The sequence below is a fragment of the Monodelphis domestica genome, chromosome 2 (genome assembly GCF_027887165.1).
Source record: "Monodelphis domestica isolate mMonDom1 chromosome 2, mMonDom1.pri, whole genome shotgun sequence".
NCBI classification, from domain to species: Eukaryota; Metazoa; Chordata; class Mammalia; order Didelphimorphia; family Didelphidae; genus Monodelphis; species Monodelphis domestica.
In genome coordinates this window covers 467691116-467979473 of record NC_077228.1, presented here as the reverse complement: position 1 = coordinate 467979473, position 288358 = coordinate 467691116, and the positions used below count along the sequence as shown (strand labels likewise).

The 288358-nt window shown below is 36.3% G+C and overlaps 3 protein-coding genes across 7 annotated transcripts; 2 read left to right on the top strand and 1 right to left on the bottom strand.

Annotated features, from left to right (window-relative positions):
* Nucleotides 1-79796: 79796 nt before the first annotated feature.
* On the top strand, nt 79797-119430 carry DPH5 (diphthamide biosynthesis 5). 4 transcript variants are annotated; one of them, XM_003340463.4, is made up of 8 exons: nt 79797-80108; nt 80864-81072; nt 86316-86440; nt 93263-93371; nt 106081-106201; nt 114697-114736; nt 115311-115414; nt 118056-119430. In XM_003340463.4, exons 1-8 carry the CDS (start codon nt 80078-80080, stop codon nt 118250-118252), a joined length of 936 nt encoding a protein of 311 aa, XP_003340511.2. In that variant the 5' UTR covers nt 79797-80077; the 3' UTR covers nt 118253-119430. The 4 variants fall into 4 exon arrangements, with proteins under 4 accessions (XP_003340511.2, XP_056675120.1, XP_016284535.1 ...); XM_056819142.1 differs by having other exon boundaries at nt 79797-80142; XM_016429049.2 differs by having other exon boundaries at nt 80101-80238.
* A 3209-nt stretch (nt 119431-122639) lies between these two features.
* On the bottom strand, nt 122640-220427 carry SLC30A7 (solute carrier family 30 member 7). The gene is made up of 11 exons (XM_001381841.4): nt 220062-220427; nt 219777-219878; nt 199110-199223; nt 194146-194233; nt 192967-193093; nt 186604-186765; nt 184355-184405; nt 181216-181351; nt 147465-147555; nt 134434-134583; nt 122640-129028 (listed from the first exon to the last, which is right to left on the bottom strand). Exons 1-11 carry the CDS (start codon nt 220139-220141, stop codon nt 128981-128983), a joined length of 1149 nt encoding a protein of 382 aa, XP_001381878.1. The 5' UTR covers nt 220142-220427; the 3' UTR covers nt 122640-128980.
* A 5376-nt stretch (nt 220428-225803) lies between these two features.
* EXTL2 (exostosin like glycosyltransferase 2) lies at nt 225804-254181 on the top strand. Of its 2 annotated transcripts, none has more exons than XM_007485036.3 (5): nt 225804-226072; nt 229359-229432; nt 243498-243925; nt 244796-244866; nt 251928-254181. In XM_007485036.3, the coding sequence occupies exons 2-5, from the start codon at nt 229425-229427 to the stop codon at nt 252417-252419; spliced, it is 999 nt and encodes a 332-aa protein (XP_007485098.1). In that variant the 5' UTR covers nt 225804-226072; nt 229359-229424; the 3' UTR covers nt 252420-254181. The 2 variants fall into 2 exon arrangements, with proteins under 2 accessions (XP_007485098.1, XP_007485099.1); XM_007485037.3 differs by having other exon boundaries at nt 225828-226068.
* Nucleotides 254182-288358: the final 34177 nt, after the last annotated feature.

The window sequence follows — 288358 nt, the reverse complement described above, 5'->3', positions numbered from 1 at the left end:
GAGGAATAAGATGAGTAGACAAGGCAGATGGTTCCCTGCAGAAGGATATCAACATGGTCATTTTTCAACCTAGCAGGAACAATAAAGAGGTTAGTTATCTTCCCAGGAGATATATCAAGGTTATAACAAACCATATCATATAACTAAAGACCTCAATCTATTCCTAGTGATTCACTTTCCCCTCCCCTCCTTTTTAAAATTAAAAAAAAATTTTAAGTTCCCAATTCTTTCCTTCCTTCCAGCCCCTCCCTGACTTATCAAGGAGGAAAGCAATATATTGATTATAAATGTGGTTGTGCAAAACACATTTTCATATTAGCCAGGTTGCAAAAAAATCAAAATAAAAAAACATTAAGTGAAAAAAGTACGCTTCGATCTGACCTCAGAGTTCATTAGTTTTCTCTCTGGAGGTAGGCAGCATTCTTCACCATGAGTCCTTTGGAATTGTCTTGCATCATTGGCTTGATCATAGTAACTAAGTCTTTCACAGTTGATCATTGTTATAATATTGCTGTTACTATGTACAATGTTCTGGTTCTGCTTAGTTCACTTTAAATCAGTTCATATAAGTTTTCCCAGGTTTTTTTTTTTTTTTCTGAAACATACTGCTGCTCATTTCTTCTAGAACGATGTATTCCAGATGATTCACGTTTTAAAAAGATCAATAGCAATGGAGAGATTGCATAGGCAGGGCAATAGATTATAGCAGATTTCCAATGATGACCCCAAGAGGTGATGTAAGTGATACCAGACAGGAAATGTATGATCAGAAAAAGAGGTGGTGTGGTCATGGGGTGAGATAGAGAGATCAAGGAGATAAATAGTATAGCCAGAGAACTATACTAGTGCACATAAAGTAGAAAAAGTAGAGGTAGAAAAGTCTCTATCATGATGGGCGGGTCCCCTCAGAAGGATATGGAGAAGAATATAAGGAAGAACCACACAAGATAAGAAGGGTGACTGCATCTTGCACCATTGGAGGGCAAAACTTGGTTGATGAGATCAGAGATTGACTCATAGCAAAAGTAACACAAACATAAACAGCTGTGATGCAAAATAGAATAGAATAAGTAAATCAGGATCAAAGTGCTGGGAGAGAGCTGATAGTATAGTTTCAGCAGGGGAGATCAGCATTTAAACACACAGAGGAGGTAACATTGAAACTGGGTCTTAAAGAATAGCCAAAATTTCAATAACTGGAACTAGAGAGTGAAAGGGAAGTTTGTTTTGGCAACAGGAAATAAAACAGGGAAAAGTCTAGAGCTAGGAAAAGACAGAACAAGTTAAGGAACAAATGGTGAGTTGCTAGGTTTGGTTAGGGAATGATATATAAATAAGAACTATGAAATAAGGCTGGCAAAATAGATTGGGGATAGATTGGTGAAGTCTTGGCTAGAAAACTGAACTTTATTTGGTAGATAATGGGAAGTCATTGAAAATTTTTCTGCAGGGGAGGAGCATGTCCAGTAATACATTAAGAGGAGAACCTTGGCAGTGATGGCTAGGAACGATTACAACCGATAAAGGGGGGAGGGGTGGGGAATAGGAAGACTAATTAGAAACTTATTACAATGATCTGGCCATGAGTGCAAGAGATCTTAAATTAAGATGGTAGCAGTAAAAATGGTGGTGAATGCAAGAGATATCATAGACTTCTTACAAAGATTATTAATACTTTGCATTCCTTACAATATCCCTTTCTCCAAGCCAGTTTCCTTGTCCTAAAATTAGATTCTTGCCTATGATGATCTCGGAACCTAAAATAGACTTATATTATATGATTTCCTGCATTCACGTCCTTCACCCTGTGAAACTACAGTTTAAAATATCACCAAGTTTATCAAAAGGGCACATTGTTTTCTACCTTTTCAGTATAATTGTTACTTCGTATTCATTGAATATTACCGTACAAAATGCAAACATATTACTTGTTTATAAATTATATTCCTCCAGTAGAATGGAAACTCCTAACGATCAGACCATTTTACTATTTTTAATTCATCTCCCCAGGGTCCTTAAAAATGTTGAATGGCAGAATCTTATATAGGTTTGCTAATTTTCTCCTAGCATATTGTTTATATTTCTTTATCCCCTTTACTAATTTTTGTGTATGTATATATATGTATATATATATGTATATATACATAAATCCTTGCTCTACCCTCAGATTTGAAGATCTTTGAGAATAAGAACTGTGCATTTTTACACCTTCCCCAGCACTTAGTTCAATATCCTGTACATAGTACATTCTTTATAAATGTTTAAATTAATTGAATCAGTTAAATATAAATCTAGTAAATAAAAACCTAATCATGACAAAACATCTTCATTTTAGGGACTATAATCTTTATTAAAGCTAAAGGAATGCTTTTCATCTTTAAAATGGTGTTACAGTTCACACAAAAATGTTAATTGTACATAATAGGTTGAGGTTAAAGAACCTCATTGACATTTAAAATGTAGAAGGTTGAGTCTGGTGGAGAGGGTGGGAGGCAGAGGATAAAAGACCTGAATATTTATTGTGTGTTTTTAATTTTTTTTTCCCTCTATTACCTGTAAAAACATTTTTAACATCTTTTTTGTTGTTGTTGTTTTGAGTTCCAGATTCTCTCCCTTCTTCGTAACCCTCCCTCCCCTCTCCCTCCCTCCCTTGCTCCCTCACTGCCCTCCTCCCTTCCTGAGACAGCAAACAATCTGATATAGATTTTACATGTGTAATCATGTAAAACATTTTTCCATAGTAATCATTTTATGGAAGAGTTCTCAAAGAAGAAATAGTCAAATTTATCCATTTTACATTTTATAATGATCTTGATCTTTTGTTTGGTCCTAAATTCTTCCCTTACCCAATGATCTGACAAGTATATACTATATGCTCCTCTAATTGTTTATGGCATCACTTTATATTTAGATCATGAACCCATGTTGATCTTATTTTGGTATACAGTGTGAGATGTCAGTCTAATCCCAATCTCTGCCATACCATTTTACAATTTTCCTAACAGTTTTTGTCAAACATTGAGTTCTTTTCCCAAAAGATTGGATCTTTTGATTTATCAAATCCTAAATTACTATGATCATTTATTACTAGGTTTTGTATACCTAATCCATTCCACTGATCCACCACTTTATTTCTTAGCCTATTGAGATTATTTTGATGATTACTGCTTTGTATACAGTTCCAGATTTGATACTCCTAGGCCACCTTCCTTCTAATTTTTTTCATTGATTTCCTTGATAATCTTGACCTTTTGTTATTCCAGGTAAATTTTGCATTCCTGTTATAAAATCCACCTGGTCATAATGAATATCCTTGTAGTATAGCACTGTAATTTCCTTGCTAATATCTTATTTAAATTTTTTGCGTCTATTTTCATTAGAGAGGTTAGTCTACAATTTTCTTTTTCTGTTTTTACTCTCCCTGGTTTGGGTTTCAGTACCATATTTGTGTCATTAAAGGAATTTGATCAGACTCTTCCACTACCTATTTCTCCAAATTATTTATATAATGTTGGGATTAATTGTTCTTTAAAAGTTTGGTAGAATTTACTTGTGAATCCCTCTGGCCCCAGTGTTTTTTTCTTGGGGAGTTTATTAATAGCTTGCTCAATTTCTTTTTCTAAAAGAGGATTGTTTAAGTGCTCTGTTTCCTCTTCTGTTAATTTGGGCAGTTAACATTTTTGTAAAAATTCATCGATTTCACTTAGATTATCAAATTTATTGGCATATAATTGGGTGAAATTACTCCTAATAATTGCTTTAATTTCTTTTTCATTGATGGTGAATTCACCCTTTTTATTTTTCATACTAGTAATTTGTTTTTCTTCTTTCCTTTTTTAAATCAAATTGACCAATGCTCTATTTTATTGGGTTGTTTTTCCCCGCATGAAACCAGCTTTTAGATTTATTTATTAGTTCAATGATTTTCTTAGTTTCAAGTTTATTTATATCACCTTGGATTTTAAAATTCTTAATTTGAAGTTTAAATTGGGGTTTTTAGTTTGTTATTTTTCTAACTTTTTTAGTTGCATGACCAATTCGTTGATCAGTTCTTTCTCCAATTGATTGATGTAAGCAGTTAGAGGTACAAATTTTCCCCTAATTACTGCTTTGACTATACCCAATAAATTTTGATATGGTGTCTCATTTTTGTTGATTGTTATTGATTGTTTCTATGATTTGTTTTTGACTCACTTATTCTTTAAAATTAGATTAGGGGGGCAGCTGGGTAGCTCAGTGGATTGAGAGCCAGGCCTAGAGATGGGAGGTCCTAGGTTCAAATCTGGCCTCCGACACTTCTCAGCTGTGTGACCCTGGGCAAGTCACTTGACCCCCATTGCCTAGCCCTTACCACTCTTCTGCCTTGGAGCCAATACATAGTATTGACTCCAAGATGGAAGGTAAGGGTTAAAAAAAATTAGATTCATTTCTAATTAATTTTTAATCTCCTTCCATGGCCTTTTATTTTAAAAATAATTTTATAATATAAAAGTATGTTTTGTTATAATATATAAATATAAACAAAATATAATGTAATATAAATAATTTTAATTGCATTATGATCTGAAAAAGATACACTTAACATTTCTATTTTTCTGTATTTGGTTGAAATGTTTTTATGTCCTAATATATGGGCAATTTTTGTGTAAGTACGATTCTTTTCTATTCCTATTCATTTTTTTAGGTCTATCATATTTAATTTTTCTGAAATTCTATTCACCTCTTTAAATTCTTTCTTATTTATTTTTGGTTAGATTTATCTAATTCTGAGAGGAGAAAGTTGAGGTCCCCAATTAGTATATTTTTGCTGTCTATTCCCTCCTTTAAGTCATTTAACTTTTCCTGTAGTTTTGAATGCTATACCATTTGGTGTTTATAGGTTTAGTATTGATATTACTTCATTGTCTATGGTATCTCTTAGTAAGCAATAATTTCCATCCTTATCTTATTTAATTGTATTTATTTTTGCTTTAGCGTTGTTTGAGATCATAACTGTTACTCTTTTTTTTAACTTCCACTGGAGCATAATAGATTCTACTCTAGTCCTATAACTTTACTCTGTATATGTCTCCTTGCTTCAAATGTGTTTCTTATAGACAGCATATTGTAGGATACTGGTTTTTTATCCATCCTGTTATCTGTTGCAGTTTTATGAGTGAGTTTCTACCATTCATATTTATTGTTATGGTAATTAACTGTGTATTTCCATTCTTCTTACATTTATTCTTCTCTTTCTCCCTATACTCTGTTCCTCATAATAAATGGTTTACTTCTTCCCCCAAACCATCTTCCTTTCTTTCAGTTCCCTCTTCCCCCTTCTCTTATCCCTTTCTCTCATCACTTTCTTATAGGGAAAGATAGAATTCCATATCTAAGTGTGTATGTTATTCTTTCTTTGAACCAAATCTTCTGAGAGTAGGGTTCTGGCATATCCTGCCACCCCTTTCACCATCCCCTTCATTGTCATAGTTTTTTCATGCCTTCTTTTTTTTAGATATTCTTCCCATTAAATGTCTCCCTTCCCTTTTCCACCAGTATAGTCCTCTTTCTCATCTCTTAATTTTGTTTTGAGATAACATCACCCTGTAGTGAATTCGAAAGTTCTTAGGAATTTCAAGTATTATCTTCCCATATAAGACTATAAACAATTCAACCTTTATGATTTCTCTTTTATGTTTATCTTATTTTGCTTCTCTTGAAACTTCTGTTTGAGTGTCAGATTTTCTCTGGATTTCTAGTCTTTTCATTAGAAATGTTTAAAAATTCTCAATTTCATTAAATATCCATTCTTTACACTGAAAAATCATACTCATTTTGGGGTGGGGGAAGGGGTATGTAATTCTTAATTATAATCATATTTCTTTTGCCCTCCAGTATATCATCTTTCAGGCCCTCCATTCTTGCCTTCAATTTCTCTTTCTTCTCTAATTGCTACTGCTAGTGTTTCTAATACAATGTCAAATAAAAGAGGTGATAATGGGCATCCTTGTTTCACTCCTGATCTTAATGGGAATGGATTTAGTTTATCCCCATTGCAGATGATATTAGTTGATGGTTTTAGATATATACTGTTTATTATTTTTAGGAACGACCCTTCTATTCCTATGCTTTCTAGTGTTCTTAGTAGTGTGACAAGGAAATCACTTTAAAAGACTGATATATATTAATTTAAGGTCGCCAAGGAATTCAGCTATGTAATTCCTAAATGAAAACTCAAGTCAGCTGTCAGCCTTTTATAGAGTTTAATTACAAACAGGAGGAAGAAAGGAATTAGAGATAGAGAGAGAGAGGGAGAGAGAAAGAAAGGGGAGAGAAGGGAATAGGGCTTAAATACCACCTCTGTTTAGGCTGGGCCAAAAGGCCCAAGCCCTTAGATAGCTGGGGCAAAGAAAAGAGATCAGTCCCTATTACTCACGTGACCAAAATGGAGAAACAGTCTCAGAGGCCCCCACCTTCAGCTTCCTTCAGAGCAAGCTTCTCAGAGCACACTCCAACCACTCAGACAAACTCCTCAACCACCCCCCTGAGTCTTCAGAGCCCTCTATCTTTAAGGAAACCATCCAAGTTCCCTCCCCTCAGTTCTCACATCTACCAATCACTGTCCATCAATTTCCCTGTGCCAATGGAGGCTCTAGCTTAACCCAGGACCGCCCAGAGGTCTCTGGCTTTGCACATGTCTGTTGAAGGTCATATTTTCAAATAATTAAATCTTTGATCCTTTGCTACAGCCCTTCCTAAATCCTGTTACCCTGAGTAGGGTAGAGATTGGAATAATTAAATTTTGATCTATGCTGCAGCCCTTCCTAAATCCTGTTAGGACTGAGTGGGGTGGAAATTGTATTTTCCAAGACCTGATTCTGTCATTCCAAGTATCTCTATTGTATCAATTCCAAAATCAATCATGACTCAAAGAAATTCCTGTTCTATGCTTAAGCATAGGTCAAAGTCCTTTCCATTGTTCAGCAAAAGGTTTCTGTCCTAAAGTAATCTTAAGAAGGGAGGAGGAGGAACCTCCCATGCCAATGGGGTTCACATTCCAATAGACTATCAGTAAGAAATTTTCCAAGTATGAAATTTCCCAATGGTGAAATTTCCAACATTTATAAGTCTAAGAAATTTTAAGGTTTACAGTAGGAATGGGTGTTGTATTTTGTCAAAGGCTTTTTCTGCATCTATTGAGATAATCATGCAGTTCTTCTTGGTTTGCTTGTTGATGTGGTCAATTATGTGGATAGTTTTCCTAATATTGAACCAGCCCTGCATCCCTGGTATAAATCCTACTTGATCATGGTGGATGACCCTTTGGATCACTTGCTGGAGTCTTTTTGCTAGTATCCTATTTAAGATTTTTGCATCTATATTCATTAGGGAGATTGGTCTATAATTTTCTTTCTCTGTTTTTGGCCTGCCTGGCTTTGGAATTAGTACCATGTTTGTGTCATAAAAGGAGTTTGGTAGAACTCCCTCTTTGCTTATTATGTCTAATAGTTTGTATAGTATTGGAATTAGCTGTTCTTTGAATGTTTGATAGAATTCACTGGTGAATCCATCAGGCCCTGGGGATTTTTTCTTAGGAAGTTCTTTGATGGCCTGTTGGATTTCTTTTTCTGATATGGGATTATTTAAGAAATCTATTTCTTCTTCTGTTAGTGTAGGCAATTTATATTTTTGTAAATATTCATCCATATCACCTAGGTTGGTATATTTATTGCCATATAGTTGGGCAAAGTAGTTTTTAATGATTGCCTTAATTTCCTCTTCATTGGAGGTGAGATTCCCCCTTTTCATCCTTGATGCTGTTAATTTGCCTTTCTTCTTTCCTTTTTTTAATTAGATTGACCAGTATGTTGTCTATTTTGTCTGTTTTTTTCAAAGTACCAGCTTCTAGTCTTATTTATTACCTCAATAGTTCTGTCACTTTTGATTTTATTAATTTCTCCCTTAATTTTTAGGATTTCAAGTTTGGTTTTCTTCTGGGGGGTTTTAATTTGTTTGTTCTCAAGTTTTTTGATTTGCATTTCCAATTCCTTGGTCTCTGTCCTTCCTAGTTTGTTAATATATGCACTCAGGGATGTGAATTTTCCTCTAAGTACTGCCTTGGCTGCATCCCATAAGGTTTGAAAGGATGTCTCATTGTTGTCATTTTCCTCAACAAAATTATTAATTGTTTCTATGATTTCTTCTCTAACTATCCGATTTTGGAGTATCATATTATTTAATTTCCAATTAATTTTTGATTTGGCTCTCCATGTACCCTACCGATCAATATTTTTATTGCCTTGTGATCTGAAAAGGCTGCATTTATTATTTCTGCTTTTCTGCATTTGAGTGCCATGTTTCTGTGACCTAGTGTATGATCTATTTTTGTGAATGTGCCATGTGGTGCTGAAAAGAAGGTGTATTCCTTTTTGTCCCTATTTATTTTTCTCCATATGTCTATTAACTCTAATTTTTCTAAGATTTCTTTCACCTCTTTCTTGTTTATTTTTTGGTTTGATTTATCTAAATTTGATAGTGGTTGGTTCAAGTCTCCCACTAATATGGTTTTACTGTCTATTTCCTCCTTCAATTCTCCTAGTTTCTCTATTAAAAATTTGGATGCTATACCATTTGGTGCATACATGTTGATTAGTGATATTTCCTCATTGTCTATACTCCCTTTTAACAGAATATATTTACCTTCCCTATCCCTTTTGATCAGGTCTATTTTTGCTTTGGCTTTGTCAGATATCATGATTGCAACTCCTGCCTTCTTTCTATCAGTTAAGGCCCAAAAGGTCTTACTCCAACCTTTAATTCTAACCTTGTGAATGTCAACACGCCTCATATGTGTTTCTTGAAGACAACAAATGGTAGGGTTTGGGGATCTAATCCAAGCTGCTAATTGTCTACGTTTTATGGGTGAGTTCATCCCATTCACTTTCAAAGTTATGATTGTCATTTGTGGATTCGCTGGCATTTTGATATCTTCCCCTAGTTCTGATCTTTCTTCTTTAGCTATCTCCTTTTGAACCAGTGATTTACTTTAGGTCAGTCCCCCTAGTCCCCTCCCTTGAGATGCTTCCCTTTCTAGCCCCTCCCTTTTTATGCTCCCTTCCCCTCCCCCCTCTCCTTCCCTACCTTTTTATACTACCTTCCCCCTCCCCCTCCTTAATTTTCCTTTCTTTCTTGCCCTAATGGATAAGATAGAATCCAGGATCCCACTGGATCTAGATGTTCTTCCCTCTCAGATTTAATTTCACTGAGAGTAAGGTTTAAGTAATTCCACTTCACGCTCTCTTCCTCTCCTTCTCATATGAGAGTTCTTCCCTTCCCCTTCCCATGTGTATCTTTATATGGGAAAGATTATTCTATTAAGTACCTCCCTATTTCTTGAGATAAATCTTAGTGTTATCAATGATTCCCCCCCTCCCTTTTCCTTTCTTTGCCCCCACTTTCCCCAAATCTTCTTAATGCCCCAATCTTTCCCTATGCATTTTTCTTCTAACTACTCTTATGATGCATACAATTTTTGAGAGTTACACAAAACATTTTCCCCACATATTAATATATATAATTTGATGTAAATGTAGTCCTTATAGAAGAGAGTTTGACTTAAAGAAAAAGATAAAATTCATCTCCTTTTCCCTTTCTTTCATATTTACCTTTTAATGGTTTTTCTTGCTTTCTGTGCTTGGATATCAAAATTTCCACTAAGTTATGGTCTTTTCTTAGCAAATGCATGGAAATCTTCTATTTTGTTGAATGCCCATACTTTCCCCTGGAAGCATATAGTCAGTTTTGCTGGGTAGTTGATTCTTGGTTGGAGACCCAGCTTTCTTGCCTTTCTAAATATTGTGTTCCATGCTTTGCAGTCTCTTAGTGTGTTAGCCACTAAGTTGTGTGTGATCCTTATGGGAGCCCCCTTATATCTGAAGCTCCTCTTCTTGGCTTCCTGTAGGATTTTCTCCTTTTCTTGGAAGCTCTTGAATTTGGCAATTACATTCCTAGGGGTTGTCTTTTGGGGATTTAGTATAGAGGGTGTTCTATGAACCCTTTCTATTTCTATTTTGCCCCCTTGCTCCAGAACGTGTGGGCAATTTTCTTCTATAATCTCTTGTAGAATAATATTGAGTTTATTGTTTATCTCTGGTTTTTCTGGGAAACTGATAATTCAGAGGTTGTCTCTTCTTCCTCTGTTTTCCAAGTCTGTGGCCTTTTCAGTGAGATATTTTATGTTTTCTTTTAATTCATTAATTTTTGGGGTTTGCTTTATTGATTCTTGCTGTTTTATGATCTCACTTTCTTCAAGTTGCTTAATTCTGGTCATTAGGGACTGGTTTTGCTTTTCAGCTTTGTCTGCCTTTCTATTGGATGCTTCGAGCTCTTTTTCCAATTGAGCAGTCTTATCTGTCAGACTGTTGATCTCTTTCTCCCATTTTTTCTTTCCAGGTTTCCATCTTTTGGATAAGTTCCAGTTTGAGATCTTCCAGAGCTTGTTGATAGTTTCCATTTTGGGAGGCATGTCCTGATTTTTTTGGATTTCATCCTCATTCTCTTCTTTTCCTTGGGTACTTCCAGCATAAAAGTTTTCAACAGTCACCTTTTTCCCTTTCTTCCTGGAGGCTTGATTTTGGGCCATGTGAGCCATCCCTTTGGTGGTTTTATTCCCCTTTCCTTTTTGGTCTGGAGTCTGGGTGATATGGGCAGGTTTTCTGTGAATTTAGGTTGCCTCAGACTAGTTCTTCCCAGCCTCCAAGGTTTCTTAGAGCGTTGGGTCCCTGATCACAGCCACACTGCCCAGGTGTTCAGCTCTACCCAGATAATCAGCGCGCTGGGCCCCTGATCACAACCAAACTACCCAGGTGTTCAGCTCCAGCCAGATAATCAGCATGTGGTCCGCCCCTGGTGTTTAGCTCCACCCAGATGCTCAGTGAAACCGCCCAAGTATGGCTCCCTGGGCCCCCTCTGCTCAGCACAGGATTCTCCCGTGAAACCGCCCTGAGATGTTTTTTCCTGGCAGTCCCCAGATCCCAAGGACCCTGGAGTGCCCTCCCCCAGACAGAGACGTTCCCCACTCACTCGCTATCCCAGTGAGCACTCCGGTAGCTCACTCTGGTTTTGTGGGGGAGGTGGGTGGGGAAGGGCATTTCAGTTCACGTTTTTGTGCAAGCTTTTCCTCCTTCTTATTATAGTGTGGAAATGTTCAAACCCCACATACCTTCGCCTCTGTGGTGTACTGGGGGGTACTGGGGAGTCCTTCTGTTCCTCCAAAGGTGATTTTTATGCTCCTTTGATGTAGTCTATTTTGTTCGGTGCCCGGGAGAGGAAGCGTGTGGCATCTAGATTGCAGCCATGATTACCCGGAAGTCCAGGCCCTCCATTCTTAATAGTAGAAGTGAATAAATCTTATGTTATCCTGACTGTGGTTCCATGATATTTGAATTCTTTCTTTCTGACTATTTATAATATTTCCCCTTAACCTAGGAACTCTGGAATTTGACTCTAATGATCCTGGAATTTTTCATTTGGAGGTCTCTTTCTGCAGGTGATCAGTGAATCCTTTTAATTTCTATTTGCTCTTGGATTCTAAGATATCCAGGGAGTTTTCCTTGATAGTTTCTTAAAATCTTATATCCAGATTCTTTATTGATCTTGGCTTTCAATAATTCTTAAATTATCTCACCTTGATCTATTTGCAATGTCAGTTGTTTCTCCAATGAGAAATTTCACATTTTCTTCTATTTTTTTTTTATTTGTTTGGGTTTGTTTGATTGTTTTTGGATGTCTGAAGGAGTTGTTATCTTCCATTTACCCAACTGTAATTTTTAAAGGAATTATTTCCTTCAATGAGCTTCTGTGTTTCCTTTTCTACTTAACCAGTTTGACTTTTAGGAAGTTACTTTCTTCAGTGTATTTTTGTATATCCTTTTCCATTTGGCCAATTCTAGTTTTTAAGAAATTGTTTTCTTTGGTGGATTTTTATATATCTTTTCCCATTTTTTGTGCTTCCTTTACCAAACCATTTACTCTTATTTAATGTTTTTCTTATGTTATTCTCATTACTTTTCCTAATTTTTCTTTTAGCTCTCTTATTTGATTTTTAAAGTCCTATTTTATCTCTTCAAAAAGGTCTTTTAGGACATCACTACACTTCATATTTTTCTTTGAGGTTTCACTTGTAGCCTTTATGACATTCTCTTCTAGGTCTGTGTCATGATCCTCTCCATTACCATAATAACTTCCTAAAATTAAGCTGTCTTTTTTTTTGCTCATTTTTTTTTCAGTTTATTATATAACTTTTTACCATATGTTAAAGTTTTATTCCTGGGTTGGAGAAGTCATTGTCCCAAGTTTCTTCTTGTTGGGCTCAGGGTTTTGCTTATAGCTTGTGAGAGTCTAGATTTTATCTTGAACTAGTAGAGGGGTTTATCATAAGCTTGTACTGGTGGGGGGGGCTTTGCTGCTTGCTTGCACAGTAGGGAGGCCTCATTGTGTGTTTGCACAGTTATAGGTCTCCCTACTGGTTATTCAGTGGAAGGCTTTAGCTACTAATTTGTACAAAGGGGTACCTCACTGCTTGCATGGTAGAGGGCCTCACTGCTAGTTTGCCCCAGGAGTAGAACCTTGCTATTGGCTTGCCCTGGGAGTGGGGTCTCACTAGTAATTTATGCAAGATAGAGATTCTTCTGCTGTATGGTAGGATCTTGATTCTGGGTAGTTTAGTATGGGTCTTGGCTACTAGCTTGCCCTGGAAGTAAAGCCTTACTTCTGGCAATGGCATTTCTAACACTCTAACATACAAGGCAATTATTGTAACATTATTTTATCAGAGGTAGACTAATATTCTAATTTTTAAAATTAGACTTTTCTTTGGTTCATTAGTGCTAAATTCCTAGGGAAATTGCCTGAATTAACTGACCTACTGCTTTACTTATGGTACATCTTTGTACCTTCCACAAAATTTAGCAGACTGACTAGTATAGTAGATGCTCAATAAATATTTGATTTTTTTAATAAAGAAATTTTCATTCTTAACAATAAGCAGCAAAATCAGCTTTGTTTGTTGTTGTATAGTCATTTTGATAATACCCCATTTGGAGTTTTCTTGGCAAAGACACTGGATTAGTTTTCCATTTCCTTCTCTAGTTCATTTTATAGATGAGGGGGGAATTCTGGGTAAACATGGCAGCAGTCTAGACTCGGGACTTTTCCTCTCCTTACCACCTACCAATATATACTACCTCAAAAAAATTCATAAGAACAAAGGAACTCTACAGCAGGGCACAGCATTGAAGCTATGTGGGATTTGGGCATTTCCACACTATAAGGGGGTGAAAAAACTCCCACCAAAACACAAGTTGATCAACCCTCCCCTACTCTACCGACAGAGCCAGAGTCAGAGCCAGCGAGCACTAGACTCAGTGAGTGAGTGAGTGAGAAGCACGTGAATGAGAGGCCCCTCTAAGTCCTTGGCAGCTGGCTAAGACCACCAAAGACCTACCCCTGAGAGCAGCTAGAACTGAAACCCCAGCAAGCTAAAGAGTGCAGACTTTGGAAGCCCACAGGGAGATAACACAGAGAAGGGCAGCAAATAGTACAAGCTGCAGAGACTCCAGAAGTGACCTCATGCAAAAATTTTGCTCCTTAGCTCCATATATAGAAATCCTGCCCTCCTCACTCAGATTTATGACTGGGAAGGGAAGGAAAAACCACCATAGTGATGGCAAACAGCGCCCAAGAACAACAACTTCCCAACACCAAGAAAAACAAGAAGGGGTTGACCCTGGATTATTTTTATGGAGAAAAAATCCAGAATACAGAGGAAATAGCAGAAGAGGAGGAAATACAAATAAATGCACCAAAACCTTTCTTAAAAAATTGGAAATTGGCCACAAGCTCTTGAAGATTTTAAATCAGAGCTTATCAAAAAGATGGAAGCCTTCTGGCAAGAAAAGTGGGAAATAGTTCAAAAAGAAAATAACAGTTTTAAGGACAAGAACAGCCAATTGGAGAAACAGCTAGAAGCCATGAGAAACAGGATAGACCAAACTGAAAAGGAAAACCAGTCTTTAAAGACCAGAATTAGGCAATTGGAAGCCAATGATCTTGTAAAACAGCAAGAATTAATAAAGCAAAGTCAAAAGACTGACAAAATAGAAGAAAACATAAAATATCTCATTGAGAAGATGACAGATCATGAAAACAGATCAAGATTAGACAATTTGAGAATCATTGATCTACCTGAAAAGCCAGAAATAAACAGAAATCTTGACATCATACTACAAGAAATTATCCAAGAAAGTTGTCCTGATGTTCTTGAACAAGGGGGAAAAATAGACATTGAAAGAATTCATAGAGCACCCTCTATACTAAATCCTCAAAAGACAGCCTTCAGGAATGTAACTGCCAAATTTAAGAGCTTCTAAGCTAAGGGGGAAATTTTACAAGAAGGCAAAAAGAGACAATTCAGATATCAAGGAGCACCAATCAGGATTACACAAGATCTGGCAGCTTCCACACTAAAGGACCTCAAGGCTTAGAATATGATATTCAGAAAGGCAAGAGAATTGGGTCTTCAACCAAGGATCACCTGTCCATCAAAACTGACTATATACTTCCAAGGGAAACTATGGACATTCAAAAAAATAGAAAATCTCCAAGTATTTGTAAAGAAAAGACCAGAACTAAGTGGAAAGTTTAATATCCAAACATAAAAATCAAGAGAAACATGAAAAGGTAAATAAGAAAGAGGGGAAAGGGGAAAAATATTTTAATTTAAACATTTTATAGATGAGGAAACTGAGGCAAAGAAAGTTTGACTTGCCAAGAGTCACATGGTTAGGAAATGTCTGTGACTAGATTTGAACTCAGATCTTCCTGACTTCAGGGTTGGCACTTAATCTACTGTACTATCTAACTGCCCTGGCTTTACTAAAAGATATTAATTAATGTTTACTCTCATGCTATCATTTAATATCTCTAAGTGCATTTAGTTAGGCACACATATTGTTACTAATTCAAAGAACATAGTTCTCTAAAAGATTATGTACAACAAAACATATATATTTTTTTAAAACCATACATATTAACATATCATTTATGTTAACAAAACCATGGAACTAAAATAAATTTTGGTAAGTATTCCAGATGTCTACAAAGGATTGGCAATCAACCCTTCCTCTGAAAACAACTCTTTACTTCAACAAAATCTCTCCATCCAAGGGTCATAGTGCTTTTTCTGAAAGACATAAAAGTGATTTTGCTAGTGTTAGCATCCAAATCAAATGCCTTAAATGTCTGTTTATGCTTCTTTAAGTTATTTGATTTCAAATTCTTTGTCCACAGAACAGTTCACAAGGCTGCTTCTCTTTCCTCTCAACTCATTTTCATTGGAATTTGTTAATGACAGAACTTGGGTTTCTATTTGGTCAACTCAACATAAAATAGTCTGTTGAGTGGCAACATTACCATTTCCAAGAATTAGAAGGAAAGCATATATTTTAAAACTCTCTAGAATATGTGTTATAAAGGGAGAAAATATTCTATCCATGGTGCCACCTAGCTGTTCTTACAGAAAATAGATCAATGTAAAGGGAAACATTACAATTAGTATGTGGGAGTTTTATTAAGATAAAATATAGGGCAGGTAGGTGGCTGAGTATATTAAGAGTCAGGCCTAGAGACACAAGTTCCTGGGTTCAAATCTGACCTCAGATACTTCCTAGCTACCTGACCCCAGACGAGTCACTTAAACCCTATTGCCTAGTCTTTATTGCTCTTCTGACTTGGAACTCATACACAGTATTGATTCCAAGGTGGAATAAAAGTGAGAATGAAAGATTCGGAGTAGTTTAACTATTCTCTTCTTAAAACTAGTTTCTAATAGGTTTTTAAGAAAGCATCAAATTGACCAATCTGTGTAGAATAAATAAAGTCAGTTATGGCTACAAAAGGCATCCAGTATGATTCTGAACCAAACCAAACCAAAAAAACAAAGAAAAAACAACAAGATTATCTGGAAAGAGGAACTAGTGGAGACATTTACTATGCTTCTATATAGACTGACATTACTACAGATTGAAATGAGTAGCTAGATATTGCTTTCTCTAAAATCGGAAAGTGCCTTCTTAGGTGAAATTTTACTTGCTTCAGAAAGAATATTTATGTACATTGAGGAAATCAATTATCCACAAATATTTTACATCTTTCTCAGAATATTATACCTTTTGACTTAGCAGTAACACTATTAGATTTATTTCTTAAGATAATCAGGGGCAAAGGAAAAGAACCTATATGAAATTATGAAGATTGAAATGAGCAAAAGCAAGAGAACACTGTATATGGTAACAGAAATATTATTTGAAGAATGACTTGTGTCATTCTCCAGAGAAAAATCTGAAAAATATAAATAATCATGACATAGATTTTTATACATTTTTTTGTCAAATGATGCATTTTCAAGTAAGAGGAAGGGAAAAGGGGAAGGAGAGAGTTATCTGAGAATTTTAATGTAACAAACAAATAAATAGATAAATAAACTCACACATATAAAAGACTATCAAAACTTATTGATTCTCCGAATTTTGTATACCCCTCATCAGTCTTCTAACTTTGTATCACCCTTGTCTGACTTTTATGCATTTTCAAAATACTGTAACTATTCAACTATTCTCAGGCAATGTGAAAAGCTTGATTATAACATCAGTTAGTTTGTCCATGCTATGGCTCTCCTCATATGGCTCTATGTAATAAAGAATATTATCTTGATTAAGCAATAAATTGCATAGTACTGAGTCAGTTCTTTAGCACAGTTGAGGAAACTGAGTATGAGAGGGATTAAATGACTTTCCCAAAGTCATATAGCTAGTAAATAGGAATGCCAGGACTTGAACCCATTTTGTTTTATTCCAATTCAAATATTCTTTCCATCATACTGCGATCCTGAAAATAAAATGTTAATAGAGTTTTAAGGGATCTCATAAGTCAGTTATTTTAACCTCTAAACAATCCATGAATCCTATCATAGTGAATTCACTGCAATTCATTAATCATTTATTAAGCACCCATTATGTATCAGGTGACCCAGGCACTGAGGGATAAAAATCCAAAACAAAACAGCCCCTGCTATCAAAGAGATGACATTCAACCATGGGTCAATAATTTATGCTCAGAGAAATAGATACAAAGCAATTTCTGGGAGAGAACTAACACTTGGGAAACAAAGTAAATCATTTTTGGAGGATGGTATTTTATCTGAATCTTCAAGGGAGCTAGAGATTTTGAGGCACATTCTTATATGCAAAAACGAGATGGAATATCATGTTTTGGATAAACAAGTAAATACATTCTCTTCACAAGGAAGTGTAACATATGGCTCTTTAGATATCTGCTCATATACCACAACTTGTTCAGCCATTCCCCAATTGATGGGCATTCTTAGAGTTTCCAATTCTTTGTCACCACAAAAAGAGCTACTATAAGTATTTTTCTACAAATAGGTCTTTTTCCTTTTTTAAAAATCTCTTTGAAATACAGACAGTAGTGTAAAGCATTAACTCTTAAAAAAAAAAAAAACCTTTCCTTCCATCTTAGAATCAATATTTTGTATTAATTCCAAGGAAAAGAGTAGTAATGGCTAGGCAATGGGAGTTCTGAGAACCATCTAGATAGTTTTTCATGTGTATTAAATATAGATTTCCTCCTAATTTTGTATGGTTCTTTAGATATCTGCTTACTTTCCCGTTCACCATACAAAATTAGGAGGAAATCTATATTTAAATACACATGAAAAACTATCTAGATGGTTCTCAGATATTAAATGATAACCTATGCACTCATGAAGTATCTCAGGATATTTCTAAAAGATAAAATTGGGGGTTATTTCACTGTTTTCTTCAGAGGATTCACTCCTAACTCTTGGGAATTGATAACATAATTAATTCTATTCTTGCTCCAAGAATTAGGAATTAAATAACTGCAGCTGTAGCATTTCTTGGCCTGGAACCAAGGTCATTAGGATTCTTCAGGGTGTGAGTTACATGCCAGATTTAATTGAAATATATTATTCCAAAACTCTAATAGATCTGTGACCTCATCGATGTGGGCATTTGCTCCAAACAGAGTTCACAACCCGAGCATACTTATTCAATCTAAGTGCCCCTTGTCCATGTCTTCCCATAAATTTGCCACTGAGGCTCTTCTCAATGAGCAGGGCCTTTCCAGAACTCTCTTCACATTGTGAGAAACCAATGGAGCACAGGAGTTGCCTCTCTGTCCCACTACGTGACCAAGTCCATTGTTTTTCCCAGTCATATATTTCTTCAATGGCACCATTTACACTTCTGCATGATTCCTCATTTGTGATATACTGCAGCCAGCTCATTCATGCTGTGTTTCTTTCCCTCAATTTTAATATCCTGCTGTTCAGCATTTTTATGAATTAGAAAAAAATATAATCTGCAACCTCAATGTTTCAAAGTCTAGTCCATAAGTCACAGCCTGGAATGATCTATAGATTCATTATTAAAATAGCCTATGCAAAGGCGTAAGAGATGAGTAAATTATTTAAATCTAGTTTTGTGAAACTCAAATAAATGGCAAAGGTTTATTGAACTCTTGGAAGTTTCGTTTCACTGAGTAGTTGCCAGAAAAATGATAGTATGTGGATTTAGTATTCAACTATGTGTGCATATTAAGAGTAAAACTACAGAGGTCACCAAATTTCACATTCTGAAGAGAAGAGAAATCACCATATTTCCAGAAGATGTATATAAAGGGAAAATATCTTGCCAGTGCTATGTTGCCCAACTTCTAAAGTTGGTTTTGTTGGGTTTTTTTTTATCTTTCCTCCTATGAGTATCGATTGTAATCTACTAAATGTATTAAAATCAGATTGTTTTTCTATACCATCATAACTTAAATGATTTAAAATAATACAATAAAACTAAGAAATTAAGGCTTTCTTCTCCAAAGGAGATGACTAACAATAATAACTTCCCAATGACTACAATGTAGAGATTAATAATTTAGATTTAAATAGCATTTCTAACTTTTGAAAGTATTTTCATATAATAGCACTTATCCTTACAACATCCCTTTTGTAACTTGATAAATGAGAAAGTTCAGATATAGAGAGGATCTAGTGCCAATGATCGCATTATAGCTTCTTTTATTATTATTAATCAAGAATTTATTAGTGGCAGCTAATGTGCTAGGTGCTAGGCATACAAAAACAAAAACAATGGTCATGGTGCTCTGAAGCTGTGGGAGATAGCAAATACATATATAAGTTGATGCAAAATTAATATAAATGAAATACAAATGTAATGGGGGAAAGAGAGATTGGCCAATGACTTTGGAGGATGAGCGGACATTCCTTGTCTACCTAGTTTATTTGTCAGTCATACCTTCCTTTAAGTCACAAAGCAAAGTCTCTTGGGAACAGGAGAGACGAAAAATGTTGGAATATCAGGACCCAAAGACTATTTATTAATTGGCCAAAATCAGTGTCAGAGCATCTATGATGGAACAACACAGAGGTCTGGGCTTTTCTCTCTGCTGTTATATATACAGTGTAAATATAAATGGAGTCAACAAGTTTAGGAAAGATTTTTGGATGAAGAAGAAAATGGTATCCTTGTTAAATGTGAAGTGGAAACAAAGCCAGGATATATACCAAACTGGATGACAGAATCATAGTCCAAAAAGATATCAAAAGGCTAAAACTATGGACTGAATCTAATAAAAATGAATTTAACAATAATCAACGTGAACTCCTTCACTTGGATTTTTAAAAAAGAACTTCATAAATACAAAAGGAAGGAGTCAGGGAACACTATGGAGGAGAACCTGGCTTCTTGCAGGTTATCAGTAAATCCTGGCAAGCCTTACCAAAATGGAAAGACTGAAATATACCTGGTGACTTTCTGTTAGTATCATCTCAGGATGTCTAGTTAGTTTTTAAAAGGTTTGTCATCAGAAGGCAGGCTAAAAGATAATTATGTTTTTTAGCCATAAAGGCAGCTAGGTGGTTCAGTGGACAGATCATTGCATTTGGAGTCAAGAAGATGTGAGTTCAAATCCTCCCTTAGACCTTATCTGTGTGACCCTGGCCAAGTCACTTAACCTGTTTGCCTCAGTTTCAACTCTGAAATGGATTCATATTAGCACCTCCTTCTCAAGATTGTTGTGAGGATCAAATGAGATAATATTTATAAAGCTAGATTTAGATATATATGCACATATATATCAAGATAAATATTTATATATATCATATATAAAGTCTGATGTCTGGTGCACAGGGTATATAAATGTCTACTCCTTTCCCTCTAATGCCTAGCAGAATAAGGACTCAAATAAGCCTTTCTATGTGCATTTTTACAGCTATCCCATATACATCAAATGTTCTCCTTCCTTCCTTCTCTCCTAGTTCCTTGGCTCCTTTCAAATCCCAGATAAATCTCACCTCCTATAAGAATTTTTTTCAAATTCTCCTTCATACAAATGCCTTCTCTCTGATGATGATTATTTCCAATATCTACTGTATAAATCTTGTGACAAGATTTTTTACATATCATCTCCCCCATTAGCCTTTGAAGTCCTTGAGAGGAGGGATTGTTTTCTGCCTACACTTGGATCCTCAGTTCTAATTGCTTTCTGACTGACTATTCCTTCTCTTCACCTTTGCCTCTTGGCTTTTTTAAGTCTCAGGTCAAATTCTACCTTCTGTAGGCTTATCACAGTTCCCTTCCCCTGCTAGTGACTTCCTCTGGGATTACCTTCCATATCTTTTGTGTATAAGATTTTTTTTCATGCTGTCCATCCCCATAAGAATGTGATCTCGAGGATTCCTATTTTTGCCTGTTGTTGTATCATCATTGCTTAGCACAGTGCCTGGCACTTAAGCAAGTGCTTTATAAATATCATCTCAATTGATCCTCACAACAATCTTGAGAAGTAGATGCTTCTATTATCACATTTCAGAGCTGAAACTGAGACAAATAGGTTAAGTGACTTGGCCAGGGTCACACAGCTAGTACATACTTAATAAATTACTATTGGTTCATTTACTGATTATTGATTAATCCTGACTTTGGGGTTTCAGGAAGTTTGACATAGGCAGCCCTAAAGGAAGAAAAGAAAACCAAAAGCAAGACATAGCAAAACAAAAACCCCTTCCCCAACTCCTGAAGGAACAACTGAACATAAAAGAACAAAGACAAGAAATCCAAGACTTTACTCCTCCCTGCTTTGGTAAAACTGAGTCCTAGATCTAAATCATCAGGTTCATGTAGTGAGTGATGCCAAATCTCCTAGTAGTTTATATTTAACAATGGAATGAGACACTCATAAATCAGTCAACAGTAAACAAAAGATTTACTTATCCATAGCAGAAAAATATTCAACAAGATCATGTACAGAGGATTTACTGAGTTGATTTAGCTGAGCAAAGCTCCTCTATCACTGATTGCCCCATTTGGGTCCTTCAATCAAACATCAGATTATTCCTGTAATTCTTTTTTTTTTTTTTTGGCAGCCAGGAAATAATGTCAACAGCCTGTCTTCAGTTCCCTGAGTCAGTTAAAACTCAAGAAATAATTTTTAAAGAGAAATCAACTAGGAGGCAGAGGATTAGGATATGTCCATATGAACTCTTTCAGGCCACCACTTTGCTGGTGGTATATTTTCCCTTGATTATAGGACAAGGGCTTTGTATTTGTATTCCCAAACCTGAACATTCCATTGCTACTGTGAATGAGAATGGGATGAACTCACCTATAAAATGGAAGCTGAAAACAGACTGGATTAGAAACCAGAATTCAGCAATATGGTGTTTACAAGAGGCACACTTGGAAGAGAAAGACATATACAGAGTTAAAAATAAAAGGCTAGAATAATCTATTATGTTTTACCTGAAATAAAAAAGCCAGGGATTGATCTCAGAAAAAAAAGAAACAAAAGCAAAAATAGGACTAGTTAAAAGAGATAGAGAAACTAAAACTTGTTAATAAATACTATAAAATATGTTTTGTATGGCTTTATTTGTATAATAGATATAAAGGAGCTTGCTTTCTGGGGGAGGGGGAAGAGATGAGAATGAGGGGGAAATGTGGAACTCAATTTTTAATGTTAAAAATTGTACATATAATTGGAAAATATTTAATGTAATAAGATATAGTGTAAACAATAAAAATTATCCTAGACAATGAATATCAATGCTGAACATATATGCATCAAATGGCATAGCATTGTGAAACTAAAAATTATTCCACCCTACTCAGATAATGCCTTAGGGCAAGATAAAGTTGTAAACTCCTGATTGAACAATGAAGGTACTTAACTCATACCTTATAGTGAAGCTAGAATTTTAAGCTAAGTCTATTTTTAGATCTAATACAAAAGTAACTATAAAAGGTTAAATTAATCACAAAAAGGTCAAGTAACTCACAAAAGGAGAGCCTAACAAAGAAGTGTGAAGTAACCCAAAAGATATAATCTAACCAGTGAAGGTGAGAACTAAAGAGTGAACAGTCCTGGAGAAAATCTAATCAAAGAAGGTGAGAACTAAAGAATGGGCAGTCCTGGGGAAAAGCGTCTGCTGTGATTGGTAGATATGAAAATTTAGGGGAGTTGACACAAGAGAAAAGATCTTTAAAAGGAGGTCTAGATAAACAACTGTAAATATCCTAATTATTCTTAGTAATATAGTGATCCAAGACAGCCTCAGAGATTCATGCTGAAAAATGTTATCTGCCTTCTAAAGGAAAGAACTGGAATCTGAATGGAGATGAAACATTTTTATTTCAATTTCTTTATTTTTTTCCACTTGAGAACTCTTCCACATGTTTTACATGATAATACATGAAAAAATCTGTACCTGGTTACTTGCCCTCTCAGAGGGAGAGAAGAAGAGAACTTTTAAGAAATTAATATTAAGATTGTTCTTACATGTAATCGGAGAGAAAGAATACATTGTTGTTTTTAAAAAGAAAATACAATATTAAAGATATCCAGATAGCAAAAAAAAAAAATTATTGGAAGTTAAATAAGTTAATCCTAAACAATGGGTGGATTAGAGAACAAATAATAAAAATAATCAATTATTTCATTAAAGGTAATAACAACAATGAGACAACACACCAAAATTTGTGGGATGCAATTTTATAATGAGAGAGAGAGACAGAGAGACAGAGAAGAATCAAAAAACTGAGCATGCAACTAAAAAAAATTAGAAAACAGAACAAATTTCAACTACCCATTTAAATACCAAAATAGAAATCCTGAAAATTGAAGAAGTTAGTAATGAAGTTGAAAGTGAAAAAAGCTCATTGAATTAATATATAAACTAGGAACTGGTTTCATGGGGGAAGAGGTGTAATGTAAACAAACCATTATCAGTATCAAAAATAAAAGGGATATATACACAACCAATGAAGATTAAATTAAAGCAATTAATAGACATAATTTTTCCCACTACATGCCAACAAAACTAGCAATCTAAATGAAGTGGATGAATATTTACAAAAAACAATAAATTATCCAAATTAACAGAAAAGGAAATAAAATATGTAGCCTAATCTTAGAAGAAAAAAATCAAGCAAGCTATAAATAAGCTCCCTCAAAAAAAAAAATACAGAATCAGATGGATTTACAAGCAAATTCTACCAAACATTTTAAAAATAATTAATTCTAATGTTATATAAGCTGTTTGAAAAAACAGGTAAAGAAGTCCTACCAAATTCCTTCTACAACACAAATATGTTTTTGATACCTAAACTAAGATGAACAAAAATAGAGAAAAAGATATAGATAGACCAATTGCCCTAATGAATATTAATGCAAAAATTAAAACACTAGCAAGGAAATTATAGCAATACGTCACAAAGATTTTGCACTATGTCTAGACTGGATATATACCAGGAATGCAGAGCTGCTTTAATATTAGGAAAAATACAATTAACTATATTAATAATGAGAAAAGTCACATGAATATCTCAATAGATGCAGAAAAAGCTTCTGACAAAGTACACCATTTCCAATTAAAAACACTAAAAAGCATAGCAATAAGTAGAGATTTTCTTAAAATAAGTAGTATCTATATAAACTAAGAGCAAGCATTATCTGCAATGAGTATAAACTAGAAGCCTTTCTAATAAGATCAGGAGTGGAGCAAAGATCTCCATTATCACTATTATTCTTCAATATTGTACTAAGCTAGCTATGGCAATAAGCACTGTAGTGGCTCATAGTAAGAGTTTGTCAAATCCTTAATTTGCTCATCCATAATACATACATATATTCTTCCTTCTTTCTCCAAAGCACTTAATATCTTTATGCATTCTACTCCCTGGGTCAAGATTTTTTTCTTGGTCTTTATTCACAAAAAGGTCTGAATATGAATAAAACACACACATACACACATACACACACACAAGGAGTGGGAGCAAATCATCAAAACTTTCCCACCCCCACTTAAAACTTAGGCAACATCCCTGGTTTCCTAGTCTGCCTATAGCATCAGTATAATACTGACTATGCTTTAATATGCTTCTTTCGTCAATACAGATTCAAAATACATTCTGATGGTTGGCTGTTTGACGCCAGGTGCTTTTACTTATTGGAAGTAAATCATTTACTTTCTATAAATCACAGCTCTTACTATATTTTGTAATAAAGAGAAAGCTGAAAAAACACAGCTGCTGTTGTCATAGTAAGAGACAAAACAGTCTTTTAACACTCATTAGCATCTATGTTATCTTTTGGCTTGTAGTCAAGCTTCCTTTCCCTTCACTGATTTGGTCCTTTTCCTCCACATTCTTTTTCTACAGCTGATCAAAATCACAATCTAGCATTCCAGCGAATTATTGCTCACAACCTACATCAAATTTCACTGACTGGTGAAAAAATGTAATTGAAACAAGTCATAAAAATACTAAAATTATCTTAAAATATCTCCTTCCGATACTCTGGGAACTGCGTCAAATTGAAAAACAAAAAGGAGGGTTTTAAAATTCAAATTTATATCTTCACTCATTTAACCAGACACAGATGGATACTTACGTCTACACTGCATATAGGGGAAACTAAGGTGCATAGAATCAGGCCCATTCAAACATCAGCAAACTTTAAGTATGAATGTCTCGTTTCTTAGGAAGACTCCTTGACAAAAGGTGATGTCACACTGAATTTAACCATACAAAGAATAAGAATGACATTGGGGGGGAGGATTTTTAAAACTTTCAAAACAGCTTCTCCTCTCCCAAAACAACAGCAACAGCAACAGCAACTTGCTACAGGTTAAAATTCAACTGCTGTAGTTATTAATCACAGAAATATAAAAGGCTTTCAGAAGAGTAGGAATTGTTTCCAGAATAGAACCCCCAATTTATATTAAAATATAATTCTTTAAAAATCTACCATCAATAATGGAAATAGTCTTACTCTTTGTTGTTACTGGGTGAAACTTCAGATTTATTTGAGAAAGATAATTTTATACAGAGATTTATACCTGTATATATATTTACATATATATTTATATATTTATTATAAGATCATTTTCTTTGATAGTTCTCTGATAGATAGATAGATAGAACTCTGATAGTTCATCAAATAGTTCACTGACTAATAAATGATAGAAAAAATAGAAACAAAATGAGTTGAGGAGCTTTATTTTCCCCTAGTTATCAACTAAACTAGGCCTCTAGTACCAGGAAGCAATCTTTTAAACCCTTATTTTTCATTTTAGTATCAATACTTCCTATTGGTTTTTAAGGCAGAAGAGTGGTAAGGGCTAGGTATTAGGGGATAAGTGGCTTGCCCAGAGCTAAATATTTAGGAAGGATCTAAGGCCAAATCTGAACCCAGGTAATTTTTGGTCACCAGGGGACATCCCAAATAAAATACTGAAGTCAGTTTGGAAATCTATGGTGGTTTAATCAATATAGAGGGAGGAACTCAAGGAGAAGAGAGAGGGAAAGGGTATAGGATTTCACCCACCTGGCCTGTGCCATGGGGTGTTCAAAATCCTCCACCATAAGGTTTCTGAAGAAGATTAGAGGCTGCTAAGTGGATAGTGTTTGGAAGGTAAAGGAGGAAATTCAGTCTAAACTCCAAGAGAACTCAGAGAAGAGCCTCACCTGAACTAGGTTACTAGGCTTCCTCCAGTATGGTATCAAGGGAAACTCACCATTAAACCTGACAATAGCTGCTGCCATGCCAAGATGCCAAGACACTCAGCAAGCTGCTGCCAGCCACCTCTCTACCACAAAAGTGAGCCAAGAGAGGAAGTGATGCAAAATATATAGACAGTTTTACATCACTTTCCTACGTCTTACCTGTACCAATGGTAGCTTAAGCTTGACTTAGGACAGCCCAGGGGTGTGTCAGCTGTTTCTGACTTGTCATTTGCTAGCACATGCCTATCATAGACCATCCTCCTAGATACTTAATCCTTAAGTATGGGTGTAGACATTCCTGATTTTGTTAGACTAAGTAGGGTGGAGTAATCTAAAGTTTATATGACTCCAGGTCTGACTCTTTATCCACTGAGCCACTACCTGCCCTTGGGTATTTTTAAAAGTGACATTTCATGACCCAGCTCTTAGCACAGTGCTTGGCACATAGTAAGCACTTGATAAATGTTCACTGACTAATTGATTATTCACATTTCTATTAAGTGAAATAGATATATTTCCCCTCCAAATTGAATGGAATACTGTAATTGTTATCATACCAGGGCAAAATCTGTAGTTCCAACATCTTCCTTATCCTAGACACTTTGCATCCTTTAATGCATTCCAAAATAGCATTTTTATGATCCTTTATCACATTTTTGTAGCCTCTACCTTGATTTCTTACTCTTCTTTATCTAAAATTCTGAATTGGAGTGGTTATCTCTCATGAATGTTCCTATCCCTTCTTGACTCTTCTACCTTTTTAAAAAGTCATCTAACTGAGTTAGACTCTCCAGTTCACCTTGTTTGTAACCCATAAACTTCCCTTCTTGACTCTTCTAACTTTTTAAGGGTAAAATTATTTTTTTAAAAAAGGATAGAAAGAAATTGTTAGCTTTAGGTAAAGATATGTCTAGATCATCAGATATCTAGAGAATTCAAATCACCAATCACTCTATTTTACAGCTGGATACCAGGCTTGTAATCTGTTTCCTGAACTCTTCATTAATCAATAGTTAATCTTTAAACATTTTTTAAATACATACGATGTGCCAGATACAGTGATGGGTGCTTAAAATTAAAAAATGAAAACAAAACCGTTCCTTCACTCATATATGAAAATAAGTGTAAAATACTCTGTAAGTAATAGGAAAGGGAATAGCTGGATAATCAAGACAAACCTTGTGGAAGACTTGGCACATAGGCTGAGTTTTGAAAGAAGTCAGGTGCTCTAAGAGGCAGAGGTATGATAAGCCAGAAATGTGTGAGGAATTCAGGACAGCTTGTGTAAAGTCTGGAAATGGAATATCCAGGGGCACTGACTCTTCATGAACTCTTCATAAATAGTATAAAACTGCTAGGTGAATGGGAAGCCTCTTAATGGCTTTAATCCCTTGAACCAATCAAGTATCAGAGATATTGTCTTCAAGGGAATAAGAGAAAACTAGCCTTGCCTACATAGTGGAGACTATAATAGAAATTGCTCTTTTCACAGAGAGAAACTGGCAATGAGCCTGAAAAAGAAACCTTGGGCCAGAATGTGAAATACTTTAAAAAACAAAATAAAGTTTATGTTTTATCTCAAAAACAACAGAAGTCACTGGAGATTTTTGATCAGGAGAATGACTTAGTCAGACCTTTGTTGTAGCAATTTCACTGTGGCTGATGCATTAGAGATAGAATGGAAAAGGGAGAAAATGAAAGTAAGAAATCCAACTATGAAATGATTATAGTACTGGAGGAGGTGAGGACTGAACTAGGGTGGAAGCCATTTAAAAGTAGAAAAGAGAATAGATATGAGAGATAGAATCAACAAGATTTGGCAGGTGATTGGATGAGGTTTTGGGGACAGTAAAAAATTAAGGATGACTATATGACTACCAAACTGGAAGGATGATGGTTGTTTCAACAAAAATATGGAAGTTAGGAAGAAGGATGGGTTTGGGGAATAAGATAATGAGTTCTGTTTAGGATGACTACAGGGCATTCAGTGAATAATATCTAACTAGCAGCTGGTAATATAGAATTAGAGTTTTGGAGAAAAATTAAGGCTGATAACTGTACCTATGGGACATGATGAAATCAGCTATTTCCTTTCTGTCCTAGTATTCTGCAATATATTCTGAGGACAATATTCCCTTTCGTTTTGCCTCTTTCACAATGCTCTCCACAAGGTTTCCTCCTTATTATTGAATTTCTTTATGAATATATCTTATATGGTACCCTTCTATCATCTCTTTTATCTATCATATTTTAAATTAAGCATGTTATTCCAGAGTCAAATTCCAATCCTAGATCTCATCTCAACAAACTACATTTTTGAGAGTTCCAAGTCATCTCACGGAGTTACACTCTCCAGTTCACCTTGTTTGTAACCCATACATTATGCATATTTTTTATAAACATCTTAAGTCATGGGATTTATTGTTGAATTCTTTCTTAGATTTTTTTTCTGTAATTAATTTTTGAACATCTCTACTTCTCTTTCTACATTGTAGCTATATTCTATAGTATGTGGGTTGGTTTTCCTCCTTCCTCCTTCTTAGCTCTTTAAATCTCTTTTTTAGAATGAAAAGATTCTACATAGCCAACACTTACCACTATCTTGCATTCTATCCCTAGCCAGAAGCCTAGAGTACTTCTTTATATAGATATCTACTTGCACACTCTGATTATGAGACTCCTAACCTCCCTTTTCCTTCTCTACCTAATATCTCTTCCCCTCTCCTTCCATTGTTCTTTTAAGATCATGAAGCTATAACAAAACCATTCCTAGGTCTTGTCTAATCAGATTCCCTCTAAGGGCCATGATGATGATAGACATCAGAGAGTACAGATGTATTATCTCTCCATTATGAGCATTATGCTCAGTTTTTCTTAGTAAGTTATTCTTGGCTATAAGCCCATATCCTTTGCTTTCTGGAACATTGTATTCCAAGCTCTCTGTTCATTTATAGTGGTCACTGCTAAATCATGTGTTATCCTAACTGTAGTTCCCAACCCAATTCTATAAAAATGTTTCATAAAGAAATTTGCATGATATACCAGAATTAAAGGTGACCTACTTAGATCATGATCTCACATTTGGGAGAAAATATCTTTGAATATATATCACTGTTTGCATGAATCATACTAATTCTCAAGCATTGTTATGGTATCGCATCATTAATAAAACTTTTGTTTCCAGCAACAAATTCAGAAACTTAGCTGTAATTACATTGTTGTTTCTTGTCCTTTATTTTAAAAAAGGACCAATGACATGGTGAGAGTGATGTCTTGACTTAGACGTGAATTGGATTCAAGGAAGGAAGAATAACACAAAGTCATCAACTTTCATCTTTCTTCTAGAGTTATCAAAGTCCAGTGGTCTGATAAAAGTCAAAATGACTGGCAGTGGCTTGGGTTGCAATGAATGACCTTGTTTTCTTCAATATTTGACCAAGCTTTAAGCACTCCATAGCACATACCTCAACTACTTTCAATGGTGATTGAAATAAATTGTTCTCATCCACCCATTCCATTGAAGGAAGTCTTTGCATACTTGAAGTTAACTTTCCTTCCCCCCACCCCCAACTCACTGATGAGTTTCATGCCTGTTGAGTATCCTCAATCTGGTTTTAGCCCACTTGCCTTGACAATTTTACTGCAGTGTGACTAATGCTCATGCTTGCAGTTTTTTGGAGCCAAAGCAACCCAAAAAAGACCTCAGTGAGCCCTCACACCAGAAGCTCTAGTATTCTCAGAATATACAATTTTGTAATTATATTACCAAATTTTTGTAGTTATATTACCCAAAATGGAATAAAATACCAAATACTTTGGATACTAAAAGCATTTCAAGTAAAGATTCATGCATGTGAATAATTTCTACAGAGGCAGAAGAGTAGAGCAGAAGGAGCAAAGAGTAGAGTAGTTAGGAGCCAGAATATGTAGGCTCAAGTACTGGCCTTGCCATTATATTAACATTACAAGACAATTCATCAATCATCTCTGGGCCTCAGTTTCCTCATATACAAGAAAATGGTGTTGAACAAGAGATGACTGCTAAGATCCTTTTAGGTCTAAGATGCTGTGATGATGTTTAGTATATCTTTGTGTAATGGCTTTCAAGACTCAATTAAAAAAAAATATTCCCTTATAACAAAAAACAAAAACACTCAAAATCATGCCAGGAAATCCTTTAGGCTTTTAGCTCTTTTAAGGCAGGCTAGGCATAGGAAAAATAACAATTTTACTAAGTACATATATCAACCCTCCAATAACGAGCCTCAATGATGACACATTATAACCAGTGGTTTCTGAGGTTTTGAGGTCTAAAATGCATGCATTAAAATTACAATAAGGATCTCAGATGACTGGAAAATACATTTTTTAAACTAAATTACTTCACAAAAATCAATCAGCTTTCCTGTTTATATTAAATACTTAGTATAGCTATCTAAGCCTCAAAAGATTAAAAGGAACAAGTATTATTATCCCAATTTCAAATATCATAAGGTCATTGTAAAAAAAAAATTAAAGGAATAGTGATAGTATGATGTACATGAAAAGTCAGGATTATGAGAACTTGTTCCAAGTCTCCTTTTCTAAAAAATAAATAAAATCCATATCTATCATTTTTCAATGGTAAATCATACTATAGTTTTGCTAAAATGACTAAGGCTCAGCAAAAAACAAAGCTGTCTAATTTGAAATTGATTCCAAATATAGGGTGAAGGAATTTTGGAAATGGAGGAATTTCAGAATTATCATATAGTTCAACCTCCTCATTACTTGTAAAGCAATAATAGGTGAATACTATTATAGCCCTTGTGAGCTCCTTGTATCTTTACTTTTCCCAGCCTCACTCCCCTAGTTGAATAGGGTTTCCAGGTTTAGACTGGCTATATCTCCCCCTAACTAGAGTTCTGGGGGGGTTAGTTGTGATTCTCCAATGGCACTGGCTGGAGCCCCACACAATGTGTTCCCTTTCCCTTCATCCTCTAGATTTTTAGTTGAGAGTTAATTTAATAAATTCCTTTAAAAATTTTTAGAAAGAAGAATTTATTAAAATAATATAACAAGAACTGATGATATAAAATATATCAGCAAAACTCTGTAACACACTCTTCCTTGAGTAGTCAGGAGTCCAAGGAAATGTGGATTCAAATAGAAAGAGCACATGTGGCAAATGGTAACTCACAATTCTGGATTATTACAAGCCTATTCTCCCATTTGTGGGCCCTCAATAAATGAGAACTTGGAAAAAGTATAGTATCTTTGTTGTACTAACACATTTGCATTTTGTCTGTCTGTCCTTGGTTCTAATAGAGCTGTGAGTCAGTCTCTCCTTGATTCCCCATAATGCAATTCCTAATAACCGCTGTTAGCTGACCCAAGGTCAGAAATGGATGTCATGACCATTCAGAAGGTATAATGCTAGTTCTTTGATGAAAAACTGGGACATCAAACATCCTTGAGACCCTTAAATACTAGCAAGTATCTATTATACTTCTCTAATCAAGAGAAAGGAGATCTGTCTGAAGCTGAGGCATCTCCTTCCCCAATAGGTGGCTCCCACTCAATAGTGTAGTTTTAAGCCATACTTTTGAATTTCTGAAATATCATATCTTCTCCATTCCCTATAAAAAAGATTCCTTGACCCATCAACACATAATTCTTATGTCAAAGACTGTTTAGCACTCAGTGTAAGACCTATTTATGGTTGATGGTTACTTGGAACTACTTAACTAAAGAATCAAGGATAAAATTGTAGAAAGTATCTTCAATTCTACCCTTACACTATAAAAAATTAATTCTAAGGGAGATCATATGTAGGTATGTTTGAGAGAGGCATCAAGTGTGTTTTTCAGGCCCATTCAAATAAGAACCATTCTCCAATTTTTAAAAAATGGTCAAAAGGTATGAACAGCAGTTCTCAAGGGGAGAAACAAAAGCTGTCTACAGCCACATGAAAATAATGCTCCAAATCACTAATAACTACCGGAATGAAAATTTAAGCAACTCTGATATTCAACTCACTCATTAGATTAGCAAAACCTATCAAAAAAAGAAATGACACATGTTAGAAGGCTATAGGAAACACAACTAAATTGTACTGTTGAAGATTTAAACTGGTCTAGACATTATGGAAAGGAATTTTGAATGGACCATAATTTGTTCACTTTCAGCATATTTTATCATGCCATAACATCAAGTGTTAAAACTGAAATTGTTTAAAATAATGAAGCAAATTCAATTTTTTATTAACATTAAATTCTATTATTAGTATGTTAACAAGAAGAAAGGGGATTTTTAAATTTCTAAAATACATAAAAAAACAAAAATACTTTTAAAATAAAATCAATAATATTTAAATGTAAGTTTTATTATTATTATTTATTTGATCTTCAAAGTAGTTGTTTTTTATATATTTCATAATGAATTTTTACATTAGTATATAGAATATGCATATAATTTACAAACAACTAAATATACATATGTTTTACTTGACTTTTTTTTACTGATGGACGCATGGTCAAAAATGTTTGGAAAACATTGCTTTAGTTTAAAATTAATAGTAGCACAAGGAAGGACCATTTAAGAAAGAAGAGAAAAAAAAGATGAAAGAAACCAAAGCTACATGGGGTAGGGAAAGGGATAAAAGGAGAGAGAAAAAGAAGAGACAGGAACAGGAGGAAGAAATATAAAGAGGAGGGTGAAAAAAGAATTAAAGGAAGAGAAAGATGGCTGCCACTTTTAACAATGACAATTCAGTAACTATGAGAGTTTGTCTTTCAATGCTATTTAAAATGCTACCTTCTTTAAAAAATGCAAATCTAAAAAATATAGCCAAAAGATTAAAAAGAAACTCTCAAAAGACAATTTTTATTCATCTGGCCTTCCAAATACAAATCACTAATAATAATCAAACAATTGGTCATTAAACCATTATTCAATATAATGAGAAAGTAAGACTGTTCAGGGACTAGAAAGAAGTGATAGCAGGTCTAAAAGAGAATCTTTAAAAGAGAAGTCAGTAGTGTAATGGATCAGATCCTTCCGGCATTAAAGCTTTTAAAGTGATATCTAAAACTAAGAGGATCCATTTAGTAAATTATCTTTTCTAGTACAGTGAATGGCACTCTTATTATTTCTTCAAAGAGTTAAAGAGAAATTTACTCTCTTTTCCTCAATAGAATCAAGCCAATTTTTTCCTGAGAAGTTAAATTAGGACATATTAAATGTATCAATAATACTTTCTATACCTAAAGTGGAGAATCTTCATGTTTGAAATATTCAGCCTAGATGACCTTTGTATTTGTGAAAATACAAAATTTTCTACTTTAAACTATTTTTAAAAGAAGGCAGCAGCTTTCAATAGGTTTGAAAAATAAACTCTAAACTGAAAAACTCCAGCAAAATAGCTAAGCATGTAGCATTGTGTTTCACAAAGAGGAGTTTACTTTCTATGATTATTTCTTCCTCAAATCTGATGAGATGGTTCTGATAGTGCAAGTTCTAATGGTTGACTATATATTGATTTCAGGTTTATTTCAGTGAGTTATACCACCAAGCTTACGGAATGAAAAGGAATCCAAAAATGGGCTTAAGGTACCCCTTCTGACCCCAAATTCATTCAAAAAAATTATATAAATAACTAAGTTCTTATAAGTGCAATAGTTTGTCCAAACTGAGAAAAAGTTTTAAATTTGAAAATATTTTTAAGTATTTCTAAAATTTGTGTTATTAATTCACTAAATTTTCTAGACAGCTAGACCTTAAAAATATGAAAACATCACAGGCCTAAGCTGCCAAAGTAGCAGAAATCATTCATCTCAACTGACTGAAGGTGAAGATATTAGTGTAATCAGTTAAAAAAATGAAGGTGGAAATCCACAAAAGCATTCTAGATAAAAGGACTTCAGAGGAACCTAGAAATCAAGACAGAAAAATAACCAGGCGCTCAAAAAACAATTTAGTACTGTAAATCAAGCAAACTTTTTGTCAGGGTCAACACGTTGTTGTTCATCTTGATATAAATACTCCCATTGACCTTATACCTCTCCTCATATAAACCTCTTTTAGACTTGGTTTGACTCAATTTCCCCTTCAGACAGCATTTATCACCACTGGCTCTTTGGATTCATGAATTCTGAAAAGAAGAAGAATGTTGTATAGTATGAGATCACAAATATAGAGCCATGCAGTCCAACATCCCTCATTTAACAGATGGAGAAACTGAGTTTAAGAAATATAAATGAAAAGAAATGAGAAATTTTTTTAAAGGTTACAATATGCAAAATACTTCCAATATTAGTTGGGTATAACAAATGTAATATATCCTTGAGGGCTACTTTCCCATGATAGCCAGGTTTCCTTACTACTCTATTTACTACTAATTACTATTTTTTCAACTTACTACTTATTACTCTCTACCATGGTCATTCATAAGCCTCTACCTTTCTGCTTTCCCTGGCTGACATAGTGGCCAATAGACCCAACTAGCTATTAATAAAGAGAATCTTCCAATTAGGCATGATAAGAAAAAGTGGTATAAAAGAAATCCACCCCCTTCTATTCCAAACAAGGATTTATTCTCCCCATGTATATACAAGGTCTACTGAGATAATGGACTAAAATTTCTAGTAATGGTAGTGAGACACACTTGTAGAGAATGCATGTGGTAATAGACCACTTCATAGTTCCTGGAACTTTTCTAACCTAATGAAGTTCCACTTAAGCACAATGCTCTGATAGACTCCAAGAGTTCATGGTTTTCAACGTTCCATAGCCATTATTCTCTGCCTTAGAGCAGGTAGTATCATGTTCCCTGAAGCTCCTTTCTTCCTTAGGTAGTAATCTTTCAGCATCAATATTGTATCTGTTCTCTGGATGTGTGGTACAGTTTCTCCAATAAAATAATCAATAGAAGTAGAGGAGAGTACAATATGCCCTCTGAGCCACTTCCCCATTTCTCTACCCCATCTCATCTGGTAAAAATTCAAGGATTTTCCTCCTTAAGGCAATCAGGTTCGACACTTCCAGGGGTGGAGCCAAAATGGTGGAGTAATCCAGAGCAACTCTGTGCCACCATGAGAATTTTCTCTGACCAAGATTAAAATATTGCCACAAAATGAATACAGTAGTGAAAGAACCAACAAGGAGACAGAGTGAAACAACTTTCAAGAAAAGAAAAACCCCAAATGAAGGCAAAGAACCTCTGGGGCACTGGGTTGAGAGGAGATCAGAGTCAGCCAGAAGCTGTTGCAAGGAGGGAAGAGCAAGTCAAGAGCAAGCCACACACCCCCACCCCATATCTGCTGTTGGAGGTTTGGAACCTATTCCCTAGCCAACATCCAGACCCTGAGGCTCTGCCTGGGCAAATAGTGGTATAAACACCCCTGGAAATTTCAAACCTATGGAGATGTCAGGAGCCCCAGCCCAGGGAATTCTAGTCTGGGCTTGGGATAAGGATTTAGTTCACATGTTGGGGAGGCTGATAACATATAGTAATAAGTACTATGTACTGATCTTTTTGTCTAAAGCTCAGGGTAGAGTTCTAAGACAGGAAAATCAAGGGTGTGCCTGATTGAATCAAGTACACAGTGAGACCAAAAACTTGAGCCTAAGTCTAGGGTAGAATTTGATCAGCTCCTGATATGATAAAAATCAGAGTGAGATCAAAAGTTTACACCTAAACCTGAGGCAAATCTTTAAGCTATAAGCATTTCAAGGGTCAATTGACTCAGTAAGGAAGGAGGGGACTCTCAGCTCTCAGCCCTCAGACCATCACATCATTCTCCCAAGCCTATCTATAATTAGCATTCCCACAAGTCTATCTATAATTAGATAGGAAAAATGAGAAAAAATTAAAAAGCATCTAATTTGAAAGAATTTTAATGGAGACAAAGAACAATGTATAGACACAGAAGGGGACAATGAAAGCAAAGGAAACACATGAAAATCCAAAAGAAAAATATGAATTGGACACAGATTCTGGAAGAACTTTAAAAAGTCTTAAAAAACAATTAAGGGAGTCAAAGGAAAAGTGGAAAAAAGAAATGAAAATGATGCAAGGAGAAATGAAAGTGATGCAAGAAGAAACAGGCCAATTGTAAAAAGGAGGACCAAAAACTGACAAAGGAAAATCAAGCCTTAAAAATCAGAATTGACCATCTAGAAACTAATGATTTCATGAGCAACCAAGAAATAATAAAACAAAATCAAAAGAATGAAAAACAGGAAAACAAAAACATCTTATTTTTTTAAAAAAAGTGACCTAGAAAATATATCTAATAGAGACAATTTCAGAATTATTGGACTACCAGAAAGTCATGATGGGGGAAAAACCTACAAGAAGTTATCAAAGAAAACTGCCCAGAGATCCTCAAAAAAGAAAATAAAATTGAAAGTAAGAGTCCACGGATTACCTCTGGAAAGAAATCCTCAAATGACAACTTTTTGTAATAGCTAAATTTAATGCTAGAAAGTTCTCTAAATATGATCTGATTTGTTCCTTGCTTTTATCTATGCAGTTTTGCATGCCACCTTGTGAATCAAAAATGTCAAGTTTTATTTCTGCAACGCTATTTCTCATTTCTTCTTGCATTTCAATTATAGAACTATGCTTTGCACTAATGTAGTTTCCTGTACTCTGCTTCATGTATAGTCCTCCCACCATTGAATTTTTCTCCCTCTTTTCCATCCCCTTTTCTCCGTCCTTTGGTTATATTTTCATGTTTCCTCTTAGAGGTACCGCCCAAAGTTTCCCATTGTTTTCTTCTCCATGTACTAATTGTAACAATGATCTGGTTTCATTCTGAGTAATGATTGCCCTTTGATACTACTTCAGAATAATGAGGTTTAGCCCCTTGGGAAATTGCATTTTGCATAGATTTCAAATCTGGGGTCTCTTCTTCCCTCAGTCTGCTATGACTACAACAAGCTTTCTCAATGGTCTATTGCCTTCCATATGATGTTATTATATACTCTACCCTGTAAATAGGTATTCTGGTATCTCCCTCCTATGTTTTCCCTTGTTCGTATTTGTGTTTTTGTGGGCAGTTTCTCACTATGTGACCTACTCTTGAACATAAAAAAAATCTCCTAGTGTCCCTCTGTCCCCTTTGCTGGTATTGTGGAGTCTGCCTGTTAAATGTTTTTATTGTGGCCAAGTTCTTCACCTCTTCTATCTCTTTTTGTTTGAGCATTTCGTATCCTGTAACTTCTTTTTTAGCTCATCTTTTTCCCTTTCCTGTTCCAATTGGTTCTCATACAGATATATATTTGTGTCTCTTAGTTCGTTAAGGGAAATAGAATCATATTTCAGGAAGTAATTCCGAAAGAAGTCCTTCAACCATTTATCATAACCCCATAGAAATTGTCTCCTAATGTGTGCCAAAAATTCCTGGGAATCAGGATTAAAGCCCATTAATCCCTCAACATTTTCTAATAATCTATTGGTAATGTTTGAAAGATGTTCTCTTTTTTCTTTTTGCAACCTGTCAAACTTTCCCTAGGTATTGGGAAGTTCAGAAAGTTGTTTGATCGCCTGCAACAAGTCTTCATGACATTTCTTTAGATAATTCATGCTTAGGGGGGTTGCAAAATTAAAATCCTTATAGGACTTAGGTCAGCTAGTAAGAGAAGAGTCTTGTCTGGTCATAGCAATAAAATTCTTGTGTTCTTAGGGGAGTAAAAAGCTCCCTCAAAAGAATCTCATCATCCCCCAAATCAGGCTCATACAATCTAAAAGCTCTTTTTAGTTCTTTTAATGCTCTATGGGGTTCAGAAATGAATTTTGGAATTCTCTTACACAGTGAATCCAAGTCTTGGATGGTAAAAGTGTTGTGGATCTTTGTGTGTAAGATGCTAGAGTTATCAGTCAGCTTTTCCACATCTCAGAGAGTCATATCTTGTGTGCTCCTGAGGTGCTATCAGAAGTAGTATTGCCCTGAGTTTCAGTTATGCCTGCTGTGGTATTCTGTGGCATTTAAAAGAGTGGGAGCCTCAAATTGTAAGAGTTAAAATGGTTGAGGCTGTAAACTGCAGTGAGTAAAATAGTGGAAGACTTAAATTGTAGTAGATATAAAAGTCGGTGAGTAAATTGTGACTGCAGAAAATATGTTTTCACTACAGTGTCTTGTTTTAAATCAAATATAAGGTGGTCACCAGGGAAATATTCCCAATTATGAATATACCCACGTCAACTGGGTTTTATAGAGACTTGAATTAATAATACAATGAGGAATTAAAGAAAGAGAGAAAGAGTAAGAAAGGAATAAGTATGAAGGGCCTTAAGCCAACATGGCCTAGACCTGAGTCTTAAGAGAGAGAGATCAGTCAGTCTTTTATCACTCACCATAAGATCTGTTCAAGCGAGGATTCAGGGGGACAGAATCTCCCCAGAGGGAGTTCCAGCCAGAGTCAGCCTCCCTTGAAAGACCTCCTTAGAAATTGTCTCTCAAGAGCCTGTCTCTCCAGAGAGATCCTTCTCAACAGAGATCCTTTTTCTTATATAGGGGGTTTTCTCCTATGTCACCTCCCCTAAGTTCTTCCATCTACCAATCACAGTAGACATTTTCCAAAGGACAGCCCATTCTAAATTCACAGCTGAGTCAACTAATCTCTTTAGTAAGTTTGAACCAGAAAAAAACTTCTGAATAAGTTTTCACCTCTTTTCTCCTTGTAAATTCACAAGTTGCCTGACCTTTAATAGGTACTTAGCACCCCTTTGTATTACTTTTAAAAATAGGCATGGCTTAAAGAACTTTTTGCCTCATTATAAGTATGGGTTTAAGTACTTTCATTGTTTAGCAAGGAGTTTTCTCCCCTAAAGCAGTCCCTAAAGCAGTTCTCGCTGTCCAAATGGGGAATATTCCCAGTAGGGAATTGTTCCAATGGAGAATTCCCCAATGGGGAAATTTTTAACATTCACAAGTCTGAGAAGTTTCAAGATTCACAATTCACCCCTAATGCTGTACCTTTAGTAGTCTTAGAGTCCTTGTCCATGTCAGTATTACCAGTCACATCTTCTTTAGTCACTTCCCCAGTCACCATGTCCTTCTCTTTTTCCATGTTTTCTTGTTTTTTAATCATATACTCCTAACAAATTTCAGTTAGAATGGGTATTTGTTCAAATAATGCCTCCAATCTATTGTCAAGGAACATTGTTTTAACAGTTTTCTTTGGCATGATGATATTAGCTCCAACCTTGATGTAATTTAATGTCTGAACCACTGCCATGAAAACTACATATACTTGAAGGAAAGTGTTCCAGAGAAAAGACATATCCAAAGATATCTGGGTCCAAGAGGTTGTTATGTTTACTACAATACCTATAGTATTCTCAACTATTCCTGATATTGTGTTATATATTACATAATATCTCCAGTAAACCATCAAAACCCCCATTAAAGCTGCCCAGAATAACAATTGCAACATCTTTTCCATGTAATCCCTTCTGTTGTTTCTATTTGTCTTGCTATGCTTAGTTATCAATATGTCAAATACTAAGTACTTATTTCTTTATAGATGTTTCTTGACAATAGCTAGTCTACCCAGGGGCACTAACTGTTGACAGTTGACAGTTGAAAATGTTCTGCTTTCAGATTTATGGATTTGTTCTTTATAGGAATCAAAATGTCTGATCTATATACTGGGTGTTTTTGTCCTGCTCCTTAAGATGGCTCTTTTCCCCTTTGAGTTCCAACTGTCAGTTTGTGACAGTTGAAAATGGTGGATATTTTTCCTGGGTATTAGAGGGTTGGTTTGGGTATAATGGAGGAAAAGTAGATGATAAATGCCCAGAAGGTAGAAGGAGGGTGAGATGGATTCCCCCCTTCAGTCTTCTTCAAAATATGTCTCCCCAACTAACCCTGCCTTTACTCCCATCTAATAACTGATTTAATGGGTAAACCTTTTCCTTTGGGGAAAGAAAGAGATCAGCTCTCTCCCCCTTCAATATGACAAGGAAGTCAATTTAGGATAACTGACAACTTTATTCTAACAAATTATGGTCAGGGGTAAAATAAGGAAGATGTCTGCAGGTTGGATTTTATAGGAAAGAGGGTAATGGAAATCCCTGTCTAAAATATCTTTCCCCAAGACATGTACAAGAATATTCATAGCTGTGCTCTTTGTGGTGCCAAAAAATTGGAAAATGGGGGGGTGTCCTTCAATTGGGGAACGGTTAAACAAATTGTGGAATATGTTGCTGATGGAATACTACTGTGCTCAAACTGGAGGAATTCCATGTGATCTGGAATGACTTCCAGAATTGATGCAGAGTGAAAGGAACAGAACCAGGAGAACATTATACACAGAGACTGATACACTGTGGTACAATCGAATGTAATGGACTTCTCCATTAGTGGCAATGCAGTGATCCTGAACAACTTGGAGGAATCTATGAGAAAGAACACTATCCACATTCAGAGGAAAAAACTGTGGGAGTAGAAATACCAAAGAAAAACAACTGCTTGAATACATGGGTCGAAGGGATATGGTTGGGGATATAGACTCTAAATGAACATTCTAGTGCAAACATCAACAACATGGAAAGAGGCTCTGATCAAGGACGCATGTAATACCCAGTGAAATTGCATGTCGCCTACAGGAAAGGTGGGGGAGGGGAGGGAGGGAAAGAATGATTCTTGTAACCAAGGAATAATATTCTAAAATGACTAAAGGAAAAAAAAAAGAAAAATATATCTTTTTCCCTCCCTCCAAAGTTGAGAGACTTAAGCTTACCAGCCAGGTCTCTAAGAGATTCAGGGTTTTGTGACTCCTGGTCTTTCATCATAGCAGAGCTAATGTCCAGACTCAGGGTGTCACAGGTGCTGTGTGAGATCTTATTCTGTTCTTATTTCTTCTCTGCCATAATTCTTGGTGTCTTTGGGAGGGAAATGGTGATTAGATTCAATGAGGGATTTTGAATATTTCAGGAGAAAAATCTCTGAACCAACTGTCACCTTGGCTTTCTCAAGATAGAGAGAGATCTACTGTCTCCCACCTGGAATCTCTTCCCTCAAGATTCCAAGCCTCCTCAACCGTCCACCACTGTGGATGTAAACTGTTGCATGTCTTCCAGGCTCTGTCCTTCAAAGTCTCTGGATCATTCCTCTATAACAATATATAAGTATAACAAATTCAATAGCCTTTTTTTTTCCAAATTAGAAATAAGATGGGACAATTTCATGCCAAAGTTCCTCACCTTTGGCCTACAAACATGTCCACTCAAAACTCTTCCAACTATTAAAAAAAAATCCTGACTAGATTCTACTATGCTTGGTAGTTTTCAACTGTCAAGCGCACTGGGGACCCCTGATTGAGGGGCCCCAGGGGTAAGAATGCAGAAGGATTCAGGAGAGCTGGTGGGAATCAAATGGCCAATGGTAATTTTATTGAGGAGGGGATGATATTTATAGGGAAAATGGCATAGGTAAAAGAATTAGATAATCTTCATAGAGAAATAATAGGTAATGATTCACAAGGTAAGGATAATGAACATAAGTTACTTCAGTGATTAAAGACAAAAGTTTTCTATAAGCTGGGTTTGGTACTTCAGTGGGTAACTCCCTAGCCAGACTCCTGATGAAATTCTTGCCCTACTAGTTTTTTGGCAGGACATCTGATAACTTAGAAAGAAGAGTAGGTTGGGTTCAAAATAAGGGAAAAGACTACTATGTGTCTTACTGCTTCTAAGTTAATGGCTTCCCCAGAGACCTTACATTCTGGTATTTTGGGCTTGTTTCCACAGCCTTGCTGAATGGAAAGCCCCTGACTTCCTACCTACCCAGGAGTTTTACATCCTGGGGTTCTTTGAGCATGAAAGCCCCTAGTCTTCTTGTACTGCTCCCACAATCAACCTTATCAGCTAAAATCTTTGAAAATGTCACCTACACTAGGTACTTTCAATTCCTCTTCTTTCTCTTTAATTCTTAAAAAAATATATTCTTAATTTGCTTAATCCCAAAAAGAAAAAGAAAAGAAAATATTCCCATGTACAAGTAGAAAAGAAAAAAGGATTCCCTATGAGACTGTGAAACACTATTAAGTCATGCATGCTTTAAATTATATATATATGTGTGTGTGTGTATATATATATATATATATAGTCCACTATAAAATAAATTTCATCTGTTACTTTAAAGCTATCCAATATTTCTTTACTTTCTTCTCAACTTCCTTTTATTATCTTCTGTAGGTTTTTTAAATAATGTTTTAAATTACTATCTTTTTTTCATTAGCATTATCATCAGTTCACTTTTATCTCTGAATGATCTCCAAAAAATACCCAAAAAGAAAAATACAATCCTTGTAACAAATGCATATTCAAAAAAACAAAATCTACCATTTGTTGTGTCCTAAAACGTGTGTCCCATTCTGTACCCTAAGTCCATCATTCATTTTTGTCAAGAGGTAGGTAGTACACTTCATCACTGGACCTCTGGAATTGTAGTTAGGTATTATACTGCTCAGAGTTAAGTTTTCTTAAGTTGTTTTTCTTTATAATGTTGCATAAATTGTTCCACAGGTCATTCTCACTTCACTCTGCATCAGTTCTTGGGTCTTCCTAGACTTCTCTGAAATGTTTATTATTTTTTATTTCACTAACAATTCCATTACATTCATATACCATAATGGACAACCCTGTTGTTTCTCATTGTTTGCTACAACAAAGACGTGCTTTAAATATCTTTATAAATGGGACTTATTCCTCCTTCTTTGATCTCTTTAAGGTATAAGCCAAGTTGTCACTAAGTTTTCTAATACCAAGTTAAGAGTATGCTGTGTAGCAAATTTTGGAGAATTGTTGCAAATTATTTTCTCACATCACTTGGCCATATTACAGTTTGATTGACCCTGCACCCATATGTGTGTCTTCCTGATGCCCTCAAAATTCTTCCAAACCCTCTGCAAACCAGGTTCCAACAACCTCTTCATTCAAGTGAAAATATTCTCATTAAAAGTATTTCACTTGGTAGTTTCATCAGTACCCATGGACTCTCTATGCAAATGCCCCCCAAATCCATATATTGAGTCCTACTATATTTCCTGAGCTACAATTCCACATCAACTTGGATATGCTTTGTAAGAAACTCAAATCCAAATTTTCAAACAGAATTCAGTCTTTTTCTCTCAAAACTTAAACTTTGTAATAGTTAAAATTAAATTATGAGGCTGTTAGTAGCTTTAATAACTTTCTTACATCAAAATAGTGATAGTAAACAGAGGGAAATGTAAGAAAGAGGTAGAGAGTTATTTAGCTTACTGCCCTATTTGCTGCTACGATGGACTGAAGCTCACCACTGACATGGGTTCCTTCAGGTTCCAAGCTCTAGTCAAAAGAGACCAAACAGTCTCCTGGTCTCACCTTATGAGCAATTTTCTCCACCCATTAGCTCTCCCACATCCCATCTCAGGAATCAACCATAGTTTCTTAATTTTCCTGGCACCTCCCAGGGAGGGCAGTGCCTGTAGGATCAGTTTCCCATCTCATTGCTTTCAACTTCCTTTCTCTGAGGATTTGTCTATACCTGCACATCTCAGCAATCTTTGACCTCTGGGTCACTGATTGATGATGTCAAACAAAGTGATGTAATGGGGAGAGAAATTCCCTTCCAACAATCCCCCCTGTGATTCTACTGGGAGACAAACATGTTGAAGCTCCCCAATTGAGGGGTTTGGGAGATTAACATGCCTATTCTCCCCAATGAATTATTTCAAATAACTAGATTATATCTCTAAAGATTCTCTGGTGAGAAGTATATAAAATATTGTACTTTACAAAGGGAGAATTACAACAATATGGGGATAATAGGGAAATAAAAGAGAAAGATAACAAAAATATGATTAATAGATGCATTGACAAACCACCAATTAGGGGCATTCCCCTTTGGCATAAGAGTTTACATTCAGAATAAATATGTTCATCCCCCTTCAGTTCAGTTCATTATATCTCAAAGTTCACTCTGGATCTTTTGATGCAGTGTGTGGTTTCCTCAGGCTTCCTTATTGCACTTTCTCCAAAAGATCTATTTTCTTGATTCAGGGTGTTGGCAAGTTTATTTTCCTAAAATTTCTCCAAAAGATTTTAAACCTTGAATTTTAGGATAATGATACAATCCTCCATGAGGAGGGTGTTGACCAATACCAGAATCACCCCAGGATACATGGCTGAGTTATGGGGTATATGAATCAATTGTCAAAAGAAAACCAAAAACATAAAAAAATAGAAGAGAAAAAATAAATTTTGGAGAGAAATATATATTAAAATCTTATGTGTATAAAATTATGAATAAATAAGAATATACCCATATCAGGTCCTTTAATAAATAGCAAGGCCAAATTAAAGTGATTTATGTCTTATAAGCCTGCAGGACAATTGTGGCAATATTGCGCTACCCATTGCAGCCCGGACTACAGAAAACTGCCATACTATAAAAGAGAAGGGACTAGATTCTGAAGTAAAAGGGAAGTATGATTCCATGGTCTGATTTTACCTTCAATATCAGGAATAGGGGAGCCAAAATGAAAGCTAAACCAAGGTACTTGTAGGAAATCTGGCACAGGGAAGTCCTACATCTGAAGTTGTCAAATAGTCACTTCCTCAAACCTCAAAACAAGTCCTCTGTCTTAGCGTTTATCTTCATCAATCCCACAGGGATTGGTGATCTCCTTGACCTTATGCTTTCTTGGCACAGTGCAGTAGCTCTTTTGTGATCCCTTCTTCTGAAATCAGACACAATTATTAGTAAAAGTCCCATAATACTTGACAATCACTGGAAGGTTTCCATAGTCAAAAGCTTTGGGGTATACATTGGTATTAGGGCTAATAGATATTGAAAACTTATGCTTCAAAACAAAAAACATTCATACTGATTCCATGTGCTTCAAATACAAAAAAAAAGAAGAAAAAATGTAAATATCCTATTGCAAATAAAAAGAAAAAAATAATAAAAAAAATTTAAATCAGGAATTCATAAGCAATATAATGGGGAGAGAAATTGTCTTCCAACAATTTTAAAAGAAATTTTTCTATTACTGTCAAGGACATCAATATCCTTCCAGTCACCCATGTTTTCACTTTCCTCTCTAATCCTTACCCCATATATTTAATTTCTCACCTATGTCCCCTTCACTCCACTCACAAAACCACCATCCTAGCTCAGGCTCCCATTACTTATTACCTAGACTATTGAAACAACCTTCTGATTTGACTCCTGCCTCAAGTCTCTCCCCACTTCCATCTATTCTCCACATAGCTGCCAAAATGATTTTTCCCAAAGTGTATTCTACCATGTCATCCTGCTACTCCATAAACTCTAGTCATTCCCTCTTACCTTTAGGACCAAATATAAAATCTTTTGTTTGATGCTTAAATCCCTTTACAATATGACCCTTTCTGTCCCCATTTTTCCAATCTTCTAATAGCCTCCTGCCCTCCACAAAATTTAGGGTTCAGCCATCCTGTCCTATTTGCTGTTTCTCTTATACAATGCTCCTTACTCTGTATCCATGCCTGGAATTCACTCTCTTATCACATTTAACTCTTAGAATGCCTGACCTCCTCTAAGAGTCAAACACCACCTCCTGCAAGAGACTTTTCTGGACAATGTAACTATCTTTATTCTTTTTTTTTAAGCCCTTACCTTCCATCTTGGAGACAATACTGTGCATTGGCTCCAAGACAGAAGAGTGGTAAGGGCTAGTGTAAACCTCAAAATTTCTTAGACTTATAAATGTTGGAAATTTCACCATTGGGAAATTTCATACTTGAAAAATTTCCTATTGATAGTAGGTCTTGACTATTGGAATGTGAACCCCATTGGCATGGGAGGTTCCTTCTCCTTCCCTTCTTAAGATTACTTTAGGACAGAAACCCTTTGCTGAACAATGGAAAGGACTTTGACCTATGCTTAAGCATAGAACAGGAATTTCTTTGAGTCATGATTGATTTTAGAATTGATACAATGGAGATACTTGGAATCAATCTCCACCCTATTCAGTCCTAACAGGATTGAGTAAGAGCTGCAGCCTAGATCAAAATTTAATTATTCCAATCTCTACCCTACTCAGGTTAACAGGATTTAGAAAGGGCTGTAGCAAAGGAGCAAAGATTTAATTATTTAAAAATATGACCTTCAACAGACATGTGCAAAAGCCAGAAACCTCTGGGCGGTCCTGGGTTAAGCTAGAGCCTCCATTGGCACAGGGAAATTGATGGACAGTGATTGGCAGATGTGAGAACTGAGGGGAGGCAACTTGGATGTTTTCCTTAAAGAGAGGGGGGTCTGGAGACTGGGGGAGGGTTGAGGAGTTGGCCGGAGTGGTTGCGGTGTGCTCTGAGAAGCTTGCTCTGAAGGAAGCTGAAGGTGGGGGCCTCTGAGACTGTTTCTCCATTTTGGTCACGTGAGTAATAGGGACTGATCTTTTTTCTTTGCTCCAGCTATCTAAGGGCTTGGGCCTTTTGGCCCAGCCTAAACAGAAGGGGTATTTAAGCCCTATTCCCTTCTCTCCCCTTTCTCTCTCCCTCTATCTCTAATTCCTTTCTTACTCCTATTGTAATTAAACTCCATAAAAGATTTACTGCTGACTTGAGTTTTCATTTAGGAATTACATAGCTGAATTCCTTGGCGACCTTAAATTAATATATATCAGTCTTTTAAAGTGATTCCCTTGTAACACTAGGCAATGGGGGTCAAGTGACTTGCCCAGGATCACACAGCTGGGAAGTGTCTGAGGCCAGATTTGAACCTAGGACCTCCCATCTCTAGGCCTGACTCTCAATCCACTGGGCTACCCAGCTGCCCCCATCTTTATTCTTAAAGGATACCTATCTACCCTGTATATATATTGCACTTGCTGATTCATGTATGTATTGCCTCCCCCATTAGAAGCTAGTCTTGGGAGGGCAATGATTTCTTTTTCTTTTTCTTTGTATCTGGAACACTTAAGTCTGACGCCTGGTCCATAGTAAGTGCTTAATGCATCTTCATCAATTTGTCAATTAATGTTGTTATTGTTCATCCTTTTTTTCTAAGAGGATTTGTGCATGGATTGGATTTAAGTGAATCAGAGTTGCACAAAGTCATCAGCCTCACACTCTCCTTCAAAGTCAGCAAAGTCCAGTGGCAAGACAAAAGTCAAGACGATTGTCAATGGTGGGCAGCTAGATGCCTCGGTGAGTGGATGCCCAGAGATGGGAAGTTCTGGGTTCAAATCTAGCCTCAGACACTTCCTGATTGTGTGACCCTGAGCAAGTCATCCCCCCCCCCCATTGCCTAGCCCTTATTGCTCTTCTGCCTTAAAACCAATGCACAGTATTGATTCTAAAACAGAGGGTCAGGGATTTTATTTGGGAAAAGAAAAAGTGGATGACCTTGGTGTCTTTAATATCTGACTAAGCTCAAAGTTCTCTTCAGTGCCTGCCTGCTTCATTCACCTTTGTGACCAATGGAACAAATTTTTCTCATCTACTTATTCTGCCAGAGGAAATCTCACATGCTTGGGGTAGATATCCCATAACTCAAGAACCAATTGGAGAACTGTCAGATACCTTCTGACTGATTCAGTCTGCCTACCCTGAGAGTTCTATCAGGGTGCAGCCACCGAGCTTGTGATAGCTTCTTGGAGCCACAGGTAAGAGTTGGGTAAAAGGTGGACATCAAAGGTGGAAGAACACCCCTGAAAAGGGCTCTGTAAGCCCTTACACCAGAGGTGCTAGTCCTCCCTGACATACACTACTTGATTAAAGTATCTTATTAAGAAAACCACTAGTTTTCATAGGTTTTCCAAAAGTCCTGCCTTTCTTGTGATACTTATTTATGTGTTCCATTTTATCCTACACAAGCCCTAGAGCTACTGTAGTAATAGAATTTAAGACAATATAGTAGACACTAATGAAATTGCCCACATCTCTGTTTGTTAGGGCAATGATGTTCACTGCCATTATCTACACTACTCTGGGGCTAATCCCGGATCAAATTCTGAAATCTGACAGACTTATAACGTGTTCATCTTTCTTAACACTAAAATATGTATTGTGATAAGCTTTAAGATGTATTAAAGTGATTACTTTTACTGTACCCCATAGGAATTTGAGCAAAAAAAGAATTAATCTTTCACTTTTCTATGATAGCTAACTATTGCCATCAGAATTTTTAAAAATAGACATTTCTACCATTCTAAATATTAATGAGAGAAAATTTTGCAACAGACAAAGCACTAGCATCATATTTCATTTTGCGGCTATCATATGCCTCACTCAGAAAAAAAATGTATGTGAGTACTATTATCTTTTAAAATGAATTACACATTTAAGGCTACTTTTAGACACGAATTTATTTTGAGAAATAGAGTCAAGAATGAGTCAAGAGTTAGTGATATATTACAGTGTGCAGCCTAATCACCAAAGAAATACAATATAATTATTAAGGCTGAAAAGCAACATACCAAATGGCCTTGGATAGGGATTATGTATCATATTATTTAAGTTCAACCACATCCTTGATTGAATAAAGACAAAAGTTCTTACATTAGGAAAATGTCCAGAAAGCTTGACCACAAAATACTTGGGTATTGCTTGCCAAATTTAAGATCATTTTTAAGAGATTTATATTTCTCTTCTTAACCCCAATGGGCAACAAAATCTTTTGTAATAACAGAAACATAAAACCAGACTTGGAAGAAAAGGCAACTAAGGCAATCAAGAAAGAAATAAAAACATCAGTAATGATGATGATTATAACTATTTCCTGTACAACAGAATGCTGGTTAGTATTCAGATAGGTTCAATGGGTTCTGATGCCTCATAGTGGCATGAAGGGGAACATAGATTTTCAAAAGCTATCCCAGCTCAATGCTCTTCTGGAAGATCCTACTAACCTAGAAAGATTTTAGGTAAAGAAAATAACTTTGTTATCTATTGGGGATTACCCTTAGTTGATTTTTAAAAGCTCATCAACTGAAGGTCTAGGCATAGAAATTCATGATATAGTCAATTAATAAGTGAAAGAATTGCAACCTGAACTGATAGTAGAAATATTCACAATACTGGGACAAAGTTTTTTAGAGTATTATGGTATGATGCCCTCCAAATTAATTTATATTTAAATTATATTTCTATAACATGATTTAATTCTAGGTATTGCTTTATTTTGGAATGTATATTTTCAAAATACGTTACATTAATTATAATAATAAATCCAATTAAACAAATTTACATTTAATTGAAGCATTTTTATAAGGTCTTCAATATACATTTAAAAAATTCTCAGTTGTTCTTATGGCATGTCTTCCATTATATTCCTTTAGTCATGCATTCTTGTGTGAGGGCATAAATTGGTCTTTTTTTTTCAAACCTTTACCTTCTGTCTTAGAGACAATACTGTGCATTGGCTCCAAGGCAGAAGAGTGGTAAGGGCTAGGCAATGGGGGTCAAGTAACTTGCCCAGGGTCACACAACTGGGAAGTGTCTGAAGCCAGATTTGAACCTAGGACCTCCTGTCTCTAGTTCTAGCTCTCAATCCACTGAGCTACCCAGCTGCCCCCCCTAAATTGGCCTTTTGATCAGTTACATTTCCATATTATTTCATGTAAGAACCACATTCTTTGAATTTGTCATGTTTACCATTCTTAAATGCATTATATATACTATCCTAGTATATCAATATTATACATTTTGTTCAGTTATTTCCCCAATTGTTAGACATCTAGGTTTTTTGCACTTATACACTAATACTTGTATAAAATAGTTTGGTCTTCCTTTAATAATAACCTTCCTAGGCTACTTTAATATATTTGCAATTGCATTGTTGTGGGCAGTTTTGGAAATTCTATCCATTTTTATCCCATATTATTATTTTCTTATTTAAATCTTTTACAGGAAGGGGTTGATCTATTGTCCTATAGAGTTTCCTCTGGATTTCTTGACATTTGGTGAATCGTAATGGAGCACATAGTCTATCCATTAATTATCCTTTATGCTCTCTCTTTTTCTATACATACATACCATGATGACAACCTTCAATACATTCTTCCTATTCAATTTTTCCTTCAAAATGTTGTGACATCCTACTTGTACCCAGTGTATGTCTCCCAAAGACCCAGCTTATTTGCTGAGGATGGCAAATATTTTACCTGGAGAAAAAGTCAGGAGCAGTCAAGTCAGTTCTATCTATACATGTTCCATGGCATATTAGACTAAAAACATCAGATCTTTGCAGAACAACTGCTGTCTCTTTAAGACTCCTCCATCTTAACACTGTTAAAATCGATCTCTTTTTAACTCAAGCGTAAAACTGTTTTTATTCCTAGTGAATTCCATATTATTAGATTGAATGTGTCGACATGTTTTCGTATCCTAACTTTATGATTCTATGTTAACTATCCCTTTAAGTTTTGTGTCATCTACAAATTTAATGAGTATGCCTTTAACCAAGTCATTGATAAAAATGTCAGAGCACAGACCCCTAAGTTATGCTCCTAAAGACTTCTTACCATGTTGACCTAAAACCATTAACAACTACTTCTGAGGCTGGGTTTCCACTCAGTTCTGAATTCACCTAACTGTATTTAGTACATATTTCTCCACCTTATCCCCCCAAATACTACAAGACACAAAATAAACAATTTTCCTAAAATCTGGGGAAACTTTATCCACTCCATTCCTTTCATCTACTAACTTAATAATCCTGTCACAAAAGGAAATGAGGTGAGCCTGGCATGTTCTTGGTGAAGTTGTTATGATCTTTCTAGATACTCAACAACCATTTCTTTAAATGATCTATTTTAGAATTTTTCCAGAATTCCAATTTTACTAGCCTATAGTTTGTGTAATCTGTTCTCCTTCCATTTTTAAAATTAGGACATCATTGGCTCCTTTACAACTGCATGATACCTGTGTCATCTTTTGTGATTTTTCAAAAATTTAATACCAAAGATGTAGTTCATGTGTTCCTAGTAATTTGAATTAACTGAACTAATCTTGGGCAATTAAGTGTTCTCTTACTATTTCTTTGCTTTTTTTTAGGTACCATTCTTTTGATTTGCCAGGTTTGTAAACAAGGCATTAGCCTCAACTCCAACTCATCACTCTCCCTCATGCTGTGTAACCAATCAGTTTCCAAATTAACTATAGCATCTACATCTCTTGCATCTTATTCCTTTTCTCTGTTCACGTGTCTACCATTTTGGTTCAGGTTCCCACCACTTCTCACCTTATTTATCACAATGGTAGCCTAAATGGTTTCCCTACGTCAAGTCTCACTCCTACCCAGTTCATTTTACTCACTGATGCTACAGTGATTTCCTTAGACATTGATCTGTCCATGTCACTCAGTAACTCCCAGCAGATCGCCATTGTCTCTAGGATAAAATGTAAAAATATTTTGTTTAGATTTTAAAGCCCATCACAACCTAGCCCCAGTCAGTCTTTTCACTATCATTTCATACTACTCCTCTTTCCATAAGCTGCAAGTCATCCAAAAAACTGACCTTATCTCTGCTTCTTAGAAATAATACCCCATCTCCTCTCTCCATCTCCTGTACTGCCCATCATCCTTGAATGATAAACATATACCTTCTTCAGCTGTGCTGCCTAAGAGAACCCCTCTCTGACTTCAAAATACAGCTAAATCTATCTTCCACAAAAAGTTTGTCCTAGAGCAATTTGGAACTATGCCCAAAGGGCTGTCAATTGTGCATGCCCTTTGATCCTACAATCCCACTACTAGGTCTGTATCCCAAAGAGATAATAAAAAAGGGGAAAGGACATACTTATACAAAAATATTTATAGCTGCTCTTTTTGTGGTGGCAAAGAATTGGAAAGTGTGGGGATGTCCTGTGGCTAAACATTGTGGTACATGTTAATGATGGAATACTACTGTGATAAGCAAGATGATTTCAGGAGAAGCTAGAAAGAGCTACATGAACTGATGCAGAGTGAAATAAGCAGAGCCAGAAAAACATTTGATACAGTAACAGCAATATTATATTATGATGACCAACTGTGAAAACTTGGCTGCTCTCAGCAATGCAAGGAGCTGGAACAATTCTGAAAGACTTATGAAGAAGAATGCTATACAGGGGGCAGCTGGGTGGCTCAGTGGATTGAGAGTCAGACCTAGAGATGGGAGGTCCTAGGTTCAAATCTGGCCTAAGACACTTCCCAGCTGTGTGACCCTGGGCAAGTCACTTGGCCCCCATTGCTTAGCCCTTACCTCTCTTCTGCCTTGAAGCCAATATACAGTATTGACTCCAATACTGTACATTGTACAAACTAAGGGTTTAAAAAAAAAAAGAATGCTATACACCTCCAGAAAGAGAACTGTTAGAATTGGATGAATAAGGATCAACGTATACTGTCTTCCATATCAGGGTATTTACAGTTTTATTTTGAGGTTATGGTTTTGTATGTCTTACAAGAGTGGCCAATATGGAAGTGTGTGATTTGTATTATAATACATGTCTAGTCCAGATCAAATTGCTTACCATTTCTGAGTGGGGGGGGGGGGAGGAAGGGAGGAGAGGATATAGTTTGGATCTTATAATTTTGGAAAACATATGTTGAAAATTATTATTACATTTAACCAGGAAAATAAAATATCTTTGAATTAAAAACAAAAGAAGTTTGTTCTGATCCCTCCAACTGTTAGTGTCCCCCTTCCAAATACACTCACAGACACACACACACACACACACACACACACACACACACACACATGCACACACATGCGCACACAGAGTATATAAACGCCTTGGAAATCAGGTTTGTTACTTTCTTGGTTATTATATCCCAGGTGCCTACCAAAGTACCAGGCACTGCAGAGGAACTAGATAGATTAATAGAAAGCAAATGAAAGAAAAACAATAATCAAGCAGCTCTTCTTTCTCAGAATTGTCAATTATTATTATACCAGTTGCCTGAAGCAAAGATCCTATTCCTTCCTGAAGGTTTCTGTGTTCCCCCAGTATAGTATTAAAAAAAGTCTTTTTTTCTTTCCATTTTCTTCATTTCCCTCACCAATCTTAGCTTATTCTGAATTTTAGCCTTCTGACACAAAACTCATTTCTCTCTGACTTTACCATCATCCAAAAATTTGTATTAGTGCTTCCATCTTCAAATTTGTAGATTTACACAAAGGTCTGTCTTCTTGATATGTGGTATTATTTTACAACTTTTATGAAGTCTTTTTTGTTGTTTTATTTTAAAGGAATGACACATTGTTAAGTTCTATCCTCATTTCTCATTTATTCTTTTGAGACGGCATTTACCTACTTCCATAAAAAACTAAAGTTCCTTTTTTGTAATCATTTGTTTGGCACTCAAAGCCCTTCACAAACAAGCCTCCTCCTATTTTGGACTAGTCTTATACTTTGCTTCTCCTTATTCTCTGTAATCCAGTGGCATTGGCCTCCTAACTATTCCTCAAACAAGATGTTCCTGTTCTCAACATTTTTTATCAGCTGTTCCCTCTGCCTGAAACATTCTTCCTTTTGGCTTCCCTGGCTCCCTTAAAGGCAAAGCTTAAATCCACTCTTCAACAAGAAGCCATTCTTGAACCAGCTCATGACAATAATGCCTTCCCTCTATTGATTCTCTCTTATTTTTCCCTTCTGTATTTTGATATATAGTTTTCATGTTGTCTCCCCTAATAAACTATGAGATTTCTAAAAGCATAAATTGTTTGCCTTTCTCTAAAACTTTGTACTATATACCTGGCACTTGAATCTTACTAACTCTGCAAAAATTGCCATTTGGGTAGCTGAAGTCATAGTAATAAAGTGGAATTCAAATTTATGGATGATTTCACTGTAATATCAAAACTTTTTTTTTTTGGAGTTAAGTTGAAAGACATTGAACTTGGAGTCACAGGACTTGAGTTCAAATCCTTACTCTCCCACTTATTGCCTATGTGACCTTAGATATGTCTCTTAATCTCTGTGGTGTAAAGAATTAAAATTAAGGGTTTGACTAAAACATATGAAAAAATGATAAATAATAAAGTGGTTGCCAATTAAAAATATTATAGCTCAAGTCAAAATGACTTTCAATAGTTTTTATTTACAAAATAGGTTGAGAGAGTGACAGTTGAAAAATACAAGAAGAGGGTAGAGAAGATACTTAGCCTATCACACTAAATATTGCTCTGGATGTAGGTGGGCATCAAAGCTACACTTTTGACACAATTACATGTGGAAACCAGAAGGTCACAAAGTGGCCCCCATGAAGGATGGAGACATACACTCTGTGTGACTTCTCTCACTAATATCCCTTATTATTGGAATTGCTTTGATTATTGTTCCCTCCCTCGCTTCAGGAAAAATAATTTGAAAGCAAAATACTTGCAGGATTAATACTAATGCTCCACATTATTCCCCCCAGAATATCACCAAAAGATCACACTCACAAAATCAAACCTAAAGACTGTAAAAATCAAATCTCTATTTCTAATAATAAAAATATTATATTTTATGAGGTTTATTAAGGATCATTCTAAATCAAGGAATAAAGAGTATGCAAAATAAAAACCATGTGCCCATAGCTGATTAGCCCATTTAAAATCCCCAAGCTTAGCTTACCACCATACTTGCTGCATCATTGCAAAGGAAGAACGAGGCGTTACTGCCAGTTAAATACCAAAAATGTGATCTCGCCAAAGTGGAGATGCAGAAGAGATGATAGGGAATTCTGGGAACTACTAGGACTTTGGGGGAATGAAGTTAAAGGTTCAAAATCTCCATTTATGCAAGACTCTTATAGGTTAAAACTTTTAGCAAGACTGTACTCAGAATTCCCCACCCAACATACAGGCCTGGAACAAGCTCTCCTGAGCAAGTTTATTAATTATCCTTCAGGAAGAGGTTGGTACACCATGCCTCAGTGACTTGTTTTACCAACTAAAATTTATCTTGGAAACTCCCAACAAAACACAAGAAAATGATTAGCCTCATATTAAAAAACTTGGCTATAGTGTTTGTTGATTGTTTTCTTAGAACTCTTGATTTATTATCTATTTTGTTAAAAGTAAAAAATGATTTTTCTTTGATTGTACGCAAGTCTAAGTACTTCACAGGTTAATGAGATCTGACCTCTAGCTATCTTCCCTGTGATGAGAAATCATTTGTCATTTACAAACACTTTGTGTGTGTTGTCAGAATCAATAGTAACAATATAAGTATATAGAATGATCACAGAATGTTAATCAAATAATTTGTTAAAAGTTAATGTAGGGGGAAGCTGGGTAGCACAGTGGATTGAGATCCAGGCCTAAAGACCAGAGGCCCTAGGTTCAAATCTGGCCTCAGACACTTCCCAGCTGTGTGACCCTGGGCAAGTCACTTAACCCCCATTGCCTAGCTCTTACCACTCTTCTCCCTTGGAACCAATACACAATATTGATTCTAAGATGGAAGATAAGGGTTTTTACCAAAAAAAAAAAGTTAATGTATCACTTATCCAATTATCTGCACTGAACACATATGTTGAATAATGTAGTTGTTTGCCAAGAAAATATGTGACCATTGAGGGGTATAAAAATAAGCACAACTCTTGGCCAGACAGATCAGTTCTGTGCAAAGCTTGGCCCAGGTTGACATTCCCAACTGTCTTTCCATCACTTATTTGCACCTTCACTGTCATACCTAATCGAGGACCCCTGAAGCCGTGAACAGAGCTGGACCTGAATCTGTGGCATTCCGTACTCAACTCAATCTGGCATGACTAGTTAACCCTCAACCAGAAGTCAAGAAAGGCAAGCCAGCTATTCATTCACCCAAGTTCTCTCCAAGAGGCATTTCGAGCTGAAGACAATGGCCTGTAGAGGACAACTTCTGAAATCAACCTCTAGCCTGTGATTTTTAGATTTACTCCACCCTGCTTAGTCTTTAGAATTCTAGCAACCAGGAATGTACACACCCCCACTTAAGGATTAAGTGTGGGGGAAGAAGGTCTATGACCCACGTATGCTAGCAAGTTACAAATCAGAAACAACTGACTGATGCCCTGGGCTGTCCAAAGTCAAGTTTAAGCCACCATTGGTAGATATAAGACATAGGAAGTGACATAAAGAACTGCCTTTATATTTCGTGTCACTTCCTGTGAAAGGGACTTGGCAGTGGAACTTGACTGTGGAGGAGCTCGAGCATGACACTGCAGACTGCTTCTCTTAGACTGTCACATGGTGAGTGTAAGGCTTACTTCCTTTTCCTTGGCTTTTTCTGGAGACAACAGTCTCTGGAAAGGTCCCTGGGCTAAGGCCTCTGAACTCCTGCTGGGTTCAGACCAAGCCGGGGCAGCTATCCTTCCCTTTTATCACTCTCTCTCATTCTTAATTTCTTCCTTCTATTTAAATAAACCACCATAAAATTCCATTCTGACCTGTGTATTTCATTGGTATTTAGAATTTAAATCTCTGGCAACCAACTAAAAATATATATATTTGGTCTAGCACTGCCTGAGGGGTAGTATCTCACGAGATCCACTTCTCATCCTCTGGAGGCATAAAATCTTATCAAAAGGATTCACAATTTCCTGACTAATTGAGATGTTACCCACCTTAACATTTAATGACTTGCTAACACTCTTACTTAGTGCCTGGTGAGGTACAAAGTAGGGATACTTAAGTTAGTGTTAACCAAGTGTTAACTCAAAACAGACAAAGAGAGTAAAGAGTTCCCTTTCACAAGTGTTAACTCAAAATAGACAAAGAGAATAAAGAATTCTCTTTCACAGTGGGCCTGAGTTTCTTCATCTATAAAAGGAAAAGACTGGACTGGATTCCTAAAGTCCCTTACCAGATGTAATTTATCTTTGATTCTATGATCTTTGGCAAAACATCTTCTGTGGTGTGGGAAGTTCTCAAACCAGCATACATAATTAATTATCCTCAATCTTCATAGATAATTGACACCCATGCAAGTATAGTAGTCTAAAAAAAAATGTGTTACCCAAACAGAATTATTCACTAGAGTTTTTAACCTATTTTATGGCAGTATTACAAATAATTTGAAGAGGCAAGTAACCTATATCCTTACTGTACATATTCATTCCAGTGTCCATCTGATTAGCTGAGGGAAGGAAAATCCCAAAGCTCATTTCAGTTTTGTTGAAACTTCTTAAAAAACATGGAAATCTAAACAAAGTCCACATGTATATCAGCCAAATGTTTTGACAGCCTTATGTAGACTTGGCCAGAGGTCTTCTTGGGTCAATCCCTTTATTGTTTTAAACTTTAATAACCTACCTGTGGAATACTCTTAACTGAGCTGTTTCCCCAGTTCCCCATCATTGAAATATAATATGAACTCAATTTGGAATCTTTCTGTTGACAAAACTGTAAAAGTATGAAATAAATTTTGGTTTTATTCATTTTTTTTTAAATTTATTTAATTAATCAATTTAGAACATTTTCCCCTGGTTACAAGAATCATGTTCATTCCCTTCCCTCCCCTCACCCCCTCCTGTAGCTGACGTGTAATTCCACTGGGCTTTACATGTGTCCTTGATCAAAACCTATTTCTATGTTGCTGATGTTTGCTCTAGGGTGATCATTTAGAATCTACATCCCCAATCATATCCCCCTTGACCCATGTGATCAAGCAGTTGTTTTTCTTCTTTGTTTCTACTCTCATAGTTCTTCCTCTGGATGTGGATAGCATTCTTTCTCATAAATCCCTCAGAATTGTCCTGGATCATTATATTGCTGCTAGTAGAGAAGTCCATTACATTCAATTGTACCACAGTGTATCAGTCTCCATACAGTGTTTTCCTGGTTCTGCTCCCTTCACTCTGCATCAATTCCTGGAGGTTGTTCCAGTTCACATGGAATTCTTCCAGCTCATTATTCCTTTGGTTACAAATAGTATTCCATCTTTGGTTTTATTTATAAATAAATATAAATATATTTTTCTTAAGATTTATTTAATGGAGGATTTAATTGAAATTTTAATTCAAATTACTGAGATCAATATTCAAATGAGCTTGTCTCTGTTCAAATTTATTTTCATTTACTATGTTCACTATCATCTCACTCCTGAATTACTACAATAATCTTTTCATCTACTTGCTTCCAGTTTCTCTTCCCATTGATCTGTATATCCTACTCTCTATATCATTGCCAGATTAATCACTTTAAAATATCACTAGGTATTTGCTTTCTAATCTAAAAGCAGCCCTAATGATTGATGTTTCAAGATGCCCTGGAGGTCATGTATTTCAACAGGGAGAGGGGATTTGCTTAAATCATCCTTACTAACTTTATTACACTGCATAAGTAGTTTTAGGAAGGGAGAAAGAAAAGGAGAGTTTGTCATTCCTTTCTTCAAGCTCCTCTTTCTATAAAAACTTCTTCTCTTACAGAGGAAGGAGTGATTGCAATGATTTTTCCCCTCCACCAGCCCCTAGTTTGAAGCCTCATATGATCCCTGTTTCTTAATGAATAGAGACAACTCTATCCTAGAGAAAAATGGACTCTTCTGCTCTAAACCAAGTACTGCTAGGACCTCATTGTAAATTCTTTTCATGTCCCCAGCTCCTCTGGGGCAAACTTCCATAGAGGTAAGGTGTTATTAGAACACTCAAGCCATCTAATTTGATGCCTCATTGGTTAAAGGATTATGCACCTTCTGAGGACACTCAAAGACTCAAAGCAACTTTTCTAGTCTTCTTCATACGTACTAATCCTCATCCTCCCCACCAAGAGATTTTTTTAAACGTTGAGTTTGGCAGTGGAATAAATTATAGGTGTTTCTATAAACTGTATGCTACTTATACTTAATTATCATGCTATTAAAATCTATATGTCAGATTAACTTTGTTATAAGTGTTATTTAATTATACTTCTAAATTTCTTCTTGTTTTTTTATTGTGAGGCATGGTTGTCTGCTCACAACTTAAATAAGTATTGACACTGCTATAATAAACACAAGAATAGTGCTGATGATTCACTTCTATGAATAAAAAGGAAAAGTTGTGTTTTGAAATGAAATAAGATACAAAAGAAATAAGGATCAGCATCACCAACTTCCAAAACCCATAAAAGGTAGCAGAAGTTACTTTCAGAATTGCAAAGATTTCCATTTTTCCTCTGAGTCATATTCTGATCAAATCTGATTTCCTCACCTACTAGCTACGTATCATTAAGTAATATGTCTGGAGAGTGGCAGGTCAGGCCAGACCAAAAATCTAAGCAGACTCAATGTGTCACATGAAGGTTGGGAATCTAAATGTGATGGCAAAAACAGGGCCCAATTATGGTAAAATACAAAAGCATCTAAATTTAAGTAGATAATAGTAGAGAGATTTATGGTGAAAAAGCATTATTTCATTTGATCATCACACTAATCATGTCATTTAAGAAATATAGGTATTATTATACCCATTTTACAGAATGGGAAACTATAGCTCAGATGTTAAGGATTCCCATATTTACACACTTATTATATTTCAAAGACACATGAAAAAGAAGAGAATAAGCATTTATATAACATCTACATTGCATCAAGACAATATGCTAAGCAGTTTTACAATTATTACCTCATTTGATCTTCATAACAAATCCCCTGAATAGATGCTATTATTATCCCCATTTGACAGTTAAGGAAACTGAGGCTGAGAGTGGTTAAATGACTTTCCAAGGGTGACCCACCTAGGAAGTGTCTGAAGATGTATTTGAACTCTGGTCTTCCTGACTAGTTCCAGCACTCTAACCTAGTATGATTGAGAGAAATGGGCAAAAAACAGAAGAGATGAAATGCAAAGAAGAAGAGCTCAAGAGAATAGCTAGAACCCTCCAGAACCAACGGGGGAAGGGAAAGGATTCTATGGAAGGTTGGAAGGGAGGAGCAGTTAGCCAAAGCTGCCTTCTGGACACTTCTTCAGTGATATTCCCCTCCACTACACTAGCTACCCCCAAATGACAGAATTTGAACCCAGGTTTCCTTTTTTTCTGATTCTATTTTTTCCACCATAGTATGTTGCTTCTCCAAAACCTGAGAGATCAGTTACTGGAGGAGAAAAACAGAGAGATCTTAAGTCCTGTTAGCAAAAGTTCCAAAACAATTCTAAGCTCCATGCTGTATCTATCCAAGCATCTGGACAGACCATGGGATGGAGGTCCAAATAAGCAAGGAGTTAATACAAAATCACATTTCAATGACCTTGATATCAACACATTTTAAAGATCCAATTTTCAGAAAAGGAAGGGGTTCAGAGGCAGAAAATACTCAGTGATATGCCAGAAACAAAATCCAGTTCCAAATGAAAATGGGATAGTAGAAGAGAATCTGGTCCCCCAGAAACACTAAGGATTGAGAAGGCAAAGAGAATAGTAACAATGCCTCCCATTTATACAGGGCATTTACAAAGTGCATACCTCAAAACAATATGATGGAACAGATAATAACAACATTATTATTTCCATTTACAGATGGGAAATTTCAGGCTCAGGAGAGGCTAAATAATTTTCCTAAGGTCACAAGGTAGTAAATAAAACTAGAATTAGAATCAAATTCTTCTAACTCTGAATTTGGCAATCTTATGCTAAAAAATTTCAGCTCATAGTCACAGAGAAACTATGAGCATACCCAACTACTGAAGAAATGGGTTATGTTGTTAGTTGTTTTTCAGGCATGCCCAACACTTTGTGATGCCATTTGGGGTTTTCTTGGAAAACATACTGTATTAGTTTGCCGTGTCATTCTCCAGCTCATTTTTAAAATGAGGAATCTGAGGCAAACAGGTTTATTTGGCTTGCCCAAGATCATACGACTAGTAAGTGTCTGAGGTTAGATGAATCTCCCTGACTCCAGGTCCAGTACTCTATCCATTGTGCTACCTTGGTGTCCCTGAAATGAAATATAATGCAATACTTCAATAACTTTGAATAATTTCCCAAAGACAATCAACTGTCTCCTTTAATTCTGCTCCATTTGGAACCCAGTTTTCTCTCTATCTATAGTATCTTTCCAAGACACATATCCTAAGGTAAAACTGCGTGGGTTATCCATATAAATATATAGGAAAGTCCAAATTAATGGCCTCCTAAGTGGGAGATATATATATATATATTCAAAGGAGTATTCAGAATAATCCACTGAATTGAGAAGAAAATATTAGAATTTCTATTCTTTCAAATTAAAAAGGACATTAAACTTTATCAATATTTAATATAACCCTGGTACCCTCACTGAGTCACGTATCACATATAAAGCATCAAGTATATTGAGGGAAAAAGAGCACAAGATCTATGATACAAAAGTTGTTGGCAGTGGTGCCTTTATTCCCTTGTTATCCTTCAGGATATATGTCTGTTTTCCTGTGCCCTGTTAAGTGGATTTAAAGACTTAGTGAATTTTAGAATCTACTTTTTTAAATTGTCAAATGAAGAGTTACAGTGAATAATGAACCAATTTGTTTAAAAAGTAGAGGAAAGGGGGCAGCTGGTTGGCTCAGTGGATTGATGGGAGGTCCTGGGTTCAAATCTGACCTCAGACACTTCTTGGCTTTTTTACCTTGGGCAAGTCACTTAACCCCATTGCCCAGCCCTTACCACTCTTCTGCCTTAAGGATTTAAAAAAAAAAAAGAAAAGAAAGAAAGTAGAGGGGGGAAAAGCAACATCTCCTAACTAGTTTGATAGAACTGATTGACATCGGGGAAGATGAAAATTTATTTGCTGAATTTCCACAAAAAATATTTGCATAATTGGGAGATGGGTTGAAAATGCAACCAGAAGTACTTCTTATATTTGGATGAGTTATTTGGGGCATCTTGAGCTTAGATGCCAATAGAACATATAAGAAATGTCTAGAATATAACTAAAGTGGAAACTAAATTCAAGAGAGAATTTAGGATTAGATGTATAAATTTGGAAGTTACCTAGATTGAGATAATTATTAAATCCATAAGAGGTGATGAGTTCATCAAGACAAAGTGTAATATATGAAAAAGAGACACTAAAGAGAATCCTGCTGTTTGGTGAAGAGCTAACCTGGTGGGGGCAGCTGGCTGAGGAGCAGTGGAGAGGGAGCAAGAGGATTCTGGGGAAAAGAACTGGGAATTGAGAGGATTCTGACCAACGGATCACTTCCAGCTTTGGAAGGAAACTGAAAGGAGCTTTTTCCTGAGGGTCAGAGGATATCTGAAACCACAGGAGGGAGAAAGAACCTGATTTCCTATTTGTTGAGGACCCATCTTCAGCCAGAAATCTTTCACAACCCCCCTTGACTTGACTGCAGCTACTCAAGACTGAGAGGGAGTTCAATTGGACTCTTTGACCAAAGCCAATCTGCCCCCTCTCTTTAGGTCTCCCCCTTTGCCTTGCCTTGGATAGATTATAGAGATTTAGGTTTAATTTATGGTAGTGTAGAGATATAAGAAATAGTCTGTTGGGAAAAGGACCTCTTGAATTCCAACTACTATAGAATATAGTTATTAGGGCATTTTCTTACCCTCCATCCTTCTGCCTTATCCCTCCAACCCTTCCATTCCCCATCTCTTCAAATAAATCATCTAGTTTATGTCAGATTTGAGAGTCTGGGTTTTTCTGACAAGATAGAGGTTGGGTAAATTGTGAACTAAATCAAGGGTGAATCCTGTTTTATCTGTGACAAGCAAAGATCTGGCTTGTCACAGTACCCTATAAGGAAGGGTTTAACAACAAAACCCTTACTCCTGAAAGGACTGTCTGGGATACAATTTCTTTCCCAGCAGTTGAGCCCACATTCAAGACTCAAGGATATAGTTTGTGGTGTATTCTTGGCAAGAGAGGTAGAAAGATTTCTTCTGTCTCTAAAGTAATCTAAAGCTCTGAGGTCAGCTAACCTTGAGGAAGGGAGAGATCCTGCTATCTTGCCTCAACCATTCAGTTTTCCTCACATCCCTTTCCTTCATATTCCCCTTTAACCTCTCGCTGGAGAAACACATCCATCCAGTGGGTCAAAACCTGTTCACCCCTCTCCATTAGTAAGAGAGGAGATCAGAGAGACTCCCCTTCATTTCTCTTTTACAAAAGTAAGAAGAAGCCCAAAGATAGAGTCTTAGATCCTTAGGGAATGGGAAATGGATGGTGATCCAACAAAGTTGAAGGTATATCAGGCAAAAGAAAATCCATTAAAAACAAGAAGGTAAATAAGAGAATCCATAAGGTGACAGTTAGGGATCATGCATAACCCAGTGGAACTGCTTGTCAGCTTTGGGAGTGGGGGGAAAAAGAGCAGGGGGAGGAGAGAAATCATGAATTATGTAACCATGGGAAAATATTCTAAATTAAAAAATTTTTAATTAATGATATAAAACCTGATTCAAATTCTTTCAACTGAATAAAAACAGAACATCACCATAACTCTTCCTGTGTTCAGTAAAATTTTATCATTAAATTTTTAAGTTCCAAACCAACTTTTTCTCAGTAGTTAGCCAATCTTGATTGTGTGAATCTTAAAACTACTCAGACCCTACTTTAGAAGATTTGATTAAGCTATTTCCCATTTTTAACAATGGAAGTTCTTGATCAGGAATGTATTGAGAACTTTTAAAATTACTCCACCCTACTCAGACAGTGCCTTTGGGGAAGATAAAGTTCCAAACTCCTGATTGAACAATGAAAAGTCCCTAACTCATACTTATAGTAAAGCTAGAATCTTAAGCTAGGTCTATTTTTAGATCTAATATAAAAGGGTGCTAAGTACCTATAAAGATTAAATTAGTACCTAAGAGGTCAAGCAACTTACAAAAGGCAAGCTTAACAAAAGAGGTGTGAAGTACTCAGTAGATTTTATTTAACCAGAGAAGGTGAGAACAAAAGAAGATGAGAACTAAGAATGGGCAGTCCTGGAAAAAAGCGTCTACTGTAATTGGTAGACGTGAAAATTTAGGGGAGATGACATAAGAGAAAATTTCTTTAAAAGGAAGGGGTAAGAGGAATTCAAGGATTATTGAATTTGAATTGAATTGAGTTGGAGGCTGAACTCATTTCAGGAGTTCAGAAGTTCAGTGGAAAACTGGAACTCAGCCTGGAGGATTCCCCCTCAGAACCCAGCTTGGAGACAGTCTTGTGGTGAGTGATAAAGACTGACCCGTTCTCCCTTAAGCTCAGGCCTAGGCCATTTTGACTAGACCCTTTTATACAGCTTAGCTCAGCCTGAGCCAGAGCAAATAATTCTCTCTCTCTCTCTCTCTCTCTCTCTCTCTCTCTCTCTCTCTCTCTCTCTCTCTCTCTCTCTCTCTCTCTCTCTCTCTCTCTCTCTCTCTCTCTCTCTCTCTCCTTCCCTTAATTCCTTCATTTATATTAATTAAAATCTCCATAAATCCCAGCTAACAGGTATTTTTCATATTTGGGAATTCCCCATGGCAACCACTTATTTAGATTTTAAGTCAAAACACTAAAAATTATCTTTATCAGTTTGGCCAAAACCTTTACAGTTTTGGCATTTACAGTTTTTAACATTCACAATTGCTAAAATGTTGATGGCAAAGGCTCATTTGGAAATGGGCCAATTTTTGTATTTAGTTTCATCATCTGCCAGACAGTCAATGTTTCCTCAGTGTCTATTAAATGGAAAATATTATATTATAAAACACAGGATACAAAAGCATCAGAAAATATAGTACCTGTCCTCAAACTCAGCTAAAGAATAATATTTGAAATTTCATGCAAGTGTATAATTCTGTTATTATGTTAATGTAATGATTGTTAATTAATCTTCTTAATTATTTCAACATTTAAAGTAAATAAATCTTTTATTCTTGACAGCAAATTACCATACTACTCCTTTTTTTGTCTATGTATACATTTAATATTTTTAAATAATCAGTATGTTGATGTGATAGCTAGCTTTTAATGTAAATCAAATTTTTCCTCAAATCAATCTATGGTATAGCAATTTCAACATTTCTCTAAATTCTTGAAAAATGAGTTTTTTTTCCTAACTCAGCATCATACTTCAATTATGACTTCTTGCCAAAATTGTACTGAATATTAATGTGAGAACTCTGGCCTCTAAGAATATCAATTAAGATTTCTCCTAACAAAAGCATTCACTGTGAATATGAAGGTTAAGGGGCCAGTTGCATAGGAAAATAATATTCTTTATTCACATACAGGTCAGAGAGAGTTTAGGTGATCACACTGATGTCTTCTTTTCAATGGACCAAAAATAATCTCAGAGAGAGTTATTAAAAGATGACTTTCTCTAGAATGGAAGGTAATTACAAATTCTGATAATACATTTCATCTGTGCTATTGCATTTTAAAATACATTATGATACTTTTGTGGAGAAAAAGCCATAAAATTCACTTTAATCAACATTAATATCTCAACTCCGCATATCTTCTTGCATATGGTTATAAGGGATCAAATCAAAGGAAGAAATGTTCAAACGTGTGAATATTAAACATTAAAATGAGTTACTAACAGAATTTGTAAAAATAGCATTAGAAAAGTTTTTTTTTAAGCATCAATACTTTCAAGTCTAAAGTGATTCAATATACTTCTTGTCTTTTCGTTACAATGTAAGCTCTTTGCCAGTAGAGATTGCTTCATTCTTTGTACTTCCCCAGCATCAAGCACACAACCAAACACACAAGTGCCTGGTACACAATAGGCCCTTAATAAATATTGTTTTTTAAAGCTGACTGAGGAGGCTGCTGGGTAGCCCAGTGGATTGAGAGCCAGGCCTAGAGATGGGAGGTCGTAGGTTCAAATCTGGCCTCAGACACTTCCCAGCTGTGTGACACTGGGCAAGTCACTTGATCCCCATTGCCTAGCCCTTACCACTCTTCTGCCTTGGAACCAATAGACAGTATTGATTCCAAGATGGAAGGTAAGGGTTTTAATAATAAAAAATAAAACTGACTGACCTGAAATCACAAAAATCACAATGAAGTTCATTGCTCTTGTTAGTCTATTGGTTAATGACTTTTTCTGTTAAACTTAGCTAAGCAATATAATATATTTTATTGATATCAGCATTTCGATAGTTCTGCTTTGTACATTTCAATTTTCCACGTTATTACCATTGTGGCAAATAAATTATATGGCATTTGTTTAAAAATCTTTTTGAAACCATAAAATCAAAAGCCCATTTAATTAGATATAAGATTCTATAGCTAGACAGGCCCTTAAAGTTTATCTAGAGCAATCTCCTCATTTTATAGAGAAGAAATAGATCAAGAAGGCAGTATGGCATTGTGGAAGAGAGACTTGTCCATGTTAAAAGGGAAATGTGTATTTCATGAATATTTAAAACAGATACAATGTAGACTAGATGAACTAAGAAAACTGGGTTTGCTTGTGCAAAGAATACCACTAGATTTTTCATTGCATAAGATAAAACCAGGAGAAAAGGTATATGTCAAGAACTTTAATAGGGAATCTCCTACAGAACCAAGATGGGTCGGTCCAACAACAGTAGTAATGACAACTCCAACATCTATAAAGGTTGACCAAAAAGATCCATGGTTCCATACTTCACATGTAAAATTGCATCACACCCATAACATTGACTAGCTCTAACAAAAATCAACAACAGTCTCTATCAAAGGAAAGCACACAAGACTACATAGCAACAGAAAGTACAGACAAGAAAGCATTGCACATGTTAAAATGATAACAGAAAAGCTCTGCTAAAGCAAATAAAACAGCTCTGAAAAGAAATATAGCCAGTAACACAGACATTTAAAAAATTAGCTCCTAAGAAAAGTCTAATCATCTATACAAAGTCTCTGCCAACCATAGTAACAGCAAAGAAAGTAACAAAGTTATTTCAAATGAAAACATAACTCCATAACTAGACGTAGTACATTATATCCAAATACTATCTCCAAGACATATCTAAAAGACAGCAAACAATAAATCCTCTTGTGAAAATGCAGACATCAAAAGATAAGAAAGCGTCAAATTCATATTCTTAACAAAATTCTAAGAATTTATACATTATACATTATGCATATACTCACTCATGAAGATGATCATATATAGTGTTTACTTCCACACATGAAGAATAACTAATGAATTCTGTCTGACAAGCACTCATGAAGAATTCATAGCTTACTTCCATGCACAATGAAAAATTGCAATCTTACATACATGCACATGTAAAAACCTTATATGCATGTATGTTCCCAATTGTTCCAACATGTTCCTGATTGTTCCAATATGTTCCTGAATATTAAAGAACACAGGACTACAATCAAGAACAACAACAGACAAAAAAGTGGCATGCAGCACAAATGAAGAGAGATCAAGACCCACAGTTTTCTACAATCAACATTAAAAGAAAGAACTATGAAATTCTGGACTTGTGATCATGGGGTTATGTAAGAATGTAACATACATGTTGACATCACATATGTATGCATATAACACATATGCTACACAGACATATAATGTAGGAAGAAATCTCATGGATTGGGTAAGCATATAACATATGCATAATTGCAAAACACAAAATTCACGCTGATATATATATATATAAATTTCTATGGAAAATTCAAAGACAAAGAAATTTCTTATCTGCACATATATAAATCTGTATAGATACAACTTATGTACATATGTGAATACTAATGTACTAACAAACCAACTTTATTAGAATAATTTATTAATGTTCTAATAACTAAACTATAGGGACAGTTTAGAAAAATTTGTTCAGTCTTAGGGAAGTAGGGACAGACCTAAAAACTACTTAAGTATAGAAGTTAGTGCTGGGAGCCATCAAGCCACAACACCTTGACAGAGTCATGTCTAAAAAAGGATAAAAAGGAGGGGAGTTTTTCTCTAATGCCAGCCTCTGTCACAGTCACACGTGGTAGCTAAGGAGGCCACGGAGTGGCCCTTGGCAAGATGTGATTGCCCACTCTATCCCCCTTGCATGACCTCTCTCATCAATATCCCTTACCTAGGAAATTGACATTATTATCCCTCCCTAGTCTCAGAAGTAATAATGTAAGAGCAAAATACCTGTACCCTAATTCTCTAAAACATCACCAAAAGATCAGACCCTAAATCCCAATCCAAAAGACTATCATGGGTTAACTTTTACTTAGGTACATAATCCCCTGTAAAACTGCAGCTACAGGCCAAGCCCAAAACTTCCCCACTCACAGAAACCTATTCTCATGAAACCAGCACACAACTCAATCATAAAGGCCCATACAAGACATACAGGTACACTACAGGTACACTAAGCTTCAACATGCCTCAGTGACTGGACTTCACAAACCAGTAACTCACCACTGGGAAACTCCCTAGTAAACCCTGCAAAATGATCAGTCTAATATTAAATTTTAATTGTGTTCCCAGTACCCCTCAACCTCAATAGTATGATTATTGAATTGTCTTTTAAGAACTTCTGATTAATTATTCTATTTTATTAAAAGTAATAAGTAATTTTCCTTGATTGTTTGTAAGCTCAAAACTTCTCACAGGGTAATGAGAAAATTAAGCCACCTGTGACGAAATCATTTATCTTGTATGCTGTTTGTAATCATAATATAAGAATATAGAATGTTAATCAAGTGATTTGTTAAAAGTTAATGTATCACATTTCCAATTATCTCCATTTGGACATGTGTGTTAGGTAATGTATCTGTGTGCCAAGAAAAATGAGTATAAAAATAAACATTTAGCCTGGGGATGGCAGAGCAGCTATAAGATGCAAAGCAGTCCCATGGCCATAATGATTAAGCTGTCTTCCATTAGTTATTTTTTTTGACTGATCATTTGTCACCTGTTGGGAAACCCTGGAGTCATGAGTAAGGGTGGACTTTGCCCGTGGCAAGTTAGATTACATTATGATTTTAGGTTAGCAATTGTTAATAATAGAAAATTTTACTTAGTTGAATTTATAGACATTAGGAGATAAGACAGTTACATATTCAAAACTGTTGAAATTGTTTAAAATTGTTACATGATTTGTTATGTTCAAAAACCATGTTCATGTAAAATTCCTATTACCTAAACCATTTTCCTATACCCAAACTTAGCATAGGATTAGATAGAATAACTAAAATAGATTAGGATTTGTTGTTTTGGGAAAGCAAGGAATATTTAATATAGTACAGGGTTAAGAATTAGATAGTTAGAAATATAACAAAATATATATCTAAAAGGTAAGTATCATTAAAAATGCTGGTTGCATTTTTTTCCAATATGAAAAGGGAGGATTTGTGGAAGAGAGAAATTGGGAAGCATGCAAAAAAGCAGAAGCTGAGTGATGACCTGTCAGTCAAACAAGAGTGTTCTATTTGGAATGTTACGGGGAGAAACAGTTGGAGGCAAAAACCAACTGATGGCTGGACCCTGTATGACTTGTAGGAGGGAAGAAGGGGTTTTCTTCTCTTGGACTTTGGAGACTCAAGCTGAAGGAAGTCTTGTGACTTGGAAGGCAGAAGAAAGAAGGACAAAAGTCCAGATATCTCTCTGACTTGCTCTGTTGATGATAGTGACTGAACTTCCAGCCATTTTGAACAATATTCCAACATCCTCCAACCTAAGGCTCATTGTAGTGTTAGGGAAATCCCCAACCCTCTTACCTCCATTCTTTACCCTTCCCTGTCTTCCCCAATAAATCCTTTATTTATGGTAGAGAAATGTATTTCATTTGAAGCATCATAAATCACCCCTGGGTTGATTTAAAGAAACCAGAAGGAAAATCACAAAAAAGGGGGAGGCAAGAGGGAGGAAAGGAGGTATAGAGGGAGGAAGGAAAGACCAAAGAAAGAAGATAACTGTCTGATCTGTTAATTATCAATTACCAATCAATATAGTCCCTTATCATTTATTACAGCATGGAGGATAAAATACTGGCCTTGGAGTCAGGAAAATGTAGGCTTACATCCCACCTCAGGAGATTTACTAGTGTTGTGTTAGTTGACAAGTTACCTATACTCCCTCAGTCAATAAAATTGGAATAATAATAATACCTATCTCTTGAGTTACTGTGATAATTAAATAAAATAATTTATGCAAAGTTCTTTGAAGACCTTGGAGCCCAACATTTGTAAATGCTCAAGGTCACATAGCGAAAGAATCAATATTTGAACTCAAGTCCTATGGCTCCAAATCCATTGCTCTTTCCATTGTACTATGCTGCCTCCAACAATACAACAAGGCTCTTTTTGAGAGTTATATAAGCATGAGTTTAACATGGTATCCCAGAATTCCAAAATCTAGAAGGAATTAATCAGTCATCTAATCTGACCTGCAGCTGACAAAGAATTTCCTCCACCATCTGCCTAACAAATATTCCTCCAATCATTGCTCAAAAACTTCTGCAAGTCAATTTCACAATATCCTATTCAAATTTTATAATAACTTGAGAGTTTTCTTTATAATGATTCTAAAATCTCTTCCTTGGACCTTCCACCTACTTCTTCTACTTCTGCTTTCTGAGTGAAATTGAACAAGCCCAGCCTCTCTTCCATGTGGCAGGCATTCAAATATTTGATACCAACTATATCCCTCCCCCCCCAACAAGTTCTATGTTACTAAAATTTTTACATCAGCACTTCCTGAAATAAATTTCCAAATGTTATGAACTTAAGAGTCTCCACCATCCTTGTTGTTCTTTGAATGTTCACTAAATCATGTGCTTTCTAAAAATTGTAGTGACCAGAACTGAATTCTTAAATCTGGCTTGGGTAGACTCTAGGACTATCACCTCCATATTCTTATATATTGCATCACTTAATGTGGCTTAACATTAGCTGTTCTGGCTGTTGTATTACATTCTTAAATCATATTGAACTTCCCTTGAAAATCCTTTCCAGTAATGGCTACATATTTTCTCATACTCTCTTTTTGTCCCTCACCTGATTCTCATTAGAGTCAGACTACTTCACTTCCTATTGCCATTTCCAGGAACGCCCTCTTCCACCCTTACTGAGCAAATGTTCATCCTTTGAGGTTCAGTCTGTGCAATTTTATGACCCAATCCAAATTCTGGAGGCTACTTTCACTTGGGACATTTTCCTTACTTCCTAATGAATTCAATGCCTGGCTGACAGTCTTTCTTAATCATTTTCTGTCCTCATACTCGTGGACTTCAAAATACATATTTTTTGTTAAATTTTATTTTTTTAATTCACAAAATTTTTTGTTCATAAAAATTCATTCAAAATTCACAAAAATAAAAAAATTTTAATGATTTTAATTCATTTCTTTTCAGCCCCTTAACAAGAAAACACGCAAAACACTAAAAAAAAAAATCAAAATAAAACTTCTATATATAATATATAATAAATATGTATAGTAAAACAAAATGATTACTTCATTGGTCATGTCCAAAAAAATTCTAATTCTATACCCTACATCTATTATTTCTCTGTCAGGAAGTGGGTAGCATGCTTCATTGTTGGTCTTCTGGGATCACTGCTGGTCCTTGTGTTCAATATACATAAAATAACTGATGTTCCCTTAACTAACTTCCCAGTTTCCCAACCAACTCAATTTCTATGACCTTGACCCCACCTCAGCTATACAGAGATGGTCAGACAATTGATGTTGCCATTACCTACAAGTGTTCCTATTTTCATGATCATAATTCCTTTATCAGATAATAATCTTTTCCATTCCATTTTTCCTTCTTCCTTACAAAGCCAAACACTGTTCTGAATCTTTCCTGGGACCTCCATTCTCTCTTTTCCTCTCTTATTTCCCAAGCTCTTCATCCCTGTACTGTTTATTTATTATTTTCTCTCCCTTACTTTGATCTCTTGGTAAATCAAGTAAATTCTGCATTATTCTCCACTTTTGTTCTGTTTCAAGTAATTCTTGTCAAACCCAGAAACTGTATTACTCCCACTATCCACCTTCACACCTATTCAGCTCCTGCTGAATGGATTTGGGAGAAATCACAAATGCATACTGACTAGGTCCACTTATATATATATCTATATCTATATCTATATATATATATATATATATATATAATCTCAGTTAGACCCACAAAGCATCAAGGAAACTATTTATTCTTTCCTTCCTCACTGATTTCCTATCCCATGGTCTACAATGGTTATACAAATCTTATCATCTCTCCTTTTTAAAAATGTTTAATAACAAATTTCCACATAAGTCATATTATCTCTCTTTAAGCCTTTTATGGCACCTACTCCCCCCAAACTTTCAGTTGAGGACACCTTATACTTCAATGAAAAAAATTAGGTCATTTGATGAGAACTTTCTCATCTCATATCATTCAGCTTCCTCTATTCTTTTACTCTAACCTAAGATATTGAGGTAGCCTTTTTCCTTGCTGAGGCTAACCCCCTCTACATGTACCTTTGATCCCAGACTCCCTCAAATTTTCTAGCAGATTGCCCCTACTATCTTCCCTATATTCTTTTTTCATCAGTTTCTTCCTATCAGCTAGCTCCTTCCTTTCTAGTAGAAACATTCCCATACCTTCCTCATTCTTAAAATTTCTCACTTGATTCTACCATCTCTGCTGGTTATATTGCCCTCTATCTTTTCTGGCAAATTCCTCAAGAAAGCCATTTAGATTTAGTGCCTTTATTTTCTTTCCTCTAAGTATATTCTTTAAGGCATGTTCAAACTGGCTTCCATCATTTAACTAAACCTCCCCTTTCCAGAATTACCAGAAAACAATCCACTTTACAGATATAATGACTTTTCTCACCTCTTGGCCTCTCCATAGTATTTATCATCATTGGTCTCCTTTTCTACCTGTAATACTCTCTCCTTTAAAGGTTCTAATGACTGCTTTCTTCTTGTTCTCCTATCTGTCCTACCATTCCTTTTCAGTTTCCTTCATTTGTTCTTCATCTAAGTCATGCCCATTAATTGTGAGTATAGCCTAAAACTCTATCCCAGGATTCTTTCCTTTGTACTTGATACTATCCCTTTTGGTGATCTCATGAATTTCCATAGGCTTATTATCTTTATGCAGATGATTCCTATCCACCCCTAATCTGTCTCCTGAACTATGGTCTTTCATTATCAATTGCTTTTTGGACATCACACTGGTTGTCTAATACTGGATATCTCAAACTTAACAATTCCAAAAGAAAACTCATGTTTACCCCAAAATTCTTCCTTTTTCTCAACTTATTACTATAGCCTGACTATAGAAAGACTACAACATCCTTCCCATTCCTCAGACTTGACATATCCTTGTAATTGGTCAGTTCCTCACTGTCATCCCATATATTCAATCTATTGACAAAAATGTGTTCCCTTTGCAATATCTCACATATATTGCCTTCTTCCCACCCCTCTAATAAGCCTTCTTCCCTTCTTATTTGGATTACTATAGTAGTCTTTTAATTGGTTTTAAAGTCTCAAATCTTTTCCTTTACAATTCATTTCTCATTCAGCTGCAAAGTGATATTTCTAAAGTGTAAGTCTGACCATGTCACTGACCTATTCAATGAGCCACAGTGACTCCCCAGAATCTTTAGGATCATATATGAACTTCTTGTTTGGAATTTAAAGTTCTTCACAATCTGGCTTCTTCCTACATTTCCTGCCTTATTTATATATTTTGCTTCCCAGAGTGTATGGCATGTTCATGGAGGACTTTGATATGAGAGCTTGCCTTTTTCAGGGCCTCTTCTCTGCCTTTAGTGTCTTCCTCTCACCCAGGGCTTCAAGAAGCTGTAGTATGCACAATTTTGCACAATGGCCTCTCCCTGGTAAAACCTTCTTGGTAGACTGGCTAACCAAAGTTGAAGGTAACTTGCCACAACCAGTTGATAAGTTAGGGGGATGTCTATCCCAAGCTTGTGAAGACTTTCCTTCAGAATGGGAAGATGAAAAAATTTATTCCAACAGTCATGAAGGCAACAGAAGGCACTATGGAGCACTTAGAGGTTGGTCAAACATTGCCAAGGTCTTCCATGGCATCCTAGACCATCACTAGTGGTCCTGATTTTTGTCTTGCCATAGAACTTTGATGACTGGAAGAATGGGTAAGGCTGATGACTATGAGCAACTCTACCTCACTTAAATCCAATTTATCCATAAAGTCATGGATTCTCTGAAAACGAACAAATAACACTTTACTCTAAAGTTCACACCTCCATGTTGTGGAAAGGAAAACTGAAGCAAGTTTTGGACTTTCTGCCACTCAGGTGGAACAAACAGCAGTTGGAATGTTAGAGAAGATATTGACAAGAATGACAGTTGGTAGGGGGAGGGGACTTGGAGAGTGACAATTGGTCTCAAAGGAGTCTCTTTCCTGGCCCTGGGACTGGAAGGAGCATTGTCTCCCTGTCTCTGGATAAAAGTCCCTCTATTCCTGGACTTTTCCCAACTGTGTGCTCTACCTGGATTCCTATGATTGTGTCATCGAACAAAAGGATTTAAGGGGAGTGGTTTGAACTATAAGGCCGGTTTTTAGGGGTGTCAGCCTGAAGAGGCAGGCCCAACAAGTTCTGAAGGTCAGAACTTTTTCTTTCTCATGATGTCTACTGCTAAAGACTTTGAACTTAAGAAAGCTAGCATAGATATAGCATAGACAGGAATAAAAGAAACCTTCCACCAGTCTGCATGGCTTGGCCTCAGCTCAAAAGCTGAGAGACTCAAACCCAATCTAGGGAAATCCTGATTCCCTCTTCCCTGATACCTCTCCAATCCAAACTTGTTATTAAAATTCATCTTTATTTAAATAAACCACAGTCAGATAAGAGGACTATCATTTCAGGGAAACATAGAGGGAGCAGAAACCAAGGACAGCCATTCAACTATAAATGGTCCTTAGTGGACCCCTGCTGGGTGACCTTGGTCTTGGGGGGAGACTTGTCCCTCATGGGGTCTGGGTTTACCTGCTCTGGGGTCTCTTCAACATCAATCAATAGAGAAGCCATCCCCTCAGCCCATTATAGTTGGCCCATTTCTGGGAACCCCATGTTTCAAAGATAGCCTCTTGGCAGGGGCATCTCTCTTCTTTTACTTCACCAGCAGTCATATTCTCTCTCTCCCTTCAACTCCTCCATTCCTTGTTACAAAACCTTCCTTGTCCTCTATCCTTTCAATTCTCTACTATCCCTTTAAAAATTACAATGTACACAACAATCCAGCTATGGTGGCTTATTTGCTGCTCCTACATGACACTCCATTTCTGGTCTCTGTGTTCTTGAGAGCTTTTCCCCATGTCTCAAATGTTCTGCCCTCTCACCTTTGCCTCTTTGATTCCCTGGCTTTCTTTAAGACTCAGCTTAAATTCCACCTTCTGCAGAAGGCTTTCCTAGACTCTCAAAGCTACTACTTCCTTCCTCTCTGAGATTATCTAACCATAATACATATAAACAACATGTATATGTACATATATATTATATGTAGATTACTCTGTATATATATTGTATATACCTAGTTATGATTCATATGTTCTCCTAAGTTCCCCAAAAGGAAGAATTCTTTTTGTCTTTCTAGTAATCATAGGGTCTGGCAAACACTTAAATGCTTCTTGTATGACTGAATAAAAGCTCCAAATTGTTTAAAAAAACAAAACAAAGTGTTCTTTTGGGCAGTCTTTCTGTCTATTGAGGTCTTTTTGACTTTCCACATCTCCCTAATATACTTTATAAAGTTATTTTTTAAAGACTTTAAATCTATCCCAATAATCACATTTTATTTACTCCAGAATTCTATCAACATCTTTTTGAATTATGTCAGTCACTGTACTGTCTATCCTAGCTTTGAGTTACCTACAAACCATATAACGATGGCATTATAGCTTTATCCAAATAGTTAAAAAACATTAGCTCAGTGTGAAGCACAGATCCCTTGGATACTCTCCTAGAGACCTTTCTCTGGCTGATATCTAAAATTTAATTGCAACTTTTGAGCAAACCATTCAATTGGTTTAAAGCTACTTATTATCTAACTAATACTCTCTATCTTATATGTAGCATTCCAAGCATATTCACATCTAAGAAATATAAATGATGTATGGATATTGTGTCTTCAGACACAATGTTTGAACTGATATTTGTGGGCGGACTCTTGACCTAGCCATGTGGCCTTTGTTCAAGGCAAACTCATTAACATTTTGCAGGGAGTCAAATTCCTTTGTAAAAACATGGGTTGAAGTCTACATGCCCAAAAGGTGTCATCATTGCCATCCCATCCAATCTGAATTAACTATGTTTTGTTAGTATCCATTCATCCTCACTCTCCTCAATAAAGCCTGAGGTGAAGGCATGATCTCTCCTCTCTTGTTCCTGCAACCTTGAAGTTCTCACTACTGTCTTTCTCTTTATCTTTCCTAAGGCCTCTCTTGGCCATGTGCTTTCTATCTCAGAATCCCTACTTCCACATGTCTGCATTACTTCTTACATTTTCCTTTAATTCTTCTTCCAAGGAAAATGTCATAGGGATTCACGCCTTCCCTATCAAAAATATTGACTTGTCTGTGTTCCTTTCTTCTTCACCCATTTTCTCAGACTCCTTGCTCCTTCTCAAGCCCCAACCCACAAAGGAAAATTCTTTTTATAACAGCCGCTGGCTGGCAGGTTATATTATCTGCACGAGTAGCAAAGTTCATACAAATTAAAGAATTCTCCTGATCTACCAGTTTAGTAACTTTATTTGAAAAAGAAAAGGTTAAGTGGGGCCTCTTAATGAAATCATCTTGGTCTTTTTGATTACTGTTTCCTTTTTAGTTGCTTAAAGAATAATCTTTTATTTTGCCAGGAATAGTTTGTCAAAACATTTGCCTTTCTTCAAAACAGTAATATCTATCTCTTATACATCAATTTTTCAAAGATCACTTTACAATGGCTCACTGAAGAGTTTTTTCTAGGTAACTTGAATTCATCAAGGTGGCTAGGTTCTCCCTTATAATCCTCTTACTTATCATTTCATACATTCTATTGTAAGCTCCTTGAGGGCAGACACAATCTTTTGCTTCTTTTTGTATCTCCAAGATAGTAGGCTCTGTGCTTAGTCTCTTGCATCTTGTCTTGTCCTTCAAAACCTTTCTCTCTTCATGCCTCTTTCACAGCTCTTAATATTGATTGACTGATTGACTGAATTCCTTAGTAGCTATGTTTGTTCTATTGTTTTCAGCCTAAGGTCCATTTCCTTGACAGGAAAACAGAAAGAAAATTTGAATTGAGTAGCTCTCCCTTCACCATTTGTATTCCACTTATATAGCCTTAGAGGACCCAAGATGGACTTACTTTCATGCCAGAAGGAAAACCTGAAGGACTTTAGTGTAGGGAATTGATTATTTTATTTAATTAGCTAGATATACTTAAGGTCTGGGGCATGGCATAACTACAAAACACAATTATCTTAAGATCATGGGGTTAAAGATTTAAAGCTGGAAGTAAACTTAAAGGTCAATGATCTAACAACCTCATTTTATAGTTAGGGAAACTAAGGCCCAGAGTTTGAAATACCTTTTAAGAGTATTAAGGGGGAAAAAATACACATTAATAACATAAATCTGTAAACCAATACTGGACAAAATATTCATCAGTCTAAGGTAAGTTTTGTTAAAATTAGGAGAGAAAAACAATACCATTACTAGGTTTGTACCCTAAAGAGATAATAATGAAAAATGTTTATACAAAAATATTCATAGCCACGATCTTTGTGGTGGCAAGAAAATTGTCAAATGAGGGGGTCTCCCTTAATTGGAGAATGGCTGAACAAATTGTGGTATATGATGGTGATGGAATACTACTGTGCTGTAAGGAATGATGAACTGAAGGATTTCTATATGAACTGGAAGAACCTCCAGAAACTGATATAGGGTGAAATGAGGAAAATCAAGAGAACATTATATGCAGAAAGTGAAACATCGAAAAATCCAATGTAACGGACTTTGCTAATACAAGACAATCCCAAGGGACTTATGAGAAAGAATTCTATCCACATGGTGAAAAAGAACTGTAGTAGTAGAAACACAGAAGAAACACAAATGACATCATTTGTTTATATGGATATATGATTTGGGGGGTTGGTTTTAAAAGATTGCTGTATTGCAAATATGAAAAATATGGAAATGGGTATAAGTGATAACATTTGAATAACCCAGTGGAAGTGCTTATTGGATCCAGGAGGGGGGAGGGGAGAGGGGAGAGAAACAAAATGAAATATGTAAATGTGGAAAAATATTTTAAAAATTAAAAAATAAAAATGAAGGAAATCATTCTGTCATGTGTATAATACACAAATGGCAATTGGATCTGGCATATTCTGATAATTAGGGCAATTAGAGGAGAAACCTCTTTACAGGGAAAGAACAATGTATTCTAAGTCACTGGTCTTGAAACTGTTTAAAATTGCATACCAAAGAATTTTTTAGCATATGTTCCCAATATGTGTATATTACTTTTTGATAAATTATATATAGATATAAAACCATTCCAAAAATTATGTACAAAACACACAAAATAGAAATTAAATCAGTATATTTTTTAAAAGGGGTGGGGGGGGGGCAGCTCAGTAGTTCAGTGGATTGAGAGCCAGGCCCAGAGATGGGGAAGTCTTGGGTTCAACACAGTATTGATTCCAAAAAGGAAGGTAAAAGTTAAAAAAAAAAGTGGGGGGATCAAATAAATCTATAGAATTATCTTGCCTTTCTCTTAACTCCATTTTCCCCACTGCTTCTAAAGGGAAATGAAAGGTAGAAATCTTTATTTTATGAAAGGACATTAGGGGAAAGTACTTCTTTTAAAAGAGTGAAAAAGGGGCAGCTGGGTAGCTCATTGGATTAAGAGCCAGGTCTAGAGATGGGAGGTCCTAGGCTCAAATCTGACCTCAGCATTTCCTAGCTGTGTAATTTTGGGCAAGTCATTTAACCCTCATTGCCTAGTCCTCACCACTCTTCTGCCTTGGAACCAATACATAATATTGATTCTAAGCCCAAAAAATTAATTTTCTTTCCCTAAACAAAGACAGAAAAGATCTATATTTTACAAATTAAACTCCTTGTTCATAGAAAGTCAGCTTCTGTACTTTCTCTAGAATAAAAGAGTATATTCATCTGTAGGCTGTTTTTTCATTACTTTTTTTTCTTTTTCAGCAAATTTTCTTAACCACAGATTCTCCTTCAGGTTAACCAAACCAGGAAAAACAAAAGCAAATGCAAAAAGCTGAAATCAGAAAGTGACCAGTTAATGTAATTATCTACAATACTATTTTTAAAAAATGTCATCTTGAAATCAGAAACTGTGTAGCAACCAGTGTTCTGGTCCCTCCGTGTTTTGTAAGCATACAATAATGACCTCATAGAGTACAGAAAAGTCAAAGTCATAAGATTTCATATAAATATCTTTTGTCTAGTTGCTGGTGTGAGACAGTTCGAATAAGGGTGATTTTCTTAGGCTAAAAGCAAATTCCCTCTGACATCAGAGAACATCTGAAGAATCACTCTAAAAAGGATTCTCCACCTAAGTGGAAATCCCTGAGTGGGTGGGAGTCGAGGGGAAACACTAGTTTGTTCCCCTATAACAGCAGCCTGAGTCCTGAAACCAAATGCTGAGGAATGGGACACTCCCCTTTCTGCTCCAGTGAATGAAACCTGAGGACTGAAGGACTGCGGAGTGAAGATGAGTCACCTTACTGCCTCGGGAATCTGAAAAGCCCGCCCTGACATCCTAGAGACAGAAAACCCGAGTTAAAGAGGAGTCCCCAGTACAGACATTCAAGTTCCGGGAAGAGAACTCTCGTGGGAGGGAGGTGCCAAGTGCTGGGCACCGCCCCCAGGGGGAGTCGAGGACTTGGTCAACTTCTGGCCGGAGGTCAAGGATGCTTCTCTAGGCTGGGTACACCCGTACCTTCGCTCATCCAGGTCTAGGATGGGGATTTTGAAGCCTTTGGACAGCAGGACTAACGGAGAACGTGGCGAGGGTTGGAGAGGAAGGTTTACGGGAAGAGGAGTTTGCTTGGGATGGACTTTGGACTTGACCCTCTGCCCTCTCCTTTCCCGCCCAGTTCTGCCTCCATTCAAGATCCTCCGCCCCTTCGATGAGTGACGTAAAAGCGACGCAAAATGGAGGTCGCTTTGCGGCGCCGTAAATCAGAATTGGGCGGTGTGTGTGTGGGGGGGTTGGGCTGTGTCTTAAGTCTTTTTTCCTAAACCCTTCGTCGCCATTCCTGAGGCTCGGTCCTTGCGGATCCCTCAGCGGGTAACCTATTCCCTTCCCCGGGCTATCTAGGAGGGACGAGAACGCTGCTGGGGCAGAGTGGGTGGCGGAAACGGAGGTGGGGTGCTGGAGTGAGATCCGGAATCGGAGGCCCTAGGTTCGAGCCGCGGGTTCGCTGCTGCCCCTCCCCCTTCCTCTCGCCGTCCCCCCACCCCCATCCCCCCCGCGCTGGTCCACCTGAATCTCTACGTTTCTATTTCCTCCTCCGACTTATAAGGGGCGAGTGTCCAGAAGTGTCGCTGGTAAGACAGGGAAAGGAGGTTAGAGAAAGTAAGAGACTATTTATCCCATGACATAAACGTTTGTTAAAAACCGGGTCGTGTGCCGCCGAGCACAAGGCCTATGGATTTAGGTCTGTACGCTACCATGTACGTATAGTTCCGGGAACGCACCCTTGGAGCCAAAGGGAACTCTCGAGAATCTTCACTTTATAGGGGAGGAGTCCCCCTTAAGCGAGGCTCAGAGTGATTATGTAATCCTTTGTCCTGTGCCATACGGGTACCCTACTTCGCTGCCCGAATCCAAACTCAGGACCTCTCACTCCGAATCTGGCATTGTTAACCCTATATCCCGTTCATATTAGCTAATATTTTGATTTTGTTCACAGCCGCATTTTCGAGAGCTAGGAGAGGGCTTTCATCCCCTTCATCACAGCTTCTTCTTCCCACTTTGGTGTTGAAAATGCTTTACCTGATTGGTCTTGGCCTGGGAGATGCTGAGGACATCACTGTGAAAGGACTGGAAATTGTAAAGAAATGTAACCGAGTGTACCTGGAAGCCTACACCTCAATCTTGTCCGTAGAAAAGGAAAGGCTGGTAGGTTCATAAAATTTTCACCTACTCCACCTCCCCTTTGTGATTCACTTGGTTCTCACTACATTAAAATGAACACAATTTTGATCTTTGCTACTTGGACGTTGTAAAACATTCATTAAAGACTTGAGTAGTATAAGAATAGAAATTAGATAGGGGATTGGGTTTCAGTCCCAAATTACTCTTGTGACCCACAAAATAAAAAGGTGCTTTGTCCTACTGTACAACCCCAATTCTGGGGAGTCCTCAGGTTAAAAAAAGGAAAGAAAAGTTATTCTGCATCCTGGGATAGTCTTTTGTTTTAAGATACTGGCTTAAGAATCTGAGCTGCCTGCTAATGAGGAGCTAACAGGCTTAATCAGAGGGTTACATATTCAAATAGCAAGCTATAAGGCTTACCCCTTTGAAGTAATCCTTGGGGGGGTGCTAATCTCTTTTTCTGTCTGTATTAGAGCCAGACAGATCTTACCTATTTAAGCTCATATACTCCATTGGGGTTTAGACCCAAGTCACTTTTGTGTAGTTAGTAAACACAAGAATAAATTTCCATAGGTTATGTTGCAGTGTACTTTGCAAGTGATTATTAAATCTTCAGCTACTTATGGTCAACCAGAGAAGTCAAAAAGCAGTTTTTGAGTAAAAGTAGGCATAGTGGATATTGGCGGAAGCCTAGATAGGCTTGGAGTCGAAAAGATCTGGATTAATGTTCCACCTCAGATACTTAGTACCTTTGAGATCACAAATATGATTCTCAGTTTCCCCATCTTCATTTCTAGGCCAGCCCTCATCCACACTGCAGATGCCTCTGCCTTAAGACTGGCTCTTAGGATATTTTGAATCTTTAGCTCACAAGACTATTTCATAAGCATCTCAAACCATGTTCTCTTTGGCCTCCCGCTCCAGATATCTCCAAATCCTTCCAGCAGTCTTGACCCCTTACCCCCCAGCTTCCTTTTAGGTATTGTCTTTGATTCGTAGGGACTGTCTTGGGTGCTGTTATTTGCATCCAGAGCACTTCGTATAAGTGTTCAATAAATGCTTTATCTAAAATGGAAATAACTCACAGGCCTTTTATAAGGCTCACAAAATAATACATGAATTGTACCTTGCAAACAACTACGACATTATTTGAGGGAGGGGACACAGATGTTAAGAGAGTTGGTCTTCTATTTCTGTATCCACTTTCAGATTGGTGTCTTACAAAAACTCTGAGATCTGAATGTCCTGAAGATTCTGAAAGCCTCACAATTACTTCAAAATCACAGAGTAGAAGCTCAGGACTGTTATACTAGAATTTGACATCTTGAGTTGGGAGTATCTGATTTTTTTTTTCTTGCTTCACTAGGACCAAATCTTAGAGGAAAAATTTCGTTAAATAATAGGGAAAATATTGTAAGGAATTTCTGTCAGTAACCAAGAACTAATGAACTATCAGTAAATGAAAAAGCTGCCTAAGAGAACCAAGCCAATATCAACAGTTAATCAACAGCTTCTTGAAATTATTGGTTGAATTGCTAATTTATAGCAAAAAATTGAAGAGAAGTGTGTTTGGAGTAAGACCTGGAGTAAGACCACTTGGACCTGGGTCCAGATTAACCTATGTACCAGGGTACCACAATGGCATATGTGATTGTTGAACCACAATCAATGATGTTTGGGGGGGAAATCTTAGAAAGTTAGTGAAAGGAAGGAAGATAGGACAACGTAAGAGAGGAATTCTTAAACCATAGGTCTGCCAGAACAGTCTAATGTAGTATAAAGAGAACTGTATGTGGAGACAGAAAACTAACTTGGGTTCAATTTTTGGTTCTTCTATTTAATACCTTTGTGATTAGAGCAAGTCATTTCATTACTAGTTTAGATGATTTGAATTTTCTCATGAAACTTACCAATGGGTTGTAATTTCTTGGAGCATTTCAGTCAAATGTTTATTTAGAACTTAATGCTGTCACTTTAAGTTATAAAAACATAATCCCTGTCTGTCTTTAAGGGATGTAAAGGGGGGAAGGTATATGTTGTCTTTTCCCTCAAGGATGTAATATAAACATGAAAAATCAAGTAACTATAAAAGACAATAAAAGAGGTGTTACAGAAGGTCAGAAAAGGTAAGTAAAAATTATTCCTCAGGCACTTAAGATTTATAGCTTTCATTCACAGACAATCTTCTGAGAGATAAGTAGTATAAGTACTTTTACTATTTTATTTGAGAATAACTGATCCATACTATATAGCAGTTAAGTGTTAGGATCTGGGACTTGATTTTAATCTTCTGAAATCCACGGTCAGTGTTATCTTCATTATCTCACAGGGAAAGTAACATTAGAGGTGATATCATCTAGTTGTGCCCTCTTTTCAGAGCAAAATAATAAGGGGGAGGGGGTTGCCCAAACTTCCATAACCAGAAATTATGTTTGAACTGAATATTGAGTATGGTCCTTAATTCCAAATGAATACTCAAGTCAGAATGACTTTTATGGTAGTTTATTAACAAATGGAGAGAGTGAAAGTAAGGAAAATGAGAGAGATAACTACTATGGCCTGGTCCTAACCAGGCAGGGCTTCAGAAGTCCCAGCAAAGAGGGGCACAGAGGTTAATTAAATAAGGCTTCTAGTCACGAGGCCCCAGGATGAGGGACCTCTCCAGAGGCTAATGCCTCCAGAAAAGCCAAGGAAAAGGAGTTGGCCTTTTTTTCACTCACCCACACATCAATCCAAAGGAAAGCAGTTGGTCTCAAGCCCGAGCTCCACCAAGGCTAAATTCAAAGGGGAAGCACCCTCACAGGAAGTTATCATATTTAAAGACAGTTCTTTGCATCACTTCCTGTGCCTTTGGTCCCCTTTTACATGGACCAATGGCGGCTTTAACTTTGCTTCAGACTGCCCAGGAGGCAATCATTTGTTTTTGATTTGCCATTCACTAACACACATGGGTCACAGTGCACATTCCTCTCCCCCACTTAAGGATTAAGTGGGAAGTGTATACATTCCTGGTGGCTAAAATCTAAAGAATAAATAGGGGAGAGTTAATCCCATCTTCACAGAATTCTAGGTCCCAAGGCTCTTTATTCACAGAATATGTTCATTCTTCTATACCTTACTTTCTCAGATTGGTCATGAGAGATTTTATAGAAAAGTTGAATGAAATCTAGAAAGGGCACAATCATGGCTTTGAATAATGCAACTACCTTTACTTATTTTTAATGGCACCCCACTGACTTCTAGATGTAGGTTATCACCAGTAGACAACATTGAACAGATTTTTAGAAGCACTAAGTATGGGAATAGATACAAAGAAAGTTTATTATCTAGTAGAAATAATCCATTCATATAAATTTAATAAAAGTTTATATTTAATAAAATGTAAGTATATAAAAGAAGTTCAGGGAATGGGGCAATCAGACAAAAGATCTCATTGACCTGAAGATACAAGGCAAGACTTGATGAAGATATTTGGGTTGTATCTATAAGATGGATAGGATGTCATTTTATAGAGATTATCTGTTAGTTTATTGCAGTAGCCAATACTCTAGATTTCCTTACCTCTTTGACCCTTTGATACTCTCAAATTATGATTGTAATTTCTTTAATAGTTGTATTTCATCTGTCTGTACTTTCTTCAATGGCAGTCACAGTGATCACCATGGCTTCAAGTGCTTGCCTTTATGCAGATAACTACCAGCTCTTTAGTTTTAACCACTCTTTTGAGTTCCAAATCCATATTTACTATCTGTAATATCTTTCCTGTAGGTAGACATCCGGAAAATCTGAATTTATCTTTCAACTCAAGATTTTTTTTAACGTATCTTCAATGCATAAAGCACTGTGTATACAAAAATTTTTTTTTGTTTGTTTTTAAGACACTCTCTGTCCCTTTGAAGCTTATTCAGAAAAAGGAGTTGGGAAGGAAGGGGATAAGACATATACTTACTTATTTAAGTACAATATGAAGCATGCAAAGATAGGAGCAAAGGAAATTTTTTTTAAAAATTTCAAGCAAGCAATCATTATAGTACTACTATCATGTGGTGGCTTTTACTGTATTTTTACTTTTGCAATTATCTATATGTGTGTGGTATGCACATTATTTGTATCTCCAATGCCTAGTGCTTAATAGGTCTCTAGTAAATTCTTGTTTATTGATTGTTGGCAAATTAATTGAACTATCTAGGCCTCAGTTTTATTACGAAATCCAAGATTAGTGAAAATAGAACTGGACCTAGAATTACTAGACCTAGATTTGTAGTCAAGATTAAACTTTGTAATAACTATCTCTGACTTATAGTTTAAATAACCGGTGTTATAAGAAAGAACGGAGTTAATATAATTAAAATCTCTTAAATTAAAAAAAAATAATTTTATTGTTATATTAGAATCATCAGTTATATTAACATTGAAAGAACAGGAAATAGGTAATAAAATTCATGATCTCCCCAAATGGGGACATGGATATTGTTGCACATTAGTGTGGAATATCTAGAATTGTTAGTTAAGCCCCTTCTTTTTGAGATTTACCTAGGTACTACTCATATTGGGGTCCTTAGAGTTGAATTTTGATTGATTAACAAGCAGAGTTTCTGTGGAGTACATGTATATGTCTGAGATTATTTTCTCTTTTTCTGATGTTTTCTAGCTTTGTGGTCTTTTAGACAAAAACTACAGAAGATAGTTTTAAATTACACTTTTCTGGGGTATACTATAAAGAGTTGGATTCAGTATGGGTTTTATGTCTCTTGTTGATAATATTGGTCCTTCTAAGCTCCTAGAGATGGCATTTGGTGGACATGGTGAATAAACCCCAAAAATGTTTTGCCAACTCTTGAATAGTATGACTTCTTCAATAACACTACAAAATAGAACTTGCATATCAGGATTATCTCTACTAGTCTTTCCCTGTTCTGCTTCGTCTAGAAGAAACATATTCAGGGGTATATTTAAAATTCAAAGAAAGCATCAGATGTTAAAAGGTCTGCTTCCCCTTGGGATATTAAGATAGGCCTAAAGACAGAGTTTAATTGCAACATGATATAGAGCACCCGCTCATTGTGTAGTTTTATACACTGATCTGTGTTGGATGATTGCCAAGATTTCTATCAGCAGAAGACAAAGATCAATGTCTGTAGATCTGTTATTATTTTTCCTATGGGGAGGTTGGTGAAGGATGGATTAAAGGGATAGAAAATGGTTTTTGTTGTTTTAAATGGTAACTAGCACTGTCTCATGGTTGGTATTTTATTTAAATTTTCTAGGAGCAATTTTATGGAAGACCATTGATTGTTGCTGACAGACAGACAGTGGAACAAGAAGCAGAACAGATTATAAAGGATGCTGATGTCAGTGATATTGCCTTTCTTGTTGTTGGAGATCCCTTTGGGTAAGACAGGGCAGATATAAAAGAAAAATATTTTAAGCACCATGAACTAAATTATACCTCCCTGCCAATCAGAAGTATTCACTTACAAATACCCACTTTTTAATATTAACTTTTTTTTAATCAAGGTACACAATTGGAATTTGTCTTTAAAAATCCCCTGCTTTGCCAAGTTGGATATATACAGAATTTGCTTTAAGTTTCACTTTGTATTTCTCTTATCCATACTAAAAAAACAATTGCAGATGCTAAGTAAAGCACACATATAAGAACATATGTTCATCCCATAGCTGTTAGGTATTAGGCTTTAAAATGCATATCATTGGTGACTATGGTATACTTTTAAAAGATCACTTTGCTAACCTAAGGGATCATTGAATGACTTATTTGTTTCACAAAGATATTATAGATTATAACATAATCAGAAGTCATGCCATCATTTGCTAAAGATAATTGCATCATTACAGCTTATTTTTCTCTTAAAAAAAGATTTCACTTTTTCTATGTATCATTGATTGAATATCATTTCACTATATCTTCTGTTTTTAATTGTGCACAATGTCTTATATCCATTGGGAGCTATGGCATTCTCTATTACCAGAAGGATGTACTTATGTCTGTCCAGTCAAGCATCATCAATCTCTCATGTCAAGCCATACAGAAGCATTCTTTGTCTCCAGCTGGTGACCCACAATTTATGTCACAGCTTTAAGGAGCATAAGGACAATTAAATCACTGTGAGCCTACCACCAAGGATGATTTTCAAAAGGAAAGGACTTACATGTGCATGTGTCTGTCAAAAAGAGTAATTTACATTAATATAAGTCACAAGGGAAGGTCTATCATAATACTTGAACTTGGCTGTAAATAATCATGGACAACTTTGCAGTTTGATCGGCCTTTGACATTTATGGCCAGTAAAATTCAAGTTTTACCCAAATATATAGTATATTTTTTTAAGTTAGCCATAAACTTGAAAGCCAATGGGAAAAGCAAGGAGTATATATAAGAATTAATCTTGAGTTAAAATAATATAATATGTATATAGAATTTCAAGATCTTTAAAGTACTTTACATCTATTTCTTCATTGGATCCTGACAACTCTGGGAGGAAGTTGTTAACATCCCCATTTTACTATTCAGGAAACTAAAATAGTTTGTGATTTCCCAGGATCACATAGCTACTAAGTATTTGAGGTCAGATTTGAATTCAAGGTTTTTCTGACTCCCAAGTGCAGAAACAAATCATGGTTTTCTAGTAGGCAACCATACTACAGGAGCAAAGCAGTGAGAGTTACAAAGTCCTATATTCAGAAGAATGATGAATGAGTCTTTCCACCTGAGAACCTAGGGTAATTTTATTAAGGAGATGATATTTAAGTGAAGCCTTAAAAGGCTATACAAAGAAATTAGGAAGTCAGAAGGCTAGAGAAGATCTTTCACTCACAAAAACCTGTTCCTTTTTTCTTCCTTAGACCCCATGCCTTCCACATATACGTATTTGTTTTTCATGTTTAAATGTTTTCCTGGATTTCATGCTTATGCATGTCCACAGGCAAATTGGCAAGATAATATGGGACATATTGAGAAAATAGCAGATAGTTTATAATTTGGCTAGTGTTTAGAGTGATAGAGTACTATGAAGAGAAGTAACGATAAGGCTAGAAAAGTAAGTTAGGGAAAAATCATGAAGAGCCATTTGATGTGATCCTTTGAAATTTAGAAGTTTGTTGAAGTAGCGTAGGTGAGCACTAAGGAAAGTCTCTGTTAATTTGGTGCCAGTGGAAATGGAGAACAGGGGAAAGTGATAGTCCTTGGAAATAGAAAAACAAGATTTTTTTCCATTGATTGGATAATGAAGTAAGGGAGTAGAAATACTAAGCCTGTGATTTTAATTAATAGAGGGGAAACTCTCATGAGGGAACATGACCAGTATAAGAAAACTTCTTCTCAACATCAAGTCAGAGAAAGTTTCCCAGATCACTGATGTGTAAAGTGACTTGCTCAACTTTACACAGATGGGGTATATTGGAAACTACTGGAAACCCAGTTTTGGAGTCTTCAAGGCTAACTCACAGGCTTTAAGTTAGGGTGACTGGAAGAGTTGATTTGCCATAGAAAAAATAAGGTGAGAAGAAAGAATACGTTTTGAGGGGAAAATAATGAAGTATCTAATGCTATTCTTGTGAGGATTAAAATGAGATAATATATAGTGTATGTAAACTATAAAATAATATGCAGATTTGGGTTATTACTTTTAACTCTAGTTTAATTTTGAGAGTCAGCAAAGATAATAATAGGCAATAACTGAGGCTTGAGCACAGTAAATATTAATGAGACTAGGCAACTAAGTAGTGTGGTGGATAGCCTGGAAGCAGGAAGACCTGATTTCAAATCCAACCTCAAATATTTACTAGCTATGTGACCCTGGGCAAATCACTGGACCCTGTTGGTCTCAGTTTCCTTGTCTTTAAAAAAAGAGCTAAAGAAGGAAATAACAAAACACTAGTATCTCTGTGCCAAAAAACCCCAAAGTGAGTCTCAAGAGAGTCAGTTGTGATTGAAAACAATTTAACAGTAATTGAAGGCACTCATTAAAGTACTAAGTCTTAACCCACTTTGAGGAGATGGAACAGAACAGGAATTTTCAGAAGCAAGAGAAGTAGGAAAGTATAGTTCACAAAAGCTGAAGATAACTGGTAATACTTTTCAGTGCAGCTAAAAAGAAGGTTAAGAACTAGGAAGCTGTTTGAAGTAATAATGATGTTGATGCTACTATATTCTTTGATTCTGACCAGATTATTATTAGCTCTAGGCTTATGACAAACATTTCTCTCCACAATGTGGATTCATACCACTCATGCTGGAAGAGATCTTGGATGTTGTCTTGGTCTATTGCTTTATTTTATAGATAAGAAAATTTGAGCCCAGAATGCTGAAGTACCTTTCATCAATGATTTTTTTTTCTTGGTTGATAATTTTAAAAGATAAAGCTAGAATTATAGAACTTTAGAATTGGAAGGAATTCAGTGGCCATCTAGTCATACCCCTACCTAAAAGAAATCTCTTCCTCCTATCCCCCCCCCCCCTCCTTATAATATACTCAGCAAGTAGTTAGTCATCCAGTCTCTGCTTGAAGATCAATTAGAGAAGCCACTACTTCATAAAGCAGCCCACTAAAGTTTGGATAGCTTTTATTTTTAAAAAAATTTTTGTTTCTGTCATTTATTTTTAAATCACCACTTCCTAATGTTATTCCTCACCCTTTCACTATCCAAATTCAGTCTAGCAAAGAATTAAAAAGAAGGAAATAAAATCCCGGTTAGCCCAGCTAACTACTCTATCAGCAGTCATCAATACAATGTTCCATGTCCATAGTCACCTGCCTGCAAAGACTAGAGTGAACTACATTTCCTGACATCTCCAGGGTCTATCCTTGGTCATTATAATTATGCAGTATTATATATGGGTTTTGGGTGCTTGGTATTTACTTTGCTATGGTCACTATGTATCTAGTTTTCCTGGTTCTGCTTCCTTCACTGGGCATCAGTTTGATTTTCCTTTTTTTTTTAACCCTTACCTTCCATCTTGGAGTCAATACTGTCTTTTGGTTCCAAAGTAGAAGAGTGGTAAGGGCTAGGCAATGGGGGTTAAGTGACTTGCCCAGGGTCACACAGCTGGGAAGTGTCTGAGATCTGATTTGAATCTAGGACCTCCTGTCTCTAGGCCTGGCTCTCAATCCACTGAGCTACCCAGCTGACCCCATCAGTTTGATTTTCTATGCTTCTCTAAAGTCTCCATATTCACACAGCATTTTTAATAACAGTAAAATTCCATTATATTTATGTACTGCAATTTGTTTAGATATATTATAATTGGTAGACATCAGTTCTACTTCCTATTTTTTGCTACCACAAAAAGTGCTTTATTGAATATTTTGGACTGTACTAGAGCTCTGGGATCTTTGGGCCAGAATATGGAAGTTAAAGTAGCTTTCTTAGCATATTTCCAAATTCATTTCCAAAGGGATTGGATCACTTCATAACTTTATCTGCAGGGTATTAATGTACTTGTATTTCCACTACCCTTCCAACATTAACTATTTCCATCTTAGGTAATTTTTGTCAGTTTGCTGGATCTGAAGTGAAATCCCAACTGTTTGAATCTGAATTTTTATCTTTTTAATTTGGAGCAACCTTCATAGGGTTATTGATAGTTCTTTACTTGATAGGTTTCTGATATTATCAGATCAAAATTTGCCTTTTTGCAACTTTTACCCATTGCTTATAGCTCTTCCCAGATTAAATCTAATACTAAGATAGCTATCAGATCTCCCCCCCTCATTAATCTCTTCTCCAGCCTAAATATCCTCAGTTATTTCAACCAACCCTTAGATTTCTTAGAGTCAAAGCACTTCACTCTCTTAATGGTTGCAATTCTCTTAGGTACTCTGCAGCTTAACATTCTCCTCCTAAACTCTGGCACCCAGAACCATAGACTTAGTACTCCACAAGTGGTATGGTCAGAATAGAGGACAGAGGAACTGTTACCTGTGTATTCCTGGAAGCTCTAGTTTTCAAAGCAGAATTTCAAAATAATAAGACTATTAATTGTAAAAGAACTTAGATATTTAGTTGAACTCATCTGCAATTGAATTTAAAATTTCAGAAAAGCAGTAACCTCTCCTCTTGAAGATCTGACTCTCAGGCTAGTTTATTCAGCTTTTAGATAACTATAATTGTTCAAAAACATGTTCTTCCCCTAATTTTCCTTTCTGCAACTTCTGTTACTCCTCATTCTGCCCTCTAGGCTAAGGCAACCCAAGTCTTATCACTTGTCCACAAAATAGGAATGATAGACGTGAAATAAGAGCTGATTATCTTTTAAAAAATCTGTCTCAAGTAATAGGCCCATCTCTTCCCTGTTCTTCTTGCTCCTTTTCTTTTTAATTGTCCTTAATGTTTTCTCCAACTTCACCATACTTTTGGGGCAATATTCTTAGCATATCTGTAAGTACTCTTTTGTATCAATTTTAGCATATTCCTCTCCTTCAATTTCTAGTATGGTCCTTTAAATTTGAAGTCCTAAGTGAATTCTCCTTGCTGGCAAATCAAAGATACTGTCCCATTTTTTTCCTTATCTATCTATATCTTTAGTCTGTTGTAGAATGTTATATTTGACAACCTCCCACCACTTTTGATCCATCTTACCTTTCACTGTTACAACTTTTTAATTTCTCTGAACTCATAAAAAATCTGCTCTCCTGGTGTCTTAATGCACATGACTGATTATGTCATGATATCTCTTCTATCTTGTAAATAATAAGCAGACTCTACATTCTCCTTAAATTACACCTTCACCATCCCCATACTGATGCAGGCAGTCTCCTTAGTCCTTTGAAGGGGGAAAGTGATAATAGCTAACAAATCAAAATGTTATATGTCCTAAGATTTATTTACATCTTTTTTTCAGAGTATTTTAACCTAATTATTCCTCAACTCAAAAATTAAGTCTCAACATCGTTCCTAATTTTCAGTTTTTCCTCACATTTTTAGTATTTTCTTTAAGTAATCACTTTATTTGTTAGCAAGTCATTATTAACTCTTTTTTTTTGTTTGTTTCATGCCCATTCAATAATGCCAGCTGATAATTTTAAATAACCCTGGAGTAAAGACTTAACATAATTGTTTAAGCCAGTTTTACAGCCCCTTTATTTTCTTTATTGGTTGACTGCTTTAAAATCTACATTGAGCCATTTGTTTTACTTCACACCATGAAATAATGAGGTTTTGCTGAAGCTCATGCTGAAATAGTTCCTTACAAATAGCTTGGGTGTAATTTCGAAACTTAAGCCAAATCAAGTTACTTGCCAGTTGCTTTCTCAGATTAATTTTTGTTTTATGTATGTAATTAAACAGTCTTCCCTAGTGAGTATCTGTTCATCTGTCTCCACCTGCCTCATGGGGTGAAAGCTCTTGATCTTTCTACTTAGTATGCATTGACAAGTTGACAGATCCTGCTTATTTGTATGTGGTTTCTTATACATGCTAATGTTGCTTTCTTTAGGAGGTCCTAGAGTTCTCATCTATTGAAAAATAAAAGGCTTGCTTTATAAATTCAGTTCTAAATTAATGTTTTTCATTTCACAATTCCAGTGATTATAACACACATATCACCTTTATTCATTTCTCTTGGTTGTAACTACAGGTGTAGCTTTAAAAAACAAAACAAGAGATCACTAGCAGAGCATACAGCGAGGAAAATATTACATAAAATAAGTAGTACTTTTTAAATATTGTAGTCAAAACTAGTTGTAGTTAAATACTGTTGAAGTTTTTTAAATATCAGTTTTAAGTATATAACTCTTAAATCTAATAAAGAGTACAACCTATAATAACATTCTCTATATATTTATTGTATGTTGGGAGATCATAACAGATGTAAAGGAAGAATCCTCATCCTTTAATTGTGTTTAGAAGCTGATTTTTACTGTGCAACAAATCTTTTTTGTAGGTGTCTGTTGTAAAACACAGGACTAGTGAAACTTTCCTCTTTTAAATAGCTGCCCAAAACCAGTAATTCTATTTCATTTTTAACTTTCCCAAAAGGCAATTTGGGATAGTGAAGTGCATGTGTCTGCTTGTATTTTTGGTCTTTGTAGACCAATAATAAAACTTTTTGCTGTTTACCTAACAGATTGGAGAAAGTTGCTACCACATTGACCTATTTGATAGCATTTCTCTCATGGTGTGTTGTTGCTTTCTACACATATAGTCTTCATTATTCTAACCTGACTGATGCTTAAATACTCCTTTCTTCCCACAGGGCCACAACACACAGTGATCTTATTCTGAGAGCAGTAAAGATGGGGGTCCCATACCGAATTATTCATAATGCTTCCATCTTAAGTGCTGTTGGCTGCTGTGGGTTGCAGGTAATGATATACAGGCTATTTTAAAACTAATAGCATTTCATATTTCTTAACAGTCCTCATTTTCGAATTGCTTTTTAACTTTTCTTTTTTAAACCCTTACCTTCCTTCTTGGAGTCAATACTATGTATTGACTCCAAGGCAGAAGAGTGGTAAGAGCTACACAATGGGGATAAAATGACTTGCCCAGGGTCACACAGCTGGGGAATGTCTGAGGCCAGATTTGAACCTAGGACCTCCCATCTCTAGGCCTGGTTCTCAATCCACTGAGCTACCCAGCTGCCCCCCACTGTTTAACTTTCTTGGAAGACCATGAATACAAAATTGAATATAAACTCTTGATACAGTTTTATGTAATCCCCCCCCCCCCCCAAATCTTACGAACTATTTTGTTTATTTAATCCAGATGTAATTTCTGTTACTGGCCATTAATAACTCTTCTGCAGTTAAATCTTCATTGTCTAGAAGCTCTGGGATCTTAAGTGAATTGCCCAGGATTACATCACAGATATATCAGATTTGGGGCTTAAACCCAGGTATTCCCCACCTGAGTCAGAGATCTATCTACTATCATGCTGCCAAGTACAAGGAAATTTCAAATACATGATTTATTATTTATCTTAAAAACTTATTATGGTATTCATTCCATGTGCAGATTGAGATCCAATATTAGCCATTTAGCTGTGCACAGAGGGAATCTCTAAATATAGACTGAACCCAAATCCAAGCCAACTATCCTATAAATGTTTGATTTTATATTTACTCCTCTTCACTCTGCAAATAAATATGTTACATACAAAACAAGTGGCACAAACTTTTATAACACTAAGAAACACTTTCTCTTTCAATAGTAAATTCAACACACATTTATCATATAACTGATTGATAAAGGCATTGTGCCAAATGTTGAGGTTTAATTTCAAATTAGTGAACTCAAGGTCAAGTCAGAGAATAGTTAGAAGTGTGGTTAACTCAAAAAAACCATTAAACATCCAACTGTTAGGCAGTTAGGATACAAAAATAATCCTTTGCCTTCAAGGAACTTGACATTCTACTGAAATTTTCAATAATATGTCTATGAAACTCATTTAGAAATAATATGCCCAATTAAAGGAAGTAAGAAAAGGTATAGTATGAAAAAATGAAAACTGATACACTAAAACTTGGATTTTTTTATCTTAATATTTATATTAATAGTGAAGAATGATTTTATTTTGTTTTCAAGTGAACTTTATTATTTTCATTGTTTTATAATATACCATTTTGATTATATGGTTAATATAGCATTAAATGTATTAATTTTAGTAGTATTGTCATTTTTAGTATCATAATACAGTCCAACTCTGAGCATCAAATATTCCTTCAGCTATTAAAGTTCTTTTATTTCTCTTTTTTTTCATTTGATTTAGTTTATTTAGTCAGTTTAGAACATTATTCCTTGGTTATAATAATTATCACATTATTTCCTTCCCTTCCCTCCACCCATGAAGAATGATTTTTAAAAGGGCTTTTCCAAAACATTTGTTATTTTTATTGCTATTGTCATTGTTTATTTTGCTTTTTAATGTTAAGCCTAAATTTTTGTCACCATTGGACACTGCCAGGGCTTTCATCACACTGAATAAAATTCTCCTTTCTCCATTGCTTCAAACTGTTATCCAATTTTGCTAGAACTAAGCCTAGGGTGAGCCTATTCTTTGACCTATTACCCAGTAGGTGTGATTGACTCATAGGTAGATATTTGTGTGTATGTATATATTTTTATCTTAAAATGGATTGAGGGATTTGATAGGAAATTTACTATGAAAAGGGTCTTTAATTTCCTTAATTATGGGATTTCTTGTATCGAGAGTGAACCACTAAGTTTCTTTCCACCTTGATTTTAGATAACAGAAGTTTTTGCTAGTTGGGCAAAACAACAGGAAGTGCCTTTCTAGGTTCTTGTGCTTACTATCTCATTTCAAGAAAGTACTTTTTGCCACTAAACTATTAATGTTACTGTATATTTCTGTGAGGGCAAAACTAATTGATTCTTTCTCTGAGGCATTCTAAAATATAAGTGATACTTAAGAACTTTTCATTTTAATATTTTCAGATCAAATGTAAATAACTATATGGTTATTGTTTTGTGGCACAGTGGAAAAGGTTCGTGGTTTGGAATTTGAAGCCCTAGGTCCAAATGGAAATCTGTCAGTTACTGTGTCTTAACTTTAAGAAATCATTTCACTTCTCTAGGCTTTAGTTATATCTTATGTAAAATAAGAGATTGGACTGAATGATCTTTTTAAGGGCTATCATAGCTCTAAATCTATCATTCTTTAATCTCATTAAATTATCAACCTAAATTGGTTTGTCATTTTCTTAATCCTTTGAGTTAGCATCTATGAAATAAGAATCTTTAAACAAAACTAAAATTTTGTAATTCTCATTATGAAAAATGTGTTTATTCTATAGACCGTTTTAACATGATAAAATCACAAATGTATTAGAATTTAGTTACAAAAATTAGGTTTTGTTTAATAGACTGTTAAATAACATTTTCTTGCCTAGATATGATCACTTGCTCTGTTTTTTAACAAGGGAAGTAGGCACTACATAACAGTTTTTTAAAAGTTTTTCTCATACTCATGTTGGGAAAAAAATTCTCAAGCATGAATGCTATATTTGCTGTATAATAGGCATATGGCACATCATCTTTTCAACCATTACTTGTCAACATTCAGATTAAGTGATATTATGCCATCCAGAGTATCATTTGCTCAGAAGGGGACAAAGACGTATATGAATGTTCTTCCTAATTGTTACATAACATTCATTTTCTGGGAGCAGCTGGGATAGCTCAATGGATTGAGAACCAGGAGGTCCTAGGTTCAAATCTGGCCTCAGACACTTCCCAGCTGTGTGACTCTGGGCAAGTCGCTTAACCCCCATTGCCTAGCCCTTACCACTCTTCTGCCTTGGCACCAATACACAGTATTGACTCCAAGACAGAAGGTAAGGGTTTAAAAAAAAACAAAACAAAACATCTTGTGTAAAATAAGGAGATTTTCCCTTTTGTTTTTGACTAAAATTTACAAGATGCCAAGAACAACACAATACCACTGAGTACTTCTCACGTCTCACAAAGAATTGCTTTTATAATTTTAATAATGAAAGATAAATTCATTTTTCCAAATGTAAAAAGAGGAGCAGGGGCATAGATTATCCAGTATTTCAGTGACATCATTGTACTCCAAAATAATTTATGTTCAGTTGTTAAAGTACATTTTATTACTATTCATTCCATGGTATAAGGATATGCATTCATAAAATAAAATTCCTCATGAAATCCTTTTTTTCTGTTGACATCCCCCATTACCATAACTTTTTAAGTGGGGGAATGATGTTCTAAGTAACATGGGTCAGAATGACAGTGTTGATAGACATGGTAAGGGGTAGCTAAATAGCTTAGTGGATAGAGAGTTAGGCCTAGAGATGGGAGATCTTGGGTTCAAATGTGACCTCAGAAACTTCCTAGCTTTGTGACTCTGGGCAAATCATTTAACCCCAGTTGCCTAGCCCTAACTGTTCTTTTTGCCTTGGACAGTTCTAGGACTTTTTTAAAGGATTCTTTTAAAAAGAAAGATAGTATGGTATAGACAATTAAATATTAAGTGCCTATTATGTGCCAGGTACTGTTCTAAGCGCAAGGGATACAGAGAAGAAAAAGGCTGGCAGTTTCTGCCCTCTTACAATTTGAGGGGTGTAGTACAGTACAGAAAAGGAAGTTGAAAATAGCAGAAAAGAATTGGGCCTCTAGAAGATACTGAGTGCCTGAAGTTCCTGGAGTTGAAACCAAGCAGAGCAGCTGATGAGAAATGATGAGTTGGCTAGAAATTTCTTGAGTCTTCTATAAAAGGAAGCTTTGGGAGGAATCTATTGGCTCCTCCCCTTTTCTGGCCTCCTCTAGTCAGAGGGGAGAGGCAACTGATGATGCTGAGAAAGTTCTGAGTATCAAAGCTATTCCATGATGCTATATCCTTTCCATGATGAGATTTCAGGTTGAAAACAATGAATTTGGACTTGTAAAGCCCACATAGAAAAGTCAGGTAGTCCCTGTTCTCAAGGAGCTCTGAATTCTTCAAGGCCTAAAACTTTTTATAATATCATTTGGCCGGTCATAGTCCTATAGATTCTAATCACTTTTTATCAGTAGCAATATGAATTTGCCTTTTATATTTGATTTTGTGGATATAAGAAAATAACACCTAAGAATGTTTCCTGATAGTTTTGTTGTGAACCTTAAAAATTCTCAGACCCTAATTCATAAGGTTGGGTTAAGACCATTCCCCATTGGGACCATTCCCCATTTGGGCAATGAAGGTACTTAGATCAGGAATGTGAGAACTCTACTTAGATCAGAAATGTGAGAACTCTACTTCACCATACTTAAGCATGCCTTAGGGGAAGATAAAGTTGTAAACTCTTTTGCTGAACAATGAAAGATACTTAAACCCATACTTATAATAAGACAAAAAGTTCTTAAGCCATGCCTATTTTTGGATATAATACAAAGGGGTGCTAAGTATCTATAAAGGTCAGGCAACTTGTGAATTTACAAGGAGCAAAGAGGTGAAAACTTACTAAGAGATTCTAGTCTACTCAGGTGTGAATTACTAAAAAGATTAGTCTACTCAGGTGTGAACTAAGAATGGTCTGTTCTTTGAAAAACGTTGGTAGATGTGAGAACTTAGGGGAGGAGACATAGGAGAAAATTCCCTTTAAATAGGAGCTCAGATTCATTCAGGGACATTCAGATTCAGGATTGAGCTGGTGGAGGCAGCTGAGATGAAGCTGGCCTGGTGTCACTGGAATCCTTGCTTGGACATATCTTGTGGTGAGTGATTAAGGACTGACTGATCTTTCTCTTAAGGCTTAGGCCTGGGTGGCCAGGGCTGCCCTCGGCTGGCCTGCCCTTTTCTCATTATTTCTTTTTTCTCTCTTTCTTAATTCCTCATTTGTATGAATTAAAATCTCTATAAAAACCAGTTGACGGGTATATTTTAATGATTGGGAATATTTTCCTGGCGACAATCTTATATTTGATTTAAAACAAGACAACATATTTTCTGCGGTCACAACTTACTCATCCACTCTTATATCTACTACAATTTATATCTTCCACTGTTTTAATCACTATAGTTTATGACCTCAACTATTTTAATTATTACATTGTACTTTCTCCTTTGTGGAGGAGGCGGCTTTTAAGATATTCAAATATGTAAAATAATAAAATCAACAAAACAGTTAATGAATTAAAGTAGCAAATTGTTTTTGGATAAAATGCATTATCACCCTTGTGGCTAACTGTAGTAACATTTCAAGGAAATCTAATTGCTCAATATTGAAGAGTGCTTCCACTTTCCATTTTTACTGTTGTTCCATGAGTAACTTGCGCTATTACCACATGTTGCATTGTTTTATTATAGTTTCATATTGAAGAAATGTGTGTAAAACTTAATTAACATCTCATTTCCTTTTTATCCTTCTCTAGCACTTATACCATTCCTGAATTCTTAAGTTAAAACTTTTTTGCTCTAGGAAACATTTAGTTTTTTCTTTGCTTTTGTTGGCTTTTTAGGGCCCAGAATTAACTAATACAGAAAAATAGAAAGTCTGGTCCCCTACACTGAATTTCAGAAACTAGGATTCTCTTCTGTTCGATTCTATTCCATTCCATGAGTAATCTGTCTCACGCATATAAAGTATTAAATTTTATTTTGATCTTGAATGAAATTTAAATACGCATTCATTGAATATCTATTATTTGGAGAACACTGTGGGGATATTAAGAGAAATAAGTATAGATGCTCCACAGGATTTATAGTTTAAATAGGAGAGTTCTTTTTAGTTTTTTAGTTTTTTTAATTTAATTAATTAATTTAGAATATTTCCCATGGTTACATGATTCATGTTCTTTCCCTCCTCTTTTCCCTCTCCCTTCCCGTAGCCATTGTGCAATTCAACTGGGTTTTATAACTGTCATTGATCAAGACCTATTTCCATATTATTTGCATTAGAGTGATCATTTAGAGTCAACATCCCCAATAATGTCCCCATCGAGCCATGTGATCAAGGAAGTGTCGTTCTTCTATCTTTCTACTCCCACAGTTCTTTCTCTGAATGTGTCTTTCTCATAAATCCCTTAGAATTATCCTAGATCATTGCATTGCACCTAGTAGAGAAGTCCATTACATTCAATTGTGCCACAGTGTATCAGTCTCTGTGTACAATGTTTTCCTAGTTCTGCTCCTTTTGCTCTGTATCAATTCCTAGAGGTCTTTCCAGTTCACATGGAATTCCTCCAGTTCATTATTCCTTTTAGCACAATAGTATTCCATCACCAATATATACCACAATTTGTTCAGCCATTCCCCAATTGAAGGGCATCCCCTCATTTTCCAATTTTTTGCCACCACAAAGCATGGCTATAAATATTTATGTACAAGTTTTTTTTCCCTTATGTACAAATGCAGCAGTGGTATGGCTAAATCAAAGAGCAGGCAGTCATTTAAAACCTTTTGGGCATAGTTCCAAATTGCCTTCCAGAATGATTGGATCAATTCACAACTCCACCAGCAATGCATTAATGTTCCAACTTTGCCACATCCCCTCCAACATTTATTACTTTATTTTGCTGTCATTTTAGCCAATCTGCTAGGTGTGAGGTGGTACTTCAGAGTTATTTTGATTTACATTTCTCCAATTATTAGAGATTTAGAACACTTTTTCATGTGCTTATTGATAGTTTTCTTTATCTGAAAACTGCCTATTCATGTCCCTTGCCCATTTACCAATTGGGAAAAGGCCTGATTTTTTGTACAATTGATTTAGTTCCTTCTAAATTTGAGAAATTAGATCTTTGTCAGAGGATTTTTTTTTAAATAAAGGTTTATTTGTTGCTTCCCTTCTAATTTTGGGTGCATTGGTTTTGTTTGTATAAAACCTTTTAAATTTAATTTAATCAAAATTATTCATTTTACATTTTGTAATTTTTTTCTAACTCTTGCTTGGTCTTAAAATCTTTCCTTTCCCAAAGATCTGACATGTATATACTCTTCTGTGTTCGCCTAATTTACTTATACTTCTTTATATTTAAGTTGTTTACCCATTCTGAATTTATCTTGGTATAGGGTGTGAGATGTTAGATCTAATTTCTCCCATACTGTTTTCCAATTTTCCCAGCTGTTTTTGTCAAACAGTGAGTTCTTGTCCCAAAAGCTGGAATCTTTGGGTTTATCATACACTATCATGCTGAGGACATTTACCCCAAGTCTATTCCACAGATCCTCCCTTTTTTCTCTTAAGCCAGTACCATATTTTTTTGATGACCACTGCTTTGCTTTATAGTACAGTTTAAGATCTGATACTACTAGGCCCCCATCCTCCACAATTTTTTTCATTATTGCCCTTGATATTCTTGGTCTTTTGTTCTTCCAAATGAACTTTTTTATAATTTGTTCTAATTCAATAAAAAAAGTTTGATAGGTATGGCACTGAATAAGTAAATTAATTTGGGTAGGATTATTATTTTTATTATATTAGCTTGTCCTACCTATGAGCAATTAATGTTTTTCCAATTATTTAGATTCAGTTTTAATTATGTGGAAAGTGTTTTATAGTTGTGTTCATATAATTCCTGTGTTTGTCTTGGCAAATAGATTTCTAAATATTTTATATCATCTAAGGAGTTTTTAAATGGAATTTCTCTTTCTAAATCTTGCTGCTGAGTTGTGTTGGAAATAGATGGAAATACTGATGATTTATGTGAATTTATTTTGTATCCTGCAACTTCACTAAAATTGTTGATTATTTCCACTAGCTTTTTAGTTGATTCTCTAGAATTCTTTAAGTAGACCATCATATCATCTGCAAAAGAATGATAGTTTAATCTCCTCATTGCCTATCTTAATCCCTTGAATTTCTTTTCTCCTCTAATTGCTACTGCTAGTGTTTCTAGTACAATGTTAAATAATAGAGATGATAATGGACATCCTTCACTCCTGATCTTATTGGGAAGGCTTCTAATTTATCCCCATTGCAGATGATATTTGCTGATGGTTTTAGATATAAACTGTTTATTATTTTAAGGAAATGCTCATCTATTCATATACTTTCTAGTGTTTTCAATAGTGTTGTATTTTGTCAAAGGTTTTTTCTGCATCTTTCAAGATAATCATGTGATTCTTGTTGATTTAGTTGTTGATATAGTCAATTATGTGGATGATTTTCTAAATAGGGTTCTGAGATATATAGATACGGATGTATATACACACATATTGGTAACCCATACAAGGTAGGATATGTGATAAGTTTCAAGGGTGCACAAAGTATTTATCTGTTTAGTGAAAGACAGCAATTATGGGTGAAGGGCTTAAAGAATGTGTAAATTACCTAAAGAAGATTACATTCTTATAAAAATCTGAGTCTATTATGTTAGTAAAAAGTTAATGCACTATATTTCAGTTGATTAACTTCTGGATTAATCCATTAACATATGAGAAAATAGTCCTTTTGCTCTTTTACCTCTATTCTTAGGAACTTAGGTGTTTAGTATAACTGCTTAGAAACATTCATAACTTTTATGGCAAAAATTGGTGCTATAGGAGGTGAAACACGTTGCTGATATATTTAAACAACCCCAAGAGTAGGCAAAGAAATAGAAAATTAGTAATTCTTGATTATATGGTTTTGTGGTGACTTTCTTGGCAAGTGGCCTGCATAGTATATAGTATTTAACTAATCTGATGTAGGATTTATATTGATATTGGACTTGTCATGTGACTTAATGACTAAAGCCCATGATAGCAACTTAAATTTCACTGCTTTTGTTTGTATATAGATCTTATTATTAGCGCAGATACTTTTACAAAGCCTTGTTAAATATTTTTCTTGGAATGATAGGATAAAGGCTAGAACCCTTCTTTAAAATTTGATTGCTGCCAACATTCTCATTCTTCTTCAAAATGGCATCTTTATTAACATCATCCTTCCAGCATTCATATATTGTCCATAATTGTTTATTGGGTCTAATACTGAGCTATCTACCCTCATGCTATAGTCCCTGGCTTCGAGGATATAATTTTGTTGGTGATACAAGATAACAAACTAGATACGAAATCATTGAGTTCATATAGTCAGATGCTAACTACTTTTAGTGTTTAGAAATATTCAGAAAAAGTAGACAAGAAATTATAATATTTGGGTTAGACCTTAAAAGAAGTACAATGAGATTTAGATTAGATAGAAAGGCAAAACATATTAAATAAATGAAGTGGTAGACCACACAATGTACATGTCTATGATCTTTCCTACTCTACTAGGCTGTATCTGTTATTAAAAACTAGCCAAACAGCATGGGACTTTTGAATCAGATTGAAGACATAGATTTACTATTTCCAAGGTATTTTTAAAAGCAGTTTCTGAGATTTCAGTAATATATTTTGAAATCCCAGAAAATAGGTTTCCTCTGTATAAGACAGAATAGGATAATTTCAGCTCTCTACTTGATAAAAACTGTACACTTCAGTTTTTTCCCATGTTAAATGAGGATAGCTGACCAGGGTAATGTCTTGAGTCTCTTGCTATATTTATGATGGTGATGGAAGAGATTTGAGTGAAATTGCCAACTAAAATCAAAGTAATTCTTTAAAGATCTGCCTTCTCTTTAAGTTCTATATTTTGTAATAAAGCTTTTAGCTGGGCCTTCTAAGAATAGTATCGAGCCTTTTAAAAACATTTTTATTGTTTCTACCTCACATTCAAATATTAAATTTTACACCATAGTAAACTAAATTACCATTTGTCTGTGTCCCCTTCAAATCTTGTTTCCACTTGCTGTCTTCTGTGAATTTATTTCACTATTTCATTGAAGTTCTTTTCTTCAATTTTTTTTTGTCTCCTCAGTTTCACTCACTCATCAAAGTCCTCCTTGTTGAGCAAAATAAACAGTCCCATTGGATGTGTATGTCACAGTATATCTGTACCTCTAGTCCACTACTGCTCAGCCTACAATTGAAAAGTATGTTTCATCATCAGTCTTATGAAGCTCTAATTGCACATTCTATTGATCAGAGATTCTGAGTGCTTTTTATTTTTTTTTATGTCATCCTGTAAATTATTCACCTAGTAACACTCACTTCACTTTGTATCAGTTTATACAAGTCTTTCCATGTTTCTGTGAATCTTATTGTGTTCATCATTTCTTATACATATTCCACTATAAATACCACAGTTTTTTTCAGCCATTCCCCTAGTTAATATTCACCACTTTGTTTCTTATGCTTTGTTACAACAAAAAATTGCTACCATAAACATTTTTTAAAATATATATGATTCTTCTGTCTTTCATCTCTTTGGAGTATATGCCCTAGCACTGGGTCAAAAGGTATTCACGGTTTAATAACTTTTGGGGTATATAGCTCAAATTGTTTCTAAAATGGATGGATTAGAAAATATAATATATTAGTGATACCTGATTATTATATAGTTCCTCCCCCCCCCCAACTTGATATTCTAATAGTGCCATAGTGATGTTGGAGAACAATAATAACATTTTGAAATATAATTAGATATGTCTCCCAAAAAATCCCTTCTAGAGTTAGTATAGGAACATGTTAGACAAGAACTTCAAATAATCCCAAATTTGCAGTGATCTTTGAGCTCATTTCAAGAGGAAAGTAGTTGACTTATGACTAACACATTATTAAAAAGTCTGTCTGTGTCATCGAAGACATTCCCCATTATATTAGAAAAGATATATCCTGTTTGCTGGAAGAAGACAAGATTTTGACATATTAAGTGGCCAGATCTAAAAATAATGCTCAGTAATCTGAGTTCTTCCTGAACTGAAGTATTCTCAGTTTTGAAGTTCCTGAAGAATACCTAATCAACCAATAGAGAAGAATCTGAAGAACACCTCTTCTTTCTTCCAATCTTCCATATATACTTAAACAGGGCAACTATTATTCCTTTTTTGTTTCTTTTTACTGCCCTACGGACTGCTTCTTCTACATTCCTTCTATTAGAGTGTACTTTTTGTTTTACAATAAAACAAGGGCTATTATTCATTTTTAATATGAATGCCTCATTTTGTCCTATCTCCACATTAGTTATATATGCTGTTAGACAGTGATAATCTTTTTTTAAATTACTTGAATCATTGAAATGCTAGCCAAATACCTTCTTTGTTGGATGTGTTTCAGATATATAATGTGGTCATTAGAAATAATAGGTTTTGTATTTCAAGATATATAAAGGTTAGGTAACTTTCCTGGTCTCATACAAATCCAGTACTTAAAATTAAGGTTAGAATATAGATAGGTATTTTGATTCTCAGTTAAATACTATTAGACTTCAGTATTCATATTACATCATGGTCTGTTGAGGTCATCTTGGCAACAGTAGTAAGGATGTTATGGTTAAGGCTAAAGTTATAATTTTGCTGCCTCATCAGGAAAACAAACTATATCCAGAAAAAACTTAACTGGGCCTTTTTAAGCTGTCATAGTATGCATATGTTTATTCTCATTTCCACTTGCTTTTTTTGGTGATGCACACCATTGAATTTAAAACCTTCCAAAAGACATGGAAAACATAGATCAACAAGAAACAAATCAAAACACTTACTTCAGCCATGAGACCTATTTGCTGATATAGACAAGGAAGAAGATTGGTATATAATACAGATTATCTCACTGGAAGAATTAATAAATGAAAGTTTCTTCAGTTGTTATCCATAAATAATCTAAAATCAATCAGTAAGGGTTTATTAAACTCATATTGTGTGCCAGGCACTTGCTTAAACAGTGGGAGTATAAAGGCAAAAATGGAACTTCCCTGGCCCTCAAGAAACTTGCACTCTATGAGAGGGAGAGAGGTAAAAATAGATAAGAGGATATGGGTACATCTATGTACCATAGAAGGTGATACTTGAGCTAAGTCTTGAAGAAAATGAACAATTTTAAGAGGTGGAAGTGTGAGGCAAGAGTGCATTCCAAATATAGCTACTGCTAATACAAAGCAATGGGAAATGTGACTAAGATATATAAAATAATTGGAGACTTCTTTGCAAGGCAAGAGCCATTTATTCCACCCTGGGTCTATGGATTTGCTGATTTCTAGGCATTAGCAAAAGTAAGAGATATGAGGGTTTGGGGGTGCTTTGCTAAGATGGACAAAAATCCAGAAACATCACATTTGAAATAAAAACAGCTATAAACTTTGGGCAAGAATGGCTTAGTCTCTAGCTCTAGTTTTCTAGTTATTCCAAGAGTTAATGCTCCTGCATTTCATTTACTTCTGCAAGGCAACAAGTTTCTCTTATGTCTTTTTCTAATTTTTTTCTCACACACAGACATCAGAAAACATGTAGACTAGGAATGTAACAAGGACCTAAAGGGTCATCGCTTGGACAGATGGCTTAGTATGGCTCATTCTTTATTTGTTCTTGTGTCAGAGAGGCAACTTGTTGCTTCCATTAAGCAAGGAATGAAGACAAAAGATTTTTTTAAAAACCCCTTTGTATGTTTTGAATCGTTTCTTCTATCAAAGGTAAAATTCAAAAGTCCTAACTTGGAATCCTGTAGTATAAATTATATAAAAGATCTGTTTCTCAATTCATTAGTGAACTAGGTTTTGCATGCCATTCCATCTCTGATTCTTTCTTTTGTAGTTGTATAATTTTGGAGAAGTAGCATCCATTGTTTTCTGGACAAGGACTTGGAAACCAGAAAGCTTCTTCGACAGAGTGAAGGCAAACAGACAAAATGGCTTGCACACATTGTGCTTACTGGGTAAGAATTTTGATCTTTTAAGTCAGACTTTTTTCTTTTTTGGTATGACGATGAAGAATCTAGTGGTAAATAGCTGGAATTGGAAATGGATATGTCTTCAGAGCCTTCTCTAAAGGATGAAGGTAGGAAGACAAGACTGGTTACCTATATGCCTACAGGATGTGTCTAGGAAAGAGAAAAGCATTTCCTAGTTTCAGTTGATTTTATTGCTTTTTTCTATTGCAGATAGAATAGTTAATCACAATCATTACCATGGAGTGCCTACTGTGCTTTGAGTCCTACAAAAGGATTAGAAGGACTCCATGATATAATGGAAATGCCTGCCTCTTGAATTATAGTGTGTGTTAAAAGCCAAGCTCTGCTACTTCCTCCCTGCCTGATGTTGGGCATGTCATTTAAACTTCTGGCCTTCAGTTTCCTTATCTATAAAATGAAGAGATTGGGCTAGATGAACTAGAAGCCCCTTCTGGCATGGCCTCTTCCTCTTGGATTATATGTAAAATATTAGAATCCCAGAGTTGGGAAACACTTGATCATGTGGTTTAACTTCCTGATTGACTCATGAATCTTTTCTGTAACAAGTTGTCCATGATCTTCTTGTATATCTCCAGGAAATCAGGAATATCACCACTCCTTAAAGTAAACCATTCCATTTTGAGACAGCTTTTAATGATTAGGAAAGAGATTAAGTCCAAATCTATTTCTATAATTTCAATTCAACAGTCGTGATGGTGTAGGATACAATAGGACCAGATTGGGAAATATTTGGCAGTCCACTTTGCCTAGAATCTTTTAAGAGAAATAATGTCAAATAAGAGGGGGAAATTGATTGGAGCTCTGGTGTAAAGGACCGCAAATAAAGAATTTGTAAAGAATTCTTTGCTTTGGATGATGGAGAACCATTTGGAATTTTCAAGGAAATTTTGGAATCTCTGAAAGATGGCTAGAGAAGAGGAATATTGGAGGAAGGAAGTGGGCTATTAATACAGTTTGGGCTGAAGGAACATGGTAACAGTGTAAGGAGAGATAAGAAATGTTATAGAGGTATATTTAACACTAATGGACAATAGTTTAGATGTGGAAGGTAAGAGAGGAGAAAGAGTATAGATGGCTCTAAGGTTTCTAGCCTGGCTGTCAAGACTCCTGCCTTCAGTCTCTTCCCTTTCTATCTCCCACATAGCTGCCAATTTGATGTTTTTAAAACACATATCTTCTTATGTCAGTCTTTCTTTAGCCCTTCCCTCTTTACAAAAATCTTCAGTGGCTCCCAATTACCTTGTGAATAAAATACAAACCCTTTAGCCATGGAATTTTAACTATCTCAGTTCCCACTTAGCTGTCTAGTCTGACTCCGTTACTTCACTTAATATATTTTACCTACTGACTATTTTCCTATGTATAGCATTCATCTATTTCTTACCTCTGAGCCATTCATATTACCTTGTATGCACTTATTTCTCTACTTATTAAATCCTTCCTTCCACCTGCTAGAATAATGTAACTGTTTCATTTTTATCTTTGTATCCTCAAGCCATGATCATAGGGCCTTAGACTTAACAAATATTTGATGAATTGAATCAACAAAAATAGAGAAATTGAGAGGTGGGACAATTATAATAGAAAAGATGATGGGTTTAGTTTTGGGCAAACTGAATTAGAAATACTAAGAGAACAACCACATATAGAAGGCTAATTGCCTCTGTAGGATGGGATAAAGGAACAGAGAAGGGAAAGACAAGTGACTTTATTTAGCACAGAGCTCTTGAGGATGCCCACATCTAGGGGTAAGAAGCACAGTGAACCAGCCAATTCAACAAAAGATTTGCAAGGTAGGGAAAATGAGACTCAGAAGAAAGCATCACAGAAGCCCATTGAGAGGAGTTTCCAGGAATTAGAGAGTAGCAGCAGAGTCAAATATTGCAGAATGTGAATTCTGAATAGTTATTTAGCAGTTGAGCAATCATAGGTGACCTTTAAGAGAGCAAGTTCAGGATTAGTGAGGTCAGAAGCCAAATTGCAAGGGTTTTGAGATAGGAAGACAGATTATAAGATGGTAGCTTGAGGGAGGTGGCAGGATTAATAAAAGTTTTTTTTTTTAATCTGTTTATAAAAGGATGTAGGAGAAAGCTGAATTTTTTCCAGCTTGTTTAGAAAATAAATAGAAGGTAGAGATATAAAATGAAATAGAGGTAGATGTAATTGTGAATGAGTAGGATAAGTTCCTGATAGTAGCTGTCACATCCCCATTGATGTCTTTTCAAGGCAAAACATTCTCATTTTTTTAATTGGTCCTCTTAGCTGAGTATTCTCACTATGCTGGTCACAATTTCAGTGCAAACCCTAGTTTGTCAATTTCCTTCCTAAAATAAGACTCCCAGAACTGAACACAGTATTCCTCCTGTAGCCTGCCCAGGGCAGAATAGTATTATTATCTCCTTCAGTGTAGGATTCCATTAAGTTTTTTGGCAGAAATACTTGTTGACTTAGTAAATTTAAGTACTGGAACACAAAAAGAGACAAAAGACAGTACCTGCTCTCAAGGATCTCAAAATCTAATAGAGATATAGTGGTAGTCTCTCGGTGATCCAGAATGACTATTGTCTTTGTGCAGTTTCATCTACGGTGTACCCTCATGTGGCTTTGGAGTCCAAAGGCTGAGGCGCAGAGTTTGTGGCATACGGGGCATGGGACGCTAGTTGTTACCAGAGGTGCAGTTGTGGCCTGATGTCGGCGTTCACGCGCAGCGGCAAGACGTCGACGTCGCTCATCTTCAAAGGTGGTGGCGGCATGGTTAATGTGGGTTCTCCAGCTGCTTCTGTCAGAGGCAGCGAGTTCTAGTTGCTTTGGTGTAATGCCAGCCCACTTCAAGTTGGACTTTAGCTGATCCTTGAATCTTTTCTTTGGTCGGCCTTGTTTCCTGAGTCCAGCTGACAGTTCACCATAGAATACCTGTCTTGGTATTCGCTGTGGGTCCATGCGGATGACGTGTTCTGACCATCGTAGCTGGGTTTGGAGGACCATGACTTCGATGCTGGTGGAGTTGGCTCTGTCGAGGACTTCCTGGTTGGTGATTCGGTCCTGCCATCGGATCCTCATGATTGACCAGAGAGAGCGTTGGTGGAATTGCTCCAGCTGTTTCATGTGCTTCCAGTACAGTGTCCATGTTTCACAACTGTACAGGAGCGAACTGAGGACCACTGCGTTGTACACTTTGAGCTTCGTCGCAGTGCTTACACCTCTGTGTTGGAGGACTTTGCAGCGCAGCCGCCCGAGTGCCTGGCTGGCCTTTTGGATCCTGGCATTAATCTCGTGGTCTAGGGACCCGTCATTGGCGATGGTGCTGCCCAGGTACTTGAAAGTATTGACGTTAGAAAGCTGTGTGCTGTCGATTGTAATGTATGGCTGGTTCGTTGGCCTCCCTAGTGCAGGTTGGAACAGCACCTCTGTTTTGCTGAGGCTGATAGTCAGGCCAAACAGTTTTGTTGCGGTGGAGAACCTGCCCACAATGGTTTGGAGATGATTTTCTTGGTGGGCCATGAGAGCACAGTCATCTGCAAAGAGAGCTTCCAGGATGAGTCTCTCTGTTGTCTTTGTTTTTGCAGTCAGGTGGCAAAGGTCAAATAGTGAGCCATCCAGTCGGTATTTGATGTAGACGTCAGGTCTAGATCCATCACAGCGTGTCGTAATACTTGGGTGAAAAATAGGTTGAATAGTACCGGAGCGAGGACACAGCCTTGTTTCACGCCATTGGAGATGTTGAAGCGATCGGAAGTCTCTCCACCAGATAGGACTTCCCCTGTCATGTCGACATGAAAGAGCTGGATCAGTTTGACGAATTTTGCTGGGCAACCGAGCTTGCTGAGGATCACCCACAATGTGTCCCTCTTCACTGTGTCGAACGCCTTTGTCAGGTCTATGAAGACAATGTAGAGACTCAGGTTCTGCTCAAGGCATTTTTCCTGCATTTGCCTCACTGTGAAGACCATGTCAGTGGTGCTGCGATCTGGTCGGAAGCCACATTGTGATTCAGGCAGGTTCTGCTCTGAAACAGATGACAGGAGTCTGTTGAGTATAACATGGGCGAGGATCTTTCCAGCAGTGGAGAGTAGTGAGATGCCTCTGTAGTTGTCACAGGCTGCTCGTGAGCCTTTATTCTTGTATAGGGCTACGATGGAGGCATCTCTGAGTTCTGGGGGCATGTCTTCCTCTTCCCATATGCTGGTCAGCACTATGTGGAATGCTTGGATCGCCTTTCCATTTAAGGCCTTGTACACCTCGGTTGGGATCCCATCTTTACCGGGTGCCTTGCCTGCACTCATTTGTTGAATGGCTTTTTGGACTTCTTCTATTGAAGGAGGGACGTCAAGTTGTTCAATGGAGCGGTTTTGGGGGATCTGGTCAAGGGCACTTTGGTCGACTGAAGAGGGTCGGTTGAGAAGCTGACTGAAGTGTTCTTTCCACCTGTTGCTGATGCCTTTTTTATCTTTTATGAGAGTGTCGCCATCAGAGGATAGCAAGGGAGTGGTGGTGGGTTTTAATGGCCCATTGACAGTCTTGAGGGCACTGAAAAGTTGTTTGTAGTTTTAGCAAACCGCTGGATTTCTTCTGCCTTTTTTCCCACCATCAGTCTTGCATCTTCCTGATCTCACACTGCGCCGTGGCTTGGAGAGACTTGAATCTGTCCTTTTTAGGAGCAGAGTTTGGGTTATTTTGCCACTCCATAAAGGCTTTGTTCTTCTTGCTCAATAGGTCTTCAATAGCAGTGTTGTTCTCATCAAACCAGTCCTGGTGGTTGCATTGTTTGGGGCCTAGGACTGCCTTTGATGTTTCCTTCACTGCGTCTCTGAACTGGTTCCATTTCTCGGTTGAGCTTCCAGTGAGTGGTCCCTTGGCAGACAGCTTGTTGTCCAGGCAGGACTGGAATGTTTGCAAATAAGATGGATCTCTAAGACGACTCACGTTGTAAAATGCACGAACTGTCTGGGCACATTTTGGATGGCGAGGCACAATGCACATTTGAAGAGTTGCTCTAACCAATCGGTGGTCTGTCCAGCATTCAGCTCCTCTCATAGCTCTGGTGATCTTTACATCCTGGATGTCTCGCCGGCATACAATGATGTAGTCAATGAGATGCCACTGTTTTGATCATGGGTGCATCCACGTTGTTTTATATTTGTTCACCATTCTGAACACAGTGTTCGTGATGGTGAGTTCAAACTCTGAGCATTTGCTGAGGAGCAGTAGGCCGTTGTTGTTCATTTTGCCCACGCCATGTTTGCCGAGCACTCCTTTCCATCTTTCATGGTCCTGGCCAACGCAGGCATTGAAGTCTCCCAGTAGTATCAGCTTGTCATTTGTGGGCACTGAGTGCAGGACGGCACTCAGGTCAGAGTAGAACTGCTCTATGGTCTCCTCTGTGCTGGTCAGTGTTGGGGCATATGCACTGATGATTGTGGCATACCGGTCTTTGCTAAGAGGCAAACAGATCTTCATGAGCCTCTCACTGATGCCCACAGGCAAGTCTGGCAGCTGTTTGAGCAAACTGGTCTTGATGGCCAGGCCAACACCGTGGATTCTGTCTTCATTTGAGGCTCTACCTTTCCAGAAGAAGGTGTATCCAGTGGTGGGTTCGCTGAGTGATACCTCTTCTGGTAAGCGTGTTTTGCTTAGGGCTGCGATGTCGATGTTATATCACGCCAGTTCTTTACCGTTTAGAGCTGTTCTTCTCTCAGGTCTTGGGGTATTCTCTCTGTCAAGTAATGTCCTGATGTTCCATGCTCCTAGTAGGAGTTTCTTTGTATTTTTTCTTTGATTTCGACCTCTTAAAGGGGATGACCCGCTAGCCACAGTGTGCTGACCAGGTGTTTGTAGGGCAGGCAATGTTTGGGACACCTTTTCTAGTCCCCTCCCTTGATTAGGGTGAGCAGTGCTGTCCTAGAGAGGGCTGCTCAGTCGCCCAGGATGCTGCCGAACGTCCCTGCTGCCCACAGGGCCGAGCAACCACTGGTCCATGGGCCGCTTACATGCAAGATCGTGACTACAACTGCCAGTGGTCACCTCCACCTGTTGCATCACCACTCCCCCATCGCCACAGGTCTTGAAGAGGGTGGACGGGGTTAGGATAGATGAGTGTGCACAAAGACACTTGTGCGTGAAAGAGATTTAAGTGGAAAAGTCGATGCACAGAGACAGTCCCACTCTCTCAGCGTTGGAAGCCTGGGTCCAGTGGCACAAAAAGTCGTTACACCTGGAGACTTCCTCAGCTGCATTGGATGGCCGTGTTTTCCTTTGTGCTCCAACACGCCCTAAGCACTCCACAGTGCTTTGCTGCGTCACCCTCTCAGCCGTTGAACCTTCTTATTGGTTTCTTCTGTCTGTTTGGCCAAAGCAGTCTTCACATGCTGGGTGAGCAAAGCCCTGGTTCACCAGGGGTCAGCGACCTGATGGCTACCCTCACAAGGTTTGGCCAGCCTGTCGAAGCCGTTGCCTGGGGTGTGGCCGCTGCCGCATGCTAGCAGCTCCTGGGAGCCACAAGTGAGAGCTGGGTGTCAGGTGGGGGTTAGAGGCTGGAGAGCCGACAAGCCCTCCATACCAGAGATACTACCCCTCCCTGAGCACTCCATACACCCCTTTTTAAAAACCCTTACCTTCCGTCTTGGAATCTATCCCTTACTATATACAGAGCATCTTCTCTTCCCACACTGGCTCCCCAACACTTGCCCTGCAGCCCTCTTTACATCATTCTCTTCAGCTTAACACCTTTGTCTCACCCATGCCTGGAATGCACTTCCTCTTCTTAGACTTCTTTGTCTCCTTCCAGACACTGCCTATATGACTCCTACCCAGAATCCTTCCCTGATACTTCTCACATTCCTTCTCTTTCTCATTTTTTCTTTGAACCTGTTTTATGCATATTTTGCAATAAATATTGTCTTCTCTTATAAAATATGAATTCCCATAGGGTAGGGACTTTTTATTTTTGTCTAGTTATCTCTAGTGCCTTATGCATGCTAGGCAGTTAATTAAATGCTTGTTGACTAATTATAAGATACTGAAAATTTGAACATGAAAATTGATCTAGATTCATCTTTCGTATAGTATATATAAAGAAAAGTATAATAGAAGATAAAGTGCTATGGGAAAACTTCATTAGGGGGTGAGGTATAATTCAAGGCTACATAATTGAACAAGACTGGCTAAATATTATTCGTGTGTGAATAAAAGCAATATGAAATAAGGCTATAAAGTAGGTTAGAATCAAACAATATTACATTAAATGGTATAAGTACAACATAATGAATTTATTTTTAATGTAAAATAAGTAAAAGTTTGACTATACTATGATATTACCATTTTACCATCTTTACTGGTTAAGAAAATCTTACAGAAATATTTTTAAAAGTGAAATGTATTGAAGTCGATTTAGTGGCTGTATAGAGAACCTGTTGAATTGCAGGTGTATAACTGCTGATGCATCATACAAATGGAACTGCTAAGAAGCAATAATACTTTAAACTTCAGTTCAAAGTTTTTCCTGAGTTTTCTTAAATCCTTAGAAATTGCTCCTTAAGATTTATTCTTTAGGTGTCTATTTATATGAATTTATTTTTTATGTAATGAGTTATTTTTTGATCATTTAAGAAGACCACAAAAATCCTCTCACAAATATATTTTCATTTACTTTAAGGAAAACAAAAAATTTTAACTGAATTGTTTATCCTATGAAAGTGGAAAACAAGTCTGCCTTTTTACCTTTTGAACAAATAGTTTGGCTGACCAGTCAGTGAATGAGGGTCAAACATTGTCAATGTTTATAAATTATCATATTTCATGTTTTGGTATTGTAGCTGTCACTTCCCTGAAACATCACTAAGAAGCTGACAAGTCAGGATTGGGAAAGGCTGCCCCCATGAGGTGATAAGTGATAGTTTGAATTCTGACCTTAGTTTGTCCTACCATTTCATTAGACACAGCCTTTATTTTAAAGGCAATAGACTTTTGTGTCTCATTTTGAATTTGTTGATACTGACATTCCAGACTAGAGAAAACCTTGTACAGTTCTTAACTATATTTCCAACTATATGAGGGTCATATTCAAGGGAATATGCAATTCCCAATCAAGTGAATACAGTAATTTTGAGTTGCTCTTAGATAAAGGGTAGTTCACCCAAGACCACAGAGAGAGGAAATTTTCTTTTCCAGAGCTCAGTCCAAGGCACAACTTCTATTTGTCTTTAGCTTAGAATTATGCAGTGATGATTGATGACCTTTGAACATTCTCTCATTTGCATGTTTCCCTGCAAAGCTTGGCAGCTTCCTTTTAAGTTATGAATTAGCAATGCGTAAGGTCTTCTCCATGAGTTATTAGCATTCTTTTTATTTATTTGACCTGTGTTTTGCCAAATTGGACAGCATAAGACCACTAAAGTCAGGTGGCCATTTAATGAGATTTAACAGTGGCAAATAAAGTAATTTTTTTTCCTCCCTTTCTACAGACCTCCAAATAAAGGAACTGTCTTTGGAAAATCTAATAAAGTAAGTTATTGCTTTGAAAATGTGGGCATATTTTTTGAATCTTTTCATACTTTTACTGTTATTTATGAAAAAAGACACAACTATTGAATGTGGTTAAGAAAAAATTGACTTATTATAGTTATAACCAATATCTTAAAATTTTTTCTAAGCATTGATTATACATAGTTTATCCCTACTACTTGCTAAAATAAAAATGACCCATCTAAGTTTTTGTCTAGAAATTGACTCTCCAAGTTAGAAGTAGTAAAAAGAAGAATATGACTTAAAATAATCATAAAAATTACCAATATACAGGTTGAGTTCCTCAGTATCCTTAGCAAAGCTAAGCCTAGTCTGTCCAGACATATTTTTAATTATTTTTGCTCAGTGCATCTACTGATTTTATGTTGAATTGACGTCAAGTGATATAATAAATACTGTTAAAGGTATAAGAGATAACCCTGAAAGTCTAGCCAGTTAGTTGTGTTCAGCGTGGGTTTTGCCCAAGACTTCAAATAGTGTGTGGGCCATGTAGTGCTTAATGAAATATGTGGTTTAATGGTTATGAAGAGTGAAATCTGGTTTATACTTGTAGGGGAAGGAAGATCTATGAGCCTCCACGATTCATGACTGTGAACCAAGCAGCCCAGCAACTTCTGGAGATTGTTCAAAACCAGAGAGCTCGCGGAGAGGAGCCAGGTGCTTACTTAGATCTCTTCAAGTTTGACAAGGGACTTTATAGGTCTTTAGCTAGTTTGAAGCTTGAATCCTGTCTGCAACATCCCTGACAAATTGCCAGCCATTCTCTGCTTAACATGCAATAGTTCCCAATTACTGGCCTCATTAACCCCTTGACATTACTTCAGATGGAATCATTGATAGTTCTAGATTTTTTAGATTCTTTAACTCCTAGGGCTGTTGGTAGTATTCACAGAATCTTAAGTTATTATAGTTGGAAAATACTTGTAGAGATCATCTAACCCTACCTCCTCATTTTACAGAGGAAGAAACTTGAGCCCAGCAAGATGAAATAATTCTGCTAGCCATTTATCACTTCTTTTAATTTATTCTTAAAACACATAAGCTACCTATTGTACTGTATACTGAGGTATACTGAAGATACTATTAACATACATTTAACTTACAAAAGTATCTCAAGAATTCAGGTCTTACAAAGTAATTCCACTGAAAAGGGAACAATGGGAAAGGAGAGAGAATAGTCCTTGTAAATTATATTTGCTTTACTTTCTTATTATCTGCTCCTGAGGTCAGGAAGAGCGTGGGATTCAGGATCCCCCCTCCCCTTCCCAACTTCTGTTTTAAGATAGCTGGCTGACTCGACTCGACCACTATTTCCTGACATATCCTTACAAAAAGGGATTAATTTAGAAACTTTTCAGTAACTGGTGATACTAAGTATATTCCTATCACTAGTTACTCAGTGATGATGCAAACATTGTGCTGGGTTTCCAGTATTCATAGTTTACATAATGTGTTCGCATCATGCAAATTGGTCCTTTTTTCAAATTTCTGGATTCATACGGATTACTTCTAGTTTGGGGTAAGGTTGAAAGTAGAGGAATTGGAGGACAATTTTTTTACTTGACTAACAAAACCTAAAATTTCTGTCTCTCCTTCATCTTAAAGCCCAGTGAGTCAAATTAACTACTGTTAGTGACTAAAATTAGCCAGTCTCATGTTTCAAGTACATAAATGTTTCTTGAATTTAATAGATCCTAGGGCAGTGGTGAACAGCCTTTGATTTTAAAACTTTCTCTTTTTCTCTTTCCATCTCCTTGGAACTACAGAAACTTTACTCTCTCCTAATGTTGCTCCCCTGCCATTTCCTCTAGCACTTTGATAATATGGTCTTTTGGATTCCTCTATATGTGATCAGAGGGAGTGGGCTTGCTTCTAGATCTTCCTCCTGCCAATTAAAGACCCTCCCCCTGCCACATTTACTCAGCAGCCTTTCTTCCTCTGAGGTTCATTCTATCCAGATATATTACCCTGCCCCCTCGTTGGTATGTTTTAGTGTGGATTCTTTGGTGTAAAGGTTAGAAGTCCCATTCTGATCATCCCCACAGTGGCTATTTTAAACTTTCTCATTTCTTAAGCCACCTACACGACCAGTCTCACCCATTCTCCCTCATGAACATTTTTTTTAACCTAATCTTCATTTAAAATTTTTATGAATATTTTATGTATATCATTTATTATATTGCCTTTATATGCCACTGTTTTCTTTCCCCTACCTCCTCCCTTTCATCCATCCCGTATAATAAAGAATTCTTTTAAAAGGAATAGAAAAAATAGCCAAGAAATGTGATGTTATATGCCGTATTCCATGTTTATGAACCGCACAAACAGTTCATTCCACTTGTCATCTTAACAGACAGTACTTAGCTTACATAGCCAGACTTCTGGGAGAAAGGTATCTCCACCGCTGCCTCCTTTCCCTCACCTCCCATTCACTTCTCTAGCTCTTACAATGTGGTTCCTTTTCTTTTCCAACTGAAATTGCACTGCTGAGGTCAGCAGTGATATCTTTATTGTAAGGCCTTTTCACAGTCCTCAACCTTCTCTCTCCTTCCTGGGTTTTCATGACACTGTCACACCATGGTTCTCCTCCTCTTTGTCAGACTGACTCTTTGCAGGATCAGCATCTCTATTCCCCCCCATTTAAATATATATGCCCCCGGTTCAATCCTGGGTCCTCCTCTTCTCCCTCTATATCCTCTTGTTGATTTCATCAGCTTCCCACGTGTTTTCAGCCACCCTTTCTATATAGAGGACTCCCAGGGGTCCATAGCTGGCTATCCCTGAGCTCTAGGGCCACGTCTCCAACTCCCTAGTACATATTTCCACTCTGATGTTTTCCAACTCATATTTTCCCAACTTCTGTTTCCTCATCAGTAACAAAGAGGTGATAAAATCTATTTATTGTAAGTACTTCACAATTCTTAATTCAGGTTAGTTCAGCAAGCATTTTTAATCAGTGCTTAATCAGTTCCTGACCTCAAGATATTTATATTCTGCTAAAAGGAAAAGGGTGAGTGGGCTAATAATAAACTAGAGGAATAAAGAAAGGTCTTTTGCTGGAGGTGATTCCTCATATGCTCATTCATGAATGCCAGGGTTCTTGGGAGGCAAAGATGAAGAGGAGGACGCAAGACTACTCATTCAGAGTTGTGGAGGGAGAAGATAAAAAGTGTTCAGGGCATGTTAAAGAGCCATATGGGTTGTGGCACATAGTACCCTTTAGCACAACTATTAAGGACAGGATATTGGGTAGAGCTCGGTTCTGACTTAGTTTAAAATACTTGTTCTTATTTCACAGCTATCACCGAGGAGACAATGTGTGTGGGCCTGGCCAGGGTGGGATCTGAGGAGCAGAAGATTGCTGCTGGCACCTTACAGCAGATGGCAACTGTGGACCTGGGCGGCCCTTTGCATTCATTAATTATAACAGGAAACTTGCATCCTCTGGAGGTGGAAATGTTGAAACTCTTTCCTATGCCAGAGGATGGCTCATAAACCCCAAGTGTTAAAGCTCCTGCCACAGCCACTGTTTCTGTTCTCCTTTATTCAGTGTCAGATGTAAATACAAAGATGTGCAACTTCAAAAGACAAAATAAAATGGACAAACATTTGGCTTCATCTCAGGAACAAAAAGGAAGACAAATTGATCTAACAAAACCTACTTTCATATAGAGGTCACATTATACCTTCTGATATCATCAGTTGGTGTCACCTTGACAATTTCTCAATATTATTTTGTTTGCAGCAGGGTGCAGACAAGGTAGGAAAGTAAAATAGACATAGGCAGAATGATTTTATAACTTTTCCTTCCCTTAAGAAATTGGGTTAAAAACTGCCTTGATTCCAATTAAGGGGCATAACTTGGAGGGACAGTTGGAATGTGAATCATTTTGAATTAAACCCAGCTTCTATTTCTGAAGGGGGGAAAAATGACAGCTGTTAGAAGAAAGCTAAATAAATGATTGATAACATTTCACCCACCATAATTTGCTTGTCACTTTTGTGCAAGCATAGTTTGAATTATTTCTGCCTAGAGTTAATGGTAATGATCAGAAACAGATTTAGAGAGAACAAACCACCATCCAGGTGCCACCCACCTAAAAGTATGACAGCACATATTCTTTGTCAAGTGACGCCCATCTGAATTGGTTTATCTCATTTAAACTGACATCCTAATTATGTGGCACAGGGTTGTGTATTACCTGGGTTTTGTATTGTATTGGAAATGCTTGATCAGCCACATAGAATTGCTCTTGGACTTTAATTAAATATTTCTTATCCATGCCAACAAAGGTATTTGCAAAAAAGAACATTTTTTTAAACTTCAGATGCAACCATAGTGTGTTAATGATTCATCATTCAGCGGTTCTTGTTGGGTTGTAACAATAGTATTTGTTATGAATCTTAGCCTCAGTGCCATCTCTTGTGTAGTGACTTATAGGTAAATGCAAATTCAACTAGATTGGTATTTCTTCCTGTGGATCTGATCAAGTCATCCAACCTCTTTGTTACTGGGCATATTGATAATTCTTTGTAGATATTTATTTAAAATGCATCTTGTATGTTTAAGATAAGATTTGTCAATTCTTGTGATAGTCATCTATCAATGTTATATGAATTGTAGGTTGGGGGAGGGATAGTAAGCTATATTAATACAAGTACTATATTCTCTATCATGAGGTTTTGTTGTTCCATCATTTCTGCCATGTCCCAAGTCTTTGTGACCCCATTTGGGGTTTTCTTGGAAAAGACATTGGATAGTTTTGCCATTTCCTTCTCCATTTCAATTTTTAGATGAAGAGTGGAGGCAAACAAGGTTGAATGATTTGCTCAGGGTCACAGCTAGTAAATGAGGCTGGATTTAAACTCAGGAAGAAGAGTCTTTTTGACTCCACTCTGTCCACTTCACCACCTAGCTGCCTTTATTATGAACCTAGAAACTTTTAAGTGGAAAATAGAAATCTCAGTGAAAAAGAAGACTTGCAAATCCTGTGAAAAGACACAGATTATTTATGTAAGACAAATTATTTGTGTGAAAACAATGCCCAGGGTTTGGTTGGTATTCAGCTGCCATGTTCAGAGAGGGGTGGCTATCCTCCCACAAAAGGAGATTTAGGACCAGAACTGAACATGCACATAGTTTCTGGGCATGGCAAATGAATGACTGATGAGACACAGAATTTAATACTTGGAAGGAACCTCAGTCTAGCCCAAACCAGCACGAAAGGGATCCATTAACAATCAACACCTGCTGTTTGAAGACCTCCAAGGAGAAGAAAGCCTTGAACTCATAAAGCAGCCCATTGGACAGTTCTACTTTAAATTTGCTCTTTGTAACATCAGCCATTGCTCCCAATTGTCACACTGAAAGTGTAAGTCAGATATATTAACCTAGATTAATATTGTCCTTTGTTGCCATTACTTTCTAATGTTAACGACAACATGCCCTTCTACATTTAAGCGGATTCACTTTCTTAGAAGAAAAACAGATTAGAGTGTGAGGATTTGTATCAGTGTCATCGATATTGGTACCATCTACAAGAAAGTGTTCATCGGTCAGTAGTCTGTTCCTGCCTAAATTTTAGATTGAAGAAGTGGCTAATACCATGAATTGCTTCCAAAGGCAAAAGGCTCTGGGAGATTGTGGGCAGGGGGAAGGAGTGAGATAGTCTTACCAACATTCAAACATGGGGGTGTGGGAGGGGGTTGGTTTCTGCCCCTCACTTGTAGGGATGTCTTACACCTTTTTGATGAATCATGCCAAGTACTGTGGGGGATACACAATAAATCAAAAGGCAGAGTCTAATCTCTCTTAAATGGTAAGGTAAGACTATAATAACATTTTGAGGATCACTGGTTTATAGCTGAAATCTGTCAACTCTAATCCAACCCTTTTATTTTACAGATGAGGGAACTGAAGTCCAGATAGATTAAATGATTGGCCAAGGCCATACAAGCACAGCTTGTTTCCAATTAGAATAATTTGCACTTCATAATTCCATTGAGCTGGAAACAACGACCATATTTTACATAATTACAACTGAATACAAGTGACCACTTCTGGTTGTTCGTTATACTGTTCACAAACTCAGGGTAGTTAGATGGCAGGAGTTAAGTTTCAAAGCTCCTAAGTCAAGGAGAAAATACTAGAAAGTTTAAATATTGTGGAATTACAGTCAGGCTAATATACGATTTAGCAGCTCCTACATTAAAAACTAGAGATGGGGCATGATATTTCTTAAGAGCAAAGGAGCTGGGTTTGCCACCAAGAATAACCAACCTGCCCAGCAAAACAGTGTAATCCTACAAGGGGGGAAAAATAAATTTTAGGTATTCTTGAGGAAAAAATAAACTGAACAGAAAATTTGACCTAGAAGAATCAAGAAAAAACATAAGAAAGTAAATATGAAAAAAATAATTATAAGGGATTTAAGAAGGTCAAACTTCTCATATGAGAAAATGTTATCTTTAGTTCCTAACGTTATTCAACCTGCTAATGGGTTGAAAGAGCATACAAAGAGCATAAAAGACTTGGTTGAGTTGATCACGGTGGGATAATCCTAAAAAACAGGGTAGGGAGGTGTGAATTGAAGAAATGTTTCGGTACAGGGGAGGAGAAAGTTGAGGGCAGGTGGTGCTAGAAACATTGGAACTGGATTAAAGAGGGAATCACATTTTGAAGAGTATAAGCTCTTAAAAACAGGAAGGTAAAGGAATGAGTTATGAGATCCTGCGAAGAGGTGAGGATTAGAAAGGCAAGTAAATCAGAAGTAAATTTTATTTCTGAGGAGTGATAGGATAAAAAGAGAAAGAAGGACAAATGAAAATAGGATGAAGAGAAATACACAAGTAATTGTAAACTGAATGAATGGGATGAACTTGCCCTTAAAATGAAAACAGAATGGATATACTGTTTACATGAGTGTAAAATAAGTCCCATGTATGGAATAAAAACATATTGAAAAGCTAAATGAATTACAGGCAGAAATAAATAGCAGAACTATAGTAGTGGAGGACTTCCAAATTCCCCTCTCAGAACTTGATGAATCTAAGCAAAAATAAATTAGAAGTTAAAGAGATAAATAGTTGTTAGGTATGATAGGTATCTGGAGAGAATTGATTGGGAATAGAGAAGACTACCTTTTTCTCAGTGGCCATAGGTCCTTTACAGAAATCTGCCATTTGCTACATACGTAATATGTAACAATTTTTTTTAAACTAGAAAAAATAAATTCAAAGACCTAATTAAATACCAAATTAGAAATACTAAAAATTAAAGATATGATTAATAAAAGCAAATATAAGAAAATCATTGAATTAATAAAACTAGGAATTGTTTTTGTGAAAAAAAGTAAACCATATCAAAAATGAAAAGGGTGGACCTGGGTTCTGAGAGAAAATGTAATAAATACCAGGAAGCTAGAGCATTCAAAAAATAAACTATCAATAGTGGCTAGCCTATTGTTGAAAACTCCATCCAGGTATACATTTCCAAAGACTTCCTATATTGTTTTCTAAGGAAGAAATCTAATCCTGATCATTTTTATTTTTCCACTTTTATAACTGTCCTGGAAAAGGGAAAAAAAAACAAACCAACTATTCAAACATAGAGTTTCCTCCACTCTCCAATAAAATTAAAATCTAACTTGATAATGGTGGTTGATTGATGGATTGGTGCTCTCTGACATATAACTGGCAACAAGCCCTAATAATATGCTCCCTTTAGTAGCCACAACAATAACTGTTCCCTTCTTAGTACTTTTCTATTTGGGAGATGTATGGGTCATTTTGAGAATTTTTTCCTTTCCCCATCTCCACTTCCATTTGTTGTTACAGTTCACATACCTACTAAAAGTACTGTTGCTAACAAAGACAATTAGGATACAGATTTTTAAACCAAAGTTTTATTGAAAGAACATTTTCATACAATCTTTCGTGGTCCTTTTAAAAAGTACATTTGATGTTATGCTTTACATAGGATTGTCTTCAAGTAGAAATGGGGAAATACACCTTTATAGACTTATTCCATTGTACTTGAGCATATCATGCTTTCTTCCTTCAGCACTTTCAAACCAAATTACAATAGCCTTTAAAACCTGACATTTCCACATGCATTGTGGGTTAGTACTGAAAGACTTAGTTAGGTGCCTCAATCTTTGCCAAAAAAATCAAACCCCAATAAAAAGTAAGCAGGAAGTTTACGAATGTATGGTTTGGGCAGCTTTTTATTCACAGTACTTCAGATGTAAAATACCCTACGCTGTAGCTCTTCATAATGAACTCCAAACTGCATGCACACACACGTCCACATCACAGAGCAACCAAGTCACTGAGGTTTACTGCAGTTTGAATAAATGTAGAGAGATGCCTTGTGAAAACGTAACACCTGCTGCTTCTAATGTAATATTATATCTAGAACGGAATCATCAATCAGCCTGAAAAACACATCCAATATGCAATTAGACAAAAACATTCCAGTAAGCATTAAAATCCATGGGAAAGTTTTCCTGTCAGAAAAAGCTGGAAAATGATAGGAGTGGCAGTATGTTGGAGCTGAGAGCTTTAAGGCAGGGTGGCCTCTGCAACCTACGGTATTTGGAGGTAGAAGAGAATGAAAGTAAAAGTTGACACATGACTTGTTACCTAAAAATTGTTTTAAAGTGTAGCGCCTCCTTACTCCAAAGCAATTCAGTATCTGAATCGGTGTCCAACTTGATACACTACCATCAAAGCCCCATTCTTTCAGACATTCTGCTGTTATCAAAACTTATACAAATATGGGGAACATTCAACAAAAATTGGAGACCAGTTTGACTTTAGAATGCTCTGTGAAAAATACCTAAACTCAAGACATCTTAGATCATTTGCTATGTGAGAATATAGAAGACAAATAATCTTTCTGCTTCCACTTCTTCAACTATTGAAGAGAAGAAAAAAAACACAAAACCTTCCTTAAGACTATTTTTTCAAAGTTTGTTTTTAATATTTGTGTGTCTAGGAACACTAACAGAGTCATTAGTGCACCATGCTTATTACTTGCTTCTAACCTTAGGGCTACACTTCTCTAATACTCATAATACCATTTATTCAACATTAAATAGATATCTGTATCAAGTACTTTTGTGCAAATACTGTATTAGGTGCTCGCAGGAGACTCAGAAATGTATGACACAGTTCCCTTCCTTCAAGGAACTTATGGTTCAATAATTTCAAACACACTATCATAATGGGCAAATTCAATAGGACAAACTTTTGATATTTAGAAATAGTTTAAAGTTGGATATTATTTTTCTTTTAATTCAAATGATTTAATTCTTTGTATAGATTATTTTACACTAAAGATTCGATGCTTAAAAGCTAAAGCAAAACCAAAATTGTTTATATAAAATTTGATTTCAACATTTCTATAAAATCAAATACTTTTTCAGGAAAGGGAAAGGAATCTCCTCATTGAACTAAACTGAAGAATTTGGAAAGGAAGGAATTATGATGGGGCTCCACTTCCCCTTTCTAAGAGTTCCCATTAGCTGCCTTTCTTGTGAGGAGCAAGGCACTGGATCAGATCTTACTAGGCACTAGGACCAGACAGGCTAAGACCTTAAACAGCACTAACAGGCATTTGGGTCATACAGATGGAATTTATCTATACATTATACATTCTGGATTGATAAATTCACAAGATGCCAATATATTTGCCAAATTTTATAATAGCCTTATGAAAATATTTTCAAAGCAATTCTGTCTAAAATGAGCACTGAATTTAATTTCCTCTAGTTTTTCAAAATACAACCAAAAAAACACATGTAGATCATAGAGTTTGTGCCAAAGATCTTAGCTAGCTAATCATCTATGTCATTTTTTATGTTGTTTTGATGGTAAAGATTGGGACCACTTAGCCTATCAGGCTGCCTTAAAACAAATCCATTGTGAATTTAAAATACTTTTATTAAAAGAAACTCTCAAAGCAAAGCAGACAGTCCATCAAAGATCAAGGTCAGTTTAGAGTACAAATTCATTCTGAAAAACATGGAGAATGACAATTAGCAGATAACTGAGTGTTCCCTCACAAAGCAGGGATCATTTGGTACTTGATATGTGATAAACAGAAGTGGAAATGGCCCTTATGGCAAGTCAGGAAGAGCAACTAAAGCTGCCAAAATATAAACACAAGATTCTGAAGGCATTCAAGGATCAATTTTCAAAATCTTGAAGCCAGGTAAAAAAGAATTGGAAAAAAAAATACTAAAAAGATAATCCAGGAGACTTTAGACCTTTCTTGCACAAATGCCTCTTGCTGGAAAATCCATATATAATGGGTCCAGTGATTCTCTGATGTCATGAATGCCCAAATCTGCATATCTGAGTATATATATACCTAGAGGTAAGCCCATACCTTGGCTTTGCTATTTACCTGAATGACCATGTGGGCAAGTCCCTTAATCTCTCGAGGCCTATTTCTTCACCTACAGAAGAGAGGTTGAATTAAATGATGGCTAAGGTCCCTTCCAATTTTAAATCCAGGTCAGCAAAACTAAAATGAGGTCATCTTTGAGTTACTCTTCCATTTTCCAAAGTTCCAAAATTTAAGAAACGGAAACAAGTACACTTAAGACTTTGTCTCAATTTATCTTTGTAGAGAAAATATTTATTTTCCAAGGGAAATGATCTATGTAGAGATTCCATCATTTCTTATATTTTTTTAACCCTGAGGTTAAAAAGGGGAAAAGGCCTAGAAATCGTAGAGAATGTAGCACTAATGTAATAAAAGATCTTCTAGTTAAAAAAGCCATCCAAAGAAAAGGAATGTTTGTAAAGATACAGAGTAAAATTTCATTGAAGTGTTTTGCTGTACCACTGATTAGGTTATATCTTGGGATGAATAAGCTCTTCCATTTAAAAAATGATTTAGAATGCCTAGAAATAATCATATGCTAGGGAGGCAGCATGATGTAATGAAAAGACAACTGGAATGTCCATCATAAGACTATATAGATTTGCCACTAATTGCTCTAGGATCTTGGGGAAAAAACTACCTCTCTGGCCTCTGTTCACATGTGAAATCTCTAGATGATTTCTATGATCTCTTTCAGTTCTGTAATTAGAAATGAAAAATTCTGTGTTGCTTCCTCAATACAGCTTCCTATCCCATTTGATTAAAATGCAGTCATTGTCTCTGATTCTGCATGAACCCTCCTGGTACCTCACTGAGCTTGTTTTATAAAGAATAAGAAGCACTTTCAGGACACAAGGGAAAGCATCATGCCAAATGAGACAAAGCCAACTTAACATGTGACGGTAATGCCAAATACTCTTCCTACATACTCAATTCTGTCTCCCAAAGTGCTCCAGTCTGTTCTGCCCAAGAGAACATGAGGCCTTGCCTATTCCTTGATTACAAATGGACTGGGCAAGAACCTGCATTGGGGGGTTAGCAAAAATAGGAAGTTGTATGTGTTAAATGTTTCATCTTCATTAATATCACGTTGATAAAAAAATTAAACATAAATTTCTATTTAGGGAAGTACATTGCAAAATTAACTTTCCTTTGGCAATATAAAAATGGTTTTCAGTGAATGTTTTTTGTCAAATGTTAGCAAACTCTCAGTTTTAAAAAACAAAACAAAACAACCCTAATTTTGAAAAACTACAAAGGTTCCATAACCCAATAATTACTTTTTCTCTAAAAGAGAAAATTAACAATAATCAAATGATGAATCAATTCTTGGTGAAATAATGTGAAGTAATGCACCTTTACCAAGAATGCTGTTAAGTCACGCATAGAAAGAATAAAGTGGTTGCCTTCTACTACGCTTTTAATACAATATATACTCATTTTATCTAAATGCAGAAATTATTTATGCCAGCCTTATGATTCAAGCTCCTACTCTTAATGTAGAAGCAATGATAAGAATTTTGTTCATTAGTCCAGTAGCTATAAGCTCTCATCAAATGGAAAATGTATTCATACCCCATGCAATTTCTTAGAGTGCACTGTAAATACAATTTCACAAGGAGAAGCAGGTTTTTCTTCATTTAAAAAAAAGTGAAGAGTGGCTCAGATTAGTGTCTGTAGAAATCCTCCTTCCTGCTGAATAGCAGATAGCATACATTAAGACCACAAGAGCGAGCACTTGGCCCTTCTTCAAAACCCAAACAATCATGCATGTACCTACTTATAAAAAAATTTCATTCTCCACATTGGAAATGTATTACAAATTCTTCCATATTCAATTGTCTCAAAATCACAAATTCCAGAATCTCTTAGTCATCCTAATTGTTATTTTTCTATAATATAAACATTATTTCTGTGTTAAGCATAAAGAATAAATCAGTTTCGTAGGCTTCATAGTGGTTGGAAGATTAGAAAAAATGAATTATGTTTGTCAAGTAAAAGCAGCAGGATCATGGGAATATGTCTTTTCCTCACCCTCCCTTTTAAGACTCCAATGATTATTTCAGTTAAACTGATTACAATTGCATCGATTCTCAAATTCACCAAATCTCTTTAGCAAATCTATAGCTTTAGAATTACTGTGTAATTTACAACAAAAGAAATATATACACTTCATACCCAGCAGCAGCAGTAAGTCCCAGGAAGTCCTTAATTCAGTTCATAAATGTATGCATGTATGTTATGTATGCATAGACAAGATAGACAACTTTACTACTTTCCTAATGATAATCTGTTACTTGCTTTCTTTTCCTTATAGAGAAGTCATTGGCATTACATCTGATATACCACATATGCTCACTTCTGAAGATTATAGGACAGAGATATGGAAATTAATAATAATACTAAAATTATTCCATAGTAGAAAATGAACTTATTTTTCCATTTCCAATGGAAAATTAATAATTTTCTATTAATGAATAATCTCAAACATTCATTTTCTTCCTTTAAGTTTTCTAGGTTATTTCAATTTTTAATATGAAATGAGAATTTAATTTACAAGTAGAAAAAGAATGATCTATTTCAGTATTCCTTCAAAAGGATCAATGCTCATCCTCTCAAATTACATCCACAAGACTGCTTTGTCTTCACTTCTGCTCAAGATACCCATGTTCAGTTGAGTGCTAAACTCACCATTCATGGTTTGTTTAGTCTTAGAATCTACTCATTACCATTTTAAGAAGCTGAAAACAGTTCAACTAAATCCATAACTCAAGCTTTAGGGGGGTCCTAAAAACAATTTTATGTATGCAAAGCTTTGCATAGGAAAGCAAAGTTTAAAAAAATGCATTTGAAAAACGGAAAGGAAAATACAAATCTTAATTTTTTTTTCCAGGAGCCACCTTTTCCCTTCATCCATTTACAAACTACATAAAAATGACAAGGGAGAATTTAAGACCACTTCCTATACAAAGAGCAGTTTTTACTAAAACCATTTGGAGACTAGCAGATGTTTAATCAAACCAAAATAGCCATTTGTACAACAGATACATTTGCAAACTTTTGAAAACATTCCAAGAGTAATTTATGTGATAATGAATTTTTTTAAAAAAGTAATACCTTTTATTTTGACAAGATGAAACAATAAAAGGGAATTTTTACACATTTAAAGTTATGTTTTAAGTACACAAAAATAAATTTGGTATACATCAGTAGCAAGAGTCTTATTTTGTACAAGTTGTAGTATGCCCATAAAACAAATAAAACCCCCTGACATTACATTTCTATGCTGGCAAATATATTTTCTGATGCAAAGGCACTTTGAAAACCCAATATGGTTTGGTTCATTAAGTTTGCAAAGTACAAACAATTTTACAAACATATGATTATATTGAAGAATGTCAACAATGTGACATTACATACAAATCAGATTTCCTTTTTAAAACTTTTTTTTTCTTTTCTAATAGCACTGGTTTGTGGGAATGAGCAGTGTCTTCAGTGAAGACATTAACCAGTGATCACAGGCCCACAATCTGAATTTCTACTGAAATAAAGATATGACAGTAGAAAAGAAAAGAAACCCTTAAAAGAAAATGGTTTGGAAAGAAAGGGCACAAAAGACAAGACCAAAAGTCCAAGATATATCCTTTTAATTTTGGCTCCTTAGAAGAGAACTCTTCCACGAGACCATAAAAGGCAAGTCTACTTGGTCATCTTCATCTTGGGCTGTAGTTGAGGTGATGGCTCTATTTTATAAAAGATGAGGACGCAATGTTCTAGATTGTATAGTACCAGAAAACTTTGGTCCAAAGAGCACAATCTCTGATGATTCACTACATGACAGCAAAGTCAATCTGCACATAAAGTTGTCTCACTCCGGCCTACAAAAGAGCAAAAGAGAAAATCATTGGAAAAACCATTATGATGGTAATAAATTATACAACTCACAAAATCAGTAAAATCTTACTGCTACATAGGTTCCATGGACAGGGAAGCATTAACTGTGTCATAGAGGAGATTCCTGTTCTGCTGTAAGTTTGGAATAGGTGTCCTCCGAGGTCCCTTTTACCTCTAAGATCTCATAAACAATCTGATCAAATCAGTTCCCCATGAATTCAATGAGCATAACTTTGCTGATAGCTGATTTGTTTATCTAGCTCTAACTTCTTTTCTTTACCTTCTCTTCTAAGAACATCAACCTGAAATATGTATACTTGTAAAAGTTACCAATGCCTACGTATATAGGTCCTGACAAAAGCAAACACTCTGCATTCTTTGCACGTCACCAAGAAATCCCCCTTGTCCCCAATATTTCCTGTAAGCAGCAGCATCAGTTTTGTCATTTTATAGGCAATGAGTAGATCTACTCCACATTGCTATTGTTAAGTAGCAGCTTAACAACCACAATAGTAATAAAGGTAATAACTAGCATTTACATAGCACTTACGACATGCCAAGCACTGTCCTCCCCACTCTACAAAGATCTCATTCGATCCTTGAAACAACCCTGCGGAGTTGATGCTATTGTTCCTATTTTATAGTTGAGAAAATGGAGGTAAACAGGAGTTACACAGCTAATATAAGGTCATGTTTGAATTCGCATCTTCCTGACTCCAGGTTGAGCATTGTATCCCCTTCCCTACCTAGCTGACGTGGTAAACTCTGTTGTCCTTCAGTTGTTTCAGTGGTGCCCGACTCCTTGTGACCCCATTTGGGGTTTTTTGGCAAAGATACTAGAACAGTTCGCCATTTCCTTCTCCAGCTCATTTGACAGATGAGGAAACTAAGGCCAATAGTGTGAAGTGGCTTGCCCAGACACTAGTGAGTGTCTGAGGCCGGAGTCAAACGCAGGTGGTCGTGACGCCAACACTCCACCCATTGTGCCACTTAGCTGCCCAAACGATCTGTAAGCCCTTTAGAACTGGCCCTGTTAAAGCTTTCCAATTTCCTTTTCTTTTAAGTGCTTTTCCTTTGTTAATTATTTCCTATGTATTCTATTTATAGTTCATTTGAACATCTGTGTCTGCATGTTGTCTCCCCTACTGGACTGTGAGCTCCCCAAGGGCAGGGATTACCTTTTTTGCATGCACCCCTCATACTTAGCACAATGCCTGGCACATATTGCATGCTTACTAACTGATGGTTAATTAGATGGTTGATTTTTATCAGACTTTTGTAAAGTGTGAATCAGACTTTCTTTGTCTAGCATCAGCAACTTTTAAATTGATCAACCAAAACTGAAAACACCCCTACTTAACACTTTGTAAGCCAACAAGTAAGAGAGTTCACAAGCCACATACTTGGGTGAGAGCCCCACCCTTTTAATCCAATCAATCAGAAACTTGTGAATCCTATGACAAAAGTTGACACCTTCGGAGGATGAGAGTGTGAATCCCACAGACACTGCCCCGCTGGGCAGCACTAGGCAGTTTGGAAGCTGTGGTTGGCCCCTGTGAAGAGGGGAAGGGACAAAAAGGACTATAAACGTCTATCTTCTTTGGTCATAATCTTCATCTTCGGTAGTCATCTTTGACTAGTGACCTGCCTCTAGGAGGTAACTTAGGACTTGGACTGCCTCCTGCGTGAGTCAGTAGCTGGCCTTCCTTTCCTAGTGTCTGGGGAGAGATTAGTTTCAGAGAGGCCTTCCCTTCCTGGAGGAGACCCTGTGGGTGGAACTCCAAGTCCTCTGGTCGAGGGTTAACAAGCCCTGCTGGGCTGAGTTGAGCACTGGAGCAAAATTTAGTGTGATAGGGTAGACATCTTCTCTATCCTCTTGTATTTCTCTACTTTTACTCTTTCCACTTCTTTGTAAATAAAAGCTATTAAAAGTCATTTTGACTTGAGCTATATAATTTTAAATCAGCAACCACAGTATTATCTTAGAATTCTCATATATTTAGTACAAACCCTTAAATTTAATTCCTTACATTTCCACCACTACTTCACCACCTTCTCTCCACCAGATACCCCAAAGAAGTGCAAAAATAGCTTCAAAAATCAGGACAGGATTGAACCTACATTGCTTAGGCCAATCAATAAATCAGCTGCTAGATGCTGGGGAAGCAAGGACAAAGAATGAAACAATTCAAAATTGTAAAGACCTTACATACTAATGGAGAGGCTATGTGTGTGTCTGTACATATGAACATATGTGCATATATATTCAGCACAAATATCAATGACTATACTTTTAAAGGAATTTCTCTATTTTGTGTTCTAGTTTGTTAGTCATTCTTTTTTATCTGTTTTGGTTTTGTTGTGATTTTGCCTCATTCGCTGGATTTGATTTTTTTGCCCTCTTCTTTTTAATCAGATTAGCTAAAGGTGTATCAATTTAATTAGCCTTTTCAAAGAACAAGCTTTTGGTTTTATTTATTGTTCCTACTTTTTTTTGTTTACTTCCAATTTAGTATTACTCCTCTGATTTGTAATTTCTTCTTTGTGCTTATTTTAGGTTGATTTGGTGGTTCTGAAATCTTTTTAATACATATTCATCATGATATATGTTTGAAGGGATATGATGTTTCGCCTCAGAGCTGATTTAGCTACATCTCAGAAAGGTTGATAGATTGTTTCATTATCATAATTTTCTCTTACATAATTATTGTTTTTTATGATTTATTTGACCGACTCATTTCAATTTCCTTGTCAGGTGTCCCTTCAGGTGTGGGTCACTTGTTGTGGTCCCTTAAAAGTTCTATATGGTGCTGAGAAATATGTGGATTCTTTCGCAGTTCCAATTTATAAGACATCACAGGACTTTAAGCTCAAGTTCTCTGGCAATCTGCATACAGTAGAACCTCATTACACATGTCCAATATGTTCTAATACCATTTACATAAATTGAAAATCAGGCAAAAGAGCAAGCCCTATTAATAAGTATTTCTTATACATACATACACAGGCACTTTACAACTTCTCTTAGATTTATGAGGGAGGTTCACTACTCTTATATTCTGGGGTCAATGTCAATAACTAAATAGCCTTAAGGAAACAAAGAAGCATTCTTCTGACACTGACAGATTCATTACAAGTGAGAACTCTGGACAAAGACTGCTGCAGGAGCTAATGTTTGGCACAAAACAATGTAATGATTCAAACCAACATTCTCAAGAGTAAGAATGAATGTCTGGGAAAACTACTGTGACAACACTGCTTAGAAGAAAAGCATCATGGATTTAGTGTGTAACTAAACATTTTTACTTTACATATTCTTCTGCCTTCATTTTTTTCAGTTACTAATCTCTTGGACCTAAATTCATATGTGTTGCTTTCATGTAAAACGAAGTCCTACTGTAGTTCTGCATTTTCTTTTCTTTGTCTTTCTGTTAGTATTACATAAAAGTGAGAGAGGAACATGGATGTGGCACAGTGGAGACAGAGTCAAGCTTGGAGTCAGGAAAACTTGAGTTCAAATCTGACCTCAGACATTTTCTAACCATATGATCCTGGGCAGATCAGTTGCCCCAGTTTGCCTCAGCTTCTTAGTATGTTAAATGAGCTACAAAAGGCACTGTTAGCAAACCATTCCAGCATCTTTGCCTAGAAAATCTCAAATGAGGTCACAAAGAATTGGATATGACTAAAACATCTGAACAACAAAAAAAAAATCACCAATGTTATTGTCAGTGTTCTTATAGCTCAGTTGTTTCCTTTAAGAATTTAGATGCTAAATCCCTTGAAATGCATAAGTTCATTCTGATATTGACTAATATTGAAAAAGTCCTTTTTCAGATTCACTTGACATATTTTTCCCCATTCCTTCAATTTTAATCTGTATAATTTTGTTTTTCAAATGTGTATCATTTCTTTCATCTCTCAATATTTTTTATTCTTCAGGCTATGAATTTTCCCCCTTTCTACAAGCACAGTACTATATCTCTTCATTTAGCTTAGCTTAATTTTTTTAAAGATGGCCTTATTTCCATGGGCTCTCTTTCCCTCACTTCCAATCTCCCCACTTTTTGTTACTCCTTTCTGGAATTTTATTAGTTCCCTTTTCTTTCTTGTTTTTATCTAGTTATTTCATGCTTCCTTACCTTTTTTCTTCTCAAATAGAATCCCTCCTCCTCTTCAATTAGTCCTATTCATTAATCTTTATCTTTTGCATTCCTTTCTAGAGACAATTACTCTCCTTCATTCACTTAACTATCCATCTTTCCTTTCTATCTATTCTAGATTCTCATTCTCTGGGTTCATGTCCCTATTACTACTGCCTTACAGGAAATACCCAATACAAAGACATCTCCTTCACCAGAACATTAGTCTTTACACACAAGCGCATTTATCAATGGCACTCCCTGCTAACAACAAAATAAGGTCTATATCTTTTACCTCCTTTTTAAACACCAACCCCTACCTCACCTACTCCCTTGTAGGTTCTTCTCTTCCTGAGAGACCACAGGAGTCACTGTTAGCCCTCAAATGAACTAGGGCACATCATATTCTCCCCTCTACCTTCCTCTTCCCATTTCTAAGCACCCTTCCACTTTAGAAGTTAGTCCCCCAAAGCACAGATTGATCTGTATAGAGGAGAGCTATGAGGATTTGTCCATAATGTCTCATGCTCATCTCTCCACCATAACTTTCACCAGACTTCTAACTTCATCCCTGTCTCCTTGTATATATTTAGAAAGTACTCTTTTATTAGTCTTTCTGCTATCACTTAATTATTAATCTTGTTATTTTATCTTCAGCTACTGCATTCATACTTTGCTCCTATACTTGTTGCTTGAGATATTAATAATCTTTACAGGTTTGGGGTTTTTTCTTGGGGGGGTTAGTTCTTGATCACCTCCTTATTACTGAGCATCTATCTTTTTTCATTTATGGTGAAACTCAGATATGCAAAGGAAGTAATCTTGAGCTACATTCTGATCTCCATTGCTCTTTGGAAATATATTATTCCATTCCAACCTGGCCTAATATCCCATACCTACCAAATGTCAGAAAGAGGATCTGAACCCAATCCAAATTCAGCACTCTACTCAATATACTATGCAGTCACACATTTATCTATTTAAATAAGGAGGTCCATTTTTTTTCCTGCCAACACATAATGTTTTATAATGTTTATAGTAACAAATTTAAATCTGTGCTTGGAGAATCTATTTTCATAATATAATTTCCTTGAGTAGTACAAATCTAAGAATTAAACAGAGCTTTCTAGAAGCATAAGCTATAGAGTCCCTCACAATCAGCATCTATACCAGAAAAATATACAATGTTCAGCTGATTATAGTAAATAAAAATAATTTCAAGATTCTACCAATCAGAACAACCATACCTGAGTAAAAATATTGTGAGTTTGGCTTAAAATCCACCTTGAATCAGCATCAGGTGCTACTACTAATTTCAAGGTCCCAACAAAAACATCAGTACAAAGAGTCCAAAAATGCTGCTCTTGTAAATGGTAAACACCTTGCAACTGTAGAACCTAGAATACAAAGCACAGATATTATCATTATAATCAATTATCAACTGTGCAGAAATTGATTAACTTTTCATAAATGTTAGATTCTGCCCTTTAAAATATTCTAAAATGAACTTTAATTGAAATAGACTCTTTTCACCTCAAACCATATTTGAATTAAAATACATAAACATAAATCCATTCATCCTAGTTCACAAGGATACTATCATATGAACTAAAGTTTACCCACTATTAAGAATACTTGTTTCTTTGGACAAAGAATGAAAAACATTTCTTTTTTTTTTTAATATTTTATTTGATCATTTCCAAGCATTATTCATTAAAGACATAGATCATTTTCTTTTCTTCTCCCACCCCCCCGCCATAGCCGATGCGTAAATCCACTGGGCATTACATGTTTTCTTGATTTGAACCCATTGCTATGTTGATAATATTTGCATTAGAGTGTTCATTTAGAGTCTCTCCTCTGTCATGTCCCCTCAACCGCTGTATTCAGGCAGTTGCTTTTCCTCGGTGTTTCTACTCCCACAGTTTGTCCTCTGCTTATGAATGGTGTTTTTTTCTCCTAGATCCCTGCAAATTGTTCAGGGACATTACACCACCACTAATGGAGAAGTCCATTATGTTCGATTATACCACAGTGTATTAGTCTCTGTGTACAATGTTCTCCTGGTTCTGCTCCTCTCGCTCTGCATCACTTCCTGGAGGTTGTTCCAGTCTCCATGGAACTTCTCCACTTTATTATTCCTTTTAGCACAATAGTATTCCATCACCAACATATACCACAATTTGTTCAACCATTCCCCAATTGATGGGCATCCCCTCGTTTTCCAGTTTTTGGCCACCACAAAGAGCACAGCTATGAATATTTTTGTACAAGTCTTTTTGTCCATTATCTCTTTGGGGTACAGACCCAGCAGTGCTATGGCTGGGTCAAAGGGTAGATATTCTTTTGTCGCCCTTTGGGCATAGTTCCAAATTGCCCTCCAGAATGGTTGGATCAGTTCACAACTCCACCAGCAATGAATTAATGTCCCTACTTTGCCACATCCCCTCCAGCATTCATTACTTTCCTTTGCTGTTATGTTAGCCAATCTGCTAGGTGTGAGGTGATACCTCAGAGTTGTTTTGATTTGCATCTCTCTGATTATAAGAGATTTAGAACACTTCTTCATGTGCTTATTAATAGTTTTGATTTCTTTATCTGAGAACTGCCTATCCATGTCCCTTGCCCATTTATCAATTGGAGAATGGCTTGAATTTTTGTACAATTGATTTAGCTCTTTATAAATTTGAGTAATTAAACCTTTGTCAGAGGTTTCTATGAAGATTTTTTCCCAGTTTGTTGTTTCACTTCTGATTTTAGTTACATTGGTTTTGTTTGTGCAAAAGCTTTTTAATTTGATGTAGTCAAAATTATTTATTTTACATTTTGTGATTCTTTCTATGTCTTGCTTGGTTTTAAAGTCTTTCCCCTCCCAAAGGTCTGACATGTATATTATTCTGTGTTTACCCAATTTACTTATGGTTTCCTTCTTTATGTTTAAGTCACTCACCCATTTTGAATTTATCTTGGTGTAGGGTGTGAGGTGTTGATCTATTCCTAGTCTCTCCCACACTGTCTTCCAATTTTCCCAGCAGTTTTTATCAAGTAGTGGATTTTTGTCCCAAAAGCTGGGATCTTTGGATTTATCGTATACTGTCTTGCTGAGGTCGCTTTCCCCCAGTCTATTCCACTGATCTTCCTTTCTGTTTCTTAGCCAGTACCAAATTGTTTTGATGACTGCTGCTTTGTAATATAGTTTAAGGTCAGGGACTGCAAATCCCCCATCAAATGTGGTTTTTTTTTTCATTATTTCCCTGGATATCCTTGATCTTTTGTTGTTCCAAATGAATTTTGTTATGTTTTTTTCTAAATCAGTGAAGAAGTATTTTGGTAGTTCAATGGGTATGGCACTAAATAGATGAATAAATTTGGGTAGGATGGTCATTTTTATTATATTGGCTCGTCCTATCCATGGGCAGTTAATGTTTTTCCAATTGGTCAAGTCTAGTTTTAGTTGTGTGGAGAGTGTTTTGTAGTTGTGTTCATATAGTTCCCGTGTTTGTCTCGGGAGGTAGATTCCTAGGTATTTTATTTTGTCTAAGGTGATTTTGAATGGCATTTCTCTTTCTAGTTTTTGCTGCTGAGCTGTGTTGGAGATATATAGAAAAGCTGATGATTTATGTGGGTTTATTTTGTATCCTGCAACTTTGCTAAAGTTGTTGATTATTTCAATTAGCTTTTTGGTTGAATCTCTAGGATTCTTTAAGTAGACCATCATGTCATCTGCAAAGAGTGATAACATGGTCTCCTCCTTGCCTATTTTGATGCCTACAATTTCTTTTTCTTCTCTAATTGCTACTGCTAGTGTTTCTAGTACAATGTCAAATAGTAGAGGTGATAATGGGCATCCTTGTTTCACTCCTGAACTTATTGGGAATGCATCTAGTTTATCCCCATTGCAGATGATATTAGCTGATGGTTTTAGATATAGACTGTTTATTATTTTTAGGAATGACCCTTCTATTCCTATACTTTCTAGTGTTTTTAATAGGAATGGGTGTTGTATTTTATCAAATGCTTTTTCTGCGTCTATTGAGATAATCATGTGGTTCTTGTTGGTTTGCTTGTTGATGTGGTCAATTATGTGGATGATTTTCCTAATATTGAACCAGCCCTGCATCCCTGGTATAAATCCTACTTGATCATGGTGGATGACCCTTCTGATCACTTGCTGGAGTCTTTTTGCTAGTATCCTATTTAAGATTTTTGCATCTATATTGTAAACCTCAAAAATTCCTTAGACTTATAAATGTTGGAAATTTCACCATTGGGATATTTCATACTTGGAAAATTTCTTACTGATAGTCTATTGGAATGGGAACCCCATTGGCATGGGAGGTTCTTTCTCTTCCCTTCTTAAGATTACTTTAGGACAAAAACCCTTGGCTGAACAATGGAAAGGACTTTGACCTATGCTTAAGCATAAAACAGGAATTTCTTTGAGTCTTGATTGATTTTAGAATTGATACAATGGAGATACTTGGAATAAATCTCCACCCTATTCAGTCCTAATAGGATTGAGTAAGGGCTGCAGCCTAGATCAAAATTTAATTATTCCAATCTCTACCCTACTCAAGTTAACAGGATTTAGAAAGGGCTGTAGCAAAGGAGTAAAGATTTAATCATTTGAAAATATGACCTTCAACAGACATGTGCAAAAGCCAGAAACCTCTGGGCGGTCCTGGGTTAAGCTAGAGCCTCCATTGACAGGGAAATTGATGAACAGTGATTGGTAGATGTGAGGACTGAGGGGAGGCAACTTGGAGGGTTTCCTTAAAGATAGGAGGGTCTGAAGACTCGGGAAGGGAGAGAGTTGGTCGGTGTGGTTCCTGTGGCTCTGAGAAGGTTTGCTCTGAAGGAAGCTGAAGGTGGGGGCCTCTGAGACTGTTTCTCCATTTTGGACACGTGAGTAATAGGGACTGATCTCTTTTCTTTGCCCCAGCTATCTAAGGGCTTGGGCCTTTTGGCCCAGCCTAAACAGAAGGGGTATTTAAGCCCTATTCCCTTCTCTCCCTTTTTCTCTCTCTCTATCTCTAATTCCTTTCTTACTCCTATTGTAATTAAACTCCAAAAAAGGCTGACGGCTGACTTGAGTTTTTTATTTAGGAATTACATAGCTGATTCCTTGGCGACCTTAAATTAATATATATCAGTCTTTTAAAGTGATTCCCTTGTTACATTGTGGCTGACCACACGGGAGTCTAAAGAATCCTCTCAATAAAACTTTTGAAATTCCTTGCCTTTTTACTATACCGTCTCACCACTTAGTCCTTTTTTTTTAACAAAAAAACTTGGCTTAAAGACACAGCTGCTAGAACACGTGAGTATAAAAAACTTTTTCTCTTTTCTCCTTAAGTTAAATTGGAATCAGCAGTTTTTTTCTTTTTCTTCCCTTTAATCTTAAGGGATAGCTGGGTAGCTCAGCGGATTGAGAGCCAGGCCTAGAGACAGAAGGTCCTGGGTTCAAATCGGACCTCAGATACTTCCCAGCTGTGTGACTCTGATAGACAGAAAACAGCTGTTTTAAATCTCAGCAACAGGACTCTAAAGTCCTGGCTGGAAGAACTGTTTCTAAATATCCTTTCCCTTAAGGAACAACTTCCTGGATTAGGAAAAAAAAAAAACCCTGTGGAAAGTTTGTTGCTTTGCCCTGCTCCCCACGTGTTTTGTGAAATTACAAAATATATATATATAAATGAGTACTACATTCTTTGACAATTATATGGCAGCTGAAGAAGTAGGGGCATTGAGGAATGAAGGATACCTCCAAATTTTTATATTAATAGGTACTGTCATTTTTGTACTCCTCAATACTATATTTAGAGATGAAAAAATAAAAAATATTGAGGATAAAATAAAACAAAATGAGGATAAAATAAAACAAAATGAGGATAAAATAGAAAAAAATGAGGATAAAATAGAAAATATTGAGGATAAAATAGAAAATATTGAGGATAAAATAGAAAAAATTGAGGATACAATAGAAAAAATTGAGGATAAAATAGGAAATATTGAGAATAAAATAGAAAAACTTGAGGATAAAATAGGAAATATTGAGAATAAAATAGGAAATATTGAGGATAAAATGGGAAATATAGAAGATAAAATAGGAAAAATTGAGGATAAAATGCAAGCCCAATTAGAAGATCTAAAAAGTTTCTTACAGGATCAATTGGCAAACAACCACTCTACCAGAAACAGACCTGTTTCTGAACCTTTGAATGAGGAAATTTCCTTCCCTGAAATAGAGATGGAAAACACCTTCCCTATAGCCCAGTTAACAGACTGCTTCTCTCGTGTAGTGCAAATCTTGTCTGAATTTAATCCCCAAAACCCTTCCCCTGCAATCTCAGCTTCTCATGTTCCTTCTCCTACAGAAAACCAAATTCCAATGCAAGGGAGATCTTGTCCTCCTAGAGAAACCTGTCCTTGTCAAACTGACCCACAGGTGCAAAATTCAACTAGAGGCCTGTTTCCTCTAAGAGAAGTACCTGAAATAGGACGAAATGGGGATGTGGTGACTTTAAGACATAGGATACCGTTTACTCCCCAAGAAATAAATGAATTTACACGAAATATCCCCACATATGAACAAGATCCTTTTCTAGTAACAAAAAAGATGGGAGACATATTTTTTCAGTATAATCCGTCTTACAAGGACGTTGAGAGCTTACTACAGGCTTTTTTAAGTGAACGTGAAAAAAATAAAATAATTGCTCATGTCAACAAAACCCGGGGGCGTAATGCAGCACATTGGCCATCTCAGGATCCCGAATGGGACTATAATAATCCTGAGGACTATCTACAACTATACCGTTGTAGAGAGGCCATCCTCACGGCCATGAAGGAATGTGCAGACATTACAGATAAGTGGATGGAACTTGAAAAAATTAAGCAAAATGAAAACGAAACACCCTCCAGATTTATGGACAGAATTATCAAGTTTGGGGACAGATACTTAGATTGGGACTTAACTAAAGAGAATAGTTTAAGACAAGTTAGAAGAATCTTTGTAAACAATTCTTGCAAGGCAATTAAAAATTATTTTAAAACACAATGCCCAAGATGGTCAGATATAGACCTTGAAGAATTGCGAAAAACAGCTATATATGTTTTAAAGGGAAACAAGGAAAAGGAGGAAGAAAATAAAGATGACATGGAGGAAATGAAGAAAAAAATGAGATATTTAATAGATAGGATAACTAAATTAGAAAGTGGGCATGATAATGAACCAACGACAATTGCCCCTCTCCAGAAATCCAATTATCAATCCATTACTTGCCACTTCTGTGAGAAGAAGGGCCACAAAATGATGGAATGTAGAACCTTTCTTAAGATGTTTGGAAGGAATACACAGTTTAATAATAGTTTTAGAAATAATAACTATAGAAATTATGATAATGGTTATAGAAACCAGAATTCTAGAAATTATAATAATGACTATGGAAATAACTATAATGAATATAGAAATAAGAACTTTAGAAACCAGAATTATAGAAGTAGGAATTGGGAATTTAATGACAATGTTCCAATTAAAGAAAATTATGATAATGAACAACAACAATATATGAGAAATGGAGCTCGTCCAAAAATTACTCGAGGTGCTAATGATCCTAAGAGAAGTGCCCTTCAGGAGGGTGCCCAGGGAACTTCCCAGTATAATAAAGATGATTCTTCTTAGATTGTATTGATTTTGTTGATATTAATTAACCTTTTTCAGTTTTTTTTCTCCTCTCCAAATAGTAGGAAAGATGAATAAAGAACTTAAGACTATGATTGGAAAATTATGCACTGAGACCCATTTAAAATGGCCTGAAATTCTCCCTCTGGCCCTATTTTATCTTAGAAGTGATTCCCTTGTTACAATATTCATTAGGGAGATTGGTCTATAGTTTTCTTTCTCTGTTTTTGACCTGCCTGGTTTTGGAATCAGTACCATGTTTGTGTCGTAAAAAGAGTTTGGTAGAACTCCCTCTTTGCTTATTATGTCAAATAGTTTGTATAGTATTGGGATTAACTGTTCTCTGAATGTTTGATAGAATTCACTGGTGAATCCATCAAGCCCTGGGGATTTTTTCTTAGGGAGTTCTTTGATGGCTTGTTGGATTTCATTTTCTGATATGGGATTATTTAAGAATTCTATTTCTTCTTCTGTTAGTCTAGGCAGTTTGTATTTTTGTATATATTCATCCATGTCACCTAAATTGGTGTATTTATTACCATATAATTAGGCAAAGTAATTTTTAATGATTGCCTTAATTTCCTCTTCATCAGAGGTGCTGTCCCCCTTTTCATCTTTGATGCTGTTAATTTGCTTTTCTTCCTTCCTTTTTTTAATTAGATTGACCAGTACTTTGTCTATTTTGTTTGTTTTTTTCAAAGTACCAGCTTCTTGTCTTATTTATTAAATCAATAGTTCTATCACTTTCGATTTTATTAATTTCTCCCTTAATTTTTAGGATTTCTAGTTTGGTTTTCTGCTGGGGGTTTTTAATTTGATCGCTTTCCAGTTTTTTCATTTGCATTTCCAATTGATTGATCTCTGCTCTCCCTTGTTTGTTAATATAAGCATTCAGGGATATGAATTTACCTCTGATTACTGCTTTGGCTGCATCCCAAAAGGTTTGAAAGGATGTCTCGCCATTGTCATTTTCCTCGATGAAATTATTGTTTCTATTATTTCTTCTTTAACTAAATGATTTTGGAGTATCATATTGTTTAATTTCCAATTGGTTTTTGATTTGGTTTTCCATGTACCATTACTAATCATTATTTTTATTGCCTTGTGATCTGAGAAGGCTGCATTCATTATTTCTGCTTTTCTGCATTTGTGTGCTATGTTTCTGTGACCTAATGTATGGTCAATTTTTGTGAATGTGCCATGTGGTGCTGAGAAGAAGGTGTATTCCTTTTTATCCCTATTTATTTTTCTCCATATGTCTATTAATTCTAATTTTTCTAAGATTTCATTTACTTCTTTTACCTCTTTCTTATTTATTTTTTGATTTGATTTATCTAAATTTGATAATGGTTGGTTTAAGTCTCCCACTAATATGGTTTTGCTGTCTATTTCTTCCTTCAATTCTCCTAGTTTCTCCATTAGAAATTTGGGTGCTATATTATTTGGTGCATACATGTTGATTAATGATATTTCCTCATTGTCTAAAGTCCCTTTTAACAAAATATAATTACCTTCCCTGTCCCTTTTGATCAGGTCTATTTTTGATTTGGCTTTATCAGATATCATAATTACCATTCCTGCCTTCTTTCTGTCAGTTGAGGCCCAGAAGGTCTTACTCCATCCTGTAATTCTGACCTTGTGGGTGTCAACCCGCCTCATGTGTGTTTCTTGAAGACAACATATGGTAGGGTTTTGGGATCTAATCCATTCTGCTATTCGTCTAGTGAGTTCATCCCATTCACGTTCAAAGTTATGATTGTCATTTGTGGACTCCCTGGCATTTTGATATCCTTCCCTAATTCTAACCTTTTCTTCTTCAGCTCTACCTTTTAGTCCAGTGATTTACTTTGAATCAGTCCCCCTTGTCCCCTCCCTTGATGTTTCCCTTTTTAGTCCCTCCCTTTTTGTTCCCTCCCCCTCCCCCCTCTCTTATCCTCCCTTTTTGTTTTCCCTCTCCCCCTCCCCCCCTTGGTTTTCCCTTCTCCCTACCCTTATTGGGTAAGATAGACTTCAAGATCCCAATGGATCTGGATGTTTTTCCCTCTCAGAGTTGATTTCCCTGAGATTAAGGTTTAAGTAAAAAACCCTCTCTTCCTCTCCTCGAATCTTTGTGTGAGAAAGATTATTCTATTTGGTCTTTCTTTACCCCCTATTTATACATTACATTTTCCCCACATATTAGTATACATAGATTGATAGAAATGTAGTCCTTATAGAAGAGAGTTTGAATAAAAGAAGAAGATAACATTTTTCTCCTTTGCCCTTTCCTTAATATTTACCTTTTCAGGTATTCCTTGCTCTTTGTTTTTCGGTATCAAACTTTCCACAGAGCTCTGGTCTTTTCTTTGCAAAAAGCTGGAAATCTTCTATTTTGTTGAATGCCCATACTTTCCCTTGGAAGTATATAGTCAGTTTTGCTGGGTAGCTGATTCTTGGTTGAAGACCCAGCTCTCTTGCCTTTCTGAAGATCATGTTCCATGCCTTACGATCATTCAGAGTAGAACTTGCAAGGTCTTGTGTGACCCTGATTGGCATTCCTTTATATCTAAATTGTCTTTTTCTGGCTTCCTGTAGGATTTTTTCTTTTGTTTGAGAGCTTTGGAATTTGGCAATTACATTCCTGGGAGTTGTCTTTTGGGGGTTTGGTGTAGAAGGTGTTCTGTGAGCTCTGTCAGTGGCTGTATTACCCCCTTGTTCTAGAATCTCTGGGCAATTTTCTTTGATTATATCTTGTATCACGATGTCGAGTTTGGTGTTTATTTCTGGCTTTTCTGGGAGTCCAAGTATTCTTAAATTATCTCTTCTCCCTCTATTTTCCAGATCTGTCACCTTGTTGGTGAGATATTTTATGTTCTCTTCTAATTTCTTGGTATTTTGGCTTTGCTTTATTAATTCTTGCTCTTTTACACAATCGTTGTCTTCCAGTTGCCTGATTCTGGCCTTTAAAGCCTGGTTTTCCTTTTCAGTTTGGTCATACCGGTTTTGTAGATGCGTGGATTTCTTTTGTATTATTTCCCACTTTTCCTCCCAGAAGGCTTCCACCTTTTTGGTCATTTCTGATTCAAATTCTTCATGGGTTTGTGGAGAGTTTCTATTTCCTTTGGAAGGTTTCGGAGCATTTTCTTGTGTATAGTCTTCTATCTCCTCTGTATTTTGTATTTGGCTCCATAGAATGTGTCCAAAGTCGCCCCTTTCTTCTTATTTTTCTTGGGATTTGGGGGCTTCTGTGCTTCTGTGGAGTTTGCCATCTCTGAATGGGGAGGATTAGCTTTTCTTATCTCTGTCTGGTGTTCAGAGGCTTTAGTCCTGGGCAGATTGTCCTTTCTATGAGCTTTCCCTGGGTTGAACTGAGTATGCCTTAAGGCAGTGACTTTCACTGGAACTGGAATGGAAGGATCCAGCCAGGGGGTTATTCACCCCTGGCTCTCTCTGTTTCCCTGCTGTTTGGGTGCCCCCTCTACTGGACCAGAAGTTGCCTTCAGAATAGCTGGCCCTGAGGCTGTCTTGCGGGCCCTGAGGGTTACTGTTGTTTCAGATGACCCTGCTCTCTGAGGGGGGAGGGGCCACGGCTTCCCGGAGCTCTGAGGGCAGTGACTTTCACTGAGACTTGGATAGAAGGATCTGGCCTGTGAGGCTGTCTTGCCGGCCCTGAGGGTTGCTGTTGTTTCAGAAGACCCTGCTCTCTGAGGGGGGAGGGGCCGCGGCTTCCTGGAGCCTTGGACTCTGCACTCCTACCACTTAGGTCCGAGTGTTCTCGGGTTCTGGCTTTTGAGGGGGGCCGTACCTTTTGATCCAGGTCCAAGTCCAGGAGGAGGATTCTCAGGGTCTATGCTGTTGATCGTTTTGAATTTCAGCGCCCTAGGAGCCTATAGTTTGAGATCTGTCGGGAAGGGTTTCCAGAGATCTGAACTTTAGCTTTCTCTAAGCCGCCATCTTGACCGGAAGTCCCATGAAAAACATTTCTTAATGCTTTATGAGAAGAGCAAAACTAAGGCATGATGCTGAATTTAAATTAAATATTAATTATGACAACTCTCAAGTAGTCAGGTTACCCATATGATCTATAGAAATGTTTTACTCTCAAGCTGGTTTTCACCTAAAACTATCTTGATTTAAGGCAGACTTCCTCTACACTCTAATGATAATGAAAAATAATATATGGTATTATCCTGACAACCTCAATAAATTAGGAAGTTTTACTAAGCATACTGAAACATTCAAAAGTCACTACAATTTTAATAATCCTTCAGGACAGGAACCTTTAGATTCATTGTACCTAATATAATGCCTAGTTCAAAATAAATAATAATTATTGAAAATGATTTTTACTAATTTGACATATATATTTCTTTGCAGTCAGTGTATGGCTGACAGTTTATTGTAGCTATAAATTTGGGTCAAGAGAGTATATAATATTTTTACAACTAAATTAGTTTTGTTCCTAAAAAGCATCTTCAAATATCTTCACCATACTCCTTTGGTAAGCAAGACAAGTACTATTATTCTCATTTGACAGATGGGGAACCTAAAGCCCAAAGAGATTAAATGACTAAAAAAAAAACAACTTAAGACAAGTGAAAAGTAAAAGTATAGGCCAGAGCCGACTGCAACATACTTTGCACACCACCTTGTTTTATATTCAAAATATGTGTATATCATATCGGTTCTCTTATAGTATATTAATTTCTATTTATATCAGTTCTGTCATAGTAATTGAGGGGTTAAGAAATGGGGGCAAAAATAGGGTAGAGTTGAAGAGTTGTGGGCTTAGGCTTAAGGAGCATGGGCTTCAATAGTATTTAGAAATAACAACCTGGCTGGCTTTAGCCTTATCATTTATAAATATATAACCTCATTATTTTGCATGTATTTCCCCACGAACTATTGATGTAGACATGATAAATCAATGAAACAGATATTCAGTCAACTTCAGAGGCCATAAAAAAGAGTAACAAGGAGACGCATTAAGGCAATAATAAGCAAGTACCATAAAACTTAACAGAATCAGAGTTTGCTCCTGAAGCTTAGACTGGGTATGTACAAGCCTCTGTCAATGTTTATCAATAATCTTGTGACTAAGTTAAAAAAACAACAAAGGCAGATCATTCAAGATTGATACTTGATAGAGTAATAAAGAAGAAGAAATAGGAGTCAAGCCATCTGGATAGGAAACCTAGCTCTACCACTTACCAGCTCTATAAGCAGATTGTAAGTCACTTTGCATGTCTAGACCTGTTACTTCAGCTATAAATTAAGGATGTTGGATAAAAATTGCTAAAATCTCTTTTAGTTCTATATTGTATGTTCCAATCCATGTAACCTAAAATGAAATTCGCTTTTTTGATATCCATATCACATTGTTGACTCATATTGAGACTATAATTTGCTGAAGCCCTACTTTCTATCAATGCACCCCAACATATCCTTGACTGATAAAGCTAAATTTAGGAAGCCAAGTTTAAGACCTTGTGTTTATCTCAAAAAAATTGATCTATTAGCTTTAGCCATAATTTCAACCTCTTGAGATTTTTGTGTATCTCAATTATTTATTAGCCCTTTTCCATTTTTGTATGATCCACAAATTTTATAAATATGCGATCAATTTTTCATGGACTTAAAGAGAATGAAATATTCCTCACATTTTCTTCTTTAAATGCTCCTTAAAAGAAAATCAGCCCACTCTTTTTCTGATCATTCATTTTCTAGACTCTAAAGCAAAGTTGGCTCAGATCTTACAATGAGTCAAGTATGTGGCATAGTGAAGAGTGGTAGAATCTGAGTTTAAAGGCTGGCTCTACCATTTACAAGCTGTGTAAACCCTGAACAAGGCACTTAGCCTCCCTGGACCTCAGTTTCTTCATATGTAAAATGAAAAGATGAAAAAAAAATGACATCTAAAGTAGAAACTAGATAACCTAAAGCACAAGTATATTCTAAACTCAAAATCAATGATCCCATAACAATGCAATCATAAGAAATAAAACAGATGAGGTCAAATTTGACTGCCTCTGAGAAAAGGAAATTCTAAAGAATTCTTACTATTCATGAACTAAGGGACAGTTCTTTTTAGAACTGTACATTTTTCAGATTCCACATTTTAGGTAGACCATAGCTAAAGAAAAAAGTAAGTTTGAAAAGACTTTTTACATGGGCAAAACAGCTATAGTTCAACAAACAGTTCAAATAAGCAAATGACTATTAAGCATATTATTAGAAAAGACACCAGAATAGCTACTTAAAAGACAATATTTACCCTCAAGGAGATTACATTCTTGATTTGTATTGTATCTTTCCATTATGTATTACTCAACTTTCAGCTGTTCAAAAAAATGTTCCATTATTCTAACAAAATAAGAAATAAGAAAAGTTCCAGCAAAGGTATATTTCAAAACATTTTTTTTAGCAATTGTTTAAAAAAATGTTTTAACTTGTTAAAATGGCCATTAGTTATGATTCAACCCTGGAATAAGAAAAAAACAACACTATATCCAAGCACATGCAGACCACAAATTCAATACTTAAAAAACAAACACAGTAAAAACCTCAGGAGTTTGGATACTTTGCAAAACTCAGAGGTCTGGAAGTGTTACAACTTACCCTCTGATAGCACTGAGGCAGAGCACTTTCCAGTGATGGAGGTGTTCGCTGCATCAATATCCCAACAGACTCTTTTAACAGAGGAATAACACTAAAAAAGAAAGTTGATGAATTAGCTAGAGGAATCACTGTCAAAACACATTAGTGTTTCCAGTAATAAAAAAACAATTGTACATGAATGGATGTATGAATATGTTTAATTATAAGAAAAAAAAACAATATTTATTGCATCAAACTTCTTTAAGTGACCAGGAAAGTCTTTTCTAAAGTATATTCCAAACTAGAGAATAAATCCTGCTCAATGTCATTTCAAGAATGTAAAATATATAATTCTCAAATTTAAGAAAAATTAAATAAACATTAGAATCAAATTTATCTTTTAGGACTATGATTTAATACATCTGTAATAAAGCAGATTTTCAGTGAAAATATCAAAAAGTAGCAAAATGCAGAGAAATATCATGGCAGCTGGTTCTTAACATTTAATAAATGTTCATTCACACACACGCGCACGCACACACGCACACATGCGCGCGCGCGCGCACACACACACACACACACACACACACACACAGGAAAGCTACGGGCAGCTAAATGGCTCAGTGGATAGTCAGGCCTGGAGAAGGGAGATTCTAGGATTACATTTGACCTCCAATACTTCTTAGCTATATAAGCTCAGACAAGTCCCATTGCCTACTCCTTGCTGCTCTTTGGCCTGTAATGTAAATATACATAGATATACATAGTACTGTCTCTAAGATGGAAGGTCAGGGTTTTGTAAAAAAAGAAAACAACAACAACTATATATATATATATATATATATATATATATAGAGAGAGAGAGAGAGAGAGAGAGAGAGAGAGATGATAGATAGATAGATAGATAGATAGATAGATAGATAGATAGATAGATAGATAGATAGATTTTATTTTTACAAGTCCAGCCTAGGAATTAAGTCATTTTACATAAAACAGTTAGGTAAGGATGGGTCTAAGGATTGAAATGGGTGAAAGGGCAGTAAGTGCCAAATTCAACTCTAATGATTTAAGCTAGTATAACTTGAACTTTTTTGAAGTTTATTTAGTCCAAGAAAGCTACAGAACCTATCTGTCCACTATCCCATTCCTGCTGAGACCCCAGAGCTCAACTAATGAAGATAGATTCCTCTACACCTAAGGCAAGGGCTGACCTAGATAGAACCATAAGAATTCAGGGAAAAAAAATTATCTTAATATGGGCTAGGTCAGTCAAAAAAGGCCTTATTCTTAGATTAAAACTAGATCTTAAAAACTATGGATAGTGAGAAAAAGAAGTACATTTCAGTTCAGGTAAAACAGTTTGAACAAAGGTCTGGAGTCAAGAAAAAGCACGTTTTCCATAAATGTAACTAAATGATGATGATAAAATTAATAAAAACAATATCCCATCATTGTACCAGCTCCTGAAGTTGTTCAAAAGGTGCCTTGCATTCAAGACATACTAAATTACAAAAGTAGTTACCTTCTCTAACTGTACAATAGTCCATGGAGCATTAAATATAAAAACCCAGTAATATAACAGTGATTTTTCTAAGTCTGGTTCTACCTGATTTCCACTGAACTTGAATGAGATATAGCACTTTCCCAGAAAAACTGTAAAATCTAATAGTAAAAGTATTCAACCTTATCCTTCAACTAAAACTGTTCTCTCAACCCTTAAAAATGATCTTATTTCTGAACTATCATGTTGCTTTTTCTCAGTCCTCATGCTTCTCAATCTATCTGGTACACTTGGAAGTGATATCCACCTTCTCCTCCTGGAACTCTTTCTTCTCTGTTTTTTTTCATACTACTGTCTCTTGGTTCTTTGACATCTACTTCTCACCCACCTTTTCTGGCTCATCATAAATCACACTCCATAATTATGAGTAGCCCTCAAAGTTCTGTCATAGACCCTATTCTCTTCCTTAAAACTATAAGGAGAGGAAGCAATGAATGTCATCATCCTTCATGACAGTAATCTTAACTCATTAGCAAATAGGTAAAAATTCTATCTTCCATGAATTTATGTAAATCTTTCTTGTGAAATTATTTTAAATTACAGCCTGAGGAATTTCCTAGGATGAAGAATTTTATGTTTACTATGCTTGGCGAAAAGTGGAATATGGAAATGGTAGGTTAGTAAGTAGGGCATACTAAATATATACCAACAAAGGACATCAATAAAATAGCTCCTTAAAATATACAGAAAAAAGGAAAAAAAGATGAAAAAAATGTAAAGAAAAACCTACAAAATTAGAAAGAGCCAAATGAATATGGCAGATTTTGTTATTGAGCCTATCTATGTACTTTAAACATACACATCAATATATGTATGTATAAATATGTTTATCTTAAATTATATTTAAGGGAAATTCATAGCTTCATGGCAGCCTTTTTTTCTTGTGTGTTTACTGATAATTTAAGTCCAAAATAAAATATTTAAAAATAAGAAATTATATCTCCTTTTACTTTGTTATAAAAGTCCAACTTTTAATGAATACCTACTATTTCGGAGTAGTCTCAACAAGTGAATAATTCATATTTCTTTAGCTAAAGAGATTTTCTTAAGAATTAGAAATGATCAATCACCCCATATTATCCAATACAAGAAACATAAACATGTAAAAACAATTAATAGCTCTATTAAACCAAAGCCCCAAATATTTGTTATTAGTATAAATGTCTGTTGAAAAAAATTCATGATATTCCAACTGATACAGATTTATAAAGAATAGAAAGTATGCTACTATCTAGAAACAGATTTTGCTCAGGTATTTTGTTTAAAGTCCAATTTTTCTAAAATCTGAAATTTTCAATGATTATCTGTTCAGATAATGTTACAATGAAAATGACGTTAGTAGTAGCAAACAACTCACTGAAACACAAGGATGCCTTGTATTAATTTTTTCAGCAGCAGCTTTGAAAAAAATATAAGAATTTATACTGTGGGATATGGAATAGAATCTATAACGAGGTCATAAGATGGATGGATATGGCAGAAAGGAGATGAATTTGATAAAACGTTGGTAAAATTAAAAAATGGTAAAAATAAATCGGCAAAATCCAATTCAGAATCGTATTCAACTTCTACAGTAATTGGTGTAGCCATTTAAAACAATTCAAAAATGTATCAAAATTTTGGGTTTTGCTTTTTAAAATGAAGTCATGGTTTTAAGACATAGTTTTCCAATGAAGATAATACGAGGATTATAATACAGAATTTGCATGGGTTTCATCTAGCCATAATGAAAGGATCTATGAAAAATGGCAAGCTTTGCAAATTCCTGATGTTTGCTAAGGTTTATAGTCTAGTCCAAGTCAGTAAACATTTGGAAACTATTAGAGGTTCTCTTCTCTGGCTAACTACTTCAGTTTTAAAAGTAAAAATAAAAAAGTTCGCTTAGCTATTAAAAAAGAGAAATTTCATAAAGTAAATAAATTTCTAGTAAAACAATGCATTCTTCAAAACCTAGTAACACCACTATCTGATCCCTTTAGATAAATCTCTTATTTAATCCACTTATTTATTAAGCAATGTCTTTTGGTCTTAAATCAATGTCAATTTTATAGATAGGTAAACCTATCTGTATATTTATATACATAAAGAGATAAATTTTGGTATCAAACTATTCATAGTACTATATTAATAATAATAGCTAACATTTATGAAGTAGTTTAAGGCTTATAGAATACTTTAAATATATCATCTAACACCTATACAAAGTAGGTGCTATCATACAAATTTACAAAGAAAGAAAATTATTGAGAGTTTCAGTGAATAATGTTCAGAATCAAATAACTATTTCCCCCTTCACTCAATGGTTTCTCTTATTATTCTACCTTAACTGATTTTGTTCATGTATAATCTTTTAAATATTATGCAGAGTTGTCTATTTTGCATTTTCTGATCTCCTATAAACCATAGGATCACAGATTTAGTACCAGAAAGGCCCTTAAAAGCCATGTAATCCAACACTATTATTTTTCAGATAAGGAAACTTAAATCCATTGAGATTAAGTCACTTACACAAGGTCAAATACATAGTAAGCAATAGATTTCGGATCTGAACATAGGTTCTCTAACTCAAGATTCCTTACTCTTTCCACTGTATTATATTTTGATTTGATATGAATTTTCCCTTGCTATGACTGTGAAAGGAATTACTTTCCCTTCTTTAATTTTATTAAGATGTTACTTTTACATTCTAGTCCAAAGTTAATACATTAGGAATCTTTTGTGTTATGTGGTTTAAGATACTTGTCTAAATCTAATTGCTGCCAAATTGCTTTCCAAATTTCCCAGCAGTTCTTGTCAGTCAAGGAGTGCTTTTGGAGCATCATATACTTGGAGATTTATCAAGTATGAACTTCTATGTGTTCTGCCACTTCTGGGTTCTTATTTATCAGGTAAGTTGCAGTGCTTTACTTTTCTATTTTTTAACCCACATAATTATAGAATAAGCCCAGAGGGACAACATCCAGTACAGCCTCCTAATTTTACAGATAAAAATACTGAGGTACAGAGAAGTTAAATGACTTACCCAGGTCATACAGATGGCCAGTGACAGAATCAGAATTTGAACCTCTGAGTCCTCTGATTCAACATTAACACTTTTTCCACTATACCCTATAGTACACCAAATAGTTTTTGCTTCTTCCTGATTTAAAATATAGCCTGAAAACCAGTGTTTTTCTGGTTTGTCTTTTCTAAAGCAAGAGTGGATATTTTACTAGAAAAGTCACTATTTGTTAAATGATATGAATCTGTAATGGCAGCTTTCATCAATTTATTAAAGTAGAAGTGGAAAGAAATGCCAGTTGGTACAAATTTATTCAAATTTATTTTCAGTCAATTACAACTTATTTAGTTATTTTAATAATTTTGTTCTTGGAAAATGTTATCATTTCAACTACAGATAAAAATTCAGATATGTTATTTATGCTGAACCAAAAACATACCAGACTAATAAATCAACAGGTAGACCAGTTCAACAACTCAAACCCTAATGGAAAGAAATAGGGGATAAAAGTATCCTACTCTCAGAAGAGCCTGTGAATATTTCAAAGTAACAGTTTTAACCAAACAAATTAAATGTCCAAAATTTAGCTGCTACAACAGGAGAGACTGAATAACAAAGGAGACCCCCCCCCCAAAAAAAAAACGTATTCTTCTTTCAAGGACAGGCAATAAAGCAATAGAGTTATATTTTTAACTATCAGTGATAATACAATCTGTCCTATGGTTTAATACTCTGGTAAATAGTTAGATCTATCATTTGTGTTAATGAAGAAAAATAAAAGTACAAATCACCAGGAACAAAAAAAAAAGTTTATTTAGTACTCCCTTCCAGTCAAGAAAGAAGGAGAATGAAAGGATTCGGAAACCAGCAAAGTTTTATTTCCTTTCTTCTCCCCTTGCCTCAATACAAAGTACCATTATATTTGTAATAAGAAAGCTGTGAAACAAGGAAATATGATTTTATGATCTCCATGATATGTACATAAGCAGAGATGGGGATAGGAAATGAAAAAAGGGCAGAGGTATAAGATGTTTGGAAAAAAATCAATGTGAAGATAGAGTCCTTGTTCTTAGACAAACTAGAAAAATACTGCAGAATGCATTCAATGAAGCTGCCCTTAGAGGGGGGAAAAATTATTTTAAAAGCTGGTGAACATAGGGTGGTATTTGGGTCTCAAAGAGTTGGAGGTAGAAAAAGAATAAAAGAGAATAGAAATTTTAAAAAAGAGAAACTTAAAGAATGAAGAGCCAACCAACAACATATGCATAACAGAAAGACTTGCTGAAAGGGTGATTTGGTCAGTCTTGGAGTCAATAAACATAAACTGTGCCAGCCAAAATAGTATACCTGTAACTGACTTAACACTGTGTTCTTTGTGACCTGAGATTTCCTCAAACTAATTAAGGAGTGTTGCATTTTAAATAGTTGGGTGACTGTGTTGTGCGGGGAGGGCGTTGGAGGGGAACAGTAGAAAAAGGGTATTGGAGAAGAGAAAAAAAGAGAAGTCTCAAAAATGTAGTCTACAACAAATTAAACTTTATCTTAAATTATATGAGTAAAACAATGAGGGCTTCCTATTGGGAAACTCGTAGTATAGTGAACAAAAATGCTACAAGACTTAAGGATCCAGAAATTAGCTATGGGATCCTGGGGAAACTGCTTAACTTTTCTATGCCTCAGTTTCTTTAAATGTAAAACAGGGATAAGAATATTTATTCTACCTACCTCAGAGTTATTGAGAATTACTCTACAAACTATGGAGATTTTAAAACTCTAGAAATGTGGGGAAGTAGTCAAAGCATTCTATCATTTTTCTTTTGTGACCAACTCTCTGTGACCCCATTTGGAGTACCATTTCCTTCTCCAGCTCATTTTACAGATGAGGTACAGAGGCAAACAGGGTTAAGTGACTTCTCCAGGATCACACAACTAACTACTCAGTATCTAAGGCTAGATTTGAACTCAGGAAGATAAGTCTTCCTAAGTCCAGGCCTAGCACTCTAACCACTATGATACCTAGCTGCCTTCTGCCATAACTGATTGAAAAGGCCTAGGTTCAAGGACAGTTTCTGACACATTATTGACTATGTAGTTATAGGAAAGTCATTTAAGCACTTAAATGAAAATGATCCAAGCAGTTCTCTAGGACAATGAAGTACAAAATGGTTGTGAAGCTGCATGACCGGTATTTTCCTCACAGAATTTTCCCTAGCCCAATGAAAATCATAGGTCCAGATCAATTCTTCTCCCCTCCAAACAAAACAAAACCCTGGAAATGTTAACATGTTCTTCAATGTTTACAATGAATGAATGAATAGCAATGGCAAATTTACTTCTCGATACCTGAGAACTATGAGACTAGAGAAAGAATTCAGAATGGAATAGTACCGTGTAGTTAACTTTTTATGTGAAATTTTCTGTTTGGATTAAATATGAAATCTTGTCATTTTGAAAAGATAAACCTATACATACAACAGGGCTACAAAAGCCCTCTATAAGCAGATGATAAGTTCCCCAACTGAGTCCTTCAAATAGAACATGAAATGGGGTTGAGAAGTCAGTAAGCTTTCCCAGACAAATAAAACTGTTGTGGTTTTTCTTCTCCTTATTCCCAAGTATCTTTGCTAACCATAAAGAATGCTGGCTTTAAATTAAGCCAAAAGTATTGTAACCTGGATCAAGAAAAGATATGCTTTAGCCAAAAGGAATTAGGAAACACTGAAGAATAAAGACACAAAAAAAGCTCAAATAACTTTGGGCAAGTAAAAAAAAACACAAATAAAATTAATCCTGAGATAAGAATAGAGAAGAAAGGTAAAGAATAGTGACAATATTTCATGCCATCTTACAATTCTAGTGCATAATGACAAACTTTTAGATTCATGCCTGGGGTACTCAGTAATGGATGAACCTGAGTGATTAAGCTCTAATAGCTAATTTCAATTACTGATGCACAATACCCATCTGAATAAAAGTAAATATACTGTGATGAATCTATGAGGAATTTTTGTTAACCTAAAATCAAATTCTTTAAATATTCCTACATAAACAGTTCTCACTTAGTAACTTAACATAAGCTCAGTACTAACAGTTCATGAAATATTAATTAATTCATACAATTAGTTGCTAATATGAGAGAACTATTTTCTGGAAGCATAGTTAACCAAAAGTAGTGTAGTTACAAGCATATGTAGATTGCTATAAAGTTTTTCAACAATTATGTGTGACTAAAGGTCTTTGCAGTGTGAAGATTGGATTTAGCTATTTCCTGATTGTATCAATGAAGTTACTTAGTTTAACAAAATGAGGAATGTCTTGGGAACTTTAAATTACTCCACCCTACTTAGACTTACTTTAGGGGAAGATAAAGTTGTAATCTCCTGATTGAACAATGAAGGTACTTAACTCTTACCTTATAGTGAAGCTAGAACTTTAAGTTAAGTCTATTTTAAGATCTTAATACAAAAAGATGTTAAGTAATTATAAAGGTTAAATTAGTCACAAAAAGGTCAAGTAACCAACAAAAGGTGAACTTAACAAGGAAGTGTTAAGTAACTAAAGATATAATCTAATCAAAAGAAGATGAAAACTAAAAGTATGGGCAGTCCTGGAGAAAAGCCTTTTGATGTGATTGGTAGACATGAAAATTTATTGGAAGAGACACAAGGGTGAAAGATCTATATATTTGGATCACTTCCTCTCTCTGGCACCCTTTGTGGCGGAGAATTGGCTGATAGCAGTGTGCTGGCCTTTCAGCATCTTAGCATACCTACAAGCTATTGTCTGGTTCAGTGGTGAGTTTCTGGCTGAGTTTCCCTCCTTTACTTTTCCAACTTTATCCCCTTAGAAGCCTCTAATCTTCTTCAGAGACCTAGAGGTGGGGATTTTAAAACTCCCCCTGGCATAGACCAAGCAGGAGAATCCTATATCCTCTTCCCTCCTTCTCCTTAAATTCCCTCCCTCTATATTGCATTACCATAAATTTCCAGACTGACGTGGGTATTTTATTTGGGATTTTCCCCAGTGACCAATTAACTCTAGATTTTAAGTCACAACCCTAAAATTATCTTTACAAAACTTTTAATTTTAAAATTATCTTTAGAAAACCTACCAAAAAAATGCTGTTCTTCTCCTTTAAGCTGGTAAATGAAAATTAAAAACGTTAATCATTTTAATAATAAAATTTCTCAGTATGGTTGTAAGTTGAAGGAAAAATGAATCATATTTCAAATATTCCTGAATAAAAATGATCTAGAAATATTTACCAAATTCTTTATCAGAATGAAAACAATAAAAGAGAATCAAATTAAAGCAATTTATATATGAAATTAAATACTACACCATGTAGTGTTGTGCGTGCACCAGGGAAGGTGTATACAAATTTCAGCAAGACATTTGACAAAGGGTCTCAAGATATGACTGTGGACAAATTTTTTAAATGAGGACTGGCTGACAATATTATTGCATAGAAACATGGCTGGATGAATGAGCTCAACTGGAGTGTTAACAAATAGATCAGTGTCAACCATCATTCAAGGAATGTATAGTTTATATATTGTTCTGTTGTAGTTTAACAGCTTAAAGAAACAAAAGGCATGCTCATCAAATGGATAAGTAATATAAAGCTGGGAGAGCTAGATAATTATAATAATAGCAAGCAATTAGGTAAAGTTTGCAAGGTTTATAAAGCATTGTACTTATGTTATCTCATCTGAATTTCACAACAACCTTATGAAGTAGATGCTATTATCTCCACTTTAAAGAAGAGGAAACTGTGATTGTGAGACATAAGTTGCTTACTAGGGACATACATTAGTGTCAGGTGGGATTTGAACTCAGGTCTTTCTGCCTCTGAGTTTGACTATCCTTAATAGTGCAACCTGGATGCCATGTTGCATTACAGAATCAGTGTTAAAAATTTTTTTCACAAAGCTAAAATAAGTATAATAAAATTGGATTCAATAGGGATAAATGTATAGCTCTACCCTTAAATTTAAAACCACAATTATACACATGCAGAACTTGTGAGGCCTAGTTTAATGTCAGTTCATGTGAAAAGGCCCTAGAAATTCTGCTTGACTGTCAGCTTAAAAAATGCTAAGACTGCACTGTGATAGCTTTTCCAAAAGCTAACATCCCCTAAGTTTGAATTGATTGAACTATAATGTCCAAAATAATACTCCAAAGATGTGTGATTTTATGACTGTGAGCACTCTGTGCAAATCCTAGTCAGCAGAAATTTTTCCTTAATTGCTGTGGCTGAAAAAAAAAAGGATTTGTCAGCAGTTAATCCTTTCTTCAAACTTGCTAGGATGGTCCTCAGATGACAAATATTTCAGAAGTAGGATTCTAACACACGCCACTAGACAGAGACCAGAAGACTGCTTGAGCCTGATGCCTTAGACCAGCAATGATGAACTATGCCCTGCCTTGCCCCTGCCCCAGACTGGGTGCCCCCCTCCCAGCCACCTTACCCCAGATAAGGGTGGGAGAAAGGGAGGGAGTGGCCTGAGAGTTCAGCTCAGGAGAAGGAGTAAGCGCTTCTTGAGCTGCTGGGCAGAAGAACATGAAGGGATGGGGAGTAGGAGGGGAGCAACTCTGCCCAAGTTCTCTGCCTTTCTAGTAACTAACTGGCACCAATGATGCATATGCCCAGAGATCTCCATGTGCCATCTTTGGCATGTGTGCCATAGGTTCACCATTGTGGCCTTAGTCAATGAGGCTATCCTGATAATTGCACATGTATGTTATATCTTGTTTGTACTCTAAGTTCTTCAACTTGATAGGACCTACAAGAAATTAAGTCCCACCACCATGATGAGGCCTAGAACCATGGAGTAGTGGTCAACCATACCTAGAGTACTGTACCCTTTTCTAGACATCAGACCTTAAGGGAATATAGTGACAATTTAAAAGCTATTTAAGAGGAAGGTAATCAAGATACCAAAGGGCATGAAGGAAAGGTCATATTAAAAAGGAAGGAAGGAAATGGTCATGTTAATTAGAAAAAAAAGAAGTTTTTAGAGGGAGCATGACTGATTGTCTTTAAATCTGACATGTTGAAATGAAGATACTATGTCAGATTTATTCTATGAACTGACACAGTGCCAAATTAGGACTTACAGTTGGAATTTACGGAGAGGCAAGGATTTTTGTCTCAATATAGGGAAGAACATTCAAACTACTAGAATATTCCCAAACTGGAAAATGTTCCCCTATGAAGGAGCAAGATTCCTTCTATGTAAGAAGAGGCTCATATTAAACACTAAATAAGTGTTTTAAATAAGCACATGCATATCAAAAACTTAATAATAAGCAGTAAAATGGAAAAAGGCAAAAATGCTGTTTGTAGTTAAATACTCTGATATACTAAATATTAATGCCCTTAAAACTAATAAATCTATTTTAATGTATTTCATGCCATCAATATGCCTTTTCCCTAAAACTTGAAACTAGGGTACTACCTTTAGAATAATTAAGTTTAAAAAGTAAGTAGGGGTAATGAATTTTTCATTATCAAGGCAAACCACTATACATGAAGCTAACTTAAAAATGTCAACAAAATGCATAGTAGTAATGAACTGACAATTACAATATGTTATTGGGAAAAAATATTTTGATTGTTTGGAAGACTTCTTGTAGTTTGGCTAGTATTGTAAAAGTCAACTGTAAAATAGGCATTTTTTTCTTCTAGCAACTATTAACTGAATACATAGATAACCAAAAAGGCTAAATACCGGGGAAGGAAAAAAATGAACATTTTTCATATTCTATAATGCCATGTTGCCCTTGGAGTATTTTACTAAAAAAAAAACACAACAACAACAACAAAAAACCCTAAGCGATGCCTACCATTTATTTTGACCTGAGGACTGATTTGATTTTTGGATGCCAAATGAGACTCTCTTAATAACTTAAATTTGGAATTATAATTCTGTTACTTTTATTGGAAATCCAACAGATGCTGTATGCAGCTCTCTGTCAACATTTTTTCTCATCTGATTGTTTGGCAGCTTTATGCTAGTTATAGTATTTCATGATAATAAATACAGTTTAATATGTTAGAGAAGATTCTTCTTAGTTTACTGATGAATATACTTTCTGAATGTAGTCTAGAACTTTCCTAAATTAAAAATTAATATTTAATATTGATAACTAACTGACCTAAGGTAGTGAGAGAAAAAGCTTATATACAAAAAATTACTATTTAGAACTACAAATTAAACAAAAGATATACCTTCACCAAGAAAATATAAGCTCCAGAACTACTTTAATTTTTGTCTCCATATAACCAAATAAGTAGTATAGCAATTGATACATGGTAGATGCTTAATGGATTTATTGATTTGTCTGTCTCAGTAATTACTGTTTGTATCTCTCTGTGGGAAGCAAAGTCTGAGACCCCATTGAGGAAAGCTCTGGGGACTTGGAAGGCACAACCCTGAGTCATAATGCAGCTGAAGTTTGTTATGTATATCATCTTTTCACCCTGAGACATATAGCCTCAAGTTCTCCCTCCTTCTCAAAACCCTGACATTATGCTTCATATGAAATCACTGATGTATGCATTTCTTTGAACACTGTGTGTAGGTTGTTTCACATAATGATTTATCTTCCTATTGAAATTGCTGTCTAAGACTCCATGGGGTAAACAGATTGCATTGTGACCACTTAAGGTCACTCTTTAAATTATTACCTTTACTGGGTATGAGAAAAAGCTTGTGCAAAAACCCAGTTTGCTTTCTCCCCCTATAGAAGGAGATGTAACTTTCAATAAAATCACTTTTGGTTGCCATCAGCACCTTAGCCCTCCTGTTTCCATTTTCATTCTTCTTATCCCTTCAGACCCCAGACTATTGTCAAGCAGGACCTGTGGGTCAGTTCCTGCAGCTGACAAATGGTGCCCAAATGTGGGGCCTCCTGGAGAAGCATAGAAGAATTGCAGACAAGTAAAACCTCAACCCCTATCAGGTGAGTCATTGGTGGTATGTAAAAAGAAAAAGTCAGGTAAGAACCTCCTCCCCACTGGCAGGAGAATTAAAGTTAAATAAGGGACAGGGAGGATTCGTCAGGACTAAAACATGGGAAAAGCCAGTGATTGTAAATATTTTCATATTATCAGAGGCATTTAGTTCAAAAGGACAAAACCCTTTCCTTACTCCCACGGATTAAATCCTTCCCCCCCGAGCATGGTGCAGAGCTCAAAAAAGAAGCTGCTAGCTCCAACTCCACCCCCCTGTCCAGCATGCACAAACTCAGTGATATATGCATGCTAATGCAACAGGGAATTAAAATATCAGAATCTAAGCTTAAAGAATTAATAAGAGTGATTTTACAAACTATTTCTCCAGCAAGTCCTCCAAGAATGTATCCTTATTTTCTTGTTCCTTCTGGTGCTTCAAAACCCCTCAGTCAGGAATTAGAACAATTAGTGAAAACATTTATAAATACAGAGCCTCAGATGAGTGGAAGGCTTGAGCCAAAACAACATATTTGTCCTTTCCTTAAAGAATGGAGACTGGAGGAGTCAGAGTTTATTCTTTGATAACAAATTTAGCTCAGAGTTAGAAAGTGTGTATGTTATTAGAGAAGTAAACTTAGAAAGCTTTCAGGCTCTGGATATAATATCAGTCTCCAAGTGTCTGTGACCATTAGAGTGTAAAAAGAAGCAAGTTAGAACTGAAATTTGTCAAAGTCAATCCTAATTCCTTGTAAAAGTTAACCCTTTTCCTGATTAACTAGTTCCTACAATGTAAAAAGCCTGGGTTTTTTTCTTTAAGTTAACCTAAGAAGCAGAAGAAAAGAATTCTAAATGAAATAGTCATACAGAATCTAAATCACAAGTAAAAAGAGTGAAAACTGAAAGGTTGTTAGTAACAAAAATAAGAAAATTAAAGTAATCATTTGTAATTCCAGGGGAGTGTTTAAGGAATGAAATGATCCCCGGCCCCTCCTGAGTGGAAATAAAAAAGTGTAAGAAATACCCAGGAAAACAATTGTGATATATCTGGGTTGTGAGACTATGTTCTATGTTGTCTATATGTTTGCACTGGGAGGTTTTAATTTGGGGGAAAATAAGCCTCAGATAAAATAGGTATCCCCATCTCTCTCTCCTTCATTATTACAGAAAAATGGAGAAGACAGACCAGAGACTATTTGGGAAATTAAAAAACAACATTTTTTGTGGATTTTTGAGTCTCTAAACTTTGAGATAATTTAATTGACTAAGCAAAAAGGAATCCTAGTCTCTACTAAAAATAAGGCAGAGGCAGATAAACAGATCTGTCAGACATTTCTTCCTCCCATTCCTTGCTGGCCACAGGGAAAGAGAGGTAGAAATAATAAAGACAGGACGGGGATAATTTGATACCACAATTTGATTTAATTTTCACTTAGATTTAATTTTAAAGATTGAGATATATATATATATGTATGTATACGTATAAAACTTTAGAGAACTGCTAATGATTTGCTTATGTACTGATGGTACAATGTAATTTTATTCATTACAATAACTGGTTATCAGTAAAAAAATAAAAATTTTAGCTAAATTTAAGAATGTACAAAACTTATAGTAAGAGAATTGTTTATTTTCATTGGGACTTCCAATGTATCATATTTACAGATTTGAATGACTACTTATCAAATATGTTTGTTAAACTGAATTTGAGAATTAATTGGATCTAATTAATAGCCAGCCTAACAGCAGAAAGGGAACTTTTACTTTATGGAGGCAAAAAACTGTATTAGAACATAAGATCTATGATATAAATGCAAAATCCATTTCGAAAAAGTTATACTGCAATGTGCAGGACTTTCTGTAGGATCTAAATTTTGGGTTTCAAGTGAGATGTTATTTTAATACATGTACTGTCAACACTAGCAACAAGTGAAACTATAATGACATTAGGGAAGAAGTTCTAAATTTATTAATCTGCAAATGTGAAATGACCTAGGTATTAAGAATTTTGAATACTACAAAAATAGAACTTTTAAATAGCATATTTTATTAAGACACATGAATTGCTTTCAAAGTATGTGTTGTGTAGAAGTATGAATTCACAGTCTAAGGATTAACATGCATTCAAATACAATTTGTTAGAATGTAATTATATGTAAAAACAAAGTATGTATGTAGTTATACTGTAAAAAAAAATTATTTTTCACCTGAATTGGATATGGCTAGATGTACAAATGTGATACGCAAACTGTGTAGGTGAATAATGCTATTGACAAGAAAAATTTGATCAGTCCAGAAATCAAACAGGACTTAGAACAAGACTATCGATTATATGGAATTAAGGGTAGTTACCTCTTCTCCATTGCTATTAGGGAGAAGCCAGATGAGGTAGGAGTATTAAAGAATATGATGAAGAGTGAAAAAAACTAGTGAAAAATAGATATAACAAATGTTAGATCAGAATATCATTGGTAGAATTTAATCAATTATGTAGAAATATTTTGAAGTATCCACTTGAAAGTTCTGAAGTTTTAAATCAATATTCATTAGAGTAATTTAGTATCAAGATTAAAACTTAACTAGGATACGAGACCAAGATAAATCACAAGCAAGACACCTTTTAGATAATATTGCTAGTCTTAGAAATTCCTAAAAACTTATTAACCTCTTCCTAACAGTAAACAAAAATTTAAAACCTAAGATGTTAGTCAGCTTCATTAAATTTTGATCCAGTATAAAAGATAATACTGCAACCAAAGTCGAAGTCAAAAAGTAAACAGATATTTTCAAAATGATCTATATAAAAGAAAAATTTAAATAAATAATAACAATTGAATAAACTACTTGAATACCTATATGGAAATATCAGAAATGAAAGATTATAAACTCTATATGAAAAAATCTAGACTATGTCTTTACACCAAATGCAAATTATACAGTAAGCATTTCAAATTTTTTAAAAAAGCAAAGAGGATTCATAAACTATTTCAACAATGACTCCAGAGCACCAGGATTCTGATTACTTGCCAATTAACATGTCACAAGTATAGATAGCTGACATCTCTTCCAATTTTTTTTTTTAATTTTGGAAAGAAAGCAAGATTCCAAATTGCTGCAAGGAGCTATGGGACACCTACATGATTAAATGAGGTAAAAGGCAAGAAACAAATATGAAGAGAAGGAATCTGATTAAGTGTCTGACGCCATATTACAACTCAGGAAGGTGAGTTTTCCTGACTCCAGGACTGGCGCTCTATCTACTCTGCCACAGAGGTGCCCTGAAAAAGGCAAAGTCATTAATATCATGACTTGCTTTAGTGAAAAATTCATCCTTTAAGATGTGCAAGAGAAATTCTACATTGAATCTATTTCTTAGAAACACAGAGGGAGGGTAGAGTCAAGATGGCGACTTAGAGAAAGCAACAGTTCAGACCTCCATAAACCCTTCTTCACCATCAAAAACACAATGCTTTAGAGGGACTGAAAACCAAATCTAACAGCAGGACAGAGCAAGGGAACCCTCCTCCTGGACGCAACTTAAAAGGTATGCCCACAAAAATATCTGAATTCTAGAACATGAGGGTTTATAGGGAAGGAAGAAGGAAAGCCCCAGGACCCTCCCTCACCTACAGCGCTGAGCCTCCAGCAGTGGCTGAAATCTCTGGGCAGGCAAGGGCGCTAGTCTGGAGGGAGTACCTTGCCAGAAAAGCTGTGGCAGGCTCAGGGCATAGAACTCAGGTGGCATACAGGCAGCTGGAGGAGAAGCTCAGATCAGGCAGCCTAGTTGGAGCCAAGACTCTCCATCTTGTTCCTCCCACCCCCTTCTGGAGGTTTTGGTCTCAGGGCACATCCAGCTTTGCAGATCAACAACTCTGCCCTGGCTCAATCTCATCAGTAGGGCAGATAAGAAGCCTTCAAAGTGCAGGGAAGCTCAAGCTCCAACACCACTCCCCCACAGACTGATCTGAGAACCTTGCTGACTAAGCTCCAAGGGCAAAAGCTGCAACAAACTACAGGCAACAACCTTGACAACAGGGCGGGAAGCCCAGCTCTTTTTTAGCTTCTGCTGTCATCCGGGGAAGATCTGACTAACCTGAAGTTAGCAGAATGGAGAAGAAGCCCCTTCAGGACAGAACATCCCAAACCTAGAGATCCAGCACATAATGAAAGGAACAAGATTACAGGCAACTACAGGAGGGAAAGATCGAGGAAATATAAGTAAACAACAGAAAAAGAAAAAAAGAAATTGCAATCAATAGCTTCTATCCAGGCAATGAACAAAGAGCAAATGGAACAGAGGAAGATCAAGGAATACCAAGCAAAAACATAGAAACTCCAGTTAATTGGACACAGGCTTTGGAAGAACTCAAAATACATTTCAAAACACAATTAAGAGAGGCTGAAGACAACTGGGAAAAGAACTTAAAAAGCAAGATAAGTAATCTGGAAAGAGAAAATAGTGTCTTGAACGCCAAAATTAATCAGCTTGAAAATGAGGCAAAGGAGATGAAAGATGATGCCAAAGAAAATCAGAACAGAAGAAGAAGGATGACCAAAAAGCCAGGGATGAAATTCAGTCTTTAAAAACTAGAATCCAACAACTAGAAGCAAATGACTTCACAAGGCAGCAGGAAACTATGAAACAAAATCAAAAGAATGAAAAAATTGAGGAAAATATGAAACATCTCATCCACAAAATGGAAGATCTAGAAAACAGGTCCAGGAGAGACAACTTAAGAATCATTGGACTATCAGAATATCATGACAAAAGAAAAAATCCTGGAGATCATTCTACAGGAAATTATCCAAGAAAACTACCCTGACATTCTAGAGCAAGAGGGAAAAGTGGAGATTGAAAGAATCCACAGATCAGTTCCTGAAATTAATCCTCAATTGACAACACCCAGGAATGTTATAGCCAGATTCAAGAAGTACCAGACCAAGGAAAAAACATTACAAGCTGCTAAGAAAAAGTCATTCTGATACTATGGAACCACAGTTAGGATAACACAGGATCTAGCTGCATCTACATGGAAGGACTGAAAGGCATAGAATATGATATTCCAGAAAGCAAGGTAACTAGGTCTACAACCAAGAATCAACTATCCAGCAAAATTGACTATAGTCTTCCAGGGGAAAGTAGAGTCATTTAATAAAATAGAATAATTTCAAGCATTCATAAAGAAAAGATCAGACTTGAACAGAAAATTTGATGCCCAAACACAGAATTCAAGAGAATCACCAAAAGATAATTAAGAAAGGGAAAAAAAAGAAAAAACTTTTTCTTAAGGGACCTAATAAGTTAAAATGATTTGTATCCCTACAAGAAAAGATGATATTGGTAACTCTTAAAAATTGTTATCATTGCTCAGTGGATTGAGAACCAGGCCTAGAGACAGGAGGTCCTAGGTTCAAATCTGACCTCAGCCACTTCCTAGCTCTGTGACCCTGGGCAAGTCAATTGACCCCCATTGCCTAGCCCTTACCACTCTTCTGCCTTGGAGCCAATACACAGTATTGACTCTAAGACGGAAGGTAAGGGTTTAAAAAAAAAAATTGTTATCATCACCTGGGTAGCTAGAAGAATTATACTTAGAGGGAACAGTGACAAACTGTATAGAATGAATATATATAAATTAGAAGTAAAAAAAAAGAGGTTAATACTAAGTGAAATGGGAAAAGAAAAAATGGGGTAAATTTATATGTCATAAAGAAATGCAGGGTGGAATTGGGGGTTTGAATACCAATATACTGGAAGGGCAAAGAGGTTGGAGACAAGAAATACTTAATTCTTATATGCATTGAAATTAACTCAAACTGGGAAGAACAAACAGATCCATTGGGGCAGAGAATGTAGAAGGGTAACAAACGGACTAGTGGGGATGGAAACAAAATACAAAGGGGGGGGGGTAATTTTGAAAGACCTTGAAGAAAATAAGAGGGGTATAAGAAGGGAGGGGAGTAGAAAGGGCAGTAAAAGAAGGGTGGGAATAAGGGGGACTGATTAAAAACAAAACACTGATATAGAAGGAAATAGTGAAAGAAGAAAGTGCAGGACTAGGAGTGGAAGTCAAAATGTTGGGAAATACACAGCTGGTAATCATAACTCTGAATGTGAATGGAATGAACTCACCCATAAAATGCAAGCAAATAGCAGAGTGGATTAGAAACCAAAATCCTACCATATGTTGTCTACAAGAAACACACACAAGAGGAAGGTAGACACACATAGGTTAAAGGTAAACAGATGGAGCAAAATCTATTGGGCATCAACTGAGAAAAAGAAGGCAAGAGTCACAATTATGATATCTGACAAAACCAAAGTAAAAATAGAACTAGTTACCAAATGGCAGAGCATTCAAATTTCTAAAGGAGAAACTAGTGGAGCTCAAAGATGCAAAAGATAAAAAACAAAACTAAACAAAACAAAAACTATACTAGTGGGAGACCTGAACCTTCCTCTATCAGAACTAGATAAATCAAACCAAAAAATAAATAATAAAGAAGTAAGAAAAGCAAATGAAATCTTGGAAAAATTAGAGTTAGTAGATTTGTGGATAAAAATAAATAGGGACAAAAAGGAATACACCTTCTTTTCAGCAGCACATGGTACACTCACAAAGATTGACCATGTATAGGGCAGAAAAACATTGCAAACACATGCAAAAGAGCAGGAATAATAAATGCAACCTTTTCAGATCACAATGCAATAAAAATAATAATTAGTAAGGGTACATGGAAAGGAAAATAAAAAATTAATTGGAAATTAAATAATAAGATTCTCCAAATTCAGTTAGTTAAAGAACAAATCATAGAAATAATTAATAATTTCATTGAAGAAAATGAAGAGACATCCTTTCAAAATCTATGGGATGCAGCCAAAGCAGTACTTAGGAGGAAATTTATATCCTTGAATTCATATTATTATTATTATTTTATTAGTGATTCAAATTAGGGAGGGCAGAGGTCAATGAATTGGGCATGCAAATTTAAAAACTAGAAAGTGAACAAATTAAAAATCCTCAGATGAAAACTAAATTAGAGATCCTAAAAAAAATTAAAGGAGAAATAAATTAATAAAATCAAAAGTCAAAGAACTATTGATTTAATAAATAAGACTAGAAGTTGGTACTTTGAAAAAAAACAAATAAAATAGACAAAGTACTGGTCAATCAAATTTTAAAAAGAAAGAAGAAAGCCAAATGAACAGTATCAAAGATGAAAAGGGAAACCTCACCTCTAAAGAAGAGGAAATTAAGGCAATCATTAAAAACTGTTATGCCCAATTATATGGCAATAAATATGGCAATCTAGGTGATATGGATGAATATTTACAAAAATATAAACTGCCTAGATTAAAAGAAGAAATAGAGTTCTTAAATAATCCCATATCAGAAAAAGAATTAACAAGTCATCAAAGAACTCCCTAAGAAAAAATCCCCAAGACCAGATGGATTCACAAATAAATTCTATTAAACATTTGAAAAACAACTAATCCCAATATTATACAAACTATTTGACAGAATAAGCAAAGAAAGAGTTCTACCAAATTCTTTTTTATGACACAAATATGGCACTGATTTCAAAGCCAGGCAGGTCAAAAACAAGAGAAAGAAAACTATAGACCAATCTCCTTAATGAACACAGAGGCAAAAATCTTAAATAGAATACTAGCAAAAAGACTGCAGGAAGTGATCAGGAGGGTTATTCATTATGATCAGGTGGGATTTATACCAGGAATGCAAGGATGGTTCAATATTAGGAAAACCATCCACATAATTTACCATATCAACAAGCAAACCAACAAAAATCACATAATTATCTCAATAGATGCAGAAAAATCTTTTGACAACAACATTCATCCCTATTGAAAACACCAGAAAGTATAGGAATAGAAGGGTCTTTCCTAAAAATAATAAATAGTATCTATCTAAAACCATCAGCCAACATCATCTGCAATGGGGATAAACTAGAAGCCTTCCCAAGAAGATCAGGAGTGAAACAAGGATGTCCATTATCACCTCTATTATTTCGCATTGTAGTAGAAACACTAGCAATAGCAATTAGAGAAGGAAAAGAAATTGAAGGTATTAAAAAAGGCAATGAGAACAAGCTACCAACAACTTTAGCAAAGTTGCAGGATACAAAATAAACCCACATAAGTCATCAGTATTTCTATATATTTCCAATACATCTCAGCAGCAAGAATTAGAAAGAGAAATTCCATTTAAAATCACCCTACACAATATAAAATACTAAGGAATCTATATGACAGTAAAAAACAGGATCTATATGAACACAACTACAAAACAATCTCCATACAATTAAAACTAGATCTAAATAAATGGAAAAACATTAATTGCTCATGGGTAGGACAAGCTGACATAATAAAAATGACAATCCTACCCAAACTCATTTATTTATTTAGTCACATACCCATTGAACTACCAAAAAACTTTTTGACTGAATTAGGAAAAAAACATAACAAAGTTCATTTGGAAGTACAAAAGATCAAGGATATCCAGGGAAATCATGAAAAAAAAATTTGAAGGAAGGTGGCCTGGCAGTACCAGATCTCAAACTATATTATAAAGCATCAAAACAATTTGGTACTGTCTAAGAGACAGAAGAGAGGATCAGTGGAATAGATTTGGGGTAAGTGACCTCAGCAAGACAGTCTATGATAAGCCCAAAGATTCCCAGCTTTTGGGACCAAAATCCACTATTTGATAAAAACTGCTGGAAAAATTGGAAGACAGTATGGGAGAAATTAGGTTTAGATCAACATCTCACACCCTACACCAAGATAAACTCAGAACAGGTGAATGACTTGAACATAAAGAAGGAAACTATAAGTAAACTAGGTGAACACAGAATAGTATACATGTCAGATATTTGGGAAAGGAAAGATTTTAAGACCAAACAAGAGTTAGAAAAAAATACAAAATGTAAAATAAATAATTTTTGATTACATTAAGAAGTTTTTGTACAAACAAAACCAATACAACCAAAATTGGAAGGGAAGCAACAAATTGGGAAAAAATCTTCATAACTAAAACCTCTGACAAAAGTCTAATTACTCAAATTTATAAAGAGCTGAGTCAATTGTACAAAAAAAAATCAAGCCATTCCCCAACTGATAAATGGGCAAGGGACACGAATAGGCAATTTTCAGATAAAGAAATCAAAACTATTAATAACCACATAAAAGTGTTCTAAATCTCTTATAATCAGAGAGTTGTAAAACAACATCACACCTAGGAGATTGCCTAACATGACAGCAAAGGAAAGTAATGAAGGGGATGATGTGGCAAAGTTGGGACATTAATGCATTGCTGGTGGAGTTGTGAATTGATCCAACCATTCTGGAGGGCAATTTGGAACTATGCACAAAGGGAACTAAAAGACTGTCTGCCCTTTGATCCAGGCATAGCACTACTGGGTTTGTGTCTCAAGGATATAATAAGGAAAAAGACTTGTACAAGAATATTCATAGCTGTGCTCTTTGTGGTGGCAAAAAATTGGGAAACGAGGGGATGCCCTCCAACTAGGGAATGGCTGAACAAATTGTGGTATCTGTTAGTGATGGAATACTATTATGTTCAAAGGAATCCATGTGAACTGGAATGACCTCCAGGAAGTGATGCAGAGTGAGAGGAGCAGAACCAGGAGAATATTATATACAGAGGCTGATACACTGTGGTACAATTGAATGTAATAGACTTCCCCATTTGTAGCAATGCAATGATCCAGAACAACTGGGAGGGATTTAGAAGAAAGAACACTATCCACATTCAGAGAAAAACCTGTGGGAGTAGAAACAAAGAAGAAAAACAACTGCTTGATCACCTGGGTCAATGAGGATATGATTGGGGGTGTAGACTCTAAATGATCACCCTAGTGCAAACATCAACAACATGGAAATAGGTTTTGACCAAGGACACATTTAATACCCAGTGGAATTGTGAGTTGGCTATGGGAAGGGGTGGGAGGAGGAAAGGGAAAAATATGATTCTTGTAACCAAGGAAAAATGTTCTAAATTAACTAATTAAATAAAATTAAAAAAAAAAAGAAATATAGAGCTAGCGTGAATCCTAATGTGTAAGTTAAGTTTCTAACGGCTATTTTGAAATCGATTGTTCAGAACTTCATATACAAACAATTTTACAATTATGTTCATGTTCCTAGGTCAGATCACAAAAGTTTATTTAATTTATAACAGAGTACTAATAGAATTGAAGTACAGTAGTAATTTTACTAAGAAAACTCACCATCCACAACATTATAGATAAATTCTAAGTTCTGCTCTGGAGTGTATAAATTTTAAAACTACTCCACCCTACTCAGACCGTACTTTAGAAGATCTGATTTAGCTATCTCCTGAGTAGTAACAATGGAGATACTTGGTTTAACAGAATCAAGTCTTGAGAACTCTACATTTCTCTAACCTGCTTAGTTTAATAAGGTCAAGAATGTCTGCACCATACTCAAGGATTAAGTATTTGAGAAAATGGCCTTCAACAGATGTGCAGAAACAGCAGACAGACCCCTGGGCTGTCCTAAGTGAAGCTAAGCTAACATTGGTACAGATGAGTCGCAGGAAAGTGACGTAAAACCATCTATATAGGGCAAGTCACTTCCTCTCTTCGGCCTCTTTTCCCGGAGAGGCGTGTCTGGCTGGCAGCATGCTAAGCGTTCCTACATCTTGGCATGGTGGCAGCTATTTGTTTGGGTTTTGGTGGTAAGTTTGCCCTTGAGCTAATTCAGGTTCAGGGATCTTGGCTGAGCCCTCTTGGAGTTAATGCTGATTCCTTCCTCTTTTTTCTCCAAAACCTTACCTTCTAGAGCCTCTAATCTCCCCACCCGGCACAAGCCAGGCAGGAGAAATTTTTCTTCTCCCTTCTTCTTAAATTTCTTTCCACTATATTAATTAAATCACCATAAATTTCCAGACTGACTTGGGTAAATTTTTTTTTGTTATTTGGGATATCCATAGCAGCCAATAATTAATAAAGTTTAGGTCACAACACTAAAATTATCCTTTACAAGCGCCTGAAACACATATACTCCAGCACTCCTGATGATAGCTTCCACCAACATTACCACCATGAGCAGGAATGATTCTTCTCTCCATAGGTGGAAACTCCAGCTCCAAAACTCAGTAGTAATTCCAGATCCCAGGCTTAGGTGCCTCTAAGGAAAGGCTATCTTTCTCATTCCCTAAATGTAATTAGTAACCAGGTTGTATCCATTTTACAACACCAACATCTCACATCCCATCTTATCTCCACTCATAAGGTCACTGGCCTATTTCAGATTGTCATCACTTCTTTTGAACTATTTTAAAAGCCTCCTGACTGTACCCCATGAAACCAATATTTCTTTTTTCTAGTCTTTCACATTACTATCAAAATAAGCCTAAGGCATAGAATGCAGACCATTTTGTTCTCATGATCCCAAACTCTGGCAATTTCTCATTTTGTTACTGCTCTTTGTCCTTCATTTTCAAAGAGGACCGATGATATTACAGGTAATGTCTTAATTTGTGCATGAATTGGATTTAAGTGAGGCAGTTGCCCCAAGTTGTCAGCCTCCTCTCTCTTCCAGACATCAAAATCAGAATTACTGGCAATGGCCCATGATGCAGTAGATGACTTGGCATCTTTGACGTCTATCTAAGCTCTTAGTACTCCACAGCAATAGCTTTAGTCACCCTCATGGCCACAGGAACAAATTATTGTCATCTGCCCATTCCACTGGAGGAAATCATCACATGCTTGGGGTAGATATTCCATTAATTCACCCATGGGTTTTGGGCCCATCCATTACCCTCAATATGATTTAGCCCATCTATAGTGATTGTTTCCTGGGATATGGCTGTTATGGGTACTACCGCTTCTTAAAGCCATAGGTGAGAGTTGAATACCATTTTATTTATAATATAAAATGCAAACTCCTATGTTTAAGGTCTTCCACAATATAGCTATATATTCTAATCATATTCTATATGATTCCCTCTCATCTATACTATATTCAAGTTAAAATGGATTGTTCTTCAAACTCATTATTCACCCAAGATAAGAATGTACTCTCCCAGTTCTACTTTACAAAAATCTTATCTTTCTTCAAGGTTCAGCTCCATGAAGGCTTTCCTGACCCTTCAGATGTTAATGCTTACTCTACTCTCAAACTAATTTCTATTTATTTGTGCTTATATCTTCCCATTAGACTATAAGTTACTTGACAGCAAGAGCTATGTTGTCATTGTCTTTATATCTCCAGGCTTGACATCAATAACACTATTGATATTATGTATATGCACATAGTATGAACTGGCTCAGTCTGAGGCATAGGAAGTTCCATATTTAATACAATGAAAATGTTATAAACACATATATAAATATGATCAATATAGGTATATATTTATAAAGTTCCCTATTTAACACAGTAAAAATGATGTGTGTATATAACTTACTATGCTTCAGACTGAACCAGTACAATAGATTACAGCCCTGAAGTTATTTATCAATAGATTGTATTGCAAAAATTCAGGTGTAAATTATTTGTAAACTTGGGGTACATTTTCCCATTAAAACATTATTCTTAGGTTCCCAAGGCAGTCTAAATATGGCACTTAATCCACAATATAGGGCAACACTCTCTCATGAGACTTGATCAGTATGTTGCAATAAAGATCTTTTATCAGGTACATATCGGACTAGATAACCTTTGAGCTTTATTACAACTGAGGGTTTCTGAACTTAGTACTCTTTAGAAACCCTGTGCCTTCTTTAATTTCCAAGCCTCGAATTCCAGACTAATGCCATAGGGATGAGGAAAAGACTGATTCCTGGGTAGTTTCTATGGTAGTGTTAGGGTAGACTTCTAAAGGGAGAGATGATGTGGGAGTCTCAGGAGGAAGGATACAGTCTCTAGCTTCAGTAGTTTTCTCAATAAAGCTAAGGGTCTGGGCAAAGATTCAAACAGAGACAGCTGTCCTGGCATTAGCCAGGCTCCCATTAAAGGTATATGGGATTGGAAATAGCCATTATCTATATTTTAATTGGGTGGTGACAGATTGCCTATATGATTTTAATAGAACAAACCTTTTGCATCATGGCATACTGGAATGTCACTACAGTTATTTATCTCCAATAGGATGATGTTTACATTGCCTACATGTTTTATATTATCCTGGCTTCATCACTGCATAATTTTGTGATTTATTAGGTGACATTTGGACTTGGATCATTTGAATTCCAAAAATATCTTGCAATTTAAATAATGTTTTAAGTAATTTTCTTTCAAAAGATATCTAATTATAGAAATTTGTCCTCATGTAATCATCAAAAAGGTTTTTAAAATGGCTTATAATAAAAACTTTACACAACTTTAAGATATCCTAATGCTTGTACTGTCTGTCAGTCAATAAACATTTTTTTTAAACCCTTACCTTCCATCTTGGAGTCAATACTGTGTATTGGCTCCAAGGCAGAAGAGTGGTAAGGGCTAGGCAGTGGGGGTTAAGAGACTTGCCCAGGGTCACACAGCTGGGAAGTGTCTGAGACCAGATCTGAACGTAGGACCTCCCGTCTCTAGGCCTGACTCTCAATCCACAGAGCCACCCAGCTGCCCCCTTCAATAAACATTTATTAAGCATCTATGTTCCAGGCAATGTGCTAAGCCTTGGAGATACAAAAAGAGACAAAAGACAGTTCCTACCCTGAAGGAGACCACAATTTAATGGAAGAGACAACAAATAACTATGTACAAATCAGCTAAACAAGATAAATTGGAAAAAATTAATAGAGAAGGCACAAGAAATAAGGTTTCCTGTAGAAGATATAGAATTTTAGTTGGGACATAAAAGGAAGCCAGTGAATACAGTTGAGGAAGAAGAGCATTTCAACCATGGAGTGCTAGAGATAATGCCCAGAGCTAAAAAATAAGACTATGTTGTTCATGGAACAGCCAGGAATTCAGTGTCATTGAATTGATGAGTGTGTAGAAGGAAGTAAGGCATTAAAAGTCTAGAAGGTAAGCAGAGGCTAAGTTAGGAAGGACTCTTTGAAAGCTAAAGAATTTTATATTTAATCCTGGAAGCAATAGAGATCCAGTGAGGGTCACAGCACAGAGGAGTTAACATATTAACTAGAAAGATTTGCACTTTAGGAAAATAACTATAGAGGTTTAATGGAGGCTAGATTGAAGTGGAGAGAGATTTGAGTTAGACAGATCTACCAGCTGGCTATTGCAATTGTCCATGCATGAGGTGATGAGGGTCAGCACCAGAGGAGGGCACTGTCAGAGAAGATACACTGCAAAGATGAAATCGACAGGAGATGGCAACACATTGGAAATGAAGAGTAAAAGATCGTGAGGAGTCAAGGATGATACCCAGGCTAAGAGCTTGAGGGACTGGAAGAATAGTGTTGTCCTCTAAAGTAACACAGAAATTAGGAGAAAGGGAAAGGGGAGGTTTTAAGGGGAAAGATAAAGACTTGTTTTGAACATGTTGAGTTTAAGATATCTACTAGATATCCAGTTTGAGATGTCTGAAAGGAAGTTAGAGATCAGCAGAGAAGTTAGGACAGGATAAAGAGATGAAAGAATCATCTTCAAGAGATATTCATTAAATTCATAATGCTTACTGTGAAGCAGTACAAAGGGAGAAGAGAAAGCACACAGGGCAGAGCTCACTAGGATACCAATGGTTAGAGGGTGTGATCTGGAACAGGATTCAGTAAAGGAAAGAGAGCAGTCTGATAGATGGAAGGAGAACCAGAAGCGTGATATCCTGAAAACAGAGAGAGGAAAGTATCAAGGGGAAAGGATAATTAATTGTGTCAAAGCAAGCAGGATGATTTCAGAAAAATCTGGAAAGACTTACATAAACTGATGCAAAGTGAAGTGAGCAGAACCAGAAGAACACTGCACATGGTGACAGAATTATTTCTTGATGAGCAACTGTGAATGACCTAATTATTCTTGGCAATTCAGTGATCCAAAATAATCCCAGAGATTCATGATGAAAAATGTCATCTGCCCTCTGAGAAAGAACTCATGGAGTCTGAATGCAAAGCAGACATCATCAAAACAATTTCTCTATTCTGGTTTTAAAAAATGGAGCTGTCTATCAGTGGAATAAATTAAATAGGTATAAAAATATGTCAAAGCAAACAAACCTGGCATCTTAATATTTGATAAACCCTAAAACACTAGTTACTAGGGGAAGAATTAGCTATTTAATGAATACTTTTGGGAAAAGTGAAGGCCATTGTGGCAGAAATTAGGCTCACATCAATATCTTACACTATAGATAAAGTAAGTTCTAAATGGATATGTTGTTCAGTTGACTCTCCATGACCTCATTTGAATTTTTCTTGGCAAAGATATTGTAGTAGTTTGCCATTTCTTTGTTAAGCTCATTTTACAGATTAGGAACTAAGGCAAACAAGATTAAGTGACTTGCCCAGGATAAAAAAGTTTATAAGTGTCTCAGGCCAGATTTTAACACATGAAGAGGAGTCTTCCTGATCCCAAGCCCAGGGCTCTATCCATTATGCTCTATCCAGCTGCCCAAATGGATATAAATCTAGATATAAAAGATTACATTAAAAAATTAGGATTTGATGGAATACAGTACAAAATTTAACAAAACAGATAAGACTATTTTATAATACATAAAAATAAAACCAAACACTTAAGTTATGTAGCACTTGATTATTTTTCCTCCCTATGCATCAGTGACTCTTAAAAGAAGAAAGGTTCTGCACACTACAAATCAACAATTAAGAGTTAATTCAAGAGTCACCAGCCTTGAAATATTATGCACCAAGATCTTGGCCTTGGCTCTACTGCTCTGCTAAAAGGAAGGTGAGGCTTGTGACTGAAAATGGACTCTTCTGAGCAACAAGGGGGAAGGGAAGTGGAGAAATTATGTTATGGTTCCTGAGGCCTTTATAAAGTTCATTCATAGAGAGGGAGCAAACTGCTTCATGTTCTACCACAAACTGACTGTCGAGAATTTTTTGGTGAGTATACTGTCAACTGTTAGGCCTATACTAAAATTCTTGGAAAAACTAAATTCTTGGAAATACTAAACAGTAATCGATAAATAATTCAATAACTAAAACAGTAATAGATAAGAAAAGGAAGAGATTTCTACTTGGACAATGGATGATTTTCCTATTACTATCAAAGAAACCACCATCCTTCCAGTAACCCAGGTTCCCAATGTCAATATCATCCTTGACTCCTGACTTTAATATCTCCTCCAATTACATCCAAACTGTTGTCATTTCTACCTTCACAATCTCTCATATATATATCCTCTTCTCTCCACTCACATAACCACCATCCTTAGTTCTTCATGTCTGGACTACGTCTTTGGTTGGTCACCCTGGCCCAAGTCACTCCTTGCTCAAATTGATTAGCTGCCATTGTGATTTTCCTTAAGTAGAGGTGTGATGACCCTGTCACCCATTTACTCCCTTAACTTCAGTGGCTCCAGGGAGAGATATAAAATGTTCTGGTTTCACATTTAAAGCTCTTCACAATCAGGCTCCTTCCTACCATTCTAATTGCCTTATAATTTAGGCCCTTCCACATACTTTACACTAGCCCTACTCACTATTCTTTTCTCCTCATACCCCATCTCTTGACCTCATGACTTTTCATTGGCTGTCCTCCACACCTGGAATGTTTCCTTCCTCATTTTCATCTCTTGGGTTTCTAAGACTTAGCTTAAATCTCACCTTTAGCCAGAAGTCTTTGCTGGTCCCCACCCAAAACCTGTGCCACCCCTTACATTTACCTGCATATGTCTATCTATTGTTTATAATTATTTGCATATTGGCTCTCCCTTTAGGAAATCAGCTACTTGAAGGTGGGGACTATGTTTTTTTGTGAATTCATAGTGCATTGCTCAGCATCTGGCACATAGTGAGCACTTTATAAATTATTGCTGACTAACTTACTAAAGAGATAAAACATTTGACAGATCCTTGCAGAATGGGTAGGATCCAGATATTAGAGGCTGGAGTCTAATGTAGTAAGAGAAGGAAATTTTAGGCAGACTACACAGTCAGTCCTCTGATAACTAATAACTTTCATAGTTAGAAGTTAACCCCAATTATTGCCTAGTCCTTACCTCTCTTTTGCCTTACAACATACACTCCATACAGATTCTAAGACAGAAAGCAAGTGTTAAAAAAAAAAGTCTAGTTGGGAAGGAAAAGAAGCACAGTTCTCAGTGAGACCCCTTTTCATGCTCTATTTATAAGCAGGTTAAAGAAAAACAATAATTCAGAGAGTGTTTTTAAATTAAACTTGTTATTTATTTCCATGAATGGTAGACATTTTAAAAAGAATAAAAGAGTTACAGATTGTTATAAAAGTTGAGGTAGGGGATTATTTGTTTTTTAAGCAAAGGTTTCACTGCTATCTCAAGTCTGAAGATAAATGCCCTTGTTCAGAATTCTAGAATCAAGCTTCAATTTAGTTTGAGTTTATTTCTCCCCATCTAAAGAAATAGCAAGAGTACTATGAAACAAGTTTCCCCATATGTTCAATTCTATTTAGACTGCAAAGTCAGGCAATAAACATTTACTAAGTGCTTATTATGTGTTAAGCACTGTGCTAAGAATAATAGGTTACAAAGAAAGGCAAAAGAAGGAGAAAAGAGGACAATAACAATTTTAGTCCCTAAGTCTATTAACAGGTTGAATTACTGGGAAGGGTCTTACCCTTCCCCCAAATGAATGAGGATGTCCACAGATTACAAATATATTTTAAATGTAAACCACAAAGGAAATTATGTTAGGCACACACCCAAAACCATTCTGAAAAGTCACAAAATACTATACTACCTAACTTTTCAAAATTTTAACAGTTTGGACTTTTTGATAGAGAAAGTGTTATATTTAGAATGATAACAAATACAAGTTATTTAACTTTAGGCTAATCAATCCATTAATATCTAGGCCAAGAGGTCAAATTACTATGTTTACTTTTATACATTAATCAAAAACTCAAATTGCTGTAACTATCTATTATTCATATTCACTTTGCTCCATTCTCATATTAAAAAGTGTCAATTACCAAAATATTCCTGGCCTCAGCATTTTCATGTCTTTCTAAAGTTAAGAGCTTTATCCCCAACAGAAATTCAGAAACAAAAAAAGCCATTTAAATCACCCTGTTGGCAAAATGTGTTATGGATATACTTCTTTCCTTAAAAAAAAAATATATATATATATATATATACAAAGAAAAGTAAAATGATTTCCTATCAGTTGTAAGAATTTTCTTTTACTATATTCATAAAGATTTATGACAAAACCTTATATATGTTGCAAACTGGCAATATGCCACAAACTGATTTTTTTTTTAATTCCCCAAAATGCTTCAGAAATACCACATCAGTAACAAGCCTCATTTCCGCATACTGCCTCTATCTCTTATTTTCCATTACACATAGATGTCCCTGTTATTAGCATGTATCAAAAACAATACAGAAGCCTGTATTAAAGGTATCTGCTTTATAAGGAAAATAGCTGTAAAACCACAAGAGCTTTTATTATTCCTTCCCCAACCAGCATATCAATTAACTGTCTTGGCATTACTGACTCCCCAAAATAAGAAAAAACCCTAACTACCAAAACACTGAAATTTAACTTGACAGGAAGATCAGGTTTTCAGTATATATAAAAGAATTGGCAAAAGCAAGTCAACATTTATTAAGTACCCACTACATGTATGGTATGCTTGGCATTAGTAGTATAAAGATAAATTAAGCATGACACTCACCCTAAATGATACAATTTGCTACAAATGACAATGCATTAGAGTAAAGAAAGCATGTATACAAACACTAGCTATAATGAGTCACAAAATCTCAGCGTTTCAAAGGACATATGAAGCCTTCTCAAACAACATTTATAAGAATTTTTTCTACAACCTCTTCATCAAGTGGTTATCCAGTCTTCATTTGTAGCAAAGGGAGGGTTCAATACCCCAAAGTCAGCTTATACATAAGCTTTTCATTAGATCAAGTCTCAATTAGTCTTTCTGTAATTTAAAAGTTTATTCTTTGGGAAGGTCCAAACCAAGTGCCATAAGCATTATGAATTAAAGAGGATCCATCCTAGCTATTGGATCAGAAAAGGTTCACAGAGAGGTAGCATTTGAGCTGGTCTTGGAAAAAAAAGGAAGATTTCAGTAAGACAGAGATAAGGGATGGGAAAAGAGTTCAATCCAATGTGCTAGAAGCAATATAAGAAAAAAAACAGAGATAAGAGATAGAAGAATGAAGTTAGAGCACAATGTGAAGGAATATAGGGTAAGACAAAGGCAGAAACACAAGTGGTAGTAAGATAATGGAAGATCTTGAATTCTGGGCTAGATATGATACTTTTTTTTGAGAGGTTACACAATAGGTAGCCACTGAAGTTATGGGAGTAGGAGAATGATAGAAGCTATGACAAAACAATATGATATAACATAGTAATATATATAACAAGACCTGTGCATAAGGAAAAATTACTCTAAAAGTGGGATAGAAGAAAGATGAGAAAAAGAGGCTGTTAGTGGGAAAGTTGGATTAGGGTGAATAATGGTAGCTGGAGGAAGAGAAAGGAGACAGGTTCAAGATATTATGTAGGTAAAATCAAAGATCTTAGCATTACTCAAAGAGTTGACTATTAAAACTATACATACCCTTTGACTCAAAATACCACTACTGGGTCCATATTCCAAAGAGATCACAAATAAGAGAAAAGGACCTACTTGTATTGTACAAAAATATTTTCAACAACTCTTTTTGTTGTGGCAAAGAATTGGAAATAGAGGGGGTGTCCATCAATTAGGGAATGGCTGAACAAACTATAGTATATGGTTATTCCACTCTTCAATTTCAAAGCTAATATATTTTATTCTAAACTCTTTAAAGTTTGAAGTAGAAATAGAAAAGACATATTTTCATTCAGATTTTTAAGCAATCAATGTTCTAATAATTCAAATAATGTTTTTTCTTTCTCTTGTCAAATCACTGCAAAACAAAGTATCTGCTATTTAAAAATCTAAAATGATGTACTTACATGTTGTATTCTGTCTAATACTACATTTCTAAGAAATGTATGAAGAAACTTTAGCTCTTTAAAAAATATTTCAATGACATGAATGAGACTAACATTTAAATGAGGAAAAAACACAAAAATTATAGAATACTAAAATATCCCACAAAGTAAAAGAAAACATGGCAATAAATTCTTCAAAAGAAAATCATGAGTCAAGTACCTAGAACTATGAGTCAGCCTGGAGAGATGCTAAACTTAGAGAGAAATAATTAAAGTGTAAGGTAGTAAGTAGTTTTAAGGATCATCTTCTTTAATGATAGATGTACCTTTAATATTTAATACTAACAGGTTTTTAATTTGGACTCTAACTGTGGCAGTTCATGAACTTGATTGGGAAAAAATTTACATATTTTCACTAATCTTTGGTTTCTTTTGTAATCCTATGTATTTTTTAATGTATTTTTGAAAAAATTATTCTAAGAAGGGGTCCCTAGGTTTCATCAGATTGCCAAAGAGGTCCATCACACACATATGTGCACATCTGCATGCATGCACATACACACATCTAGGACTTCTGTTTTAAATCTGAGGATTGACATTTATGTATTTCAGATATTGTTTGTTTACTAGTATCATATATACCTCCCACTTGTAATGGTCTACTATATATAGATATCTTGCTAAATTAAATAAAATGACTTGACCACAAATATAAATTAAGAGAAAAAAATTAAACAAGAGCTAAACAGTATTTCTCCTCCCCAAAAAGGAGTGTTAAAAACAGACTAGCACAAAGTAGTCAGGCAAAAGAATAAAAAGAATTGATATAAGAAATAAAATTAATGTAAGAAAAAAGAAGCAGATAAGCGGCTCAGTGGATATAGAGCACCCAGACCTAGAGATGGAAGTTCTTAGGTAAAAATCTAAGCTCAAACCCCCTAGGTTTGTGACCCCGGGTGAATATTAACCCCATTGCTGGCCCTTATTGTTCGTCTGCCTTCAAACAGAAGGATTCTGAGAAAGAAGGTAAGAGTTATTTTTTTTTAAGGAAAGAAAAGAAATGGCTAAAGACTGAAAGAAAGTAAAGCAATTATAGAACTATGATTGAAGTATCCTATTTGAATCCTATATAATTCACACTAGCATTTGAGAACATAGAACAAATGCTTACCTTACAACTATAAGTAGTGCAATAAGGATTGAACAGATAGGATCTGCTATCATCAGACCAAAGTTTTGCATCATGATGGCAGATGCAATTACACCGATACTCCCCAGCGTGTCTGCCAGAATGTGTAAAAATACACCTAAAAAAAGCATAATTAGGATCAAAATAATATTTTAAAAATAAAAAAGTATCAAGGCTAATCAGTTTTTATCAAAATTAAATATTCTAAAGATTTTAGTTGTTCTAGTTAAAAAACAGGCTAAATAAGTATCAGAAATATTTTAAAACTGTAGATGAAATAAATCATTACTAAAATTATTAAAAATTAAATAAGTCATTATTTAATAAAGTTGCTTTTATTTCATCAAACCAGTAGGAAATTATTTTACCTATGAATTGAAGTTATTTTGATCCTGAATATTTTAAGTATTATTTATTTAACTAATTATTTAATGTATTTTAAGCCTAAATATTTTGACTTATTTCAATATAAATATTTCAATAAACTTTTTATTAAAAAAACTTCTACAAATTCATCTATGGTTTTAAAATTTATGTAATAATTTATTTTTAAGCTAAAAATGTTTTAAGCTAAAAAAAAGTCAAGTATACAGCCTCGCCGAAATGTCAGAAATAATAGGTACACAGAGCCCTCTGCTGGCGATTTAATTTACAAACCTTAATGATCAACAAATACCTTACCATATAATTTCTCTTGCTTAAAATGGGGGTCCTAGATAGGTTACATTAGAGTTTCTTACAGATAAAGTTACCCATTAAAGTCAAGATCAATAACATGGACATAAATTTTGTGTTTATATAAGATACAGCAAGGTTTGGGTTATTTTAAGAAACTTAAAAGTTTAAACCTTCTATATCCCATTGAATAAACGAAACAACCTCATAACCTTTAGCAAATCCATGAATTATGTTCTATCATACATTCCATTACAATAACTTATTTTTAACTTAAATTTAAAATAACACGGCAATCAGATCTTTAACACATTAGACATAAAAGAGATTTTATTTTACTGTAAAATATAACTATTAAAGGATAACTTGTTATTTGTATATGATATGTTTAAGTGTTTGGGGTTTCCATAAAGATATTTTTATTAAACCTGGATTTTTATTACTGTTTCAAAAGAATTAATCTACTTAGTTTAAAAAGAAAAATCCTACATGATAAAGGCTATATGAGATTCAAAACTTATCTAAAGAAAAATATTTTAGAGTTTCTGTAACATAATCTGCTTTAGTGATAAAGAATTAAAAGATATCAAGCAAATGTGGTTAGAATCACTGCATCAGATTAAAATTATATTTTGAATAACACAAAAGAGAACCACAGAAAATATGTGACAGTAGTTTAGGGGCCCCTGAACCACAAATTTTTAATTGATTTGTATTCTTAGACCACTATGTATCTTTAGTGGATATTTTGAGAATTGAAACTAGTTAGTAAGCACTGTTAGGGAAAAAAAAGATATTTTTAGCTAGGGAAATTTCTGGATAAACCATGATAGTCACTGCCTTGAATGCTATTTCCATTAACATTTCAAAATTATAGAGCCTAAATTCCATTCAAGAAAGGGAAAACACTTAATCAAGTTCAATTTTTATATAAAATTTCTAACTTTATTTGATTAAATTTACCTTAAAAATGAGAAAGTCAACAAGTATATTGGAGATGTTTTAAATATTTTTAAAATGCAATTAAATTGTATTAATCTATATGTGAATTGTCACCTTTGAAGATCACTGAAAACAAATTTTGGCCCTAAACTGGCTAACCCTATAATCCAGAATACTGTTCTACACTTTTGTGCTATCTTAGTCTTATCTACCAATTAGTATGTGCCTAAACAACACATCAATTGCAATACTAGATTTAAAAAGACTATGATCTATTAGTTAAATAGATGTCTAAACCCTTCCACCCAATCCAGTAATAGATTAAAAAGACAAACTATAAGAAGTTATTATCAAATATAGGGTAAAGTTGGCAGTAACAAATATGCATCATTACAAGGTATTTCAGCAAAAATTCTTCTACAGCATATATCTTTATAATGATGCACCAATGGACAAAGAACATGTTACAGTTCCTAAAAACAAACTTCAATGTAAAGAACCAGATCCAAAGGAGTAGTTTAAGGTGAGAAGGGTTAGATCAAGAATTTTAAAGATAGAGATAATAGTGAAGGATTAAAATAAAACAAAATTGAGACTTAGAACTAGTGAAGGAGGTTGATTTCATATCAGGAGAATGAAGAGGTAGGAAGGTGAAGAGTTGGAAGTAAGGGACCATGGTAAAGGATAAAGTCTGGTGGTGGAATAGATATTGCATATTTTTTACATGCCCCTAAATGGGAAGTTAGCATAGTTCCTTAAATCCTAACTTTCTATGATATCAAACAGTTTTATAACATGTTTTTGAAGGGGTCTGACATTGTTACATACAATTTTTTAATTTATTACTGAAGTATTGAAAATATTTGTATAAGATTCAACTCTAAATACTATTTTATTTTATTTTATAAAATAGTTACATATTATAATTGTCATCAAAAATTATTTCAATGTTAATTTCTAGCATGTATATAGCACTTTAAATTTTGCAAAGTGCTTTACATATGTTATCTTATTTGATTTTCATAAAAATCCTGGGAGGTAGGTGCAATTATTATACCCATATTACAGATTTTAAAAAGTGATAAAAGAGTCTAAGTGACTTGCCAAGCAAGGGTTACATAATTGTTACATTATCCCCTGGGTAGACTTTTTAGCATGTTATCATAACTGCAGATATTAATCACATCACCATGTTGTTTAGAGCACTTGAAGAGAACAATGCTTTTGAATACTGAACTGAAAAGCCAGAGGTTACTATCAGAAGCATGTCTCCTAAATAATCCAAGCTGCATATCAGTTGAATAAAAGTTAAGCATCTTAACAAATGCATAGAACATTCAAAATTAAAGGGTCTTCTGAGATAGACAAGTTTAACTTCCTCATTTTATAGCTACTTCCAAGAAAGTTTTGAGTTTTTTTCAATACAAACAATTTTGTTAGCCTTCTCTGAAATATAAACAACAGACTACTAATGACTATGTAAAAAATTCGAATTTCTCCTTACCTTGTAAGATCTGTCTGCTTGGTCCTGTTGTTCCTTTAATTGAGGGACCATCTGTAAAGAATTTTTGTCAAATTAACAGGGGATGCTTATTTTTTTAAAATTTAAACTGATTTAGAATTGAAACAAACTAGTTTTCATTCTAATGCATCTAAAGAATTGTACATAATAAGTTTGAAAACCAATATATTCATTTTAACATTTTCATTACTAAAAATTAGACTAGACTAAATTTTAAAATGGTCTTCATAAGTCTCTGTGATCAAAAGCATACCCTTAGAGGGTACTTCAAGTAAGAAAGTATCAGTCAATCTTGGAAGGTAAAAGATTAGTTTTTCCTCCTCAAAATACTTCCAATACTTGAACTCTCAGATATTTAAGGTGATGCTCCCAAAATATTCCTGGTCTCCCAAGTGCTAGTCCAAGACTGGTGGGGAACTATTCCAGAGGTTGCATTTTTTTTCCTAAAACTACCCTTTAAAAAAAATCACAATCCATAAACTTTAATTCTTCCTTGGTGTAAGACAAAAATCTGTCCTTTCCTAAACAATATTTTTTTATTTACATTTTAAACTAGATTAAAAAAGATAATCATATAGAGCTTTCCTTTGAATAAGTAACAAACCTGGACCAAGGTCACTAACATGGAAACTAAAATTCAATAGCCAGTAAACACCACCACTAAGTCCATTTATGCATATTCACTGTCCAAAGGTGAGTCATAGGATCTTGGAACAATGTTGAAATTGCTTAAAACAATACCTGACCAAAAAAAATTAAATGGGGGATCCATACAGTATTACAGTATACAGTATTACTAAAAGGCACTAGGAGAAAAAACAAGAATTACTGCAGGTAACAAGGAGATTTTTATTTGTTTTTTTTTGTTGTTGTTTTGTTTTGTTTTAAAAACATGATGTATATCCAACAGAAGCTAATCCAACAAAACTAATAAAATTAAAAATATATTGTTCAATCAATTTGGTTGTATCAGGCCCTTCATGAACCCATTTTTTTTTGGAAAAAATACTTAAGTGGTTTGCCATTTCCTTCTCCAGATCATCTTACATGTAAGAATTAATTAGAACTCTGGACCTTAGATTTTTACAGTTTATTAGAATCACTTGGATAGGTAAAAAATCAGAAATAGGCAGAAGGATAAAAGTAAAATAGTCTAATCTAAACTACCACATGGGTGGTCTCTGCTGGGTCACCAGAGACAGAGCACGAATACTTCCTGGATTGTTTCTTTCATTCCTTCCTTTTATATCAGGGTCAAATTCAGAGTCATGTCTGAATCAAGTGCATAGGCCACACAAGGTGATATAACTAGGTGACCAGACTAGGTGACATAAGTGGCGTACCTCCAGGAGCACAGGGACCCAGGCAGGACCACATGCGTGATCCTGGGAGAAGATTCCCTTTACACATATGGATGAGGAACTGAGGCAAACAGGGTTAAGTGACTTGACGAGGGTCACATAACCAGTAAGTGTCTAAGGCTAAATTTAAACTCATGAAGATGAGTCTTCCTGATTCCAAACCCAGTACTCTATCTACTGAGCCACCTAGATCTCAGTTAAGCTTAATTAGCTTAAATTTATTTCAATAGCACAAGTACAAAACTTTTGGGACACCCTATATAACAAAATCTAAAAGAAAACTATATCAATTAAAAGTTCATTTTTAATATTAAAAGGAAAGGAAATTAGAAATTATAAAGTACACTACCAAAAAGCCATAAATGATTGTCAGACATGGAAACCACTCTCAAAGTAACTGTTCATTTCAATGATTTAAAAAAATCCCCTAACTTAACATTCTACTCCAGAACCTTATTGTGCTACAGAAGTGACCTTCAAATCTTGAAGACCATGTCAGCAAGCCATAAACTCATGCAGCCAAGCTGGAGCTTTTTTTTTTTTTAAAACCCTTTCCTTCCATCTTAGAGTCAATACTGTGTATTGGTTCCAAGGCAGAAGAGTGGGAAGGTCTAGGCAATGGGGGTTAAGTGACTTTCCCAGGGTCACACAGCTAGGAAGTGTCTGAGGCCAGATTTGAACCAAGGACTTCTTATCTCTAGGCCTGACTCTCAATCCACTGAGCCACCCAGCTGCCCCCTCAGATCACTTCTTGCATTTTATGCTACATTTCATTTCTTTGTAGACTGGCACCCACACACTTGGGATAACTGATCCATTTTGTACATGCACCTAAGGGTCTCACTCTGAACATTCCCATAATGTACTCACCATGACAGTCAAAGTGTCCATGCCCATGATCATGACTATGTGCATCATGTTTCAATTCATGACTATGACCATGATCTCCATGACCATGACCATGGCCATGATCTCCATGTCCGTGCCCATGATCTAGTGCACCATTAAAGAGGGAATGACTATGCCCATGCCCTACAAGGGAAAAACATAATATATTTAAAAATACAGAATATATAAAAATGATTAAAATATAAATTCTACAAGTTAATATCTCTGATGGCAAAAATTTTACTTCCAGGAATAGAAACAATATAGGTGACCAATATCATTTCAAGTAATTAAATAAAAGTGGGAATTATGATTTTTAAAAAATTAATAATATTTTAAAAGATAAAATAACAGCAAATGTTCCATAAAGATCAAATTAAGCCTGTGAAAAATTTGGGGATCATAGATTTAGAGTTCAGAGGCATTTATAGGCTAACAAGTCTCATTCCTTCATTTTACAGATGAAGAAACTGAGACACAGGGAAGGGAGGTTAAATGATTTAGTCAGAGAACTACTGAGTACCTTAGACAGTTAATAAACATATTATTCTGATTCTAAGTTCATCATTTTATCCACTATGCTCTAGGCAAAAGCTGGGTTAAAATTAGTATTTTTATAGCTGATCAATGTTGGGAAAAGAAGGAATTTAATGCCTAGGAAGCAACAAAAATAAAAGGCCCCATTCACTCTGCTACTAGCAGTCCTTGGAAAAAAAGGATTTTTGCAACTTTCCCCAGAATAGAAGGAAAAGTCCCAAATACACCAAAATGTTCATAGCAAGACTTGTGGTACATACAGAGAAACATACAAAGGCTCATATGGACTGACACAAAGTAAAACAAATAGAACTACAGAAACAATATACACAATGACTATAACAACATGAATGCAAAGAACAACAAAACAAAGAGTGAACACTATATAATTATAATGATTAAAAATTCATTCTGAAAGAAAAGAAAATCCATTTTCCTGTCTTATTTTCAAGGGGCAGCTTGGTGTTTCAGTGGATAAAGTGCTGGACCTGGAATCAGGAAGACCTGAGTTCAAATTTGACCTCAGATACTTACTAGATATGTGACCCAAGACAAGTCACTTAACCATGTTTGCCTCAGTTTCCTCATCTGTAAAATAAGTCAGAAAAGGAAATAGCAAACCACTCTGGTATCTTTGCCAAGAAACCCCAATAGGGTCATAAAGAATCTAAGACAACTAAAAAACAACAAAACCATTATTTTTAATGGTAGAGGACAATAGGTGTGGCTCACTGCGGGTGCCATAAGACTCTTTTGATGGACTGCTTAGCTTTTGTCAAACTGTCCTTCCCTCCCCTTCTTTCTTATTCTTTAGGGGAGAGTTGTTGTAGGATAGGATAATCTATTCAGAAATAAAAGTAATATAAATCACTAAAAAATTTAATAAAAACCTCAAGAAACGCTGGTAGAGACTGACCAAAATTCAATCACACTAAAACTTCATTTCCAGAGGTTTTAATAATTAAAACACTGCTTTATAGAATGTATTTGGAAATACATATGAATTATAACTAGGTATAGAATATATTTAGCAATATTCTTAACCCAATAACACCACAATAAACGGATCATATTAAAAACATATTAAGTTTACTCTTGGTAAAAGTTTAAAAAAATTCAAATAGAACTAATCCAGCATCTCAAGATACAAAATTATCTTAATATATGTTATAATAAAGCTTAATATATAAAAATAAATGTTATGTAGCACTTAATCTTATATATATCCATATACTTATGTCTGTACATGTATATGAATACATTAATTTCTTTCCACAGAAGTTATTTATTCACAGGTGAAGAATGATTTTGTATGTCCATTGCTTTACTATACCAAAGACCATGGTGCAACTCAGAAACTCAAAATAAAATATAAATTTGGGAATACAAATAAAATGTAAGAAAAAAAAGTCCAACTGTTTCCTAAAGACATTTACCAGGACAACTGTATTCAAACCCTATAGAAAAAGAACTATGACTCAGTTTCACTAAAGAGAATTTCAACTAGGAAGAATATTTTTAACATAGCATGTCAGTTGTTTTAATTTTACTTCTGTTTTAGGCTATAACAGTTACATTGTTTTCTGATGGATAACATCTAGCCATTTTCCAAAGATGCTATCTGTGACGATATTGAATAAAATAAAATAAAAAATTAGGTCAAAAAGGTATCTTACAAATAAGTTAACAGTCTCTTCATTTTAAAGGTAACAGGATCAGAATACTTGGCCATGGTCACACCATTAATTAATGGTGAAGCTCAAACTAGAATCAAGTCTTATTGTTTTCCATTTGCATTTTCTACTGTTATCAGGAATGAATTTATATGAAGAATATTTTTTGAGGTCAAGGCTAAAAGGAATTATAATTTAGAAAGCACCTAACAGTATAAAATCCTGCCAAATAAATAAATTATAATTTTAGTGTAAAGAAGATTCAGAAATGCATTAACTACTTTTGGATAATATAGTGGTACCTCAAAGTAATATACTTCTGAAAATGCCTAATTTATAACAAGTAACAAATTTACTAAAATTCTAATAAATAAGATCTGTAATTTTATTAGTATAAGTATTCCTTCTCTGAGTGCAGATCTCAACACCATTAAAAATTCATTCTCTGAAATCTCATCATTATGGAGATTGGTTGAGCTTTAATATTGATCATCCTCCTTGGCAACTTCATGTGTCTCATTACCCTGACTGGAGCATCAAACAATACACTCCTCCCACAACCCTTTAGAGAAGATGCAGACTTTTCAAAACAATTTAATTTCTCATCAGCTGCTCTACTTAGTTTCTACTCAAGATTATCATAAGCCTGTTTATCCACTTAGGTTCCTCCACCTCCTTTCACCTTCCTTTGGTTTACTGTCTTCCTTTATTAGATTGTAAGCTCCTGGAAGGCAGGATTTATCTTTTTCTTATTTGTATCCACAGTGCCTGGCATATAAATATTTACTATTTATTGAATATTAAAACTTAGACCAATGATAAACTTTTTTCTTGGCTTTAATCTAGATTATATTACTAAAGTAATGGCAAGTGGACATTTAAAACAGGAAGCAGTAATTGAAAAGAGCACATACAGCTTCATTTAAGAAAATGTGATGCTGGACAAACTTTATATCCTTTCTTGTCAGGAATACAAAACTGATAAATCAAGCAAGTGCTATGAGTTTACCTAGATTTTAGCAATGCATTTGGATAAAGTCTCTCAAGCTATTATGGCAGAGGGGAGAATGGAAATATGTGGGCTACACACCCACCCATTGGATGTATTCAAAACCAGATGAATAGCTAGACCCAAAGAGTAGTCAGCAATAGCTTGATGTTAGCTTAGAAAGAGACCTCCAGTGGCGAAGTCCATGGAATCAGTGCTTGTCCCTCTATTGTCTAACACTTTTATCAATGGCTTAGAAAAAGGCATAGAAGATGGTTTTTTTTTTTTTAATTTGTAAGATGACATGAAGCTTGGGAGCATAATGCTAGATGACAGCCAATATTCAAAAAGGTCTTGAAAGGTTAGAACATTGGGCCAAACCTACTAAGATGAATATGGATAATGCAAAATTTTATATTTAGCTTCAAAAAAAGCCATTTACAACATAAAAAATACAAGAGATCTACTTAAACAGCAGTTTGCCCGAAAATTATCTAGGGGTTTTACTGAACTGAAAGGTCAATATGAGTAAACAGTGTAATACACCCATCAATAAATCAAATGTGATCTTAGGCTACAACATTCAGAGGCAGAGGATCCAGAAATATGGAGACTGACAGTCCAGCTTTATTCTGTCCTGGTCAGGCTACATAAAGTCAATAAATTTGAATGACTAAAATGAAAGCTAACTCCATGTATATGATGGAATGTCACAACTTTGGAGGATTGTAAACCAAGTTAGATGATTTCTTTTTAGGTGTCATATAGAGAGAAGCCTTTCTCAGTTATAGCCTAGACTAGATGGCCTGTAAGATCCCCTCCATCTTTGTGATTCTACAGTTCCAAATAACCCCAAATTCTTTACTCTAAGACAAATCTGGCAATGAACCTTTCTGATCTTAGCTAGATCCTAGGCTTGCATTCCAAGGTCTTCTCCACCCACATAGCTATTTAGAACTTAGGTTATCTGCACATTATGAAGCACAGGAGTAGATCTTTAGAGGAGGAAACAATAAGACTAATATTGCTTTACAAAAATAAATATAACTAGGTTTTTATTTTCCTCCTGAAATGATTTGTATAAAAACCTCTTAGTACCATAAATAGCTTCCCATAATAGTTTCTACAGCTACAAATAAAAAAAAAAAACTAAAACCAGCTTCCCTACCAGGCTGAACAATGAAAGAAGAGCCTAGGCTAGAAGATATTATTGCTGTTGCTATAAAATAAGGAAGGCAAAACATTCCTGTTCGTATACTATATACAACTGTCCGAATCTTAGTCTCAATTCCCATAGAGAAAATGATCTCACTGCATAACTTGCCAAATCCATCTTTCCTTCCCCTAAGTCCCAAAAGGGTAAGGATCTAGTGTGAGAGGTAACATAGTGGATAAAAATTGGACTTGGAGACAGTAAGACGTGAATTAAAATTCTATCTCTAACATTCAGTAGCTATGTTACTCTGAGCAAGACAGTCTCTGAGCCTCAGAATCTTCACTTGTAAAATAGGGATAATAACCTTTTTATTATGTTGTTCATAGGAGTTGGGGGAAGAATATTCCTCTCACTAACAATTCCAGTGATAGATAACTGCCATTTATAAAGTTCTTTAAAACTGAAAAAGGGTTTTATAGAAATTATCATATTCAACATTCACAACAACCTAATGAGACAGATAAAACAGTTATTATTACCCCCATTTTAGATATGAGGAAGCTGAGGTTCAGAGTTTAAGTGACTTGAACAAATAACCCAACTTGGGAAAAATCTAAATTAAGGGGATAGAAGCATAGGATTTAAAACTAGAAACTTACAAATGAGCTAATCCAACCTTCTTTCTCTCCTTTTTAAAATTTTCTCTTTTGTTACTACAAACTTGATAAGAATTAACCAACATGAATATTTCCACATTCAAAGAACAGAAAACTTCCTCTTTTTACCAAAGGGGAAACTGAGGTAAAGGGCTTGGTAGTTTATGCTGTAAATTTAAAGGAATTTCTCAGAACTATATTATACATCAACACTGGCTAATCTAATATCTTTTTTTTTTTTACATTTCAGAGAGATCTTAATCATGTTTGCTCATTGTTCTAGTTACTCCACTATACTATCGCAATTGGATCCTGAAGTAATATTCCACTCAGCCTTATATTTCAGCTGATCTCTTCTGTAATAAAACTGCTCAAATCTCTTCCAACATTTAATAATAGAATAAATGTAACTTTCAATAAAAAATTAAAAAGCTACAAACCTAATTATGGCTATAAAAATGCAACATCTTAGCTGAATAAATTAAACTTCAAACAAGTGGTTCAGTAAGGAAAATCTTTCCAACAAGTAATAATTGTAAAAATAAAACAACCTAAAAACAGCCTTGCCAGTAGAGAGGGTGACCAGGCAAAAAGTAGGGAATAAAAAACAACAGAAGTAGGGCAGCAGTTCTGAAGAGAGTTAAGAGTTCTCTAGGAGTTTGCAAGGGGGTAGGGGGTGAAAAGCCATGGTGGGAGAAACATGGCTTAAAAAATTTATCTAGGCTATCTTAAAAAATTGAGTTTTCTCATCCCTTCGTGGTTGCCATGAATGTAAAAAATTAAATTAGAACTCAATAATAAAATATTCTATTTTAGGAGATTTATTAATGATTATTAGAAATAAAGAAATAAAAGGGATACAAAATAAAAACTACGTGCCCATGGCTAATCAGCCCCATGCTTACCACCACCATGCTCGCTGTCACCAAGCCAAAAGACGCCTAAGAGGACCACCCACTTACTAATATCCTCTGTCTACTAGAAGTACTTAACAACAGGAAGTCAGTGGGTTCCAGAGAAATGTAGTTCTTTTTTAGGGTAACAGATTTTCAATTACATATTATCCAATTATGGAATGGACTGTCCCCTAAGATAGTTGAATTTCCTATCACTGGAGACAAAATGAGGGAATATGTAAGAGGATTCCTATTTAGATATGGGTTGGACTAGTTGACCTCGAGGTCTTATTTCTAATAGTTAACTATGTCTAATAGTTTGTCTTTAGCAACATTTAGCTTTGTACAAAAAGCATTACATAAATCATCAAAATTAATTCATTTTTAATAAGCAGCCTGAAATGAAGAAAAAAGGAAAAAAAGGCTCTAACCATCATACCAGAGCCATGTGAATGTCCATGACCTCCATGTTGGAAAGCAAATATTCCTATTAGGTTTACAACAAACCCAAGCACAGAAACAAGTAGTAGTCTCTCGTGATGAACATCTGGAGGTGCTAATGCTCTCTAGAAAACACATAACACATAAGAGACAACATTAAAATCAAAATCTGATTAGAGCAAATGATAAAAATTAAAAGACAAAGCAAAAAATTATTAAGGTTAAAATAATAGCATTTAGTGGCTCTTCAAAAGAATGAGCCAAATGCCTTAATTGTCTTCACACAGTGGGCACAGTGGGCTTGGTGAATTGAATTAGGTTGTAAGTCATTACTGGTCAAATAGGGTAGTAAATCAGAGATCATTTATTTAAAGCTGGATGGGACGTTGGAGGTCATCTAGTCCAATCTCGTCATTTTACAGTAAGAAAACTGAGGCCCAGAGAGGTTAAAAGACTTGCTCAAGACACAGGTAGTTAAGTGGCCAAGGAAGGAAATGTTAAAGGCTGAATTTTAGCCCAATTCCCCTGATTGCAAATTCTGTGCTGTTTTCTATTGCACCATGAAATGCTAAGATCACAAATCATAAAATATAATAATCATATTACTTCAATATTATAAAGACATGAGATTTTATGTGGGTAACATTCCACTCCATTAAATTAAACTCTTCTTTAAGTATGTAGGTAATCTTCAAGAATTTCTTGAACAATCTGGTGATGAACTTTTATCATTATAACTAAAAATGATAATAATATCTCAATAAAATTATTTCTATGAATCCTGCACCTGGCTCAACATTTGCTCCTTTTTTGATTTGCTGATACATTTTTTTTCTGTGTCTATTATGTCCTTTACAACCCAGCTCAGAACTGTTTCTTCTTTGTAGATGAAATATTTCCTTTTGTATATAGTTCATATTGCATTATCATGCATTTTTTTGTTTTCAAGTTGTTTCAAATATAGCCCTATCTCACTAGAGTATATAGATTATAAATTCCTCAGTGTCTTTCTTCTCTTGCTGACAGATTTTCTATTGCATTTACTATATCAGTACCAGAGAGAACCCTTCAATGCTTACTATATATCACTGAAATGAAAAACAGCTCTAATACAATATGCCTAAGATGAAGTCATACTTAGGGGAAAAAAAGATTTACTGATTCTAATATACTGTACCTCAACACCTTCAGAGAAAATAAAAAAGGCAGTGAAGATCAAAAATAGGCCATTTACAAAACCAGCCAGAACTTCCGCTCTAACATACCTGGGGAATGACCAAACAATTGAATTATTAACTGCAGAAGCATATAATAAATCCACATTTTTTCAAAGGTTTTAATCTCTACCGCATAGTTGTATACTTCCAGGAATGCATAAATACATGTAGTGTAAATAAAGACATGGGAAAGAGCTTAAGGCATTGGGAGTGACAGTAATTCTGATTAAAGAGATGTAATTAATAGTTAAATGCTATACCAACATGGATTGCTAAGGAACAAATGGAAAGTATTTATTTGAGAAAATCAGTTTGGTAAACCCTTAGTCATTGTTCAGTGTAGCCTACTCTTCACAAGCCCAAGGACACTAGGTCCTTCTATCCTACCCTATTTCTTGAAATCTGTCCAAGTTCATGTTTCTAGTTTCCATGGCACTATCTATCCATCTCATTCTCTGCCTTCCCCTTCTCCTTTGCCTTCAATCTTTCCCAACATGAGGGTCTTTTCCACTAAGTCCTAGTGTCTCCTTAGGTGGCCAAAGAATTTAAGCTTCAGGTTCAGTTATTTGACTTTCCAATAAAGAATTAATTTCTTTAAGTAAGTATTAACTGATTTGATCTCCTTGCTATCCAAGGGACTCTCAAGTCTTCTCCAGCAGCACAATTTGAAAGCACTGATTTTGCAACACTCAGCTTTCCTTATTGTCCAACTCTCACAGACACATATTACTACTGAAATATATATATACGTATATATATAGTTTTGACTATACAGACCTTTGTCAGCAAGGGATGTCTCTGCTTTTTAGTAGCATATTGTCCAGATTTGCCATAGCTTTCCTTCCAAGAAGTAAGTATCTTTTAATTTCATGGCTATAGTCACCATCTGCAACAATCTTTGAACCCAAGAATATAAAATCTTGAAAGTACTTCTATTTCTTTTCCCTCTATTCTCCCCCAAACCCTTAGACCAACATGCACACCTAAAATTGTTTCAGGATAATAAATTAGAGGAGGGAAATAAAGAGCCAAACAATGGGTCATATGGACAAAAGCAAGGATGGGAAAAAGGCATGGGGGAAGTATTTTAGAAAATGATACCTTCTCTACTCATTAAAAAAAAATGCTTACAATTTCTGCCTTTTTACAATTAATTTATAGAAATGTGTATCCTTCAGTTAAAGGAAAAGAACTGATTCACCTTCAAGGATTACAGAAGCAAACTGATATTTATATTTCTATATATACTGCCAAAGAGCTAAACAAAGATTTTTTTCAAACTTCCATTTAAAAAAAAAATTCTAACTTCTAACTGAAACTATTTGTAAGACAATAATAATTTCTCACTGAATTTCTTAAACTTTCAGAATCTTATCAGAATAAAGTATTAGAGGGAGTGAAACTTTTTATTTTTCCTTTTATGCTTATTTTGAATGGTTAAGTCATTAGACACAAATTTAATTTAGCTTTCAGACATTTTTCAAAGGATGTTGGCACTAACTAATGTTAATCAGTCTAGGTTATCATTCTGAAGAAATGTATTAGAGAACATCAAAAATTGCTAACTTAAAGGACTTTTTGATTACTAAAATAAAAAGTAAAATGCTACAACTAATGCATATTTTAACTTTAGATCACTTTAATTATACTTGGTCTTGTCCTAATGTGATATGCATTCCAACATATCCCTTGGGTCTGCACAAAGAAATAACATATCCCTCTATAATCACATGAGATAATACTGTTCAGTATCATTTATAAGTTTTACATTTTAAATATAATCACTAAAGAAATTCAGAGGAAATACAAAGGAAATACAAAACAAAGGAATCTAAGCCAAAAATTATTCTGGGTATTCACTGGATATCAAGTGAAGAAAACCTAGGGACTATATAAATATAGTTTTCTGTTCCCCTAGCTAGTTGCCTGTGTAATTAGATTTGCTTTGCTGGCTAGTATGTAAGGGTATATTTGCATACCCCAGGATCACTGGTATGAATAAATTACAAAATTTGTGAAAAATAATATGGAATTATAGTTACTAAAACTTTTACTTGTAAGAAATCAAAAAAGCATAATCTATGAATTTATTAATATTTTTTCTTTCAGAAGATCCTTAGTGGTTTTCAAGCTTTCCAATAATACTATAAAAACACATTTAAGTGTACAAGTATAAATATACCACAATTACACTCGGAATGACTGATAGTTAAATTTCTCATTTTGTTGATCACACAAAGCTGAGAGGGACAGCTAATGTGTTAGACAACAGATTCAAGATCAAAAAAAATCTGGATAAACTAGAATGCTTTATACAATCTAAAAACATTAAATTTATTAGGAATAAATATAAAGTCTTAAAGCCTGGGTTAAAAAAACCCATTTCCTAAGTTATGCAATAGAGGAGGATAAATGGCAAAACAGCAGTAAGACTGAAAAAGAGTTGAGGACTTAACTAAACTTAAAGCTCAATAGGTGTTAATAGTGTGAAATAGTTGCCTAAAACAAGCTACCACAATCTTTGGCTTCATTAAGAAAGGCAAAAATAAGATGTGAGTGCCTCTGTATTCTGCCTGGTCAAACCACCTTAGGAGTACCAGATTCAGTTCTGGGTTCCATATTTTCAGAAAGGTATTAATCAGATCCTCCAGAGTATCCAGAAAAAAATAAAGATGATGAAGAGCCTCAAGTATATGCCTTATTAGTCTTAGTTGAAAGAACTGAGTGTTTTAAAAGACCTGTTAGGAGAGTCATGGTAGCTGTCCTCAAAATACTTGAAAGGCTATCATGTAAAAGACGGATAAGGTTTGTCCTATTTAGCTCCAAAGCACAAAAGCAACAGTATTAAGAAATTTGGAAAAAAGGTAAATTTAGGCATGATATAAAGAAAAACTTAGATCTACTCTGTACTGAAATGAGCTGCCTCTTCATCCCTCACTAGAAGTCCTCAAGGAAAGGCTGGAAGATTTTTTTGCCAGGACTATTGTAGAGGAAATTCTTATGTTGATCAAGGTCAGACTAGGTAGTCTCTGAATCACTCTCTTAATTTTTAAGATTCTGTGATTCTGCTGCTTATCATATACACATTTTATTGCAACCTGGTAAATTCAAACATAATGGTGCAAAAAGGATAACTCTTAAATAAGTGAATATTGAATCTCCTCACTACTTCTGTTATAGTTCCAGTCTGCTATTCTTTACAGAATTTCCCTACTTTCAAGCACTGTGAAATTTTTCGAAAGATTTAAATGGTTGACCCTGGGATCAGGCATCCAGCTCAGTTGTCAGAAGTGCCAAAATCTTAAAATGTTCCTATGGCCAGTAACAGCTACATTGGCTAATATGAGTAGTCCTTGAATGCTGTACCAGAAAGTACTCTTTTTATTCCCTTTTTTTAGAGAGAAGAGAAATAAAGCTGGGAATGATTAAAGAATTAACCCATCCAGAGACAAACCAGCAGATGATGTTAAATAAAACTGTTTATTACTGGTTCATATTAACCCATTATCTGTTCCAGACATTATAGTTACTCTCTTTATACCAATTTCATTTCACACCCCAAATACAACTGGGATCATCACATTAAGGCAACCTACACAACTGAAGTTGGAACATAAATCCAACATCAACAATTAAAACCTGCCCTACTCACCATGCATTGACCATGAATTCAAAGGGAAATCTGTTATATTTCCACAAACTTGTGTTTTACACAGAAAAAAAAAATACTCCAGGATAAAAATTTGAAGAACTAACAATTTAGTTCGCAAATGAAAATGTTGAAAAGTTTTATAGTTGTTTTCCAAAAATATTATAACTGAGGATATCATAAATTCCATTTATACAGGAAAACTGGAGACTAGGTTTCTTGATTAAATATGTATTCTGCTTAACTAAAAATCACCAAACATATAATACATAGGTCATTGATTTTCAAATAGGATAAATGTATAGCATTAAAATTATACTGAACAAAATTTAATCATTATTAATGATTCAGAAGGCATTTTGTGATTTTTCATTGTCTGAGACAAAATTATTATATCAATTACACTATAGTATTATACAAAGTATTTTGGATATTTAAGTTTTATAGTTCTTCAAATTCGGTGCAGAGGGGCTTGTGTGCTGGTCACAATATGAACAATTTACTATTTATTTCATCCTTTGTATTTGCAAAATTTAATATAAGGATAGTCTTTGAACTATAATCATAATATATGCCAACATACTAATAGAAACACAGTTTAACTCCAGTATCCACAATAATGTAAAAGAATGTTTGTAGAATAAATGAATGAATTATAAAGAATGAATCACAGGATAGTTGGAAAAGAATTTTGTAAACTCTTAATGTATTTCATAAATGTGAGTTCTTATTTGTTTCAAAGAATACAATTCAGGATGGAGCCCAGATCACTTTGCAACACAGTGCCTTGGACAAAGCAAGATAATCAAGTTCATCTTTAAAAAAAAAAGAAGTTACCATAGCTTGCAGATAATCATGGTCACAAAATGTATAAGAATGGATAAATAAGGAACTTAAGTCTCTATCTCTCCATAATACAATGACTCTAAACATATTATTACTACAAACAAGAAAACAAAAACTCACTTTTCTTTATGGGGTTGAAATTTCGAAAAGTTGCTCTACTGTTGTACAAGTATTTTAATCCACATTTTACTAAATGTGATAGAGAAACAGAGGTTTGAGAGAGTAAATGAGGTCACATAGAAAGTTAATGTCTGAGGCAAGATTCAAATCCTGACTACAAATATAGATTATCTATTTCACCATTGTCATAAATAACTTCATTACATTAAAACATTTTTTTTACTACTTTAAATGGAAGTTAATGTTCTCTACATGTTTATATTCTCACCTAATGTACTACTAAGAGTTTGTGAAAGAAGTATCTCTTACCCATAGGAAAAAGCATCATTATCTCTCCATTTTGAAATAACAGAAGCTGCCAGTCCAGCCAAGATAGCAGTGCTATCGAAGAACATGTGAAAAGAATCGGAAATCAAACCTAAACTGGGAGAAAAAAAACACAAATAATAAGCCATAATTGTGACCAAATATTAAGTACCCTAACTATGCTGACTAAAACAGAATTCATTCTTTTCCCCCCAAAAAATTGTACTTATTTTTATGAATTTCCTATTTGTTAAAGGTACTACTATCCTTCTAGAGTCACAACCTCTAAGTCACACTCAACCCTTCCTTCTGTTCACACCTTTCATATAAAGTCCTATAGAATTTAACAGCATCTTTAGTGCCTGTCCACTAGCTCTATTTACAAGGCTACTTCCCTATGTCAGGGCTCTCATCACCTCCAACAAGGATCACGACTCTCCTTGCCTCCATGCTTACCCCTCTTCAATATCCATCCATCTTCCGTATACAGATGCCGGATTATCTTTCATCATTCTTAAAACACGAATCCTGCCACTTCCCTTTTCAAAATGTTGGATAAAATACAAACTCCTCTGCCTGGCATTTAAAGCAGTTCAAAATCTCTTTCCAGACTGTCCTGATAGACTCTGTTATCCCTTATGAACCATGTTTTACCCAACTGGCCAACTTGCTGTTCCCTATACATGATATTCCATCTATATAGCATGCATCCCTTTGTATATGCTTTCCCTTTTGCCTGGAATGCTCTACCTCCTAACCTTTGCCTCAAAAACAAAGTGACTCCACAATTTTTTAAAAGCACATTTTGTCACTTCCAACAAGAAGCTTTTTGAATCCCTAATTCTTCAGTGATCTCTCCCCTAAAAATACTTTCTATTTACTCTAATATAAAAGAGTACGCATGTTTTCCCCATGTTTAATGACTCCAAATATTTGGATTCCCCAATGTCAAAGCATAAAACAAGTAAATAATAAATGTATGTTGAATCAAGGACTTTAGCATCTGGCTCATATTGGTGATCCCTCAAATTCTCTCACCTCTTGATTTTTCTATCTCCTTAAACCCTATCACTTATTCCTGTTCTCCACTTCAGTTACTCATGAAGATAGTCACACCCTGGACCTCAGTAAGAATATTATCTACAAGTGTCCCACTTCATTAATCAAAAACTGACATTCCTCTAAAGAGCCAGAACTTCTTCAGTAACCTCAACTGCTCTTATGGCTTAACTATCATTTCTAGACTGGTAACTTCCAGTCTTTCTTATAAGCTTGGGTCCTGCAAAACAAATATTTCAAATTGGATGTCCTGGAGCATTTCAAACTCACTTTGTCCAAAACACTATTCATTCTTTCCTCCCAAACACACCAGCTTCCAGACATGACATTATTTGTCAAAGGCACTATTATTCTCCATTCTCCCTGGTTCATAACAGTGTAATCATCAACTGCTCACTCTACCTCACCACATGTACCCAATCAATTGCCACATCTTCCAACTCTTACCCCTATTGCTACTCACACAGATACACCACCTTAGTTTAGGTTCAAATTACCTCTTAACTAGGCTACTGCAATGGCCTCCTAATTGTTCTCTCTAACTCCAGTCTCCCCTCAATCCAGTCCATCCTTCACATTGCTGCTAAAATAGTTTCTCTTTAGTACAGATCTAACCACGGATACTTCCCCACTTCCTATAGTCTCTACAATAAACTATAAACTCTTCTACTTTAGTCAAGCTCTTCATAACTTGGCTCCAACCTCTCTTTCCAAGCTCATCGTGCATTATTTCCCTTCCAGTATTCTGTGATTCAATTAAATTCACCTTCTCTGTGTTCCTCACAGTTAACACTCCATCCTTCCTTCTCTGGCTCTTTGCATTGGTCATCCCTGAGTATGTGCACTGCTATTCACTCCTCATATCCACCACAATGAAAATCTCTCTTTCTATAAGACATAGCTCGTGGGCCACTTTCTATAGAGAATCTTCCTGATGCCACAACTGCTAGTACCTATCCTCCTAAAATAACTTGGAGTTAAAATATTTGTTGTTTCTTCCTATTTGTTTTCTTTGTATCTATTCTGTATATATGTATACAGGTGTCCCATGAGTTTTATGCATTTTTAAGGTTTAAACTTAAAGAACTAATAGCATAAAACCATTAAACTAGTTACTGTGACCCTATTAGACTATAAACCCCTTAAGGGTCAAGACTGGTTTGTTTTTCCCTCATATTTTATGCCTACCACCTACTATCTAGTGCCAAGGCACATGGTAGATGCTTAATAATTTTTAGTAATTAAATTTAATCAAGAGACCATTTTCACTTTTACATAGGAATGTTTATGTTACACTAAGATTATCAAATTGATCACATATGTATTTTTGGTAGCATAAGTACCCAGGACATCAACATGGGATAGGCCCACTTTTGGGGCACTCTTTTATAATCAGGAATCCACTCTTTTCCCAATCTACTGGTGACTCAAATCACTTATTAATATGCCTGATCACTCAGTCTTTAACCTTGACCCTTCTGGAGTCTCTGATACTATTGACTAGTCCCCCTCCTCCTAAAGTTTCTCTCTCTTTTGTGAATTTTAGATTTACTCCACCCGGCTAAGTCTTTAGAATTTTAGCAACCAGGAATGTATACATCCCCACTTAAGGATTAAGTGTGGGGTGAGGAAGGTCCATGACCCACCTGTGCTAGCAAGTGACAAATCAACTGACTGATGCCCTGGGCTGTCCAAAGCCAAGTTTAATCCACCATTGGTACATGTAAGACACAGGAAGTGATGTAAAGGACTGTCTTTATATTTTGCATCTCTTCCTGTGAGAAGGACTTGGCGGTGGAACTTGACTGTGGAGGAGCTCAAGTGTGAGACCTCAGACTGCTTCCCTTAGACTGTCACGTGGTGAGTGCAAAGCTTATTCCCCTTTCCTTGGATTTTCTTGAGGCACCAGCCTCTGAGGAGGCCCTTCATCTTGGAGGAGACCTAGTGGCTGAAAACAATGCTAGATTTAATCCTCTGCCCCCCTCCCCACCCCACACACACCTTGGCTGGGGCCTCTGAACTCCTGCCTGGTATCTATCTCCTTTTTCTCTCTTTCTTTCTTCCTTAATATCTTCACTCTATTGTAAATAAACCACCATAAATTTCCATTCTGACTTGAGTATTTCATTGGGATTTAGAATTTAAATCCCTGGCAACCAATTAAAAATATATTGAGTCCAACCAGAAGTTTAACCCCTAATACTATGTTCTCAGTCTGGATTGTTGGGTCATCATTCCTACCACTAAGACAGCCAAAGGCAGGGAGCGAATAAACATTTATATAGCATCTAATATGTGGCAGGCACTGGGCTAAGTACTTTTATAAAAATATTATTCATTTGATCCTCACAATAACCATATGAGATATGTTGTTATTACCCCCATTTTATAGTTGAGGAAACTGAGGCAAATAAAGGTTAAGTGACTTGCCTAGGATCACACAGCTACTAAGTATTTGAGGCTTTTTTCAGGTCTTCCTAACCCCTGGCCCAGGCCTCTATCCACTGTGCCACCTAGCTGTGCCATATCCTGATGACTTACTGCCAGATGCATTTCCAAATGGTAATAAGGGGGTCCATATCCAGAAGTTGTGCCACTGTGTCCTTGATACATATTGTTGCAGGATTAGAGCAAAATAAACCTTCTATATTAAATGTTCAATGACCTGTAAGTACCTTATTTCATCCCAAAACGGAACACAACTAAGAAGGTGCTGTTGTTAAGAGCTACTCCTACAACATTCACTTCTAACTATAAGTGTACCCCAAGGCTCTGTCATGAGCTCTCTTCTTTCTATGTATTCTCTCTTGGTTACTTCCTTTGCTCTTATAGACTTAATTACTATCTCTTTGGTATATGACTCAAATTTCTATCAATTCAGTACCAGTTTCTTTAAGCTCCAAAACACATCATCAATTGCCTATTAGACATATTAAACTGGATGTCCTAGAGGCCATCTCTAACTCAGATATACTCAAAACAAAACTCATTTTGTCATCTACCCCCAACCTATCATTCTACCAAAATTTCCCTTTCTGTCAAAGGAAGACCATTCCATTCTTCTTGTCTATCAGATTTATAAATGAAATACTATTATCTTCTTTATCCCATATGTCCAAATCCAATGTCAAATGTTGCCATTTCTATCTTTAAAACATTTGCTGCGTCTAACCTCTTCTTTTTATTCACACAGATATTACCTTGTTTCAGGCCCTTATCACCTCTTAGATAAGACTATTCCAATACCCTCCTAACTGTTCTCTCTGACTGAGATCTCTTCCCACTCCAAAACAGAGAAGGGGAAAAGGAATAAATAAGCATTATGTGTCTTACATGCCAGGCACTGTGCTAAGCACTTAACAAATATCTCATTTTCTTCACAACAACCCTGAGAAATAGGTACTATTATTATCCTCTGGTGTGTTTTCTATGAAAGAACATAACAATGCATAATAATCCTCTTTCCACAAGTTTAAAGTAGTAAGTTTAAATAATGTAATTGAAAAATCTAATCGAGGTTAGCTATTTTTCTTTCCCTACCTTTCATCCCTTTGGTAAAAAATGTAATAATGATATGGTCAATAAAAGGCAGAAAAAAGAAGCAAAAGGACTAAAACAATAAACAAAACAGGTAACTAGTCCCAGAATAATCTTATATTGACTGTATTCTAATCCAATTAAATTGTGACAGAAAATGACTTATTCCCAAGGGAAGATAAATTAGGTACCTCTGAAAGTACATATTAATTTTCAGGCCACTAGGGTAAATAGATACTGCTCTGCAACAGTAATTAACTAAATTTCCTAGAGTTTTGAAAGTTATAAATTACCTATATGAAGCCTGGAAATACAAATGATGATAACCATCACAGATAGCACTTGATAAATTTAAATCACTGAAAAATATTACCATTAATTTTGAAAATGTATTTTCATTCCTCTAAAAATGAGTAAAATATAAAGATATAGAAACATAACATAATATTCATATAATGTAGGCACGATACATGAAAGGAAAGATCAATAAAACTGAAAGTAAGGAAATCATAGAACTAATAAAAATAGGATCTGGTTTTATGAAAAAAATAAAATTGATAAACCATTGCTTAATTTGTTTTTTTAAGCAGAAAATCAAATTAGGAGAATCAAAAATGATAAAGGTGAGTTCACCACCAATGAAGATGAAAAAGCAATTATTAAGAGCTATTTTGTCCAATTTGATGCCAATAAATCTGACAATCTAAGCGAAACTGATGATTACTTACAAAAATATAAATTGTCCAGAATAAAAGAAGAGGACATAGAATACTTAAATAGCCCTTAGAAAAAGAAATTAAACAAGCCATCAATGAGTTCCCTAAGAAAAAATCTCCAGGACTTGAAAAATTCACAAGTGAATTCTACCAAACATTTAGAGAAAATATAAAATAGGCAAATGGGTTCTACCAAATTCATTTTACAACATATACATGGTGCTGATAGCTAAAATCCAGGAAGAGCAAAAACAAAGAAAGAAAACTATTTACCAATTTTCCAAAGGAATTTTGAATCAAACATTTTGAATAAAATACAAGCAAGAAGATTACAGCACTATTATCACAAAGATCATACACTATGACCAGGTAGAAATTATATCAGGAAGGCCTAACTGGTTCAATATGAGAAAAACTATCAGCATAATTGAGTATATCAATAATAAAGCCAACAAAAATCTTGGGATTATCTCAGTAAATGCAGAAAAAAGTCTTGGACAAACTACAACAAATTTTTATTAAAAAACAAAAACAACATTAGAAACCATAGGAGTTAATGAAACTTTCCTTAGATTATAATTGGTATCTAAAACCATCAGCAAGCATTATGTGTAGTGGGAATAAGCTAGAAACCTGCCTGATAAGATCAGGAGTGAAACAAGGATACCCATTATCACCACTATTATTCAACATTGTGCTAGAAATGTTAGCTATAGGATAAAGGAAACTAAAGAAATTGGAGGAATCAGAATAAGCAATGAGGAAACAAAACTATCACTGTGATTATATGATGTTATACTTGGAGCATACTAGAGAATCCACTATCAACAAGCTTAAATAATTAATAACTTTAGCAAACTTGTAGGATTTAAAATAAATCCATAAAAATCATCAGCATTTCTATTTATTACCAACAAAGTCCATCAGGAAAAGAGAAAGAAAATTCCATTTAAAATAACTATGAACGGGGGAAGCTGGGTAGCTCAGTGTGTTGAGAGCTAGGCCTAGAGACGGGAGGTCCTAGGTTCAAATCTGACCTCAGACACTTCCCAGTTGTGTGACCCTGGGCAAGTCACTTGACCCCCATTGCCTAGCCCTTACCACTCTTCTGCCTTGGAGTCAATTGACTCCAAGATGGAAGGTAAGGGTTTAAAAAAAAAAAAAAACTATGAACAATATAAAATACTTGGGAGTCTATCTGCAAGTCAAACTCAGGAACCATATGAACACAATTATAAAACACTTCTCACACAAATAAAATCAGATCCAGGAACAACTGGAGAAATATTAATTGAAAATAGGTGGGCACTGATTACTAATTCTAAGACATAAGGTAAGAATTAAAAAAAAAAGCCTGGAAAGACTTACATGAACTTGTGCCAGGTTAAAAACGCAGAACAAAGAAAACACTGTACCTAATAACAGCAACATTTTATCATGATCAACTGTGAATGACCTAAATGTTCTCAACAATACAATAATCTAAAATAACTCTGAAGGATTCATGACGAAAAACACTAATCACCTCCAGAGAAATAACTTAAGATGTATGAATGCAAGTTGAGGTCTACTTTTTTATTGTCATTCTATTTTTTAGTTTGTGATTTCTTTTGCAACCTAATTAATATGGAAATGTTTTACATGACTACACAAATATAATCTATATCAAATTGCTTGCCTTCTCAAGAAAGGGATAAGGGTGGGGGAAAGGGGAAATCTAGAACTCAAAATCTTAAAAAACAAATGTTAAAAAGTTAAATTTTATTCATTCTCTCTCACTTCCAATATTCAGTCAGCAGGCAAGTTCTATCAATTTTAATTTTGCACTATCTCTCATATGCATCTCCTTTTTTCTTCTGACACTGCTACTACCCTGGTACAGGCCATTATCACCTCATGCCTAGACTATGGCAAAAGTCTGCTGGTAGTCTTCTTGCCTCAAGTCTCTACTCACTCCACACCATTTTCCACTCAGTTCAAAATTATTTTTCTAAAGCTAAGGTCTTAACATGTTATATCCTCCGGTCCCCTCCATTCAATAAACTCTAATGACTCTATTTACAAAATTCTGTTTAGTTTTTAAAGTTCTTCATAATCTGTTCCCTTCCTATCTTTCCAGGGTTCTTATTCCTTATTCTCCTTCTCCATACCCTGTTAATTCAATGGCATGGGCCTCCTTAGTAATAACACTCCATCTTCCAACTCTGGGCATTTACACTGGCTGTCCCCCATGCCTAGAACTCTCTCCTTCCCCATCTCTGCTTCTTGGCTTCCCTGGCCTTCTTCAAATCTCAACTAAAGTCCTACCTTCTGCAATAAATTTTTCCCAGTCTTCTTTAATCCTAGGGCCTTCTCTCTGAGACTTTCCCCATTTTATACTGTATATATCATGTTTGCATATAGCTGTCTACATTTTGTCTCTCCCATTAATACTATGAGCTCCTTCAGAGCAGCACAATTTTTTTTGCATTTCTTTATATTCTCTATGCACAGTAACTGGCACATAGTAGGTATTTAGTAAATGCTTGTTGACTAACTTCAAGTCATAAAAATCTCTCACTTCTCTAAATTCCTAGAACAGTCATACCACATACACACACACACACACACACACAAACACAAATGTATTAAGCATCAGCTAAATACAAGGTTACTATTTGCTAGGTATTAAGAAAAATGAAGATGGCTGACATAGTCCTTAACCTTAAGCAGCTTAAACTGGGAAGATATAAGATGTATATGGGAACAAGAGAGGCACAAAGGAAATGAGTTCTCAGGAAGGGATATTAATTTCTAGAGATTTCATGGAGGAAGTGGTACCTAAGCTGGCCCTTAAAGTGTGGAGAGATATAGGGCAAGAGAGTTCTAGGTGTGGAGGACAACATGAGGAAATGTAAAGGCAAACCAAAAATTAAAGAACCATTAAAAATATAAATTCTTTAAAATTCAGAGCCCTTGAAGAGAAAAAAGGAAGATGTATTCATTCATCCAAAACAAAATGGCATTGCATTCTTCCTACATTGTAATATATGACAGTGTCACAGATCAGTAGGATATCATGGTTTGCAAACTTGTGAATCACTGACTCCCAGTTTCCTACCAACAAACCATTTTGAATAAGTCTGACTAGAAGGCTTACAGCTCCATAAGTTTAAATATCACTGATACTGCATCATCATTTAAATTCTACTAGTATGGATATGGTGTGTTTTTTAGATGAATTTCCCCTTGAAACAGAATATTATGTTCATTATCACCATTTAACTATTTAATATTGAGCTAGAAATGTCAGCTATAGCAATAAGACAAGAAAAAAAGCAATTTGAGGAATAAGTATACACTAAGAACAAACAAAATTATCACTTTTTGAACATATAAGAGCTTACTTGGAAAACCCTAGACACTCAATTAAAAATCCAAATGAAATAATTAACTGCAACAAAGTTGCAAGATATAAAATCAACTCACACAAATCACCTATTTCTATATATTACTAACAAATTCAGCTTGCAGGAAAGAAATTCCATTTAAAATAACTATAGACAATATAAAATACTTGGGATTCTTCCTGCTAAGATACATATAAAAACCATATGAACACAATTACAAAATACTCTTCACACAAATAAAGACATCCAAATATTAGCAGAAATATTAATTATTCAGTAGACTAAACCAATATAATAAGTGACAATAGTACCTAAATTAACTTAATTATTTGATGCCAAACCAATCAAATTATCAAAGGATTATTTTATAGAACTAGAAAAAAATTTTAACAAAATTAATCTGGAGAAACAAAAGATCAAGAATATCAAAAGAAACAATTAATAAAGGGGGAACAGGAGATTATCAATGGTGGTAGTAGTCTCTCGGTAACCGAGGATGATGATTGTCTTTGTGCGTTTTCATCTATGATAGATGAGTGTGCACAAAGACATTTGTGCATGAAGGAGATTTAGGTAGAAAAGTCGATGCACAGGGACAGTCCCACTCTCTTGGCGTTGGAAGCCTGGGTCCAGTGGCACAGAAAGTCATTACACCTGGAGACTTCCTCAGCTGCATTGGATGGCCGTGTTGTCTTTTGTGCTCCAACACGCCCTAAGCACTCCACAGTGCTTTGCTGTGTCGCCATCTCAGCCGTTGAACCTTCTTGTTGGTTTCTTCTGTCTGTTCGGCCGAAGCAGTCTCCACATGCTGGGTGAGCAAAGCCCTGGTTCACCAGGGGTCAATGACCCAATGGCTACCCTCACAAGGTTTAGCCGGCCTGTGAAAGCCGTTGCCCGGGTTGTGGCCGCTGCTGCAAGCTAGCAGCTACTGGGAGCCACAAGTGAGAGCTGGGTGTCAGGTGAGGGTCAGAGGTTGGAGAGCTGCCCTAAGAGGGCATGACAAGCCCTCCATACCAGAGATACTACCCCTCCTGAACACCCCATACACCGCCTATCATACCATAGAAATGAGGCTAAAATACAATTGTCCAATAGAGAAACTGTACTGATTACTAATGGAATTGGGTAATATTGGAATTTATAAAGAAATTGTGGTCTTTTTAGAGGAATTATATATACAAGAAGAAGTGGAAATAGCAGAACTATGAGAAACCCAGAAAGGTTTAATCAAGATCTCAGATTCAAATTAGGGATGATAAACAGTAGGCTGGCTAATTAGAACAAAAGAGGTTAATTAAGAAATCTCTCCAGACTGAGTTCAGAGGACAATGAGTCAAATTCAAATGGCCTCAAGAAAGGTAGTTTCTGCTTGAAGTCAGAGGAATAGGTATTGCTCTCTCAAAGAAAAAAGGATCCTGAAAAGGGGGAAAAGTGAATAAAGAGCTGGTCTCAGAGTCCAGAAGAACTAGATTCAAATTCTGCCTCTGACACACATTGATCCTGAGTGACTCATTTAACCTTGTGATACTCCAGGCCCTAGTATCTCTCTGTTGGAGAATTACTTGGTAGAAGTAATTTTCTTACTAGGAATTCCCTATGCTAATCAATACCAGATATCAAACTATATACTATAAATCCATAAAATTTATGGATTTATATACTAGAACTGGGTTAGATATAGGAAAGTTGATGAGAAGAACATAATAGGTATACAGTAAGGAGAACCAAATGAGCACATTAGTCTATTATTTAATAAAACCAAAGGATCCACCTATTAGATAAGATCTCTTATTCAACAAAAACTATTGAAAAAACTGGAAAGTAGTCTGACAGAAACTATAAATAGAACAACATCTCACAATGTGTAACAAGATGAACTTCAAATGGAAACATGATTTAGACATAAAGGGTAACAAAAAAAGTAGAGGAACATGGAAGAAACTATCTGTCAGACATAAGGACAGGGAAGAGTTTATAACCAAAAAGGAGAAGAGATTCAGAGGTAAAATGGGCAAGTTTGATTACATAAATTAAAATGCTCTTGAATAAACGAAAATTAATGTGGCTAAAGTTACAAAAGTAGCAGGAAATTAGGGAAAATTTTGCATAAATGTTTCCCTTGCAAAGTTCATAAAAAAAAAAAAGGTGAATTCAGGAGGGGATGTGGGAAAACGGGAATACTAATGCATTGATGGTAGAACTGCAAACTGATCTGGCCATTCTGAAAAGCAATTTAGAACTATGCCCCCCTCCCCCAAATGATTAAACTGTTCATACCCTTTGACCCAGAAATACTGCTATTAGATGCACATATAAAAAAAGGCCAAGAAAGAGAAAAAGAACTCATGTAAACAACAATAAACTTCTAACCGTTTTTTGTGGTAATAAAGAAGTAGAAACTGAGAGGTTACTCAATAATTGGAAAATGACTGAACAAGTTACAGCACATGAATTTTATAGAATACTATTTTTCTATAAGTTATGTGGATTTTTGAAAAACTTTAAAAGACTTGTACACATACAAGTCAGTATATAGGAAAACTACTTATGAGAGTTTTTAGAGTATTTAAATTTTAGTGGAAATTATCAGAATAGAAAATTATTTGTTGCTAAAGGACATACCCAGATGTATAATCTCAGTCATCATTAACTCTTTCCTCTCCCTTAGCTCCCTATATCCTGTGAACTGCCAGCTCATCTAATATACCTTCATAACATCTCTCCCATTAGTCCCCTCTCTATTCACATAAGCCACCATGCTAATTCAGGTTCTCATCACTTCTCACTATTAAATTTTTATGTGTGGTTGGACTCAGAATATTTAAATTGGTGGTCGCCAGGGATTTAATTTCTAAATCCCAAAATAAATTACTAAATGGAATTTATGGTAGTTTATTTACAATAGAGTCTAAGATATTAAGGAAGTGAGAAAAGGGTAGAGAGAAAACTCTGGCTCCTCTGAGCCAAGTAGAAATTCAAAGGCCCTAATCAGGAAAAAGAGTTTCAAGACGATGGGCCTTTCTCAGAGGTTTACAACTCCAGAAAGGCGGGATCACTAAGTCAGCCTTTCACTCACCAACGGTGACCCTCTAAAAGAAAAGCAGTCTGAAGTCTCCTGCATGAGTTCCTCCAGGGTAGAGTTCCACAGCCAAGATTATCTGTCTTCCCTCCAGCTCCAGGTGACTGATCCTTTACTCTAAGCCTGGTGACTGACTGGTCTCTTTGGTCTTTGTTTCCTCTATTTAAAGACCTTTTTCTCTTGTGTCACCTCCCCTAAATTTCACATCTACCAATCACAGCAGATGCTCCTCTCCAGCACTGCCCACTCATTCACACACGGGTCACAGACCTCCCACTCAATGCATTAAATGGGTGTTCACACCTTTGTGTGATTAGTTATATCTTTTGTGGTTAGTTAACACCTTTTCTGGTTAGTTCACCTTTTGTAGTTACTTAACATCTTTTTGTAGTTAAAATGGGTAGATCTACTTAAAATACTGAGTAAGCACCTTTTTGTAGATTAAAATCTAAAAATAGATTGTGGATTACAATTCAATCTTCCCAATAAAGGAAGAGCTAAGTACCTTCATTGTTACAATCAGGGGACTACAATTTAATCTTCACAATAAAAGATGAGCTAAGTACCTTCATTGCTACAATCAGGGGATTACAATTTAATCTTCACAATAAAGGAAGAGCTAAATACCTTCACTGTTGCAATTAGGAGATTGCTAAATCCAATCTTCACATCACTTAGACTATCTTAACAACTTGTTAACTGATGCTCTTGCTTCTAATCACTTCCCCTAATCTATATTCCACAAAGATACAAAATAAGGAGTGAGTATAGTTGTGTCACTCCCTTAGTAGCTCTATCCCTGCTAACAAGGAAAAAATCCAAATTTCTTGGCTTTCGTGGATTTAAGGCCAACAATGACTAGCTTCCATCTGTAGTGGTAGTCTCTCGGTGATGGAGTATGACTATTGTCTTTGTGCAGTTTCATCTACGGTGTACCCTCATGTGGCTTTGGAGTCCAAAGGCTGAGGCGCAGAGTTTGTGGCACACGGGGCATGGGACGCCAGTTGTTACCAGAGGTGCAGTTGTGGCCTGATGTCGGCGTTCACGCGCAGCGGCAAGACGTCGACGTCGCTCATCTTCAAAGGTGGTGGCGGCATGGTTAATGTGGGTTCTCCAGCTGCTTCTGTCCGAGGCAGCGAGTTCTAGTTGCTTTGGTGTGATGCCAGCCCACTTCAAGTTGGACTTTAGCTGATCCCTGTATCTTTTCTTTGGTCGCCCTTGTTTCCTGAGTCCAGCTGACAGTTCACCAAAGAATACCTGTCTTGGTATTCGCTGTGGGTCCATGTGGATGACGTGTCCAGACCATCGTAGCTGGGTTTTGAGGACCAGGACTTCGATGCTGGTGGAGTTGGCTCTGTCGAGGACTTCCTGGTTGGTGATTCGGTCCTGCCATCGGATCCTCATGATTGACCGGAGGGAATGTTGGTGGAATTGCTCCAACTGCTTCATGTGCTTCCGGTACAGTGTCCATGTCTCACAACCGTACAGGAGCGAGCTGAGGACCACTGCGTTGTACACTTTGAGCTTCGTCGCAGTGCTTACACCGCTGTGTTGGAGGACTTTGGAGCGCAGCCGCCCGAGTGCCTGGCTGGCCTTTTGGATCCTGGCATTGATCTCATGTTCTAGGGACCCATCGTTGACGATGGTGCTGCCCAGGTACTTGAAAGTGTTGACGTTAGAAAGCTGCGTGCTGTCGATTGTAATGCACAGATGGTTAGTTGGCCTCCCTGGTGCAGGTTGGAACAGCACCTCTGTTTTGCTGAGGCTGATAGTCAGGCCAAACAGTTTTGTTGTGGTAGAGAACCTGCCCACGATGGTTTGGAGATGATTTTCTTGGTGGGCCATGAGAGCACAGTCATCTGCGAAGAGAGCTTCCAGGATGAGTCTCTCTGTTGTCTTTGTTTTTGCAGTCAGGCGGCGAAGGTCGAATAGTGGGCCATCCAGTCGGTATTTGATGTAGACGCCCAGGTCTAGATCCATCACAGCATGTCTTAATACTTGGGTGAAGTATATGGTGAATAGTTACGGAGCGAGGACACAGCCTTGTTTCACACCATTGGAGATGTTGAAGCACCATTACTATTCAATATTACAATATTGAAATCCCTCTCTCCTATTTCCAGATTTTTGCAAACATTTACTTTTCCAAAATAGTTCATCTTTAGGGAATTATATTAGGCCTATCATGTAAGAGGAGTCAAGTTATATCCGTTGGTCAGACAGTTAATCAAATATATTTATTAAAGCACTATGTGCCAGGTACTGTGCTAAATGTTGGGGATACAAAGGTAAAACAATTCTTTGCCACCAGGAGTTAACTTTGAATTAGGAGAACAATGCAAATAACTGGGTGTATATAAAACATATAGATAATATGTAAAAGATATCTTAAAGGAAAAGGCCCTAGCAACTAAGGGACTCAGGACAATCTCCTTCAGAGGGTTGATTATGAAGTGAATCTTTAAGGAAGCCAGGAAAATGAAGAGGTATAGGTAAGGAAGCATGGGAGAAAGCCAGTGCAAAAACAAGGTGATAAAAAGATGGAGTGACATGTTTTAAGAAATAGTTATTATTTGTAAGAAGACTAGAAAAATAGAAGATCCAGGTTATGAAGAGCTTTAGTAATAGGGAACCACGGGAGTTTAACGTGTAGAAGAGGACATTGTCGAATCTATGCTGTAGGAAAATCATTTGGGCATCCGAGAGGTAGATGAAATAGAGTAAGAACATACTTGAGGCAGAGTAAATAATTAAAGGTTATTGCAACAGCCCAGGCCAGAAGTAATAAAGGTTTGAACTAGGATGGTAGTGAATCTTAACCTACTTAAATTTAAATAAATTTTGGGTTCCTGAAAGGATTAGTGTTTCCTATCAATGAAAATGTAAATATATTACATGATGATGAAAGTAAGTCTATGAATTAACAAGCAAAAAAAAATCCTTGGACCCAAAATGGAAAAGGAGAAAGTGATCATATGCATATTAACCCTATCCTCTTTGGAAGCCTAGGTTCAGAGGTGCATGTGTATGTGTGCATGTGTGTAAGCGCATAGAAATAGTTGAGAAGTTAGGTGAGTTTTTCTAACAGGAGTAGTTTTAATGTTTGAGATGAAGGAAAGTAAAGAGTTATCACTTTTTGATCATACTACAAAAAACAAATTATTAAAAGTTCTGTCATAGGTCTATTATCTCCTCTCTCCTCATTTACTCCAAAATATCATGCAATGAAGCTTTGTTTTTTCCCCCTGTTACAATGTGACTATGGACAGAAACCAAAGGAAGATATTGGCATGTGTTGCCATCAAAGCAACTAGGCCCTTTTCCTATAAGCCCTTCATCAGAACAACAAAAATTCATATTTATGTGGTTGCAAAACTTTGTATCCATTTTTATGCCATGCTTTTTTCCTGCTGACCACTCTTGAGCTCCACTCCTAACTTAGGAGAGCTTTCTAGAACATATCTCTCTGAAGCTACCATACTGCTGATTTCTAGATATTTCATACATACCATTCCATTTTCCACCACTGGCCCTAGAAAGAGAAATCAACTTAACACTTCCATTTCAAAAAAGGACCTATCGTTCAAATGTTCCATGGCTTCATTTAAAGCCCTGGGACTTCCAAGGCTATAATATACTTTCCCTGAGATATCTCATATATATATTGTCTTTCCCATTAGAATATAAACTCCTCAAGGGCAAAGACTTCCTTTTTTCTATTTTCATTTCCAGTCCTTATCATAGTATCTGGTGCATTGCAAGCACTTAACAAATGTTTTCTTCTTTCATTCATTATTTCATTGAAATACTCAAAACAACTCTATAAAGTACATAGTGTAAGGATTAAAAATTCCATTTTATAGACAAGGAAAGTAGAGCCTAGGTTAAATGACTTGTCTAAGTTCATGTAGTCAGTATCAGAATTAAAACTAAAAGCACAGAATTTCAGAGTTGACTCCACTAACACTGGCCTCCAGCAGTTGCAAACATGCCATCTCTATACTCCAGGAATTTTCTTTAGCTATTTCTAATGCCTAGAATGCTCTCCCTCCTCTTTTCTACCTACTGCACTCACTGGACTCCCAACTAAAATCCAATCTTTTATAGGAAATCTCTCCCAACCCCTCTTCATTTTAGTGCCTTCCCTCTTGGATTTATTTACTTTTAACCCTGTATAGAGCTTATTTGTAATTACTAATTTGTGGGATGTCTCTCATTACATAATGAGTTCTGTGAGGAGAGGGTCTGTCATCTATCTCTTTTTATATCCTTAATGTTTAGCATAGTGCCTGGTACTGTAAACCTTAAAATTTCTTAGACTTATAAATGTTGGAAATTTCACCATTGGGAAATTTCATACTTGGAAAATTTCTTACTGATAGTGTATTGGAATGTGAACCCCATTGGCATGGGAGGTTCCTTCTCCTCCCTTCTTAAGATTACTTTAGGACAGAAATGTTTTGCTGAACAATGGAAAGGGCTTTGACCTATGCTTAAGCACAGAACAGGAATTTCTTTGAGTCATGATTGATTTTAGAATTGATACAATAGAGATACTTGGAATGACAGAATCAGGTCTTGGAAAATACAATTTCCACCCCACTCAGTCCTAACAGGATTTAGGAAGGGCTGCAGCATAGATCAAAATTTAATTATTTGAGAATATGACCTCCAACAGACATGTGCAAAGCCCAGACCTCTGGGCAGTCCTGGGTTCAGCTAGAGACACCATTGGCACAGGGAAAATGATGGACAGTGATTGGTAGATGTGAGAACTGAGGGGAGGAAACTTGGATGGTTTCCTTAAAGAGAGAGGGGTCTGAGGACTGAGGGGGTGGTTGGAGAGTTTTGGCTCTGAGTGGTTGGAGAGGTGCTCTGAGAAGCTTGCTCTGAAGGAAGCTGAAGGTGGGGGCCTCTGAGACTGTTTCTCCATTTTGGTCACGTGAGTAATAGGGACTGATCTCTTTTCTTTGCCCCAGCTATCTAAGGGCTTGGGCCTTTTGGCCCAGCCTAAACAGAAGGGGTATTTAAGCCCTATTCCCTTCTCTCCCCTTTCTCTCTCCCTCTCTCTCTCTCTCTCTAATTCCTTTCTTCCTCCTGTCTGTAATTAAACTCTATAAAAGGTTGACGGCTGACTTGAGTTTTCATTTAGGAATTACATAGCTGATTCCTTGGCGACCTTAAATTAATATATATCAGTCTTTTAAAGTGATCTCCTTGTCACATTGTGGCTGACCACACAGGAGTCTAAAGAATCCTCTCAATAAACTTCTGAAATTCCTTGCCTTTTTACTATACCGTCTCACCACTTAGTCCCTTTTTTTTTAACAAAAAACTTGGCTTAAAGACAGCTGCTAGAACACGTGAGTATAAAAAACTTTTTCTCTCTTCTCTTTTCTCCTTAAGTTAAATTGGAATCAGCAGTTTTTTCTTTTTCTTCCCTTTAATCTTAAGGGACAGCTGGGTAGCTCAGCGGATTGAGAGCCAGGCCTAAAGACAGAAGGTCCTGGGTTCAAATCAGACCTCGGATACTTCCCAGCTGTGTGACTCTGATAGACAGAAAACAGCTGTTTTAAATCTCAGAAACAGGACTCTAAAGTCCTGGCTGGAAGAAGCTGTTTCTAAATATCCTTTCCCTTAAGGAATAACTTCCTGGATTAAGAAAAAAAAAAAAACCTTGTGGAAAGTTTGTGGCTTTGCCCTGCTCCCCACATGTTTTGTGAAATTACAAAATATATATAAAAAAATGAGTACTACATTCTTTGACAATTATATGGCAGCTTGTCACAGTACATGATAGGAACTTGATAAATGTTCATTGATTGGTTCACTACTTGACCATTGGGAAATGGCTGAATAAATTATGGTATATGATTGTAATAGGACTATACTATTGTATTACTATACTACTATTTTATAAGAAACGATGAGAAGGTGCTTTCAGAAAAACCTAGAAAGACTTCCATGAACTGATATAAAATGAAGTGAGTAGAAACAAGAAAACAGTGCACTCAGTAACAGCAACATTAATGATGCTCAACTATGAATGACTTAGCAAGTCAACAATCAATTCAGCAATTCAATTCTCAGCAATTCAACAATCCAAGACAATTCCAAAGGACTTATTATGAAAAATGCTATCACATAAATGTTTTTATTAAATGATGCTTCACTAGCCCCAGAGTCACGCAGGCAAGCAGGAATCAAAGGTGGGACTTAAGTCTTCTGGACTTAAAAATCAGTTCTCTTATATACATTATAGCAGCTACAATGCTAGTGTTATTATTGATAATTTTCAAATTAGGAAGCTGAGGATCAGAGAGGTTAAGGGACTTGCCTGGATCACACAACAAGTATCAATGGCTGGGTGGGATTCAAAGCTAGGTCTCTGATTCCAATTCCATCCTATCCATTACATTATGCTACTTTACTTTCTAAGATCTATGGGATTTCTATAAAGGCAAGAGTAGAAAGAATGCATGCTATAAAACAAATATGCCATATCAATGAGGTCTTCATGCTGCATTACCATAATCATACTGTCCAGGAAATCCCAATCATATTACAATACAATTTTAAAATGTAAGGGCCCTTAGAGATCTAGTTCAATCCCTTTTACAGATGAAGGAACTGAGGCCCAGAGAGACCAAGTGTATTAGTTAGAATCACACAGGTAATAGCAGTGAAAGCAGGATTCAAACTCAGTCCTTTGACTGAAAATTCAATAATCTTTCCACTAGACCACGCTGCAGCAATAAATTATCAAGCAGGAAAAGCATCCTAGGCACTATAAGAATGTCTGCAATTCAACAAGTCCATATTAACGAGCCTACTATGTACAAGGGATACAGAAATAACAAAACCATTCTTGCCCTCAAAGAGCTTGGGGGAGAGAGGAAGAGAAGGAAGCAAAGGAGATATAAGCATGTTATAGGAATATAAAGTATACACAAAGTAATTTCCACAGAATAAGAGGGTGCTAAGAATTAAGGGAATCAGAAAAACCTCTAATAGGATGTAACATTTGATCTGTACTTTGATAGAAGTTAAAAGGTGTAGATAGGAGAACATTAAAGCAAAGAGGAAGCAAGCAAAGGTGCTGGGATGGGAGATGGGCTTTCAGTACAAGAACAGTTAGCAGATTAGTTTGACTAGAATGGGATGTGGAAAGAGGAATACTAGAAACAGAGTGAAAAGACAGATGGGTGCCAGATTGAGGAGGACTTTAAATGTCACATTAAGGATTTTGTATTTTATCCAAAAGGCAATATGAAGCTATAGTAAATTTTTGAGTCTCAGGTTTTAATGATATTGATTTAAAGGTTAAATGGGGGATAGATTAGAGAGGGAGAGACTAGAAGCAAGGAGCCCAATTAGGAGAATATTGCAATAGTCCAAGTGAAAGGTTATAAGGATATGAATCAGGGTAGAGATTGTGTGAGATTTAGAAAATTGATGAGAGAAATAAGGAAGGAAGATCAACAAGTCTTGACAACTGACTAGATAAGGATGCTGAAGTAAAGAAAACGCAAGGATGACTCTAAGCTTTTGAACAGGAATGAATGGAAAAACACAGCACATCAGCAAAAATAGGGAAGTTCTAAGCTCAATCAGGCATTGCCCTGAACAAGTCATTTCCATTCAGATTTATGTGTTGATGTAATTATGAAAGCTACATTGAAAAGCTTTTGCAATATATCCAAAATGTATATAAACTTTTTTTGTATTGGTATGACATGATAAAAAGAAAAAAATCTTAATGCATTTTAATGATTAGTACAACATGATGACTTTACAATTCATGACAAATGTCAAGTACAAGCGGAAAAATACTTTTAGAAACTACAATATATTAAAATTTTGACTTTTCAAGATAAAAAAATGTTAAACAATTTCAATAACTGAAAGAGGTTCCATGTGTCCAGGCTAATTTTTTTTCCTCTACAACTGTGCATTTCATAAAAGCTGGCACCATTAACTTCTCAATCTCATCAGAGATCAAAGGCACCTTTATAACAGAAGTCAAGATATATTTAATAATGGGGGAAATAAAGCATAATGATCTGTCAACAAAACTACACCTAGCCTACTTCAGCTCTTGACAACCCAACAAGACCTGAAGTTCTTAAAGGCCTTTGACCAGAAGGAAGAAAAATCCTTTGTATTGTTCCCCTCTTCACTAAAGACACAACTTCTTATAAAGGTTCGAAACTTCCATCACCTAATGGCAACCTCAGCTGGGTTAGACAATTAAAAACACAAGTCAGATCCTAAAGACTGAAGGAAAAAAAAAATAAAACTAATCTCAGCACCAGGGAGAGAAATCAATGTCACAATAAACCTTTCCTGGCTAGGCTAAATGAAACATAGGCAAAGAGGAATAGAAAAAGACCCAGACATACCCTTTTTAAGCTCTTCCCCATTTCCATTCTTAAATGCAGACAGAGGAGGTAATCTCAAAAGTATCCCTCACTAAACTCTAAACTCATGGGGTCAAGTTGAAGGAAGAGTCATTCTTCTTCCTGCCCATCCACCCACACATTATCCCTACCAAGTCGGAAAACTGGCTAAAATGGGTGGGAAAGAAAGGCCCCTTCCAATCCCTGGAAGGAGAGTGGGCAGAGCTAGGGACGGAAGGGGCGACAGTCTCCTCCCGTCGGGGAGAGAAAGGGGCCGCTACTGATGAATGACAGGGGCATTCTCTACACCACCAGTGGCCTTAATCTCGGGAGAGAGGGCCGTGGGGATGGGGAGGCAGGTGATAGAGGTACGGGTAGGGGTAGGAGTAGCAGAAGGAGCAGCAGCAGCAACCGGGAAGAGGCGCGACGTGGCACAGTGGGCGCTCGCCCCGCCCAACCCAGCCCAGCCCAGCCCCGCCGCAGCCGGTTACCAGTTGCTCCAGATGCCGTAGAGCAGTTCCACGAAGGCAAAGGAAAGGTTCAGGCACAGGAACAGGAACAGGTTCCGGGATGTCTTGTCTGACAGGATGGACCTGGACGAGGCACAGACACAGAGAGTCAAGCCCGGCTCAGAGGAGCTGGCACTGGAAGCGGGAGCTCGAGGGAGGGCCCGTGCAGCCCAGGGAGGTCAGCCCGGCCCCCTGGGAGAATGAAGGATCCGGAATCAGACCCCCTCCTTCCCTCCTCCCCCGGCGATCCCCCCTTTACCTCCTCACCTGAACCAGCCCGAGATCTTGCGGACCAGATTGAATTTGGGGGGTTTGTATTCATCGTCCTTGATGGAGAGGGGCAGCATCTTCGCCCCGGGCGGCGGGCCCGCTCCCCTCCTCTCCTCCTCTGCTGAGGCGGTGACGGAAGCTGCGGCGACCGCTCAGCCCAGACCTGCCGGGACCCCTCAGAGATTACCTCTCTCACACACAAACACACAAGCACACAACACACACACACAAACACACTAGCACAACCCGGACACCACGACTTCCGGCCCGGTCAGTGGTGCGTCTGCGCCCTGGGACGGAAAAGAGGAGGGGGTAGGGAGGGGGGAGCCAAAGCTGCCCAGGGCCCTGCGCCGTAGGGGGCGGAGCCTGCGCCAGAGGAGGCGGGGCTTTGTGCTGGCGTGGGGGCGGGGCCTGGCGTGTGTCCCAACTGGAGCTGAATTGCTTCAGAGTTGAGTAAAGAAGACATTGTCTGCTCCTGTGGGGACATTAGAGTAGGGTTAGGGCAAGGGACTGGATGGGACAGGCCCTTTGGTATCTCAGTTGGGATCTGCCTTCAGATAAAGGTTCAGAGGGGTGTATGACTAGCAGCTTAAGTTTGGCTTGGTGAAATGAATTATGAGTCTCCCCTACTTATAAGTACATAGAGTTCATTGAGTTGGCATGAGTTAGAATTGGAGATAATAGCTAGCACTTAGAAAATACTTTAAGGTTTGCAAAGCATTTCATAGATAATTCCATTTGGCCATCTAAGATATTATCCAGTCCAACTCCTGTGTTTTACAAATGGGAAAATAATAGCTAATGTTTACTTAGTTGGTTTAAAAGCACTTTACACATTATCTTATTTGAAACTGAGGTCCAGAGAATATCCCAACAAGATATTTGGAAATGGAAGGTTTCTTAGAGGCAATCAATTCTAAATACTTCAGCAATCAACAGATATTTATTTAGCAGTGTGCTCCACACTATGGCAAAAGAGAAATAATCCCTACCCTCAAGGTGCTTACACTTTAACAGAGGAATGATGCTACACCATATATTTTATAATGAGGAAACAAAAGCCAAGAGAGGCTAAGTGGCAAGTCTGAAGATCCCACAGGTAACAAAAATAATAATAGCAAGTTTATATTGCTTTGAGGTTTATAAAGTGTCAGTAATGAGTATCGCATTCAGATCCTCTGTATTCAAGTGCAGCAGTCTTTTTTTAGTCCATTGGACTATGCAAAGATACTAGAGTAGTTTGCTTTTTCCTTTGTCAGTTCATTTTACAGATAGGAACTAGTGGCACACAAGGTTAAGTGACTTGCCCAGGGTCACATAGCTATTAAGTGTCTGAGGCCAAATTTGAACTCGAGGAAGATGAGTATTCCTGACTCCAACAGGCACTCTATCCACTGCACCTAGTTTTCCCAACATTAATAATAGTATTTTAATACTATTTCAAGGTTTATAAAGTGTCAGTAATGGGTCATGCATTGAGGTCCTCTATATTCAAATGAGACACTCTTTTTTACTCCACTAGACTATACATACCTCTTTAGAGGTTATTTTCATCAGTATTTTTTGTGCCTCTTTTACTAAACTGTTAATTCTCTTTTCATAATTTTCTTGCATCACTTTCATTTCTTTCCCCAAGTTTTCCTCTAACACTTATCACTTTCTTTAATTCTCATGGGAATTATTATTGAGTGTTATTCTTTGAAGCTTTGCTGTTTTCATGTTCTGAGTTTATGTTTTTGGTCTTCCCTATTATCAAAGTAGTTTTTTTGTGATTAAGTTCTTTTTTGGTTGTTGTTTGCACATTTCTCTGCCTATTTCTTGGCTTTGAACTTTATGTTAAAGTTGGGCTCTGCTTCTCTGGGAGTGGGGAGGCACTGCCCCAAACTTAAGGATTTTTTGTGATTCTATTTTGTATCTTTGCCAAGAAAACTTTAAAAGGGGTAGTATAGAGTCAGACACCACTGAACAACAACAAAAATAATGTCATTATCTAAATAAGTATTTAAATGCAGCAGCTAAGCAGCTCAGTGGATTGAGTGCTAGGCCAGGAGTCAGCTGTAGGACCCTAACTCTGTTTGCCTCATGTGAAGATTGAATTTGACGCTCCCCTGATTGTAACAATGAAGGTACTTCCAAAGAGATAATGGACACAAAGACTTGTACAAAAATATTCATAGCTGCGCTCTTTGTGGTGGCCCAAAACTGGAAAACGAGGGGATGCCCATCAATTGGGGAATGGCTGAACAAACTGTGGTATATGTTGGTGATGGAATACTATTGTGCTAAAAGGAATAATAAAGTGGAGAAGTTCCATGGAGACTGGAACAACCTCCAGGAAGTGATGCAGAGCGAGAGGAGCAGAACCAGGAGAACATTGTACACAGAGACTAATACACTGTGGTATAATCGAACGTAATGGACTTCTCCATTAGTGGCGGTGTAATGTCCCTGAACAACTTGCAGGGATCCAGGAGAAAAAAACACCATTCATAAGCAAAGGATAAACTATGGGAGTGGAAACACCGAGAAAAAGCAACTGCCTGAATACAGAGGTTGAGGGGACATGACAGAGGATAGACTCTAAATGAACACTCTAATGCAAATACTATCAACAAAGCAATGGGTTCAAATCAAGAAAACATCTAATGCCCAGTGGACTTACGCGTTGGCTGGGGGGGGGGGAAGGAGGAAAAGAAAATTATCTATGTCTTTAACGAATAATGCTTGGAAATGATCAAATAAAATATATTTTAAAAAAAACAATGAAGGTACTTAGCTCTTCCCTGATTTATGAAGATTAAATTGTTATCCCCTGTCTATTTTTAGATTTAATCCCCAGAAGTGTAAACACCCTACTTAAAGCTGAAGGAGAGGATCTGCCCATTTTTAAATTTAATCCCCAAAATGTAAGCATAGTACTTAAAGTTGAGTATAGAGATCTGTCTGTTTTTAGCTTTTAATCCCCATAAGTATAAGCACAGTACTTAAAACTTAAGTATGGAAATCTACCCATTTTCAATTTAACCAAAAAAAGGTATGAACAGCCATTTTACACACTGACTAGGAGGTCTGTGACCACTTGTGAAAGAGAATCAACTGACTACCTTCTGGGAGGTCCTAGAGTGGAGCATTGGCTGTGATTGGTAGAAGTAAAGATTAAGGGAAGTGATGCAAGAAAAAAGGTCCTTAAAAGAAAGAGACAAGGGCCTGAACTCAGTTCTTCTGGCAGTCCTTCTGGAAGTTCGACTTGGACTTCCCCTGCTGCTGGAGTTCTACTGGCAGTTCTACTGGAGTGGAGAATTTTCTTCATTCAGAAGAGTGCTGACTGGACCTGTTTCCTGGTGACCCCTTTTTCTTGACTTTCTGGTGAGTGTAAAGGCTGACTCCCTTTCCCTTAGCTGTGGCCTCTGAATTCCTGCCTGGCTCAGAGGAGGCCAGAGTAGCTATCTCTCTCTTTTCCTCTCTTTCTCTCTTCCTTAATATCTTCCCTGTATTGTAAGTAAACTACCATCAATTCCATTCTGACTTTAGTAATTCATTTGGGATTTAGTAATTAAATCCCTGGTGAACAACTAAATTATATTCAGTCCAACCATAAATTTAACACTCAGTTTCCTCATCTGTAAAATGAAAAAAAAAAAAAAAAGAAACACCCCTGTATCTTTGCCCAAAAAACAAACAAACTCTCTAAATGGAGTCCCAAAGAATCAAAAATAACTGAATGACAAAACTCCCTTCCTCAGTGGATGGGAATATTTATTAATGCCTTCATCCTTGGTTCCCTTCAAGTCATCTTTAATAGATGATATCCTGTGTATTCTCCACATGTGACTTGCCCTTTATTCAATTGTCCTTCATTGCTCTTTGCCAGCCTAAAATTTGCTCCTCAGATAATAGAGGCCATAGGATAGTGATTGTGAACCTTTTAGAGATGGAGTGCTGGGTCTGCTTCTATCCCACAACAACCCCCCCCCCCTTGTGTGCCATGTCCCTCCCCCCTCATGCTGGGTACACCCTGCCCCACCCCCCTTACCCCATACAAGGAGGGAGAAAGTGCTCCCACTGGGCTGTTAGATAGCAGGACAGGAGCTGTGAAAAAAATGTCATCAGGCACAGTGGAGAGGGAGAGGGGAGCAGCTCCTCCAGAGTCTCTCTGCGTTTCTAATAATGAACTGGGGTGGGGGGTTGGGGTGAGGAAGGAAGGTGGCTGAGTGCCCACAGAGAGTGTTCTGCATGCCATCTTTGGCACCTATCCCAAATGATGGGTTCATGAACCTATGGCTTCATCATCACTACCACAGGGTAAAAAAAAAAAAAGCTCTCTTACAATAGTTTGATGCTCTTTATCTCTAGACTGGTGAATTTCTGGATGCATCCTTTGCCCCTCAGTTCCTTGCTCCTTTCTCCTCCCTCTTGCCTTTATATAATGTGAAGATTGGATTTAGCTCTCCCCTGATTGTAACAATGTACCTTCATTGTTACAATCAGGGGAGAGGTAATTGTTACAATCTAATCTTCACAATAAATACTCTAGGCATCCAGACTGTCTGAAACTGCCTCTCTCACATTACAAAATACTCACAATATGATTAGTTGTTTTTATTGGGTGAAAACTTTTTTAAAAGTCCCCAACTCAATGTCTACCACACTCCTACCAGGCAACTAAACCGAGATGATTTAATATTTTAGGTTCTGTTCTTACCATGACAATGGATTGTTTTATTTTTACAATTTAGCCAATAGCAAATTTCCCTTCCTTCATGCCACTGACCTCCCTAGAAATTAGGGACCAATTTCTACTCCGAGAAGAAACAGATTTCTTCCTCTACATGCAAACATCTACTTGTTTCCCAAGCACAATGCTTTCCTTTACTCAGGCTTTCCCTCTTTCCTGTTATGAATCCTTTTAGGACTAAATTCAGATGCCATCTCCAAAGGAAAAGCTTTTCTGATCTTCCTGATTACTAATGCTTTCTCCTCAAATTATCTTGTAATTAGGTAAATGAGAAGTTCTAGTCTTCTCCCATAGAATGTATACTCTAAAGTTCATTTGTTTTCCCTTCTGTTTTTATCTTTATATTTTCTCAATACCTTCTGGGATGCCTTGGAAGTAGTGGATTCTTAATAAATGCTTGTTGAATGAATGAGTGCATACACATATAGCCATATATATATATATATATATATATATATATATGTATATGTATATCCATGTGTACATGCTTCCAGGTCATCCTTTTGTATTTGTTGAATGACCCTCAGGCTCTTAAGATAATGGCACCATTAATAGATAGCAACCATCATCTGCACAATTCTGCCACCAGTGCTGTATTAAGAAGAGTTCAGGAGATTTTTTAATCTTTATTTTTTAGGAAAGTATCTTGCAGATTTGGCCATTTGGAGGACGTTATATTGTCTGTAAAATCAGATGTGAATGTAGTTTACAAAAGCAAAGTAAATCACCAAGGTCCCTACAGTAGCCCAATTCATTGTGCATTATTGGCGCCCTCAAGCAATCGAAACATTTAGAGAGGATTTAATGCTGGTTAAAAAACAGTCTTTGTGAACCCACCACAGGAGGGGGGGGGAAACTGCTTCGCTAGATGATGTGTTAAATCCCGTGAAGGCTTAAAAGTCGTTTCCTTGGGTAAGAATCAAACTTGACGGAAGCATAATGAAAGACTAAGCTTTGGGGTGAGCTGAAAACTACAAAACAGAGCTTCTTGGGTACTTCGGGCTCCCCTAACAGGAAATGGTACTCCGAGGAAAGGAAAGAGATAGTCTGTTACTGTTTCCTTTAGGAATATCCAACGTTGCGGGGCGGCGCTTCCAGCCGCCCCCCAGGTTATCAATCCAGGCTTCAGAAAACGTTATCTCTGCACTCTGTCTAATCTTGCCAAAATGAGCAAATCCTATCACGGAAGCAGCTGGAGCTTCATTCCCTTTTCTGATACTCGTGCTTCTACAGGAAAATAAAGCAACACTGCAATCCTCTGCACTCCCTGTAGGTAAGAAGGCAACACAATACCCTCCAGTCGAAATATAATGTCGTGAGCAAACGTGTCTCTCTTGTTTAGGAAATTCTTTTGGGGAGGTAGAGAAGAAGAGTAGCAAGTTCTTGGATTTTTTAAAAACGAAAAAAGAATTGCTCGTAGTTGGTGTTCAGGAATTTAAATGTTTCTATTAAAGGTGACTGCATTGAAGAGAAAATGAGGTTCTTAGAATGAGGTATTGAAAATAGTACTTTCCTCCACCTTCTTTGACTTTTCTTTTTAAAATTGAAAGGGTAAAAATGTTTTAGTATGAAAATCTGGATATAAAATGTTTAGGAAGTCCAGGAAAATGACAGTGGACTGTATTCTACTCTGCTGCATTGCTCAAGAAAAATAGTCCTAGGTGGAAACTACATTGAACAAGTGATAGACAAATATTCTAAATAAGCTAGTCTTTTCAGAACCTGTTTCAGGGCAATATATTATGAGTTCATGTTACAAAATGTGTTGAAATTAAAAAATTTAAGCAAGTCATTTTTCCTTTTTTTTTAATCTTACCAAGGTCAGGTGCTTTTCGGTTCCCCGGGTTGTCCAATCAGACATTGAGCCTAAATTCTTCATATTTTAGCAATATTGTCCAGAAGAATTGACAGTAATTCAGAGTAGGCTTAAGGAGAAACCAGCATTCTGGGGTTGAAACGAATTGAGGGAATTAAAGCTTCGTTTCTGCCATATCATTTTCATGAGTCTTCCTGGATACCAAAGCAATGCTAAATTTGCGTTTTTCTGTCTTAGATGGAATGCAAAGAAATACTTCTGCAATGGGAAAATGCTTCTTTATACATCATTACTTTTTATTTAAGTAACATTTATTATATGTGTGCATGCACATTTGTTTAAAGGAAACCAAATCAATCTCTGGTCAAAAATGATATTTTGTTTACAAGTAATATTTTTAGCCCACCTGCCAAAAGAAGTACAAATTGAATTTCTCTTGGTGCCCCCTGGACCTTCCTCATTTTCCCCTTCAGTGATCCTAATCTTGGAGAAATACTCATGGGTGTATTTTACAGTCAAAAAGACTTTCCTGGCTTTGTTGCTATTGACATCATAAATACAGAACCTGAAGGTCTTCAAGCATATGGGTGGGAATTCTTGACTGCTTATATAGATCAATACTTAAGTTCTTGGGAAACGTGCCTAATAAATTACAGACACAATATCGATTTCTTTATTTTGGCAAGTAATATTCAGATCGTTGATATTCAGATCAACAAGCATTTAGTCAGCACCTACTATGTGCCATGCAGTGTTAAGGTTAGTTTCTAGAGATTTCTATCAGGAAATTTTAAGGCATAGGTTGGCCAAACTCCTTCTGATTAATTGCATTAAATTAAGCATACAGACTTGGAAGGGAGGGATGGGAGGGGAGAGAAAGGAAAGATTGCACCAACCCACCTGTGCAAAGCTGGGAGCACTTCTAGCAAAGGCAGCCACAGTGCCATAAAAAGATGTTTGCCAGCAGGAAACATGAGCATTGTTGCCTACCATCAGGTGCTGCTCAGCATTAGCATTAACATTTATCTGCCAGCCTGCTTTAGATGCTGCTGTTTTTATATCCGCTTCATTTTAGTAGACTAATAACCCCTTGATGAGTAACAAGATGCAGATTAAGCTACTACATCGCTGTTAGCTAAAACAGTATGTAGGCACACAATATTCATTATTTCAACATTTATTGAATGCTTGCTATGTGTTATATGTACTGTGCTAGGATTCATTGAAGTATTAACCCAAAGCACAGTGATTCCAGCTTAATTAAGACAGAGCTTTACTACTTATGGCTATAAGGGAAAGAACTTTTCACACAGACAGGGCTACCAAAGAGCAGATTCTCATCCAACTGTATGAACCTTAACAATTTTGTAAGCTTTGAAAGAAAAAAAAAATCAAAAGTCGTAGACCAGATTAGTGGAAATGTATAAAGTTGGGAGATTAATCAAGGGAAGGTGTGCAAAGCACATAAAATAATGTGCAAAGATAGGCATGCAAAGTGGAATCATTGGTGTGAGAAGATTTGGAAACAGATTGTTATAATGTTTTGAGAAAGAGATAAAATGTTAACAGATGATTAATGATAGCTGGTAGCATTTCTATTGTTCTGAATAAAACATGGTTTCCTGTGTTGAAGAAATTTCTCCTATACATTTCTTCAGTTAGCAATATCTAGTCTTCCCACAGTCCTTTGTAATAATGTTAAGCTCTCCAGAAACACAACAAAACAGTAGATCTGGATCCAGTAGGTCTATAAACCCTCTTTCCATAGATCTGAGGGAGATATGCAGTTATACAAGATCCCCTTGAAGATTAATGGACAGAGGTGTTTAAATGCGTATGTAGATAACAGAATGTTAAATTTCAGAGGTTTTCCTGAATGGCTGGCATGATCATCCATATTTGAAGAGGTCTTGGTTTGATCCCCTCATTTTATTGATGAGGAAACTGAGACCCAGAGAGGTTAGTTGACTTAACTAGAGTCATATATCCAGTAAGTGACAGAGCTAAAATTTAAACCCAGATCATCTAACATTGAATCGTCCTATGTCAATATTTTAAATGGTTGTGCCCTGAAATAAGTTCTTTCCTATTATGCATTTCCTGAAAGAAATGCTCTTTTTAAATCTTTTCAGAAAGAGTGATGATAATAATAAAAATAACCAGCATTTATATAGCACTTTAAAGTTTGGAAAGCTCTTTACATTTGTTCCCTCCTTTCATCCTCACAACAATCCTGGAAGGTAGATACTGTTATTCCTATTTTACAAATGAGGAAACTAAGACTGAGAGAGATTAAATGATTTGCTTAGGGTAACACATCTAGCATATGGCGGAAAAGTGATTTGAATTCAGGTCCTCCTAACTCTTTAAGTTTTTTGTTCTGTTCTTGTGCCACCTAGCTGAGGTTTGGTATAACAAGCTTAACTATGAGTATTTTACTAGTTATTTGACCCTGGAGAAGCCTCTATTTACTTTTGCATCTATAAACTAGAGGTAAACATACTGCTGCTACCTGTTTTGTAGGCTTAAGCTTTCTATAAATGTGAATTATTGTTTTTTATCATGATGTGTTCACTTCATGGTCAAGTAAATTTAAACCTGGGAAACAAAATAGAAAATTCTAATGCACAGCCAATTCCTAAAAATAAATATTTAGCCTATGGGTAAAAGTATAAGCAACATTGTTTTTCATTTTTCTTGCTGCCTGAACTGAAGATCAACAAAAATATTTTCATTCCCTTAGGAATACCCAGATAAGCTATTACTCTCCATCATAGAAGACAGGAGGGAAAAGTCAAATATACTCACCATGATGAGGTAAGTCTGAGGACTTTTATCTGAGGGGTTAATTCTGTTGAGTTATTCCTACTCAAAAGTATTTTTTTTTTATTTCTTGAAAATAAAATATCTATTCAAAGTCAAGCTTGGACCAACTGCTCCTTAAGGACCCTTGTAGGGCCGATTCCAAGAAACACATTCATTCTTTCTACAAGAATAAGACAAAATAAATATACACATAAAGGATGAAGTCATGCCTCAAATAGTCAATTTAAAACAAAGCATTAAGGTTGTGAGAAAGCTACAACCATTAATAGTAGTCCAGACACAAGCTCAGAAGCATAAGTTCTGGCTCTGGTTTATCTGACTGCTTGTATGACTCTGGGGAAATCACTTATTCACACTGGGCCTCTTAGCTTCTCCATCTGTGAATTAGGGTTAGGCTCTCATTACCTCCCTCCCAAACAATAATCTCTTAATTATTTCTTCCACCTCAAACTACCCCAAATTTTTCCAATGAATTTTACACATTGCTGAAAGAATAATCTCCCTGGAACACCTTTGAACCTGATATCTATAAACATCCAAAACAGTGCTATGCCTAATAAGTATTGCAAATTGCTCAGTAAATATTCATTAAATAAGTGAATGAATGTCATTCCCCTGCACCAATATTTAAAGTATCACTCCTTGCTCTCTCTTTTGCATTATCTATGCAAAAAAAAATCTTTTTCTCAGCTTGGCATTAAAAGATCATTCATGCTCTGGCCCTAACCTACCTTAATAGCTTGGGGGATAGCTAGGTGGCTCAGTGGATTGAGAATCAGGCTTAGAGATGAGAAGTCCTAGGTTCAACTCTGGCCTCAGACACTTCCCAGCTGTGTGACCCTGGGCAAATTACTTTACCCCCATTGCCTAGCCCTTACTACTCTTCTGCCTTGGAACCAATACACAGTATTGATTCTAAAACAGAAGGGGAGGATTTTTAAAATAAATAAATAAAACTTATGAAAAAAATAAAAATATGAGTTAAAATGAAATTATATTTGATCCTAAAGTCAGTAGGGAGCCATCATCAGATATGTGTATTAGGAAAATCACTTTGACAGAAAAATGAAGGACAGATTGTGGAATTGTTCCTCCAGTTTCTAGAGATCTTGAGGTAGACAAGGGGGTAGTAGTGCTTTAGCCTTTTGGAGAGAGATATTGCTCATGGAATCAGGGACAGGATCCTGGAGGACATAATAGATGACATATACCAGACAGATCAGAACACTGCTCTCTGTGTCTGCCTATATTATCCATCTGCTACCAGTCTGTCTGTCTCTCTATTTTTCTATCTCTACCTGCATATCTGATTTGAAATAGGTATTATAGTTATTATTATACCCATTTTACTGATAAAAAACTGATTAGAGAAGTTAAGCAATTTGCCTGTCATATAGCTAACTCTATACAGATATAATTATGATCATCATTATTATTATTACTATTTTTAGTGTTGCTTTCACACATGGGAAGCTCCAGACTGACTATTTCACTTTCCTACAAAATAAACTCCATTGGGTCCCTGTTTCCTAGGATTCAAAGTAAACTCCTCTGTTTGGCATTTAAATCCCTTTGTGATCTAACCCCAATCTACTTTTCCACCTTAATTACACATTTCCACACACTACTGGACAACCAAGCATGCCTACTTATTTTGCCTCATAAACAAGAATACTTCTACTGTCTTTGTATCTTTGGGGATAGCTGTCTCCCATGCCTGGAATATACCCCCTTCCCACCTCTGCCTGAAATTTCCTTCAGGACTCAGTTCAAGCCCTACCTTCTACCCAAAGCCTTTCCTTTTCCCTCCAGCTGCTAGTGCCTTCTTCCCAGAATGATCTTTATTTTCTATAGACAGTAGGACCTCATCTTACAAGAACTCAAATCACACAAATTCAGGTATATGTGGTTGGTAATAAAAAAAATAATTTTTAATTGCATGCTAAATCTGTGCCATTTTCCCAAGTGGCATAAAGTCTTACAGTTGGCCAGTCATGCTCAGTCTTGCTCTGAAAAGCTGAGAAGCATTAGTGTGAGTCATTACTTTGTTTTGCCCCAAACATTAGCTCCTGCATCAGTCTCTGCCCAGAGTTCTTACTTGTAACCAGTTCTGTCCACATCAGGGCAATGCTTCTCTTTGTTTCACTAATGGTACATACAGTATTTAGTTATTAATAATGGCTTTAAAAAATAGGGCTTGAACAAGGACACATGTCCAGCCCAGGGGAATTGCTTGTCAGCTCTGTGAGGGGGGAGGCAAGAGAGGTCAGAAAGATCATGAATCAGGTAACCATGGAAAAATATTCTAAACAAATATATAGTATAAATGAATGAATGAATGAATGAATGATGGCGACTCCATAATACCAAGAGTAGTGATGCTGGTAGTTCTGGTAAACCTAAGAAAAGTCATGAAGTGCCTAGGTATATTTGTTTAAGAAATACTTATTAAATAATGGTGTTTGCTATTATGTGTGATTTTCAGCTTATGAAAAGCTCTTGGAATCGATTGGTCAGAAAAAAGGAGGGTCTAGTGTTCTTGTATATATTCATGTTATATCCTCTGGGCTCAATTGTAAGCGCCTCCAGGACAGGATCTGCTTGACTTTTTATTTTTATATTATCAGCATGTGGCATGACATAGACATGGAATAAGAAGCTGGTTAATTGGTTGATATGAGGTCAGAGCTGATTTTCATGACCACTCTGTGCAGTAGACAAACAAGCATTATTATTCCCACCTCACAGATGAGAAAAATAAGGCCCAGAGAGTTTGTGATTTGCTTAAAGTCACCCAACTATAAGTGATTGAGCTGAGACAAGGATTCGGGTCTTCTAACATTAAGCCTACATAAGGAGCACACTGCCTCAATTTAAGGCACAGCTCTACCATCATTCTGGGGTGCAAAATAGATCCTTTCCGATGTAGAGATTCTTTGATTCTGTGAACTCTTGTTACTGTAATTTTTTCTATTTCTATCTATAATAATTGATTTATGTATATAATAAACAATATATTAATATTATATAAATTAAATTTATACAAATGTAATATATAATTAATAATATTAACATAAAATATATAATCAAGTACATAACTATAAATGATTTGTGCTTTACTTTATAAAATTAAAAATGTTGTTATATAAAGTAAGATCATAGACCATTTTAAAGGCTTAGAACTTTTTTATTTTTGATGAGTTATAGAAAAATATAGGCAAGTCAGTTAATATGGACCATTTTTATTTTTCAAAATTGATCAAAAGTTTATCAGACTTATTGATGTCTTTATTTTTACTTGAGTCATTTCTAGATATTATCCTCCTCTCCTACTCCCAGAAGTGAACTCTCCCTTGTAACAAAAACATAAGCAAAGACAACTGATAGAGTGACATCAAATGACAAGATTAATTTGTTGTTGAGTTATCTCTTTGTTGAGACTTTAACTCACCTTGCCCATTGCAATAGTATGATGACACATCATGAAAAGGATCAATCTCTTTCAGAATATGAGACTAAGTCTATGGGGGAGAGTCTGTTAAAGGGAGGAAATTCATGACTAGCATTACATAGACTATGATGTTACCTTGAAGACCTTGGCTGACGGGCAGTCTGTCTCCATTTATATGAAGCCAAAAGATCCAAGACTCAAAAGCATATCTGCAACTCCTTTCCTGTGGCCATCGCTAAGGCAAAGTGAAATGATCTCCTTTCCATTCCTGTCACCAACCCTCTGCTCCACATAATAATTATGACTATTATTATTGTTTCTAACATTTATATAGTACTCAGTATGTGCCATGCCCTGTGCTAAGCACTTTACAGATATCTCATTTTATCCTCACAACAACCTTTGGAGGTAGGTGCTACAATCATCTCCATTTTACAGATGAGAAAAATGAGGCAAAGAGAGGTTAAGAATGACTTGCTCAGGATTACTCAACTGCTAAGTGTCTGAGGGTCAATTTGAACTCAGATCTTCCTGACTGCAGGTCCAGTACTCTATCTAGCTACTGTAAACTCTTGTCTGTCCTTTTTTTTTCCTTCATGGATTATCTTGCCTGTTCATATCCTTTAACAACTTATCAACTAGGGAGTGACTCTTATTTTCATAACTTTGACTCATTTCCTTATATATTTGAGAAATGAGGCCTTTATCAGAGAAACTTGCCATAAAACTTTCCCCCCCTAGTTTTGTGCTTTCCTTCTAATCTTGACTGCATTGGTTTGTTTATACAGAACCTTTTTCACTTCATGTAATCAAAATTATCCTTTTACTGCTTGTGATGATCTCTATCTTGTGTGGTCATAAATTCTTCTCTTGTCTGTAAATCTTACAGGGACATTTTTCCATGCTCCCATCATTTACTTATGATATGACCCTTTATGTATAAATCATCTATACATTTGGACATTACCTTAGTATAAGGTGTGAGATATTGGTTTGTGCCTAGATTCTGACAAACTGCTTTGTAGTTCTTCCAGAAATTTTTGTCAATGATGAATTCTTACCCCCCTCCCCCCCCAAATCTTGGATGTTTGGAATTATCAAACACTAGATTCTTATGGTCATTATTTTATGGTCATTATTACTGTGTATTGTGTACCTAATCTGTTCCACTGACCTACCATGCTATGTCTTAGCCAGTACCAGATTGTTTTGATAATGCTTTATAATTATAGTTGACATTTGGAACTTCTAGGTGACCTTTCTTCATATTTTTTTGTTATTGCTTTTTCTAGCTCTATAAAATATTTCTTTGGTAGTTTAATTGCTATAGCACTGAATAATTAAACTAACTTAGGAAGCATTATCACTTTTATTATTATTGGCTCAGCCTATCCATGAGCAATAACATTTTTCCAGTTGTTTCAATCTGACTTTATTTGTGTGAAAATTATTTTGTAGTCATATGATCCTTAGATTTATCTTAGCAGGTAGACTCCCAGCTATTCTGTATTGTCTGTCATTATTTTAAATGGAATTTCTCTCTTATTCTTTCTGCTGTCTTCTATTGGTAGTATATATAAATGCTGATGATTTATGCAAGCTTATTTTATATCCTGCAACTTTATTAAAATTATTGATTATTTTAATTGCTTTTTAGTTGATTCTCTAGGTTTCTCTAATACCATTCTATCATTTGCAAAGAGTGATTGTTTTGCTTCCTCATTGCCTATTTTTAGGCATTTTTTAGGCATTTTAGGCATAAGACATTTTACATGTCATAGCTAGCATTTCTAGTACGTTGGAGTTCATCTAATTTAATGCTCTCATTTCTGATATTAGGTCCCCTACAGGGGCTAAATTACTTGATCAAGGGGATGTGGGATGTAGGTTGTAAGTAACAGAGGCAAGATTCTAGCCCTAGTCCCCTGACACTAACTCTAGCATTCTTCCCACTGCAGCATGCTGTATTGCTCAACTTCCCTGCCATTTTTAGCAATTAGTTATTCTCTTCCAAAAACCAGAGGTGAAAGAGCACTGGTGCCAGGCCTTGGATCCAACACAGCTTGGAGAAGGTTGGAGAAGTTTCCAAGCAGTCAGTGTCACTGTCCCAAAGGCTATGTCTGCCTGACTACTAACTGCTCTATATCACGGGTGAACTGACCAGTTCAGTCTTCTTAACAATTGAGGCACATCAGTGAAGAAATAATCAGAGAGAGCTAAACTCCTGTAGTCATTCATGCCATGGACATATGGCTCAAAGGCCTTGTCACACTGGGTTTTCTTATTTACTTGTTTTAGGGGTGCTATTTCCCTGTCTCTGCCTCTCCTGCTATGTTACTTATCATGAACGATATCTATAGAAAACATGAGTACCAGGATATCATCTGTCTATGGAGCCAGCCTCTGGTCCACAATGGCCAAGTGACTCTGGACAAGTCAGTAACCTCTGTCTACCTCAGACAACTCTCCAAGTCTCAAAGCAGATGCCAGTCTGTCTAGGTAGAGGACATTTCTTTACCAGTAATTCCCTATGCCAATGAAATCACAGTTTCAATTTTTATTTTTTTTTATTTTTTATTTTGAAAATTTTTATTTAATTAATTTAGAATATTTTTCTATGATTACAAGATTCATGTTCTTTCCTTCCCCCTCCCCCCCTCCTGTAGCCAGCGCACAATTCCACTGGCATGTGTCATTGATCAAGACTTATTTCCATATTACTAATATTTGCATTAGGGTGATCTTTTAGAGTCTACATCCCCAATCATATTCCCATCGACTTGTGATCAAGCAGTTGTTTTTCTTCTGGGTTTCTACTCCCACAGTTCTTTCTCTGGATGTGGATAGTGTTCTTTCTCATAAATCCCTCAGAATTGTCCTGGATCCTTGCACTGCTGCTAGTAGAGAAGTCTATTACATTTGATTATGCCACAGTGTATCAGTCTCTGTGTACAGTGTTCTCCTGGCTCTGCTCCTCTCACTGCATCAATTCCTGGAAATCGTTCCAGACTCCATGGAATCCCTCCAGTTCATCATTCCTTTCATCACAATAGTATTCCATCCCCAACATTTACCACAATTTGTTCAGCCATTTCCCAATCGAAGGGCATCCCCTCATTTTCCAATTTTTTGACACCACAAAGAGTGCAGCTATGAATATTTTTGTACAAATCTTTTTCCTTATTATCTCTTTGGGGTACACACCCAGCAGTGCTATGACTGGATCTAAGAGCAGACAGTCTTTTAAAGCCCTTTGGGCATAGTTCCAAATTGCCTTCCACAGGTTCATATTTTTTTTTTAAAAAGCTAGAAGACTCTGATTTTGAAAAATTCAGATGGATGCTCATGATTCAGTTTGTTGAAGAAGAATGAAAGCCTATAAAATATATTTTGACATGATTGTGAGAAAGTAAGGAAGCTATATGAAGCCTTGGCTCTGTGTGGCCAGGCTGGCTGAGGCTCTGGGCAGGTCCCAGTAGCCTCAGGACTAGTCTGCAGGTATTTAATGATTCTGGAGAGCTTGAGGATTGCTGCTTTTACAAACAGTAGGGTAGAATGTGAAGTACCTCTTCTCATGGCAGCTTTGAAATCCTGTCCCTGGGCATTTGAGGTGCTGCATGGGATATCATAACAGAGGGTAGAAGGGAAGTAGCCCCCACAAGGCCCTGGAGTAGGTCAACCTAGGATAGTACTAGGGCTTAAGAAGGATCATTCCCTGAAGACCAGAGAGGAATAAAGGAAGAGCTGATGCTAAGGCACAAGACTTGGTGTTAGTAGAAGCTCCTGTTGTCTTTATTGCTCAGAAACACAAGATTGAAAATTGGAAGGAATCTTAGTAGCCATCTTGTTCAGGGCTCCTAAATGTCTTTGTCTCATGGACTTCTTTAGAATTCTGAGGAAGCCTCTGCACTCTTTCTCAAAATAATGTCTTCAAAATGCAAAAAATGAAATACATAAGATTATAAAGGAAAACAGTTATGTCATAATAGTTATCAAAAGTCCGATTTGTTTAATATGAATTAAACAGATTACAAATCCAGGATCCAATCCAATCTATATTTGGAAAGCAATTCCTACTATGATATTTCCAACAAATGTATGCATTCCCCTGTTTTAAGGAGAGAACATACATTTCCCCCTCAATATTGCCCATTTTTACTATGCTTTCCATCATTATATTTAATTGTGCTAAATGACTTGTGGGTGGGAGAATAATGTGCTGATAAGGAAAGGATAAATGAGGAAATAGACTATGAGTGAAAATTAAGAAGTTAGAGATTGGTGGATAGAAAGGAGGGCAGTGCCTAGCAAGATTGATCTGTTATGTACAAGTTTTTGGTTTTTCCCCAAACTCATTCCTAATTAATTCCCTCCAAATAAGCAGCAAGTGATACCAGGTATGTTCATTCTCATGCCCTCAAATCAAAGTTCAAAGTCATGACGTGAGTGAGAGAATTTTCTTTCTCCAAAGCTCAAAAAGCTATCATGATACATTGCAAAATCTAAGCGAGCTCCCAGCTTGTGCAGAGCAGTCCTGAATTCATTCTGTAAACTGCATAGTCCCTGTGACAGTTAGTTGGCTGAAAATGCTTTCTTTAAGGTCACTAACAATCTCTAACAGTTATCAAATCCTTAAAAAAAATTTTTTATTGTTGATTTTTATTCTTTTTTTTTAACTCTTGACTTTTCTGCAGCATATGATACCACTGACCATCCCTTCATCTTGGATCTTCTTTCCTCTCTAGATATTTGTGACACGATTCTCCTAGTTATTTCAGCTCCCAGTCTGACCATTTCCTTATCAGTCTCTGGTTTAGCATCCTTGTTCTGGATATTTTTTTATGGATCTGTCCTAGGTCTTCTCTATTTACATGTTCTCTTGGTGACCTTATAAGCTCCCATGGTGCTCCAGACATTTACTAGCTTTGTGACCCTGAGTGAGTCCCTTAACCTCTGTCAGCCTGAATTTCTTCATCTCTAAAATGGGAATAATAATGTTTAACTCACAGGGTTGTTGTTAAGGATCAAATGAAATACTAATGTGAAGAACTTTGCAAATCATAAAGGCTTTAAAAATGCTAGTGGCATGGTAGATAGAGGGCTAACCTTAGGGGATCAAGTCCTGACTCTTACCCACATTAACTATGTGACCTTAAACAAGTAATTTAATCCCATAGTGCTCTAGGCAACTCTCTAAAACTAAGTTGTAAAGAAGGTTCCAGCCTGTATTGGTAGAGTATGTTTCTTTGTGGAAGTTCTCTAAATACATGAAATCACAGGTAGAATTCCTATTATCATATGAATAATTTACATTTAGAAAAACAAAAAATAGAAAAATAATAAGAGATGTATGGTCATTCCTACTCATCCAGATAGGGAAATTTAATTCAGTGTCCAGATTATGTTATACATCTCTTAGAGATGTATCATCTGTGTGTATGGGTCTCTGCAAACACATATATGTGCAACTGTGCATATATGTATATGTATACACACATATATGTATATTTCATAGGCACTGCTGAAGGACAATGATTTGGATTACACAAGAGGAGGATATCAGGCTGAATTGCATTTTGGAACGTGTACTGAGTTTCCAGTAATTTCAGACTGCTCCCTCCTGCCAAAGTCCATCTTCTTAACCTCAAGAGTCTCCCAGTGATGCTGTGTTGCTGTGAATCATTTAACAGAAGCATCTCAGAATCCATTGGAGATGTGTGCCATTTTTATAAAATGAGCTGAAATTTTTTGCTTGTGATGGCTTATAGGTGAGAAGTGGGCTAAAAGATGTCAATTGCAAGAAAGGAAGACCAATCATGAAACAGTAGTGAGGGAGAAGGGTTTGAACGGGGGTAACAAAATATTAAATGAACCATGAGACTGCCTCTAGCACCATGAGTAGATTCTTTGTGGAAAAACATGGATAATAATCATGTAGAATGAGCAATGGAGGAGGTTTGACATACAGGGACAGAGGGAATGCTCACCCTACAGTGATTGTGAATCCACCAAGGTATTCGTTTGATAATATGATGCTAGCAAAAATTGGGAAAACTTTGTAGTCTGCAGATCTAATGGCTAATTTTAGAAAAGCAATATACAGCAAGGAATTTATTGAACACAGTGCAACTAGGAAGCCTGTACTCGGTAAGAAGCTATATTGGGAAAATTTATCCAATTTAACTGGCATTTTATGTTAAGCATTCATCATGGAACATACTGTGCTGGACTAAGATTAAAAAAAAAAACAGAAATAAAGTAGTCTCTACCCCAAGGAGTTTACATTGTATTGGGAGGAAACAACATATGCGAAGAAAATAAAATACAAAAATAGATGAAGCTATTTCCATGGAGATAGCACTAGGATTGCAAAGGAAATCAATTATACTTAAATACAATGATCAGAACATAAATAAAGTTTCAGAAATCCCAGGTTAAAAACCCCTGTTTTAAGTAGGTGATTTTAAAGTTAGCCAGATCTGATAACTTGCATGATGGGGGAGAAAAGCTTATTGCTCAGAAAGGTGAAACAGGCACTGCTGGGGAGGTATTACATGTCTGTGAGATAGTTTTTTTTTTTAATGCATGCAATGGGTAAGTTATCAATTTCTGCTTCCAAGGACGATAATCTCTCCATCCAAGTTATATAATAGCTTATTCTCTCCCCTGCTGCCAAGGGCAAATATAAAGATCCTAATCAGGATGTTTTGTAGAGGAATTGTCAGAACTAATTTTCTTCTGAGAAAGCCTAGAGCCAGACTATTTTTTTTTCAAAGCTGAAAAATATGTTATAGAGTACTTGCTTTTGAGTCTACATTACAAGGAATTTTTCAAGGCCCTGAATCCTAGCAGCAGTTTGTCTCTTGATTGAAAACATTAACAATATATATTGTTTTCATTAAAAAAAAAACACAAGTCAAAGGGCTGAGATAGAAGAAGGTGTATAAAAGGTAAATGTTTTAGTCTTAAGTCTCAACTCAGCTGTCCTTGAAAACTAATCATTATTCAGCCAAGGTTACTACATGAAGAATTAACTGGCACATTATTTGTGGCCCAGATTGAGAAGGGGCCAGAATTGAAAAACAAAAACAAAAATAAAAAACAAAAACAACAACCTTTGATTCAGTTGGGGAAAAATACTTAGGAGGTTAGGAAAGGTACCCTTTAACTCTGTAAAGATTAATTTGCAGACATATTGCTTATATTAAACACTTGACATGCTAATTCCCCTTCCCATGGAGATTATGACTAGAAGCTTTTCTTTCTTTCACTCAACTAAATTATATGCCCTTTCCCCCAACAGTCTCTCTTTTGAGCTTCAGGATTTAAAGACATGACCATTTATGCCATATAAGAATTGGAAATTCTTATTTCCTCCAAAGGAAGTCGAGATGTTGAGGTTGGAGAATAGAAGACTGTGAGAAGCTGGGAGGGAGCAAATGCTAATAATTGTCTTCAACTATTTGAAGGGCTGTCATGTGAAAAAGAAAATATATTTATTCTGTTTTTCCTCTTACAGTACAACTAAAAAAGTTGGGAAGAAACTACAAGGAAACCAATTTAAGTTTGATGTAAAGAACAACTTTTTAATAATTAAAACTGTCCAACAAGGAATGGTCTCCCTGTAGGAAGGAGAGTTTCTTCTCATCAGTGATCTTATAAGTATACATAGGCCAATAGTTGGGTATATTTGTAGGATCACAAGAATATAGATCGAGAACAGTGAGGGAGCTCATAGGTCATCTATTCTCTTTTTTTTTTTAGGTCATCTATTCTAATTTCTTCCCCATTTCACAAATGAGAAAACTGAGACCCAGGGAGATTAAGTGACTTGTCCAAGGTCTCCCAGGAAGTATTTGTCAGAGGTGGGATCTAACCCAGGACCTCTGATTTTAGGCCACACTCTTGCAGTAGCAAGTGTCATGATTCTTTTTCAAGTATGGGTTTGAACAGCTAACCAGTGAGGCCCCTTCCTACTCGGAAATTTGAGATTCTTTAGTTCACAAAGCCCCCATATTTTATCTCTAATTGAAATATTAAAACTAGAGATTCTTCACCTTTTGTTTGGGTGTGTGTGTGAATTCCTTTAGCAATCTGGTAAAGCTTGTGGACCCCTTCTCAGGATTATGTTTTTAAATGCATAAAATAAATACATAAGATGACAGAGGAAGTCAGTTATGCCTAAATACAGTAAACTAAATTATTTTCAAAAGATTAGCACAGAGCAGAAGTTAGGAGCTTCTGTTATAGAGAGAAAACTGTTGTTTCAATCATAAGATGTGCCCAAACAGGAGAGGCAGGGGGTAGGGTTTTACACATCCATAGTAGTGTGAAATACGTTTAGGGAGACTCTGTTGTGATCAGACATACAGATTTTAATTCTGACATCTGGTCAAGTGCCATGAAATATGCCCAGTGTAATGAGCATACAAGGTACTTTGTTGTCAACTCTTTCAGATCATTTTGGGGAAGAAAAGGCTTTCAGGAAAGAGGACAAAATCTTAGCTATTAGGACCCTGACCCCCTATGAGAAGTAGAAAGAGGACATGGGAGACTATAAGGGATGACCCTGCTGGAAAAGGAGAACAGATCAAAGGAGAAGCTCATCTGGGGATCTTCTTCCCACAGCAGAAACAAAGCATCGCCTCCAACCTGTGCTGCACACAGCCCTCCAAAGTGGTTTTCCAGAAGCGCAATCTAGGGCCATATCACTCTCATACTCAATGTACTCCAATGGTTTCCTGCTGCCTGAGATCAAATACAAACTCCTTATCTGTTTGGTGTTTAAAGCCTTTTACATCTTGGCTTTAACCTTCTTTGCTAACTTCATTATATTCTCCTTCATATGGGCATATATTGCAGGTGGAGAGTGAACTGGACCCACTATTGAAGAGAAAAAAACAACAATAGGATGAATTTAATTTAATGCATTTAAGAAACTGGACAATACTTTAATAATCAAGCTGCTCCACGATAACATAAAAAAAACCCAATTTTTAATGTCATTATTCTTGTATTGATGCTGTTGGGCTGTGAATCATAGAGCATTACAAACTTCATAGAATAAAAACTGCAAGTGATCCCAAAGAGCAATGCAAAGACAGATGTGGGTATAGTAGGATGGCATATTTCTACAATGACTTGCACACCAGAAGTTTTGTTAAAGATATAAAGGAGATGGGAGCAAGCTGGGTAGCTCAGTGGATTGAGAGCCAGGCCTAGAGAGAGAGGGAAGGTCCTGGATTCAAATTTGTCCTTGCCCAGTCACTTAACCCCCCATTACCTAGCCCTTACCACTCTTCTGTCTTGGAACCAATACACAGCATTGATTCTAATCAAATTCTAATCAATTCTAATCAAAGAAGGTAAGAACTTATTTTTCAAAAATATATATAATAAAGATGTATAATTAGAACAGGAAAGTTTCCTTGGATAAATACTTTATTGGAAGAGTTGGTAAATAAAAGGAGGAATACTACATGAACAGTGTTGTACGAAGTGTTGTACCAGTAGCTATATAATATCAAAATACAATGGAGAATTCCCTTGGATGAATACTGGATGAACTAGTTATAGAGGATTAATGGGAGGTTGTGAATTAACATCTCATGGGATTAGAAGGTGTTGTGATTGGTGGTCTGTCCTACTGAAAGATATATCCATAGCTGCACTATTTGAAGTATGAGAATTATATCAAGTACAGCCTAATGTACACTTTTCTAATAGTGAGTATTGTATAATATTGCATTTGTTATGATTTCTACATAAGGTGGAGAAGTGACTGGATAACTTGGAAAAGCTGGTAAAATTCCATTTTTAAAATAATGACATAGTGCCCACTCTATGGCAAGGTTTTATGCAAGGTCTTAGTAATACCAAGACAAAAATGAAATTGTCTTTACTTTCAAAGAACTAAGATTTTTGGTGGGGCAGGGAAGATTCATCATGTACACAGATAAACCAATACAAAGCAATAGAAATAATTCAAATAAGACAGCAAAAATAATTATAAACACTATGATCTTAAAGGAACACTAGTCTGGCACCTTGATATAAAATGGGATGTAAATAGGAAGATTTTAATTTTAATAAATTTTTAAAGAAAATCATTGCCTGTTGGGGAGTGAGCAAGCAAAGAGACTTAAAAATAAAATGACTAACTTAAATGAGGTGAACAAAATCCTCAATAGTAAATGAGATTAAATTACCCATACACAGTGCTGAGAATTTTTAGCAACAAACCGAGGCATGCTCTTAAGCAACAACAGCAAAATAATACCTAATTTTTTTCTCTCAGCTGTGCCCAAGATCTTCTGCCTGCAATAAATTGCAAGTTTATCTTTCTTAGACAAATTCAATTCCAGCCCCTCAGTGAAGGGAAGAATTAATAACTGTTTGAATTTTAGCTGAGCAAACAGCCAATCTGAATGCTTCAAGAAGAAAAAAAATGCAATCACAAAATTTTCTGTAATTTCAGGTGTTGTTTTTGTTTTTAGCTGGAATCATCTGAATAGATCTTGCTCTTGTCTACAAAAAAATAAAACAAAATGCAGCAATTACTAAGATGTATGCCTTTCCTTCTTTTCATTTCATTTTCCATTACAGGTGTTACCACATCTGCAAACTTCCTGGGAGAGTGATGGGAATCCGATTGCTCCGGTTTTCTTCCATCATCATCCTTGTGTTACTACTGGTGGCAGGTGCTTTGACTACCTTGCTTCCTAACATAAAAGACGATAAAATGCCCACTTCCCGCAGGGAAGCAAAACCTCAGAGCCAGTCTGCCCTGGATTCCTTTACTCTCATCATGCAGACATACAACAGAACGGATCTGTTGCTGAGGCTGTTAAATCATTACCAGGCGGTGCCTCATCTGCACAAAGTGATTGTTGTCTGGAACAACATTGGGGAGAAGGTGCCTGAGGACTTGTGGAATGCCCTGGGACCTCACCCTGTCCCTGTGATCTTCAAAGTACAGACTGTGAACAGAATGAGAAATCGACTTCAGACTTTTCCAGAATTGGAAACCAAAGGTAAAGAGCGACTGTGCTCTGGGGGGGGGGGGGGGGGGGGTAATCCCTGCTGCCATTAGACCAATGCTTGAGTTTTCCAGCCTTCTCACCAGAGTTGTCATTGTAAAAATTAAATCTCTAATAATAGAAATGTTATATTTTACAGAGGTTTACTAAAGATCATTAGAAATCAAGGAATAAAGAGGGTACAAAATAAAAACCACATGCCCATGGCTGGTTAGCCATTTTTAAAATCCCCACTCACCACCATCACCACTGGCAGCAAACCCAAGAAAAGGCAGGACTTTTCCCGTCCTCACATTATATCCTCTGTCTACAGGAAGTATGTAATGATAGGAAGTCAGTGGTTTCTTGGGAAATGTAATTCTTTTTTTAGGGAAACAAGTTTTCAATTATACATCATGAAGAAGAGTGGTGAATTGACTCATCAGGGAATGCTTTGTTATAAAAAATAAGGACTCATTTCCCTGATGCCTAGAAATAGTTTTCAGGGTTAGGGAAATCATGGTATGTTGCACAGTTTTTGCCACTACTTTAAGCTGAGCTAGATGGCATTTTTTGCTTTTGGGGACATTTCATGAGGTAGAATTCCTCTTAAAATAATCTCAGGGTCATTTGTCATTTCCTTACCTTACTTTTTTGTCCTTGGGCCATTACAAAAATCAATTATGGCCCAATTTTTCCCCCACTGAGGAAATACACTCCTGAGGAATATGTGTGCTAATTGGGCCCAGCACTATTGAGAATTTTTTTCAATTAAATGATTGCTAGAGAGGAGAGCAAATCTTCCTGCCTTTGCCTTCTTCCTACCTTTGTGAGTTTCACTTCCAAGCTGTTGTATTCAAACAGTTTTATGTCTTTTGTTTTCAGCGGTCTTAATGGTGGATGATGACATGCTAATTAGTGCCCATGACCTCGTTTTTGCATTCTCTGTTTGGCAGGTAATGTTGGTTATTTCTTCATAAAGGTATCCTATAAAGTTTCCTCTTATAAAAATTGAATTGCTCAAAACATGGAAGAAGTATGTTTGATAATCATTTGTCTGAAGTCAAATGGGATGAAACAGTAATGGGATCAAACTGGATCTCAGACCTATTTTGATTGTGTCTATTATGTGCTATTGTGTTCCACCTATTATGTGCTAGAGAGGAAGAGCTAGAAAGTACTCTTGAGGGGCAGCTGCTGGGCTCAGTGGATTGAGAGCCAGGATGGCCTCAGACACTTCCTAGCTTTGTGACCCTGGACAACTCACTTAGCCCCCATTGCCTAGCCCTTACTGCTCTTCTATCTTGGAACCAACATACACTATTGATTTTAAGATGGTTCAAATCTGTCCTCAAATACTTACTAGCTTTTGCATCTCTTAGTCCTTACTGCTCTTCATTTTATAGCTGAGGACACTGAAAGTCATAGCGGTTAGGTGACTTGGCCAAGTTCATATAGGTAGAAACACAAATCTTCTGACCCCAATCCACATTTTTTCCTCCTGCAACTAACTAGATGCTTTCTGGGGCTGGGGTAGAGAAGAAAAGAGGAGCAGGAAAATGGATGAGTGGAAGGGAGTAAAAGCTACTCCACCTACCCACCCCAAGTACTTTTTTTCTTTCCCTTTAGCAAAAAAGAAAAATTAAAGATTAAAGGGGGGAGTTTTTTCTTTAATTCTTGACAACTCAACCTCAGTTTCCTCATTTATAAAAAAAAATAATTGGACTGTTTCAATTAGGATTACTATCATGAGGAAACCACTTCAAAAACTTTAAAATTCTTACAAATTTATTTCTCTCTTCTTCCTTCTTCTTGACATTTTGGGCAGATCCCATTATAGTGAACTCTAGGGACCAGCCAGAGCTTTTAGCTATAATGGACTTTTGTTGTATCCAAAATAAACAGGTCCTTGTCTAGGACTATTGTTCTTAACAATGCTATTTCTTGTCCTGAGATTTGACCCCCATCATGAAGCAGCTGGCCTTAAATCAATCAGCCCACAGCCTTTGGTGAAACCAAAGGGTCAGACCCAGGCCCTACTTTTCCAGGAGCTTATCCTCATGTTTAGGAGACAAAATTTACATTTATGAAGTGAGAGAATAAGACAGTGTATGCAAGGGGTCAGTAACCCCTAGCACTATCACTCAGAGCATGCTGGTCAGCACAGCCACCATTCTCCTTCTCTAGACTGTGTGGAGGAGCCACTTGGAACCAGCTCAGGGGAAGGGAGTAAAGCATGCAGCCTGGAGTGCATCCCGTTGATGGTGAGAACAAACACGGAACAAACCCTCCTCACCATTCCTTTCTCCCCAACTCCCTCCGAGCTAACAAAACTCTCAACTTTCCTGGTCAGTGACTGGCACCCCAGGACTCACCGCCCACACCCTTACCCTCTGCCATGTCACACCTCTCTTAATACTTCAACCTCTGATGGCTAAAGGACTCAGCTGCTTCTGTTACAAAAGACATCATTAAATGGAGAACGAGAAAACAGTGAACTCACATTTATATGAACAAAAAAGGAGTGGATAATATCTTATAAAAATAACTTATATAGGACTCCCCAATTTATAAAGTAATTTCCTCACAACTCTGAGAAGTAGAATGAGATGAGATAATATATTAAATATTTTTTAAATAAAATAAATTTAATTTTATAGTACATTTAAAATTAAATAATATATACAAATATTTTATAAACCTTAAAGCACTGTCTAAATGCTTCCTATTAGAGGGATGAGTTAAATATCATTCCCAGCATCCTATCTGCTACTGGAGTTTTGCTCAGGATGCTTTCAGAGTGCTTACAGAAGGACTTGCATCCCAAAACATTTATTCAATTGCTCAATTATTTAATTTTTAAAAAGTCATTTTTGACTATCTATCATTTTGGCTCATTTGGACTCAACTCAGCATTGCTTCTGGGAAATGTAAGGATAAAGCTTGTGTCTAGGTTTGCACACGGATTGACTGAAGGATTGCCAGCTCCTAAATAAGAGCTTAAAGCAATGGTCATATTGGGTAAAAGATAGAGTCCACCCTTTATTTTATCCTACAGAAAACTAAGAAAAGCTCTGATGATTCACAGAACCTTCTAAATAATCCATACAGTCCTTTTCTCTCTCCTGTGAATCCCATCCATCCCCAAGACCACACATTAATCATTAGACTCCTAGCACCAGCCTGGTTTGCCTTTTCCCAAAGGAACAGAGGTTGTGCTCACTAGCAAAGCAGCCCCTTTACCCCAGACCTGCACAGCCTCAGTAACTCAAAGAAAAGGAGGGAGTCTTAAGTCTTTTGCTCCTCTCTAATGCACAGATCTCTTCTCTCCAAGAGGTTGGCATTGCCCAGAAATTCCTGCTTTTCTCTAAAAGGCTAAATTCCTGACCTCTCAAATTTGAGGTTGCCAGACAGTCAGGTCCAAGCCTGGCACTATCAGGAATTTCCCTTTTCTCTCAAGAGAGTCACATTTCAGAATTTGAGTTTTATGTACTTCGCTCTCCGGTGGTATGACTGAGTGCATAGCCCTTATCCCCTTTCCCCCAAGACAACAATTGGGGCTTCTCTGCTTGGGAAGGCTATTTACATGCACATGGTCTGGGCAGAGATTTGGAAAATGAGGAGAGTAGCACGAGTGTTTTAGGGTGGGTTTATTTTCTTTCGGTTCTTGTGATTACTGTCACTTATCCCCCATGCTATGTAGAAAATGCTGTCTTATCACTACAGTCAGGAAGTATTAGCACACTATAATGTTGATTTTCTTTCTTTTTTTTTAACATTTTCTTTTTGTTGTCATGCAAAACACTCATGATATAATGATGACCATATTGGCCATCGTTATAAGAGCACACTCATACATAACCAAAACCCCAAAGTAAAACCATAAATACACTGATGTGAAGCATTACTCCAGCAGTCCTCTCTCTGGAGGTGGATAGCATTCCCCATCATAAGTCTTTTAGGATTATCCCAGATCCTTGCATAGAATGTTGATTTTAAAAAACTAGTTCATGAGATTTCAAGCTTTAAGGGACCTTCCACTAGTCCAACTGCTTCAATTTACAGAAAAGGAAACTGAAGCACAAAGACAGTGATTTCAACATAAATACTAACAGAGCCAAGTTTTGGACCCATGACATCTAGCTCCAAATCTAGCACTCCTTGTACTATCCCTGTTCTAATCAAAGATTAAAAGGTATGTTAGCCTGCAGAGGAAGAGAGGCTTGGGGACGAGTCTCTTGAAGCCAGTGGCATCAAACACACTAATTAGTATTATAACATAGATTCAATGGGGTGGCACAGTGCTAGATTCAGTCAACCCTGGATTCCAATCCAGCCTCAGACACTAGCTTGTTTCCTTCCTTCCTATATAATAATGACTGCTTATTAAAAGTACAAAAATGAACAATATGGAAATATAGTTTGTGTAACCCAGATTGAATCACCTGCCAATGCTGGGAGGGGAAAGGGAAGGAAGGGAGGGAGATAAGTTCAATCGTATAACTTGGGAAAACGTGTGTGGAAATTTGTTATTACATGTAATTGGTAAAAAAAAAAAAAGAAAAGAATGAAAAAAATAAAAAGATAGAAATCAGAGGATTATGAAGAACTCTTTCCCTATTGGCGTTAGTTGTCACCACTGCCAAAAAACTTGAGCTTTTCAAGAGAGATCTTGTAGAGTCCTCATTCCTAAATGTGAACCCCAACAAAAGACTTGTTATATCTTTCACTTGTCATTTTTCTGGTGAAAAAAAAAATTAATCAAATGCTTACTGTGAAGAAGTCCTGCAAGATAAAACAACGCAGGCTCCTAACCCCATACAATTTACAATCTAGTATGGAAGGGATTAGAAAGTCTGCCATATACGCGAGGCATTGTGGCTTAGTGGATAATGTGCTCTAGCATCTAGAAGACTTGGGTTCAAGGCCCCCCTCAGGTATTTACTCTTCACGTGATCCCAACTAAGTCACTTAAGTTCCTGATTCTCATTTTATTCATGTATTTTTGTTGTTGTTCAATCATTTCAGTTATGTCTGGTTCTCTTTGGCCCATTTGGGGGTTTTCTTGGCAAAGATACTGGAATGGTTTACCATTTCCTTCTCTAGATCATTTACAGATATGGAAAAAACTGAAACAGACATGGTTAGATGGATTGTCCAGTCACACAGCTAGTTAAGTGTCTGAGGCCAGATTTGTACTCCAGTCTTCCTAACTCCAGGCCTGATGGTCTTCCCACTGTACCCCCTAGCTGCCCTTTATGTATATATAAAATGGGGCTAATCACAATACCCACAGTAACTTCCTCACAGGGGTGTGGGATTCAAATCATATAATATTGCAAAATTCAAAGCACTATCCTAGTCTCAGCTCTTATTATAATTTCTATATTCCACAGTACAGTGTCAGCTTTTTCCCCCCCCTCAGTTATAACAACTTGGCACAAATTAAATAGGATAGTTCTATAAAATCTCTCCCTGATTGTACATTTACAATAGCTGACTTTTGATTTCTTTGATTTGACTTTCTAGTCTTCCCTATTCATCTGCAATCAGATCTGACCCTGAGCCCAGAGCCCCTGAGAAGTGGCACGGGGTATTTAAACATTAAATTTAAATTTTAAAATGAAAAAATGAAATTTTAACAATTAAAAATTGGGCTTCCCAATAAAGGAACACAACAGCTTTGACCATAGCAACTCCTCTCAGTTTGCTGCTGAGGACATTTTAACCTCATCAGATATTAATCCGTGATAGGTGGCCACAGTTCTCTGCAACCATCAGCATTTTTTCTCAGCTTCAGGTTTTACATCACTTGTAATGAAAGGGGCCAGCGGAGGCCAAGCTGAAAGCGTACCTCTGATCAACAACTAGAACTTGGTGCCACATCAGCAATATTGCAGGGCTTGTTTTTATAGAGCACACAAAAGCAAAAGTTCCCATAAGAGATGGCTGTTGGAAGCAAAGGGCACCAGTCCGGTGAGCCCACAGCTCCAAGGAACACGATGGAATCCAAGCGCTGCAGTTTTTAATAGCGCACATGCATTAGGGCGAGTCAGGCAATCAAACTATATCTTCATCTTTATTTATAAATCTGTTGAGGTCAGGTTCTAGTTCAATGGTATAGGAGTTTCAGGGCACTCCAAGTCCCCAGGAAAAGATGCTTCCATCTCCATCCTCCGCCTTCAGCTTTTCTCTTTCAGTTTCCAGTAGAATCGTAGAATCTAGTCCTGGACTGCCACAGCCCCTTAAACCCAACATTTGGCTTTTTTTTTCCATCCTTTATACAGTCTCCTCTCTTCATTGCCTAACATTTTGATTTTTAGTAGTAAATATTTATATATAAACCATTGAAGTTAAAAAGCAAACCTATGAAATAATCAGTGCAGATATTATAGTACTCATTTTCCAAATGAGAAAGCCGAGACTCAAGGAGGTTATGTGATTTAGCTATAGTTTCCTATTAAGTGTCATCTTTAGGATTCTAATCTATGTCTCTCCTGATGGTAAGCCCTACATTCTTTCCACTGCAAACACACCACTTCTTTTTTTTTAAAGTAATATTTTATTTTCCCCAAATTACATGTAAAAACAATTTTTAACTTTTGTGTATTTTTGTAATTTTGAGTTTCAAATTCTTTCCTTCCCTCCACACTACTTCTTAATGTCAATTGTCATATTTATTTTCATTTTCTAGAATGCTTTACCAGCATCTTTAATTTACACAAGGATTTTGACATGCCTCCATATTCAGAAAAAAAGAAACATACAAACCAAGAAACAGTTAAAGTTCTTCTTCCCTCCCTTCTTTCCTTCAGTAAATATTAAGTCCCTACCATGTGCCAGGCCCTGGGGACACAAAAGGAGCCAAAGGATAATCCCTGCCTTTGAGGAGTTTATAATCTAATGCAAACTAACATATATGTGACTAGTTACATGCAGGACAAATAGGAACTCATTAACAAGGAGAGCAATGAAATTAAGAGTGGTTAGGAAAGGCTGCCTGTAGAAATTGGGGTTTTAGTTAGGACTTAAAGGAATCCAGAGAGGTCAAGTCATAAGAGAGGAGGAGGGAAAGCATGCCAGGAATGAGGGACAGCCAGAGGAAATGCCCAGAACCAAAAGATAGCGTCTTTGTGGAATAGCCAAGAGGCCACGGTGCCACTGGGCCAAAGACTACATGTAGGAGAGGAAAGTAGAAGAAGCCTGGAAAGGCAGGAGGAGGCCAGGTTATTAAGGGCTTTAAATGCCAAACAGCATTTTTTATTTGCTCCTGGGGCAATAGGAATCCACTGGATTTTATTGAATAGGGAGATGGCATCATCAGATCTGCATTTTAGGAAATAATTATAGTGATCAAAAGGAAAATGGATTAGTGTGGGAAGAGACTTGAGGTGGACAGACTGACCCTTGCTATTGTATAATTCTAAGTAGGTGATAAGGACCTGCATTTAGAGTGGTCTCAGCATCAGAGAAGAAAAAGGGGTGTTTTCAAGAGATGTTGCAAAGGCTGCTTTCTGGACTGCCACAATCCTTGAACTCCAACATTTGGCATAATTTTCCATTTCCTCCTTATGCTCTCTAAGCACTTTAAAGTTACCCCATCAAGCTTCATCATATCCTTCCACTCTATATTCTAGCCTTCCAAGTAAATAAGTGTCTGTAGCCTCATTTTGTAGATAGAGTCCATTTCTTGGGTTTTTTTTTTTTGCAAACTTCAAGAGAAAGTCTACAATCTTCTATTGTGCTAGAATTTGACAGTATCAGATGGATAATGCTTGTATTAAGTAGGTCATCTGCAGAAGCTTCCTTACACAAGAGATATGTGTTGCAATAGAATCTGACCTGCAGACAGAAATAAAACTGCTTGTCCAGAGTGAGACAGAAAGTGAGAACAAACACTGTCGGGACCAGAACCAATGGGATATTCCAGTCTAATTTACAGATATCAGTGTGTCTGTTCTAGATCACTGCTGCACTAACTTTATTATTTCTCCCACCTCCCCCTTTTCCCTTTCAGCAATTTCCTGATCAGATTGTAGGGTTTGTCCCTAGAAAGCACGTCCCCACGGCTTCGGGTGTTTACAGTTATGGCGGTTTTGAGCTGCAGATACCAGGATTTGGAAATGGGGACCAGTACTCCATGGTGCTGATTGGAGCATCGTTCTTCAACCGCAAATACCTCGAACACTTCCAGAGACAACCAGCGACTGTCCACGCGCTGATAGATGAGACCCAGAATTGTGACGATATCGCCATGAATTTCATGGTCTCCAAGCACATTGGGAAGACTTCCGGGGTGTTTGTCAAGCCTGTGGAAATGGGCAATTTAGAAAAAGAGACCAGCAGTGGCTATTCTGGAATGTGGCACCGGGCAGATCACTTCCTGCAGAGGTCTTATTGTATAAATAAGCTTGTGAAGATCTATGACAGCATGCCCTTAAAATACTCCAACATTATGATCTCCCAGTTTGGGTTTCCATACTATGCCAACCACAAAAGCAAAATGTAAAATAAATGAATAAATAACAATCTCCAGTCTGCTTGGGTATCTGGATAGCTTCTCAGTGTTAAGTTTTTAATAGCAACATTTTGGACTGTTAGCTCCTCCGACATCCAAGGTAGTCGCCACTGAGGTACGGGATATATGGTGCCATGGAATGGGAAATCCTTCCTTGCTTCAGAAGTAGAGATGCTGGCGTTGTTACCAGGCTAGGCTTCTCATTAAGGGGTTTTTATCCAGGTGCATAACTTCCTTGGTTTGTGACATTACTGTTTACACTTTGAGACTGTTTTCCTTCTTCTTTGACTATTGGCATTTGCCTTAAGGACCACAGCAAGCTGTCCCCAGTTTCTGAAACACATGAGATAATTCTCTCAGCTTTCTCATTTAAGGCAGCTTGTCTTCATCTCAAGCCTCAAATGCCGGTCATGTTTATGGGAAAAAAAAAAAGGAAGTCCTATATTGTGGCTGGAAAAGTCATGGAGGAAAGCGTAATATTGACCTCAGATTTCATACAAAGAGAGAAAATCTGAAGGCAGCTGCTGAATTCTTCTGCTGATCAACCCAGCCTGTCTATCCAGACTTGTTTGGACGTGGCTGCAATCACCCTTACTTTTTGTTTTTCACTGCTGGGTCTCTTATGACTTGGTGGTTGTCTAGTAGCTAAAGAATGTCTGGTCGCTAACTTCATGTTTCAGAACTTCTACTGCATGGATCTTAGAAAATGCAGCCCATGTTAACTTATTTGCCTCTGAAAGTCTAAAGGCAATCGGAGATTCAGGTTGTGCATTTTGTCGCTAAATCTGACCTTAAGAATGTACACTCGTTCACTTTTATTCTTTGCATCAGGTTTGCATTGTCATTTAAGAAAGACCTACAAACCAGTTCTGTTTTAGAAGAATGTTAAAACAGGGATTTAATGAGATAATATATGGAAAGCTCTTTGTAAACTTTAAAGTGCTCTGTAAATGTGAGTTATTATTATTATTATTATTAATGCCCAGCAGAGGTGTCCTTGTAGAATTCTAATAAATGAGATCAAACAGTCAATCTTACTGCACATCAATTATCTCTCAAGTTCTCACCTTTATTGCATCTGTTGCAGAAAGTGCATTGAACTTGAATGTTGAGTCTGTTTAGTGTATCCCTAGTCTCCTGCCTTCTCTTTGTAGGACAGCAAAATGCCTCTTCATCTAGAGAAAAATCCAATTAAGCAGCCACAGGAGAATTAGAACTGAACCATAAATCCAGAGGATATGAATACTGTGAGTTTGCAGCAATTCCCTTTATGCTGTCAAGATTGCTCCCTTTGGATTCATTCTTTGTGTTGTAATATTTGTCTCCCACATAGTGTCTCATGTCTCACCCTTGTTTAGTTGGTAGTGGTGGCAAAGAAGATGTCGATGTGAAGTTAAATCTTTGTCTGCGACTTTTTGTTTGGGATTGGTTTTGCTGGACAGAAGTGGATTTTTCTGAATGCCTCACTATAATAAATAATATTAAAATACTCATGGCTGATGGCCCATCCACACCAATCTGTGGAGCTAAGTGTGTATCTGTTTTCTTTTGTGACTACCAATAAGGTTCTGAATCTTATTTTAAAATGTGGAGTTATTTATTTGGCCAAAGCACAATGTAATTTAGTGGGTTTTTTGTTTGTTTGGTTTTATTTTGCAGGTCAGGGAATAGGGAGGGGAGGGGTTGAAGAGAAGAGATGAAAAGGATGGACTTTTATTGGCAGATAAATAAAGCTTTTACTATTCATGTTCAATATGGCTGACGTCATTATTAAAGTGTTGTTTTAATACCCTAAACATCCTGAAAACTCAAAAAAGGCATCTGCACCTTTCCTCTCAAAATTACCTATTTTTACACCTCAGGATAATGTGAAGTGAATAAATGCTGACACTCTCGAGTACAACCACCTTTCCTTATACCTGGGTACTAGTGGAATATTTATTTGCCTTTGTTTTCTCTTTCCCTTTCTCCCTCTCATTCTTTCTTACTTGTTCTTTCTTCCTTCCTCTTTCTCTCTTTTTTTCTCTTCTTGAGTCTGAGCCTTCCTATTCTGCTCATGCTTGTAGTACCTGGGCTACTCACCAGCTCATTCTTCTTATCGTGATTAGTACAGCAGCCTTGACCTGCCCTATTTTCTGACTTGGGCCAATTTTGCACCTCCTTGGCAGCCTGATATCTCCACACCCCTGAGCATTCACCCTATTGATGCTAGATTTAATGCAGACACCTAATCAGCTGTAGCATGATTGCAACTCTGAACACCCAAACTCAAGAGACCTGCCAGCCTCAGCTTCCCCAGAAAGCAGGTGGTACATTCTACCTTGGAACACTTTCCAAAGGCTGTATTGCCTGTCTTACTCCACATACTTTCTAACACTGTTCTAGCTTTAAGAAAGCAGTGGCTTCGTGTTCTTAAAAGTGTCAAAATGCAAAATGTGCTTATGAGTTAATAAGTTGGGCTAAAAATCTCTGAAAGTGTTTTCCCTGGGTCCCTGCCACCTCTTTTAAAACCAAAAACAACAGTGAGAAAGGTAGACTGGCCCCAAACTTTATAACGGGTCCCAGTGACTGCTGACAAAGCAGCATCCTTCCCTAAAACTTATCTCCCACCTATGTAAACTGTACATGGCATGCCAGATGTGAACCCTCCTTGCCTTGTAATCCTTCATTGTGGGGCACTGCTCTTTTGGGGCTAACTCACTCCAGCCTGCCCTCTGATTGGGAGGTCTGTGCTCTCAAGAATCACCACCACCATCATGCAATTGCAAATCAAATTCTCTAAGGATATTGGGGGAAGCCTCTTGTAATAGGTATACATCCTCCCTGCTTACCACTCTTAACTCCTAAGTCTGTACTAATGGAATTTTAGCTATAAAAAAAATCAGTTAACTCTTAAACGTAAACCATTTATGTAATGATAAAAAAAATCACAATTTATCCATCAACTTAGGTTAACTTTTCTCACCAAATCCCATAATTATCTGTAAGGAGAGAGTGGATGCAGGCTTAAAGAAGTCTGTCAGTAAGGCGTATGAGAAAGGAAAACACATGTGCCCTTGTCCTCGACTCTCCTGAGAAAACATTACCTTCTTCTGCTCTCAGGTGGAGGAAAAGCTTTTTGACTCACAATCACCCTTAAAAATGTTTTTTTTTAGGAAGTTGGAATTATTATGCTCTAGTAACTCTAAGCAATTCCCTTAAATCAGAGCCCTTTTAAAATCAGAGTCTCTTTGGCCAGTATAGACGATCTCAGGAAGGTCTTTACTCAACGGGATGCTGGATTATCCAACCTGCTTCTGCTAGCAAAGAAGATGCCTTTCTTCTACCTTCTGTTTCTCTATCCAACAAAAGATGGCAGTGGAGAGAGGCCAGCCCTTCCAACAGATTTTGCCTATTTCAAGCTATAGATCAAAGTTTAGGAGGATTAGCAGAATTCAGTCCTCTTCCAATGAGTTTCAGCCATTCTCTAGCCAGGTAACATTTCCCAGTGGGACAGGGGAAGCTTTTCTCTCAGCTCACTTCCCTGGTATATTCCTAACTATTTCTTGCTGGCTTCTTGACTCAGTTCCCTCTAGCTGGTTCTTCCTCTCTTCTACTGTCTTCTTCAATACTCTCAGTGTCTCAAATCAAAGCCTGCTAGAGCTCAGTGATTTATTTTTCCCTCATAAGGTAAAACTCACCAAATCCACTTTCCTGTTATGAAACCAAGAATCCTTATTTAGGCAGGTAGGAAGTATAAGTGGATAGAGTACTAGACTTTGAATGGAGAGAAATGAGTTCAAATCCTGCCTCTGACCAGTCACTAGCTATGTGACTTTAGGCAAATCTCTTCATTTTGCAGCTTCCATTTCTCCTGTTAAAAGTCTATAAAATAATTTTAAAAGTTAGTGTGAGGAGCAAATTAAATGACATGTACTTACCAAATTTAAATATTAGCATTTATATATCACTTGCTTTAGGTTTGCAAAGCACTTTATAAATATCATCTCATTTTATCCTAACAACAATCCTGAGAGATAGGTGCTATTTTTTGATTTACCACATTGTGAGTTTTAAATTCTTGGTCTCTTAAAAACACTTAACAGGCAAATGAGCTGCCAGATCACAGTATCCCGTAGCCTCAGTTATTTCTCTTCCCTTAAACAGGTCCTATTGGTTCTTTATTAAACAGGTCCTATTGGTTCTTTATCCAATTATTCTAATAGTGTGTCTTCCAATTTTCCCCTGCTCTCTAGGGAAGCTGGCAAGGAGTTGGGTGCAATGCAACCTCCATCTCCCCCAGAGAGGAAGCCCACTTGATCTCCAGTCTCAGTTTCAGGTGACTTTCCATCTGATCTCTTATCTTCTCTCTCCTCCTTTGCCTGTCTCCAGAGGGAAGAGAAAAAGGAAAGCCAGTGAGAGTGGAACTTCCATTTCCTCCTGTCAATTCCCTGCCTAGTCTCCTAGGGTTGGTGGAAAGAGAAGAGATAAAGTAAGACCTCCTATCTGACCATAAACCTTCTATCTGGAGCTGTGCGTATCTCCTATTTGATCTCTAGCCTTCTCTGGAAAAAAGGAATAGTACCTTCTACTCACTGATTAACATACTTAGAATGCCTGTGATTCTGAATGCTATAGGTCATAATCCAAAATAACATCTCTCATTTATTTTCCTTTTCCCCTTTCCATTTCCTTATTCCCAACCCACTCAAATCCTCCCACCCCAAAGCCCCAATGAAACACTATCTATCTCTTCCACAATGCCTTTTGGAATGTCTGTTCCATAGAAAACAAAGTGGCTTCCTGTGAATTGTTTTCCTCTTCCATTCCTTCTATTTTTTAAATACCTGGATTCCCCCTGATGACATAGTCTAACAGTCCACACTTTCCAATAATGGATGCACTTTCATTCATTCCTCTCAACTCACTGGTCTAGGCGGGAGAATTGGGGAACTCCTTGCTCCCCTACATCCATCATGCAGTAATCTCTCCTTTCTTTGAAGTCTATACAATTCACATCTTCCACCCAATCAAAATCCTGGTATCTGTTGTCTATAGACCTCCAGATTACTCCATTTCCTTCCTAATGAGTTCAGTATCTGGTTTGCAATTTTTCTCTTCTCCCTAACTATTCCTTTCATACTAGGGGGCTTATCTTGGTATAGGGTGTGAGATACGGATCTATACCTAGCTTCTACCATATTGTCTTCCAATTTTCCCAGCAGTTTTTTGTTAAAGATTGAGTTCTTATCCCCAAGGCTGGGGTCTTTGGGCTTATCAAACATGAGTGAACATTATGAGCTAGTTGCTGTAATCATTATTATCTATTTTACAGATGAGGACATTACACTTTCAGCTTTGTAAAATTCTTCATAAACATTAACTCATTTGATTTTCTCAACAACCTTGGGAAGAGGGGAAGAGAAGGATGGGAATAAGCATTTCTATAATGGCATGCACCATGCTAAGTGCTTTTTTGCAAATATTATCTCATGTGATAGAACAACCCTGTGAGGTAGGTGCTATTTATTGTCCCCATTATATACAGTTGAAGAAAATGAGGCAGAGTTTAATTGACTTGTCCAAGATTACACAGTTATTAAGTGTTCAAGGTTACATGTGAACTCAAGTCTTTCTAACTCCAGATTTAGTAATCATTCTGTTGTACCATCTAAGAGGAAACCATTTCAGAATTTATTTGACTTGCACAGGACCACACAGCTAAAGTCAGAAGTAGGATTTTAACTCAGATTTTTTTGACCCAAAGTCCACCAACTGGATTCATTATGGACTCTACCTCTTATAATGTAACTTCATATAATGACTACAAAAGTAGGACTACAAGGACAATAATTTAAAATATCATATACATATTCAATACTATAAAAATCAAAGGGCAGGAACAATTAATTCTTCAGCTATCCACATACCTATATGTATGAATGTATGTATCTGTGTTTGGATGTATGTGTATATTTCATTCTTTATAAGAAATTTATTGATCTGAAAGCTTTGTGGGAGAACACAATGAAAAAATGACTGTCAAGCTTCTACAACAATGGCAGGAATAAAGAAAAAGGGAGAAATCCTGCCAGAAATCTAATTCCTTCCTTTACCCAGTTATCTAATTCATCCTCTTTTTTCTCAGTTAAATAGTTAAGTGAAATATTCTTTCTTCTACATCTTTTTAATTTCTTTTGTTAGTTTTTTTTAAAAAGTGCCTCTGACTAAAAAAATATTCCTTTTCTTTGTTCCTTTCCCTTTCTGTGGGTTCTAAACCTTTATTCTATTCATTTATTCATGTATTATATACTGATTTATACCTCTTTCCTCTTTGTGATCCTTATGGAAATAAAGTTTCTAAGGTACCCATTTTGAGTCCTTTCTTCTGAATAATTTCTTTTATTGCCTTGGGGTCTTATTCTATCTCCCCCTTTTTTCTATTATGTCTCCCTCTTAGAAGTATCAATTCCTGCAGTAGATAAGATTGATGTATTGCCCCAAAGTAGACATTTTCCTATATCTCTGGTATCTATCCCTTGCACTCCTTTTGATCATTTTCTTTCCCATATGCAATGAAATCTCTCTGGTTCCGAGTCCAACCCTTAGAGATAGCAGTTACCTTAGGAGCTTTGATTCTCTGAAACCATGGAGTCACAAAACTCTCTCAGAGGAAGTGGTCTCTGTAAGTACCACCTCCTGGCAATTGAATTCATTGTAAGATTCCCATTGTAAGATTTGGGAGGTAGCTGGTGGCTCTGTGAAAAGAGCGCTGGGCCAGGAGTCAGGAAGACCTGAGTTTAAATGCAGCCCTAGCCACTTCCTAGCTGTGTGACCCTAGGCAAGTCCCTTAACCTTGTTTGCCTGACAAAAGGATCCCCTGGAGAAGGAAATAGCTAACCACTCCAGTATCTTTGCCAAGAAAACTCCATGGACAGCTATAATCTATGATGTCAAGAATGAATGACTGACCAACCACAAGGATTGCCATTTCACATTACAGAAATTATTTCTCATACCATGGGAGTGTACTTCTGTAGGATATCCTCCTACCACTAATTAAAATACTCTCTATGTTGCAAACTGTGACACACAGTATTTAAATTTAACAGTTTTAATATCAAATAAGAAGTTCTGAAAGTGAGCTGGATAAAGATTTTTATAAAGGGAATTAGAATGAACATAAGGCTATTCTGCATCCACCAGAAACCACAAGAGAGAATGGAATAAAGCCTTCTAAAAACACAAAGTTAACTGAGGAGCTGGGTAGCTCAGTGGATTGAGGGCCAGGCCTAGAGATGGGAGGTTCTAGGTTCAAATCTGACCTCAGACACTTCTTAGCTGTGTGACCTTAGACAAATCACTTAACCCCCATTGCCTAGCCTTTACTGCTCTTTTGCCTTGGAACCAATATGCAATAGTGATTCTAAGGTAGAAGTTAAGGGTTTAAAAAAAAAGCAAAGGAGTTTTAAAATTTTATCTTCTCTTGGGAATCTATAAAGTCCTCTGCTTTATAAAATATTGACTTAATTTCCTTTCTTTTGCAGTATTTATTCAGAGATATTTAGATTTATTTGGAATTTTGGTGGTCAATTTCCTTTCTGTTTTAAGGCTCCCTGTGGATGGATCTGCTTCTGTTCAAAATTTTCAATTTTGGTCTTTGGCAGTTTCAATCTTTTCTCCTTATATTCCTCCATTTCTTTCTTTCTGATTCTTTCCTTTTTGATGGTTGTTATTCCAAAAGCTGTATTTAACTGTCGCATAATAATGATAATAGATAGAATTTATATAGTGCTTTAAGATTTGCAAGGCGATTTATGAATATTGTCTCTTTCAATCCTTATAAAAATCCCTGAGTAATAAGGGCTATTATTATGCCCATTTTAACAGATAAGGAAACTGAGATACTAAGTACCAGTATCCCTTCAACATCATAACTTTCCATATTGCAATTTCAATATATCACAGGTCTACATAGGAACTTAAATTAAAATTTTCGTAGTTTTGTGGAAGCTGTAGACTGCATGCAAAGGTCAGAAGAAAACACAGAAAAAGTTTAGAAACTTAGAAATGCATAAAATATATGTATGGTATTGTTGATATCAATATATTTTATCTCTTAATATCATAAAGAAGCACAATTTGTTTTTTAAAGTTAATATAAATTTAAAGTTAAAGTTTACAAAAAGAACATGAAAACCAAAAAATTCTATGTGGATTTTCCAGATCAATGAGGTGCCATTCCCCTAACTTCCATGATGTGAAAAGGATACCGATATTTGCAACAGGATTTGAACTCAGATCTCCTTGTCTCCAAATGTGTTCCATCTACCATGGCACCTAATTGTTTTAAGATAAAGATAGCCTTCCTATACAAAATAGCACCTAACCAGAACTTTAAGGGAGCCAAAAGTTCTGAGCTATAGATGAGGTGGGAAAACATTCTAAGCTTTGGGAAAAGGAAATATGGAGGCCTGGGACAGAATGTCATTTACAGGGAAAACCAAGTTAAGACAACAAGCATTTATATTGTTCATTGTGTAAGTGGATAAGGATTGGATCTGTGACTTCATTAATATAGGAGAGCTTCCTCTCTCCCTTTGAAGTATGCCTGGAAAAATAGGCTGGAGTCTGACTATGCAAGGCTTTAAATACCAAACAGAGGAATTTGTGTTTTATTTTAGAAGGAATACAGCATGTAGAACAGGATGGTAACTTGGTCAGAGCTGTGCTTTTGGCATATTAATTTGTTAAGTTTGGAAGCAGGGAGCCCATTTAGGAGATACTGCAATATAGTCCCACTGAGGGTTGATTGGGGTCTGAACTACAGTGCTAATTGTGAGTGGATGGAAAGGGTTGGGATGGATGGGTGGATGGATGGATGGATGGATGGATGGATGGATGGATGTGTGAATGTATGTATGTATGAATGGATGGATGGAAGGTACATTGTGGACTAGAGTTGGCTACTGACTGGAATGAATGGAATTGAATTTAAAAATCAGTTAAACTGCACTGATCTTTTGGTCTCAGATGATTCTAAAGAGGGAGCCAAGATGATTTTAACTTGCTTCAGTGAACTGATATTTTATTATAACTAAACTAGTGTATATAAGATGTTTTTCAAGAGGTCAGTTTCCTCATCTATAAAATGAAAGGGGTAGAACTGAGGGCTTCCAAGGGCGCTTCCAGTTCTAAATCTATGATGTTTTATAAATTACATTTCTTTTCTTTCCACTCCCCTCACTCAGGTCTTAAACTCAGTCAAAAGGATACTCTCTGCCTTACCACCAGATGTCAGTGCGACCCAAGAAACTGATAACTCCCCTTTCTCGGCTTGGTTCCCTCCCCCCTTCCAACCCACCTCCAAAGTTTGAGCCTGCCAATCAGCTGCAAAGAAGGAAAACAGTCTTAAAATAGCAAAGCTAAAAGCCTACTGCCAATGTCTTTGATTAAGGATAGCTTCTTAAATGGTGCTATAGAAAAATTAACCATCCTTCAAAAGTTACCAAGTTAAAATGAGATTTCGCCTATGTAAATCACATTACATAAGTTATAATACATTGTTATTATCATAATTTATATGACAATAACAGCTGACAGTGACATAAAAAAGACAGGGTTCTAATTAACAGCTATCTCCTAGTGAGGTGTTCCCACGGGAGTTTTGCAGGGACAGGGTAGGAGCCACCAGCCCCATGCAGCTCATTATAGCTCATGTGGGGTTGGGGAGGGAATTCTTAATTATTAATGACATCCAAGACATCAGCAATATGTGTATGTGTTGAAGGGGGTGGTATATGTTCTAGGCCAAGGTTAACGTCAGCTCCTTGAGATCAGGGGTTGTTTCATTTCTGTCTGTTTGTCCCCAGTCCCAGCAGAATGCCAGATATATAGTGGACACTTAAGGAAAGCTCACTGGTTATTACTTTGACCCAGTGTACTTTAAGGTTTTAAGTTCCTTCCTAGGCCAGTTTGCATCATTGTTCCAAAGGTAGAGATCTCCAGATCTTCCCTCTCCTCCACTCTAATTGAACACCTTGCTTTGAAAAGTTCCCCAACAATGAAATGGGTCATTCATAGAATTTCAGAATCTCAGAGTCAACTTGACTGGACTTAGGGGTCCACTTGTGCTGGAGAATAGTCCCCTCTACAAGATATCCAACAAAGATATCCATAAAACATAAATGAAGCCCTGATTTGTATGATTTCTGAGGTATAGATGATCACAATGAAAATCTAACCATCAGCTTGACTCTAGCACATTACTTCATGAAATGAAAATAAAATGAGACGTTTAGTTGAAAAGTACTTAAAAAAGTTTTTTTTTCTTAAAAAAGCAATACACAGGGATTTTATAATACCCCTCCTAATAAAGTTCTTAGAGATTAGAGATAACCTGGGCCTTAAACCTGGCATTTGCATGACTTTCCTAATTACTGGAGAAAATAATGACTTGCTGCTCCATGACAATGTGAGATGGAGAGAACTCAGGAGAGGAGATCCTAAGGTTCTGTTTTCAATTTTCAAGAGACAACATACATGGTTCCAGGATCTCTTCAGGGAGAGCCATTTGTAGAGAGATAAAGACTCCAAGAAGAAGCAAATATGCTCAAGGTACAGTTTCTTTACATGCCAGTTTCCTCTTCTTCCAGGGAACTCTCTATGAAGAGAACCTGAAAACACTTGTGTTCTCTCAAAGTCAGAAATCAGAATCCCCGGATCTCTCTTCTCCCAAGTTCTCCAACCCATTGCAAGCATGGAACATCCATTCTCTCTACCAATGAGGGGAATCTTACGCCAAAGACAGGCTTGAACCCCTGTTACATAGATAACCCAAGATAGAAGATTTCATGTTAAGCTAAAGTACAAATTATCTGCTGAGTATTCAATCATCATCTCCGCCTCCAGCTTTTTTCAGATAGGAAGTGTTAAATTTATGGTTGGACTAAATATATTTAATTGGTCGCCAGGGATTTAATTACTAAATCCCAAAAATGAATTACTAAAGTCAGAATGGAATTTATGGTAGTTTATTTTACAATAGAACCTAGGACTAAATACACAATTCATTGCATAGGAAAAGATGCTAAAAAGAAAATCAAAGCCAAAGAGGCATTGACAAGGTACAAAAATTAGAACATCTTCCTTAACTGGAAAACTACATATATACACACTATTGTAAAATAGAAGGCATTGATATACTAATTTATTTCATTGTCTCATTTGATTCTCATAATGCTATAAAGTATCTATCTATCACAGGTATGGCTATCCTCACTTTACAAAGAAGCAAGCCAAAGCCCCAAAAGATTAGGCGACTTATCTATAGCCATAAAGTAGGATTGCTATTAGTACTTGATTGGAATTTTAAACCTTCCTTGTAACCAATGAAACAACCACAACTTGTCACAAATTAAATGCTTATATGCTATAGAAATGAAATTTCTTGGCATTAGAAATAAGAGCATTTAATTTTAAAAATTGAGTACTTAAAATTATCCCTTGTTACATGGCCCTGTGAATTGCACCCTTGGTTATTGTCCACTTATTATTGTCTACTTACCTTTAGTTATGGCTGCAGGAAAATATACAAGCTTCTCCCTCTAACTTACTTCTTTGTTCTACCTCTTTGGCCATTTTTGTTTGAATTTTAGAGTGGGTAGTTTTTCAGTTTGGCCAGTAGGTGTCATGTGCTCATGGATGAAATATTGACAAATAGGGTCTTCATACAACAATATTTTTCTTAAAACATATCCTAATATTTTCATCATCATCATAATAACACAATTGAAATAGAATACTCCTTAGTAAGCACTCAAAGACAGGAAGGTACTTTTTCACAGTTATCTAAATTCCCTGATCCTAAATTTTGTTACAGGACTAATATAAGTAAGTAGTATCATTGTACTCGTGAGTTTAAGGCTGGAAAAATCCTTCCCCTTCTTGTATTTTTAATGCTTTTTTTCTTGAATAAAGTATTGTTTACTTTACAAGAATATATCAAGATATTTCTATTCAAAACAAACACATTTAGACAATGGAATCATGACATTATATATTCACAGAATTCAGAATGAAATATTTTAATAGCCATCCAATCCAACCTGTAACTTATGGCTCTTCTGCTTTGGAACTAATACTCAGTATTGATTCTAAGATGGAAAGTAAGATTTAAAAAATAAAAAGATGCCAGAGAAGGGGAACTCAAAACCTCCTAAGGTAGCCTCCTAATGCTACCTTATAAGGTGGCCCATTCCATTGATTCACCAGCTTTCATTGTTGGAAAACTCTTCCTTATAATGGTCTTTTTTTCTTTTCTTTCTTTTTTTTTAACTTACCTACTGTCTTAAATCAATTCCAAGATAGAAAAAGGGAAAGGGCCAGGCAATTGGGTTTAAATGATGTGCCCAGGGTCACAGAATTAGGAAGTGTCTGAGGCCACATTTGAACCTCCCATCTCTAGGTCTGACTTTCTATCCACTGAACCACCTAGCTGCCCCCTTACATCAGCCTCTAGGACATTTTTCAGTCTTATGACCCTGGGAAAGTTACTTAACTTCCATATGCCTCAGGTGACTGTCAAGGACTTATATCCTAATATAGGGACCTATATCAAGGAACCTTCCCAGTATTTATTCTACTGCAAACTTTTTACAAATTCTTGACAAGCTTTTCTTTCTTTTATTTTCTTCCTTCCTTCCTCTCATATACTTTTAAACATATTTTATTAGTGCTTTTTTAAATGAAATTTTCACTTTCCAATAATTTCCCACCTATACAATAGTACCTTGTCCTATAGCAAATGTAGCAAAAAGAAATTAATATTTGGCAGTTTCATATATACACATATACAACAGAAACATAGCATCTAAACTTGAAAGCAGGGTCAGCACAATCTATTTAAAACAGGCCTTTCTCCAGACTATAATAGCCAAAGTAATTATCCCTTGGCTTTCTGGTTCTGACCAACAAAGAAAACAAAAGAAAAAGAATGTGGGGTAGAGGCTCTAAGTGGAAGGACCTACCAGACCCTGATAATTTTCACATGTGTTTGCAATAGTCTCGTTCTTTTCTAATAGAAAATTAATTCAGCTTTAAATGATATCTCCCAGATTTGCTCTCTGCCCCACAACTTGCCATTAATGAAATTCATCTTCCTCTCATACTAAACTTTGTTGTTGTTCAGGCATTTCAGTAGTGTTCAATTCTCCATGACCTTATTTGGGGTTTTCTTGGCAAAGATATTGGAGTAGTTTGTCATTTCCTTCTCCAGCCCATTTTACAGAAGAAGAAACAGAGACCAACAGGATTAAGTATATTTCCCAGAGTCACACAACTAGTAAGTGTGAGGCCACATTTGAACTTGGGCCTTCCAGACTTCAGGTCCAATTCTCTATACACTATTCCACCTAGCTGCCCCTCTTACTGGATCATTAGCTGATCATAGCTGATAGCTGGATCATTTTCCTTTTAAGCTTATTTTCCTCTACATACATTTGTTTAGACTGATCAAGAAGCATTTTATGTTTAACACTTCATATCCATTCATTTTATTTTTCTTCTCCCTACTTCTTGTTTTCAGTCAATTTTTATAATTCAGTGTCATGTTATTTACTCCCTTTATTATTCATTGTTAGAAATACTGACCAGAAGAATCATGGATGATGTCTTGGTGCCTGTTTTCATATATACTTTATGACCACAAGGTAGGACCCTTCCAGTGTGCATACCTTGCCCTCATGTCTCTGCCCTGTAAGGATTTATATTGTTAGGACACAAATATCACATACCCGATGTGTGATTCAGGATCCTTGATATTGTTCAGTTGCGTTGCTTTGGTTATTATGGAGTTATTGGCCATCCATTCACTTGGCACTGCTAGTGATCTACAATATGCATTCCAAGAGAACTCTTCAAGCAAAGTTTTCAAGAACCAGGCAAAGCTAAATGGTTTAGTCAACCTTGTCCAATTCAACAAGCATTGATTAGGTGTCTTCTGTGTGCAAGGTGAGAGGCAGTGTTGGGAAGTGGATCAAAGATCATGGACCTAAAACTGGAAGGAAACTTAGGGACCATCTAATTGGATTCATTTCATTTTATAGGTGAGGAAATGAGGGTTCAGAAAAATTCAGTGAATTAACCAAGATCACCCAGATAGTAAATTGTAGAACTAGGATTTAGAACTCTGGTCCTATTACTCCAAATTCAACCTGGCACAACTTACCTCACAAGGCTACCTCTTTAGAACCAGAGAAACCTGGGTTCAAGTAGTGAGGGGGGAAACATCCTCCAATCACAGCTGTGTAATTTATTTAATCTCTCAGAGACCCAGGCACTGATCCGCAATGCATTGCTGATATGTGTCCTATGTTGGGACTTTCCAAACTAGGAGTTCCTGAAACTGTTATGAAATTATTGGTCTGGGCTCTGTGCTAAGAGGTTTGGATAAAAAGACAAGAATGAAAAACAGCATTTGCCCTCTGGAGAATTAGCTTTAACAGGGGAATACAGCATGTAAACATTGACCCCATATTCTAACCAGCAGAGCTAACTGGCCACAGATGAATATCCCCTTACAAGTGCCAAAACTGAAGGTATTTTTAGACTAAAGTGAAAACAACTGGGCTTTGCCTTCTGCCTTAGAGTTGTTTGGTTTTAATTTCTTTTTAAGTCTGACAAACTTGAGGTGCATCTCCTTAGGATGGGTAATTGCTAAGGAATAGCTGGAGAGAAGCAAGACCTGGAAGGTCTGACCCTTAAGGATTCCTGCATTAAATGGACTTTAAAAAGATCTTGAATCAGGTCAGGAAGGGAGGAGTCAAACCAAAGGCCATATACTTCACTTATAGCCAGCCCTTCAGGTTCTCACTCAGAGCCAATTACTGAATTAATAAAATCAATGAATTAGAAAATTTTGAATTAATTTTAATGAAATTAATTAATGAAAAAGAAAAAATACTGACCATTTGTTATATGCAAGATATGGAACTAGGCACCAAGAATACAAATAATTAAAGCTAGCTTTTATATAGTGTTTTTTTTTTTAATTAAAACCTTTACTTTCTGTCCTAGTAACAACTCTAGGACAGAAGAGCAAGGGCTAGTTTTGGGTAAAATGCAGTTAAGTGATTTGCTCGGGGTCACACAATTAGGAGGTGTCTGAGGTCAAATTTGAATTCAGGTCCTCCCAACTCAAGTCCTGGCTCTCTATCCACTGTGCCCACATTTAGAGTTTTAAGGCTAGGAAATCACTTTATATCTCTTCTTCCATTTGACCCTCACATCAAACCTGGTGTTATCTCTATTTTATAAATTAATAAACTGAGGCTGACTTGTTCAAGGTCACACAGCTTGAAAGGCAGGATTCAAGGCTATCCAGTCCAAGATTCCTGACAAGCAGTTATCCAGCTTTCACTTTAAATTACTTCATGTTGTTTAGAGAAGTACATTCCCCTTCCTGCATACCTTAATTTTAAGAATGTTTTTCCTCACATTAAATTAAAATCTATCTTTCTGCATCTATAACCCATGACTCTTAGTTCAGTGCTCTGGAACCAAACAGAATAAGTATATTGTATGTTTCGTTAATTGGTTACCAGGGATGATTCCCAAATAATAAAATATCCAAGTCAGCTGGGAATTATGGAGATTTTAATTAATATAGAGAGAAGGGATTAAGGAAAAAAGAGAGAAAGAGAGAATTAATTTAAAATGCTCTGGCTCAGGCTGAGCCAGGCAGTAATTAAAGGCCTTGGCCAAAGTGGTCTTCCTGAGTCTAAAGGAAAGGGATTCAGTCTTATCACTCACCACGAGACTGTCTCCAAGGAAGCTCCAGTCCTCCACTGAACTCAATCTCCTGAAATGAGTTCAGAATAATCTCTTGAACTGACTTTTATCCTTCTTTTAAAGAGAATTTTCTCTTATGTCACCTCCCCTAAATTTTTACGTCTACCAATCATAGTAGATGCTTTTTTCCAGGACGCCCATTCTTAGTTCTCACCACTCTTTAGTTCTCACCTTCTCTGGTTAGATTATATCTTCTGAGGTACTTCACACTTCTTTGTTAAGCTTGCCTTTTGTGAGTTACTTGACCTTTTTGTGATTAATTTAATCTTTACAGGTACTTAACACCTTTTTGTATTAGATCTAAAAATAAACCTAGCTTAAGGTTCTAGCTTCACTATAAGGTATGAGTTAAGTACCTTCATTGTTCAATCAGGAGTTTACAACTTTATCTTCCCCTAAAGTATGTCTAAGTATGGGTGGAGTAATGTAAAGTTCCCAAGACATTCCTGATTCTTGTTAGACCAAGTATCTCCATTGTTACAATAAGGAAATAGCTAAACCAAATCTCCTAAAGTACAGTCTGAGTAGTTTTTTAAGATTCACAATCCCCCCTGATGATCATTGGGAGACAAGTCTCCCCATTGATCATGTAACACAATCATCTTGTAGTCCTAAAGCACTTTTTTTAAAAACCCTTACCTTCCATCTTGGAGTCAATACTGTGTATTGGCTCCAAGGCAGAAGAGTGCTAAGGGCTAGGCAATGGGGGTCAAGTGACTTGCCCAGGGTCACACAGCTGGGAAGTGTCTGAGGCCAGGTTTGAACCTAAGACCTCCCTTCTCTAGGCCTGGATCTCAATCCACTGAGCTACCCAGCTGCCCCCTACCTAAAGCACTTCTAATTACAGATGTATACAATATTCAATTTTCTAAGAAGAAATTACAGTAGTTAGGGAGGAATAGAAAAGAAAGAAAGCAAAACCAATGTTTTGCTAGGCACATTGATAGAAAGCCAAATTAGGGGCAGTCCCCTTGGAATAAAAGTGTACATTTACAAATAAATGTTCAATCAAACTTCAGTTCAATCAACCACACCTAAGGTTCATTCTTCATCTTCTCGGGCAGCTTGTGGTCTGGAGGCATCTTCATGGTGTCTTCTCCAAACAGTTCAGTTTCTGTTAAGGATCCAAAGTTTCTTTCCCTAATCTTTATACTCTGGGATTTGAAACCCTGTCATCATCGTGGTCTCCTTCTAATATAATTTCTAAAATATGGTACCCAGATCAAATGCTACTAATAGCAATGCAATGATCAAGAACAATCCCAAAGGACTTATGAGAAGGAATGCTCTCCACATCCAGAGAAAGAACTGTGGGAGTAGAAACGCAGAAGAAAAACATATGATTGATCATGTGGTTCTAGGGGTATATGATTGGGGGTTTTGGTTTTAAACATCACTCTATTGCAAATATGAATAATATAGAAATAGATTTTGAGCAATAATACATGTATAAACCAATGGAATTGTTTGTCAGCTCCAGGAGGGGGGAAAGAAAGAGGGGAGGGAGAGAACACAAATCATGTAACCATGGGAAAATGTTCTAAATAAATTAATGAACAATAAAAATAAAATAAAACAAAATATGGTACCCAGAACCATTAAAGGAGACTGGATAAATGAAAACTTATTGTCGTTATTATTAATAGTGTTGTGACATTTACTTCCAAGGTGAAATTAAATTTGTAAGTAAACTTTTGAGAGACATTGTATTCACTGCCAGTTCAGATAGCAGCCTCCACGGCATACTTTTGCACTGTAGGATAGAATGTTATAAATAATAATGTGGTGTCATTCATCTAGCTTGACTGATTCTCAAAGAGAATCCTTGTATGTTGTTCATGCTTCCATTGTCTTGGAGCTATTTGTATTTGTTTCATCAATGATGTTTTCCCAAGGCCAATTCCATTTAAAAAAAGAGAGTAATTAACAAGAAGTTGAGAAATTTTACCCCTTTTGGAAAAATAACACATTTGCTTCTTGTCGTCTGCTTTATCCTTAGTTCTTTATTTTTCCTCAAAACTAATTTTAAATGAATTAGCAAATATAGTAATAAATTCATTTACTATGTTAGTAAACACAGCAGATGAACAGACAGTTCTATCTATAGTCAAGCAGCACAAAGGACAGAGGGAAGAATTTGGAGTCAAGAAGATCTAAGTTTGTACTTAAGTTATATGATGCAGTCACTTAACCTCTAGTTGCCCTATTTTCCTCATCTCTAAAATGGAGATGATAATAGCCTTACCTCCCAGGATTATTTTGAGGATCAAATGAAATAATATTTGCAATGTATTTTGCAAAACTTAAATCAGCTAGCTAACATCATTTCATTCTTTTATCTACTGTTTATTATGAGCTATTTATGCAAAATCTTCATTATTTCCCATGACTATTTTCCTTATTATTCATTTTTAATATAATATTAATAATACCTAGCACTTTTATAATGAGTTGGGGCTTGTGAAGCTCTTTACAAATATTATCTCACTTGTTCCTTAGAATAACCCTTTGAGGTTGATGCTATCATTTTCTCCATTTTATAGATGAGAAAACCAAGGCAGGCAAAGGTTAACTGACTTGCCCAAGGTAACATGGCCAGTGTTTGAGATTGTATTCAAATGCAAGGCTTTCTGACTCCAAGCCCTGTATTCCATGTACTTTACCACCTAGCTACCCTTAAAGTCTTTTAACCACTCGCTATACATATAGATTTATTTCTGTGCCCTTTGTTCAAGGGAACTAGAACATCTGATCACTGATATTTGTTCCTGACCTTTCATGGTGCCTTTCTTGAGTTCTCTGAATATTAAGTAAAATATAACTTATTTCAATTTCAGGCATCTGGGTAGCTCTGTAGGTTGAGAGGTAAACCTAGAGATAGGGGACCCTTGGTTCAAATCTAATCTCCGACACTTTTTAGCTGTGTGACCCTGGGCAAGTCACTTTCAATTGTCCAGCCATTACCTCTCTTCTGTCTTAGAACCAATGCTTAGTATTGATTCTAAGAAAGAAGGTAAGGATTTATAAAATATTTTTTTCAATTATTCAAGGGTCTTTATTTTAATTATCATGCTTTCTCTCAACTGTGCTCACCTTAAGATCAAAGATCTGGACATGAAAAAGCTTCAAAGCAAATGAATAATCCAAGCACCTCATTTTACAGATGAAGGAAACAAGATTTGGGTGAGTTTAGTGATTTGCTCAAGGTCAGGATTCCAATCTAGGTTCTCTGACTCCAAAATGCTCTTTTCACCCTATGATGATGCCTCTGCTAACTCCTTCCCTGTCTCTGAGATTTCCTCTGTGAGTTGCTGTGGCAGAAGCACTCACTATGGCTGCCCACCCTCTGGGCAATAAGCCTCCCTAGAGTTAGTTACTTGGCACTCAGACAATAGATAGAACAGCACCAGCACAATATTCAAAGCCTCTCCAAGTTGCTAGAATCTGTGAGAGTTGATGGCTAAATAGATGAGTATTGAATTGTTTCTCTGAATAGATCCCATTCAATCCTGTCCATTCAAATACAATTCAATGCAACTTAATGGTTGCTTACTAAAGTACCTGCTCTATGCAATGCTGTACAAGATGCCGAGGATACCAGGACAAAACCAAAACAAAAAATGTCTTGGCCTCCCCGAGCTTTCATCCTCCTGGAGAATATACACTCTCACACAGATGAATATAGATCTGAGCAATCTAAGTGCAGTCTATAAAGTGCTGGACTTGGAATCAGGGAGAGCTGAGTTTAAATACTGTCCCAGAAATTAGCTTATGGTGCCAAGGAAATCATTTAAACTCTCTGTGCCTGTTTCCCCATTCATTGGATGGGGATAATAATGGCAACTATTTGGGGAGAGGAGAGCTCTTACTGGAGGGATCCAAAAGGCTTCTCCTAGGAGGTGGTACATGAGCTGTCCTGGAGTAAGTCAGGGATTCTCAGGGGAGGAGATGATGAAGTGCATTTTCAGCCATGAGGGATTATCATCTCCTGGAGAACAGAGGCAATGTATTTTTCTTCAGCCCCCTCAGTGCTTGTATGACACTGTACCATTACAGGACCCTTGAGTCTCTTAATTCTAGCATTTTTCCTCTGTTAATTATTTCTTATTTATCCTGTAGATTTTTTTTGTTTATATTTGTTTGCATATTGTCTCTGCCATTTGACTAAAGCTTCTTGAGGGCAAGGGCTGTCTTTTGCCTCTATTTTTATCTTCCCTGCTTAACACAGTGCTTGGCATACAGTGGGCACTTAATAAAAGTTTATTGATTGGTAGATGGTTGAAGAATAATAAAACCGAAGAATTTAGTAGAAAAAGATCTTTTATTCTGGAAAAGGGCCTTTCCTTCCCCTACCCCCTTTCTATCCACTCCTTGGTCTTTTATAGTCATGCAGGGCTCATGAAAATAGAGCTGTTCTCATTTCCTGAAGTAACATTTTCCCATATATTCTACTCTCTAGTTTTAGTTTTATTTTCCTCTTCAAGACAGTCATAATTCTTTGAGATTTTCCCATGGAATTTCCATTTGCTAAACAGAAAGTAGAACACACATTGACAAACAGGAGTTCTCTGGCTCCCACACAGCATCTCCAAAGATCTTTTCACTCAATTTAGTTAATGGACCATTATGCTCACAAAGTGCTACCACAGAACCCCATCTCAAATTCTCACAGCAACTTGAAAGAGACTATATATTCCATTCAGATGTCTTCAGGATTCACTTCCTCAAAGAAAAATACCTTATCTCCTGGTAATGTTTTGAGGCAGAGCTTCTGGCAAAGAACACAGAAGAATGAATGAATGAATGAATGAATGAAAAAATTCATTAAGTACTTTTGTTGTTCAGTCATTTTTGATTTTTCATGATCCCATTTGGGGTTTTCTTGACAAAGATACTGGAAGGGTTTACCATTTCCCTCACCAGCTCATTTTATATATGAGTTACTGAGGCAAATAAGGTTAAGTGACTTGTCTAAGATTAAACAGCTTGTGTCTGAGGCCAGATTAGAACTCAGGAAAATGAGTCTTCATGACTCCAGGTTCATCACTCTTATCTACTACACCACGTAGCTACCCTTTTTAAAAGTACTTACCCTATGCAAAGCATTGTGCTAAGCACCAGTGATATACATAGCAAAGCAAGACAGTTCCAGCTCTCATAGTGCTCATAATCTTATGGGGGAGGCGATGCCTAGCTAATAACTAGATGCCATCCACTGATTCCATGTCAAAACTAGGGAAGCAAAACAGCAACTTTATAAAAATTTTTAAAAGCACATACAAGAAATTACTATATTATGAAACTAGAGATAGTGACTTACCTAGGATTCCACTGGCATAAGGAACTCTTGGATGACAAGATTCCCTCCAGGAATGCGGGACACCTCCTTTTCTTCAATGCATCATTTTTAGAAAGTTGCCAAGAGCCCTCAGGTTAAAGATTAGCTCTCAAAAGGATCATACAGGAGTACATGTCCAAGTACTCTTCCTGGCCATGCAGCTAGCCCTCTAATCAGCAAACTGCATTACACTCAAGTCAATATTTATTAAGTTTATAGTTAGTTTCTTCTTTAACACAATTATTTGTCTAACAAGAAAAAGAACAAAGAACATTCCATTTTCTGAGCAAAGAGTTCCATAATCAGAAAAGACTTAACAAGGAAATGGCTATCAGGATGATTCTAGTAGAACTGAAGTATTCTTGGAGAATACATGTTTCCTTAGTTTTCTTTTCAGTCTTGAAATCAAAACTATAATATTGTATGTAAAATTATGTGATGGGATAAAAACACAAAAAACCACAAATATATATATATATATATGAACTCAGATCCTTGACAGAAAAATGCCCTTTCGAGATCTACAAAAAATAGTTTCACTTTCACACAAGTATTTTCTTAATCAAGGATATTCTGATTCCAATTAGGTAGGAATATTCTAAGAAAATGAGGGTGGAGAGAAGTATAGGAATATAGAATATATACACATAGTATCATCAACACAAAAATTTTTAAAAAGAAAAAAAATGAGCCAGGCAAAGTGCTAAGCTTCAGAGATAAAAAGAAGAACAACAAAAATCCCTGCTATAAGAAGCTCACAGTATAATGGGAGACTCAACATAAAAATGATATACAAACAATATATATATATATATATATATTTTATGATAAATTGGACAATCTCAAAGTAAAAGCATTAAGATTAAGGAGGATTGGGAAAGGTTCCCTGCAAAAAATGGGGCTTTAGCCAAGAATTGAAGGAATCCAGGAAAGCTAGGGATGAATATGAATAAGAATATGAATAAGAAAGAGTTTCAGACTTGGGGACAGTCAGTAAAGTACCCAATCAGGAGATAGATATATTAGGAACTGCAATTTGTACTCTTCACCACACCTGCAAGTACCAGGAGATTATCTAAAATCCCTCAGTTATACCCAATAACTTCCCTCTCTTCTGAAGTTTTACATCTGTAATCTGCCATCTCCCATTTTCATCATTACTTTTTGCCGTGTCAATTTGATGTAGAGGGTGAATTCTTGGGACAAGAAAAACAAACCAAAACTGTAGTTAGGAATAATAATGTAACATCAATCAATATTATGCCTAAAAATCAAAAAACTTCAGCCTGAGTTGTTGGGACCATTTTTTTTTAAATGAACCAACCTATTCTTGTAATACAGGAAGAAGTAACACCCATATTCTGGTGGCTTGACAGCTTATTTTTCTTAGATTATTATCGCTGAATAGAAGTACAAATATTTCCAACACATGAAGTTCATGGAAATAAACTCTTGACATAAAATATTATATACCTGTCCATAGATACACACATACATAGATTTTAATGTTATATGTTATGGTACTTTTGTTTCCAAAATAAACCTGCTCCCTGAACCATTATTAAACTTATTAAAAAGACTGAAAAAAGGCAGAGATAGTTGATGGTGTAATGTATAGACCACTGAGCCTAGAGTCAAGAAGACCTGGGTTCAGATCCAGCCTCAGACATTTATAGCTTTGTAACTTTAGGGAATTCACTTAACCTCTGCCTGCCTCAGTTCTCTCAACTATTAAATAGCATTGACCTTACAAGGTTGTTGTGATGGTCAACTGAGATTATTATATTTGTAAAAAGCACTGAACACAATGCCTGGCTCATAGTAGGCACTATATAGTTGCTCATTCTCTTCCCTTTCCCCTAAAAAAAAAAGGAAGAACCAAAGTGGGTAAAAAGCAGTCTAGCAAAACTAAGCAATAGATTCAATCATTCTCACAGTGTATGCAATGTCTCATGCTCATAATTCTCCCAACCCCTCCTATAAAGAAGGGATCCTACAGGGAAATATGTGCTATATGACAATATATGTACAACCTATATCATATTGCCTGCCTTCTGGGGGAAGGGAAGGAGAAAAGAATGACACAGATTATTGTACATAGCTAATATGAAAATTTGTTTCTCTTGGATAAAAATATTTATTATAGTTTATTATAAATTATAACATCATATGTAGTATATTTTATGTTTCATATTATAGTTATATATATAAATAAATAGTAAAAAAGGGAAAATGTTATTGGGAAATATTTAACAAAATAAATGAAAATTCAAGAAGACATAGAAAAAAAAAGAAAAAAAAGAAGGGATCCTAGACCTAGAAGGGAATTGAGGACCATTTAGCTCAACTACCTCATTTTATAGGTGAGGGAACTGCAATCTCAATGCATCTTCTCTGACTCTGCAGTCAAAATTCTATGCATTGCACCATCCAATGCATTTTCTTAACTCTTCAGAAATTCTGCACTTTAATAATACAACACCTAAAGAAGGATTGGCTACCCTCTTCCTTCCCTCCCACTTTGGTCTTCCTTCATTCAAAAAAATGTTTTAAGTGCATGAAAGAAAGAACAAAAATAGCTAATCAATGTTCTTATAACATCCAAGAATAGCACTCAGTTTGGAAAGGGCCTTAACCTGGGGCATGAAAACAACCAAGACTCTGCTTGTGGCTCTCACCACAAGCTTAGTACTCTAGGTAAGTTCACTTTTCTAGGCGAAAGATTTTCTAAATGAAATAAATAACAAAGAATTTAGACAATGGCTTCTAGGGTCTCTTCCCCCTAACATCCTATGAAAAAATTTTATTTTCCCTAGGAAATTCCAATGATTCATTGAACCAAATTATTCTCAGGACTCAGATCTAGTAACTGAAAGTCCACAATTATTCCACTGGAGAAAAATCTTCAAAGGGAAAAGTTGTACTTTCCCCTGTTTAAAATCTGACTTGGGTGTGCCAAGAGGATGTGGGAAGTTCTTAGACCTTCTGTGAAAGGCTGCCTATCTAATATAAATATAAAATATAAACCCACATAACTGATGGCAAGATTTTCCTGTGCAAGGGGGAAAACTAATCAAACCTTTTGCCAAAAGGGAAAATAGCTTTGTCAATCCTAGGTGAAAAGAAGGAAATGGGGGACTTCTGGTTAAGATGATGTAATAGATCTTAGGGAAGTCAAATTCTCCCACAAGCACTCTAGCAAATGCACCAGCAGGAAGAATGACAAAGTAAACTTAAAAAGAAATGGGAGTGAGTTCCTCTATCCAATCTAGATTGAGGCGGAGGGACTGCCAGAAGTCTATAGGATACAAGGCAGAGAAGGAAGAAGCCATGGGTGGGGGACTTAAAATTCACAGGATTTCAGTCTTGGTCCATAGAAGAAGGATCAGATATCCCCAGAGCTCATTGTTCCTTTTTCACAGATAACAAGGTCCAGGAGTTGCCAAGAGCCTTACAAGAAGTCTGAAGCCAGAACCCTGCTAGTACACCTGGGACTGTGGCAGGAAATTGGGGCAACAGGAGATAGGGCTGGCAGAGCTCCGAAGCAGCCTGTGCATTAGAGAGCCCACCAATGAGACAATCACTCTGTCAATAGATATTTCTTGATTACCTGCTATGTCCCAAGCACTGTGCTAATTTATGAGGATACAGAGAAAGGCAAAAGACAAATTGCCCTTAGAGAGCTTACATTCTAGTGGGGAGAAATAGCACAAAAAAGAAGTTGAAAAAGTAAAGTAAGAGGGGAAGGAAGGTATTCAGGGTTGAGGCATGGAGAAGTACAGAGGATTGTATCTGGGTGGGAAAGCAAGAGATGGCTGGTGTGGGCACTCTCTGTAAGTGGAGGTTCTGGAAGGATCTCTCCACACTCCCATCAAAGGGAAGGAAAGGTCCAAAGGGCAGAGTACAGATGAGCTTCCAGGGCTAATGTGACCTTTCAGCATGAAGAGATTCCTAAGGCATAATGGAGAAATCCAGAGGAGTGAAATGGGGTGGGAAATAAAGTCCAACAAGAGATCTGATGCTAGTTTGGAATTGTGATGGGTGCTCTGTTAGAGCCTTAGGAGGAGACGAGACCAACACTAGGGGACTCTACAAGGAGCTTAAAACCATTACTCCTGTCAGAGCCTCTGCAAAAGGTGACCCAACAACCAAAGAACTCCAGCAATAGGACACCTACAACCAATGTCATTTATGATACCTTTGTGGGACCTATTAGGACCACAGCAGGAGATGGAGCCAACTCCTAGGGTTTGTGTGAAGAGGAAAGAGAAGAAAATTAAAGTCCCTTTTAATCCTGGGTCACCAGAAAACAGATTCAGAACCAGAGATGTTAGCAGAGGGTAGGACCAAAACCTAGACACCCAATCTAGAACTGCAACAGAGGCATTCAGGCTAAAGGGGGCAGAACATGAAACAGGGTCTGCCACCCCATCCAAAAGCATGGAAGGGAGTGGATTCTGGCTTTTAAAATGTAGTCCCGATCAAAAAACTGAGCAAGGGATCTAAATAAACACAATGATGAAATACTAAGGATTACAAAAAAAGTTTATGAGATAAATTTGAAAGAAGAGAATAACTTCAACAAATAGAAGTAAATCCCCAAAGAAAATAATGGCTTGGCCACAAGGATTCCACTAGGGAGGAGAGTAGAGGAGATGAAGAAAGATATAAAAATGAAATTAGAGCTCTTGAGGAGGGAAAAATAATAGCAACTACATTTGTATAGCACTTTGAGATTTGTGAAATGTTATTAAATATAATCTCATTTTATTGTCATTACAACTGTGAATTTTAAAACTATTCCACCCTAATCAGACCATTCTTTAGAAGATGTGATTTAGCTATTTCCTGATCAGTAATAATGGAGATACTTGGAATAACAGAATCAGCTCTTGGAAACTCTACATTCTCCATCCTACTCAGTTTAACAAGATTTTTAAGGTCTGCATCAAACTCAAGATTTAATTATCTGAGGAGATAGCTTGACTTAGGACAGCCCAGAGGTCTGTCCTTTTTTTGCACATGTATGTTGAAGGCCAAGTCCTCATTGGTACAGATGAGATGCAGAAAAGTGATGTAAAAACATCCATATAAGGCACATCACTTCCTGCTTCTTTCTCTTTCCCTGGAGAGATGACTCTGGCTGGTCGTGTACTAAGCATTCCGACATCTTGGAGTGTTGGGTGGTGAGTTTTGCCCTGGAGCTGATTTCAGGTTCGGGCATCTTAGCTGAGCCCCTTTGGAGGTCAGGCTGATTCCTTTCTCCTTCATACATCAAACTCTTACTCCCTTATCTCTTGATCTTCCTGCCCGATACTAATCAGGCAGGGGGTGAGGGAGAGAAAAAAACCTACTCCTTCTTCTTCTTAATCTTCTCCACTATCAATTAAATCACCATAAAATTTGGCAGCTGACTTGGGTATTTTATTATTTGGGATTTCCCTTGGCAACCACTTAAATTTAGATTTTTTTCAGTCTCAACCATAATTTCACCCTTTACACAACTCTGAGGCAGGTGCTATTACTGTTCCCACCTTATAGATGAGAAAACTGAGGCAAGAATAGCATAAGTGGCTTGCCCAAGGTCATACAACTAATTCCTGAGGTTGGATTTGAACTTGGGGCTTTCTGTATCCAAATGCAGCCTTCTATCCATTGTGTTATTTAGCTTTCACACAAAAATGCTTATTAAAACGTGTTTCCTTGCTTTCTTTCCATCATTTCAGAATCTCAGTGCCTTCTAGGATCACAAGAAGTAAGACAAGGTAAATGCAGTGCTTGGGTATGATATTGTTCTATATTTTAGGTTATGAGAGAGGGAAGAAAAGGGGTAGGAAGGAAATAAATATATTAAGGAAGGAACTAAAATTATATAAGAGGAACTATTTTCATATTATTGGTGAGTACAAGAAGAATATATACACATAGAGGAAATCTTATCTGAATTGTGCAAGGGAGGTTGAAAATTTGCACACACATACATAAAGAAACCTAAAGAATTTATGTGGAAATACATTAAACTCAACAAGAAAATAGGATAGAATAGGAGAGGATAACAGAGGGGGTTTAAGAGGGGGAATAAAGTTGAGGTGGAAATAATCATTAGCAGAACAAACTTTAACTTCAGAGGGTGGATCATAAAGAAAAGAAAAAAACGGTAAGAACTAGTGGCCAGGATATGAACTAAGTAAAGAGAGGAGAGGCAAATGAGTGGAATTAAATCAATATTTCTAGTATTGACCAATTTTTCTTCCTTAACAATATTTTTCTTCCATATTAAGGAGGGAGGAGAGAGATCATAGAATAAGAGGATATGGTAAAGATAAATAAACAATTAATGGTTATAACTATGAATAATAATGGGATGAACTCACTCACAAAGTGGAGGAGGGTAACAATGAATTAGGATCTAATTATGAGTCTAATTATCACTATCTAATTAGAATATGTCATTGATAAACATATTTGAAACATAAACAGAAATAGAGATTTAAACTGACTAGAACAGAAGTTATTATGCTCCATTTGAACTTTAAATACTTCATCAGGACACAAAGCAGTTTGTAGAACTGCTTTTAGGCATTTTACCTCCTCTCTGCACTACCACCCCACTTTAAGCCCAAATCTTCCCTAAACTTCGTGCTCAGTCACTCGTACAGTTAGCTGCTCTTACTGATGCTGCAACCAACAGCTTTGACACATATCACTGTTTTTCTATTCAGCAATGTCACATATGTAGATCTATGAATTTTTTTTCATTTCTGAGGTTGCTCCTGGACACATCAATCTTGCTGCTCTGTGTTCCCCAGACAGGAAATTGTATACAAAAAAAGCAGCCTAAACACAACCTCAGGCTTGCCTAGGAAGAATATAGGCTTTAGCTGCCATATGCTCGCAACCAGATGGAAGACAGATCAGAAGAATGGCATCAGCTTTCTTCTGTCTACTTGACTCCCAGGATGCATGTCAAAAATAGTTTTACACAATTTTCACCAAGAAATGAAGAGAGGATGAAAAAGTTTAAACTCTTTGTGATTCACTAATTCGTTAGCAACTCTTGTTACCAATTAAGATATTCTTTATTATCTCATGTCAGTCTCTCTGCAATGAGTCATGAGAAACTAGCCCTAAAACTTCATGAGGTCAAACAGAAACTCTATTCATACTTATGGAATGTCTTTGTTTCAACAAACTAAATACAAAAGAAGGGGATGTACCAGGGTGTGTGTGTATGGCAAAGGGGGACCTATTCATCTTAGCTTCTTGGAAATAAAGCATTTTCCATTCAAACTGCTAATGATATAAAGAAAAGTTGTTTCAATTCAACAGGTATTTACTAAGCATCTACCATGAGTAAGGTAGTCTGCTAAGCAATTGAAATATAAAAAAGAAATAGTCCTTGCCCTCAAAAGGCTTAAAATCTATTGGGGAAGGATGCATAAATATAGATAGATAAATATGATTAAAGATAGGAAGTAAAGGTGGCAAAGTAGCTACCATACAAAAAATAATTAAAGAGCCATAATAATTGGGGGGTCAGCAAAAGCCTTAGAAGGGAACTGGTCTGACCTTAGGACATAAATCTTGAGAGGGGAAAAAAGGATCCTGAAAGGCCATCATTATCATCATCATCATCATCATCATCATCATGCCTACTGTTTCAACAATAAGCATTTTTTAAATGTTTGAGTGTTTGTAAAGTATTATTACCCCCATTTTACATATGAGAAAAATGAATCTGGGAGGGTCAGTTAATATGGATTTGAGGTAGGATTTGAACCCAGCTCTTTCAGATTCCAAATATAACACTTTTCCCACAGAGATATCTACCTTCCTGAGAAGGGAAAGCATTCAAGGTATGGAAAATGTTTTGTGCCATTACACAAGGGCATGTCATGGATTTGAGGTAGGATTTGAACCCAGCTCTTTCAGATTCCAAATATAACACTTTTTCCACAGAGATATCTACCTTCCTGAGAAGGGAAAGCATTCAAGGTATGGAAAATGTTTTGTGCCATTACACAAGGGCATGTCAAATTTAGGGAACAGAAGGCAGTCCTTTTTCATTGCTAGGTAGTGTGAAGGGAAGAATTATGAAATAAGGCTGAAGAAACTTTAGAATGAGACTCTGGAGGGCCTTAATTGCCTGGATGCATTTATATTTTCTCACAGAGGCAGTAAGGAACCACTGAAAGTTTTGGGGTTTTGCTTGTTTTTTAGCAAGCATATTAACCTTGGGAGATAGTGATAGTATTATACCCATCTTACAGATGAGAAAACTGAGCCAAACAGAGGGTAAGTGACTTGCCTAGACACAACTAATAGGTCTGAAGCTAGATTTAAATCCCTATGCCACATAATTATCTAAATATCCTGGAAAGTTGGTTGGAATGGAACCAAGATGATGGAAAAGGTACATAGACCTTCTTGATCTCTACCAAATCACCCTCCAAACAATTTCAAACAACCAAATTACCACCCAAACAGTATCTTGAAACAAATTTTGGAGTGGAAGAACTGACAATAGGATGAAATGATACAGTTTTTCAGCCCAAAACAACTTAGAAGGTCAGCACAAAAGATCTACCACAGTGGAAGGGAAAGGAAGTGTTCTTGCAGACCACATTTTAGCAAGTCAGTACAGAGTTCTCAGCCACAGACAGTAAGAGGAGGTTGAACAACTGCTTAAAAGGAGATTATAAGGGTCCCTTTCTTGGCTCTGGGTTTAAGAATTTGTCACATTGCCCATACACAGATACAGATCATAGTCTTGGGTTGTAGAGCAAAAAATAGCTAAAGCCTCCTACCAGCGAGAAGCTTTATGGTAGGAAAAAAGAAAAGGGATAGAAGTTTTGGATCCCGCAAAGGGTGTGAAGGAGCCAAGCTTTTGAGATGTCAATAATGAGTCAGTAATCAAATATTATTAATATTTGGGAGCCGCAGCCATACTCCGATCAATGGATGTCACTGAAAGGCTATTCTCCGCCCAAAGATCCCGTTTAACACTACACTGGTCAGAGGATGATATAGCTCAGCTGGGAGAATGAATAGAGACTAATAGAATTAGAGAATGCTAGGTATTAGCATTGGAAAAGAAAGAGAGACACACTTGGCCGAAGGCCAGGCCTCAGGTAAAGATAGAGAGGAGAGAGAAAGGTGGTGATAGCAAACCTGTAGCTCGTCCAAGAAGAAGAAGAAGAAGGAGAAGAGGAAGAAGAGGAGGAGCTGGCCACGGCTTCCCAATTTATTCTCTTTGATACGCAAATGAACTCAATACATATTGATAAGTCACATGATGCCTCAATACCTATTGATGAGTTACATAGTGTATTGCCATTAGATAATTGCAAATCGCAACAAGGTGAAGGGTGGAGTTTTTATCCTCAGGTGAGTGAGACAAAAGGAAGCAAGGTTTTGTGCCCTAAGTTCAGCCTCGCTGGGAAAGAGTTCATTGCCATGCGCAGAATGGCCATGTGCCCATTCATAAACCTTGTCTCTTTATAATACCTATGGGCTGGACTGCTATAATAACAATAGCATAAGCCAAAATTTGTGGCTGCAGAGGAGCAGAGGACCATATTTCAAAGGTGGAAAAGAGTACCTATGCTTTCTCACAACACAGAGAACAGTATTAAAAATGCCCCTGCTTAGACCATACCAACTTCGAAGGATTAAAGACTTGTAGAACTTTAAGGCTAGCTCTGAAGGCAGCTGCACAAAGAACCTAACATGTAGAACAATATTCCCATCACCAAAGAAACAGAACACCAACCTGTAACAATTTTTTTTAAGTTAAAAGACAAGAAAAAGTCTGGAAAATGATCAAACAACAATGACAACAATAAAAAGAAACTCAACATAAAAAATTATTTTGGTGACAGGGAAGACTACAAAGTCAATACTGCTTGCATCCAAAGCTTCCAAGAAAAATAAGTATTGATCTCAAGCCTCAAAAGATTTAGTGGAGAATCTAACAAAGGACATTTAAAACCAAATAAGAAAGGTAGAAGAAAAAAGGGAAAAGAAATGAGAGTGATGCAGGAAAATCATAGGAAAAGAGTCATTAGCTTGGTAAAGGAGATGCAAAAAATACTGAAGAAAATATTATCTTAAAAAACAAAATGAGTCAATTGGCAAAAGAGGCATAAAAATCCACTGAAGAGAACTTCTTAAAAGGCAGAATTGGCCATATGAAAAAAGAGGTGTCAAAATTCACTAAGGAAAAGAACTTTTTAAAAAGAAGAACTGGTTAACTAGAAAAATAGGTACAAGAGCTCACTGAAGAAAATAATTCCTAAATATTAGAATTTGACAAGGGGAAACTAATAACTCTAAGAGACATCAAGAAACAATTGAACAAAGTTAAGAGAATGAAAAAATAGAATAAAACATTAAATTGGAAAAAATTGGGAAAATACCTGACCTATAAAATAGATCCAGGACAGATAATCTAAGAATTACTGGACTGCCAAAAATCATAATCAAAAGAACTGAAAATCACCTTTTAAGAAATTATTACATAAAACTGCCCTGATATTCTAAAACTGGAAAATAAATTAGAAATTGAAAGAAACCACCAATCACTTCCTGAAAGAGATCCCCCCCAAAAAATCTCCCAGGAATATTATAGATAAATGCAAGAACTCCAAGGTCAAGGAGAAAATATTTTAAGCAGCCAAAAAGAATCAAATATCATGGATCCACTGTTAGAATAACACAAAATTTAATAGCTTCTACTTAAAGAGTTGGAGGTCCTAGAATACAATATTCCAAAGGGCAAAGGAGCTAGTACTTCAACCAAGAATAACTTACTGAGCATAGTCCTTCAGGGTGAAAAATGGCAATTCAATGAAATAGAGAACTTTCAAATTTTCCTGTTGAAACAATCAGAGCTGACTGAAAATTTTGACTCTCAAATATAAGACTCAAGAGAAATATAAAAAGGTAAACAGGAAGGAGAAGTTAAAAGACATTCAATAAGGTTAAACTGTTTACTTACCTACACAGAAAGGTGATTCTTGTAACTCCTAAGAACCTTATTATTTTTAGGGCAGTTAAAATGAGTATATACATAGATAGAAAGCAAGGGTGTGAGTTGAATATGATGGGATGATATCTAAAAAAAGTAAAATTAAGGGGTAAGAAAGAAAAATGCACTGGGATAAGGGGGAAGGAAAAAATAGAATGGGGCAAATTATTTTATTTAAGGGAAAGGAGGGGGAAGGAGAGAGGGAAATGCTTGAATCTTACTCTTATCAGAATTGGCTCCAAGAGGAAAAAACATACACAATCAACTGGATATAAAATTTTGTTTTACTCTACAGGAAAGTATGAGGGTTGGGGAATAAGAGAATGGAGTGAGAACTGATAAAAAAAAAGAGGGGAAATTGGGGTATGTGGTGGTTGGAAGCTAAATACTTTTGAGGATGGACAGAATGAAAAGAGAGAGAAAAGGAAAAACAGAAAGGGAAATAGGATGAAAAGTAATAAATTATATATATATATATATGTTTCATATATATATATATATATATAATAGGGTCATTTTATCTAGGTGTGGTCAGTCGAATAATGAATGAGAGGTATTGCGTGCTCAATCCTATGTGTGTAGGCATCACACAGTGCTCTGCCATGGCACAGAGGTTGGTTTCTTTTATAGGTTTAGTGAGTCCATACTTTCTGGGCACACAATCATTTCTCAACATGCATGTTTCCATAGAACCTAACAACAAACATGAAGTCTAAGGAGATAGTCAAGAAACATTGTTGCTACAACAGAGATGGAGATAAATAATATGAGGAGTAGGGTGATTTGGAGGTTAGTCCCTCCTGACTTAGGGGTTGACCAGTTAGGAGAATCATTGGTACTTTTGGTCAGCTTTCACAATCAATCATAATGACTTAGGAGATGGGTAACAAAGCATTTTGTAGCTAGATACAGGGTGTGAGATTTAAAATAGTGAAGCCCATAAACTGTAGTGAGTTAAAATGGTGGAAGATATAAATTGTGATAGATATAAGGGAGGGTGAGTAAATTTAACCACAGAAAATGTTTCACTACAGTGTCTTGGTTTTTAAATCAAATATAAGGTGGTCGCCAGGGAAATATTCCCAATTATTCAAATACCCAAGTCAACTGGGTTTTATAGAGATTTTTAATTAATAATATAATGAGGAATTAGAGAAAGAGTAGGAAAGGAATAATTATGAAGGGTCTCAAACCAATATGGCCTAGACCCGAGTCTTAAGAGAGAGAATCAGTCAGTCAGTCTTTTAACACTCACCACAAAGTCTGCCTAAACAAGGATTCTAGTGACACCAGGCCAGCTCCATCTCAGCTGACTTCACCAGAGAGAGTTCCAGCCAGAGTCCTCCTTAAAGAGCCTTCCAGCCAGAGACTGTTCCAAAGGGCCTCTCTCCAGAGCCTCCAGAGGGACAGAGTCCCCTCAGAGGAGCTCCAGCGAGACCTCCTTAGAGATTGTCCTCCAAGAGCTTCCCTTCTCCAGAGCCTCTCTCAAGAGATTCTTCCCAAGCAATCCTCATCAGAGATCCTTCAAAAGGATTTCTCCAAAAGGATATATCTATCTCCTCAAGAGATTCTGCTTTTTCTTATATAGGGGTTTTTCTCCCATGTCACCTCCCCTAAGTCCCTACATCTACCAATCACTGTAGACGCTTTCCAAAGGACTGCCCATCTAAATTACTGCTAAGTCGACCAATCTCCTCAGTAAGTCTGAATCAGAAAAAATGCTGCTGTGTCGACCAAGATCCTCAGTAAGTCTGAACAAGAGAAAACACAGCTGAGTCAACTAATCTCATCAAGAGAAAACTTGCCCGACCCTTTTAGGTACCTAGCATCCCATTGTATCAATTCTAAAAACAGGTCTGGCTCAAAGAACTCCTTGCCCCACCATAAGCATGGATCCAAGTACTTTGTTTAGCAAGGAGTTTTCTCCCCTAAAGCAGTCTTAAGTACGGGTGGAGTAGAGGTCCTCCCATTTCTGATCCTGGCGAGTTCTCACATCAAAATGGGGAATGTTTCTCAGTAGGGAATTGGTTCCAATTAAGAATTCCCCGATGGGGAAATTTTTAACATTCACAAGTCTGAGAGATTTCAAGATTTACAAGGGTTAAAGGGTAATTTAAGAGAGACCAGAATTGGGATTTTCCTCAATTTCCAAGTTGTATATTTCTTGTGCTTGATTTAGACACCTGGCAAGGTTGCTTGGTTGTTATGTAACAAATCAGTGGAGTGTGTCCTGTAGATGTGGGCTTGAAGGTGATTGATGTTCTTGGCTTGTAATGGGAGTGAATTTAACTCTGGAGAGGGAAAGGAGGGTGGTAATGGGTAATAATATTTAGGTTTTAATTCTGTGAATGTAATCTTTTAGGGTAATAATCTGGGGGGATTAAGGTAGGATATATATGTGTTAACCCTATAAGTATCTGCTCTCATATAACTTCTCCTGTATTGGGAAGAGAACAATAATCATAACAATTTTATTAGTAAGGTAAGTTAGAGGGAGAAGTAACACAGAAGGGGGTTCAGTGGGTGCCTTATTTTCTGTGGGCTACTTTGCAGTTCCATTTCCCCAGACTGTGACTCTGTCAGACAGCAGGGGTATGATGGCTCTCCACAGTCAAAAGATATAAATACATAGTTTTCAGGCAAATTAATTAAAGCTACTATAGTACTGTAAAACATGCTCTAAATTATTATTAGAGAAATGAAAATTAAAACAACTTTGAGATACTACCCTATACTTATCAGGGTTGGCTATTATGACAGAAAAGAAAAATGATAAAACTTGGAGGAGAGATGGAAAATTGAGACACTAATATACTGTTTGGGGGAACTGTGAACTGATCCAAGCATTCTGGAGAGCAATTTGGATCCATAACCAAAGGGCTCTAAAACTGTGCATATCCTTTGACCCAGCAATATCACTGCTAGATTTGCATCCTAAAGAGATAAAAAGAAAAGAAAAGGACCTACATGTACAAAAACAGCTAATATCACTACTAGATTTGTATCCCAAAGGGATAAAAAAGAGAAAAGGACCTACATGTACAAAAAAAGCTATTTTTGTGGTGGCAAATAATTGGAAAGTCAGGAAATACTCATCAATTGGGGAATGGCTAAGTAAATTATAGAATATCATTATAATGGAATACAAAAATGACAAACAAGAGGAGCTCAGAAGAATCTGAAAAGATTATGTGAACTGATGCAGAGTTAAGTAAGCAGAACCCAGACAACATTGTACACAGTGACAACAATCTTATACAATGGATGAATGTGAGTAATTTAGCTATTTTCACTAATACAATGAACCAAAACAATCTCAGAGGACCATGATAAAAAACTGTCATCTGCTTCCAGAGAAAGAACTGATGGAGTCTGAATCCAGACCAAAGCAAACTTTTTTCACTTTCTTTCATAATTTTTCTTGTTTGAGTTTTCTTTCACAAAAGGATTACTATGGAAAAAATGTTTTACATGATTGCACAAGTAAAATCTATATCAGTTTGCTTATCATCTCAGCAGGAGGGGAGAAGGAGAGACAATTCAAGAAGAGAATTTTTTTTAATTTTTAATTTTCAAAACCCTTACCTTCCATTTTAGAATCAATACTCAGTATTGATTCTAAGGCAGAAGAGCAGTAAGGGTTCGGCAATGGGGGTTATGTGACTTGCCCAGGGTCACTCAGGTAGGGAGTGTCTGAGGCCAGATTTGAACCCAGGATCTCCTGTCTCTGGCCCT

Bases quoted from the DNA above. Each gene is read 5' to 3' on its own strand.
- SLC30A7 (XM_001381841.4), bottom strand. From the start codon at position 220,141: ATGCTGCCCCTCTCCATCAAGGACGATGAATACAAACCCCCCAAATTC. The intron at 194,234-199,109 runs GTAAGAGATACT...GTCATTCCCCAG, and splicing joins AATGATGCTTTTTCCTATGG to GTATGTTAGAGCGGAAGTTC. The intron at 184,406-186,603 runs GTGAGTACATTA...AATTCTTTACAG, and splicing joins TGGACACTTTGACTGTCATG to ATGGTCCCTCAATTAAAGGA.
- DPH5 (XM_056819142.1), top strand. From the start codon at position 80,103: ATGGAGGTCGCTTTGCGGCGCCGTAAATCAGAATTGGGCG. The intron at 81,073-86,315 runs GTAGGTTCATAA...TAAATTTTCTAG, and splicing joins CCGTAGAAAAGGAAAGGCTG to GAGCAATTTTATGGAAGACC. The intron at 114,737-115,310 runs GTAAGTTATTGC...TTATACTTGTAG, and splicing joins TCTTTGGAAAATCTAATAAA to GGGAAGGAAGATCTATGAGC.
- EXTL2 (XM_007485036.3), top strand. The intron at 243,926-244,795 runs GTAAAGAGCGAC...TTTTGTTTTCAG, and splicing joins TCCAGAATTGGAAACCAAAG to CGGTCTTAATGGTGGATGAT. The intron at 244,867-251,927 runs GTAATGTTGGTT...TTTCCCTTTCAG, and splicing joins TTGCATTCTCTGTTTGGCAG to CAATTTCCTGATCAGATTGT.